The following is a 288,358-nucleotide window of genomic DNA, read 5'->3' on the forward strand; positions in this document are numbered from 1 at the left end:
TAAGAGTTTTTGGCTTGAGCGTAGGTACCTCTAGGTGGCTCTGTACCAGCATATCCCTCAGTGATCTAGCCTTGCTAAAGGTCACTAGCTGGTATGGTGGCAAGTCTTCTCCTATTACAGCATGTCAGCAGGATGTGCCAATTCTTGCGCATCATTGCCTTCAGATTGCTGGCTCCGAGGGAGTATGGTGTTATCATTCTAAATTTGCCCTTCTCTGCAGTGTTGGTAATGACAGGCTTCTTTTTAAGTAGGTCCACCCTTGGGATCCTCTTAACTCTCCTCAAAGTATTCTGCAGTAGTGGTTCCTCATAGCCTCTGAGGCGGAAACAATCCAGGCATTCTAAGGCAGCCGCCTCGAATTCCCGGTCCTGTGTACTGTTTCTTTTGATCCTCAAGAGTTCCCCATAGGGGATACTCTTGATAAGCTTTGGTGGATGGCCGCTTTTCGCGAAGAGGACGGAGTTGCCCGCTGTCTCCTTCCTATACAGCGAAGTTTGTACTTGTCCATTTTCAATGTACATCCGTAGGTCCAAGTAGTTGGCTGCCACCCCACTAATTGTCCCTGATAGGTGCACATTGAAGTGGTTGTCATTAAGGCATTCAATATACTTGTCCGCCGTGTTCCTCGTGCCCTGCCACACGATGAATAAATCATCAATGTAACGGTACCAGTGTACCACCCTCCCATTTTCAAGGTCAATCTTACAGCTCCTGGGCACCTGCTCCTCCCACCAGCCAACGAACAAGTTCGCATAGCTGGGGGCAAATCAGGTGCCCATCACCGTGCCAGAGGTCTGCCTGTAGAGTTTATCCTCAAAGAGGAATATGATATGAGTTAGACAGAATTGTATAAACTCAAGGACCATCACATTGTGTTGTGCAAAACGGATCTGACGGTTGTCCAAGTAGTGTTTAACGGCAGCTAAACCGTGTTTATGGTCTATGATGGTATATAGGCTGGTGATGTCCATCACCAAGAATAGATAATCCGACTTCCAGTTCATTTTATTTTTATTTATTTATTTATTTTGAAAGTTTTATATAGCGCGAACAAGATCTTTGCAGATAACAGAGCGCTTTACATAGGCAAGGGAGGGTGGGTACACGAGGGAGCATAAAATACAGATAGGAGGGAGTAAGAACAATCGGGTAAGGTCGGTAATACAGGTAAAAACAACTGTGCAAATGGATCAAGCACGAGTACAGATCGACGCAGAGTCTTAAAAGATCAAGAGTGGCAGTTCAGGTGTATTTAGCCATGATGATAGCTTTAACTTCTTTCTTAAAAAGAAAAGTGGAGGGGATGAGCCTGGTTTCAGGAGGGAGTGAGTTCCAGATCCTAGGCGCCATTCCTGAGAAGGAGCGTTTGTAAGTTCTTTCCTTCCGGAATCTTCGAGGTTTCAGCAGAAGATTCTTTGTGCTTCTGGTGGATCTCGAGCCGCCTGAAATTGTCAGTTTCTGAGTGAGGTAGCCAGGTGAGTTCAGTTGGATAGCCCTGTGTGTCAAGCAGGCAATTTTCAGATGTATTCTGGCTTCAAAAGGCAGCCAGTTCAGGGATTTGAAGTCAGGGGAGATATGTGAATGTTTTTTTGATCCAGTGATGAGTCTCGCTGCCGCGTTTAGTGAGGCTCTCAGGGGTGCAGTTGTAGTTAGGGGGAGGCCGCAGAGGGCGATGCTGCCGTAGTCTATGCGAGGGATGATTAGCGCTTGTACTGCAGTTTGGAAGTCTTTGGCTGGGAGGAAGGGTTTAAGTTTCCTCAAGGTATTTATTTGGTAGTTCGCTCCCTTAGTTGCCTGGCTGATATGCTGTTGCATGTTGAGATTGGCGTCAAGTGTTATGCCTAGAGATTTTGCTGAGTCCACGATGGTCGGTTGGACATTGAGTGCAGTTAGGTGTTTAAGCCAAGTTTGAGTGGTAGAGATTTTCGCGGGAGGTGAGAAAAGAAGGAACTCAGTTTTCATAGCATTGAGTTTGAGGTGGTTATCGGCCAGCCATGATTGGGTGCTTCTGATCGTTGAGTTCAGACGCATGATGTCTTTGGGGGATTGTAGTTTGAGATACAGTTGAGTGTCATCGGCGTACATGTGGAAGTGTACATTGGATGCTTGTAGCAAGGTGGTGAGAGGTTCCATAACTAAGTTGAACAAAGTAGGGGATAGGCAGGATCCTTGAGGGACACCTAACGATACAGGTACTGGGGAGGACATCAAGTTGTTGCTCTTGAATTTCTGAGACCTGTTGTGAAGAAATGAGGTGAACCACTGAAGAACAGTCCCGGAGAGACCCATTCTTGTCTTTAAGAGTTCGAGTAAGTTCTCATGTTTCACAGTGTCCAATGCTGAAGAGAGATCAAGAAGGATAAGGAGGCAGGAATCATTGTGATCTAAAATTTGGAGGGCATCGTCAATTATGTGAGTCATAGCCGTTTCGGCACTATGCCCTGCTCTGAAGCCTGATTGATGAGGGTTGAGGAGATCAAACTGTTCTATGTGCTTTGTCAATTGTAGTTGAACGCATTTTTCCAACAGTTTGGCGAGAGTGGGAATGTTGGTGATAGGATGGTAGTTGTTTAGATCAGTGGGGTCTGCTGTTGGTTTCTTTAGTAAAGGTGTAACTTGTCCAACTTTGCGGGAGTCAGGTATGATTCCTTGCTGAAGTGAGCTATTGATAATTTTAGTCCAGAGTGGGAGGATCAACGGGGTGAAGTTTTTTACAGCGTTAGCGGGAAGAGGGTCACTGGGGTGATTGGATGGTTTCAGGGTGCTGAGTAGATTGTCAATTTCTTCTTCAGAGTACGTGTCAAAGGATGACCATGTCACATTGTTTTTTGGTTCATTGGGTGTTATGCAGTGGTGTTTGGAGTAGAGGTTTGCGTCAATGAGGAGATCGCTCCTTATGTTGTCAGTTTTTTGTTTAAAGAAAGCAGAGAAATCTTCACAGGAAGGTGCATTGCCCAGAGTGTCGACTGCTTGGGGTTGTTCCTTGGATTGGGATCGAATTAGCTCGAACAATTTTCTTGGACGTTTTTTTGCTTGGTCGAGCTGGAGTCTGAAGAAATCTGACTTTGAGCGTTTAATTTTCCTGAAGTATGCGTTTCTCTTTTTCTTCAGAATTTTTAGGTGCTGTGCCGAGGGAACAGATCTCCAGGTGCGCTCTGCCATTCGCATGGCCCGTCTGTCTTCATTGAGACTCCCGTCGTACCAAGGGTTAGAGATCTTGGTGGTGTCTCTTTTCAGTTGCATCGGTGCAGCCTCATTGATTATTGAGGTCATAGCGTTAAGATAGTGGTCAGTTAGGCACTGAACGTCAGTAACGTCGGAAGGGGGAAGTAGGAGATTGCAGCTGTTAGGGTGTACAGAGTTTGGCTTGAGTTTCTTCAGGTCTCTTTTCCAAACTTTGGGCTTGGAGGATTGGACCGGGATACGTTTTACTTTTTCATTGATGTAGAAGGTGACAGTATGGTGATCTGACCAGTCACAGGGTTGGATTGAATCAAGTTGAATAGTGCCTTCTTTGGAGATGATGAGGTTGAGGATAGAGCCTTTGTCATGGGTCGGGCTGTTGCAAATTTGGGTGAGGTCAGAGGCGCTAAGGTAGTTTTTGAGGCTATTGACCACTACGTCACTACCATCATTCCAGTGAAGATTGTAGTCTCCAAGGTAAATTTGTGTGTTTTGCCGTCCTGAGTTGATTGAGATTGTGTCCATGAGTTGTTGGGAGAAGGTGAGGTTGTCCCCAGGTGGGTGGTAGATGATGTGTAGTGAACAAACAGGTTTGTTTTCACTGATGACATCAAGGCAGATGTATTCACAGGAGGTAAGAGAGGGGGCGCAGACTTTATTAATTGAAAGGTTGCTCTTGTAAATGCATGCAATTCCACCGCCTGTCTTCCTGGGTCTGTCAAGTCTAATGATGCAGTAGTTGGGGGGGACTAGGATATCCATGATAGGAGTAGAGGATTCAGTTAACCATGTTTCAGTTAGGATGGCTAGGTCAAGGTTCAGAGAGATGATGAGATCAGCGACCTCCGAGGAGTGTCTTTGGGCCGATCTACAGTTGAGAAGTGTGCATTTGAGTCTGGGGGTGCAGAGGGTGGGTGGGTGATCTTGAGTGAGGGGGACTTTTGTGAGGTTGTTGGGGACGGAGCCTCTGTTGTTATGCGTGGGGTGCCTGAGAGGGTTAGAGAATCGTAGGAATGGCCAGGTGTGTGGTGGCTATGGGGTTTTAGCGAGCTGAGACATATGTGCGGAGTAGGGTGAGTATGTCGAGGTCCGACAGAGACCTGATGGTGCGTCGAGGGCGGTTGGAGGTATTGCGAGAGGGGATAGTGGTCCACTGTGGGGGGTGCGTAGGGTGTGAGGGGGCTAGGTTGTTAGGTCGGGAGCGGTGAGAGGGGGCTAAGTTGTTAGGTCGAGAACGGTGTGAGGGGGCTAAATTGTTAGGTCGAGAAGTGGAGGTGGGAAGGGGGTGTCTGGGGCGTGTGAAGAGAAACTCTTTGAGGGTGTGGAGTTCTTCTCTCAATTGGAGGAGGGTAGACATGATAGTGTCCAGCGTGGGGTTGGGTAAGGGGTTGGGGGTGGGGATTGATGGAGAGCGAGTGTCTGTGTCACTGGAGACGGGGGGAGAGGGGAAGGGGTGTTAGTGAGGTGGATGGAGTTGGAGTTGGGAGTGTTAGTGAGTGTGTTGCTGTTCGGGTAAGTGGGGAGGTTGGGGGGGTGAGTGAGGGGGTGAGTGAGAGAGGATTAGTGGTGGTGTTAGTGTTATTGGACAGGGAATCGATGATAGGGGGAGTGAGGCAATAGCGGGACGTTTGGAGGCTGGTCGTTGCGGGGGTGACAGTGTGGTAGAAGCGAGTGAGAGTGGGGAGGAGAGGTTGAGGGAGGAGAGAGGGCTAGGAGTGGTGGGAGTACAAAGAGTGGGGGGGAGAGGTTGAGGGAAGAGTGAGGGCTAGGAGTGGCGGGAGTGAAAAGAGTGAGGGGGTGATGGGTTGGGAGAGAGTCATGTTGTGTTGGGTGCTGTCAGGTGAGGTTGGTTGTTCTGAGAAGCTAGTCGGAACAATGGGGTGCTGGTTCGGTGGGAGAGGGGTAGAGGGGGTGGGGGTGTTGGTGGCGGAGGGGAGAACCGCAACTGGGATAGAGGACTGTGATGTGTCAGTAGCCGGGAGGTGATAGAGTAGAGTACTGGAGGAAGGAAGGAGGTGCGTGTTAGTGGTAGGAGGTGCTGGGAGGTCGGGGTGTTGGAATTGGGGGCCAGGTGGTGTGGGATCTGAGCGTTGGAGATGTATTCTCTGAAAGTGGGGAACAGGTTGTCAAATAGGTCGAGGTTTCTGTCTGTGGATTGAATTAAGATAGTACCGTTATTGTAGATAGTGATGGATGCTTTAGCTGGGTAGAGTTGGGATCGTGTGGTGGAGAGTGTTATGCCATGAGCCGTTTTCCTGGTGGTCGATATGGTGAGTAGGGTGAGGAAAGTTTTTCTCCATTGTGCTCTGCGTGAAGTGTAGAGAATGATATCGGTGCTCTTGGCTCCATTGATGAGGGAGTAGTAGGTGTCTAGGAAGGGGGTTTCAGGGTGGGACTTTAAGAAGTTTTGCTTAAAATGTTTTGCGTTTTTTTTGGAGAGCTTTGGGGGGTAGTTAATTTTATATGTGTGTTTGCCCGTGAGTTCCATGTTGGACAAAGGGGGAAGAGGCATGCGAGGGGGGATGTGAGGGTGGGCGTAAGCAATAGCTATGGTGTGCGCGGGGGAGGAGTGGGAGAGGGAGTTAAGAAGTGTGTATGGGGGTAGAGGGTTTGACTACCCTAAGATGGCCGCTTCGTTAGGCATGGTTAAGATGGCTGCCAGGATAGAGAGGTAGCACAAAATAAAGTAGTCCTATGTTTGTTCTTATGTCCTGAAATCAGGGATGCAGACAAGTTTCGGGGAAGTCCTTTTTCTATCTTACTAGGAGGGTAGGGAGAGGCGAGTCCTATGTCTATTTTGGAGGGCCAGGGGAAGGCAGTGCTATTAGATTAGCTTTGTGAGGGTCTGGCAATTTGTTGTTGCAGGTTTATGACCCCAGCCATTTTGGGTGAAAAGATCTGTTTTCTGAGGAAGACAGGGAAATGGAGAGTAAATACTGCAGTTTTATGGCCCCAGCCATTTTGGGCAGAGAATCACCAAAGTTTAGTCACGTAAAACCGGCTTCAAAACGGTGCAAAAATGACAATTAAAAAAAAATGCACGATACCTTGCCATAGTCCTGGGGTCGTTTTTGTACCAGATTGTTAATCTACTGGCTTCAGAACGCCCTTTTTCCACGTTGTCGCTGTGTAGAATCCTCTTTTCCAGTTGTAGGTTCCAGAAGAAGTAAAGCTTCGTTAATGAGTGCTCGTCGATTGTATTGCTATCCGCGTTGTTTTGATTTATTTTGGTGCCCTTCTTGGGGGCGGGGCTACGCGGCGACTTCTCTCCGGGTTTGAACGCAGCACGGTCCTCCTGGGGGCTGCCGAAGCCGCGATGCAGCTGATCCGCCGCCCCCCTCTTCCAGGACGCACTGCAGCTCCACCGCCACTGCTCAGTCGCTCCGCTGCTGTCCACCGATAAAGATCCCGGTGCAGGCCGCGCGACCACCTGTGACCACCAGCCACGGCAGGCAGGCAGCCAGGTCAGGCTCGCACTCCCCGTTAGCCGCTGAAGCCGCGATGCAGCTGACCCACCGCCCAGTTCTTCCAGGACGCACTGCAGCCCCACTGCTACTGTTCAGGGGCTCCGTCCACTGGCATAGATCCCGGTGCAGGCTGAGCGACCACTTGTAACCAACAGCCACGGCAAGCAGGCAGTCAGGGCAGGCTTGCACTCGTCAGGGCAGGCTCGCACTCCCCGTCCGGGGCCACGAAGAGGAACGGTCCACAGGTGCCGGTGATCACAGCAGCCGCGGCAGGGAAACACGGCGGGCTCCAACCCGCCGCCGAAGATCCGCTACTGACCGCGACCACCCTCCTCGGCGACCGCAGCAGCCACAGCAGGCTCTCACCCAGCGTCCAGGGCTCCGCCGATGATGATGATCCGGTGAACGCCAGTGCTTCAGGTACGTGTGTTACACCAATCACGTTAATACCGTCACTTTCAGGTTCAATCCAGTTACTCTCAATCCAGTTACTTGGGTTTCTCGTTAGCGATGGATGCTAGCAGGGATAATTCCACAAAGGGGATCCCCAGCACTAGGAGCTCCGGACTATCAGGACTAGCTCAGGAAATCTTTGGTGTCTTGAATATAAGATTCCAAGTTCATAACCAAGGGAAAAATGATATTGTCAATGAATCTGGACATGTTCTCAGTTAGTCCATCAATCGAGGCAACGATGGGACGGCCTGGCGGAGAAATACTGTTCTTATGCAGCTTGGGCAAATGGTAGAACGTTGGCGTGATTGGATTGCTGCTGCGTAGAAAGAGATGTTCATCATTACCCAGCATACTAAGATTATACCATTTCCGAATCAGGTCATCGTATTCCCTGATGCTGGATTCATAAGCTTCCCTTGTAGTGATGGTATAGTATTTATTGTCTGAGAGTTGCCTGATGGCCTCTTGTTGGTAGTATGCTCTAGACAGCAGGAAGACATTACCCTCCTTGTCCGAGGGTTTTATTATGATTTCCTTATCGGTCATCAAATCTTGCAGGGCCTTATTCTGTGCTTTCGTGATGTTATGGGTGCTTGGGCTGGTTGCCTTCCTATGCTTAACCAAATCCATAGTCATAGCTTCGGTGAAAGCATCGATTGCGTCCCAAGGTGATTGTGGGATGAATGTTGAGGGGGGTTTAAATTGGCTTTCTTCCCTCTCCTGTTCGATCTTCTGTTTTGCAGCTCTCTGCACCATATCCATATCTGTTGCCTGCACAGATTCCGTCTCGGTTCTCAGAGATTCCATAGCCTCAATGCATGACATGTCTTTGCCACTGAAGGCATCAGTAGCCGTCAGTCTAGTTCCTTGTTTCGTTGACACCTCGGTGTGTGATCTTAACTTGAAATGTTTGTGCAGTCTTAATTTCCTGGTAGAACGGAAAAGATCGATTTTGGTTTGTGTGTACTCCAAATTGGCATTTGGGCAGAAAGTGAGTCCCAGGCTCAGGAGTTCTCGTTCTTCATTAGTAAGGGCTTTGTTCGTAAGGTTGACCACAGTCAAATTGGTCACTCCTACACTCGCATTGGACCTTATTTCTTTTTGCTGCGGCCGGTCCAGTTCTGGGCCTTTGCTCTGCCCCGTCCTCTTCCTTTTGCCGCCGCCCCCTGATCTCCTGGTTCTCCTTTACCTGGCTCTGGGGGCTTGTTCTCCCCCCCTCAGCCAATTCTGCCTTATCAGTTGGAACTCCACGTGAAAAGGGACAGCCACTCTTCTACGTTCGTTGATGGTATCACGCTGCTCATCACTCGATTCACCAGCCGTTACCTCAGACTCTGAGGTCGCCGCACTTGTGCTTGGTGAAGATTGTGTAGATTGTGCACTTTGGGTACCTTGGTACATCGCTTTCCTAGGGGCATCATACTTCTTGGCGAAGGTTAGTTCACGTCCCTGGCGGTAATCGTTCTCATTGCGCTCAAACTTCTCCTGCTTGCGCGTCATGATCTTCTGATCATACCTCACCAGGCGTGTTTTCATTGCCTCCTTGAGGTCTTGTACCCTAGTTGCATCCTCCTCCTTGTCGATCTCCGCCTCAAGAGTTTTAATTTCTGCTAGAGCCTTTTCTCTGTCGCTCCAAGCGTACTTCACCAAGATCTTGAGTGTGCCCTCGCAATATGATGCCGTGTGTTCATGCCAGTCGGTGAGCAGTTGGGGGTCTGGATGCTCGTATGAGGGGACCGTATATACCCTCAGCCCTCGTGGTACCCGTTTTTCTTCAATGTAGCTTCTTAAGCTGGTGACCTTCCACCACTTACGAATTTCTCGTTCGTGTAATTTCTCCAATTTCTGCATGCTGTCATTCAGTTTACTACTCCGAGGGCAAAGCTGTCAGAGTTCGCGGTTTGTCACGCTTTTTAAACATATCCTGTGCCAGAGCCCGACTCTCCGTTTCACCAAGCATGTTCATGTTGGTCTTTTAGTTGGTAGTCAGTTGACTCTATGTTATGCTCAGATCCCAGTCGATCGAGCCTCCGCTCTAACTGCTGTCCTCCTAGACGCTCTGTCGCATATCAGCTGTAAATCGCATCCGTTAAATACAGGAAAGAAATGGGCTCACTGGTACGACGCGTATGGATGGCCCCCGTCGGTGAGTACAGAGAGATTGCACCGTGTTGTTCCTCTCGGTCTTCTCTTATCCCCAGACACAGCTGCGACGGTGCTCGAGATGTTAAGTCCAACGCTCGTTTTCCACAAATGACTCGAGCACCGTGGACGCCCGCAACATATGACGCTCAAAATCCTCTCCGTCGAAAAAGGAACACAGCACTCCGGAGGTAGCAGTTAAAGTGTTTTAATTACTAATAAACAAGACGCGTTTCGGCGTTAGCCTTCGTCAGTGTTACTGACCACATAAACACAGAGCTCCTAATAAAGTTATGTTGCGATGGTAGACATGAACAAGGGACCAGCCCAACCATAGCTAATAATGCCGCCATTTTAGAGCGGGTTCCCAGGATGAGAGCCCTATCAAAATAGTATCGTAGATCGATAAATGGCGAGAATAAATTGGGCATTCCTAAATAAAATGTACAATTTCATAGCATATATATATATATTTATGAATATATTTATGAATGGTCTGTTCCTACCTGCAGCATTAACAAGCTGCTCCTTAGGCCATACTTGCACACACCAATCTTTGCACAAAATCTCTCCAAACCGAAAAATTACAGCTGCATCAGTGAACAGACCAATTTAAATGGTGAAAGCCGTTAGCATAGGCGAAGTGACAACAATACTGAAAACACCCAGACGTTCACTCAGATGTGCATATGTTCCTCAACTTCAGCCAACAAGTAAGTCCTATAGATCTAAGCAGTGGTGTAATGAAACTCGAGGAGGGCCCCCTGCAAAGTAAATGGAGGGGCCCTCTTCGGACTCACTTTGGAGCTCTCAGGCCAGCATACTGTGCTGAGGAAGCCCCCTGGAGCTCGGGGGCCACCCCACAGTGCGAGGCCCTTTGTTACGCCACTGGATCCAAGCTCTCAAGTACGATGTCATTAAACAAGGTAAAAGTTACCAATTGTACATAACTCTCAATAAAATAGTGAACTATTCAACCAAAACCTGATTTCATGCATGATGCTTTTATTAGCGGCGAGATATCTGCAGATAGAATTTTAAGAACCCACCAACTTGTCTTCAGGCAGCCAGCAGGGGCAAGACAAATGAGGCAGAAAATCATTCTGGTTTTGGGACAATTAGTTATTAATTCTGCCAAAGAGAGACTCATATCTTTCCTAATCTTAAAAAAGGAGGTCAGCAAATTTTCAAACTCTTGTTGCATCCAGAAAAAAAAATCCAGATAATGACTATCCTTAGAGGAGCCTAATAAGCCCCTTAATAATCATCCAACAATATGCAATAACACCCAATAAAAACGACTAAGGCCCAATCCATTAAATGAAATTATTGCCCTCAGGCTACAGGAGGTCCTATTATGCTCCCAACATTTCTCTTTCCTTTCATTATAGCTTGAAAGGTTTGACAGAAATTAGTTGACCAAGATACCCAGGGGTTATATACTCCAACAATTATTAAGCAATGTGAGACCGACCAACTTGTTAACATTATTAGCATTGGCCTATGAAATTCCTTGCAATAAATGAGCTTAGTATCCTCATCCGAATCTCCATGATTCTTAAAGATCCCAGCAATATAATTAGGGTTCTATTTTCAACTAAAACCAATTACAGCCAATAAAACTCTAGTAAAACGAATACTTGTTTTTTGGGGCAAACCTGAAAACACTGAGGCCCATATGTAATGATTAGCAACATCTCTGCGCTGTCACCCAAAGGTAAGCAAAGTGGCAGAAAGCAACACATTTCACCATATCCGAATCATTTCTCACCTTTTCTGTCATGAGGGTTTTTTCCGGAATGTCTAGAGAACCGTCATGCCAAGTAAGGAAACCCACTCTGACTTGGCAGCTTAATGTAGTGATTTCAAAGATGATAGGACCCAATTTTGACCAAATGCATATGACAGACTAGCGGGGACCCTGGAAAGTTGCTTTCTACTGATGATTATATCTGCTAGGATGGCCAATAATTTTGCACAATACTATGGTCTCTCTTAAGCCTCACTCCTCTTCTTTACACAATCTGGCCTGGTATTGCCGAGTCCCCTCCCCTGAAATGAACAGTTGACCCCAACCCACAAACCCTCTCTCCCCTGAGGCATTGATAGGAAAACATCCCAACACAACTCTTTGGATTAGGGGTCGTATACGCCCGGCCGTATTTTATTGCAAATTAATCAAACATAATTAAAATTCATAACTACACTTTTTTTACATATATACTCAGAAAAAATGTTGCTTCAACCTGCTCACATGTGAGTGGCCTATGATCCAGACTTCTCTGTGGCCCGGCCCCAGGCGGGTACCTGGAGTGGGCGAGGCGCAGTTGACCGGTGGGTGACAAGTTCCCCTCCTGCGGGACAGGTGGTAGAAACTGCAGAGAAATGAAACAAGGCCAAATGTTACAATGACACCTAAAGTAAAAGCAACCGCAGATAGCGCTTGTAGCAATCAGAGGACCAACGCCCTATCCTTTGAACCTACTGCCCACTCAGGCCAGAGCCGTGGCTTCAGTGGCTGTCCTGATCCTGAAAGAATGGGAACCAAATTTGGATGCATCCAGGCCTGCTGCCCCAGGGCTGATGCCAAAACCCTCCTAAACTGAAACCTCATGAGGGGGGTCCTGTCCTGGCGAATCAATAAAGGACCCTCGCGGCCAGATCGCCATATAGGTCTCCAGGTTTCCCACCAGACAGTATGAGCTCCCTAGCGCTCTTTGCAAGATAAAAGGTTCCCCCCTCCTGTTCTGATCCATCTTTGATCTGGGGATTGATAAGGATACTGAACAGGCCTGTAACTGAACATGTGCAACTTGCATCCCACCCTGCCAATCCTGTCTGTTACAGGCCACCAATTCTCCCACCCTGAAGGCGCCATAGAAGGCGAAGGAAAAAGCATACCTGAATAGTTGGACCTCACTGGTGGAACTACATATTTTTTCCAATGCCACCATGATGGCTGATAGCCCCCTCAATGCTAATCGGGTGTCTAATGTCCGGATAGGCACCTTGCAAGTGCTGCCACCCCTTCAGGGCCCTTTGAAGCAAGAACTTGCCTGTGGTATCCCTACGCCCCCTCATATTTGCAAAAAAAGGCTATTGCAGTCATGTGGCATTTTGTGCATGCCACAGAACGCCCTCTATCCCTCAATTCCTTTATAAATGAAATGACGGACGCTGGCTCATGCCATGCCCCTTCTCAGCCGTCCCCTAGAGACGTGCAGTATGCAGTAAATGCCCCCTGATAGGCCCGCCTAGTCCTGAGTGCTAGGCTAGCTGCCACGAGGTCTGGTAGGTAGGGCACCAAGCTGCCACAGATGCTCTGAAAAAGGTGTTGGACAGTCCGCAGCTTCCAGATAATGGGACCTGAACACCTGCATCTTGAAACAAGACAATGCTTCACCCACGAGATTGAGTATTCCTAGGACATGCCTAGCTCTAAACAACACATTTAATTTCATACATTGTAGCACAATTTCTTTAAGCAAGCGCAGCATCATCTTACATTTGACAGACTGCTGGTTGATGCAGTCCATCACCGCCATATTGTCTGACCCGAAAACCACAGACTGATTGTGAAACTGGTGTGGCCAGATGGTCACAGCCACCAAAATGGGGAGTAGTTCCCAATATTAGATGTTACTTGTTACACCAGTGTCAATCCACCAAGCGGGCCAATGTTGTGGCACCCATTGAGAACCTAGGATGACCCCAAAGCCCTCGCTTCCTGCAGCATCCATCACAAGGCCAAGTTCAGGACTGGACCTAGCTGGGCTGGGCCACACTACCGCGCCATTGAAGTCAAGCAGGAATGCCATCCAAATCCGTCTGTCCTGCTTAACCTCACTGGACAACCTAATGTGTTGATGACTTTCCTTGAGCACTGCAAAAACAACAGTTGATGGACAGAATGCAAAACAATGTCATACATTTACCCAGTACAGAGATCTGGGCATAAATCCATCGTTCTTTTGCTCACCATGCCATTCCAGTTTGAACCCAGCCATATGCAAATCAGTCTTGACCCTGTGCTCCATGGGAACAGTCCAGCCCGAAGTGTCAAGCCAGGTCCTCCCTGGACTGGAAACAAGCATCCAAGGACCGCTTTCGGGCTTTCAGCCCTCATCAGCCTGGATAGCTTGTTATCGCTTATTTCCTTGAGCACTAACATTGCCTGTGCAATGGAACGTGAGAAGGGGCGGGCCATAGGAAATGATTCCTATGGCAAAATTCAGCATACCCACTGCCGTTTGTAATTGATGCATGGTGACTTTTTCTTTGTGCAAACAGTCTGCTAATGCCATTGTGAAACCCTTCACCTTGCTCAATGGCAAGCGTGACACACCCTCAATGGAATCCAATTCAATGCCCAGGAACTCAATTTGTGTGGCTGGCCCGACTGTCTTACCCTGTGCCAGGGGGGGCCCATGGTCACTCATGAGTGCACAGAATGCTTCCAGGGCCTTGCCACACGCCTGTGACTGTGGTGCACCTAACAACAAGAAGTCATCTAAGTAGTGCAATGCCCAGAGGTGTCCGGTGACCTGCCTGAAAACCCACTCCAAAAAGGAGCTGAATTTCTCAAAATATGAGCAAGAGACCGAGCACCCCATTGGCATGCACTTGTCCATGTAGAACTTCCCCTCTAGCTGGAACCCCAAAAGGTGGAAATCCTATGGATGTACTGGCAGAAATCGGAAAGCAGATTCTATGTCGGATTATGCTAGTAAAGTGCCAGGGCCCAGCGACTGCAGCAAAGCAATTTCCTGATCCAATGATGCGTACTTCACGGAGCACAGAGCTCCATCAATGGCATCATTCAGAGTTCAGTGACTGACCCCTGAGAGCAGATAGGACATGGATCAAGCGGAACTCCCCTGGGCCCTTTTTCGGTACCACCCCCAGTGGTGTGCATACAAATTCCTCCCCCGGTACTGCATCAAAGGGACTGGCCAGTCTCCCCATACGCAGTTCCTTCAGCACTTTGTCTCTTGCCACAGATATGTTATCCTTCACTGACTGCTGATTGCTGCAGTATGAAACCCCAGAATACCCGGGGCAGAAATCCTGAACCCATCCCTGAAACCTTCTAACAAAATTTGGGCCTTGTTTGGGCAGCAGTATTTATTCAACCAGGGTATCAGAGCCATTATGTTGATGGGTGAGTGAGCTTTACCAAGTAAGGAAACCTTAATCTTGTTTCTTACCTGTCCCTTGCTTTTTAAATACATTTAGATTCTGGATGGGAAGATAAGCCACATAAAGAGCAGGCCTGTCTAAATTTACATGATCCGTAGGGCCTAGTGGACGTCTTTTTGTTGAAATCCCAAAACGCTCCCTTCTTGCTGCTGCTACCCGCTCCCCTGCTTTGGAGTGCCCCTAACAGAAAGGACTGCCCTTTTGTTGCTTCCTTGCTTTGGTAGTTCATGTGTCTTAACCACAACATCATATCCACCTTGTCCCATGTGAGTGCTGGGTCAGAGGCCTTCACCCTTCTAAACACCTTGTCATATTCCTACCAACACATTCCCCCATATTCATCATGTGCGCATGTGATCCTATTCTGGTAGCACAACAACTCTGTGCCCAGCCTTGGGAATCTCTCTACCATAACCTCATGGAAGTTTGAAAATGCATTAATGCAGTTAATTAACGTCTCCTCAACCTTTTATCTAGTAGGCCAATTGGCCCAGTCGTATGGGTGGGCCCATTGCCTTAGCTTCATGGCCTCTTCCCTCTCATCCTTGTCTACCAACAAAGAAAAAATGTTCATGTATTCCCCTTTCCAAATATGTTCTATTACGTCCTATGTTATGTACCTTGCAAGACGCTCTCTGTTTGAGCACACCTCCTCCAACCCTAAACTTGGCAACAATTGTAATGTACAAAACACAAGAAAGGAGACCAGGTCAAGTGGTGGTATGTTGTCCTGAATGGAGAGGAGGAGTCACGAGGACACCCATGTGGATATGTGTATAGGGTCACACTGGGCTGGAAAAAATCCCATCAGACCACCCTCTTGGTGGCATATCATCATGTGGGGAACGGCAGCCATTCCATACACCGCCTATGCCACAGTGCGGAAAATGGAATATCCGTCTATTATGCCACAGTTGTGCCCAAAATAATGTGTAAGACAAGTGCAGTGCTATGACATAAAGTGATATTAAAAATGACTACCTAGACTAAGTGGATAGCTTATCGAAATGAGTGTAGGAGTCAAGATTAAAAACACGCCTAGTAGTAAATAAGTGGGACTACATTATGGCGCTATGTGGAGTGGTCAACTAGTTTCAGCTAGGTGGAGCATTGCTCCAGCTTTCATCAGGACCGAGAAAAAATAAGCTACTGCAACACAATATGCTATACAAGGTGTATAGATATGGGAGAGCAAAATTTGTATCGAAATATTTTAAGAAGAAGAAGTGTCACCCATTTGGAGCCTCAATGTCCTCTGAAGACAGCAAAAGAGTCTCCTGCCTGTCAGGGAAACAAAAAGATACCATATATACATTTCACACAGAAATCAACGTAACCCCACTTGCACCTTCAAGAGCAACCACCTGTGCGTGAACATTTTGCGTTCCGCATCATATATAAGCTTATTAGCTTTATCACGAAGAGGCATTTCCTCATAGTGATACTCACCCAGCTTTGTGTGGGTGAAGACCTCACCTCGCCCGGCAACCGCTCGGGAAATTGAGGCCCCGCTCTAATGTGTAAAAGAAAGGACACAATTAATACACAATTTAAGGGTGTCCAGCCGAATCGCTATACACAATAACCCAAAATACGTGTGATAGACTCCTGACAGCCCAAAAACATTACCTCACCCTGCCACTGAGCCAACAGCTATTGTCTATGTTAAGTAAATAACCCAGGAACTAAGGTGATGGTAATACTGGTGGTATCCATATATCATCCCTTAGCTGACGCTATAAAAAGCACTGAAAGGTAGCAGTCAAAAAAATACTGCCAACTCGAAAAAATACCCAAAACTACAGGAGAAGTTCTAAATGCCTCTGCTGGTGCTAAGGTAACTGACTGGGAAAACCTAGTCGTAAACATTTACATGTAGACCACGGGCATTGCTTAAGAAGATGGTAAAAACTATTCACTCCCAGCACTATCTGCGCCCATACTGAAAGCTAAGACCCTGTGAGGGCCACCTATGTGAACTAGACTGTTCGTCCAATCTTCGCCGAACTCACCTGTCCGTCGGTGCCCGCGCTCATAGTCGAGCGGAAGGGGAGGCACCGGCGGAACCGCCCGTCCGGTTTTAAATATCGGGGCTTACCATGTATTCAACCAATTGCGGCCACTGATGAAATGCGAGCTCATAGAGTGAAGCCCAAAGCAGAGAGACGCGCTCACTCGCGTTAGCAGGAAACGAATCAGGGGACAGTCTTGCGAAGCCGGCACTAATCTCTGCGCGCATGCGCAAAAGATGCTCAACTAAAATGTAGAGTGCAAATTATTATAGCGCATGCGCGAAGCTGTTATAAAATTAGACTACACCTGTACTAGGATGTAGGGGTTAAATGAACCCCTTGTCATTGGACAGACAATCGTCAAAGTTGACGCAAGTGTATTGAGAGAGAAAAACTAAAGCCCAAATATGCTGTGTCTATTTGAAACTCTACCAACCAAGTATGTGGTGAGGCAAACAACTAGGAATCACACAGATCATTAGATGCTTTCTGTGGTATAGGACAAAACAAAAAAAGGGGGGGTTCTCTAATTTGTCTGAGAGCGTGTTCTAGCTGTGGAGGTAGTTAAGGTATAATAACCTGGCAAGGTGAAGAGTCACTATTCTGAAAGAAATTGTAAATGCCTGGCCAGAAGAGTTAAACAAAACAACGGTCAAACTTAAGGCAAGGGTAAAGGCATCTAGGTCTGATGGGATTTTTTCCAGCCCAGTGTGACCCTATACACATATCCACATGGGTGTCCTCGTGACTCCTCCTCTCCATTCAGGACAACATACCACCACTTGACCTGGTCTCCTTTCTTGTGTTTTGTATCTATAGTATAGGGGCATAAGTTGACAGGTCGTTTAAATATCTCCCCTTTGACCCTCCGCATATTTGTTATTTATGAGTTAGAGCAACTTTTGGTTGCGGGTCTTCTCCAGATGCATACCTATCTGTTGGTTGCATCATTAAAGCTCACCTAATTTAATTGTGTGTGACTCCTTCTGCCTAGATGCCTTTACCCTTGCCTTAAGTTTGACCGTTGTTTTGTTTAACTCTTCTGGCCAGGCATTTACAATTTCTTTCAGAATAGTGACTCTTCACCTTGCCAGGTTATTATACCTTAACTACCTCCACAGCTAGAACACGCTCTCAGACAAATTAGAGAACCCCCCCTTTTTTTGTTTTGTCCTATACCACAGAAAGCATCTAATGATCTGTGTGATTCCTAGTTGTTTGCCTCACCACATACTTGGTTGGTAGAGTTTCAAATAGACACAGCATATTTGGGCTTTAGATTTTCTCTCTCAATACACTTGCGTCAACTTTGACGATTGTCTGTCCAATGACAAGGGGTTCATTTAACCCCTACATCCTAGTACAGGTGTAGTCTAATTTTATGACAGCTTCGCGCATGCGCTATAATAATTTGCACTCTACATTTTAGTTGAGCATCTTTTGCGCATGCGCGCAGAGATTAGTGCCGGCTTCGCAAGACTGTCCCCTGATTCGTTTCCTGCTAACGCGAGTGAGCGCGTCTCTCTGCTTTGGGCTTCACTCTATGAGCTCGCATTTCATCAGTGGCCGCAATTGGTTGAATAAATGGTAAGCCCCGATATTTAAAACCGGACGGGCGGTTCCGCCGGTGCCTCCCCTTCCGCTCGACTATGAGCGCGGGCACCGACAGACAGGTCAGTTCGGCGAAGATTGGACGAACAGTCTAGTTCACATAGGTGGCCCTCACAGGGTCTTAGCTTTCAGTATGGGCGCAGATAGTGCTGGGAGTGAATAGTTTTTACCATCTTCTTAAGCAATGCCCGTGGTCTACATGTAAATGTTTACGACTAGGTTTTCCCAGTCAGTTACCTTAGCACCAGCAGAGGCATTTAGAACTTCTCCTGTAGTTTTGGGTATTTTTTCGAGTTGGCAGTATTTTTTTGACTGCTACCTTTCAGTGCTTTTTATAGCGTCAGCTAAGGGATGATATATGGATACCACCAGTATTACCATCACCTTAGTTCCTGGGTTATTTACTTAACATAGACAATAGCTGTTGGCTCAGTGGCAGGGTGAGGTAATGTTTTTGGGCTGTCAGGAGTCTATCACACGTATTTTGGGTTATTGTGTATAGCGATTCGGCTGGACACCCTTAAATTGTGTATTAAATGTGTCCTTTCTTTTACACATTAGAGCGGGGCCTCAATTTCCCGAGCGGTTGCCGGGCGAGGTGAGGTCTTCACCCACACAAAGCTGGGTGAGTATCACTATGAGGAAATGCCTCTTCGTGATAAAGCTAATAAGCTTATATATGATGCGGAACGCAAAATGTTCACGCACAGGTGGTTGCTCTTGAAGGTGCAAGTGGGGTTACGTTGATTTCTGTGTGAAATGTATATATGGTATCTTTTTGTTTCCCTGACAGGCAGGAGACTCTTTTGCTGTCTTCAGAGGACATTGAGGCTCCAAATGGGTGACACTTCTTCTTCTTAAAATATTTCGATACAAATTTTGCTCTCCCATATCTATACACCTTGTATAGCATATTGTGTTGCAGTAGCTTATTTTTTCTCGGTCCTGATGAAAGCTGGAGCAATGCTCCACCTAGCTGAAACTAGTTGACCACTCCACATAGCGCCATAATGTAGTCCCACTTATTTACTACTAGGCGTGTTTTTAATCTTGACACCTACACTCATTTCGATAAGCTATCCGCTTAGTCTAGGTAGTCTTTTTTAATATCACTTTTTGTCATAGCACTGCACTTGTCTTACACATTATTTTGGGCACAACTGTGGCATAATAGACGGATATTCCATTTTCCGCACTGTGGCATAGGCGGTGTATGGAATGGCTGCCGTTCCCCACATGATGATATGCCACCAAGAGGGTGGTCTGATGGGATTTTTTCCAGCCCAGTGTGACCCTATACACATATCCACATGGGTGTCCTCGTGACTCCTCCTCTCCATTCAGGACAACATACCACCACTTGACCTGGTCTCCTTTCTTGTGTTTTGTATCTATAGTATAGGGGCATAAGTTGACAGGTCGTTTAAATATCTCCCCTTTGACCCTCCGCATATTTGTTATTTAACAATTGTAATGTACCTGCTGATGTGCCTACTCACATCTTTTCTTCTTCAGGTCCTGCACCTGTGGCCTGTTTTGGGGGTTCTGAGCCACCCGCGTTGTTCCCCGTGTCTTTTTGGCCCTCAACTGGTGGTGGTACCACCTATTTTGCTTTCTCCACTTGCGCTACTAAGCTCCTGGCTCTCTCTACTGCATCCCCCTCAGCTAACAGGACCCCACTGCCCGGAGATGTAACCACTGCCCCCTCCTTAGCTAGCCATGGAAGCACTGCTGCCAAACTTGCCACCAAATCAGGTTGGCCTGTGGCCAAATTAGGGATACTGCCGGGGGTGTACTACTGGCTGAGCCGTGGCCTCATCTAACATAGGACCCCCTGGCACGGTAGGTTGTCCTAGGCCTCTCATGCCCACTGGTGGAATCACTCCCCCTGGTGTCATCCCCCACTGTGACCACAGGTACTGGAACAACAGGCACCGGGAGGGCTGGGACTGATGGTCCGGGGAGGGCTGAAACTACAGGCTCTGAATGTCCTGGAAGGGGTGGGACAACAGGCCCTGGGAATACCAGTACCGCGGGGACTGGAAAGGCTGGGGTTGGTAACCCACAGCACAAAATAGGGTGGTCCCAGTAGACAAAATTTTAACAACAAACACAGTAAACATACATTATCAAAAAGTAAAATAAAAAAGGACCACATAGAGTGAATGATGGAACAGTGTTCTTTAATCACACCGTCACAATATAATACATATGTAATATCTTAAAATTTGTACAAAAGTGCCCGGAAGATGGGAAAGAGAAGGGGTTGTAGGAAGAGTTAAGTGATTTACGTGAGGATGAAGTGGTACGGAAGGGTACGATTATTGTGCAAAAAACGTATTCATAATTGACAACAAGAAATGGCTTGTTATTTCACCAGAAATTCACACATTTCTGCATAAATTATGATAGCCATGCTGAACGGGAAAAACACAGTAGAGCAATCTCTGTTGCTTTTACACTGGCTCAAAGAGAAGTGTTGACTTTTCGACCCGAACAAATGTAGGTTCATTAACACCTTACGCAGGGGTCTTCTTCAGGACTGTGATATGGGGGTGGGCACCGGGGGGTAAGTGGAGAGATTAGCATTATCCTAGGGGGAAGGGGACAATATAAACACAGTAAATTAACCATATGCAGCCCTACAAAGAGAACCGATATTGCGACAGCTTGGGCGCGTAGGCTCCAGTAGAACGAGAGCAGGATAACTGCACCTGCAAGAGTAAGGTGTAGTTTAACAAGGGCACCCCACCAACTCATGGGCCAGGGGCTGGGGAGTTTAGGAAAATCCATAAATCCAGGGACAACAGTGAAAGGTGACACTTACGCTGATCGGATGATATCCGACATGTCCCATGCACATTAGTAAGATGGTCCAGCCCGTATTAATCGGCTAGGACCCCACAGTTAAAAATCTGTATCAAGAAGGGAAAACAAAACCTTAACTATCAAGGACCTCAGAAAGTTTATATTTAAATCTCACCACCACCTATCATGTGAACTAAAATGAAGTTACCTGCTCATTCCTTCAAAATTCGTTGCAATAAAGGGCATAGAATCTGGAGAAAAGAAGGAGCAAGGGACAATTGATTAATGCCCTTACAGCATTAACAGGAGCTAAAAAAAATCCCGTCATGTAAAAAACTCACCGCTCCTCTGTGGTTGAGAGATGTCTCAGAAGGAAAGCTCGAACCCAGCGGTGCAGAGTCTAGGGTCATAAAGAGACAGTCTGTTTTCTGTATATGAAATGTATATTGTTTTTAAATTGTGGAGGATAATCCCTCCCTTTTTTAGCAAAATAACAATTTATGTTTTTAAAGAATTTTGGGTTCTTTGTTGAATTGTTTAAACTCTAATTTGTGCTCTACTGAGGTACTTAGATCTATGTAACTGTTTAGAGCATTATTATGTTTTAGGCATCACCCATATAAGTGTGGGTAATAACATTGCGTGTTTGTAAGGGGACTGTTAAAGCTTTGTAATATTTGACCCTGTCCCAATTGGATTTTAGGGTATCTCCCTTTGTTTGTGTGACATAAAGAGACAGGACCATACATTTAGGTGTCTGCAAAAGGAAAAAAAAGTTAGAGCGCATAGCTAGATAAATCCCTGTAGGGGTATAATGAGCTTCAGTAGAGGCAGCTTACCGCCAAACACCGGGTGATGTCCGAATCAGGATGGAGGGAACTGAGGCAGGATTCTGGCACTCTTTAAATAGAGACGCTCGTTCTCTAAAGCACGAGCGTGACGTAACGGCCGCAGACGCTAGATGCTAATCGTACCGCATCATTGCATTCCAGTTGTTACAATGGAAAGGGACAATAGACTCAACAGAGTTCAAAGGGAACCGCTACCCAGAACCGTAGTAGAATTGGAAAGGCTAATGCACCAAATGTATTACGAAAAACACGGATGGTTTGGTGTAAGGCAGGGGTCTCCAACCTTTTCTGTAGTGAGAGCTACTTCTGCTCAAGAAAGTCTTCCTGAGCTACTAGCAAACTTTATAACTGTAAAATAGTGACTACGGCTACGCTATGACCACCCTAAGCAGGATTATCAGTAGTTACCACCCAAGTATTCCTGGTGCGGTTACCATCAGAAATGCCAGGAAAACATTCATCAATATAAAATGCCTCCACCTGACTTATGAAGTAACATTCAAATCTAGACATGCCCTATGGCGCAAGGTATATAAATACAGCAGTAGGTCTCCCCAGTTCAGCTTGAATTATTATTCATCAGTTTCTGAAAGTGCACTTCTTTCTATCAAATACCACTTTCCACTGTGGGCAAACAAACTCAATTTAACAGAAGAAAATCAATTTTTGAAAACACAAACTGCCTTTAAAATATCAATTTTCAGATTTTAGGAAGTGCACGGTCCCAAAACATCAACTTTTCATTTTCATCAAGTACTCCCATGTACAAATGCCTCATATGGACAGCCTACTTTGAATACCCAGGTATTACAGTCTTGTGCCACAGATGCTCACACAAACAAATGATGGACAGAATGCTGAATGATTCATACATCCACCCCCAGTCAAGAGATCTGGGTTAAATCCATTGTTCTTCTGCTCACCATCCCAGCCTAGTTTAGACCCTGCCATAGGCAAATTAGTCTTGACCCTGTCCCTCAGGGGAACAGTCTAGACCAAACTGCCAAGCCAGGTCTTCCCTGGACCAGAAACAAGCATCCTGGGACCTGTTTCAGAGTATGTCACCCTTCATCAGCCAGGCTAGCTTGAATCCAATGGCACAGTAAGCAAGGGACCCACGTCTGGGCATGCCCGTCCCACTTAGGGTAAAAAGTTCTACGCAAACAAATGATGAACGGAATGCTGAATGAATCATACATTCACCCCCAGTCAAGAGATCTGGGTTAAATCCATTGTTGTTTTGCTCACCATGCCACCCCAGTTTAGACCCAGCCATATGCAAATCAGTCTTGTCCCTGTGCCTCATGGGAACAGTCCAGACCGAACTGCCAAGCCAGGTCCTCCCTGGACTAGAAACACGGATGTCTGTATTATGCCAATAACGCCCACCATTATACTAGGGCCACAGTTGGTCCAAGGCTTGAAACTATAAGGGTCAAGGCAGAGACCATATATCAGTCATGACCATTATTGCGCTAGGAATGCGTAAATGTAGGCCAGTCATTCTCCCAGTATGTAAATGATAGCTGCCAGTATGCCACAACTAGACCAAAAATACCCCAAATAGTCAAGGATGACCATTATTATGCCATTGGCACTATTATGCCAGGAATGGGCACAATTATGTCAGAGCTAACACCCTTGTGATGGGGGCTAGCATAAACATTTGGTGGTCATTGACACCAGGAGTAGCTTTCAAGAAGCAATAGTGTTTATTCGGGTCGCACATAAATGCTGATGAGTCTCTTCATTTTCTCTGGTCTGATTCATGCCCTGTTCTCCTCAGTTCGTGAGCTGGTAATACACCCAACTGACACATTTTCACTCTGACTCCACTTTGGTGGGTCAGCACTCATTACTGCTCAGGGTACTACTGTCCTACTTCTTTTATGGTCCACAGGTCACACACATGTTGTGACTGATAAAGCAGGGATACAAGATGGTCCACAGGTCACACACATGTTGTGACTGATAAAGCAGGGATACAAGATGGTCAATCTCCTTGTGGCTTAGTTATATTGAGATTAGATACAGACTGTCAAATGGCAGGCCCTATAGGCCGATACTTTTGTGAGTTTGAGTGTTTAGTATAAGTTACTGCCATAGGTTTGGCTGGCTATCACTCTTAGGATCTTGATACTGGGCTTAGCTTCACCTCTGAGAGCTACTTTGAAGGTACTGGCGAGCTACCAGTAGCTCCCGAGCTACTCGTTTGAGACCCCTGGTGTAAGGTAACATCAATGAATCTGTACACAATTATAATTACAGCACCTAGAGCCACTCGCACAGGAGGGTCACTTATGGGTGCACGATCAATGGCTGGTTAAATCTTAAAATATGCATACATAAAGGTGACGAATTATGATATTGCGATTGATTATCACTGTCTTAAAAAGGAAAACACCAATTGAGCCAGGCTTGGTAACCCTGAAAGCGGCCGGCCCCCTCCCCGTTTGTTTCTTGATCTACAGGGTACCCGAGGGAACGCTGCCCTGGGTGCCATCCCTGAACGCATGGGCCTATCAATATCCTGCCCATCTACTCTTCTGCGCAGCTCTGCCCCAAGTCACTCATGGTATACTTCATTGAAGCCATCCATTCCTCCATCCTAGTTGGGAGCTGTCCCCTCTTCACCTTGGGTACCATCTCTGTAACCTTAGTTATTAAACCAAAATTGGCCCCTCAATCTTAAGACTCTGCTGGCTTCCCCGCTGGCCTGAATTACTACCTTAAATGCCCACTAATACGACAGAGCAAACCTGCCCAAAATATTCAGGGTACCCTTTAAACTAGCACAACACTTTGCAAACCAGCCCAAAATATTCAGGGTACCCTTTAAGCTAGAACAACACTGTGCGGCCTGGTCTGGGCCAATGGCCAAACCCTTACTTTTTAAGCAATCCCCCAGTCGACCACAAGCACCCCCCCAGCCAGAGTCACTCCCTCAGGCTAATCCTGTGGGTCGGGCGAGTAATGCTCAAACCCGAGTAGCTCCAGGCTGCGGTAAAAGTGCCGGTTTACATGGGGTGCAAGGAGCTTGAACGCTCCAAAAAGAAAAGGCCCCCAGTCGCTCCTGCTGATGAAAAATGCCCGATCTCTGCCCCTGGTGTTGCCGCCGAAAACTGCCCGAGCTCTGCTCTCCGCGGGGATCCTGCAGTGAGTAATACAACAAACGGAGGGAGAATAAACACTGGAGGCTTCCAGACGTCCTCCCCGGCCCAAAGCTGTTCCCGCAAAAATCACTGCCCGATCTCCGCAGCCCCCAACAGTCTGTGCAATCCCCGCTAAGGAAGCCTGTAGTGGAAAGAAAAAGAAGAGAAAACTGAGGATTCCTTCAGTCCTCCACATGATGGCTGGCGAGGTGGTGCTGCTGTGGGAGCAGAGCCGCAAAGAAGATATTGACCGGCTGCTCTGCTGCTCTTTTAAAGAGAGTCTTGTTCCCAAACAGGAAGAAACAGGTCCCGGCTAGATCAGGGAAACGTTTTCCCTGCGTTGTCCCAGAAGCATTTGGATGGCTTCCGGGGCATAATTGAATTGAAAAATGGGCTAGTGCGGGAGGGCGGGTGCCACGCGCATCATCAGCGCTGGCCTCGCCCCCTCCCACACCGTAGAAGAGTCCTGGGGACCGGCACGACCGCCATATTGGCGGCATGCCCCGAGTTTCCGGGGGTGCCTTCGTAGATGTGATTTTGTTTTTTGGGTGGAATCAGACCTGTTCCCTACCTTCCAGCTTCTCCACTGCAGCAGAGATGATTATCCTCCCCTCGGATGTAAAGAGGGTTTGAATGGAATTTGGAAAGTCCCAAAAACTCTTTATTTCCTCTGACTAAGTACTCCTTAGAATGATGAATAGTAACTTGTAAGTGTACCATCTATCAAACTTCAAACAATCAACTTGAAAACTTTAGGCTCATTGTACCAGGTTTAAGGGGTATTTCTGCTCTTCTTAATAATGTCTACCTTAGAGAGATTTGTAAAGTGAAAAGATTTAAACCTGTCCACACTTTAGCCAGAAAAAGTTATACTCATTCTAGTGTAGATGCTAAATTGGGTCTATGCAGTAATGAATGTGTGATTCTAGGTTTTGCTTTCAATGTTTAGTTTTGTATTAATGAAGATACAATTATTGAGAGGAAAATTACTTACAGTTAATAACATTTCATCAACAGTGGCTAACACAAACCACTTACCAGAGGAAATAATTCAAAATCCTTCCGCAGACTTGCTGTAAAATGAACTGTAGGACCAAAGTGGTTTTGGCAGGCATAATGTTCTCCATGGTCAAAGTAGTTGCAAGAGCAAGACTGTTTTTTAGATATTCATTTAGGAAACAAATTCAATCAAACAAAAATCATTTTGTTGGTAGTATTTTAAGGTGTAGTCACTATCCGTGAGAGTGAGTGCGAAACACCCAACATGTGTTTCACCCCTTTACATGGCCATCCGGCCTGGGGCTTCCTCAGGGCTGTACATACATTTGTGGTGAGCATGAGAAAAAAGGAAAGGAAAGAAGGAAACAAAGAAGGCGAAAGACGGAAAAATACGGCATTGGGAGTGAAAGATAGGGAAGTGAGTTAAGTAGACAAAAGAGGGGAAGGAGGACAGGAACACAACAGACATCATGTAGACATGTTAGCATCGTAATTAATTATAATAACATAAAGATTAGAGTACAAAGACCATGGTGAGAGAGAGAGAAGACGGTGGAAAAAGGGCACACAAAAGGATGAGAGAAAAGACACAGATATGGGAGAGGGGGGCATAATGTGAGGCACAAACACAAGATAAAACGTATGGGTATGAATCAAAACATTTCAGGGTTTGAGGGTGGGTGAGGCAACCGAATGAGTCAATAGATGAAGTACAGCGGCGTAAGGTTTTCATTGTAAACAAACATTACAGTAATTTAGGTGACAAAAGCCAAGTGTGAAGAGAAGGTTTAGATCCGATTAAAAACAGTGAAAAACGCATTTCAAGTGACATTTGTTTACATGTGAGAGCGAAATATTATTGCGTTGAGAAAAATGATTACAAGGGAGGGACAGGTTATTCAACCGGGCGGATAAGACACAAACGCCCACATGCATCAAGCAGTTTTGCATTCGCAAACGGTGCAAAATTCGGCCGTTTGCGAATGCAAAAACCTTTTTTGGATGCATCATTTTTCGCAATTTCAGAAATCGCAATTTTTTGCGATTTCTTAAATTGCTATCGCCCATGTGCATCAATCTGTTTTGCATTTGCAAACGCTGCGAATCGCAAAATTCGGCCGTTTGCGAATGCAAAAACCTTTTTTGGGATGCATCATTTTTTTCCATTTTTCGCAATTTCAGAAATCGCAATTTTTGCAATTTCTTAAATGCTATGCATGATTTTTTTAGGGGAAAATTACCATGAAATAAACCTTCATGTTAATTTGCGAAAAGTTTTAAAAATGCACAAAAGTTCATTTTTGAAACTTATATTTTACACACACACATGCCCTTGGGACATGTGTGTGAGTAAAATGTACTTACGTTACATTTCAGGGGTGCAGGGGGGGTCCTGGACCCCCCCTGCACCCTTGAAATTGCATTCTTATTTTGCGATTCCTTAATTGCGAATTTGCAAAATGAGAATGCCTTCCCATTGATTCCTATGGGCCTCTAGGCCCATAGGAATCAATGTAATGCGATTCCTTAATTGCGATTCGCAATTCAGGAATCGCAAATAAAGAAAATTAAGGAATCGCAAAAACTTTTGCGATTTCTTGATGCATAGGATTTTGCAATTCCTAAATTGCGATTCCTTAATTTTCGCAATTTAGGAATCGCAAATTCCTACAATGATGCAAGTGGGTGTAAACCCAGAGGAAAATGGTAGACAGCAATATGAGTGGCATTCATCATTTGCAGTGTTTTAAAAAAAAAAATTGCATGGAAGGCGAAAAACAAAGGGGACAGGTTATTGATGGACAAAGAGAGCAAACTGTTGAGCTGAGCATGTGGGACAGAGAGGAGACAATGGAATAAGGAGAGGTATATTTACATATTGGGGGACGCAGTCGCGTTGTATCATCCGGCCAGGTCCAAGGGTGTATTGATGTAAGAAAAATAAATAGTGCCATATTGTCAGTCTGGAGAAGGCTCAAAGCATGAATGCAATTCTGCATCGCGAGACTCTGATTTTATCGCCATGGAAGATTTTAAAACAAAAAAAAACAACATGAGTATAAGGAGCATTATTTTCTAGACTGGAGGAAAGGGTTCCCCGGTGAACTAGACAGTAGCTGATGGTGATTGCTCGTCTAGTATGCAACGGTATTAGACTGGAGGAAGCGTTCCCCGGTGAGTTTATAGCTAAGCAGCAAAGCGTACCATGCATAGACGTGGTAATGAAATAGTTCTTTGGAACATCATGTGGGAACTGGATTTTGTATTGGTGTGCATTGACATTGTCAGTTTCTACACTTCTATCGAACACCATGATGGCATTACAGCAACATAACGATCACTTTGGACACAATCAGCTAACCTTTTGAAAACCAATAAAATGATCCTAGAGATGTTGAGTTTCTGCCTGGAGATTAACATATTTAGCTTTAATGGCAAAATATACAGGCAGAAACGTGGAACTGCCATGGGGGCCAAATTTGCCCCGCCGTACCCATGCATTTTCATGAGCCATGTGGAAAAATTCTGGCTGTGGGATCAAGACTTTGCAGAATTCACCTCCCATATTGTGGTGTAGCGACAATATATTGACAATATTCTGTGTATTTGGGAAGGCGACATGACATTACTCCAAAGCTTCTTGGAAAGCTTTCGACCGAAGGCTTATTCCACATATTCACAGACGGAGATCAACTTTTTTGATGTCACACTATATGTGAAGGACAATAACCTACATAGCAAACTCTACAGGAAAGAAACAGCAGCAAGTTCCATACTGACAGCAGACAGTTGTCATCCTCGCCATAACATAAAGAACATACCAAAGGGGGAATGATTGAGAACACGCTGCAACTGTAGCGAAGACCAAGTCTTCAATGAAAAAGGAAAATAAATAGTTTCAAGACTAAGTCATTGAGGATATGATCACAACTCACTCACCAATACCCTGACTTCAGTGGCCCAAAGGGAGCACAAAAAAATGTTCCAACCAAAAAAAACAACGCAAGCAACACCATGATCGATTCATCACCGATGACCATAATGCTCACCATCAAATCAGACAAATATTGAAACGTCACTGGCACCTTCTACAACAAACACCCAGTCTAACTGAACATTTGAAAAACTTTCCGGAAATGACCTTCAGACGAGCACCCAACTTAAAGAGTCTACTATGTAAATTCGAATCTGAGGACAAAAGAAAAACCATTACTACATTCTTGGCTAGACCAGCAGGGTTACTTACCTGCAAAAACTGCAGTATTTGTAAACTGAGTAGAAGGAAAACAACACAAGTACCATTAACGCAAGGAAAGGAATTTACAATCAAAGAATGTATTGATTGCAATAGTAAATTCATGATCAATGTAATCATCTGCCCCTGCAATCTTCCGTACATAGGGAGCACGATACGACCACTACGCACCTGGATTCAAGAACACTATCGTAACATACACAATCACAATACCGGTCATACCCTTACAGAACATTTCCACTGTATGCCCCCACACAAGAAAGACTTTACCTTCTTTGGTCTGAAAATTGTTCATCCAGCAAGAAGAGGGGGAGATTGAGAACTAAAACGAAGGAGAAGAGCAAGCAAACTAATCCTGAAGTTTAAAACAGTGACATTGGAACTAAATAAGAACGCAGAAATGCATGTGTGGCTGGGAGATGAATAACAACTAGAACCTAGGCCCTGCTACATAGAAGGAACAACCACAACTGCTGATCCTTTTTGGGGGGGACTGTTTTATATGTATTGTCCTGAGAGTTTTCTTTTCCACATGTACCAACCTCAGATGTGGGGCATCCCTCCCAATATGCCTTTCACTGACGTCCCGATAGAAGTCCCACAACTGCACTCCTATTTCTTCACCGCATTTCAAGACCTTTCCTTCTCTCCCTTTACCAACACTGCACCAGGCTCATATAAATTCCATATAACGGGCCCCATTTTCACGTTATAGCGTTTTTCCATACCACATCCTAATACTACCTGGGTATTTTAAGACTCACCCAATATCCTTCGATTACCCGCTATCAATTCCCATTTGGTGCATAGCATCACAGGTTGTCAAAATATTTCTTTGACCTAATACCACTATGTTCTCCGCTAAAATATGGCCACCATATTATACACTGATCTGTTGATTATGGCGCCATACTGCACCAGGCTCATACACACCTTATATATACAGGCCCCCAGCTTCTTAGTGTTTTTCCATACCACATCCAACTACTAACTGGGAATTTCAGGTTACACCCAATACCATCTGTTGACCCACCATCAGTCCTCTGCTTGGCACACAGCAACTCAGGTGGCCAAATCTTTATGTTGACTTAATATCACGATGTCCTCCGCTCCAATATGGCCGCCACATAAAACACTGACTCGCCTAATATAGCGCAGTATTTACTCAGGAGCACTTGTATAACCTGGAAGGACTTTGTCACGCCATCGTAAAATGGCCGCCAAACAACACACGCCGATACCACACATCCAGAAAGAATTGTATGGATAGGCATTATGCCTGTGACTTTGATAAGGTAAGCCTCGGATTCCCCTGCAGCCCAACTGCTCATTACCTTTCCTACTCCTGATTGCCGCAGTTAGGTTCCTTTACCAGCCACTTCCCCTTTCTTCACAGATAATACAGGACCTTTTATTACAGACGATTTACCAAACTATATATCAAGGTAAGACTAAAAACCTGTGCCGCCTTAAACAAACAAGTGCCACCATCTATCGTCTTAGTGCACCTCGTTTGCGCCGCATGGACTATTTCATTACCACGTCTATCCATGGTACGCTTTGCTGCTTAGCTATAAACTCACCGTGGAACCCTTCCTCCAGTCTAATGCCGTTGCGCTACAGGGATTTCCTCTTTACCACGTCTATGCGTAATACACTTTGTTGCTTAGCTATAAGTTCACAGGGGAACCCTTTCCTCCAGTCTAGAAAATAATGCTCCTTATACTCATGTTGTTTTCAAATGTTTTGTGGTGACAGAATCAGAGGTTCGTGATGTAGAATTGCATACATGCTTTGAGCCATCTCCAGACTGACGATACGGCACTATTTATTTTTCTTACATCACTACACCCTTGGACCCGGCCAGATGATACAACGGGACCGCTTCCCTCAATATGTAAATATACTCCTTATTACATTGTCTCCTCTATGTCCCACACGCTCGGCTCAACACTTTGCTCCCTTTGTCCATCAATAACCTGTCCCCTTTGCTTTTTGCCTTCCACACAATTTTTTTTTTAAAACACTACAAATGATGAATGTCACTCATATTGCTGTCTACCATTTCCCTCTGGATTTTGTGTTTTATCCACTCGGTCGAATAACCTGTCCCTCTCCTGTAATCATTTTTTTCAATGCAATAATATATCTCTCTCCCATGTAAACAAATGTCACTTGAAATGCTTTTTTTCACTGTATTTTATTCGGATCTAAACCTGCTTTTCACGCTTGGCTTTTGTCACCTAAATTACTGTAATGTTTGCTTACAATGTAAACCTTACTCCGCTGTACTTCATCTATTGACTCATTCAGTTGCCTCATCCACCCTCAACCCCTGGAATGTTTTGATTGATGCCCATACATTTTATCACGTGTTTGTGATTTTTCACTCGCTAACTCACAATCAATCTCTGAACCACCTGTTCTTATTGGCTTTTGTCTTTTGGTTTTTGCTTTTGTGATATAATTCCATATGATGATACTATGTCATTATGCTCCATATGTTTCTTGTCTTACGACGTCAATATGCAATTATGCTCCATATATCTCTTGCCTCACATTATGCCCCCTTCTCCCATATCTGTGTCTTTTCTCTCTTCCTTTTGTGTGCCCTTCTTCCCACCTTCTTCTCTCTCTCTCTCACCATGGCCTTTGTACTCCAATCTTTGCTATTATAATTAATTACGATGCTAACATGTCTACATGATGTCTGTTGTGTTCCCGTCCTCTTTCCCCCCTTTTGTCTACTTAACTCACTTCCCTATCTTTCACTCCCAATGCCGTATTATTCCGTCTTTCCCCTTCTTTATCAGCTTCTTTCCTTTCCTTATTTCTCATGCTCACCATGAATGTATGTACAGCCCTGAGGAAGCCCCTTGCCAGATGGCCATGTAAAGAGGTGAAACATGTGTTGGCTGTTTCGCACTCACTCTCACGGATAGAGTGACTACACCTTAAAATACTACCAACAAAATGATTTTGTTTGATTGAAATTATTTCCTAAATGACTATCTTGCAACCACTTTGAACGTTGTCTATATATTAGGGGGTTAGTTTTTTTTCCCCTGTCAAGAGCAAGCACAGCCACGAAATCTTTGCTCAAATCTACGGTCAGTAAGGGATCGGGACCTTTTTACCCCTTATCTCATAGATCATTTTCTCCATGACCTCCTCATTCCAGTCCTAATGATTGAGGTTCAGCCCTCCTCGTGGAGCCTGTCTTACCACCGATGCAAGGAGTTCCGGCCCAGTAGCCACAGAGTCTTGTGCGTTTTGCTTGGGGGCCGTGGAGCTGATCGAAAGACTTAATGATGCTCTAGCGGGCCTGGTCACACAAGAGAGTGACAGCCATATTGGGTGCAGCAGGCGATTTCAGCTGCGTATGGCAGGAGAGCAGCTTGGCATTCTTGTGTCCTGGCCCCATGCGTATGCCCACTTACCTTTTTCCAGTTGTTTGAACTGGCCTATTTTTCAGGGTTATCCCCAAAATGTTGCCTTCCTCCACCTATTTTTCTGTACTTCTTTTTGTTGGAGTTTGGACTCTGGACACTTTTCCACTGCTAATCAGTGCTAAAGTGCATGTGCTCCCTCCTGTAAACAAGGTAGACTTGGTTTACACCTGTTTAGTGTATTTGATTTACTTGTAAGTCCCTTGAAAACTGGTATCCCATATACCCAGGGTCTGTAAATTAAACGCTACTAGTAGGCCTTCAGCACGGCTGGTGCCACCCACAGACATAGCCTTTCAAAGCCGTATCAGATCTGCCACTGCAGGGCCTGCATGTGCAGTTTCCTGCCACTTTGACTTGGCATTTGAAACTATTTGCCAAGCCTTAAACTCCCTTTTATTACAAATAGGTCACCACTAAGGTAGGTCCTAGGTATCGCAATGGGCAGGGTGCTATGTAAGTAAAAGGTAGGACATGTACCTTTATGGGTGGTATGTCCTGGTAGTGACGCCTATTTTGTTTCTCAATGCTGTGAGGCCTACTTCTGTCATAGACTAGCTTTGGGAATTCCATTATATACTTTTGAGTGGTAATTTTTCATCAGAAATGAGTGGTGTTGCCTTGTTTGGTATGTTTGGAATGGCGGTGATAAATCCTGCTCACTGATGTAGTTGGATTTTACATTACTATTTTAGAAATACCACTTTAAGAAAGTAGCCATTTCTCTGTGCTGATAACTCTTTGTGCTTTGCAGCCTGACTCCTATCCATGTCTGAGCTTGGGTGACAGCTACACGTGGTGCATACTTTCGCAACAGCCACAACACTGGAAGGGCTGGGTGTGACAGGGATAAATCTGCATTCATCTTCATACTGATGGTCTTCCTGGGCTCGGAGAAGGCGCTCAGACTCTACATTTGTGTAGGTTGTGCCCTACCCTCACACAAAGGGCTGGTTTACCCCCCCCTACTGAAGTCTGGAGCAAGGGCTGGGTAGAAAGGGATTATTGTGCACTTGAAAGGGTTCGTGTGATGTCATCCCCTACATCAAAGACATTTATGAGTATAAGTACAGGGGCTCTTACCCCATGTTGGTGGAAGCACTTTTGGATCTGGAACTGAACTTTTGTCTGAAAGGACTTCTGTGCAGCTTAAAAGACTCATCTGGACTGCTTTTCTGCTTGTTGCCCTGCTGCCTGCTCCTCCTTGACTCTAGTCTAACAAGCCACTATGTGGGAGTTGTAACCAGATACTGGTGGCTCAACAAACTTGCACATTGCCAGAGAAATGCTGGGCTGAAAGGAGAAACCGCCATTCTGCTATCTGCCTGATGTGCTGGCCTGCTGCCTGATACCTTCATTTATGCCCCGAATCATGTGCTCTCCAAGGGCTTGTTAGCGTGCCTCTGTTCTTTTGCAGTCTCAAGGATATCAAAGACCGCCTTGCCTGTTGCATACGACACTCCTGCAGAGCCCTGTTCCAAAGAACCAGCACTCTGCTCTGTGGGAGCTGGGGACTTCAGGACCACACTGCCTGATTGTCTACTGGTTTTGACACTCTCTGCTCGTAAGGGGTAGCGCTGCCCAAGGGCCAGCTGGGTTTGAACCTACCATGGGCATCTCACTGAGGGGCCCGTGTTTCACCGTCCCCAATCTATGGTGGAGAGCGGTGCCCCAGGTGATGGTGCGCCCAGAAACTGCACTCTAACCTTGAATGGCAGCAGAGTGATGAGAAAGGCATCAGGGTCTACGCCAAAGCTGAGTTTTGCCCGAGTCCAGCACGGTGTCTTTGAGGGCCACAGCCCTCCCTATCCGAAGCTGTGGTAACGAGGACGCCAAGACCAGTGATGACCTCAGCGCCACCGGAGATGTACCCCAGGCTCGAGGCATCATGCCAAAATACCCTTTATCTTTGATAATACAAACTCGGGTGTACCCTGCTAGCCAGCGGCTAGCCCCAGTTCGGAGGCCTCACGTGACAGTGATCTTACTAGCTAGCAGACCAGAGAGGTCCTTGTTAGCCATGCTACGTTCCCTACAGCTGTAGTCTCAAAGCGGTTACACTCGCCAGACTGCCGGATCCGATCTAAGCTAGCGCGACTTTGGACATACCTGTCGGAGGGCTCCTGACTCTGTAGGTTTAGAGTGCCTCCTTTGTTCTGTGTCACAAGCAGAAGGATACAACAGGGAATGTGTATGCCCCATACGGAGGAAGTTTGTTATCGAGGGCAATTCTTGAAAATTACAGTATATGGTACATCAGAGAAGCAATGCCATTTGGTAGTTCCGTAAAGCCCTGAGTCGTTACGCAGGGATTTTTGGTCTGCAACTGCTTGAGGGCTGGGGAAAGTAACGTGTTCACTCGAAAGCTTCTCAACTGCCTACTTGGAAATCACGAAGTTCCTTCCCTGTTCTTTGCGCATAGCGTATAGTAGGCACACAGGTGTTCCTGTGCCCTACGTTTTGTTTTGAAATGTCATATTGTTCACAGGGATTACCGGAATTTACCATATAAAGCATAACAGGAGTGCAGGTACACTGCCCCCTATGTGCCTATCCGTTTATCTTGTGATCCATTCATTTATGATGATGTGCTGATTCATGTGTGTTTTCATAATCAGATGTGCATTACATGCCCTAGGTATTCACTAATATATGTTGTTTTGCCTTGCATTGTTCAGGATAACGAGCACTATATGTTACTGCATAGTAAGCACAGTATTCCTGATTAGTGTAGTTTTGGTCAATGTTATGTACAATATACTAAATTTTTATATAATCTTGTGTGTATTCTCTTTTTGTGGTGTATTCATTGTGTTTTTGTGTGAGTGTGTTGTGCAAACGCTTTACACATTGCCTCTGATGATAAGCCTGCCTGCTCTGCACCAAGCTACCAGAGGGTGAGCACAGGTTGTCTTCAGTCTGTAACTTATTTGCTCTGACTAGAATGGTGGGTTTTGCCTGGCTTAGGTGTAAACCCTAGCCAACCAGAACCCCATTTCTAACATTGGTGACAGCGCTGGGATAGAACTTGCATTTGTGCGATACCACAGTATCCCATTGTTGCACTACAACTCTGCACTTAAACCAGTACATATTTTTCTCCTGTTCTCTAACTTTGGTCATTTTAATTGTTTACTCCTGCTTCATCTCTTACGCCTGAGAATCTTGTTTGTACTATTACCTTAGCAGAATGGGGTTAATCCTTGATCTCAAACTTCTGGCATATTACACTAGGAGTGAGCTGGAATTGTTCTGCAAGCAGGGGAGGCTGACTGTATCTAGGAGATCCACGAGGCAGGATCTTAAGGAAGCCCTGTATGCTTTTGAGGAGGCGATCTGGGGAAAGGCTTTAACAGAGGACCAGGAGGGTGGTAATTCGGGGGAGGATCTGAGGAGGAGGAGGACCCCTTTGGTATTCTTAAGAATGCTAAGCTGTGTGAACCTCCTGGAAAGTTCAGAAACAGAACCCCTTGTGGGCAGTGGCCCGGAAGAGTTTGAGAAGGAGGGAGAAAATGACTTGGTAGGGACACCAGTAGAGAGAGGACCCCATAGATAGGGAGTTCCCCACTGGCTCCAGTGTCAGGACCATTGCCACCTCCAACACCCTGTCTCTAACACCAGTTTTCGGTGTCCTCGGGCAATGTGGTCCCAGTTCTTGTTGGCTGCATTCTTTGGTTCCTGACGTCCCTGGCCTGCATTCGGATTTCCTGGATGGCGGCTCTTCGGCTTGGTGAGCGGTTGGTTTCTCAGTGACCTGCAGAGAATCAAAGAGGGAACTTCAGTGCATATAAGGTGGTACCAGCGCATGCCTGGTGTTTGGCAAGGCATACCTCAGAACTCTGGCATCATTTGCGCCTCAACACAGGTAAAGATTGCAAATAAAACAAACAAGTGATGGAGTATTACTTTGGGACTTTATTTTATTGATCAGTTGTGACTGTAATGCATTTTTCTTATGTCAAATATTATTTATAACCTAAAAAGAGTTGGGTTACTTATATTCTTTTTTCTGAGTGAGTGCCATTAACTCATATAAGTAAGTGTTCATGATAAGCTAATTTTGGTGTATACCTTTAGAACTGCTCCGAGACTTTATCTATGAACATCATTCCTTAATTTGGTAACATTTTGTAAATAACTTGGTCTACTGATTCTGAAAAACTACACAAAAGCCTTATGGTACGTATTTCGTTGTGTACACCAATATATAAATCTACTTGAATATATGACTACGTTTATTTACGTGAATCTTGTCAACTCTAAGTTTGCCCATTTCAGAAGTTCTCTTTGATAAATATTCTCAAAAAATCTCCATATTGGCAGGGAAGAGGGAATCAGCAGGTAGCTATCTCTACCAGTGGGATAACTAGAGGGAATTCCTTACGTCACTTAGGGCTAACTCTAATCTCTCATCTTCTTTGCAGGAGGGTAGATCTTAACATAGGCTATTAAGAAGTTCTGAACCAGAGCAGATCTTTTCTTTCATCCATTCCCTTTTCCCCCACAGGGCAGAGGTTGTCATTTGCGCCTCAACACAGGTAAAGACTGCAAATAAAACAAACAAGTGATGGAGTATTACTTTGGGACTTTATTTTATTGATCAGTTGTGACTGTAATGCATTTTTCTTCTGTCAAATATTATTTATGACCTGAAAAGAGTTGGGTTACTTATATTCTTTTTCTCAGTGAGTGCCATTAACTCATATAAGTGTTCATGATAAACTAATTTTGGTGTATACCTTTAGAACTGCTCCGAGACTTTATGTATGAACATTATTCCTTAATTTGGTAAAGTTTTGTAAATAAGTTGGTCTACTGATTCTGAAAAACTTCACAAAAGCCTTATGGTACGTATTTAGTTGTGTACACCAATATATAAATCTACTTGAATATATGACTACGTTTATTTACGTTGAATCTTGTCAACTCTAAGTTTCCCCATTTCAGAAGTTATCTTTGATAAATATTCTCAAAAAATCTCCATATAGGCAGGGAAGAGGGAATCAGCACGTAGCTATCTCTACCAGTGGGATAACTAGAGGGAATTCCTTACGTCACTTAGGGCTAACTCTAATATCTCATCTTCTTTGCAGGAGGGTAGACCTTAACATAGGCTATTAAGAAGTTCCGAACCAGAGCAGATCTTTTCTTTCATCCATTCCCTTTTCCCCCACAAGGCAGAGGTTGTCTAGACATAAGATAGTCTGACAGCTAGTGCCTAGATTGGGAGGTGGTACCTAGCCATGCACACTTCAGTTCCCTCCTGTGGGAACCCCAAGTGAGGGCTTGACCCTCCATGCCAGAGCCCTCACATGTCCAGAAACACATACAATAGTTCTTCTTTCTCTTTCTGACTACCCGGGGCACATTGTGCCTTAACACGCCAGTTTATTCAATGCCATGTCAAGGGGGAGAGTTGAGAACTGGACCGTGATGAAGAGCTCCTGATTCACAATGATGAAGATTACCAATAAGTAATAGGTTAATTTCTGCCACTAGATGCTGGAATTTCCGTACACTCACATTTCAAAACGTAAGCTAGGTTATTCGTCTCCAGGAAACTCCTCAAGGCTTGGCAATTCAACCTAAAACACACCATTCTTTGACGGGTCTGATTGTGCAGTATGTTACTAGCCTGTTTAACCTACTGGATGGGGCACTGGGGCTAGGGGTGTAGGGGATGCTGCAGCACCCCCAGAACCTTGCAGGACTTCAAAAGTAGAATGATCAACAAAGAGGCTGTTTCCTTTCTTTTAATCTTATAGCATGTAGATGTTGCTGTGCATTCGAACACAGAGATCAAATGTCAGGCCATGTCTTCTGGCAAACTGCTCTTTATTATTCATTTACCAATGAGAAGGGTCTTTACTTTTCTCTTACTGCAAAGTGAGTGCATTTTGCAAATAACTGTCAATCCTCCTTGGGTACAGAAGGCGTCAAAGGAGAAGACAGCAGTATGTCAAATGTTTTCTAACACACAACAAAATAGGAATAATTGTAAATGAACTTTACAAATATTTGAAGATACATCAGCAGCAAGTAAAGGATAAATGACTACTACAGATACATCAAGTCAAATATTCGAAAAACATACAGGTGCAAGTGGGAGGGATTTCTTTATATTTCTAAAGTGTGACAGAAACAAATATTGTAATAAAATCAAAACAAACCAAGACGCTCTACTTCTGTGATAAATATGTACATAAACACATTTCTATGTCTTGTTTGAGCACCACTTAGGTTGAACAGTAAAACTGCATGGCTGATGCAAATTTTATTTAATGGCCATTTCATTAGGACATTTCAATGGAAAATGTGCCCTCTGGACATGGCAGTACCCCCTACCCCTTCATGCTTTACTCCTATATTTGGAATAATGTGCTGCATATTTCACCACTAAGTGCATACTGCAAATCTAGCCTTCTCCAACTGATTGGTTGTGGCTCATTTACTACGTCATATAGAGCTTGCTTTTATTTTTCATAAGCTCTGTGACTTTAGTCATGCAACACAGATGGCGGCACCCCCACTCTGAACATTGTTCCAGCACCACTGCCTAATGGTGTGCTGTTTTTGATAACTTTGCGAACCTGCTGTACGCAAACTATTTACACATAAATGAACATTCAGTGGGAGTGTCATTTTTACCTAGCGTGTCAGCTATCAGTCATTTATTTCCTGATTTTCCTCTAAAAGAGGGTTCGTTTAAGATAGGTGTGCTTAAAAGTTTTTTTTTCAATTGACTATTTGAAAAAAATATGAATCCCCATAAGAGGTGTTAATTTCTAATCAAATAGAGTTTTCTCCATTAGTATGCTTAAAATTCAAATAACACATAATTTGTTATTTTATTCATTATTAGGGTGAAAGGGTGTAGGCGAAGTGTTTGCTTCCCCAACCGTCGAGCTTCAAGCCTTAAAGCACACACGTAATCTTCCTCATGCACTCAGATATATACAGACACGTTGAATTCTACATATAGCTTCTTTTTTGATACCTTCTCAGGCTGTTGGCTGCGCCCTTTTCTACGCACCTCCTGCCTGTTCGCTCCAGTAACCGAAAGAGAAGAAGCCGTTATGAATCAGGCCTTGCTCCAGCAATCCTTCATTGCAGTGCAAACACTAGGAGTGCCTTGGCGTGCTTAAGTGCGCACTTCGGCTGTTACCAACACAATTCGAAAGGGTGAGTCCGGCAAAGGGAGCGTGTGTGCAGAGCAACTGCACAGACTGGCCTGCCAACCTCTCCACGCCCGTGACGTCAACGCCTCGATCCTGTGCCCGGATCCCGGAGCCCACACTGCTGACGGATAAACCTCGCTGCTGCGTGCTTCTCAGGTGACTTTTCTTGGACCGACCCAGGCATTAAACAGGCGGATGTACCCGGCATGTGAGGCGTCATCGTTATAGGGAGGTAGTTTGTGCAGTTGAAATAAGAAACAAGAACTATTCGGACCGGCTAGAGGTGGGCCAGCCAAAAAACCAACACGGAGAGCCCAGACAAGGACCGGACTTGGCTCTAAGAGCACGTGCGCACGTGAGCCCTGAGAATAGTTGGCGCCTAAATCATCCGGTAAGGTGGCAGGAGGGGAAGCCAAGCATACGCATCTAGGGCCCGATTCACAAAGGCGAACTGAGACGAAAGTCTAACTTTACGACTTTGGGTATTCACAAAGGGCATTTTATAAGTAGTAAAGTTAGACTTTTGTCTCAGTTTAACTTAAATTTTGGTCTCAGTTAAACTTAAGATCAAAATTTAAATTAACTGAGACAAAAGTCCAACTTTACTACACATAAATGCCCTTTGTGAATACCGAAAGTCGTAAAGTTAGACTTTCGTCTCAGTTTACCTTTGTGAATCGGGCCCCTATTGTCAGAACTGAACACTGTGAAGGCAGAAACCTAGGCAATTGTGTTATTTCACTTTCCCTCCTTTTTTTCTCCATTGTCACAAGGACCTCGAAGCCCATGACTTCAGGACGTGTGCTGTACCAAATCCTTATACTGTGTTTGATTTAATAAATTATATTGTAGTTCATGTATAATAGAAACACAACCCACTCAAAAAGTGCACATAACTTCTGATGTGCCTCTTAGTTTACTATTGGCATGCAGTCAGGTTGGGGTGAAAAATGAATGTTTATAAATTGATGTTTAACTATCACCTTTAAAAATTATACTTCTCCATGCACTGATATAATCTGATGTACTAAGATGAAACCGTTCTGCATGTTAATGAAATGCAATTGTGAATTGAGAACAGACTTTATCATACGTTTACACTTTTGCTGCAAGATGTCTAAAAATGAAGGTATTTCTAAAGTGAAGTAGCACAGGACACCCTAGTTACTTCTTTTCTTTAACATAAATTAACCTTCAAATAACTGTGTACCTGGGTATTTTTAATATCTTTTTTATTATTAATGCTGAGTTGAGTAATCTGCAGCTCAGTGCTGCTGTTGACCTGCGGGCCGCATGCAAAGGTCAGGAGTGCCGCACAAGGCCCCTGGGCCCTACTTTGAGTATCACTGATATAGGGGAACGAGACCGAAGGTTATGGAACTCTGAGGTGACTTTCGATATCCTTATATTGTACTTCAATTGGTATTTTATTTCTTAGAATGTATGGTCACATCATAACCCTCTCACCAGGACCCCCATACACACAGCGACTCGGACGAGCACTGTGCCGAGCTGGCCGCGGGGTACTCTATGGCTGTAGAGAGGTAGAATGCATCTCCTCCATCAGATGGAGACTGTGTATTAATCACCCATCATTGTCGTGACTTCAGACTATCACGACCAGTATAGCCGTCTGATCAATTTGTTTAATTTTATCACTGCATGCAGAGTGATTTGTATTGTTTACTGGTCCAGAAGAATGCCCAAGAACTCAGGTTGGAGTCTACTAGAGGCAGAAACATATTGACTACTTCGGAGGTATATTTGCTCCGAACCCTCTGCAGTCTTAACTTTTAATCCTATCCACGGGTACAAGTGAATAAAGATATTGAGTCCCGCAAGATAGTTTTAAATTTTCACTTATTTCGATTTTGCACTCTGCCCCTCACTCACTCACACTACTTAAAGGCGTCCCCCATCTAAAACACCTCAGCTCCTCTCCACCCACTGCCTTTGGTGGAGAGTTGTAGCTCACATCCAGGACCTTACGACCCTGATGTGAGGAGGGAGCCCCATGATGAAGCATGTCACCCTCGGGTGAGTGAGGGTTCTCGTCCTTATAAAGGAATACTTTCCTTAAGAAACAAAAAAAAACCCTGGTTCAAGTATAACGTATCTTTTGTGAGTTTCCAGATATTGAGAGGGAGTGATACGTTCTCATTTGGGATTGTCTCCCTTGGATCCTTAGTGTGATTTTAGGTTCACGTCATAACCCTTGCCACAGCCCACTTATATTTCTGGTGTGATGCTCTTTTTGTATGAAAGAGATAGGATGTTTGTAAACATGGAAAATAAACTTTGAACTTTGGAATGTTGGGAGCTCCATTGAAAACAAGGGAGTGCTTCAGGCTTCTAATGGCCGTTAGAAGCCCGGAGGTCCAACATTCAAATGTTTGTTCACAGCTGTTACTGTGGACAAAAGGCCTCATGGAGCCCAAGGACATTTCAATCCCCTCGGGCTCTGTGAGTCCTCTATTTTACAAATTAGAACATTCTGCCCTCTAGGGGCAGAATGTTCTAATAGCTTTAGAGCCCTCCGTAGTGGGCTGTACCGGCCATTAAAGGCCCGCTCCCTTGTTAAAGGCCTTCTACTTCAGTCAGGCCTTTAGCGCTGGAGCGTGCCTTTAATGGCTGGTAGAGCCCAATACAGCAAGCTTTAAGACTATATTAGAATCTCTGTTGCGAAATTAAACATCTCTACACAACAAGGAGCTTTAGAGGGGAAAAAAAACGCCAGGCTGCCCTCCACTCATTAATCACAAATAAAACAAAGGACCTGGCTTTTAAGAGGGTAGACAGATTTTTTAGAGGAAAGGCTTATGACGCGATGATGTCTACCTCCAACCAGTCTTTGGCAATATGTCCAGTGTAGGCCAATCCTAGAGCCCCCAACCATTTAAGTTCCCTAAAAAGAACTGCATTCAGTCAATCCGCCAACCCATACCCTTAACCGCAGCGTGTGAGCAGGGAACACCTATGAAAATAAGTGACAGAGTGAGTAGGCACCTCACGTACGCAACACCAGGGAGGCTACCGGCAGGTTCTCCCCAGCATGCCCACGTTTATCATCATTGGTTGCCAACTCACTGAAAAAACAGAATTGTGACCTGTAAGAAGACAGAAAGAGTAGAAAATGAAATGTAACTCCAAAACAGAAAACCCTGTGATTTGTAAAGGACAATGTGCTCCTTCAATTAAAATTGAGGTAAGACTCACAGTTAGATTGTCCCTTACTCAAATTAAAAGCACTGCAAATTGCAAACCTTGTCAAAGTAGGCCAACATGTTTCATTGCCATTGCTTTGTCATGGCAATTTCATCAGGGTGCGAGGTTTGTTAGTCGCCTCACTGGACAGTGGAGTTTGTGATGCGGATTGGCATGTGGGAGCTACGGGTATTTGTACAAGCTGCCACCATACCACACTGGGTTGTATTTATCACAGTTACCCTTATTTTAAAGCACTTCTGTTGCTTTTTGTTGTGCCACATCTATATGCTTGGGGAGCGTTGTCTCATACTAGCAATGTCCACTGTCCAGTGAGGCGACTAACAAACCTCGCACCCTGACGAAATTGCCACGACATAGCAATGGCAATGAAACATGTTGGCCTACTTTGACCAGGTTTGCAACATGCAGTGCTTTTAATTTGAGTAAGCTCACAATTGTGAATAAAAAGGGCAAATCTAACTGTGAGTCTTACCTCAATTTTAATTGAAGGAGCACATTGTCCTTACAAATCATGGGGTTTTCTGTTTTGGAGTTCGTTAAATTTCCTTTTCTACTCTTTGCGTCTTCTTACTGGACACAATTCTGTTTTGCTGGCATGCTGGTGAGAACCTGCTGGTAGCCTCTCTGGTGTTTCGTACGTGAGATGCCTACTCACTCTTTCACTTATTTTCATAGGTGTTCCCTACTCACAAGCTACGGTTAAGGGTATGGGTTGGCGGATTGAGTAAATGCATTTCTTCTTAGGAAACTTAAATGGTTGGGGGCTCTAGGACTGGCCTACATTGGACTTTTGCCAGAGACTGGTTGGAGGTAGATATTTTCACGTCATAAGCATTTCCTCTGAAAAAATCTGTTTACCCTCTTAAAAGCTAGGTCTTTGTTGTATTTGCAAAATTAAACATACCAAAAAGAAGTTAGATATTTGTTGCAAAAGTATATTACAATCAGCTTAGCACAATTCAGATTTAAAACAAGTATGTTGTAGCTGAGAATGCTAGCAACAGGCTGGGAGATTCTTTCTTACCTACAATTACCTAAAGCATGGAAAAAATATCTGTTGCCATAAATATATCCTTTCTATTTTTCATTATTCATTTAGAAAAACAGAGCAGAAGAAGGGAAAGCCATATTTCATTTTGTTTTTTAAGTGCAGGTTTCACTCTGCTCTGTGACCTGTCCTGGGCTGCTGGCTCTAGCAGCAGCCATTGTGACATCAAAATTCAACTGTACTAAGGTATTACAGTTGAGCGGTTGCTTAATTTCTTTATTGATGGTGCCTGAGTGCATCAAAAGATGCTGTAATAAGGACATTTGAGAGTGGCTTCTATACAGGAATTACAGGCTCCCGTGTATTATGGTCTAATAAATCAAACAGAAGAAGTTTTTGTACCGCACACATGCTAATCTTGAAGAACAAACATTTGCAATGCAATAGGTCTCACATTCACGAGAGTTTGAGTTATTGGCATTGTAAATGACAATGCCTTTTATTTATGTGTTGCTCCTAAAACACATAAATAAAAGGCATTGTCATTTATAATGCCAATAGCTTAAACTCTTGCAAATGTGAGACCCTATTGCATTGTAAATGTGTTTGACGCCCGTGCTATAATTTTTGTTTAAAAGCGTTAGGGGAGAGCGGGTCGCCAAAGCTATTTGAGAAAATAGTGCTCGGAAGCTGTAATTAAAGCCTACCAAGTAACAACACACGTAACGGGTTGTTGCCACGGGAGGTTACAAAATAAGACAAGGCGATACTAAGGAGGGACTGCTAATCCTATTGACCAATGAACAGCCTCAGTTTACAGTGGACAATTACACAAGCCAATGAAAAATATGGGTGGAGAGTGGTCAGAACTTCAAGGCCATACCTGAATGGATTAGCGAAAGCTAGACCCCTGGGCCTGATGTCGGAGTCGCTACGATAAGTGTACTTGGCTAGTACAAATATTGACAAGTGCAGCCCAGAGACAGTCTTATCAAAACTAGTCCTCTGAACTGAAAGAAAAGAAGAAAACAAAACGATTACGATGGTGGATGCGTGTCCTTACGCAGTTCTATCCTTTTCCTCCAGAACGCACCATTAACAGTAGAGGCCCACATCTGGGCATGTACATGTAAAATCTAGCAAATTAAATAGATATGTTGTAGAAAGAATGTTGTCGAGGTCTCATTCGTCGCCGAGGTATTTAGAACACAATGGAAAATCACAGAGCTCGAATTCTCAACAAACACAATCTCTTCTTGGCGCTTCAATAATATTTGTTATTATCGACCAAACTTAGTGGTGCTCATTTTATCAACCACAGAATGAATGATGATTGTCTGAGTCAGGCCCTACCACGAACTGGACTTCTAACTTGAAGCTTGCACCTATATGTATCTCATTTACTTCACTCATGAAGCTCCTTTAAAATCTGTGCCCAAGTGACACCTTATACAGTACATGACTCTTGGAAGCGACATAGTAGATTGGGCGAGAGAGATGAGAGGGCAGAGAAAGCGAATAAGAGAGATCGGGTGAGGCCGAATCAGGGATGGAGATTGTGGGGCTAGTAAAGAGAAAATGCCAGGAAATAGAGGTAAAGAAAAAAAAAGAGAACATGTGTTTAAGAGAGGAAACAGAAGTAAATATGTGCAGGTGTGAGCAAAAGGCAAAAATACGTCAATATTAGACCATAAGCAGCGTTAGATGTCGCACATTGTGGAATTTTTTTTGGTGGGGGGGCTCAACTTATGCTTCAGCTCTTAGAGCCAAGCCAGACACCCGGTTCGGCTCTCCCCACAAACTTTCTGGCTCGTCCAGCTCTACCAACAACCTTGACTCTGGAGAAGGGGCTTTCGGTACAAACCATCGCTGCCCCAGCGCCAGCAGGGAAGGAGCGTACGTCAGCAGCGTGGGTCTGTGGAGCCTGCGCGTGCCGGCCTCGTTCCAGCGGAAGCACAGCTGGATGTGCACAGCCTGCCCGCGGGGACGGATCTGCGCATGGCTCCGATCACGCGCTGCTCAGACTCCGCTCCGGGTGCTTGAATTGGGTCAAAAATAGACGAGGGTCGGGGGCAGGGTCGGATTGGGATCACAATTTGGCCCGGGCACTGAAGAGAAAAGTGGCCCACATTTGCGGGGCATGGCCAACATTCGCGGGGCGTGGCCCACATTCGCGGGTGTGGCCCACATTTGCGGGCATGCCCTTTCATGAAACACGCAAGGAATGTAAGTGGGAGGATATTGTTCTTGGGAAGGACACAGGCCCAAGGTGACAATGTCCTACAAGCTGAGCACCTGAAAAACAGCCAGGCCCCTTCCTATTACCAAATTATTCCCAGCCCTCGAGCGCAGGGGCATCTGAAAACAGCGAGGCCCCTTTCTCTTAAAAAAATATTCCCCAGTCCTCCAGTGCAGGAGCATCTGAAAACAAGGAGGCCCCTTTCTATTACACATTTATTCCTTAGCCCTCCAGCGCAGGAGCACCTGAAAAACAGCAAGGCCCATTTCTCGTAAAAAAATATTCCCCAGCCCTCCAGCTCAGGAGCACCTGAAAACTTTGAGGCCCCTTTCTATTAAAAAATTATTCCCCAGCCCTCCAGCGCAGGAGCACCTGAAAACAGCGAGGCCCCTTTCTCTTAAAAAGTTATTCCCCAGCCCTCCAGCGCAGGAGCACCTGAAAACAGCGAGGCCCCTTTCTATTAAGAGGTTATTCCCCAGCTTTCCAGCGCAGGAGCACCTGAAAACAGTGAGGCCCCTTCCTATTAAAAAATTATTCCCAGCCCTCCAGCGCAGGAGCGTTTGAAAACAGCGAGCCCCCTTTCTCTTAAAAAATTATTCCCCAGCCCTCCAGCGCAGGAACATCTGAAAACAGCGAGGCCCCTTTCTATTGTGGAGTAGTGTGGCTCACTGGTTAGAGGCGGCAGGCCTGAGAGCAGAAGTCAGCCTGGGACCAGGGTTCAATTCCCGACGCGGCAGGGTCGTGGACCTTGGTCAGCGGACTCGATAATTCTCGCTTCGGTGCTTACTCTAATCAGGGGTTCCACTCGGCAACTCTGGGCATTAGCTTGCCTAATCTCCACAACGGCCCCACCAATTCCGGGGATGCCTGGCTCCACCTTGGGGACTCCCAGCAAGGGACCATCCCACAGGGAAAGCCAGGACGGGTTCCCCAGAGTTATACAGCGCCGGGACGCCCCGTTGCTGGGGCAGCTGTGCGCTTTACAAGTATACTACATTTACATTTACATATTACAAAATTATTCCCGAGCCCTCCAGCGCAGGAGCAACTGAAAAACAGCAAGGCCCTAGCTATTTGTAAATTACTCAGCCCTCCCCAGCCCTTCACTGCCTCAGGGCAATGGCGTGGCAGGAGAGGGGCTAAAGCAAAAACACAGCTTCTGGGCCATCCATGGGGGCTGGGCTAAGGTGAAGATGGTGCGAGTTCCCCACATCACCTGGCCCCCATAGTGAGACCCATTCTTACTCGCCCACTATGCCCTGAATGAGAAGGGCTGTGGGCGAGGACTAATGCAAGCCCTGTTTCTGGGCTATGTGGGGCCCAGAGGGGCCGAGGTGAAAATGGCTCATAGGCCTGAGCAACACCTAGCCCCATGGGAGGCTGAATCTGGCACACAATAACCCCTACCCAACCCACCATCAGCATGATTGCTTGGCAGGGCAGGGGGTCAAGGAGAGCCACAGCTGATCATCGCTGAACCGCCAGCTGTACAGCGAAGCTGCTTTCCTCTCCCTGTCAGTGCTCTCTGTGGACTAGTAAAGGGGGAAAAAACCGGCCCACAGAGTGCACTGAGACACCGGCCCTTCGGCCCATGCCCGTGTGCCCGCAGTGCCAATCCGCCCCTGGCCGGGGGGTTAATCTGATGCAGAGAACATTCCCATCACAGCCTGTTAAACTAAGGACATCCAGTCAAATGAGAGCTTGTCTTGTTACATGCGCCAGCTCTCTCCCACAGCCGGCAATTAGTGTCCGTTCTGGCAAAGAGTTATTCCTTTTAAAATATATCAGCATGTTCTTTTTTTTTAATGCATTAACTCAGCAGAAGTCCTGCACAAAAGACTGCAGGGTGTGCATGACAGTCACACACGCACGCACAAGCCGAGCCAAAAGCTTTAAGTGATACACACATTCTGAGCACAAATTATTTGCAGTTTAAAAGTAAGAAAAACAGGTTGGCATGCAGGTACTCGCACAGGAAGAAGCCACACCACACGACACAGATGAGGCCAGGTGCTGGTCTGAAGCATAGTAACAAACCTATTTTTTGTAAACTGCCAGGATTGAGCTACGAGCGTTTTCTGTTTGAAAACATTAAGAGAAAACAGACTGCGACAAACGCCCCAGGAACCCAGACTACCCCAAGGACGAGCATCCATCTTGGGTCAAGTATGAATTGGGAACATTTTAAAATCTGCAGTGCTGCTCCGTTATACACATTAACACATACTCTAGGTTAAAAGGACTCAAACGAGAAATAGGTATTTTAAAAAAAACAATAAATTGTTTTTTGTAGTTCAAAAGCTTTTGTAGGCTGAACATGAAAATGTGTTTTATCTTTATGAAAATTTGTGGAGAGGTAGAGTGAGGGTGGCTGTGGAAAGGTGGAGTGCAGGTTGGTGTTCTGAGGTACAGCGAGGGGTGGCTGTGGACAGGTAGATTGCAGGTTGGTGTTGAGAGATAGAGTGCAGGTTGGTCTGAGGTGCTGTGCTGGGTTTCGCAGTGCTTGAAGGTGTAAGGCAGCGCAATGTAGGGCAATGATAGTGCAGTGCTGAATGGTATCGGTGTGATGCTAGCAGTGCCGGAAGTGGTCGTGTGGCATTCCAGGGTGGCAGTGGTGGTGCTATGTTGTGATGCATGGTTTTAATCCAGTCAGTGTCTACCATTTCCAAAGGCATATGGGCATTGTTCAGATGACAGTAACCTAGTGATGGGTTGGACTCCAAGTAGGCTACATTCCAAGGGAATGCAGGGGGGGGGGGATGACCATCAGCCTCCATAATCCGTGTCTTCATGGTTCTTTCCCGAACCAGAGTTGCCCAGAATGAAGGAGTCTCTGCTGCTTTCGTTTCAGTTAGGTTGCTGTTCAGCGACACAGAACGGACATGAATACACACAACCGTCAAAAGCCACTGAGTTTTATGGGCAGACTCCATTCAGACATCTGGGACGAGTCACAGTCATCCGAGCCAAGATCCGACAGAGCAGTGCTACCGTCAGTGCTTAATTTGTAATAAAAAACAAGAAGCGCGAGCAAAAAGAAGACGGAGAAGGCAGAGCGAGTGAGTGGCCGGGACGTGTGGGCGAGGAGAGAGGTGCGCGCGCGTTTGGGAGAGCAGTCTGCTAATTTTCAAGCACTGCACTTGTGCTTGTGGCGCGCCCCTACTCGCTCCAGCAAGATGGATGCAGCCACAAGCACGAGTGTGTGCTTGAAAATGAGCAGAGCGACGGCTAAAGACCCTCCTATGCAGCGCATGTGCGCTGCGTAGGCGAGACGTAAAAGGGGGCTCAGTGGAATTTTTTTTTTACCCAGGATCACACAATTTGGTCAAACAGGGAAGCCAGGGTTGATCCTGCAGTTTCTGGTTTGACATTATGCTATTCATCCACTAGATGGCTATAACTTTTTTCCTTCTTAACATCAAAGGTTAATGCTTTGTCTTTAATTTTTTATGTCTGGGGGTGAAGTTTGGGTGACAGACAGAATCCACATGACAGCTCAACTTGTTTGGGGCTTAAGGGTCCAAGTCGAACTCAGGCTGAGACAGAGCCAGAGCTTTGGCTCGAGCCTGACCCAAACCCCTTTGGATTGCGCCTGACTCGAATCTTAGTGCCTCATCCATCTTTATGTCTGGTATTGTGAGGAGTCGCCTCTGCTTGAGATGGGTTTTGGATTCAATTATGAACTTTGTGAGGATGTGGGAAAGCAAGTGACACCTGAAATCACTCTGAATGTGAAGAGAAAGTGACTGGTATGCTTGAAGATTTCATGGGTTACTGCAAGGAAAGCCCCTCGCTGAGGGTAAGAGACCTCCTTGTCTTCGCAGGAATGTTTGGGGAAGACCATGATGAAGGGAGGCTACATAATTATTCCTGCTGCATCAAAGGGAGAGGATGTGGCCTTGCCGCTAGAGCTGGGGAACCGATGCTCAACATCCTGTGATTCTGGGCAAGTCACTTAATTTTCCTGTGCCCAACAAAAAACTGATGCTCATGTAAAGTGCGCTGATCCTTTTGATCAAGTTTAAGATATATAAAGCCCCACCCCCCAACAGAAAAAAAGTGAGCCTACCTTGGGGCAGTCTGTGGGGGTCTTTTCTTGGGAGCAGGCAGGTTTGGATGAGATCTGGATTTTTGACGGACATTGAGAATGCAGTCACTGAAAGCAGGCGTAAAGAGAAGCTCAGGATAAAATAGGGGAGACATGCAAGCATAAAGAAGAAACTGGAGAAACACAGAATTGGAAAGGCATGATGGGAGATGTAGAAGGAGCCATTGAGGGCCTACTGCTGCTAAAGGCAGCAACAAATTACACGTCATAGAAGTTATTAAAGACATTTGCTAAGGTTTGATGTTAAGGGGGTAAGGAAACACAGAGCTACTAGGGGTAGGTAATGTTAAGGGTTGGGGAATGCGATTAGTTATTAATGTTAGAGACCTTTATCGGCTAATTAGAGTTTGACGCTTAAGCCGAACGTTATAAGGAGCGGGAGCTCTGCCGTCTGCTTCGAAGAAAGCCGCCTTTTACATAGAACTTGTCATCATTGGTACCTCTCCCAAAGCAGCGTAGGTGCCCCAACGCATGACTGGGAAAGGTCCACTGTCCGATGGTGAGAAGTTCTTCTGTCTTAGTCCTGAGCCTTCAACAACTGAGTGACCTGAGGAATAGGACTGATATCTGAAATGTGAGCCTGCAATATGTGGGTGATCAGGAAGCCAGCACCACTCTCTGAGCTTGCAAGATCTGAGAAACCTGAAGGATATAGCTGCTGTCTGAGCTGTGAGACTGCAATGTAAGGGTGATTCAGAGCTAGCGCTGATGTCTGAGTCCTGAGTCTACAAGATCTGAGTGACCTTAGGGATACCTCTGCTGTCATAGCCCAGAGCTTTCAATACATGGTTATGTCAGAACAAGTGCTGATGAGCCTGCAAGAACTGAGTGATATGAGGGATAGCTCTGCTGTTTGAGAAAATAAACTGTATCATATGGGTGTCAGAGAGCTAGTGTTAATATATGTGTCCTGAATTTAGAAGATCTGGGTAACGTGGACAATAGCTCTGCTGTTTGAGCCTAAAGTCTATAATATGTGGGGTGATCTGAGAGCTTGCAATGCTGTCTGAATCTCAGCTTGCAAGATCTGAGTGACCTGAGAGATAGGTCAGCTGTCTGAACTGTTAGCCTGCAATATATGGGTTGATCTGAGAACTAGCACTGGTGTCCAAGGCTTGAGGCTTAAAAGTCTGAATGTTCAAAGGACAGTGCTGCGGGATGAACTGAGACCATCTAGTTTATGGGTGATCTGAGAACAAGCATTGCTGTCCGAGCCTTCAAGATCTGAGTGATCTGAGGGATAGTTCAGAGGTCTGCGCTGTGAGCCGGCAAAGCATTGGCGATCATAGAGCTAGCACTGTGTGAGATGGGAGCCTGCAAGATCAGAGCGACATGAGGGATTGAGCTGCTGGCTAAGACCAGGGCCTGGAATGTATAAGAGATATGAGAGCTGGTGCTGATACCTAAGGCTTGAGTTTAGATCTGGTGGACCTGAGACTTGGCTCTGCTGTCTTAACGTGTATCAGTAATATGTGTAACTCGCTTGATAACACTGACGTCTGCATCCAGAATATTTAAATTTATGTGTAACTTGACAGGTAGCTCTGGTGTCTCACTCCTGGTATTCTGGAACTGAATTCAATCTGTGATTTATTAAATCACATTAAAGTGCTTACCCTATAGCTGAACCTACCTCATTGGCCTTGACATCTCAAAAGCCTCACATTGACTGTGCAATGGGGTGACAGATGATACAAAGGTTGTTTACTCAGAGCACTTGAAGCTCGGGATCAGGGAAGGGAAGGAAAAGGGACTTTTGGGGCAGAGCACAGGCAAAGTAGGGCTGAGCTACCTAAATCAAAAAGAGAGCTGGAACCTGGGCTACCAATAATTAAAGTTAAAGGGCCCCTGGTGCAGAAGTAAAGAGCTCTCAATACTGTGGTGGACAGCCAAGGGCTTGAGAGCTATGAGTAACTATAAGGCAGAGGTCTTCCTTCTGTTGGGCGCGACCTCCAGGGTAGCCGTGGAGTCCTGGGAAGGGGGTCGCACATTCACTAGCCTCACTTGTCCCTGAATTCCGAAGCATTTGTTTTTGGTTTGGAAAACGACATCCGTCCTGGGACAGCTAATTTTGCGTGCTAAAATGCTTCAGGCGAGTCTCATGTGCTGTGAAAAGCACAGGGTGCCTGGTGACCTGAAAGAAATGCAAATGTGACCAGCCAGGTCACAAATGTGACCAGCCAGCTAAAGGTGACCTCTCAGGGTGCCTGGTCACCTGACAGAAATGCAAATATGACCAGCCAGGTTACAAATATGACCAGCCAGCTATAGGTGACCAGTCAGGGTGCCTAGTCACCTGAATGCAATGTAAATGTGCCCTATTAGTTAATCTGCAAGTGCAAAGGGAGCTTGGGACCCCATGAATCACTCCAGCCTTTTGTGATGACAAACATTTGGTTTTTTTTGTGGTAGTGAAAAGAGTTAACAAGTGGGCTGTGAAGTGCTTGCCTTTAATCCTAACTACATTTACACAGCCCCTAGGACCCTTTATAGACAGTTATGTAAAAGAAAAATAGCATTACATAGGCCCTGCTATTACTAAAGTCTATTTTTGGGAAGCACCATTTCATTGTAAAGCTAGTTAAACAATTTGTATCAGTCTATCTTATACTGTGTGGAATGCAATGCAAATATAAACTAAGGATTTAGATATTCACAGTGCTTTCTGTCACAGGCTGTGATCTCATAGCACTAAAAATACACAAGTCACTATTCTCCACTGCACCAACCGAGATTTAATTTTGTGGCTCTCTAGTTACATGCAGACCTTTGCAGTGCATTAACTAATAGAGGATTCATAATGTACTACAGTGCATATCCCACTGAGTAACAACTTCTTAAAATGTATTTTTCATTTACCCTGCCTATTATTTTATATGTAGGTACTGGATGGTGAAAGGTCCCAACCATACCTAGGAGGCGGCGCAAAGTCACCCTGCATGGCTTTGCATGGCCTCATAGATATGGAGTAAGACAGAGCAGCGCAAGTCACTGCGTTGCCTTACTCTGTATCAACGAGATGTACCATAGGTGTGCGTGGGCATTCCAAGGCAACACCCTTGGATTTTGATGCTGCCCCATATTTACAAAATCACGTACACCTGGTGTAGCGCCAAAAACAAATGCCTCTCCAGCTGAGGCATAACACGGAGACATGTTTTCATTTCTCCTTGTTCTTTTCTCTTTCCATGTGTGCTGCATTCTGCAGCTCACATAGAAAGAGGAAAATGCCTCTGGGATTAATTTTGTGAAGCTAGGTGCCCCTTCCTGCACAAGAATAATCCTGCTTATGTTGGTGCTAGGCAGCAATTAATGCACCACCGCAAGGGGAAAGGACAGGAATGCACCTTATGTCATAAATATGGTGCATTCCTGCCCTTTCACATTGGTGTAGGGCAGCTCAGCAAGAAGACTTGCAGCGCTGCCCTACACCAATTCCTCATTAATGAGGCCCTTTGTTTTTAGCTACACCTCTGACCACACCCCACGCTCACTGACCTTTGGTTGGCTAAACACTGTCTAATATTATTTTCCCACTGTAAAAATGATTTGCTGTGGGAATTGAGGGCTTTTGTGGTTGTCGATGATGAGGAGTACCAGGTTCTAGACATTTTTGTTAGGAGGGGTCCTTACGCCTAAAAAAATTTGACAAGGTAGTCTCGGCATCAAAAAGGTTGAAGACCTCTGCTATAAGTGATTCTAGTCTGCCTCTTTTACTTAGAGAGAAGTGGAGAAAATGATGCTGTCTGCAGTTAGGCTGACAGCCAGGACCTCTTATGCTTTTGTGGGGCCCATGCACAATTGCGCCTATATTTACAATTCTTTGATGCAATGCAACACTACACCAAAGTTGCTGCACTCCCTTGCATCAAAGGGAGAGAAAAAACACCAATAAACGAAGATATGGAGATTTTTTTTCTCCCCCACTTCTGGTGCACTTTTGGCAGCCTTGTCCCAACGAACACAACTTTGAACCCTAGTGCAAAGGAGGGTGTGTTCTTTTAAGCATAGAAGTGGAAGGGTTTGTATGTGTGCTGTACAGTGCATCAGACATGCAAAGTTGGAAAAATAAGTAGATATTAAAACATTTCTCCTCCTGGGTACGCCTGCCTCTGGGAGCTCTAAGCCTGTGGAGAAAAGTCCTGTCTAAGAGAGTTTGTAGATAAGGATTTTCTTCAAACCCCATGGGTGGTTGCATTTGAACGCCCATGCACCACCCATGAAATGCCCCATTGATGCAAAGCAGTATAGCACTACTTTGAGATACTTTGGGATACGATCCCAACACTTTGCGCCAGGCTTGCTGCATGAATGGCAGCAGTGGCATAGCATAAAATGATGAGGCCCCCTGCATAATGTGAAGAGAGGCCCCTGAGTCTCCCATATCTGACAGACAGTCATTGCCTTGGGTGGAATGGGGCACCTCTGAAGGGTTTAGGGCCCCCTGAAAAGTTGGATCCCGCCACACCCCAGGGGGTGCAGGGTTCTCTGTGCTACGACCCTGAATGGCAGCATTGGTCAAGTTTTACATGTAAAAATTATTTTACGCGGAAAAGTTGATGTGAGTGCATCACCAAATGGAGTTGCATCTCATTCTTCAAGCTCCCTTTAAGGAAATAAAAGGTGGTTCAAGGGGGTGGAAGTAGTGCAAACACCTCAAAGATTTCACGCAAAGCCAAATCTACTTTGTGGCCTTTCCATTATATCTTAGTGTAAATGAAATCAGATGCAAACATTCAGGTTACATTCACAAGTGTAGCAATCCTAATTTCCACAAAATGGCACATTTGACACAGATTATACTTGGGTCATTGTCATCATGTAGAAATTTGCACAGGTGGACATACATCAAGTACAGATGTAACAAACGACCCTTTTGACTCACCATTGCACCGTGGTGTAATGCTTGGCACTATACCTGCAGTTTCCCCAGTAACCCTCGAGAGCAGGGGAAAAAATTAAGAATATGAGAATGTTACTCACAAAGGGGTAGATTTAAATATCTTCTGAGATATAGGTAAGGAGTACATTAGTCATTGATACCATAATTTCATATAGAAATCTCTTATATAAGCTAATTGCATTTATTGTGTATAAACAAACACTATTGTTTCTTTCGGTGTTATGTTTTGCTTATTTTTACTATTCACAAATCAATCAATTCTTCTAGTAAAACGTTGTGATTTTACATGTTAAGACACATATTTACATATTTTTATAATGAACAATTTGCTTAGCACTACGCTAAAATGTAGTTTGTTGGACGAGCATGTCTAATGACATCCTTGATGGGTAACTCTTTGCAACTATAAAGCAATAGTTCACTTTTAGCCCAACGCAGCACGCCAGATTTCCAGAATGCACAGCCTAGCTTTTAGGCAATCTGGGCCTTTGAATTGCGCTAGGGTTTGAGGGACCCAGTGAACTCCCCCTTTCTTAGCCTTATCCGGTCCTGTTCGCCCCATTCCTTGCGTGCTATAATAACTCATCGTCATCAGGATATTTTTAATGTTAGCATGCAACAATTGGCAAAAATCAGGTATTAAACCAAATACCCTAATTTACAGCTTGGACCCTCGAAATCCTGATGGCGCTAGACAGGTCGGATGGACCTTTGCCACCGTGTTGCGAATGAAGCACAGATAAAAAACACAGGTCATAAATATCTTCAACGGTCAGGTTCTATTATTTCAGTCAATGATGAGAAGTTGAAGAAGTTTCTAAAACCTTTAATTTATCATTTAAGGAATTAGTGTGGTTTTTCCATCTTTAATCCAGTAAGTCAAATTACAGAAATACCATGAAAAAGGTTGATTAGTGACAGCATAATTCAAAAAGAGTGTTCCATGAAGGAATTTTGTCACCAAAATAACTCAAGGAGGCTAACTTACTCAAATAGAAAACCCACGAAGAGTTCCTTCTGGAAAAGAGCAAGATTTTTGGAGCATAGAGTGAAGTCTGGAACTTCCCATAGAGAGTTGTTCTGGAACCTCAGCCGAGTTCCCCACAGCTGCAGTAGCAATCATAATCAGAGAAAGAGGAATAATTGTTGCAGTAGCATTGCTCAAGAAAAGTTAGGATAAAGGAGGGTAAAGTTACCTTCAGCAGTAGCTTTCAGCAACAAGGAGCAAGGAATAGGAATTAGGATGGTAAAAGAATGGAAACTCTCGAAATAGAGTCAAAAGGGGTCTCGCTAAAAAGAAGTATTCTCTCTCTAATTAGGAGGACTCAATTAGGGCATAAAATACACAATTATGTAACAAAAATTAGTAGGTGTATGATCCTTTCAGCCAATGGAAATGGCTCATTCGATGGTGTCATCAAGATCCGCTGCTTCTTCTCCTAATTCCCACGGGAAACATTCACACTGGTACATAGTAAATTCAATGTTACAAATTTGGAAACATGGAGGAAAGTTATCATGAGAACCTTCTTAACTAAGCTATTAGCTGCTTTCAGTGTTCCATTGTGAATACAAGGACTAAACAAATGCAATGAAACAAATCTATCGACATTGTCCTGGTTAAGTATACATAAAATATATCTAAATTATTCTTCATTCTAACAGACTATTCATTATGAATCCATAGCAAAGTTCTTTGTTAAAGCAGGACGATCTATTATGGTATGATGAAGCAAAAGAACATAGGGGCTGATTACGATTGCGCTTGGCGAGTGTCCGATAGCCATAGTTGCCGGAACTGGACCTGGCGACAGGAAGTCGGAGGTCCCATCTGCCAAATTACGATTTGACCGCCGTGTATGTGGTCGGAAATATGCCTTTTGCAGAAGAGTCTTGTGCTGCAGCCCGGAATAGCAAACACAAGGAGATAATGGGCGAAGCACTGAAGCTTTACGGACACACATCCCAGTCACAGATCTGGGTTGAATCCATCATCTTTCTTTAGCTCACTTCGCCACCCCAGTTCAGACCCAGCCATATGCAAATCAGTCTTGGCCCTGTGCCACATGGGAACAGTCCAGCCCGAACTTCCAAGCCAGGTCTTCCCTAGACTGGAGACAAGCATCCTGGGGCAGGTTGCGGGGTAAAACCCTTCATCAGCCAAGCTAGCTTGAATCCAGTGGCAAAGTGAGGAGGGACCCACATCTGAGCATACCCTTAGGACAAACAAAGCAAACACAAGGAGATTATAGACGGAGCACTGAACCTTTTCAGACACTCACCCCCAGTCACAGACCTTGGTTGAATCCACCACTGGAAAAACGGCCACAGCACAATCCCCAATGGCAATAGGCATGTTTACAAACATCCCTGCATGGTGCCTGGCACAGGGGGCATGGAAGTTTGGGAATGCACGACAGATGCCCCTCTGGGCCTCATAGCGGAGGCCCAGAGGAGACAGGGGCCCTGCTATGCGCCCCCAAAGTCCCTTTCCAACAGCCTTCCTATGGCAGTAGGACTGGCATGGAAAGGCTGTCGTAAAGGGACATCGAAATCCCTACAGCGGTGCCTTAGCAGGCATTGCCCCTGTTGTAGGGACTACGATCCATCCGACTTTCCTACACGCTCTTTGAGCCCGTCGACAGCGTCGGTTGGTCCCTCCAACTGGTGTGGTCCGACCGACTGCATCATAATGCAACGGTAGGACCGCCCAGCTGGATATCAGTGAGACCGTCACCGGTGGCCTGCCGACTCTGGTCCCACCTACATCCTATCAGTTCCAAAATCTTGTCCATAGAATAAACCTAACTCCTTATTCTATTATATAAAATAGTGTCCTAAGAAGGTTAGTATCTTGTTGCTAACTGGATGCATGTGTTCATGTTTTTCACTCACGAGCACGTTTTCACTTTTCTGTGAGCACTAGATCATAATATTTGTACAAAAATATATATAAAGAATAAGATAATACTCTGCAATTAATAAATTAATTGCATCACAATACGTAAAATTATCCTGCTTTATACTTGACTTGCCTTTGATATATTGTGAACAATTGGGTCCCACAGTAAAAAATATATTACCCTTCTTAAAAACATTCCTGAGACCAATTTGGCCTCAGTGAACCGCTGTTTTTTGCAACAAAATCTTGAAGTCAACACTTTCTTTAGTAGGATGCTGATGCTCGGCACAATATTCTAAGTAAATGTCTATTGAGCTGTGTACAAGAGTTTAAAGAAAAAAATGGTTTTGGCCTAGTTACAGAAGCACATTAGGAATTATAGCCTACTACATTTTTTTTCCTTCACGTTATTTTTCCTACACGTTTAAATCAAGCACATGTGATTTACCTATGAATTCTTTTAGCAGAGTTTAAATGCATTCTAAAGTGATTCTAACACGTTTATAGCAGGCATATTTTCCTACGTGTTATTTTTTCTATGCGAAATTATTTCTGCTAAGGTTTAAATGCATTCTAAGGTGAAATTCTAATATGGTGTGAAAGTCAAAATTTGATTTTTAAAACTTATTTCTCACAGTACCCCACCTGCTCAACATAGTGGCTAATAAAACTTGAAAAAAATAGGGATGAAGAATATAAGACTCTCACTCCAAAAAGGAAGAATGAAGGCAACTTCTTTGAACGTAGATGTTAATTTTATTTCATTACTGTCAAAAATTGACAACATCCAGCTAACGAGCTTCATCAGTGCAAAACTGGTTTTTGATTGTTGACCATGTGTGAGAGAAGGCCATCTTTGGCGTGGAAAGTCGTGTTTTATACAACCCTGTCTTTAAAGTGTGACATTATTCTGAGCTTCTCTTTGGAGTCATTGCGTCTAAAAGTACAGCAAGTTAATCACTAAAACCTGGACGGTCATTCAGGGGGGAACTTCCCATAAACAGGGCTGCTGGGGCTCTGAGCCAGTGGTGGAAAAAAGGCTCTTTCTTAGCACCGCATTCCTAAACTGAAACACTAATATGTGACCTACAGCACCTCCTGATGTTCAAATAAAGAGATTTCACATACATCATTTAGGGTGCACCTCTTGTTTTACCTGCAACACCGTATTATACAGCACTTTGTCCTCATATACAACTTAGAGGTAGGTGAGCCACTGAAAGCTCAAGCTAGACTCAAGCCTGAACCCTGGGCTCTAGCTCAGCTCGAGGTCTTGTTGGAACCTCGAGCCCATAACGAGCTGAGCATTCATATGGATTCTGCCTGCCTCCCTTCTCGGATCCTGGATGTGGCATTATGGTCAGAGCTGTCGACATTGGGCCAGCAGAAACGGTTCGAGTCTCAGCATCGGCAAACAATGTGGGGCATATTTGCAAGCCCCTAGCACCACCTGAGTGTTTTTACACTCCAGTGGTACTGGGTGTGGCCCATTTTTATAAGGCCATACAAAGCCACTTTGCGTGGCTTTACACAGCCTTGTAAATATTCTATCACACAATATTCTTCGTTAAAGGGGCGTGTCATGGGTGTTGCTGTTGGTGTTCCCAAGCAACACCCACAACTTTTTTACACGGCACCAAATTTAAAAGGGTTGTTTAATTGAAGGCAGTGCCAAAAACGAACGTCTTTCAAGGGGAGGCGTTAAAGTGGCGCAACAAGGAGAAATACTTTAATTTCTCCTCGTTTTTTTGCTGTTTCTATGTGTGCTGTATTCTGCAGCACACATAGAAGGAGCAAAACACCATTATTATTGTTTTAGTGCAGGAAGGTATCCCTTCCTGCACAAACACAATCATCCCTGCAACGCAGACACCGTTGCTATAGTGCAAGGGTGTCTGTGTTGGTGCACGACTGCTGTTTTAGCGCCAGCACAGAGGGAGAGCACAGATGTGCCCTATTCCTGTAAATGCGGCGCTTCCATGCGCTTTTTAAATGACAACGCAAAATTGCTTGTGGCGTCGCGCTGCAACATTTCATTCAAAATCTCCCCCCACTCTCTGTTTTAAGGCAAATCACTTCATTTCCCCATCCTTATAAACAATTAATGTAACCTTGTGTGATGTAACAGGTACTTATGTAAAGCGCTCCAGTACTTCCTGGGTGAGCTTGCGCTAAATATAAATTACAGATAGGTGAACAAAGCCTTAATATGAGGAGCGTTATTGTAATATTAATCTGGGCTAGTACAGGATTTATAAGGCAGTTATCTTGCCTCTTAGTTCACTAAAGGTTCATGTTTAAAAAATATCACTTTTAATAAAGTACTTCGCAGTGCAATGCTATAATGTGAGGTGTTAATTTCAAAGCTTCCACAGGCTAAAGATGAATCCTTCTTTGAATTTTGAAGAGGCTTTATTATATCTGGAGAGCTGTTTGTTTGGTCCATGGTTTGCACAACAAACGTTTTCAGGGCTCGGCTCGTGCACGGGCTCTAAGATCCAACCCTTGACTCGGCTCTGGCTCGGCTCGCCCAGTTTATTTGTTGGCTCGCCCACCTCTAATTCAACTACACATGCTAGTGTAGCTCCTTATCCACCTGTGTCCCTTCTGTTCCAGTGTTCCAATACCCGGGCCCAAATACAGCTCTACCAATGTTTCTCTCCTCAGGCGTTCAGTCCCCCTTACTATTTCTGTACAGCTCTGTCAGTGCACCTCAGTCCAGCACTCACGACTAGTCCTGTACTGGGTCCTGCAAACGGGCCTTCTGTTACACCAAAGACGCGATAGACGGATACACACCTCTTTCAAACTAACAGCACTGGAGTGGGAACTGGGCTGCTCCGCCGGCGCACCTCTACCATGCCCCTGCAGTGAGTGCAGATATGATTGGGTGTCAAGGAAACCACATTGCAGTCCTGGGCCTACAATTAACAGCCCTATGCGTTCTGGGAGTTGTAGTCCACCAGCCCCTTTATTTGACTAAAGTTCGAGATTCCACATTCCAGTGCTTTCCAGAAGAAAACGCGGCATCGATAGTGGCGTTCAAACAAGGGGGTTTCCCTAAAGACATTAACTGGCTCTGCCAATGTACATCAGTCGTGCAGCACCCTGTGCTTCCACGCGAAGGTGGTGTTTACATAGCTCCGCTGGTTGACCTCATTCTTGACTTGCAAGCTGCCATCTCTTCCAGAATTTCCCAGATTTTCTGGCGCCCGCTATCAATCTTGGTCACAGGGTTTTCGTTAGAATGCTGAATTCTCTGAAAGAGCATCCCTTGTCCCTGCCTTCCACATACCAAACCCGGTGTTGTTTACTCAAGAGGGCTCCCAGAAGCTGCTACCCCTTAAATCTCACGCATTCCCCTCCTCTTACAGTGCCGTCGCAGACAATAGCGCTATTGTGACAGGGTGTTTGCCGTGCAGCAGAATACAAACGCCATTACTGTGAGACAGCCCCTCGCACCACCTGAGATATGAGATTGGGGCGAAGCTGGCCTGGGACACAGTTCGCTGACATCAGCGCCTCTTCCGCGCGCTTTACTGTTAATGCTCGGACTCCTTTAACCTTCCCAGGCCAAGGCGTCAACCCTGTGATGTCATCGAAGTCAAAGGCTGTAGGGATAGCTGACGTTTGGTTAGTCGATGTCCTTGGTCATAAACACAATCTTTTGCCCTGAGTTGTGAGCCTTCTGAGGTCTGCCCATGGGGAATTTTCCTCCCACTTCATCCAGAAGTACTCAAAGTCACCTCATATACTTTTGAGTGTGTCAATCAAGTTTTTGGTGTCTTATTGGCATTTGCATACCTCTCAACATGTTTAGCCTCCTATAGGATAATGAGTTTAACAGTTTTTTTAGGGAAGTCCCATTGAAATCAGTGGAGTAGGTGAGAACGATTTTTAATGTGATTAATCCCAGTGAAGTCAATGGGAGGCATTTTATTTCTTTGGAGGGTGAAAATGAGCCCAAGGAGGGTGACAAATTTCAAAGGGGGTTAAATTAAGAACTATGCACCTCTTTGCTATGGAAAGAACTATTGTGGCTAGGTGAAAGGCTTCTGGAAGCTAGTGGCCAATTGGTTTATAGACAACTAATCAACAACATTTTCACTGCCTACTGATAGCGTTGAGACATGCCATGTGGGGAAGAATTATGCACGCCATAGTAGGGGGCACTAGTCTGCGGGTCAAGCAGGTTGAGCACAAGGCATACAAAGGGTTATTTACTTCTACCCAAATTGAGATTGTTATTAAACAGCTTTGTTCTCACTGGGTGGAAGGGCCAGATGAAATTCAGACCACAGTAGACAAAATAGATTTCCCCAGCCCGTAATTCAATTACATAACCACATCAAGAGCTGTGCCCTCAAGTTGCACTGGTTCTTTAATATCATCTATTGTTTTCATTTTGAATATTTTCTTGTATTTTACAGCGTGATACATATTAAGTTGCATATATAGACAGTTATACGAACAGGGATCCCATAAGGGCCATGTGGATAATATGCTCGTAATACCAGAGTAAAGGGTAGCAAACTGGATTGTCCTAAAACAGTCACGAAAATAGATATATCAAACCAGGATCCATAAACAAATCTTGCCATAATGTGAGTTGCATTAAACAAGCATCGGCAAAGCCAACTGGTCTGGTGTTAGCAATCGACTTTTTGGCTTTATCAATCTTTTTTTTGTCATGGTTTTTACACAAATTTATGGTTGTGGAAACTGCGAGATCGCTTATCAATCTAAAAAAAAAAATGCTAGAAGCAAAATTATTTAATACGTCTCAAACAGAACACAATTCCATAGTAGTCCCTGGCACTAAAGGGAACTACTTTGTTTGTGGAGGTGCACCCTGTGAAATAGAAGAATGCTGTCACTTACAGTGAAGTTAGCAAATGGCTGAAGTGGGCTGACCCACTGCCCCCTGCGATATGCTGTGGTTTGCGAAAGAAAGAGGTGAATGACACAATAACAGACCAACGGATGATGAGGGATGGCTGAAATCCCTATATAACTAAGTATGTTACAGAAATAATGCTAATCAAAGCAAAAGGTGTTGATTAACATTGTTGAACAACCCCGCTTCATTTTTTTATAAACCTAGTAAGTTCGGTCACCGGAAAATATTTCCTGAAGCCTGCCTGAAATGGAGAATTAGTGCCCAGAATCCAATGTTTGATCTTGGTCAGGAGATCACTGTAAAATGAAGATATCAACCAATCGAAAATAGTAGTCTATTCATGGTGCACTAAGATTACCCATCGACACAGCCACAGCTGTTAGATCGAGGTCAATACATAGTGGGCTGTGGAACTGAGCACTAATCTCCAGCTCTACCAATTACCTGGCACTCCGTCCCCAAATCGCCCCTGCCAACAAGTTTGGTAAATATTTTCCCACTCCATGGCTCGGTTGCTGAAGTCCCTCATGGAGTCCATACTTTAGAGAAAAGCTTACTTCCTGTCTTTTGAAGAACACCTTTAAAACACATCTGAATATGAACTCTCCAGTTCAATTCGAATGCCTCTCCTACCAGTATTACTATCCTATGTTAACTCATGAATAAATGTAATTTAGTTTTTTTGCCTCATTTTGCCCGTCTTGTGTATTCTTCCACTATGTTGTAAACCGCTCTGTCACTTTGTGTCTAGGATCTTTAGCACACTGTTTTCAAACAATGTTGCAAATATCACCAACCCTTTTCAATGCCGCCCTTTTTGTATAAACTCATGTCTTCAATTCCGTAAGTTTTATTCCAGGTTGAAATCATTTTAAACAGGTCTCCAAGCTTGAAGTGCTATTTCGAGAGCCATAGGGGTCCATTAGGATGACGGGCGGATTGCCCCCGCCAGGCTGGCAGTAGCCACCGCCAGCCTGTAGGGGGCAATCCGCCCGTCATCCTTCCCTGTATTCCCCCCCGCCATATTAGAATGGCGGGGGGACCACGGTGGAGCAAAACACCGCCCGCCACTTTTCCGCCCCGGTCGCATTGCGGCCAGGGCAGAAAATGATTAATATGGTGGCGGTGTCAAGCAGACACCGCCAGCCATATTATGATAGGCATTTCAGCAAGCCTTTCCGTGGCGGCAATGCCGCCACGGAAAGGCAGGCGGTGTGTGCTGCGGGGGCCCCCTGCGGGCTCCCCTGATGTAGGCAGAGGTGGGGGAGGACAGGGGGGTACCTATGGTACCCCCCCACATTTGCATATGCAAAGCGGCAGGCACCGCACGGTGCCTGCCGCTTTGCATATGCAAATGCGAAAAAGCATTTTTAGCATTGTGGCGGGCGGTGCACTCTGCACCGCCCGCCACAATGCTAAAACTACAGGATGTGCCCACCACTGTGGCGGGCACATCCTAATTCCCCCCACGGGACCCCCGCCCTTCAGGCGGGCGGTCCCGTTCTACGATAGGGTGGCGGGCGGACAATGTCCGCCTGCCATCCTAATGGACCCCATAGTGTCTGCCTAACAACTAGGCCCTTAAACTCTACCTGATATCTCTAAAATGCCCAGAGACACTCAGTTTCGTACTGTGCTATTTCGATATCTCAAATCTTCAGCCGTAAAGTATCATCTTGGGTCCGATTTTCTCATATGCTTGATATTCCACAGCGTAGGAGCCACTATAGTATCCTAGAGAGAGGAGTTAAGACAGATAATATGTTCACACCATGCCACAGGAGAACTAACTGAGATCATATCACTCCTCAGCACCTCTTGCCAAGCGCGAGTCTAAAGGAGCGCGCACTTAGGACCTGGCCCCCCGGGCCCGCCTCCCAGTCACGAAGGCAGGGGACGGTCGGCTCGCCCAATGGGCGCCCGGCCGTCAAGTGCTTCCGGGTCAGGGGGAGTGCAGCAGGGGGCGGAGACCTTTGGCCTATTTAGGGTCAAGTGCCCGTGGCCTCGACCTCCTTTCCCTCTGCTGCACCGGGACCGGCTGACCTCGCCTTATATGCTCCCCCCCCCCCGTTGTCTACCCTTAGTTCTTTGTTAACTTTCCCAGCTGTGGGTTTTTTCTGGAGCGGAGGCCGGAGGATTTGGGAGCGGCGGCGAGACAACACGGCTGAGCCCGGTGGAGAGGCGACGAGGAGGAGCGCGTGGGACTCGGAGACCGTCCATCTCGCCAGGTAGGGAGCCGGGTGCTCGAGGGCCTGCTGGCGGCCGCCGATGACGGGAGGAGGTCGGTGGTGTAAATTAGGTGCGGCTGCCGGTGGGGCTCCGGGGTGCGGGCTCCTTCGGGGGCGACATGGGCGGTCTTCAAAAGGGTTGGGGTAGCTAGGCATCCAGGGTCTCGAGCAGCCTGAAACCGGGAGGGGAGCAGCGGCACATAGGCGCGAGGCAGAGACGGGCTTGAAACCGCGTGGTCTGGGGCCATTAGAATCAACCAGTAGACAGCAATAATCGCAAGCGTACCTCGTGGCTGGACATGGGCTATGGGTAAGCCGACTACATTGCTAGTTGTGGGGGTTAATGCCCATTTGTGGAGTGAGTGCTAGTATTTGGACCCCAAAGGTTTTAGTGGCGGCACTATGGCATGTTAAAGTCTTTAGCGCTGCTCGCTCGCTAGGGAGGATCGCAGCGGGGGGGTCTGCCCAGGGCAAGCTGTGGTTGCCATGCGCGTGGTGTGGTGCTCAGGGGCCGACCGGATTAGCTGCGAGGGTGCTGCCAGGGAAGGCAGGGAGCTTGGGGCCCGGCGGGGGCAGTGCTAGAGGTCGGGTAACGGCTTGTGTGATTTGGCAGCAGGGCGTCAAGGGCTCGGCGCGGGCAATGTTGCCACAGTGTGTGTTTAGCAGTGAAGGAATGGTGTATTTACTTTTTCCTCCCATGGGAATCAAACAAGTGGATATCCTTGTACTGGACACACATTGGAGTTTTATCGTAGGATCACAGCCCATCATAAGGCAGGAATCAATTGCAGATGGTTGGTGGTATATGTGACCCTCAGATGAAAGGAGGTAAAGCTGGTGTTGTCGTAATAGGCGGAGTCCAAGGAATGTTTGTGTAGTTGAGCAGGTGGGGATGGTGAGTGTGCTGTGTTACCAAGTCCTGCTCAAGCTGGGATACCCTTGGCTTCCATTATGTTGTCTCTGTGATGGCTAAGTGAGCTGATGCCGAGATTCAGCTCTTGGCTGATGACTGCCCCTGTGACTGGCGGTAGTGGTCAAAAAGTAGAAGATCTTAAATGGTAAAGTGCATGTCTTCATGGCTAGCAACCCGGAATATCAGACTCTTGTAACAGTATGCCAAGCGCGAGTCTAAAGGAGCGCGCACTTCGGACCCAGGGCCAGAAATATTAGCTTTATCGTTCGCTCCAGAAGTATTAGCAGTGTTGTTCGGTAGAACAGGCTGCATTAGTAGCGTGGTACTGCTCAGAGCTAGAGGTATCAGTGTGACCAGGGTTCAGGGGTATTTTAGAAGGTTTTGTTAGAAGCGACTTGCACTTTCCGCAGTCAGTCAAGATGGTTGCTTTATATCGTTGATGTCTGTAACCCGAACTTACGCTTACAATCACCACGGGTTACATCTGGGTCTGGGGGGAGCGGCACAGTGCGTCTGTTTCTGTCCCTCTGAAAGTGCAAAGGTATAGCTGTTAAGGCGCGTGGCAACAGGCTGCGATCATCTAGGGGTTTTTGTTACTCGGTCTGTGGCACTTCAGAATAGTTATGTCATCATCGCCTCCCTGGGGTTTTGATTACGCTCGAGAATAAGGGTCACTCATAGTTCGTGCGTTTTCACTATTTACACTGGATGGTGGAGCGGTCACACGCAGTAATCTATACTTTGGCAGCTTTGTCCTCGGCCCTCCTTAGTCGAACCGGATCCTCTATGGTACGTTGAAACACGTCGGTTACTTCATGCAGCATGTCTGTTGATTAGTGTCTCAGCCGCGGGCAGGCGCAGTTCGTGTTCTGGCCAGTCGCAGTGCTGAATGTTTTACGTCATAATTGCCTGTGTAGGTTTAGCCGATGCGGTCATTGCATAGCGCATAGTCTTCGCCCGCCCGCCCCCCCCTAGACACGGTTAAGAGCCATGACCAAAATCAGCGTTCTTCTTATTTAATGTAGATTGCTTCATTGGGTACAGTCGCTTTACGTGTCGCTGCCTTTCGGATATATGTAATAACGCACATATGGTATGTACACTAGGCAATGTGTAGTCGACAGGCGGCATATTATTTGGGTTTCAAGGAAGGGTATTGTTTGATGTTCCCTTCTCCAGAGGGCTCCACTCCGTACAAATACCTTACTCCAAAGATACGGGGTGCAATATTTCAGATTTCAACATGTCCGACTTCCACGGTTGGCAGAGAGTGATAGAGTCTTGCTGCTTGTTGGCTCAGTGAGTTAATGCATCCGCGGTAGGGGTCTATGTTTGATGGAGCAGAACCCCTAACAATTTTGCCGTGGGTGCCCGGACAAAAGTGGGTAGTGTAGTATCACACTTAGGAGAGACTTATAAAGTCGGTGGAACCTTACCCGAAGGTGCCAGAGCGCTTTCACAATAGGAACAGTAATGATGCCTGAGGATGGGGAAGGAATTCAAGGGCACACCAATGATGAAAGCAATCGTTAATTTACATGAGGTAAATGTGACACTTGTGAGCAACCGAAAGACAAGATGTAACAAATGGTACATTACAAAGGGAAAAAGTGATATGTGTGCAGGTTACAAAAGCGTGCAAAGCACAAGTAGAGGTATAATGCTGGCTAGTACACGCGATCCCGGCCTGGGGACCTGGGTTCGAGTCTTGGGCATGAAGCGAAACATGTGTGCTTCTGGGCTAATCACTTCAACTTCCCCTGGTTTCATGGAACATAGCGGGTGCTACAACAAATGTATGAGAGACCTCTTCGAAGATTATTCAGTTGACAGGACAGCCTGTTTTTTGCCATACTTACATCTGCCCTAATACTAAGCCAGGACTGGAAACACGTTCACTTGGCCCTCCCCGGCCTGGGTGCGAAATGTGCATTGGAACAGGGCGAGTCCCTCAGGGATGAAGTTTGTGGGTGCTCGTCATTATCTTGGCAGGCGGGGGTACTTGCTGCTTCCTTCCAGGACAGTCTGCGGGGCCAGATTTTGTGTACCTTCAAAGACGCTGTTTGGTCTCCCTTGGGATAGAGGGGAGACAGAGCGATAAGATAATGCAGTTTATCTACAAACTCTCTGCCAGTTTAAGCCACGTGGTCTCACCAAGGGCTGGCATCCCACAGTTAAAAAGCAACCATGGGTGACCCTCTAGTGAAGGTCATAGCTAGAGTGCGGGCCAACGCCTCAGGCATATGTGTCCTGGATCTGTGAACTTGCTTAGCAGGGGGTCCCCATTCAGGAAACAATTAGCCACCGTCAAACTACAACGGCACGTAATCTGTGGCAGAGGGTATGTCAAGGGCGGAGCGCAATTTATTATCCAACATGACTGACAATTACACACAGCCACACTATTACAGGGTGGCTATAAACTGTTTAATCAGTGCCTGTGACGGGAACCCCCCATACTAAAGGGAGATGGAGCTCCCAGGATGCGTAAGACACACAGTTCAGATCTGACACGTCAGGGCACCTAGTCACGTGCTTCGTTTGAGAGCCCTTGACCGTTTACTAGTTAAGTAAATCCTGCCTTCCTGACACCAGGCCGAACTAACCCAAAGCTAGCCTACCGCTAGCCCAGCAATCAGAATTTTTTAGGTAATAATGGGGGTCCTGCAGCCCAACTAATCTCTAGCTAGTGGTCACTATTAGGGGAGAGGTGTGGCGTCGCGGCCAGGGCGACTGACGCTGGAATCTGGGGATCAGGGTTCGGTCCCCGGCTCCGGCGGCAGGTTAGCCCAGCACCATGTGACTCTGGGCAGTAGCTTGCTTAATCTTCCCGACGGCCCCCAGCGCCTAGAGACCCTTACGGGTGATTGTGCGCTTTACAAATGTGGATTATTATTATTATTATTACTATTCGGACTACTCGGAGAACTGGATCACCTACCATTACTACAGCTACCCGCTCTCTAGTCTGACATACATACAGGGTAGCTAGTGATTAGGAAAGGACAGATCAGTTACATATCAGTTAGGTAGAATACAGCTAGTTGTATAGTATTACGGATAGCTCGCTGATCTGTAGACTAACTGATTCCTAGCTAACAGATCACTCGTCTAATCAACCCATTAGTTAGTGGATCCTCTTGTTTGATTAACTAGGTAGAGCTTTTCTCCAGTTTTACTAGTCTGTGTCTCTCACTACGCCAGTCACAGATATGGCGAGTAAATTGAAGGAACTGACTCATAACCGGTAGATAATCATGATAGGTGATGTATAAGTCTTAAATCAGCAGATGGCTTGTACTAAGGAACCGACGGCCTCAGTTGAGTTGTCTAGAATTGGGGCAGGAGCCTTACCAGCAAGGGCAGGCTCACCATATAACACTGTGAAGAAAATAGGATACTGGTGGTCGGCGAGTTTCGCCGTCCTATCAAGCCTGGGTGGCTGTGGAATGATGTTTGCAACTTGGTCATGACTGTGCCTGACTTTTCCATTTCTCTCCTGTTCAGTAGGGTGCCCTGCCACGGTGGTACAGCACTGGGGCACTCTTCCCCGACGGTCTGAGAGGTCGGCCAAGAGCCTGGAATATCTCGGTGAGGCGGCTCAAAGAGGAATGGGCTGGGTTGTGCTCAGTGAAGGGCCGCTCACGTCACATTCCACACTGACTGGTTATCGGTAAGGTGAGGTATCACAATGATCGCAGTTGCCGACAGAATTTGCGTGGTTAGGAGAATTCACATTGGCCAGAATCGCCTGGTCTGCCAGGATATCACGCAGAACGTTGGGCCCCGGAGTGCGGGGGAGATCCTTGAACCTGGCAGTGAGGCGGCTTAATGGGGAGTCGGCAAGGTTGCGCTCAGCGAAGGGCCGCTTATGTCACATCCCACACAGAATGATCTCTGGGGACGCAATGTATCATCACGATGGAGTGCAGTGCCCTGACTTGGGCATGGATACATAGATCAAGGGACCTTGGTCTTTTTTAATGCAGAAAGCAGGTGGGGAGGGTGGCAGACCCGAAGGCCTTGGCCACCCTTGTTGCGATAAAAAGACCATGCGAACAGTGACATTGACTTACAGAATGGAGGGGAGTCCGCCTTGCGGACTACCGAGGCCTGCACTGAGGGGAGAGACGGTAAGCTCGCCCGAGGAAAAGTGACCACCGGCTGGGGAGGCTAGAGCGACAGATTACGAGCCTTCTGGGTCCCTGGGCAGCCTGGTGGTCGGAGGGTGGGCCCCGGTAATGTCGGAAAAGGATCAGAGGTGGGGGCCCACCGCCCAAGGGCGCAGGCGCGCTGCGCCTACGTGGAAAACTCAGTTTTGAGTGGTGCGAGCCAGGAGGCCCCTTGGTGCTGGGGGGATAATAATCTTGCAAATCATGAAAGTCAACATTAAAAGTGTATTGTAATTTTGAAGTATGAAGTTGATTTGCCTTGTCATGTTTATGAAATGTTGATATTAAACATGGCCATTTTTAAACCCACACAAATCTCTTTGGTTGATTTAACTGTGGGGTACTTTATGCTTGAAGAGGGAGGTGGGGCAATGCTGGGGGATCCGGGTCCTATGACAAGCGCTAGTCTAAAGGAGCGCGCACTTAGGACCCGGCCCCGCCTCCCAGTCACGAAGATAGGGGACGGTTGGCTCGCCCAATGGGCGCCCGGCCGCCAAGTGCTTCCGGGTCAGGGGGAGTGACGCACATCCGGTGCAGCAGGGGGCGGAGACCTTTGGCCTATTTAGGGTCAAGTGCCCGTGGCCTCGACCTCTTTTCCCACTGCTGCACCGGGACTGGCTGACCTTGCCTTATATGCTCCCCCCCCCGTTGTCTACCCTTAGTTCCTTGTTAACTCCCACCCACCCGTCCCATAGTTCAGGGTTTTGAGGGGGCGTGTTGCGGTAAAAAGACCTGCGAACAGTGACGTTGACTTACAGAATGGAGTGGAGTCCGCCTAGCGGACTCCCGAGGCCAGCACTGAGGGGAGAGACGGTAAGCTCGCCCGAGGAAAAGTGACCACCGGCTGGGGAGGCTAGGGCGACAGATTACGAGCCTCCTGGGTCCCTGGGCAGCCTGGTGGTCGGGGGTGGGCCCCGGTAATGGCGGACAAGGATCAGAGGTGGGGGCCCACCGCCCAAGGGCGCAGGCGCGCTGCGCCTGCGTGGAAAACCCAGTTTTGAGTGGTGCGAGCCAGGAGGCCCCTTGGTGCTGGGGGGATAATAATCTTGCAAATCATGAAAGTCAATATTAAAAGTGTATTGTAATTTTGAAGTATGAAGTTGATTTGCCTTGTCATGTTTATGAAATGTTGATATTAAACATGGCCGTTTTTAAACCCACACAAATCTCTTTGGTTGATTTAACTGTGGGGTACTTTATGCTTGAAGAGGGAGGTGGGGCAATGCTGGGGGATCCGGGTCCTATAGGACTTGTTACTGTAGGAGGGGACCTGTAGACAGAATCGGTGTCTGTGCCCCCAAAATCTTGTACTGGCGCACGTTTCACCCTACTCCTAAGTTCCGTTATGTCCATATTTTTGTTGTTGTTGTTTTTTTTAATTAAACATTCTTATTGGTGTTTTTACATTTACAACAAATGACTTGAAACATGAAATCATCTTTGCGTTCTCCATCTGGGGTTGACAGCCCTTGTGGCTTAGCTGGTGGTGGTACAGTTTAAACGTGTGGTCCATCAGTTTGCCCGTCCCTGAGTAAGTTCCAACCCACATATAACATATATACCTTGTTTCTTTAAATACCACGATTGTCCTCTTCGATTCTAGCTCTTGGAAAGTGTGCCATTTGTCCCTCTAACGTTCATACAGTTTTGTTTATTAACAATAATGGGGTAATGTGCCCCCACCTCTCCTTCTAGTGACATCATCTGTGATGGTTCCAGAATCTTTATCAGCCTGTGTTTGTATTGGAATGTATACTTTCAAACGGTCCCAGAGGTTGACTCTCTTGGGTGGCTGGGCTGTTCTTCCTGGCTTTATTACTGAAGATTGTACATTTTAACAAATATTCTGGAATTATATAACGTGCAGGCCATCAGCATGCGGAGTACTGACTGAGACATGCAGGACAATAGGGTTGCTTGGTAGGTGGACTCCACTCTACAGTCATGCTTGATAGAATGAGTGATGTTGGTAATGCCAACTCCTGGAATGAAAGCGCCAAGAGATGATTCTGCTTTTTATTTGCGCACTGTAAATGTTAAGAATGATCACATTTATAATGTGTGTTTCACAGAGTTCCTAACTCTCAATATTGAAAAGTTTGGAGACCCCTGCTCCCCGTGGTCATGGAACTCCTTGGGGACTTTCAATACTCTTTTAATGTACAGCAGGGGGTACTTTATCCCTTATATCTTTACCTTGTAAAAATATTTCTCTTATTACTTCAATAACTGCAACATCCAATGTATGCCCTGCGATTGGGCCTTTTTCTTTGTTTAGTTCTGCTGCAGGGGTCTGTGGTTATCCAGTGGTAATCCAGTGCACAGCTTCTGGACCAGGTCAACGGACTGGGTAACAATAATTTGATAAGGTACCAGAACACAACACAATAAATTAGCACAGCACAACACAACTTAACACAATATAGTATGACATTATGTAACAAAACATAACTTAGAAGACTTCCGTACACCAGCAAATAAGTTCTCAATCAAAGGTTCCCAAGATTCTTTTGTTTACCTCCACTTTAACAGTAAGACAGGTGGGGGAAGCACCTAACCCCGTAATGAGGTAGGCCCAAAAAGAGGCGGTCATATAATAAAGCATAAGCTTGCTCAAAAAGACATGAGACCATTTGGATGGTTGTGTTAGAGAATAAACAATCCTCTGGCCCTATTTATTACATATTCCAACAAAAAATCAATTAATTCAATATATATTCTTTTTGACTATAGTTAACATGACATATTGTGTGACTGACAGAAACTAGACACTGGCGCTCCTAACTGACATTGATCCAGCGGCCTATAGGAAATATGTCATAAGTTACGCTACCTAACTCCACAATATTCACCATTAATCATAAATCAATTACAAGGCCCATAATCTAACATGACAAATTTTGACCAACTGAATCATGTGACCTAATTAACCTATTCACAAATTATATACATTTTATATACAACCGCGGTAAATGAATTCATTATTTTTACAAATCCCTATGAAATAATTAAGCCACTGTGTCGATAAGATCTTGCTAATGGTAACCTAAACTCATGAAATAACAAGACCAGCTTGTTTTCCAAAGTAAAGATTTATTTATTATTTGTTTAGAAAATGCATTTGTAATCTTTATTAGAACATTTTTATTAGAATATTTGTAAAAGTAACGTTGGTTTAAGTAAAATTCAGTAGCATGGATTTATTAGCAAATAATGACATTTGGTATCATCATAATTCTAAGTCCCTAACTAAGTTTTCTATATCAAAGAATAAAGAATAAAAGTCTTTTTGGGTTTCTTACGTGCTCCAAGAGTAATCCGTCCGCACGATACGCCCATCTAAAGGTCAGCAAGAAGCAACACTCTCTTCCACGGGGAAGAGTTTTTATACCTTTCTACACTAAACTAATCTAAGTAAAAGTATATTTTCTGCAAAAAAGTCGGAGTCCCATTGGCTGTCAAGTGACAGACCATCGTGTCACCACAATTTTTTAAATATCCGTTCCGTCACTTTCTTAGAGTCCATTGTCTCTAGTATTCGAACAACGAGGCTTCCTCCAGTTTGCAACATTAACCGAAAGAACATCATTGCTTCCTCGGATATGAAATTGTCGCACACTCCTCTGCCAGTTCCTGGCCTTGGCCTTGCTTGACTGAGGAACAGTTAGCTCATCACAACAATTGTTTCAGGCAGCAGGAATTTTTCCATCATGGACTCTCTCTTGCTCCGAGCAGAATTTTGCAAACGCGAATGCACTAGGCCCAAAATCATTTTCCAAAAACTATTATATAAACAAACATAAGAAAATAATTAATGCGAGAAATACAGTTTGTTCTGTTGCCACCCACCATAGCTAATGTTTAACCCATTAGTCTAAATTACCTAGCCGAAGCACATAAAAGCAGCATTTATATCTACCATTCTTCTTTTAATCCAACAGGATTCTTTATGCACCTGTAAAGAATAAAGTGACACCACATAGACAAGAAAGCAAAATAAGCACATGCCATTCTTTAAAACAGTCGCTATTAGTCATGACACAACAATAGACAAGATTAATTTATTATTTTCCACATATATGAAAATGCAACATAATGCACGTTTATGAGCACACATGTTAATAACCCTCGTGTCTTTTGTGTATGCAACTTTTAAAACTAGGTTGAATTAATATACATATACAGCACAAATTGTTAACAAAATTAATTAAATTATGGAAGTGTGACTTCACGAGCTGAAATGAAAACATTTCTGAATCTCGCTCCATCAACTCCCTCATCTGGTGATTCCCAAATCACCACACCACACCCAAAATTTGGCAAATTTATCTAAAATGAATTTGGTTCGATTTCACTGTGTTAGTACTTCTAAAGATTTGTTTCGGCAAAATCTTTGCAACTCTCATATTGAGCTCTGTGTAACTCCTCTAGCTCTATCTCCCTTTCCTGTTCCTTTCTGATTCTGTAAATTCTTTTCTTCTCCTTCATGTCCTTCTTTCTCTTGTGTAACATGCAACTGATTTTTGTCAAAACTATCACAAAAATTATAACAAACAAAGGTGTTAAAATCTTGCCAAAAACTGAACTACCAATTTCTTGAAACCAGGTTTTAATAGCTTGAAATCTTTTTGAAAGACGTTCTGTAAAGTCATCCTCTTCTAAGGGAACTATTTCTGAATGCATCTCTGTAATGTTTTTAATGTACATTTCAATATTCTTGTTCTCGTCAGGGATATATGTACAGCAATGCTGAACATGTAAAATGCCACAGACTCCTCCCTCTTTTGCTAGGAGTATATCTAAGGCGAGGCGATTTTGCATCACCATCAACCTAACCGCAATGACCTCGGTATCCACTAATTGGAAACCACCTGCTGTATCAGTGGACAATCTGTCAACAATTGTGGACAATTTTCTGATTCTTCCTGCATTCAGGGTTATACCTACTAAAGGTATCACTGCCTCAAAAATGTCTCCCAAAATTTCTGAGAAACTTTCTCTTTTGAACCTATTTACATGATTACTAATTTCAAACGAACCTTCTGCATTTCTATCAACATGAAATATTTTTGGAAAAACAAGACCAACATAACACGTCCCGTACCAATGGTCCGGGAGATTATAATAAGCTTTGTCTCCACAAATAAAATAGATCCCAGGAAAAATTGGATCTCTTCCACCTTTGAATCCCCAACCTCCCATGATTTGGTAAGTATCTTCACAATTGCTAGCACCTACAAAGTAATTATCAAAAAGAGTATTATCTCTCCTAATGCAAAGCTTGCCACTAATTGGTTTATCTATATGAATTGAAACATTGTCAAAAGATTTACCATTAAGCTTCTCATCCTCTTTCTGCCAAAATTTGGATTTGGTCTGTTTGACCTTTTCATTCCTTTTATAAATTGCCCTTCTCTCTTCAACTAAGTTCAGGAAAGACTTTTCCTCTGTTCTCAATTTGCAAGTTAGATTATTTCTGTAAGCATACTCATAGGTGAGTTCATTAGTAACTAAAAAGAAATCCCTCATCTGTTTAGCTTGCTTGTGTTTATTTAAAGCATTCTCAATTTTCAGTTTAGCAAAAATCTCATCATAATTTGAATAATAATACTCTAAGCGACCAGTTTGGTAAAATAAACTATCTAACACAGTGAAGGTTATGCCATAAGTAAGAGGAAGTATATTGTATGTCACTCCCTCAGAAACAGAAGCAGGTAGCTTTACACAGATATAACAATCTTTGACACTCATAACCTTAACATATTCTCCTAAAAGCCTCGAAAATGTATTGCTAGAAAAATCACTAACAGACCTATCTTGATGAGCTTCTGGTCTGTGATCAATAACTTTATTAGCTTTGTTTGTTGCACTATGTTTGTCTTGACTAACTGAAGCTTTGCTTGTCATATTGACTTTGTACATCTCCTTATCAATCCCGAAAGGAAAAATGACAGCTAATACTAACCAGAGCAGAATTAATATGAGCATACATATCAGAGTCATCTTACAGCAATTTTTAAGAATGGAACATTTTGAGGTACTACGCTTCAAAACAACAGACATTTTAGCTAGTCTCAACTTTAGAAAAGAAAACAAAAATTTAAAAATATGTCTAATGAAAACCTGAATTTTTAAAACACCCCTCTTTTCAATTTTTTTTTTTATCCTCTAACAACTTTTCTTCGACCTTGCGTCACAAGTTATTTTCCAACTAAACACAATTTCTTCGACCTTGTGTCACCTAACACAATTTCTTCAGCCTTATGCCAAAAACAGAAACCTACATTTTAAAATATTAGTACTTCAATCGTTGTCACTATTCTCTTCAACTTCTTCCTGACTACTGCTATTTATCTCAATTACAGGTGGAATTATAATATAAGCCCACTCAGGAGACTTATACTTCTGATTTGGTTTCAAAACTCTCTTCGTTTTTCTAGAGATAACTTCAATTTTCCTTCCTTTCTCTGCTTTCTTTTCAGGATCTTCTTGACTAGTTATCTCATTTACCTGCTCCTTTGATCTTTTTATTAACCTGACTCTCAACCCTCCGTTTTCACTTGGCCAGGTTTCACCTTTCCGTAGAATTTTCCTTTTTGGTTCAGTCACGTTAGATTCTGTTTTCCAAGATCTTTTTCTTACACTTTTTTTTTGACAATCTTCATCACTTTCTCCAGAATCACTGTCATAAATTTCAATTCTTGACTCAGGATCTTTTCTAATCGGCAGCTTCACTCCGTTAGGAACTGTACTTTTAATTCCATCACTGGTACTTGGCAATTCGTCTTCTTCCACTTCATCAATAACCTTCAACTTCCCAGTTCCGAATTTCTTGTTCCTGCATTCAGAGCTTATTCTCTGCTTTTCGATACTCTCCTGGTCTTGCTTTCGAACTTGGTCTGATTTTTCTGTCTTTTCAACTTCCTTTTTTTTATTTTGATCACATTCCTTTGCCTCTTCTACTTCTTTATCAGATTCTTCTGCTGATTCTTTCTCTAACAGATCTTCATCATTCTCAGAATCTATTTCAATAATTTTCAAATCTTTTTCAATCAGTTTTCCATTCACTGAAGGTTTCTCCAGATGTCGACGTCTCTGTCGATCTTCAGAATCTGGATTTTCTTCAGCTTCTTCTTCAGAATCTGAATCAGCTGTTGTATCACTTTCTTCATCAGAGTTTTCAGGTGTAGGTATCGGAATAGTATGACTTGGATGAATCCATTTTTTTATTCCCCTACACTTTACTGCATTTGTTGTCACAAGTATCACCTGCCTTGGTTTCTGCCACCTCGGGACTAGACAGTTTCTTCTTCGGTGAACTTTTGTCCTGACCCAGTGTCCAGGTCTTAGATCATGTGTTTGCACTTTATCTTTTGACTGTACTTCAGTTCCCACCTGATTAGACACAGAAGTCACGACATCAGACAGCTTTTTACAATATTCCAAAATTGCACTGTCATTAATGCTCAACAGTTTTCCTACTGGTATAAATGCTTGTCTCATGACTCTACCCATGAGAACATCATGAGGACTTAAACCTGTCTTTTTATCTGGTGTACTTCTCAGAGTCATCAAAACAAGTGGAAGAGCATCTGTCCACTTTATGCCTGTATCTAGACAAATTTTTCCAATTCTATTTTTAATTGTTCCATTAATTTGCTCTACAACTCCAGATGCCTCTGGTCTGTATGCACAGTGCAACTTCTGCTCAATGTGTAAGGCTTCACAGATCAATTTCAACAGTCTGTTATCAAAATGTCCTCCTCTATCACTCTCTATGGTCACAGGGAATCCGTACCTTGGAATAATCTCACGTAGAAGCAACTTTGCTACAGTAATTGAATCACTGTGTCATGTGGGGAATGCTTCTACCCATCTTGAAAACAGACAAACAATTACTAAAACATATTGCAACCGGTTGTGTTTGGGCATTTCAATAAAATCCATCTGTAACCTGGTGAAAGGACCTCCCTCTCGACCTATTATTCCTGTTCCCACAACTGATTTCCTGTTTGGGTTCATTTGTTGACAGATCAAACCCCTTTGACAGAGAGACTCAGCAATTGTTCTAAACTTGATATTAAACCAAGTTTCCTTAAAAAGTCTAATCATTGAATCTCTTCCAATATGACCAGGGCCATGATACATTCTGGCCATGTCAGCAATCATGCAATTTGGTAAAACTATTCTGCCATCTTTGTAAGTCCAAACTCCATCCTCATCTCGCTGTCTACATTCTGCCTTCAACCATGTGTTTTTCTCATCATCATCAGCTTCATTTTGTATATCTCTTATTTCCTGCCATGTCTCAACAATTGATGTTAGCATCAGTGAACTCGAAACAAATTCTTTGTTTTTCTCCCGATTAAGTGCATAATTGTTTCTTGCACAGTACTTTGCTATTTCATCTGCGTAAGCATTTCCTTTGGTGATAAAATCCTCACCTTTTCTATGAGCTGCACACTTTACCACAGCTATTTCTTTTGGCAACTGTATGCCATCAATTAATCTTTTGATAAACTCTGCATTTTTAATTGGTGAACCTGCTGACGTCATATAGCCTCTCTGAGACCAGAGCTGTCCATAATCATGCACAACTCCGTACCCATACTGACTATCAGTAATTATAGTGACTCTCAGATCTTTTGCCAATTCACAAGCACGAATTAAAGCAATTAATTCAGCCACCTGTGCTGAACGAATTCCTTCGAGACATGATGCTTCTTCAACATCTGCCACTGTGCAAACTGAATATGCTGCTTTCAATATACCTCCCTCTGATCTTAGACAGGAGCCATCTACAAAGTAGACATAATCTGATTCAGGCAACGGTACATCTTTAATGTCCTGTCTTGGCTTGGTACAGTATTCCATAACATCTAAGCATTCATGTTCCACATTATTTTCATCACTAATTTCAGTATCAGGTAATAGTGTGGAAGGATTTAATTTCACACACCTTGCAATTGACACATTGTCTGATCCCAAAATTATCTTTTCATATTTTGTTAATCTATTGCTTGTCAGGTGTTGCGTTTTATTTCTCGTAAGGAGAATTTCAACTGAATGGGGAACATAGACTTTTACAGGAAATCCCATTATGATTCCTTCACTTTGTTCAAGGCTAACACTAGTTGCTGCAACTGCTTTTAAGCAACCTGGTAATGCTTTTGCAACTGGGTCAAGAACTGCTGAGAAATAAGCAATAGGCTTTCTCATGTTTCCATGCCTCTGTATTAACACAGACAAAGCACACCCTTCCCTTTCACTGCAGTATAACTCGAAATCTTTCTCATAATCTGGCATGCCTAGAGCTGGAGCTTCACATAGACTTCTCTTTAACTTTTCAAAAGCTTCCAACTCAATTTCATTAAGAACAATTGGATCTTTTATGTCTGATTTAGTTAGTCTCTGTAGTGGTTTCGCAATTACTGAAAATCCACTAATCCATTGACGACAATAACCAACCATTCCCAGAAACATTCTGACCTGTTTTTGTGTTTTTGGAGGTTGCATTCCCTGAATCATTTTTAGTCTCTCAATCGTCACTTGTCTCATTCCCTTTGCAATTCTATGACCAAGGTATTTTACTTCTTGTTTACAAAACTGCAATTTTGCAGGGGACACTTTATGTCCTTCATCTGCCAGATGATTTAAGAGAATAATCGTATCTGTTACACAGTTCTCTCTAGTTTTTGCTGCTATCAACAGATCGTCAATATATTGCACTAATGTTGATCTGCCAGGTAGATTTAAATCTTCTAAAGATTTCTTCAACAATTCATTAAAAATAGAAGGACTCTCTGTATACCCTTGAGGAATTCTACACCATGCGAGGGTCCTATTCTGGAATCTGAAAGCAAAGATTTCTTGACTCTCTGGATGCAATGGAACAGTAAAGAATGCATTGCAAAGGTCAATGACAGTATACCATTCTGCATCATGCGGAATCTGGTAAAGAATAACTGCTGGATTTGGAACAACTGGACAACAAGGAACAACAATTTGGTTAATTTTTCTCAAATCCTGAACTATTCTGTACGTTCCATTTGACTTTTTGATCCCCATAATCGGTGAGTTACCAGGACTGCTCTCAATTTCTTTTAAAACACCTTGTTTAATGAATTTTTCAATCACAGGAATGACACCTTCAATTGTTTCTGCTTTCATTTTATACTGGGGAATATTTGGAAATTCTATTCCCTGCTTTACTATAATTTTGACTGGATCGACATGTTTCATTAGACCCATTTCATTTCCAGTCAAATCCCAAATTTCAGTTTTGACAGTCTCTTTTAATTCTTCTGGTAAATTTTCTTTTTCAAATGCAGGAAATAATTTTGTTTCACTTGCTTCAACTAATAACATTGTCAATCGGTATAACCCATCTTCTTCCATGGTTTGTAATTCAATTCCATCAGGTGAACAATATATTTTGCAATTCATTTTGCACAATATATCTCATCCCAATAAGTTTACTGGACTTCTGTTGCAAACTACAAATCTGTGTTCATCTTTAAAATTGCCAATTTCAACTTTGACAGGATCAGTTAGATCAGTTTTAATCTGTTGATTACTTACTCCGACTACTTGGATGGTATCCCCAGAGAGAGGCAGGTTTTCAATTTCCACTGATCTTACAGTAGAATGGGTAGCACCAGTGTCCACAAGAAAAGTGATTTCAACATCATTCATCTTTCCATTTACAAATGGACCAAACTGGTCAACCTCAAGAGTGGCTCCAATTACGCACTCTTCCCCCTTTCTCGGGCACCGTCAGAAACAATCATCAGAATCACTTCTTTGATTTTCTGTCAACAAGAATTGTCCTGTAGCATTTTGCACATTTGATCTTTGAGTTCTTATTACCTGATCACCTCCTCCGAATCCCACACCTGGATTATAATTTTGACCTCCCCCACAATTAGGAAATGGAGGCTGTGGAATCTGATTCTGTTGCTGCGCTAACTGATGCTGTAGCTGTCGCTGAAGACTCTGGTCATTCAACTGTCGCTGTAGCTGTAGCTGTTGCTGCAAATCAACATCGTTCTGCATCTGTGGGTTTAACGATGTATTTTTAAAATTTCTGGGTGGGTTTTTACACTCACTTTTCCAATGCCCGATTTCGCCGCAATTAAAACAAGGCAATTTCTGTTTTAATTCCTCAATTTTAGCATTATACTTTGACTTGTTAAAATTAATTTAAAATTTGCCTTGACCTTGATTTTGATTCTGACTTTGAGCAAAATTTACATTTTTATTCTCAAGGCTTGCAATTTGTTGTTCGGCCACTTTCACTTGTGCCCACATTGCTTTTTCTTTTAACCTTTTCTGTTTCACTTCTAACTCATCACTGCAGTATTTTGCTTTTCTCAAAATATCGTCAACTGAATTTGATTGCCATCCGACAATATTATTCCTAATCATTTCTCCAATTTCTGGTCTAAGACCATAAGCAAATCTGTAGATAAAATGACTCATATCCTTTTCATCTAATTTTTCATAACCACTATACTGTTTGAAAACTAGTAATAATCTTTCATAATTTGTCCTGTCTATTTTAACCCAATCAACTTCCTTTGGGGCAATTTTATTTTTCAACCAGTAAATCACTTTTTCATATAAATCCATTGCCACTGGGGCTGGAGCACCTGTTTCTTTAATTCGCTCCGGTTCCTCTTTTGGCCAACTCACAGCAATCTTACATTCTGTCCAAAGATCTGATGGGACAACAATGTCAAAAAATCCATCCAGATCAATCCACAGAACTTTTGAAACTTTGATGAACCTGTCCACCTGTCGGTACCATTCCACAGGTTTTTCTCTCAACCGAGGAAAGTCATTTGTGAAAAGCAAAATATCTTGTCTTGACCATGGGACATGAACATATCCTCCACCTGCAATTTCTCTCATAGGAAATTGTTTAGACATTTTATCAAATGTATCCAATCTTTCATCTTCCTTCTTTTTAGTCCACTTCACTCTCCATTTACTCAAGTCACCCAACTTTTTGATGTAAACAATTAATTCTTTTATATGCGTTATTCTTCCCATTGTGTTAAAATTCCCAATGTCCCTTTCTGTAAAATCTAATCTGTAGTGTTTTCCCAAACTTTTTTGTTTGCTCATATCAATTTCTAGTTCAGTTGCCAGTTCCTCTAACGGATCATATTTATTCTTTGTTTTCCATTGAATACTCTTACAGATGAACAGGAGTTCATCATCCCGATAATATTTCAAACTGTCAGGACCAATTGTGCCAATTATTAATTCTTCCAAATCTGCTTTCAATTTCGCAACATCAAATTTTGAACTTGAATCTCTTTTCTCAAAAGTCTCAGCATCAGATTCTGCACCCATTGGTGACTTGTTAAAAAAATCTTCATTAAAAGTTAAATCAGGCATTTTTGTTTTTTCACAATTAATTTCAGATAAATCTGAATAAAATTTCTCAGCTACCTTTTGAATTTCTGCATTTAATGGAATTGTCAAACTTGGCTGATTAATTTCTTTTTTATTAAAAACAGGCTGAACAGGACCAATCGTTACTGGAACTGTTACTGCTTCCATGCCTTTAGTTATTTGCTGAATTAATTTCTCTTTTGATCGTAAATATTCTGAAATATTTACAACTTCCTCATCTCTGGCCTCTCTTGTTAAATTTCTAGGGGCTTCTCTTTCTATTGGTGTTTCTGAAAAATTCCTGCTTTCATTATAAACACTAAAATTGGTTCTGGTTTCTAATCTTTCTGGAGTTTCAAAAGATTCAGAATTATTAGGGTACAATTTGGGTGATTCATTTAATGGAGGTGCACTTGGTGTGGTTCCTGTAGAAACCATCGGAGTAGACCATGAACAAGGTTGTCTAAGTGGAGTTGTCTTTTTATTCGTGGTGTAAATTTCTTCTAAAACTGCATCTTCAGATTCACTTTCTACATTAACATTATTTTTCTTTTCAGTTCTCTTTTCACCTGGAGACGCTAAAACCATTTCTCTAATTAAATAGAGACCATCGCACATATCTCCCTGTCTCCACATACGCATTCTATCTTCATGCGTTTCTCTTCTGTAACTCGGTGTTTTTAGTGGTCTTTTTATTCCACTTGCTTCTTTCTGAAGTTGAAACATTTCATCTTCCCATTCAACTAAAGCTTCAAATTGTGTTGGTCTAGGCTTAGGTACAAGAGCTGACATCTTTTCTCTTAAATTTCTTAAAATGTTCATGTTAAATGAACCATCGTCCGGCCAAACCAATACGCCGTCATCCTTTGTGTAATGCTTCCATACATCAAACCACAGAACAGTATGATAACCATATTCACCTTCCATATACGCTGCAGGTGTCTTGTATTTATGGAGTAATTTACCACCTCGCGTTTCAATTTTCTTGTCAGGTGAAATAAAAAATTTCAATTTCTGAAGTATTGTAAGCTTTTTCTCCACATGTTTGTAATAATAACTCATTTTAAAGTCAAATCCACTTAATTGGAAATGATCGTAAAAGTTTCCTGGCTGTTCCGTAACACTAACCAATCCGTGCGCGAAACACACCAACAAGCCAATCAGGTTCGAGCTACGTCACTACTTTGCTCGACCAACAAGAACGGAGATTCTCTTAAAAGCCAATCAGTTTCTAGTTCCACTAAATCACGTGAGCCAATCAGAGTACAGCCTGTGACGTATGATATCCAATCACTGCGCGGACTGTGTGACGTACACAGCTGCTGCGGTTTTTCGCGTCTCACTCTCAGCGCTCACCCCTCCTTTACAAAAACTTTTCACAGCGCCATTTTAAGAACTTCTTTCAATGAAATTCAATTAACAAGGACAAAAGGACGACTCATTTGTCTGTTTCTCTAAATAAAGTGACAGATTTTACAGACTTACAAGAATTCTTTTACGTGGAATAGACGACGCTATTCTCGTAGAATATACATTCGCTGATAAAGTAAACCTTCACTTTACCCTTCAAACAAGTAAATAACGAACGCGTTTCCCTCTGAATGCACTAAAAGTTGCAATTCAAAGTTTGACTCGAACGAAAATTACAGAATCAATTATGCACTTTCAAACCGAAAGTATCCCTAACTATACACACAGGAAATCTTGGTAGGACTCTAACCAACCATAGATAACATGAATCGTTAGTAAAATAAACGACGTTATTTTACCCTTCACTCAAGCTTGAATAAATTCTATTACTTTCTTGCAGTGAGTTTTAGAACTGGCTCATTGTCCCTATACTCAAAGCTTCAATTTCATAGACAATCCTCACTGTACATACACTCTATCTAACAGACCTATATCCCTAACATGTGTTGTACGACCACAACACTTGTGATATACGTCGATACCACAATACTGAAACAGATCAAATGTACTGTGTGACTACACTCTCGTCACACTACTCTGTACCGGTACAACTAGGATTTTTCACACTGCAGGAAAAAACCTTTCAACTACATATAACGAGAGAACGAACTCAACATATGTTAAACCTCGATCCTATGTAACTACCATATAGCATGTTGGTTACCATAGCAACCATCAAGTCTGCTACCAGGAAATTGATCAAGCGGCCTATAGGAAATATGTCATAAGTTACGCTACCTAACTCCACAATATTCACCATTAATCATAAATCAATTACAAGGCCCATAATCCAACATGACATATTTTGACCAACTGAATCATGTGACCTAATTAACCTATTCACAAATTATATACATTTTATATACAACCGCGGTAAATGAATTCATTATTTTTACAAATCCCTATGAAATAATTAAGCCACTGTGTCGATAAGATCTTGCTAATGGTAACCTAAACTCATGAAATAACAAGACCAGCTTGTTTTCCAAAGTAAAGATTTATTTATTATTTGTTTAGAAAATGCATTTGTAATCTTTATTAGAACATTTTTATTAGAATATTTGTAAAAGTAACGTTGGTTTAAGTAAAATTCAGTAGCATGGATTTATTAGCAAATAATGACATTTGGTATCATCATAATTCTAAGTCCCTAACTAAGTTTTCTATATCAAAGAATAAAGAAAAAAACGTATTTTTGGGTTTCTTACGTGCTCCAAGAGTAATCCGTCCGCACGATACGCCCATCTAAAGGTCAGCAAGAAGCAACACTCTCTTCCACGGGGAAGAGTTTTTATACCTTTCTACACTAAACTAATCTAAGTAAAAGTATATTTTGTGCAAAAAAGTCGGAGTCCCATTGGCTGTCAAGTGACAGGCCATCGTGTCACCACAATTAATTTTAATATCAGTTCGGTCACTTTCTTAGAGTCCATTGTCTCTCGTATTCGAACAACAAGGCTTCCTCCAGTTTGCAACATTAACCGAAAGAACATCATTGCTTCCTCGGATATGAAATTGTCGCACACTCCTCTGCCGGTTCCTGGCCTTGGCCTTGCTTGACTGAGGAACAGTTAGCTCATCACAACAATTGTTTCAGGCAGCAGGAATTTTTCCATCATGGACTCTCTCTTGCTCCGAGCAGAATTTTGCAAACGCGAATGCACTAGGCCCAAAATCATTTTCCAAAAACTATTATATAAACAAACATAAGAAAATAATTAATGCGAGAACTACAGTTTGTTCTGTTGCCACCCACCATAGCTAATGTTTAACCCATTAGTCTAAATTACCTAGCCGAAGCACATAAAAGCAGCATTTATATCTACCATTCTTCTTTTAATCCAACAGGATTCTTTATGCACCTGTAAAGAATAAAGTGACACCACATAGACAAGAAAGCAAAATAAGCACATGCCATTCTTTAAAACAGCCGCTATTAGTCATGACACAACAATAGACAAGATTAATTTATTATTTTCCACATATATGAAAATGCAACATAATGCACGTTTATGAGCACACATGTTAATAACCCTCGTGTCTTTTGTGTATGCAACTTTTAAAACTAGGTTGAATTAATATACCTATACAGCACAAATTGTTAACAAAATTAATTAAATTATGGAAGTGTGACTTCACGAGCTGAAATGAAAACATTTCTGAATCTCGCTCCATCAACATCTCTATGGAGTCATGGTTGACCACCCCTTTGGTCCATTTAGCGCTGATTAATTGATGTAATCCCAATCAAACCTCTCGGACCCTCCAGATGTAACTTTCACATGATGAACTTAAAGCTCAGCCCATAACCAACCATGCCAGAGCCAACCCAAAAGAGGTATCCCCCTGGCACCCTTTGGCAGTCGAGCTTGGGCAGCTAGGGCATACCATGGTCTTCTGGCACAAACACCAACTCCTAACATCCCCAAGGAAGGTCAATAGAGTACCCCGGAGGCCTAAGGATAAAGCTTTAGCACATGTCCCCGGCCCTACCCTACACACACGGGCATATCTTCTGGGTGTGGGGGTGGGGGGGTTGAGGTGTTACTCCCCCCTAAAAAATGTATTATGTTGTTAATAGTTGGCTACAAGTGCCTTCAGTCGGGTATTGTGAGGTGAAAGTCAGATTTCACCTGGAATTTTTATATACACGTAAGCAAACACACACACACACACCACACACACACACGCACTCCCTCGTCCCTTTTGATGGTCTTATACAATGTTGGTTAGTTTGAAAAATATTGTGTCTAACAATATGCATTGCCCCTTAAGCCCCCTCATGCTCTGCTTGATTTTTGGGAAATCTGAAGTTCACCCCCAAGTCTCACTAACCATGGTATCCCCCTGCCTACACACCGCATTGCCACTGCCCCGACTTGAAGTAAGATTTAAACCCAAGTGAATCCAGAAGGGAGTGGATTTACGTTCTTGAAGCCTTGGTGTCTACCTGCTTTGTGGCCAAACATGATTCCCCTGCAAAATACAAAAATAAACATAAAATGAACATGAAATACAGAAAGAAAAAGATGATGACATAAGGTTATTTAGCAGTAACAGGAAGATCCTCTCATTTCTGGCTATAAGCTTAGGGACAGGAGGGGGAGGAACAGGAACTTGGGACCAGAAATAGCAGCGGTAGCGTCAGGGGCAAACCAGGAAACAACAAGGGACCATACTGGCTCCTTTGGCATAGATGACAATTTCGCTGCCAAGCCACCCATTTACAGGCAACCCCACCAGCTCCCAGAAGCCAATGGGCAATGTCCACGCTTTCATGGGCATCTGGGATAAGCACATCAAATTTAAAATCCCAACGGCGGTGGTCATTCAGCATCCTTACCACTGAACCGGGTAAATCCCCACCTGTATGCCAGGGACTGCCTCTTGTTCACATGTCGGAGATCACACCTAAGCACAGGGTAAGGAAGTTCCAAAAAGGTGCAATCTATAGTAATATAATAAAGAGAGAACCCAAACCTTTGAGGCGGGTAATCTCAGGAACCACAGCACCAATCCCAACACCCAATACAGCGTTGGAAAGGGCAGTTGCAGCAGAAGGACATAGGCTATGCAGACGCCCACCATATACATTTAAAAGGTAAAAGAACCGTGCCAGCAAAGTAGTCCCTTGTGGGCGTGTCTGCGTTGTGCTGGGGGCGTGATAAACGCTGGGGGCGTGTGGTACGTTCCGCCCTTCATGCCATGTCTCATATCGTGTGCTGTGGGCGTGTGCTGGGGGCGTGGGCGTGTGCGGGGTGCGGGATTACGGAAAAAAAAGCGAGCGTTGTGCCCAATATTTCATAGTTTTTTCTTCCCAGGTTCTGTACATTCCAGCTCTGGGTGTCCACCATGCTCCCTTTAAATACCCCTGCACCCGATAATCATAACCCACCCTTACTCCTTAAAATTCCCCAACATCCTTAAACACTAACCCATCTTAACCCTATAAATATACCCTGCACCCCAAAACCCAAACCTATACTTAAACCCTAAAAATACCCCTGTACCCCAAAACCCAAACCTAGCCCTGAACCCTATAAATACCCCTGTACCTCAAACCCAAACCTACCCCATAACCCTAAAAATACCCCTGTACCCCAAAACCCAAACCCACCTCTGAACCCTAAAAATACCCCTATACCCCAAAACCCAAACCTAGCCCTGAACCCTAAAAATACCCCTGTACCCAAAACCCATACCTATCCCTAAACCCTAAAACTACCTCTGTACCCCATAACCCAAAACTATATCTGAACCCTTAAAATACCCAAACACCCCAAAACATATACCTCAGTACCCCAAAACATATACCCCTATACCCATACCTTATCCAAACATTTTTAAAACAACATGCTTTTACCATTCATGCATTTACAACGAATTTCGTTGTAAATGTATGCATGGTAAAAGCATATAAAATGTAATGCCATGCGGAGTCATGGTACTTTCGTAATGAAAGTGTGCGGAGTGATGGTATGCGGAAAGAAAGTTGCGGAATAATGGGTGTTTACCCTCCCCCGGTAAGTACATTGGTGGCACGGCGGCCCACATCTCCAGCAACATACTCATATTTTTTCACCACCGATTTGAAAAATGCACAGGTCTCTCTCATTGATGGCCAGCACCGACATACACTTTTAGACACACCTCCCGCCACAAGTTCTAGAATTGCGAACTTTAGAGCTGGGGAGCCACTTTCGAATCTCGGCATCAGCTCAACATCCTGTGATTCCAGGAAAATCGCGTTTTCTCCCGGTGCCTACCACAAATGAATGTGTTCTTCTGTAATGTAAATTGTGCTCATGCCATGTTGTCGAGTTTGCGCTATATAATATTGCAAGGAAAAATAAAGTAGGGAAACTCGAGTTCACACACTATTGAACGCGCACTCTTAAGTGCATCAGCAGTGCACTGTGAATCGGAGCGTTTCACAGGCCTGTCACAGATAAGAAATGCTATCAAAACGAAATCCTACAAAACAATATACTACTGGCCGGCAGCAATTCATACTCGGGACGGGCTGCTAGTCATATAATAAAGAGGAAGCAGGAACAAAAGGGCCTGAGACCATTAGGGAGGTTGTGTTAGACAATTAACAATTTTCTGGAAGTATTTATTTCATTTTCCATCAACATGAATCAACAAATTAATCACATCTTCTATTTACAGTATGTAAATAACGTTCATAACAGCTAATATGACATATTGTGCATTAAAACCCTAGTTTTGGTCTATGAAGGCTTGTTTGTGGCAGAGTGGGTATTCTATTTTGTGATCATCCCCTGGTGATGCTGGAATAGTCTCCAAATTTGAGTTAAAAAGTGCTTATTGGCAATATACTGGCAACCAAGCCTTATGTTCTGTAAGGGAGGCTGGCTCACGGATTCGTTTTAGGCATCTAAATTGATTACTCTATGGAAACATATTTGGATGAGATTGAACCTTCTCTTGCAAAAACCCTGTATGTTAAATTTCGCTTAGGGGCTCTTCTGCTAGTTGTCTTCATAGCCAAATAGAAGCACTTTTTAAGTGAGGGTGGAAGTTCTTGTCCATTTTGCACTCAGGTTGAGGAGTTGACCAAGCATGTCATATTTTTCTGCTCAGGTTATCAAGTAATCAGAAACAAGTGGATTTTACTGGTGTGTCATAACCTGGGGACAAGGAATTACAGGATTGACCGCCTGGACCCTCCTTCAGTCCGGTTGCTCCCCCACGCTCCTGCTGACCTGCACTCTGGTATCGTTTATCTCCTGCTTTCAGTTCCTGAACCCAGCATTACTGCAGCTCTCCGCTCGCTTAGCGCTGCACTGACGCATTAATTTAATTAATAGCGCTGCACTGTCGCATTTATTTATTTAATAGCGCTGCACTGTCGAAATTATTTGTTTAAATAGTAGCGCGACCTCGCTGAGGCAGTAACTTTAATTTTCGCTACACTAAGGCTGGTTTGTACGTTTAAGGCTCTTTTTCCTGAACACTCCGTGCATTTGCTGCCCCTGTCTGTGCTCGCCTTTGACCCTCCATTTTGTGTTGTTTTCCCCTGGTCCGCCCCTCCTCCCGCCACCGCCTCCCAGCTGCTGCCCCTCCCACCCACGATTTGTAACCTTCCTCGCTCCCAAGCTCTCTGTGACCGCCTGGACCCTCCTTCAGTCCGGTTGCTCCCCCACGCTCCTGCTGACCTGCACGCTGGTATCGTTTATCTCCTGCTTTCAGTTCCTGAACCCAGCATCACGGCAGCTCTCCGCTCGCTTAGCGCTGCATTAATTTAATTAATAGCGCTGCACTGTCGCATTTATTTATTTAATAGCGCTGCACTGTCGAAATTATTTGTTTAAATAGTAGCGCGACCTCGCTGAGGCAGTAACTTTAATTTTCGCTACACTAAGGCTGGTTTGTACGTTTAAGGCTCTTTTTCCTGAACACTCCGTGCATTTGCTGCCCCTGTCTGTGCTCGCCTTTGACCCTCCATTTTGTGTTGTTTTCCCCTGGTCCGCCCCTCCTCCCGCCACCGCCTCCCAGCTGCTGCCCCTCCCACGCTCCGCCCCCTCCACCATCCATTTATGACCAATGACCTAACGCGCAGCGTCCACGCGCAGCGTCCACGCGCAGCGTCCGCGCCCCAGTCGCGCCGAAGGTGCGCCAAAGGTAAGCCCGTCTGCACCCGTCCGCGCCTGGACCGCGCCCAGCGCCAGACCCCCTGGTTCCCGCAACGCCCAGCCAACTCGCATCTCTTACGATGCCACCACCCTCCTAGCCCTCAACCCCGGCCGTTCCCCCACCTGCGCCCAGGCCGCTCCTGGACACACCCATGGACCCTTCTCATGCAACTCCTGCAAGTTCGACGGCACCAAATCCAACTCCTCATCCACCAACACCAATCAGAGACCTGACACCAACCACCTAAAATGCATCCTACTCAACACCCGCTCGGTCCACAGACACGCCATCGACCTCTGGAATCTACTAGACACCATCTCGCCGGACGTCGCCTTCCTAACAGAAACATGGATGAATGCCTCTTCAGCCCCAGACATCACCATTGCCATCCCGGAAGGATACAAGATCATCCGTAAGGACCGCATCAAGCAAACAGGAGGAGGCATCGCTATCGTCCATAAGAACTCCATTCGCATCTCAACCAGCTCAGACGTCGACCTTGCCAACGCCGAACACCTCCACTTCCAGATCCACACCGACCCCAAGACCACACTCAGAGGCACCCTCCTCTACCGGCCCCCAGGCCCCGTGCACAATTCAGTGAAGACATCACTGACTTTATCACCCCACACGCCCTCCCCTCCGAGGACTACATCCTTTTGGGAGACCTCAATTTTCACCTGGAAAAGAACAACGACAGCAGCGCTGCCACCCTTCTGGACAATCTTGCCAACCTCGGACTCAAACAAATTGTCACCACCCCCACCCACATTGCAGGTCACACACTCGACCCCATCTTCACCTCCAGCAAACATGTCTCATTCAGTCACACCACAGCTCTTCATTGGACGGACCACAGCTGCGTTCACTTTACCCACAAGAAGACCACACTCCACAACCATCCTCAACCCACCCTGCGAAGAAACTGGAACAAAATCACCATCGACCAGATCTCCTCATCGCTTCTTCTAAACCCCCCCGCCCACTCCACTGACCCCGACCAAGCAGCCATCAACTTCACCCAATGGCTATCCAACAGCGTTGACATCCTAGCACCGTTGAAAAAACGTCAAAGCAAACTAAGCAACAAAAACGCCTCCTGGTTCAATGATGATCTTAAGAAATCCAAGAAACTCTGTCGCTCCCTCGAGAAGACCTGGAAAAAAGACCCAAACACCAACACCAGGGACGCCTTCAAAAACGCCACCCGCTTACACCACCAACTAATCCGGTCAGCCAAGAAAGCCGCTTTCAAAGACCGACTAGATAACAACGCCCACAACAGCAAAGAATTATTCAACATCGTCAAAGAGTTTACCAACCCATCTGCCAACTCCAACGACATCACCCCCTCCCAGGCCCTCTGCGACTCCCTAGCTTCCTTCTTCCACAACAAAATCGCAGACATCCACAACAGCTTCGACATCCGACCCGGAAACCAACCCACCCAACCTTCAGCAGGACCTTCACCCCCCTCAAACACCCTTAACGACTGGAACCCGATTTCCACTGAGGACACCATCCGCCTGATGAACTCCATCCACTCAGGATCCCCAACTGACCCATGCCCTCACCACATCTTCAACAAAGCAGACTCCATCATAGCACCACACCTCCGAGATGTCATCAACTGCTCCCTCAACTCCGCCACCTTCCCGGAAAGCTGGAAACACGCAGAACTCAGCGCCCTTCTGAAAAAACCCACAGCTGACCCCACCGAACTCAAAAACTACCGCCCCATCTCGCTTCTTCCATTCCCGGCCAAAGTCATCGAGAAAGCTATCAACAACCAGCTCGCCGCCTTCCTAGAAACCAACAAATCCCTCGACCCCTCACAATCCGGCTTCCGAGCCAAACACAGCACTGAGACCGCACTTATCGCAGCAACAGACGACATTCGAACTCTACTGGACAATGGAGACACAGTCGCCCTCATCCTCCTCGACCTCTCCGCTGCCTTCGACACAGTCTGTCATAGCACCCTTCTACAGCGCCTCAGAAACGTCGGAATCCAAGGAAAAGCACTGGAATGGATCACTTCGTTCCTCACCGGAAGAACCCAGAGAGTCCGCCTCCCCCCATTCAAATCAGAGGCCTCTGAAGTCATCTGCGGCGTGCCACAAGGATCGTCACTCAGCCCCACCCTCTTCAACGTATACATGAGCCCCCTTGCGGCCATCGCTCGCCAACACAATCTCAACATCATCTCCTACGCTGACGACACTCAACTGATCCTCTCACTCACCAAAGACCCGAACACCGCCAAAACCAACTTACACGAAGGAATGAAAGAAGTAGCCGAGTGGATGAAGCACAGCCGTCTGAAGCTGAACTCAGACAAAACAGAAGTCCTTATCCTAGGCACCTCCCCATCCGCCTGGGATAACTCTTGGTGGTCAGAAGCCCTTGGAAAAGCACCCATCCCGACGGACCACGCACGGAACCTGGGCGTCATCCTAGACTCCTCACTCTCGATGACCAGACAAGTCAACGCCGTTTCATCATCTTGCTTCAACATTCTTCGCATCCTCAAAAAAACATTTTGCTGGATCCCCAACGAAACTAGAAAAACGGTCACCCACGCACTGGTCACGAGCCGCCTGGACTACGGAAACACCCTATACGCAGGTACCACCGCAAAACTCCAGAAAAAACTCTAACGCATCCAGAATGCTTCAGCCAGGCTCATACTAGACATCCCGCGTAAAGAACACATCTCTGGTCACCTGAAAAACCTCCACTGGCTCCCCGTAAATAGGAGGATTACTTTCCGCCTCCTAACCCACGCACACAGAGCACTTTACGAACTTGGACCCGAATGCCTCAACACACGACTGTCCTTCTACACCCCCTCCCGTCAGCTACGATCCTCCAACCAAGCCCTTGCCACTGTACCTCGCATCAACAAAACCACCATGGGAGGTAGATCCTTCTCCTACCTCGCAGCTAAAACCTGGAACTCACTTCCCACTCACCTTCGCCTTACTCAGAACCACCTAGCATTCAGAAAGCAACTTAAAACTTGGATATTCGACAAATAATTCCCCGCCCTTCCTCAAGCGCCTTGAGACCCTATGGGTATGTAGCGCGCTATACAAATTTCTTGACTTGACTTGATTGCATATAGGATTTTAAAAAGTAAAACCAGTCAATGCATTGTGTTTCTTGCCTCCCAATTTTTGATGTATATGTGGAGGTACAGGCATAAACGTTTGTCCAGCTAGTAGGTTTCTTTGCTTTTAGCTTCAATGAGTCTGATGTTCTTACGGGTTTTTAGATTGTACTGGTTTAATCTGTATTTTATACCTTATGCATATTCGATTGTGGAAGTACAGTGCTTTGGTTAAAATTGGTTGGACGAACACATGACCTTGTATGTTGTGCAAATTGTTTTGTTTTTTAATTATTGTACTGTATTATGCTTTTATCTATTCTTTTATGGCTATGTGCCGAAATTAAGAGTTTGCTGCTACTGCTGCATTTATCAACCAACTAGTCATTCGCTCTCCTAACCAATATTTCAATGACATCATGATTGACCACACCACTGCCACCGTTTAATTTGACTTGGGGAACCCCATGGGTCTTCCATATGGGCCTGGACAACTGGGTCATATGCTGGTCCCCTTGCCTAAGCACCAACTCCCTCATGAAGAGCACCGATTCTTTGCCACCAATGTGAAGTATGATGAGTGCAGGTAGCTGCAGCCCACTGTCTTTAATTTCCTCATTGAGTCAGTGCAAGCCATCAAAACAAAGACCACCTCTCTTGACCCAATGAATCTGCAAGCCTGGCTCATCTGTTTGCCTGTAGAACTGGTCTTGAATACTTGCTGTGCTTGCTCTTCGCTCATAGGAGTGACTGGGAATCAAACACTGGTTTGAGCCATATGTCCTAGTGCAAACAGTCAAAAAAGGAGGTAAAAGACACCATTAATAAATCAGTGCACACGTCAGCCCTAAATCATGCTAAGGTGGAAATTGCACTTGTATAAAATGAATATACGCCCCTCTCTTCTCTTAACCGGCTCTGCACTAAGTCCTGCACCTGCTTCTTATTTTGCAGCACCTACCCTGAAAGAATGGAAACAGTAATCAAAGCTGTCTGTGCCTGCCACCTTGAGGGCCTTGCACATGACATGTTAAACTGGTGCTTTGTGAGTGGGATACCTGTGTTGGGATCCAACAGGAAAGTGGAAGCAGCGAGGAGACTTGACACCCTGGGACTCCACCCGACTGCCTCAAGATCACTTGTTCCACTTTTTCTGGCTGATCTGTCTTCATGCGGTGTAACCTGAACCCAAAGTCTCCCTCCAGCCATATGTGACATAGTAACAACCCCCCATGAATATCTTTCCTGGATCCTGCCTCTAGCTTGGTGACCCTAAATGCACCTAAGCAAGTTAGGGACAAGGCTGCTGAAAAAAACACCAATTAGTAACTGATACTGCATGCAGAACCCCAAAATCCCTCCTAATTTGCCAATATCTATTGGACAGCTCTGGTCTGGAGTTGCGCCTAGCTAAGAGAAAAAGGCTAACACTGAGGGGTGACACCTTGTGAATGCCGCTGACCTCCATTCAACCCACATGTATTTGAGGAAACCTAGTCAGCTATCCAAGGACAAATGTCATGCTTGTGTGTGGTATGCATTGTATGTAAAATAAGAATTAAAAGCATCTCCTAAACATTTTTGGCTTTCGGTTCAAGCCTAGCCACAATTAGGTTTGATATGGATTGGCATTATTCAAAATATCAGGTAGTCCTTGGCCTTATGTAAACCAACAAAAGGACACTGTTCCTATGACCAGGTGCAGAATGTCACCCGTGCCCATTAAAAAAAGGAGAAAGAAGAGTGTAAAGAGTCCTAGGTATGGGACCCACTTCAGGGGTGGAAGACCACTCTTTGTCCTCTGATGCCCTCACACACCCTGAAGGATGTCATGCTTCATCATATGGCGGTTGCTCCTCGTAGGGCCGGCAGTGCAATTCCCTACGGGCCCCCCGTAGGGTCACTTTATCGGAGATCTTTTGAGGACTGCCGGATAATGCATGCGGGTGTGTGGAGAGTGGGTCCTCTGTGGAGGGTGAAAAAAGGGTGCATGCAGTGTTGATAAAATCTAATTAATGGTCATCATGCAGCAGATGTAAACAGATGTACCCTTAGCAGTTTGTACTGCTGGATAAAAAATGTTTTCCTGTAGGCACACTATGACCAGGTGTTGTAGGTCATAGGTCGACATGTTTCGCGCCTCTATCGCCATCAAGGTCATTGGCGCTTCTTCAGGACCAAAATAATAATGTGGTGCACGTGAAATGAGGGGAAATAAAATCAGATACCCTCTATATCAATCAGGGCAGCGATCTGTACTCCCTCAGTGAGGCTACAGCTCAATAGTGAAAGCCGCTCCTGATCAGAACCTAGGGGAGAAAAACAGGAAAGACAATAGGCTTGTGCATCAGTAAAACTTGATGCATCATTGGTGTGCCACAGCTGTGTGCACACAACAACAACATGAAAAAGAGCGGGTGCACGATTAATATAGACAAATTGGTGGTGCTCAGTGGATCCATAACCCTGAGCAATATCCAATAAACTTTCCTACACAACGGCTGTGAGTCATGTATCTAGCTAGACAAAATTGCCCTGAAACACATACCACAAAGAAATCGTGGACCCCGATGTCTCAAAAGCAGGGTTCTCACAAACGGGTAATAAATGTTCAGGATTTCTTACCTAGTCTTCAGTAGGCGGTCGCTCCATTGACTAGAAGCATGGGATGCCCGCATATTACCCGGCTGAAAAAACAATTGTAGCAATATAGTTGGTAAAAGCACACAGCAGCCTTAATTTACTGCGGTTTCTGCTCAGTATCCAAACACCTTAACTAACAGTCTACTTACAGTTCTGCCCGGGTGGTAGCTCCTATGCACCTAACCCTGCCCATGCAGCTGCCAGTACTAAACTACTAATGGCAGTGCACGGAGCTAAAATAATTGCGGGGGCAGGTATCTGGGCGGTTGCTATATCCATATGGATATATACACATGATGCCGAGTTTCAGGCAGAGGAGATTAGTTTTCTTCTCAGACGCATGCGCACTATTGACTATCTTTTGGGCATGCGCACAATGTTTTGTTTCCAGCTGACATCCCGTAAAGAGCAACCGCCCAGATACCTGCCCCGCAATTATTTTAGCTCTGTGCACTGCCATTATTCTTCAAAGAAACCAAAATAAGTTATTTTGGCCAAAGTACAGTAACCTTTTACATTTCGTTTGATTGAAGTTAATGGATTTGACTACTGGCATGCTATCTGACCAAAAGGTCACTGATAGATTGAGGAACTGATCATTCCAGATATATAAGGCAACTTCAATGGGAAACACTTTCAAGAAAGTAACATTCTTTATCCAACTGGACCCCAACCAATGCTGTGGCAAAGACTGAACAAACCACTTGTAGTCCAATACAGCGCAAAACCAATGCTGCCTGCCGCATGGGTGAAAATACCAAATGATGGCAAGACCCTAAGGGCAGGCCACACAATAGGCCCATTGAAATTTGCATGAATAATAATCAGTACCTCATGTCAGATCCCAAAACTGCAGGTAGGTATGTTCTCCTGTGTTTTTTTGCTTGAGCTTTGACCTGAATTGCACAATGGATCGTGAGAAGGGGCTACCCATGAGGATGATCCACAAGGTGAGAATGAGTTGGCTCCCTAGTTTTTGTAGCTGTTGCAATGTGACTTTTCATGTCATAAGGCAGAATTCCAATGAAGGCCTGAACGCACTCCCACTCTCAATTCTCAGCCTGCATTCCCCTTTTATGGAATCAGTCTTGATACCAATTAAGATCAGAGTTACGGCCTGCGTGGCAGTTTTCTAATGTGCCAGTGGTACCCCAAATTCACCCATAATGTTTGTGAAGGCTGGCAATTAATTCGCAACAACTTTCCGAGTCCTTGGGTCTCAAGCATGAGGAATCATTCAAGTAGTGAGTTACTGAAATAGTTGAGGATACCTGGGTGATAACCCACTTGAAGAAGGTGCTAAACCATTTAACATTAGCACAGGAGACAGAACACCCCATCAGCATACATTTGTCATGGAAGAAATGAATTTAAAGCCCAGCAGGTGGAAGTCGTCCAGGTAGACAGGGAACAGCAGAAAGCTGACTCAATGACTACCGTAGCCATTTGGGCCCCATGACCCAACTCACTTAACTTTAACAGTGCCTTACCCAAGGAAGCATACCTTACTGAGCAAAGTTATGGGTCAATTGCATTGTTGACAGACACCCTCTTCGTGACATAGGATTAGTGAATGACTCTACAGTCTCCTGGATCTTTTTCAGTGAATAAAAAAAGCTGGTTGCTACCCTCCCCAATTTCAGTTATTTTTCATTCTTCTTCCTCACAATATGTTTTCTCAGACCCAATGACTGTTGATTTCTGGAAAAACCCGGTCCCTGTACCCCGAGGCCATTATTCTGAAACCATAGTGGAAGCCACTGTATAGCTGACAAGCCATGTCATGGAGCAGGTAAGAGTTAAGTAATGGAGTCCTCAGAGGAGGCACGCTTTATGATGCATTTGTCGACCTTAAGTCGGCATTCGACCTAGTGTCGCGTACCAAGATGTGGAGCGTTTTTGCCAAACAGAGTATGCCACTCGACGTACTGGCTTTTCTAATCAAACTCCATGATGCAAATTTTGCCCAAGTCCGGTGGGAACAGCAAGGGAAAGTAACGGATAGGTTTCCCATCGCTAGAGGGGTTCGACAGGGGTGTGTACTAGCACCAACACTCTTCTCCTTGTACATCAATAGGGTGATTCAGTATTTTAAGAACCATCCTACTATTGCCCCTAAACTTGATGGTAGGAGTATCCCTCTGCTAATGTTTGCAGACAACACCTTGTTAATTTCTAAAACGCAGCAAGGTCTCCAGAAGGCAATTGTGCGTTTTGAGATGTTCTGCAAGGACCATGGTCTTATTATCAATGTAAATAAGACGAAGTTCATGGTGCTACACAAGCACAAGTTTGTAAAAGGGAGGGTGGTTATGAATGGTGTTACGCTAGAGCAGACCCAGGTTTTCTCCTACCTTGGTATAGCCCTGGGTTCTAAATTAGATTGGAAGCCTCATACCAACCAGCTGGCTATTAAACATGCACAACTAGCTGGTGCCCTAACAAAGGAACTCCGTCTTTCAGCTACAAAACCGATTGCCCCAACGCTCAAAATTTACAATACTAAAATCAGCGCATCAGTCCTCTATGAGGCTGAACTCTGGGGGTTCAGTAATTTAGCAGCATTAACAAACTCCCAAAACAAGTTTGTGAGGGGTATAACTGGCCTTCCTCCATCTACTCCACTACTGCCCCTCTTTTACGATCTGGGATGCCAACGTATAGAGGATGTAGCACGATTTAAACCTGTCGCCTACTGGAGGAGACTGTGGGTTACCCCTCAGCTCTCCCAGTATGCTCAGGCTTTTCTTGAAGTTAGAGATGCTGACAGCGCTTGTAGAATTCCATGGATCAAAGAGGCCAAGGCAATTTATACAGCAATGGGCTTAAAATCTCTGTGGGAGAATCCTGCAGCTAATTGTTTCCCGCCCAGAAAGACCTTTAAGGAGCTTTACTGGAACATGGTCTCTATGAAACGTTTTAGGATCTGTGTCAGTCCATCACTTACAAGAGAGTTCCTGGAACTAAAACATGATATTGCCTATGAAGGGTACTGGGACTTTATCACACTTTCTTGTGATAGAAAACGGTACCACCAATTTAGGGTGGGAATGGTTCGAGTCAACTCATTTACCGGCAAATGGCATGCTAAAAACAGCACAAGTTGTCCATTTTGTCCATCTCAGCCGGAAACTATAGCACACATTCTGTTTATCTGTCCAGTGTACAAATATCCCAGGCACACTTGGTTGAAGCCTATTTGCCTGCTGAAGGGCATTACCACTGGTACAGAGGCGCTAAGGATACTTAAAACAGATTGTTCTGAACCTACTGTCATTGCTGTTGCTAAATTTCTACATTGGATGTGGGCAATTTGTGCGTGTAGGTTAAGCCGGAACTAGCAGTGTTTATTATATACTCACATTTATATAGTCATCTGTGATGCTTATTGTACTTTGGGCCGGGATTTTCTAAATTTTTATAGTTCCCTTATCCTGTTTTTAGATAAATTATTGTGTAATTGGATGGATTAACTTGATGATGTACTCTTCTGCTGTGTGGTCCTGCTACTCTTACGAGAATGGAATGTTCAATTTTCTTAGACCTTTTTATACTCTACTTTATTGTCTTTTATGATATGTGCAACGAAATAAAGACTATTTGAAAGTGAAAGTAATGGAGTCAAAGCCAGTAAAGAAATCTTGGATGGGGCTTTACCAAGTGGAAGTGCTCAGGGTCATTTCTGACTACCTTTTTCTTTAGACTTCTTAAAACAGTTAGTTAGACAGTAAGGTAGCACCTTCTGCTGTCTTAGGCCAAGGCTGTGGGATACACTTCCAGTAAGTTTTCGAAGCAATGCTAATTAAATCAATTTCAGGGATCAGCTTAAGACTGTCCCTTTTAGAACTTGGAGGCTTTGTAGTCTCCTTCTTGCCATCTTTGTGAAGCGCTGAGAAGCTCTTTGCTAGGGCAGCCATGCAGGTTATAAATTCTTGTAACATAACATTTAATCTCTGGTGAGCTGCTGTCCCACAGAATTAACTGTTATGCATTAACTTAAAAATCTCTTGGTCTTGAACATGCATGTTGAAGCCCCATCATGCTTCTTTTCTTTCCCCCATTCCCCAACTCAAGACTGATAGCACAGCGGCCCAGCACTTTCCATTTTCTTCCGAATCATGCTACACAACCATGCATTAATGTTTGCCTGGTCCAAAAGCCTCTTCTGATTGGTTTCTTTCTTTAGTCCAAAGGCTTTGTCATAATACTTCCTATAGGTTCCCTGAAACTCTTTATTTGCCCCCACTGTTTTGTTCTGATAAAGGGTCATCTGGGAACCCAATTCTGGTGTTTTCTCAAGCCAATACAGAATGGTAAATGGTAAACTCCTAGGTCCAATTGATCAACTTATGCCCCATTCTTGGCCTTCATTTCTTCGAACAAAGCCAATCCTAGCTGGTCCCGTGGGGTCAGCACCAGGTTTTGTTAATTAATAAGGGGGGCATTTTATCACCATACCATATTATCCAGAACACTCCTTCTTTAGTGCAATTAGAACGCAGCTTATCAGATTGGCATGAGGAGGACAGCAACCTCATATAAGCTGGCAGAGCTTGACGCTTCCTTTTTTGCGGGGTGGGTTTGAAGTACCAGATATCGAGTTATATGTTCTCTGCTCCCAAGCACGCCATGCAATATACTGGCTCTATCCACCACCATTCATGCCTCATCTAGCCTTCGAACAAGGTTACAAGGCGCCACTGCCATCAGAAGCCTTTTTAGGTACAGACCTCCCGGTGGGAGGCACCACTTACACAAATGTAGCATGCACGAACCTCGCATGGGGAGGACTGATCAGGAAAGTGGGGTGCACCTTTCCATACTCCCCCCTGATCCCTGTACCGTACCTACGCTGGGCTCCGGTCACTCATGAAACTGCCTGCAGAAATATGCTTAAAATGAGGCATCTACATACAATGGGGGATCTATATCAGGAGGGTATATTCAAGGACAGGCAAACGCTATTAGATGAGGGAGACACAACTCCACTGGAAGTCTTTCTATACATCAGACTTCGCCTCGAGATAAAAGCAAACACTCCCGCGTTCCCGCAGGACCCAACGAGCTGCGATACCCTGCACACACTTTACCAGATGAAAGATGCGACACATGTGGTGCTCAGATTGTATTGCGCATCTTCTTCAGAGCGTCCACATTCTCGACAAGAGGCAAGAAGAGGATGGGAGTCAGAACTAAATACCATACTCACAGATAAACAATGGGAGTACTGCTGCAAACAAACGGGGGCTATCGCGGAAAGCAGTCACCTGCGGATCATACACTTCAAATTCATACATCGTGCCTCCTATACCCCAGCGCACCTACACAGCTTTAAACTAAGGGAGGATAGCCTTTGTGAGAGGTGCTGGTGCAAAGGCACTGAATTTCTACACTTAGTGATTCAAAAGTATTGGAGTGAGGTAGTGGAAGCAATATCTGAAATGGTAGGCACTCGAGTCCCAGTGTCGCCCATAATCACGTTACTGGGATACACACAATAAATACACCCTCTGCACAGAAGATTTACAGTGTTAAGTATGCTACTGGCAAAAAGGTGGGTGGCTTGCAGATGGGGATGGGGACGTGCCCCCAAATTTAAGGAATGGCTCAATGACCCGATATTCTGTAAGGAGCAACTTACTATGTATGCTGAGCTGTTGTCACCCTTGTCCCGGCCTAGGGATATATGGGACCCATTGCTAGACTACCTGCGCGCACGCGCAGACTGAGAAATGTATGAGTTGCTTGTTTCCCCATGTTCTCTGCCCCCCAAACCTCTCCTTTTATTGTGAAACTGATTTCTGATTATATGAGTAGGGAACAGAATGGCATGGCCTATGCAATTAGCAAACAACCAGATGTAGCTGAGAGGAGACACAGGAACACTGAGGTTGTTCACACATGAACATGATGTATTCTACTCTGTTATACCATGATTGGTGCATGGATAATTGAGATAATGGTGTATGCAGAGGATTACTGCTGAATTGAGGTCAATGACAGGCAAACCTATAATCTATAAATGTCATATGCTGTATGGAATCCCTCTTCAGTGTACATATAAGCTGTAACAATGTAATGAACAGCTGTGTACTGTTAAGACAACTCAATAAATAAAGGGAAAAAAAATTACTGAGGGGGACTGCTTCATCACCTTTGCTTTCTTTATTCGTTGGGGCTTCCATGGGCACCGGGTCGCTTGTGGGTGCGCCCACAGCTGTAGTATTATGGGCTTTTAATGAGAGTAATACCTGGGTCTAGGGTAGGCTGTATTCTGCCCTAGCGTTGCTGAAAACAGCCTCTGGCTCTTTTTGGGGCGCTGTTCCTATTAGATTCCTTGCTGCTGTTAAGTTATCACCCCACACTTTCCTGGGACACAGCTCGAACAACCTCTATTCTAGAGAAACATTGCAAAACGTGGGCCAAGCTAGTCACAAGGCATCCCCAAGATCCTTACCACACCCCTCTTCTGTACAGATCATTCACCCCCCTGTATGGTGTTCACCTCAGACTAGCCTAAGGAGGCTAGCTGACCCCTCTCTGGCCATTGCCTTCATCCCCCTCCCCTGGGTGTTACTTTCTTTGCCCGCTAAGGGAGCAGAAGAAATACTGTTTCAGGGCCCCCAGTGTCAGAGGGTACAGGTTCTGGACTAGTTACTAGCTGTAGAATCATGGCATCACATCATCACGCCATGTCTGAATCCCATGCCCCTCTCTTTCTTATTATTTGTATTGGAGGCATTTTGCTTGCAAATAACAATCCTCCTTCAAGTGTGGTCCAAGGGCAAACATGCAATACAGATTGTCCCTTCCTTTCAGACAATACCTGCGATAAATTACTCCCCGGTACCACTATTGGGCAACGCTTTCTTTAAGCTACATTTGCGCCTTGGTTAGTGAATGAGTAAAATAATGCCACTGCGCAAATCTGCCGCACAATTAAATGAACCACGTTAAAACATTGCAGTCCATTCATGAAAGAATGCTCAAGCCTGCTCTGCCGTGTTATTGTACCAAATAAAAATACATTTAGGGGCAGATTTGCAAGCCCCTTGCGCTGTCAATGTGTCTCTTTTTTTGACGCAATGAAGTCACAAGCAATGCGGACAATTTACAATGTGACGCATCCAGGGGGATGTGTCACGTTGTAAAGCCCTGCATCACATTATACCTGCGTCAGGTATAATGTATGCAGGGTGGGCGTTCCAACGCAAAAAAAACTTGTAGAACTGACACAGTGAAATTTACATTTCACTGCATCACTTTATGCCTTCACTGCATCAAAATCCCTACGCCTGCTCAGACCAGGCGTGAGGAATGATGCAAGGCTTTTTTGTATGGGACGCACCTATCTGTTGTGGCACATTGCAGGAGTTGTGTCACTTTCATGAGCAACTCCAACAATGCATCACTTTTGTATTAATAGATGCGTCCGTATTTCGGACGCATCTGTTAATCCTTGCACCATGGAGCACTGTATTGTAAATACAATGCATCCATGGTGGCGCAAGGACATTTTGCACTGACGCAAGGAAACTGACACATCTGTGCAGATGCGTCAGTTCCTTGTAAATCTGCCCCTTAGTGTGGCAAAGCCTGCCCCACAGAACTAGCAAATATACACTTTGTAAAGCAAGAAGCAAGAGTATGGGTCCTCCTTTGGTGCCCCTGTGGAATCAAGCCCCTCAGTTCAACCCAAGCAAAGCCCCCTCCCACCAGTCGCCACCCGGGCCCTGAGGGATTGCCCTGCCTTACCCCTCCATTCAAAGCTGGCAAATGAAATTGTTTGCAAATGGCACAGGAGGGCCCTCATGGCAAAGTAATCTTTCTTGTTGGTGCCAAATCCACCACAGCCCTGCCAAGTGCCGTGTGTGAAGGCCTGATACCAAGGTACTTATTCCAACTCAAGCAATATGCAGGGCAGCTAAACACCTAAGACACACACACAAGATAGCTGGTGGTGAACAGTCATAATATAGAAAAAAAAATATTGAATTGACAGAATATCGAGTTTTTTATATAGAATGGATAGAATACCAAATTGCCAAAATATAGTGGTACAGAATATCAAAATTCAGGTAAGAAATATCGATTTCCATAATATCGAAGTTAGTAATATTAACAGTCATAATATAGTTGTTAAAAATATCGATTTTTTTTGTAGTAGTTTAAGTTTTAGAATATGTGTTAAAAGTATGTATTATTTTTGTATTGTATGCTTGAATTTTTTTAAAGTAATGAATTTTATGTTATTTAATTTTTGCGTAATTTAATTCCGTTGCAGGTTGTGGGTTTATAGGGGAATAGGGTGGGAAGAAATTTAATTATAGTAAATTAAATATTTATTTTTAGGAATTATTCATTATTTTTAATTTAATTTTGCGTTTTAGTTCCTTAGCGGGTTGTGGGTTTATAGGGGATTAGGGTGGGAAGTAATTTAATTGTTATTAAGTAATTATTTTATTATATTTATTGGTATTGATAATTAATTTATTGTTAATTAATTATTAATTGGTAATTATTTTTTATTAATTGGTAATTATTTTTTATTAATTGTATTAGTTTATTATTCGTAGCGGGTTGTGGGTTTATAGGGAATAGGGTGTGAAGTATTTTAATTGTAATTAATTCATTATTGAAATTATTTTTGTGCATTGATAATTAATGTACTGGTGCCTCAGGTCCAGCTGTATCATGGATGGGTTCTTGGCGGTTCTCTTGTTCCTGTTCCACTGACTAGGTCTTCTTGAACCAGGAAATGTTTCTGGACACAGTGCATGTTTCTCTTTGAACAGTGATCATAGTGCCTTGGACCCTTGTGAGCTCCCACACTTCCAGTTTGAACGGGGTGCGAAGCTTCCATCCCAGGTGGCATTCTTTCATGATCACCATGTCCCCAGCAGTGGGGTCCAACATCACTGCTATGCGGTCTCAGATGTGCGGCTTGCTTATCGATGACTGCAGTCTTCCAGCTAGGCCACAGCCAGAATGATGTCTTGATTGCATCTCCTCAGTCAACAGGTCACTTGGGGCGCACCCTGTGGTGCTGGGTGCCATCAGAGGCCCTCAGAAACTGGTGCAGGCAACAGTATGCATATTCTCCACTCCGCTCCAATTCAGAGTGTGCATGAGGCGCTCGACCTCACTGTTGGCCTGAGGCCACTGCAGTGTCACTTTGAGATACTTTGTATTGAGGCTTTTGAAATACGATTGGAACTCCTGCCCCTGGAATGTGGTCCCGTGGTCACGCTTGATTTCGTCCCGAATCCCCAGCATTGTAAAGATCTTCTCTAGAGTGGGTTTGACATATCCAAATACAGTGAACCTCACTAGCTTCACAACGGAATTCTTGATGTGGCTGTCCATGATTACTGCTGTGAGTCTCCTATTGGGGAAACTGGAGAAATCCATGTTGACACATGACCATGGAGTGATGGTTGCGTCTTCTTGATTATTGGTGCGGCCAGTGGGTGTGATGGCACAGGAGTGGCAGTCTCTGACTTTTTCGTCCACCCATTTGTCCATCCCCGGGAACTACACATTGTCACGGATACGGGCTTTAGTCTCTGCGATACCATGATGACCTTCATGGGCCGATTCAATATCCTTGTCCACAGACTCCTTGCCACCACAATCTGCTGTACTTTCAACAGCTGACCCCCTCACTTGTACTGAGCTCATCTAGAACTCACTAGATCTAACTAATTTCTTCTTGCTCTTCCGCAGTGAGTGTTCTTGCACCATCCACCAAGTTACAGAATTGCAGACTCTAGAGTGCCTCTTTAGCCTTGGATATGCACTTGTCACCTTTTGTGGCTTCCCAGCCCCCCGTCTGAGACAGAGCCCTTTGGCAGGCATCATGGATGGTCACTCTTACAAACTCCTCTCCACTTTCATCTTCTTCTAGGTTGGGGACCCCCACAACCTCAAAGCTGTACTTTTTGAAGTTGGACAGCCCCTCACTCGATCCTTGGTATTGCGTTTCTGGTGGTGCTGGAAATCCAGGGGACTAACAGCTTGTGGGCAGTCACTACTTGGAACTTCTGCCGGCAGAGGTATAGGTGAAAGTGTCGTCATGCCAACTCGATGGCTAGTGCTTATCAATTTAGGCATATCAGGTTTTGGTGTCGGTGAAGGCCCTGCAGGCATAGGTGATGGGAACCCACAACCATTTCTGTTTTTCCTGGAGTAGGACAGCACCAACACTTACCGGGGCTAGTATCCTTGACCAGCTCAGTTCTGCGCCTAAGGCTTGCTATAGTATGCCATTGTGGCATCATCAAGGAGTGCCCCTTGACCATTCTGAACATCTGTTAGGCTCCGCTGCCCAATTCCCATGGCCAGTCACATTTGGTAAGGGCCCAAAGGGACTCTGACAGTGTGGCCAGGCTGGGGATGGACCGCTCACAGTAATTGTCCTTCCCCAGGAAGATTCTTACATCAGATGCATTTAGTAGAACAGCCGCTGACCATATGGCCTCCACCTTCTTTAGACCAACGTGCAGGCCGTCACTCAAGAAATGGTACCCAAAGAACTCAACAGTGTTTGTGTAGAATGAACACTTTTGTCGGTGAAGGGTCAGTTTGCAGCACACTAGGCATTTTAATTTGGCTCTTAGCCTCAAGTAGTGGTTCTCCAAAGTATCCAAGAATATCAAGATGTCATCGCTCACATTTAGCATGCCGCCGACTAGTCCAGACAGAGTCTCTCAAATGACATCTTTAAGTACTTTGGCTGCTGAAGAAATCCAAAAATTGAGGTGACGGTATCTGTGAAGACACACGTGGGTGGAGAAGGTAGTGATATATCTGCTCGCCTCGTCAGGCACAAACTGGTGGTATCCAGCGTTCAGATCCAATTTGTAAAACCAGCGAGCCCAATTGAGACCAGCTACTATGTCGTTGACTGTGGGGGTGATGTTCCATTCCCAGTGTATCGTCTTGTTCAGGAGCCGCATGTCATTGCAGATTCTTATGGCTCCTGGTAATTTGGGCTTGGGTGCTATGACAAGGGGTGACACCCAGAGAGTTGGCCCCTGTCACTTTCACAATCACCCCAGATGGTCTAGTTGTTCCAACTCTTTTTCAGTCAACAGGCATAGGTGGAATGGCACTCTTCTGTGTCACAGGGCTACCGGTCTTGTGGTCTCATCAATGTGGTCCTTTCTGCAAATCAAGCAATACACGCAGGGTAGCTAAACACCCAAAACACACACACTGGATAGCTGATAACACCGAATGATCAAGATCGATCACCCAGCCTCCATTTATGCCCTCGGGCCATGCCCGGCCCTCCGGCTGCATGGATGTTACAAATTATTGGATAGGCAGGGTGGCACTCTACACCACGCATTGCAGGTAATGCTAATGCATTTTAATGTTTATTCCTGAATCACCGTACTGGTGTCAAATGTTATGCATTAGTTATATCCTTAATTGCTCAAAATTCTGCAATTCGTGTGTCCTTGCAGCGTTGGAGCACAACTCATTAGCTCTGGTGAGTGTGTCACAGGCAGCCAGAGCATGAGCCAGGCCCAGTGCTGAAGAGAGGACTGTGGTTGTCATATATACCCAATAAATTCAACCTAGACCCAGCGCCTTGAGACCCTAAAGGGTGTTAAGCCACGCTGTATAGGAACCCTGACTAATTGACTGCCTGCTTGTTTACCTTGTCTGGCTCACGGCTTGCCCGGCAGATGACCCTCTTTGCTTTAGTTAGACTTTACAGTGCTGTGTTTTTAATGCCTCTACGATGTTCTTGCTGTGGTGCCTAGAAAAAGAGGTAAGACTGATTCCAGGACAGGCACCTGAATGCATAACTCGACTGCCAGCCACACGGACCAGCATTGAAATGACAGCTCTGCCTGGTCTAATGAGATCTGTATAAGCCCAAAGGAAAATCCCTGGAAGCGGACCTTATAGATTCTCACACTCTTCTCTCGTTCTTTCGTACCACACTCTTTTTGAACCAGTTTTTTTCAATGTATTTTCAGACTAGAATATAGCACTCACAGTGTTTTTATTAGTATAAAAAATATCATTGACATTTAAAATTTCAGAAACATTTCCCAAAAAAATACATAAAATCCAATTTGATTATAAAAAAGCTAAAAACAAGTGCAATTTAAACATTTCATTCCATATCATCAAAAACAATTACTGCATATACATTTCACAAAAAAGAAACATTATCACATGAGGTCACAGACCACTTTAATTACCCTTCTTCTCTAGCGGATCTAATGTTCTTATTTAATTTCAGTTAGATCAAAAAAAGCCTTATATGATATACATGGGACACTCAGTACAGGAATTTCCTTATATCTGTAGGTACCCCAACTTAATTTGGATTCTTAATTTAACATAGGCATCTACGCGTTTCGGTGGTTTGTACCATTAGATGTAGTACCACCACCTTCTTCAGGACTTTTTCTTATGGGGTTTACTTCTTTATATTGGCATGGGTGATTCTTTTTCAGATCTATAGATGTCTGTATGGGATATAATTTCCACGTGATTCTTGTGGTATGGATGATATTCCCTGAGTAAAAGTCTTCTTATAAAACGCAGTGATGCGGGTTGGAATTCTTCTTTTAATCAAAGGTGACTGTTTCTTATCTTCATGGAACTAGTTTTGTCTCACCCCCTATATCTATCTCATGTTATTGAGCTTATATTCTCGGGCAAAATCTTGTCGAGCGAAGGATCAAATTGATATTTTTCTATGCTTTATTTATTCTCGCTCCAGTAATACTGGCCTTTGCACGATATCTTTAGGACTGCGACCGTCTCACTGCACTCCTTTCTCGATCTTTACTAATGAGATCTGTTACTTGTACAGGTGGGCGAGCCGCTGTCAAATAAACATGTAATGTAGTCTGTATTAGTTATGAATAAGGCTCCCGGTTTTCCGTTTTTACAGAGGGAAAACAATGTGTTTCCTGTCTGTATTTATGTTTGAAAGTGGAAAAAAAATGAAAATTGTGTTTCTTGTGAATTACTTGCCATGCTTTGTTTTGTGAATTCCTGGCCAACAGCTGAGCAGATAGACAGCATGGGGAGTTAAAAAACAGATTGAGAGTTCCTTGAATACAGGCATATGTTAATGTATGCATGAAGTATAATGTTAATATTTATATCTGGGTGTAAAGTTTCGTTGTATTTGACTGTTTATTACATTACAACAGGCATCAAAGTATGAGTGCATGTTCATCAGTTAAATAAATGTGGAAATGTACCATTTTACGACTATATTTATACTCAAAACACAGAATAAATATGAATAAACACCAATAAGATGGCTAAAAAAAATATATGGATAAATACTGATCGAAATGTTAAAAAGTAAATACCATAAAACTGGGAGCCCTAGTTATGAAGAGCTCTTTTTCAGGCAAGGTTTCGCTATTTAAACTGCAGAAAAGTAAACGTGTAACGGAGACTGTGGAAGCTATGAAGCGCCAGTTTTACCTTAGACAATTTTCATGCTATAAAACTTCCAAACATTGTGATTTCTCCCTTTCACTTATACACTCATTTCAAACACCAATGAGATTAAACTTAAAGCTTTCAACTTTGATGTGAAAAAATGACAGTTTTGCCCAGTGCAAAACAATAAACCAAGGATTATTCCTGTCGCTCCTGGTTGACCAAATTGTTTTATTTAACTGAGCCCCCTTTTTGTTGTTCATCATCACATATGAGGGCACCTTCAAATATGTTATTTCAGATGTGCATTGCACAAAATCCTGTCTTGTATTTCATTTGAATAGGACACTTTACTCCGCACGCATTTACGACACGTGCCATTACCCTGCATTTTCTACTCCCAAAAACTTTTACAATGCAGGGCTTTACAAAGCAATCCATTACAACGCATTGTCCATTACAACGCAATTTACTATTCTAACTCTACCGGGGGGGTTGTAATGGGGAATGCGTTGTAATGGTTTGCGGTGTAAAGCCTGGCGTTGTAAACGTTTTTGCAGAGTTAAAAATGCAGGGTAATGACATGCGTTTTATTGTACCTTGATTTCCTTTCCCTGCTGCTCAGCCAGTATGAATGTGATGTGGATGTGGAATGTTAGAATGTTGATGAGTGAGCAGAATGTTGGACCGCCTGGTTGTGTGAGAGAGAGACAGTTGGAGACTGTGGGCTGAGCAGCTAGAATGCTGCTCCTGGTGGGGCCTTGAATTATCTTAACTACCATCTTGCATCTAAGCTTAACTAAACCTCTACTTGAATTATACCTCATAGCTATGTCTGGAGTTCCTACAATTCATCCTTGTAACACGTTGTAATGCATGCGTTGTAAAGAATGTTTCCCATTTCATTTCATAGCCTACAATTTTGCTGCATATATATAAGATTTAGGCCACATGTAGGTGCGAATGACATCTGACTGTGTACTATGGTGAAATGTTTCAGCATGTCTCTCCAAGAAGTACACTTCCTAGAATTTTGAAGACACTTGTTTAAATGTTTACATGATTTTTGTAGGTTGACCTACGTACCAAATATTTTCAAGGTTCAGCTCGTACACAGCCACTTGGTGCCAGAGCGGAGTCTTGGCTCCTGCAGCTCTGGCTCGGCTGTCACTCCTAATTTATTGACTCACCCACTTCTGCTGACTTGAGAGCACACCACCATCGATTGTAGGAACAGTCCATTCCCACATACACCTGCCTGAGGTATATCCGGCAATCTACGTTGACTATCTGCCATCTTTCTTAGAGAAACTTAATAGCCATTTGTTACTCTTATGAGATTATAGTTCAAGGAGTAAGAAATATTGAATTCTGATAGTTTATCCCATTATTTTACTTGTAATGTCCTGAGAATACCAGTCAGGTGGCAACCTTAGTGACTGGCAGCTATATATGTCACTTCCACTCTTTCTGTGTACCTACCGGTAAGTTTCTCTAGCACACTGTAGTAAATGCATAACAAACATTCTACCAGAAAGGATTAGGTTGTATTCATGGCAGTTATCACACAGAGTTCATTCTCTTCCATTTCAGGCATTCTGCAGTTTCAAGAACTTTTTAGAATCTGTACTTGCTGAAAAAAGTGTAATTATGTATCTCTTTTTATGCACACCTTTGCATAGATTTACTCTTGGGAAAGTGTCTCCCTAGGTGTCACACATTTGGTCATTGAATGTCACTCATAAGTACACTGAAACCATGGAAATGTCACACATAAGCATTCTTAGGTAGTTATGCCCCCACTGAGATCCAGGTGAAATAATGGGCTGCGGGAGGCAGGCTGGCACCAATGAAAAAACTGGGTGACTTATGGGCAGAGCAAGCAGGAAACTCCAGTGAAGGAAGAAAGCTGTAACTTGGAGCCAGAAATAACAGCAGTCATGTTGACACGGGCGAGCCAGGAAACAATGATGAATAGGTAAAAGCTCCTCCTGTTTAAATGTCTTTTCCACTGACCCTGGCTCTGCCAAGCTCCAACCAGCCTAAAGCAGAGAATGGGCACCATCCACGTTTTCCTGGGAATTGAGACTAAGTACACAAATTTAAATAATAACAGCAGTGGCCATTCAGCGCACGTCCTCCCACGCCAGGTCAGGCCTCACCTGTATGCCCTGGTCTACCAAAACAGCAAACCTGTCCTGTGCAAACTAGAAACCAGACAAACAAACAGCAAATGGTGCATCCTTACAGGCCTGTGTGAGAAATTGGGTTCTTAGTTGATGCATTTGTGAGCCCTTCTCTAGCAACAGCCACAATCCTTGTCAGGGTGCACCACATAAAGTCACTATAAAAACCTGTGCTTAACCTTCTAGTAACATAGCAGTAAAGCAGTCAGGCTTAACTTACAGGCAACGTATAAAGTATTTATGCAGCACTTAAACAGCAATAAAGTGAAAGCACAACACAAGAAAAATTCCACACTCATTTAAATATAGTACATTTAATAAATTATCTGATACCAAAAGAACAAAAATCCAATCAGTAGAGCCAGAGTTATGATTTTTTAAAGTCTGAAGTGAAAAATAGCGCCTAAAATATCAAAGCGCCAACCGCGGCCATCTAGTTACACAGGACTGGGGCAAAGTCGAAAATGGTTGCCAACTGTGATGCAGCGCATTTTGGATACATGAAGTGGATTGGGCCCAGTCTCCACTAACCTTTGAACTTAGAAGACATTTCATTAAAAAAATTCTGAGAAGGTAAAGGGCAGAAGGGCAAGGCAGCCAGTGGTGTCTGAGGAGGCATTGTTGTCATTGGGAGTCGCTGAACGAATTGTGGAGAAGATTTCTACATTCGGACTTAGTCTCTTTTATGGAACTTGAAAATCTCCACCGGGATGAATATGCAGGCTACAGCCGACAAAGGCTTCACAAGGCTGGATACCCCTTCTGCATGTAGCTGTTGAACACGATTTGCTGCTGCAGTGAAGAATGGAGAGTGAGCTACCGCAAAGCCAGACAGACTGGTGATGCACCATGGGTGGATTAGCGAGTAGTCTCATCTCGGTTCTCAAGGCACTTTGTGGTTGAAAATGTTCTTAGTCCCAAGTTTTGGATATGGGCTATCTGGGCACCTTTAACACCACACCCAAGGGTCCAGGACTAGAGGGGCACCACTTGAAGGTTCATGTCTCACCCAGACTCGTTCCAGATGTGGGGTCAAGATGGTTGGAGCCTTTTCTGTCCCTGAGGCTCTGATCAGGGAGTGGGCCCTTGGAGTCACTTTAGAAGTACTGGGTTCAACCGGAAAAACAGGTCTAAAGCAGCAAGGCAGTCCTCTGAGGGCACAGGGTAGAGTTCAGGTAGCAGGGGAGTCCTCTGAATTAAACAGCAGGCTATAGGCAGCAAGGCAGCCCTCTGAAAGTCCTCTACAGGTTCAGAAGTGAACTGAAGAGTGGTCTGAGGGTCCTAGTGTTGTACCTTGTGCCAGCTTTGGAGTGGAAGAAACTTCTAGATGGTGTGGCCGGCTCGGAGGAATACACAAAGGCCAAGTACCAACTATACCTAATCATGTGACCCAAGAACAAATTACAGACACCAAATGGTTGGGACAAGAAAATGCCTACTCTCTAAAAGTGCCATTTTTAGAATGGTGACTTAAAATCCAACTTTACTTTTACAGAGGATTTTAAAGTACAATTCCTTAGACAATAAACATGGGATTTCTACCTGCTCCCAAACAAAATGTATAACTTATTAAATGTAATAAGGAAACCTAATGTTATCCTATAGTAGAGGCAGGCTTCACGGTAGTTAAAAACAGATTTGTGCGTTTTTCACAACCAGAACATGTAAAACTTAAAAGTACATTTCACACATTTTAAATACACTTCACCCTGCACTATGTGCTATTTAGGGCCTACTTTAGGGGTGACTTAGATGTATTAAAAGGGAGTTTGTAGGCCTGACAAAGGGTTTCTTTTGATCGGTCAAATTGGCAGTTTAAAACTGCACAAAGACTGCAATGGTAGGCCTGAGATATGTTTAAAGGGGCTGCTCAAGTGGATGACAATGTGACTGAAGTCCCCGGATTGCAGCGAGAATACTCTTTCTGGTATACTTGACATGCCTTTCATCTAAATGCATTTTTTGGCAAGCAAGTAGAGAAACCCTTTTAAGGACTGAAAACCAAGACAGATCAATTTGTGGTTCTAGTCAGTCAAGCGAGAAGTCAAGTCAATCTTTGGAAAGAGGCAGAAGGAGAAGTCAGACAATTGGTACTGCATACACCAACCAAGTTTGACTCAAAATGCTCTATTAATTCCTTCAGTTCCTCAAGAATTGTAAGAACGTAGCTACAGACACATGGGTGTTGCCTTTCTACTACTGGGGAAGTGACCTGAGCAGGGAGGAGTTTACTGTGTGTCTGGTGATGCAGCTGATGAGGGTGATAGAAGAATGTTCTTAAATATGCCAGGCAGGTAGTGGTTAGGGGGGAATCCTGATCCGGCTGCACACATTTGCAAAGTCCAAGAAGTCTTTATCTGTGAGCGAGGGAAGGTGCAGCAGAGAGCTTCCTGGTAGATTACCAGCCATTACAACGTGGCCGTTACCACACAACACATTTACAATGCGGCACTTACAAAGCGACTACCATTACCACTCATAGCCTTTACCACGCATGATTTTAAAATAAGTATGCCCTACCATGCATGCCTTTACAATGGTTTTCATTGTAACGGTATGAACAGTAAATGCATATGAGTTATAAAGGTAATAAGAGCTGTGATTCAGCGCCTGCAAGTCAGCTCTCTAGACCCGGCACATAACTGTCTTCGGAACAAATGGGCGGGGGTGGGAGGTGTCTGAGAGATAGGGTTTGTGATATGCCAGGAAGTGTGGCGCCTTTCTATGTTTGCTTAGTGTATGTTCAATAAATATGTAACACGGTGTAGCCAGGATAGGGGAAGTACCCTATAACCCCTATGTGTGTGTGGGAGAAAAGCCCGCACTTTTAGAGAAAACCAGAACCCCGGGGACACGTTATTGGGTAGATAAGCTTAATAGCAAAGTCACTGATATCACAAATATTTTCATAAAAAGGCCATTCAAGGTTAGTGGAAAGTCTTCAATTAGTTTTACTCATTATCATTGACAAGCACAACCAGCCAACACGTGTTTCGTCACAACGGGAAGTAACCCGTGACTTCTTCAGGGCTGTAACGCAACACATAAAACTTTCTATGCAACCGCCTCACCAGTGATAATTCCAATCCGGCTGGTCTATGTACGGTAATGGAAAATCCAATAAATCAAGGGTTAAAAAGGCAGATAAGCCTGCAAAGGAAGGTGCAGTGTGTTAAAACACGCATTAAAACCGACTGTATTTGGGCCAAGGAGTAACAAAATGCAGACCTTACTGGTGTAATGGAGATCATGTGAGGAAAATTAACTGTGTAATGGGTTGCGCGGCTCTGCGGCTATGTCTCAAAAGCAACACTTAGAGCTATAGGAAGCAACCACCTTGCCGGTGAAAAGTTCCAACCGGCTAGTCTGGGTTCGGTGATGGAAAGTGAAGTCAATCAAGGTAATAAAAGGCAGTAAAACCGAGATAACGGAGATCCTGTGAGAAAAGTGCCGATGTAGTAGAAGCGCCGCAGTAATGCCGTCTAGTTGGAGCACCGGAGATCCTAGAATTGCAGCGTTTCATAGGTGGTTGACAGGCCGGTGCACCGTCGACCGTGACCTTCAGCGTGTATGCTGATAATGCGAGACACAGGCACTGGTTCACCTCTGTTCCGGAAGTGGACAGTGGGAGGTGTTTGAGGTAAAAGTCATTCCAGTGATGGGATCGGGACGTGGCTTGGTGAAGTAGTGCCTGTTTTCAATATTATCCAATGCTTTTTAGGGCTCAGGGCCAGGATTGGGATAGTCAGTATATTTGTGGAGACTGGCTAGGTGCAGGATTGGATTTGGGGAGCTGAAGGTGAGAGTTTTCTGGCTCAGGGCTGGGGTTGGATAGTTTTCAGAGCTGTGGGCCGTGTTTTAAGGCTCAGGGCAGGTGCGCGGTTTCTGGCTAATGGCTCGGTTGGGGTAGTTTTCAGGGCTGGGGACGGCTTTTAGGGCTTAGGCCTGGAGGCGGATTGGTTTTCAGGGCTGGGGGAGAGGGTGGAGGAAAAGGTGCAATTTGGCCATTGTTCTCATGACACACTTTTCCTGCCATAGGCTAACATGGGTTCAAATGCGGTGATGGCAGATGAGCGCCACACAAAGGCACTTTAGAGCTCAGGGAGCGAGATTGGGATTGGCAGTGGTTTTGTGGCGTCCCACTAAGGGTGGGATTGGGTTGGTTTCGGAAGGTACAAGTATTCTGGCTCAGGTCTGGGGTTGGGGTCGTTCTCAAGGCCGGGGTCGGGTTTTAGTGCTCAGGGCAAATGTGAGTTCTCTGGCTCAGGGCTGGGGTCATTTTCAGGGCTAGGGCTTGGGTTTTAGGGCTCAGCGCTTCCGGTGGGATGGTTTTCAGGGCTGAGGACAGGGAATGTGTGGTGTATATAGATTAGGTTTAGGGAAGAGGCTGCCAGTCTTAGGGTTCAGGGCTGGGTTTGGGGCGTTTTTAGGGTTCAGGGTCATGGCGGATGCCGGCGTTACAGTGCGGGTGCCATTACTTCATGTAATGTTTACCAAGCATATGCCTTTTCCATTCATGCCTTTACAATGAAATTCATTGTAAAGGCATGCATGATAAAGGCAATGCGTAGTAGCAGTACCTGCATTGTAACTGCCGCGTTGTACAGTTATGCGTGGTAATTGCATGTGTGATTCCATCATACAACCTCCTGGTAAGCAGAGCAGAGTACTTCTTTAGCTCCAAGTTTATGTTCAGCTGGGTGCCCTTGCTTAGTAGTAATATAAAAGAGGAAAGGGTATACCAATCTAACCCAACATAACCTGGCCAACAAATACTCAATACAAAGGAGTGGTAAACTGTAGGGATAAATTAATTGGAAAGTTCTCATGCCGCAATGAAATAATGAATATCCATATAGTCCTTTATCGGTTAACTATATAAACCATCTAGATCATCACTGGTATAGAATTTTCTTATTGCTAGGAGAGCTATTCTTCTAGATATCATCCTTATGCTAGAGATATGTATTTTCAATGTTATAATTTTTAATGTGCCTGACAACTTTTGTGGATTTTTAATTGACAGTAAAGAGTTTAAATTCTACAACAGCCTTTTCTATTTGAGTCTTTTTTTTTTTTTTTTTTTTTAAAGACTGTAGCTTTATAAATTATAAAGCGTCCACAGCAAAGTACACAGTGAAACATGCATTAATATGAACTGCAGAGTCATTACTGCCCCAGCCATTTCTCGATTGGTAACCACATTTTGCCCCCAAACATTTTCCTTCTAATACCCTTTAGGTTATACAAAGAGGATTCCAGATAATATATAGATACCAGTTTAGCTTGCCATTTTACCAAGTTTGGTGGTTCCGGGTCTATCCATTGTGAAGTAATACAAAATCTATATACAGACATGGTTACAAAAACAAAGGCTTCTTCTGCTACCAACCTTTTATAGGCTGAGCTCTCTTCTACACCGAATATGACCAATTGTGCAGTTAGTTTTACCCCAATGCCCAAACTGTCCATGAAAAATCTCTCAATTTCTGAAATAAATTTAGAACGTTTTGGACAAAGAAAAAAAACATGAATCGTATCTGCAGCAGCTAAGTTGCAACAGCTACATTTGGTCCCCCGTCCAGACTTCCATTTTATTAATTTGGCTGGCGTATAATACAAATCGAACACCGACATATAATGTTGGGATTCCAAACTTCTTTCTAACATAGTTCTCTCTACACCCAAATTAACTTGCCATTTCTTCTCTATAGCCAAAAGATCATCTTCCTCCGTTGCCGAAAGAAGTTGATACAGAGGACCCATTTTTAGCCTTCTTTTGATTGCTTCAATAATCACTATTTTATCTAAGAAAAGCATAATATTTGACAACTTCTCTTCGCAAAAACTTCGGAGCTGAAGATATTTAAAAAAGTCTGCACGTTGTAATTTGAACTTATCCGATAAAAATTCAAAGGAAACACAAAGGAAACAAAGCTATTCCCCTGAAACAGATCACCCAAGACCCGAACACCCTGCATTTCCCATCTTGCCATCACCCGGTCTTTAAAGATTTCAGGGAGAATAGGGCAGTTGTAGAATGGTGTATGCGATGTTAACTTAGTTAGAATTCCAAATTTCTTCTTCATTGCCCTCCAGACAAAGCAAGCCGTATAAAATATTTTAAATTTGGTCTTTTTGTAATAACTTGGTTCCACAATTCTATTCAAACATTGTTTAGCCTGCTGACCCAAGAGCATTTCGTAAATGGAAGGGGCTGAGAATTCTTCAGTAGGATCCTTTGGTAAAAGCAATATCCCCATATGTTGACATAATGCTATCCAGTGATAAAATTGGAAATTGGGAATACCCCAGCCTCCTCTCTCCCTTGGTAGTGTGCATTTTTTGAAAGATCGTCTTGCTCTGTGGTATCCCCATAAAAATCTTGAGCACATTCTATGTATTCGAGCAAAATAAGGAGAGGGTATTAAGAAAGGAATAGCACGAAAAATGTATAAGAATTTTGGAAATATTAGCATTTTCAGTGTATTAGAGCGTCCGGCCAACGAGAATTTTAAATTATCTAATCTTTCTAATGTTTTATTTGAAGCATCAATTATTGGATCAAGATTGGCTGCAATGATATTGCCTACGTTAGCCATGAGTTTTACACCAAGGTATGTGGCCTCTTGATCACAATTGATATTTTCTGGTCGGCCTGCTACAGAGTGTATAATTTGGGTCTTGGCAACATTTAGTTTATACCCAGAAATCCGGCCAAACATTGCTGCAGCTTCTATAATAATTGGAAGGGAACTTGCAATATCGTTAGACACAACTGCTATATCATCTGCGTAAGCGCAGATTTTGATTTCATAATTTTGAATTTGGACAGGTTTAATTGCAAAGTTTTTCTCTAATGTCAAAATAAAAGGATATATATATAAAGCAAAAAGGAGGGGAGAGCAGGGACAGCCCTGTCTCATCCCTCTTTCTATCAATACCTTCCCTGATAGTTTCCCAGCTATCCTGATAAAAGCCGCTGGATCTTTGTATAATGCCTTTATTGCTTTAATTAGAGCATCTGGAAACCCTTTCTTCACCAAAACCTGCCACACAAAATTCCAGGAGACCCTGTCGAATGCTTTTTCAGCGTCCAACAGGGCCACTCCCACAGGAGTCTTTTCTCCCTGCGCCCAGTCCAACAAAGAGACAATTCTTCTAATATGATCCGTGGTTTCCCTTTTTTGTATAAAACCATGTTGTCTCAGAGACACCAAGCCCGGGATCATAGCATTCAGCCTGTTAGCAATCACTTTGGAGTAGATTTTATTATCCGAATTCAAAAGAGATATTGGTCTATAAGACCCCATCTCTGTATCTTTTTTGCCTTTCTTTTTAAATATTACTATAATAGCATTAGATCAGGTTCTATTTGAGTCTTCTGAAGTGTCTTTTTTTAAGGTTTCAGTTTCTTTTAAGTTCATGCTCACTTATGCGAAGCGCTGTCTCATTTGATAGGGCTAGCCAATCTGTAAAACATTTTGTGCCTACCACTAAATTGTAATAGGTAGTGTTTATCATTCAAATGCTCTAAAAGAACATGAGCATGTAATTGGGTCCTAATATGTTTCTTTTTCAGTTGTTTCAATGTTTCTATTTTGTCTAGATTAGAATTGAAAGATGCGTATTTGTTGCCACTCAACAAAGAAGTATTTTCTAAAAGCTTTTAATCTGTTACTCGGTGTAACTCATCCTGTGTGGCACAGACATAATTATAGCAAAATGACAGAAAATATGCAGATACTACAAATCAAATGTAATATTTTTTTGATCAGCAAATGATATTACATGTCATTCATCGGATCCATGCACCTCACCTGGTGCTATAAACCAATATCGAAGAAGAAAGGGTAAGCACATCTAACCCCATGGAACCTGGGCAACAAATACTCAGTACAAAGGAGTGGTATACTGTAGGTATCAATTCAGAAATTCATCAGAAAGTTCTCATGCCTCAATGAAATAATACATTTCCACCAGGAATTGTACTGCATCAATCATAGATTCCTTTATCAGATAATTACATAGGCCTGTCTTTACATCCGTCTGCATTCCATAATGTTTAAATGTTTTATAGATCTCTGGGAAGAAAGTTTGACAATAAAAAAATACAGCATACAAATACAAGACACAAACATTCCATATATTAAAAGTGCCCACATAAAATGGTAAAGCTAATTTTCCATCTGTTCATCTTTGCTTCCTAATTATTAAAGACAAAAGGTGGTTGCATAATAATCCAATTTTCAATCCACCAGGAGGTAGTATTTAAGTCTATGGAGTCTTGAGGCAACTGCCCCTTACAACTGCACTGGTCACAACACAATGAATCTTGTTGGGCTCCTCCGAATATAAGATTGAAAAAAACAAAAGGTTACAGTGACGTTATAGTTAGGCTCTGATTTCACTTGTACAAACCCATTGAAATTCAGCACTTATAGTTATCTGAGCTAACTATAAATTACCCCCCCCCCCGCCCGCAAAGCACTGCTTATGACCTCACAAATTACATCACTCATGACATGGTCAGTGACGTCACTGATAACATCTGAAATGACATCACTGGTGACATCTTCCAGTGAGTGTAAGTGTTTCGTAAACGTTTCTGAGACTTAAAGATTATATTCTAAGCTATTGCATAAGTTAAATTACAGTTCTTCTGTACTACTAATGAGTAATACTGTCTCAAACATATGTCATTTGAGTAGTACTGTGACTGTCTTTGTCAGTGTGGGTGTCTGAGTGGCTGTATGGGTGTGTGAGTGGGTATGTGAATGGCTGTATGGATGAATACATGGGTGTGTGAGTAGCTGTATGGGTGAGAGAGTGACTGTGTGAGTGGCTGTATTGGCCAGTGAGTGGGTGTGTCAGCGGCTGCATGGGTGGGAGAATGGCTGTGTGAGAGGCAGTATGGGCGGGTGAGTGGCTGTTTTGATGACTGTCTTGCTGTGTGACTGGTTCTAAGGTTTGGTGAGTGTGTGTGAGGGGCTGTATGTGGGACTGGGTAGCTGTGAGAATTGCTCTATGGGGGACTGACTGGGTGTGTAAGTGGATGTATGGGTAAGTGAGTCACAGTTTGGAGTGGGTATATGGGTAAGTTAGTGGGTGTGTGAGTAGATGTTTTACACAGTAAGTATCTGAATGAATGGCTGTATAGGTGAGTGAGTGGGCGCATGAGTGCTTGTATTGATGTGTGAGTGAGTATGTAAGTGGTTTTGTGGATGAGTGAATGGATGTGTGAGTGGCTGTACGGATGACTGAGTGTGTGTGTAGGTGTATGAGAGGGTATGTAAAGGGTTGTATGTGTATGTGAGTGGCTGGATGGGTCTGTGAGTGGGTGTGCGAGTGGTTGTGTGAGTGTGTGAGTGGCTGTATGGGTGAGTGAATGGGTGTGTGTGTCAGTAGTTGTGTGGTTCTGTGATGGGTATGTGAGAGATTGTGTGGGTGTGTGAGAGGTATGGCGATGTGAGTGGTTCTGTGGATGATATCATCAGTGATGTCATTACAGATGTCATCTGTGATATTGTCAGTGATGTCACCGATCATGTCATGAGTGACATAATATGTGAGGTCCTAAGCAGTGCATTGTGGGCGTAAGTTATTGTTAGCTTGTACAACTATCAATGCTGAATTTCAATGTTTTTCTACGAGTGAAATCTGAGCCTTACTGTACCGAACCTGTAACCTTTGCTTTTTTCAGTGAATTTCGAAGGATTTTTTAATTCCATTTCCTAACTCTAACATCCTAGTAACCTTTGTTTATTTCAGTGAATTTTTAAGGTTTTTAATGTTAATTCCTAACTATAATGTTCCAGTAACCTTTGTTTTTTTGTGAATTTCGCAAGTTTCTAAAAATTGTATTTCCTAACTGTATAACCCCTAACCTTTGTGAGTAGGTGTGTGAGTAACTGTATAGATCTGTAAGTGAGTGTGTTAGTGGCTATATGTGTGTGTGTGTGTGTGAGAGTGGTTTTGTGGGTGTGTGGGTTGCTGTGTGAGTGGCTGTATGGGTCTATGGGTGGCATACTAATACTAACAAGGTGGACCGAGTGGGGCCAAATGGGTGATGCATCCAAGTGAATTTGCACTTGTGCATACTCATAGTCATTTGAAGGGAGAACCATGGACTCTACTCTCACCAGGAAAGGCCAATAAATAACCCACTTGTGACAGTCGCCACAGATTGCCCTCCAATAGATCAACTGTGAATTCACCTTCCCCAAAGATTTCAGAAAGTTTTTCAGTATGAAATTGTCATGAAAACATACTTGCTTTGCCTTTGCCAAGCCTAGGATGCTAGGATCATTTGTCTCTTGCAGAAGTGGAGCTTACACTGGAGCACCTGCTATGTTCATATTTGTAAGTGCTTCCTGTTGAGGTTTAATTACTCTGAAATTAGCTTCAGGGCCAGGAGGATCTTCACCTGCCAGTTTATCCAACAAGAGTCCACAATTGTGCGCAAAATGTCTACCTACCTGCAGTACTTTCTGCTGGTTAGTTAGTAAGTGCTACCTTGTTAGGTAAATGTCTAGTTTGTATTCTACACTACAGCTGCATAATGGACCATGAGGAAATGTCTCCAGTGACCTTGTATGCGTTTCAGCAATGTGATTGTTCCTTTTGCGTCTCTATTCAGAACTCTGTGATAACATCAATCTTCCTATAGAGAAGACAACAAGAGTACAAAGAGGTAAATCTCCACCAAACAAGGGTCGTTCCTCTTAGCTATATGAAGTAAGTGCTTATTTGTTTGGTGGAGAGGTCCTCATATTCCTTGTCATTAAGAACTTGTCACCAAAATTGGTAGGAAATGCGCTGGGAGGGCATCTTGTTAAGTTGTAAATCCTCCTGGCACAATGCAGGAATACCTTTGCATAATACTAAGGGGGATGGGCCGGACCAAACAGGCAGAGCTTTCAAGTGATTTCCAGATTTTCATACTAAAGAGAGAACCATGGACTCTTCTATCAACAGGAGAGGCCAAGAAAGAACCCACCCGTCACAGTCACTACATATTGCCTCCAATAGATCAACAATGCATTCATCTCCACGAATGATTTCAGATCATTTTTTAATGTGGAATTGCAGAGAAAACATACTTGCTTTGCCTTTGTCAAGCCCAGGAAGTTATGATCATTTGTCCTTTACAGAAGTGGCGCTTCAATTGGGGCACCTAAAATGTTTATATTTGTAAGTGCTTCTTGTTGAGATTTAATTTCTGTGAAATGAGCATCAGGACCAGAACAGAACCTCATCTGCCCCTTAGTCCAATAAGAGAGCACGGTTTTGTACAGATTTAAAGTAGGGGGGCATGTGGCCCTCCTCCCTGAGGGGATTTCAGCCCTGGGAACCCCATCTCCCACGGCCCGGCTAAATCTTAATGGGGGGTCGATTTTGACCGCAGGGACCCCATCCCCTGGGGACCGCCCAATTACTGGAAGGGGAGGGGGCTGATTTTGGCCCCGGATGCCCCATTCTCCGGGGCCAGGAGAACTAAGGCTGGGTGCCCTGGTGCCCACCAAGGGTACCTAGTGAGCACTGTTGGGGACCACGGGGGAGCCCCATTGGCCCAGGGCCCCTGCCGGACTCCGGCTCCAGCAGGAGCCAGCATTGCTCCTGCGTGTAGGGAGCAGTGAAAAATGTGGTTCCCTGAGTGTAGGAGGAATCCTTTCATCTGTTTTCCTGCCCCCTTGACAGTGGGCAAAAAACAGATGAAATGACCGCTCCCAGTGGGCAGGAGCAGTTTTTCCTGCACCTACCCTCTGGGAGCACACTTACTGTTTGCACTCACTTTCCTGGAGCTGTCAAAGATCCCCCCAAGCAAGAGAGAACAGCTATGTCCCCAGGATGGGCACCCTGGGACATAGGGAGCCGGCACTGGGGGAGAGTGGTCCTCATGCCAATTAACTATTAAATCACTGGGGAGGTGGTGGACCCCGGGGCTCTAAATGAGCCTTAGGAGGGGGATCCATGAAACCCCCCTCCAATAAACAAATTCAGACCCTCTGGTTTTTGCTGCACATTTATTTATATATTTAAATGCTGTTTGGCCCTGTGGGGTCCCTGGGGGACCCCAGAAACCTGGTTGGCGGCACAGGGAATTCCCACCCATCCCCCTTTTCTTTACTTTTACTTTTTTTGTGACTCAGGTGAGGCTGAGTCCAAAAATGACTGCCAACACTTCCTGGTTGAAGTGGTGGCAGCCAATCAGATCTCCACGCGAGATCGTCAATATTTGTGGAGTATTCGCGCATCTAGAAATACACATTTGTTTTTATTTTTAAATATCTCAAAAACTACTGAACGGATTTACACCAAATAACAAAAAGGGCTCTTTCTGGACCAAGACCTACCTTTCAGCCACATTTGGTGTAATTCCATCCAGCAGTTCAGGCTGTAGTTGTGCCTAAATTCTCTGATAATTAACATGGTGAAAAAGCGTTTTTGGACTCCCCTTTTTCTTGCCCCCCGCTCGACACATCACACTGAAACTTTCAACACAGCAGCTGAACTGTGCGTCATACAAGTTTTGAAAATTTCGTGCAGATTCTTCAAATGGTGCCAAAGATATTGGTTAGAAAAAAACACTCTGAAACTAGGTCCTAACTATAACTACTTACTGGCGACCACCAGTAGTTAATATATGTGTGTGTGTGTGTGTTTGTATCCCAGAAACCAAACGTGCCCTAAGGATAATATAACTGGAACTCAATATACTGTTTGCTACCGAGAAAAATCTATGTGCTGTGGCACATGTGACAAGAAATAACTTGCCATGCCAGTGTATCATGCTAGTTCATAATATTATGCACAAAGTAATTTCAAGAAACAAGGCTGAATTTTGCATCGCCCTAATGGACAGCTTCTAATAATGTGAAGACCATTCATAAAGTGATCTACAGGTATCCATATAGGTGATTGGACCCCAATGGCAAAATACAATCAGTGCTCAACGTGATTAAAATTGTACATGGGCATTCATGCGAACAATACGCACAAGTGAAGGGCTATAATGGCCTCATGCTTTTGCCACCCTGTCCATCTATGTAACTGGAGCCAGCACCACTTTCCATGTCTCCACCTGTATTAAGCAGTAATGCTCAGGAGAGATAAGTGAATTGCAAATGAATACTTCAAGACTGAGAGCACGCCGAATAGAAGGAATGATATACCGATATGTGGATCGAATCCCAGTTGCGTTGAGCGGATGTTCCTAAAACAGGACCAAAAACACTCAAGGATACAGTAACAATAAATGCACCCGAGTGAAAGTGCATGAAAGGCTCCCATTACCTACTGCGAGAACCACAAGTACCAAGTCAAACAATGGATCCGTCCAGTGTTCCATGGTGGGTGCCTGTGCCTTGAATAACAAGCTGCATGCAAACCAATGCCTGCTTCCTAAGGACGTGGCAGCATACGATGCTGGAAAGTAGATACATTGCAGATTAACCATCAGTAAACACAACCATAAAAAAATGAAACAAATCGTGGTTTAATCAGGGACCTCATTTCATCTAAATTAGTCAAGCCTCTGGCTGGTGTGCAAAATTTCCCAATCGTTTTTGCCTCAGTTTTAGCCAACTCTGATGAAATGGAACAGCTTCTAAAGTCACGTTTTGCATGACTGACCAGCTCAACTGATTTCAGAGTGATTCTTGCTGTTATAATGTTCAACAATTTGTGCACCTTGCATGTGGAGTCTTATACGAGGTCTGTGTTGGAGAATTTGTGTCTTGACAGGCTGTGTTGATTGGTCAATATACACTTTATCATGGGAGCATTTCACAAAGTAGACAGCATTTTTAGTGTTGCAGTTGGACAATTTGGTCTGCTTGTGCACAATACTTTTCAGAGTTACATTCTTAGTATCACTAGTAAATTTACAGTGTAAACAGGTCTGACACCTGAAATGACCCACTGTTGCCTGGAACCCTGACATTTCAGAAAGGTCTTCTGTTCTTTCTGTAGCACTAGAACCTCTCACTAGTTTTTGTCACTGTTTTTTCCTCTTGTAATAGAAAACAAATGTTTTGATATCAAAATCTGATAGAATTTCCCACTTTTTTAAATAATACACTTCACTTTATTTGCTTTGGGGTTGTAAATCAATACGCGTGTGAGCAGGTTAATATTGGTTTTATTTTTGGGCACAAGGAGTGTTTCCTGTATACCAGGCTCTTTTCATGGTGCCTTTGACAAGTTTTTAGGTCTCGCCTATTAGATCCCGCAGGGATTAATAGGAGAGTATATAGTAGGCGAAACAAACTCTTGACCAAGTGCGGATTACGAGCAATTCATGTGATGCACTCGTGTGAGACGCGCGTGCACGTCAAACCCATCAGCCTCGCACCCATTTGCTCCCCGAGCCAGGCATCAGAAGCATCAGACTTCAAAGCAATCCCTTCCGCTCCCCTGCCACACCAGCCACGTCACACCACCATTTATCTGTGCCTCATCGGACTTCAAAGCTGCCGCTCTCCCGCCCGCCGCAGCAGTCTTCAGAGGAATGCTCCCCCCACCACAGCAATGCCGAGAGCTTGTTTTCTAAAGCCTCCCTGTTCAGCTTTCGTCTCTCTTTCTCCCCTTCCCTCCTTCCTCTGCGCAGCCTCCCTTCGCCCCCGTCCTTTTCACCCACTTTTTTTCGCCTCTTTGACTTAATCCGATGCAAATAGCAGCGCCGCTGACGAGCTTTATTTTCATGTTACATGTTGCATCTAACTTTCAACACAGTCCGCTTACTCCCCTCCCGCGGTTTGCTCATGGATTATTTTGTGTTGAAGTGCTTTCAGCGTCGGATCTTCGCAACTTGCAACATGTCAGAAAAGAAAATTGTATGCAGAATCCTGTATCCCAAAAAAGTGGGCGTATTGGTTTGTTTTTAAAGCTACTCATCCCCGATGGACTCGCTTTAAGCACAGCAGCAGCTGTCTCTCACAGGATTCCACAAGCATGGCATTAGCCTTTGATGTAATTCGGGAGAAAGAAGAGACACCCGTCTTACCGCTGAGCTGCACAAGATGAAACCAGCAAACCCGGGATAAATACTGGCTTCCCCCACTTAAACAATATGGTGTGATCCTACGCAGTTACTTATTCTCCACTGTGCCTCCTTTTATCATCACCTTTAAACTCCCCTTTTCAGGGTGCGAGCTGTTGAAAACATGCTGTTGGCTAGATTTGAATGTTGTTCCATCTGTAGTGACAATCTAAGCCACAGACAGGATATGCACGACAACTGACTTGCATTTTGGGTCAGTAATGGCATCGTCGTCATGGCGGTGGAGAATGGCCACACATGTTTCTAAGCTCATGTTTAGAAACCATCATTTCTAATAAATGCCACTCAAACCGGTGATATAAATCCGGGAAGTGAAATGTTTTGCATGTTAAATAAAAATATTTTGTGTATTTTAAAGTCTTCACCAAATTTTACATGTTGTTTGTTGCACAATGCACCTGCTGCGTACATTACGGCTCGGCTCAAGCTCGAGCTTTGGCTACCACCCACTCTGGGCCCAGACTCGACCTCCCAGTTAATTTGCTGGTTTGCCCAGCTCTGCTAACAGTGACCCTCCCGGTGACTTGCATCCATCCTGCCCTTCTGGAACTAGGATGCAGACATGTGACTGCCAGAACCGCAGCACCACCTGCTCTACCATACAGTGTACACGCACACTGCTCTGCGTGCTGTTCAGTAGCACTCTGTACCTCTGCTCTCACAGTAAAGGTCATGCACACACAGCTCTGCCAGTGCACCTCCGTGTTGCCCAGAGCACTCAGTAACTTGGGCACCAGGGCACACAAACACTGCTCTGCCAAAGTATCTCAATGACACTCAGCAAACATGACCTTCCAGGACTAGGAGACACTGCTCTGCCAGGTCACCGAGCTTCCGCTCTACTGAGACAGACAGACACACACACAGACACACACACACAGCTCTGACAACACACACTCACTCTCGCACACGCAGACACACACACAGCTCTGACAACGCACACTCACTCTTGCACACGCAGATACACACAAAGCTCTGACAACGTGCACGCACTCTCCCACACAAACACACACACACAGCTCTGACAACGCACACTCACTCTCGCACACGCAGACACGCAGTCTCTCACCCTCACCCTCACACCCTCACCCTCACACACACCCCTCACACACCCGCTCACCCTCACCCCCCGTCACCCTCACACGCCCTCACCCTCAAATACCCTCACCACTGTCAATCTCACCCCGTCACCCTCACCCTCCCTCACACCCTCTCACCCTCCCTCACACCCTCTCACCCCCACCCTCAAGCCCTCACACCCCGTCACAACCACACACCCTAACCCTCACAACCCCATACCCTCACCCTCACCCCCATACCCTCACCCTCACACACCCTCACCCTCACACACCCTCACCCTCACACACCCTCACACACCCTTACCCTCTCACCTTCACACACCCTCAAACCCCCTCACCCTCAAACCCCCTCACCCTCACATACCCTCACCCCCTCTCACCCTCACACACCCTCACCCTCACACACCCACACACCCTGACCCTCACACACCCTCACACCTCTTCACGCCCTCTCACCCTCACCCTCACACACCCTCACCCTCACACACACTCACTCACACACCCTCACCCTCACACACCCTCACACCCTCGCATAGGATAGCAAAACAAAACATAGCATAACAAAACAAAACATAGCAAAACACAACAACGCATAGCATAGCATAACAAAACACAACAAAACATAGCATAGTATAACAAAACATAGCATAACAAACCAAAGCATAGCATAACATAACAAAGCATAGCAAAACAAAACATAGCATAGTAGAACAAAACATAGCATAACATAAAACAAAGCATAGCATAACAAAACATAGCATAACAAAACATAGCAAAACACAACAAAACATAGCATGGCATAACAAAACACAACATAGCATAGCATAACAAAACAAAGCTTAGCATGGCATAACAAAAAATAGCATAACAAAGCATAGTATAGCATTAACCTAGTATAGCAAAACATACCATAGCAAAACAAATCATAGCATAATAAAACATAACAAAACATAGCATAGCATAACAAAACATAGCATAGCATAACAAAGCATAGCATAGCAAAACACAACAAAACATAGCATAGCATAACAAAACACAACAAAGCATAGCATAGCATAACAAAACAAAGCATAGGATAGCAAAACTAAACATAGCATAGCATAACAAAACAAAGCATAGGATAGCAAAACAAAACATAGCATAGCATAACAAAACATAGTATAGCATAACAAAGCATAGCATAGCAAAACACAAGAAAACATAGCATAGCATAACAAAACACAACAAAGCGTAGCATAGCATAACAAAACAAAGCATAGGATAGCAAAACTAAACATACCATAGCATAACAAAACAAAGCATAGGATAGCAAAACAAAACATAGCATAGCATGACAAAACAGCAAAACACAACAAAACATAGCATGGTTTAACAAAACACAACAAAACATAATAGCATAGCAAAACATAGCATGCCAAACACGACAAAACATAGCATAGCATAACAAAACATAGCATAGCAAAACAAAGCATAGCATAATAAAACACAACAAAACATAGCATAGCATAACAAAACATAGCATAGCAAAACAAAGCATAGCGTAATAAAACACAACAAAACATAGCATAGCATAACAAGGCATAGCATAGCAAAACAGAGCATAGCATAACAAAACATAGCATAGCATAACAAAACACAGCATATCATAGCATAACAAATCAAAGCATAGGATAGCAAAACATAGCATAGCATAACAAAACAAAACATAGGATAGCAAAACAAAACATAGCATAGCATACAGCATCTCTCCGCACCACCACAGCATCACTCAGGGGCACCACAACATCACTTTGCGCTACCACAGCATCACTGACAGACACAGCATCACTCGTTGACCATCACATCACTCAGCCCCGCCACAGCATCAATCTGTGCAACCATTCAATAACACCTGGTTCAAATATGTTCTCTCAATGTTTCAAGCTTTATTACAAATGTAACAAAAAAATGTTAATATTTCACTTCTGTTCTTGGATTTTCGTCACAATAAAATACAGTGAACATAATCTTCACAAAAGTTATTTACAAAACTTTAAGCTATTGCCATTATAAATTACTATAACATTTATTTAAGTATTAATTATTGGGAAAAATGGAAAGTCGTTGTTATTTGTAATATCAATACATGTAAGTCATGTAAATACAACACATATTGCATTACAAATGCTATAGGAGTCACATTTGCGAAAGTTATAACTATCGGCATTGTAAATGACAAAGCTATTAATTTCGCTATTTTCAAAAACAAAAAATAAATAAAAAATGTGTCATTTACAATACCAATAGCTCAAACTTTCCTAATGTGAGACCTATTGCATTGCAAATGCTTGTTTGGGGTAGCCTCTGTCAGTTAGTTTGTCAACTAAGATGTTTGCGTTTTTTAACTAAAACTCTTTACTGGTACAGTTTCAACTGATACTGAGGAATTGCCAGTACTAAAGGTTTTCTTTAAGTGTTCTTGGTTGCCCACTCCAGAAATGTCATAGTGTGTTTAGATCTGTTGGTTTGGTGTACAAGGTGACAGATAATCGGTCTTCTCTTGCTTCATTCCAGAGGTCGAGCAAATCCACTTTATTTGAATCAAACGTGATTGCAAATCTCAAATAATGGGTTATCTTGTTCAACCATTCGTAGAACCTCATCATGCTTGACTGATCATAAGGACATCGTCAATATAACAATCTCATATTTTGATAAAAGGTTTGAAAGGGCTGTCAATGCCGTAAATCCACTTCTCTTCAAAGAATGACTTGAAAAACTTGGATATCTCTGGTGCAAACCTACAGTCCATCACTACAACTTTTATTTGTAAAAAATAAATCATTTTTAAAGAAGAAAAATTGTTTTTTACACATATAGAGGCTAATTCAGACAAATGTTCTGTGGGCACCTTATGGGCTGGTGTTTGAGAATTCATGTCCTCTGTTATTCCTGCAATGGTGGCTAAATCCCGGGGAATATTGGTATACAATGCTGCTATATCAAATGTTACAAGGAAATCTTTAGTACTGTGGAAAGGGGACCCCACTATTTTGTTTTAAAAGTGTCTATATATTGTGCTAAATGCTCAAGGAGGGAACCACAAGCTTAAATGATTAGTATCCCTGTAAGGATATTGGGATCCTTGCGGACTTTAGTTGAAATATAAATGACTGGTGTTGGGCGCCCTTTTTTTCAAAAATTCATACTCTTTCTGACAGAGCCATCCTTCCTCCAGTGCATGTTGTATTAATTCTTTAATCTTACCAACTAATTCTGTGGTGAGGGTCATCTCTCGTCAGTTGTTAATGTACTGTTTTGTTTGACTGGTGCTTATGGTCGTACTTATCACTGTCAAGCATGATTATGCCCCCAAATTTGTCAGTTGGTTTGATTATGGTGTAGTTATGAATAGCAAGTTGATTAACTGCTTGGACCTCTGACTTCTTACAGTTATGATTAAAATGTTTTTTCTCAGTGTTTAAGTCGTCATGTTCATTCAACACTGTTTTTAGTTCAAGCCTAGCACAGCATGAAAGCACTGCTATAGGAGATGACCTTTTGGAATCGGTCTGCACTTTTCAAGTACTCGTGCTTGTGGCGGCATCCAACTTGCGGGAGCGTACAGCGGCGCGCAGGGGCCATTTGTTTTCAATTAACGTGGTTGTGCGCTCTTGTTTAGATTTGCCTGCTCGCTGTCACTTTCACTTTGGCAGACATGCGATCAAAGTTCATGTCAGAGGTGAGCACTGGAAGCCTTCATTCCACGCAGGTCTGGGCTTTGAGGGAGAATTATGGCACGTTCTCGCCTCTTAAAAAACATAGAATCCAATCTCCTCGCGACGCCTTCCTATTACAGGTTGTCCGTGTCTGCGTAATTGTCTTGCTGGCTCGTACGCGCTTTTCAGCGGAGCGATGAACAGGTACCCTCTGTCACTGGAGACACGCGCCATAAAACAGCCTCTCCGCAGCTTAATATTTTATCGGCTGATGAACAATGGGCTGAATTGCTGCAAAGAAAACTGCATTACAAAGGAGGATGTAAAGTGAAGTCTCCTGCTGACATGCCTCTCGCGGTCTTGAAAAGGGCTCAAACAATATTACGCATATTACAAGTAACCAATAGAATCCAAATTTCGATGCCCTTTAAAGTAGGTGCTTCCTTTCTGGTTAATCAATTCCAGCTGGAAATCTGCATTATATGAAATGGGGCGAGGGGGTCTGACTCATCTCCCAATCGGCAGCTGGTGCAGTGGCACCAGAGCCAGTGCCATTAGGGGCATAATTTACCCAAATGATGGCTGTATTTTACTGTTCAGCCAGTTGCTGTGGGCCCATTTTCTTGCTTGCACCACAGCCCATGCAATATGTGCACAGCCACTGCATAATGCCATTACATAGGCTTTATCTGTCTGGCCCAGCGGTCTAAGTGCATTAAAAACAAGCATTGGCATAGCCAATATGTCTCTCCTTTGGGACCTTATAAGTGTTTAGCCATGCAACAGTTGATGTTGTTGCACCAAGGATATTGTGCTGGATAACTAAACACGTATAAGGTCCCAAAGGCGAGACCTATTGGCTATGCCAATGCTTGTTTCAAACACCATTAGTTGTGGGGGTATACCTGTTGTGGCTGGTCACAATTTGGATTTATTTTTAAGGCCTCTGAAATTCTTGTCAATAGAAGCCTTGCTGTCAGAAGAAAGAAATGTTAACCATTTTATTTTTAAGAGCTTTAGTCTGCAGACCCCAAGGCTCATAAATAACTCTGTCAACACCACCCCCGCTTAAGCAGTGAACAAGGAGGGTTCACGACGCATCTGCCTGAGATCCTTGAAGTCAAACAGGTGATTATTTGCGTAGAAATAACCCACATATGCTAGATTTTCCATTGTTGAGGCTGTTTTATTAACATATCAGTACTCTAGCTCTGCAAAGAATGTGAGAAGCCATAATTTATTTTCAGGTGCCTACACCAATATTGGTATTTTTTTTCTACTGAGACATATATCCCAGTAGTATCTGTCCACCCACTGTAATGTAGGGAGCATTGCCTGAAACCTATGGTCTCCTACTTAGACCTTCGGTATGAATACCCTGTCTAGGCTCTCAAGAATATTGAGCCCCATGAGCTGCCCACCGTACATGGTGCTTGTATCAACAATAGTATGCCACTTCACCCGCTCAATCTATGTGTGAGATGTGAGAGCCTTTCCTCCCTGGACAGTAAACCTCCATTATCTGCATGCTTTAAGCCCAGTTTCAGTGCATGGAGGGGTGCATCTAGTGCATCTCTATCTGATCCTTCTGGGTTGGGGCTGAAAATCTACATCAATGTTCTCTCCATTTGTATCTGCCAACGCAATTATCTATTCCCTCACTTCCCTGGAATCCATGAGGAAACTAGTCTTCTCACCAGCGAGAATTTTTTATTTTTCTGGGAACAGCAGCATAGCTACACTATAGTGAGGATATAAAAACACCCTACTTTTTTCCACCTTAGTATAGCTCATTGAAGCAACAAGTCTCAATCTGTAATTGAGTAATCATGCTACTACTGTTGAAGTAACAAGTCTTGATCTCAGTAATTAAGCAATCATGCCACCACCAGCCGATATGGTGCTAAGGATGTTGAAGGGGTGGCAGGCACCCTATATGCACATTCTACCACGAAGAAGGCGGAAAAGTCCCTCTGTGCCACCAATTTGATGAATCATTTATCCAAAAACAATTCAATGTGCTGTCCCTCTGCTTTCTCAAGCAGGCTAATCAGACACACATTCTTCGCCCCCCCCCCCCCTCCAAAGGAGCGGCCCTCTAGTTCTTCAACTCAGCATTTCAAAAAAACAAATCCTTTCCTTCAGCTCCGCCATGTGCATTTCCAGTCTCGGAATTTTGGCCAAATTGTTGTCAATTTACTTTCCTTCTCAGGAATCCTTGTAGATAATGTATTCTGATCCATCCTTAAAAGTCCTAATTCCAGGGCCAATGTGTCAATTTTTATTTCTAGTGCCTCGCTTCAGTCTTTAATGATACTCAATATTACCCAACTTGTAAGCTGGGGTGTGTGTGTAATAATTATTCCCAAGGGTGATGTCTTCAATGGCGAGACCTGAGGCTTTGTGGTAATTGTCTATGTTGGGAGTGCCAAAGTTACAGCGGTGTTCTTTTTCTGCATGATATTGCCCATTTTGTTACTGTATAGGTTGAGGGTGTTGAGTTGGACTAGTATGCACTCAGAACAAGCATTTGCAATGCAATTGGTCTCGCATTTATGCGAGTTTGAGCTATTGGCATTGTAAATGAAAATGCTTTCTATTCATGTTTTGGTTTTTAAAACATAAATAAAACACATTGTCATTTACAATGCCAATAGCTTAAACTTGGACAAATGCGAGACCTATTGCATTGCAAATGCTTGTTTACCCCGGCTATGCAGTTAGTAAAATGCAGTTGCCTTCAAACTGGAAGAGAGCTCAGGCCTTTCCCTCGACCTTGCTGTGGCGCAGGGCGTAAACACATGGACACAGGATGGGTTTGTGTCTGGGACAGACAAGGCAAACTCCTAGAAAACAGTTGCTTGAATTTAGCAACCACTCAGATAATACTCCCTCTTTTAGTGCTAGTTAGGTACGACATGCACGATGCACTACGGTCATGTCAGTGGTAAGCAAAAGCGAGCGGGAATCCATTTTAACGGAGAGCTTGTGTCGCCTCAGTAAGGAGGCGGACAGCAATGAATAGGAATGCAGGAAATTAGACAGCGCAGGAAGTCGGGGTGGGGCAGGGCAGTGTGGAAATCACTATGACACCAGCCGCCATGGAAGAGTTCACCTACGGAAAAGTGCAACGGGAAAGTCAGCAATAAAGTGGGAGCGTATGATGCACCGATGGCACACCGAGTCTTAGTACAGTGCAAATGGGTGAGAGTAAAAAATGTGTCTTATTAGTCTCAACGATCCTACTAATAGTGATATACTGTAAGTCTGTTGTGTCTAGGTTGAGACCCATTGGAAGTGCCCGACAGCAGACCCGTAATTTACTGCATTGGGCCATATTGGACTATGTCACCTCAACTCAATGACAAGGTGTACAGTTTAAATTTGTTTATGAAATGGAATACTCCGTTTGTTTAAAATATTTAAAATAATTTAGCTTGCACTTATTGTGGACATTTCCACATAGGGTTTCCCTATTTGCTGAGGTGAAACTTCAGACACAGAAACAAGCATCAATAGCTGCAGCCCCACACAGCACTCGCGTGGTTGGCCAGCAGCTATTGTTAAAGTGAAAGCGCGTTGCAAAAATAAACAAGCTATCGCCATTGCACAAAGGCAGCCACTTGTTTATATTTGCATTGAGCTTCGCGGCCGCCTTTGCCAAAGCTGAATGAACAAAAAAGAGTGCTTTCCGAGTAATGAACGAGACAGCGTAACACCCCAAGTAAAAGATCTATTCCTGATGGGTGGTCACAAAAGGAGACAGGGCGGTAACCAGGAGGGACTAAGAAGCCTCATTATCAACCGGAAGCCAGCATTTACCAAGGACAATGACACTAGCCAAGGAAAAGTATGGGCGGGGCTTCCACTCCACTTCTAAAACAAACCCTACTACAGCATGCCTTGCAGAGCATGTGCTGCAACGCTAGGCTCGACCTAAAAAGGGGCAAGGTGCAACTAACCCTCTGGCTCGAAAGCCCACACAGTTTGTCTCTGGGTTAGTTCACCACTGTTCAGGGAAGAGTAGGATACTATTCCAACATGAGAATTCATCAGTATTTGTTGAGTGGGCAATAATATAAAGATGCCCCTTTAAGTATTTATTATGGGGGCTGTGTTCCCCTCTCTCAGCTGCCCTCTGTCCCACTTCAAACATTACTAGTCATTCTTCCCATTATACCAATGTGGGTGAACAGTGTGTGCGGGATGGAAAGAGCGATATACCTAGTTTCCTCCACCTATAGGAGCACCCCCAGGCCTGTGGTGTATTGCCACCACTGTTCCCTGGTGCCAACGACAGGCTCTAACCAACACCTTGGTAGAATCCCCAGCTGACAGTCCACACACGTCAATCAGTGCCTTTGCCAGAGCAAATGTCTCACCTCTTTATGGCCCTCACACTGACAGGGCTACTGCCTAAATCCTGGAATGATCTGCCTGCTGTGCAGTCTTCAGACCGTCAGCCTCAACCCCTCTGGACACTCACACTTTCCTTATCACACACTCCTGCACTGATTTTCCGAGGCTGGGCACCAGTTTAGGATTCGTGCGTAGGTCCAAGCATTGCGGGTTACTTAACTTCACTGGCTCTCATGCGACATGGTGTTTCTCGTCACTAGTTATCCAACATTGTAAGGCTCATGTGTGGAGCCAGGGTCGGATGTAAATGTGGGCTTTTATTTAATATGATTTGACAGGCTGTAGACCTGAACCAAAGCATGTCTCCAGCCATTAAGTGTTGGCCACGTCTCTTAGTAGTGTTAACTTTATTGATGTCATGTCATCTTAAAATGAATTAAATCACATATGTAAGGATTTGGACTCTGTAAAAAGTGGGGACAAGCTGCTGAGCTGAGTATTATGGCCATGGAGTCACTGATATCCCATGGGTACCTACCACTCCACACCAAAACATCCATGTCAGTGACAATGCCTGAGACCAGCTCTTTGAGTTAGGGGCTATAAGACCCCCGGACATATTTATTTTTCACACACCCAAAAAGCATTTTCAGCAATCTAAATTTGCACAGTAATCACATGATTTACATCTTGTTTACAAGTGAGACCTAGCCTTAACAAAGACTCTAATACATGGGAATCTCCTAACCATAACTAGACTGTTCCTGTGCATCCAACAAAACATAACCTCTCCAAGTGAGATCATGACTGGCTCTGTGACCCTTCTTCTTACACTCCCCAGAAGCACAGAGACCTGCTTGCCGCCACACAGTTCCTTATGGAGGGGTGGGATTGACCTGCGAGACCCTGGAAGCACTTTACTGCTTCCGGGGCAGTGCCCGCTCCTGCACAAAGTAGGTTCATTTGGTCAGAGAAAAACCCCACCATGTCCACGCTAGACACAGCTGGACCAACTGTAAAACACAATGACATCAATATGGAATACAGAGTACATCATGAATGTTAGACATTCTAATGTAACTTAAAGGAGCTAAGTAGAATATAACACCCCGGCTCAACCCGAGGCTCAGGGCCACACACCACTATTTCCAGGATGGCACGTGGCTCCCACGCCATATTGTCGGCTCTCCTGAGTGGGAGAACCTCTGGAAGTCTCAAGGTATTCACTCTAAAGAGATATTACAAGATTAGGGATTGAGCAAGAGTACGGCTCTGCTTGAAACGTGAGAGGAAGTCAAGAACTAACATTATTCTGAAACTATAAAGGATTTTTTTTTCCTCTAGAGTGTCATGGAGTTGTTTTATTTATTTATTTTTAAATCCTCTCACTGTAAACTGCAAGAAGTTTGCAAACCTGAAACAAAAATGAAGTGGGAGTAAACTTCTGCTAAAAGAATGTTAGTGGTGGAAAAATGCCACTATAAAATATTTATAGGGGAAAAATTATTTCACAGAAACTTTTTGGGCATGCAAATACCCTTGCAAAAACATGTTTTATTGTAAGCTCCTCCCACAAGTGAAGGAAAGCAAATTAAACAATTTGGCAAACGTTGTCAACTTGATGGGTTGAGGTCTGAAACTTCTACTACTGCAAATTTTCTTTGTAAGCAATAACCTGGGCATTTACAGATGGTGAAAGCTGGCTAGAATATATTAGTAAACAGGTGAAAAGCATCATCCCGAGCTCCCTCCCTTTTTCAGCTGTCTTTTGCCAGAATAATCCACCATGACCCACTTGTTCTGATTTGATTTGATTTGTGGGTTTGTATAGCGCTTGAATCACCCCCATAGGGGAATCTCAGCGCTCGCAGACTCACAAAAGGAAGCTGTCACATAGAGGCAAATCTAGAATAGGGCAGTTTTCAGAGCCTTCCTAAACTTAAAAAGATGGTCTGGGCACTGCCTTAAAGCTATTGGAAGTTGGTTCCAGAAAGAGGGTGCCAGGTATGAGAAAGCTTTTCCTCAGTCCTTGCTTTCTCGACCATGGGAATCTTAAGAAGAGATTTTGAGCCAGAATGGAGGTCCCTGTGGGGAGTATATTGATGAAGCCTCTCCTCCAAATAGGTTGACCCATTTCCCCATATTGCCTTGTATGTCAAACAGCAGATCTTAAATTTCACTTGTTTGCACACAGGTAGCCAGTGGAGCTGTTGGAGAAGGGGGAGTGAGGCTGTTCTGTATGGGGCATTCAGGATTAAACGAGCTGCTGTGTTCTGTACTACCTGAAGGCGGTTCAGAGAAGACTTGTTAGCCGCAATCAATAGGGCATTACAGTAGTCTAATTTGCTCAACACTAGGGTTTGAATGAGTCTTTCATAAGGAATTGGGAAGATAGGGTAAAACTCTTCTCAGTAGGCCAAGCACCTGGAAGCATGAGCCAATGGTGTGTGTCACATACTCTTTCATAGTTAAGGTCTGCTGGATCACTGAAATAATATCGACTACCAAAATATCGACTACCCAAAATATCGACGAGAAAATATCTACAACCAAAATATCGAGTTTGTATGTACAAACAGGTAAGTACAAAAATATCGAGTACAAAATATCGTTAACAAAAATATAGTTGTAAAAAATATCGACTTTAATAAAAACAATGTTTAATTACATTAATATAAAAAATTAATTACTAAAATATAATTAACAATACTTAAAATAACTTTTAATAATTAAATAGTTAATGAAAGTAAAAAAATAATATTTTTTTAATCATATTTCTTAAAACATATATATATATATAGTAACAAAATTTAATTAAATAATAGCCAATATTATTAACGTACAAATACAAAAGAGTAAAAATTACTATTCCCACTGCAAAGAATGCAACAGTGGATATATGACGTTATAACGCAACTTTTACAATGCACTACCATTACAACGTAAGTATTGGTAAGTATATAATATTTTTTTTAATTTAAATTATTTAAAATTATTTAAATATAATTTAATTTAATTTAATTTCATTAAATTAAATTAATGTAAATTTAATTTTACTTTATTTTTACACTGTACCCCTGTACCCCTGTACCCCAAAACTGACCCTGAACCCTAAAAAAACCCTTTACCCAAAAACCCAAAACTGACCCTGAACCCTAAAAATACCCCTTTACCCAAAAACTAAAAACTGACCCTGAACCCTAAAAATACCCCTTTACCCAAAAACTAAAAACTGAACCTGAACCCTAAAAATACCCCTTTACCCAAAAACTAAAAACTGACCCTGAACCCTTAAAATACCCCTTTACCCAAAAACTAAAAACTGACCCTGAACCCTTAAAATACCCCTTTACCCAAAAACTAAAAACTGACCCTGAACCCTAAAAATACCCCTTTACCCAAAAACTAAAAACTGACCCTGAACCCTAAAAATACCCCTTTAACCAAAAACTGACCCTGAACCCTAAAAATACCCCTTTACCCAAAAACTAAAAACTGACCCTGAACCCTAAAAATACCCCTTTACCCAAAAACTAAAAACTGACCCTGAACCCTAAAAATACCCCTTTACCCAAAAACTAAAAACTGACCCTGAACCCTAAAAATACCCCTTGAATTTAACATAATTAGCAATTAATCAATTAAATTAAATTAATTACCAATTACATTTTAATTAATTAACAAATATTATTTAATTACCAATTAATTAAATATTACTACCAATTAATACATTTACATATTTAATAAATAATAATTAAATTACTTCCCACCCTATTCCCCTATAAACCCACAACCCGCTACAGGAAATACATTATTTTAATTTACATAATTAGCAATTAATAAATTTAATTAAATTAATTACCAATTAAATTTTAAATAATTAACATATAATATTTAATTACCAATTAATTAATTATTACTACCAATTAATAAATTTACATATTTAATTAATTATAATTAAATTACTTCCCACCCTATTCCCCTATAAACCCACAACCCGCTACAGAATAAAATTACACAATAATTTTTAAAAAATCATTAATTAAAAATAATTATAACATAAAATGACACTTTTCACACATATTATAACATAAAAACACTATAAATAATTACATATTATATAAAAAACGATATTTTTACTTTCGATATTATTTACAGTCGATATTACTTCACTTACCTTAAAAACGATATTTTTGCTGTCGATATTCTGTCCTGTCGATATTTTCTCCAAACGATATTTAAAACTCGATATTCTGTCCAAACGATATTTTGGAGTCGATATTATGTCTGTGCACCAGGTCTGCTCTAGACGCACCCCTAAGTGTTTTGCCCTTGTTTTAGGTGCTGGAGCCGTTCCCAGCTCTTTAGGCCACCATTCTGGTGTTCACAATAGTGGGGCCGCTCCGAAAGGCATGATTTCAGTCTTACCAGCATTCAGCTGTAAAAATGTGTTTCTCATCCACTGTGAGATAGCCAGCATGCCGGAAGAGAAAGACGCTTGGGCTGTCTGAGAGGTCTTATTGAATGAAAAGTTGAGTTGGGTGTCATCTGCATAGATATCGGGATGAACCCTTAGTTGCTCAGTAGTATGGCCAAGTGGGCAATGTAGATGTTAAACATGGTTGGACTTAAACAGGAGCCTTGAGGCACTCCCTTGGTCAGTTCTTTTGTGTTGGAATGGTATGCAGCCGCAGCCCGTGGAGGGAGTTCGGTGGGGCAGGGAGGCGGTGCGGGGGAGGGGCAGGGTGGAGGGTGGTAAACAACAATATGGATAATTGCAGGTAAGTAAACAATTTAATAAATAAAACGAATTTCGTAGCGCACCCTGCATCGCAAAATGCAATGCAGAGGCGCTACGAAATTCTTTTATTTATTGAATTGTTTACTTACCTGCAATTATCCATATTCCATTGTTTACCACCCTCCACCCTGCCCCTCCCCCGCACCGCCTCCCTGCCCCACCGAACTCCCTCCACGGGCCGCGGCTGATGGTATGGCCCCAGATTAATGGTCTGGGTGTGGTTAGTGAGCAAACTAGTTATCCACTGCAGTGCCACTCCACCAATCCCGGCTTCCTTCAATCTCATAAGCAAAATCTGGTGGTCGACCGTATTGAATGCGGCGGAGAGATCTAATAACACCAGGAGAGTAGATTGACCATTGTCTAGTGCTAGCCTGATGTTATCAGTGACGGCCACCAGGGCTATTTCCGTGCTATATTTTGGCGGGAAGCCCGATTTGGATGTATCAAGGTATGCCGATTCGATATGGTCCAATAGATGTTTATTAACGTATTTTTCCAGTACTTTGTCAGGAAAGGCAGGAGGGAGATGGGGCGCAGATTTGAGAGATCTTCAATGGAAGCTTTGGTGTTTTTTCGGATTGGATTGATCTGCGCCGCCTTCCATGTCAATGGTAGGTGGCATTCTTTCAGTGTTAAATTCTGTAGCTGAACATCTTTAAAAAGTCTCCATGCTTGCTAGGACATCTTTAAAAAGTCTCGCTGCTTGCTATAAAATAATAATACAAAAAACCACAACATAATTGTGAACAGAACTGAAAGATTTTGCTATTGGGATTTAGGTGCAAGGAAGGAGGAGTCAATGAGGTTGTTAGGTGACATAGGCCATCGAGTCATAAAAGGTCTATCATTTTATGTATTCTGTGCGTCTTCGCTCCGAGAATGCAGGGTAGCTGAAGCTAAAGAGTATGAGACTCGGTTGAACAAATTTAGTAGTACCAGAGATATAGCTATCGTCTGATATCTTTCCTACTAATAAAAATATGTAACGGTTACATAACATTGCAAGAGTACTTGTATCTCAATTATGATCTTAGTACTATTATAAGTAACACTGCTACTGGAGCATGAACACAATACCCTGTCTACTGGATACTCTACTCAACGTAATGCAGGTTTTTAAAGGTTATACTGGGTTTGTTCCATATTTAAAGAAAGATGTAGTCGAGAGTATCACCCCAGAGTCTATATGTAAAAAAAAACTAAGAAATAAGGAAAATTTGAAATGCTTATAGGTAAAAGCATCTTCTCGTTACACCGCCGGTAGCAGAAAATATTGGTTAAAGAGTTATGGTGAGAAGGTCATATCAGAGAATGTTCCGATATCATGTTAGTTACTTCTACATGAAGGGACAGGCTGGGGTGAGGAGAGATAGTCAAATCCAAGCATGTTCTAATAACATGTTAATTGCGCCTACGGGGAAGGGCAAGTTGGGTTATGCAGAGATGGGTCAGATCATCATCACAGAATGTTCTGATAATATGTTACTAAATTCTACAGGGAGGGACAGGCTGGTCTGTGGAGAGATGATCATATCAAAGAATGTACTAATAACATAAGAAGGAAAAGCTGGGCTGTGAAAAGGTAGTAATATCACAGAAAGTTCCGAAAAGGTGAGTTGTTCTACAGAGCCGGGCAGGCGCTACTGTGGAGAGATGGTCTTGTTGCTTGGGGAATGGCCTTATAATAAGAACCACAATATGTGTAAGATAAAAAAATAAAAATAAAATAAAAAGACAGTTTGGCTGTGCAGCGATGTCTCCATCAAGGGGACGTGCTTGCAGCAAGGGAAGCTTCCTTGCGCGGGCAGTACAGGGGTGTTCTTACGCCGTGGGTGCTTTTACACAGTAGTTTCAGCCTGACCGGACAAGCTGTAATTGTTCAGGAAAGTGGCTTCTGGGTACAGTGCGAGTGGACGCCGGGGCTTGTGAGAGATCGGCACGTCAGAGGGAGTGGAGTGCCTTACAAAAGTTGCTGCAGCTTCTGCGTGTGGTACAAATACACACCGGGCTGCGGGGGGGGGGGGGGGGAGGTAGACCCATTAATGGCACGTTCTCATTACAGGATATTTTGTACACATATAAAATCTTGGCTCTGAGGAGGGACAGAACTATGCGCGTGCCAAATGGTGCTGACCTTAAAATGAATTAGTTCCATAGATAGGGACTCTCGGACTGGGCGGATGTTATCAGTGAAATCCGACGAGCAATTATCTGAAAATTGTGTTATTTCACCCATATCAAGTCAAACATTTTTGCAAAGTGGGCCCAGCTCCCTGAGCCAGCTGTGGGCATTAGCATTTTCATTAGACAGGGCCTGGGAAGGGGGGTGGGGGGGCTAACGAATTCATCTTCTCTTTTTTAAAGTGATTTGGCTCCGCAGGTGGACAATAGGAAGAGCCGAGGGTGGGGGTGAGGAGAGGGGGTGTCGAAGGAGGATGGACGTGTCACAGGGGAGGAGGAGAGCGATTGTGGAAAAAAAACGTGTGAGCCCAGAGGTGGAGGGGGCGGGGGGTCTGAAAGGGCCACTGAGGTGATAAAAAGCTGGGGACGGGGAGTCGAGCTCAGAAGAGACCTGGGTGTCTGTGGGAATTCGTCGTACGTCTCCTTGGGATCAGGACAGTGCTCTAGGGGAACACAGCACCACAGTCCACCTCAGAGGAGCCGCTTCCCGCACTGTTTTTTTGGGAGGCCTCTCCACCCCACCTTGTTACCAAGCCCTCGGACCTATCCATTCTGCTTCTTGGGAACGCCACAGGCACGAGACGAGGGAAAGGGCCGACTCCGGGCCATGTTGAGTGGAGTTAAACTGGAAAATCAAGCAGCCATGGATTGGACACACTTTTACCAGGACAGCGAGGTAGGATTCCTGCCCACTTGATGTTTACGCTGCTTCCAGGTTCCTCTTGTGCCGTCGTGAGGGTGGGGGCGGAAAATCATGCAAAGGCACAGAGGATAACAGACTTCTCTCGCCACTTTTTAATAACAAAACAATATTTACACGTTTGTTGATGTGCTCCAATGAATTGTCATGTAGTTAGCAGTATTTGGTAAGACAATGGGCCTTGTCTAGCTTTTCACTATACTAAGAGGCCTATTTACAAGCCCCTTGCGCCACTTTTGCGTCACTTTTAACATGTGAAAAGTGACTCAAAAGTGGCGCAATGGGCTTGTAAATCTGCCCCTCAGTGTGCAACTGTATAAAATGTAACCAACTCTGCATTTGGATTGATTCAGTCTGTTGAGCTGCCTTTTTTCTGTCAGTGGTTTATTTTGCTTTGTTATCATGGTTTTCTGATCCCAAAAGTGACTTTTCGCATCCCTTTTTTTTGTTTAACTCACTTTACAAGCTGCACAAATTGGTTGACCAAGATTGTTTTAAAATTTTAAGAGTATGCAAATTCCACCTCAAAAGTAATACATCATCCTTGTATGTCATAATAATTTAGCACAACCTCAGAGTACCCTCTGCACTTTTGATAATAACAGTAATCAGAATAAAATACACGAATGAAGTTACATAGCATGACAGCAAGTGAGAATCAAATTAGAGCTTTGAACTGAAATTCGTGTATTTTATGCCATGTTAATTGGATATTAAAGCACAGAGATGGTTACCTGGCAGGATGTTGATGCAAACTGAACTCTGTGGAATGCAAGACAGCTTATAGAGAGAAGGTGCATAGCTATGTTCATTCTAAAGGAAGCTGTATTTAGGACCATTGCTTGTTTCCCGAACATGTGGCTAACTGTTCCTAATGGCGCAATAATTGGCTCAAACAAGCGCGCATTTTAGCCATCCAGTGCCTCGAGATGTGGGAAGTCATTGTTAATGCCTCAGTTTTCCCTATTCAGGTTCTATTCTCTGTCACATCTCTCTCGTCTTCCAATGTCGGATGACAAGCACTCATTTTCTCTTTTATTTTCTTTGCTATCTGGAGCTCCCAGTTCTTTTAGTTGTATTTATAATTTTTTTGCCGAAAGATCCGGTTACAGCTGAAAGTAAGCTGAAAGGGGGAGAGTCCTGCCGGTTTTCAGTCTATGAAAAGGCCCATGTGGTGCAGTGATCCAAAAAGAGTAATGAAGTGCCACAAAAGGGTGACGGGGCACAGTACAAGGTTGCGGCAGGTGCCTTTCAGTGCCAGAGAGCATTTGAATCACAGCTGTAAGACTGGCACAAGTTTAGGCCTAAACCGGAAGCGAGACATAAGCCTGCTCCGTGGGGTGCACTTGATTCCCAGGAGGCGACACAGCGCTGTCTGGTTGCCCTTTCTTATGCAAGGAAATGGCCGCTTCCTGTGGTAGCGCCTTAGCATAGGGTTTTCAGGGAGAGCCACAAAAAGAGGGGAAACCCGAGCAAATCTGATGCTAATGCGCACGTTTGGGAACTACTAAACGTGAGGCCTACAGGCTACGCCCGCAGCCCCAAGGTGAGATGACAGACGTGGCCCTGAGGCCCGAGACTGAGGCGGGAAAAGTCTGACGTCAGCCGGGAGTTAAGATTGGTGCAGCAGGTGCAGTGAGGCCTGCGCCTAGCAGCACGGTGGACTGTTTCCCCAATGTACGGAAACTATTTCGCTACCTTAGGAAGGGACCTGTCATTGCATGGATTGAGACCTATGGCTTCCTCCCGAGGTGTGTGGTGTGTCGCAGCAGGGACATGGAGGTAGGGGTCGATTTTGCGGCCTTTTGGCGGCGAACTTTTAGAAAAAAGCCAACATTGCTGCAGCCAGAGGGCCAGCAGGAATGTTTCGCGAAATAACGGTTCCAGCCCTTGGAAATTGACCAGAGAGAGAGACCAGGTGACGGCAGGATTCCAACGTCCCTCTGGAGGCGTTAATTCAAATACATTTTTCGGGAATCGAGGATCCATATGTAACAAAATGGCAATTGAACCACTTGACTTGGGCGAGAAGGGCATGCAGTACCTCGGGAAGGCCTTTCAAAAGTAGGACTGAAACTACATTGCCTGCAATACAGCCTGTGTGAATTGGGAAGTCCATTTGGTCAGATTTCCTGAGTTTATAACCCAGAAAAACCGAGGTTCTAATCCCGGCGTCGGCAATGCATAAAGACAATATCGCGTGATTCTGTTCCTGAAAAATAAGTGTGTGCAAAGTAAACATCCAAGTGTAATATTTAGTACTGGCAGAAGTACAGAATCTCACCTTTCGACCACATCCTGGTTTTTGATTGCAGATCTCAAACACACCACGCACAACACACTCTTATTATAGCGCTTGCATTTAAGATGCTCCCGCGGCAGCACAAATAACACTTTATTGTGAAATTCCTTATACGAGTTATAACTAAACCTTACCCCCACGGCTGCTTTCCAGGCTCCCAAAGCATGATGGGGCTCTGTATAGAAATACTTTATCTGCAAACAACACGAAAAAATACAATCAGCCCAGATGTTCTGGATTACACTGTAAAAGACAAGTGTATTACTTTTGTTTTCGGAGATTTAAAGCTGCGAAGAAAGGTGGCTTGAGAGAAAATCCCAGTCGGGCCTTCACTTTGAAGCTTTTCAGACTAGTAAATTGAAGACTTTTCTTACCGCTATATCATTCATATATGTAGACATTGAGTACTGGAATCCCTCCTCCCTCAAGAAATAGATAATGTGTGTTTATATATATTATTTTTTTTTTCAAAGTTTGTTAACTTCTAAAACTTTAGCCCGGTGGTGGGGGCTGTTACTATGACTCCTAGGGCCATATGTATCAACATTCCCTTTTGCGATTTCTAAATAGCGATTTTTAAGGAATCGCTATTTAGAAATCGAAAATGGTATGTATGTAGAAATTCGCTTTTTTTTTGCGATTTCTTAAAATTCCTTAATTGCGATTAGCAAATTGCTAATCGCAATTAAGGAATAATTTCCCATTCATTTCTATGGGCCAGGAGGCCCATAGGAATGAATGCGAAAATATTTTCATTTTGCGATTCGCAATTTGCTAATCGCAATTTGAGAATAATTTCAAGGGTGCAGGGGTGTCTCAAGAACACCCTGCTGCACCCCTGAAAATGACATGTGTGCACATATGGCGCACATACATGCCCTAAGGGCATGTATGAGCGTCACATGGCACCTTTACAAATTGCATAAAGTGCATTTATAAAAGAAATCGCAAAATAACACCATCTACAAGTTGGTGGTAATTTGCGATTCCTTAAGGGCATTTTTTTTTTTTTTTTTTTTTTTGCTTAATACATTGCATTTAAGGAATCGCAAAATTTGCGATTCCTTAAATGCAATCGCAAAATAAGGAGTGGCAAATTTTGCAATTCCTTATTTTGCTCCCAAATTCTTTCATACATACCATTTTTGCGAAAATGGGTTCGCAAATGCCGAAATTCTGCCAATTTCGGCGTTTGCGAACCCATTTGGCCTTGATACATATGGCCCTTAGTCATGAGTACTCATTTTATAAATCACGTAATGAGGCATATATAGCCAATCAGACAAGCAGGACTTGAAAGCTGCACGGTAGACCCAGACCTTCGTAACGGGTCATTAACCCACCGAGCTACTTTAGCTGCCAGCTTGCATATTACCGGTATTGCCAAAGGTCCACATGTTCTCATACATAAGATTTTTTATTGAGCAGGAACCCCGAACCGAAATTCAATGTTTACTACTTTCTGTTTTTTTATATTGTGAAGAATAAATTTATCTGCTCCAACCCTACATTTGAGTGCATAAAACCCATCGTAAACATTATTAATTTAAAATAGCTGCAGATTAATGCTCGTCTTTTGATGTTTTTGAGGTTTTCTCACTAGTGCTGGCTGAATTTATGTTGTCAATACCGAATAAAATTAATATGTGGCCGCTCAGGTACATTCCACCATGTTTGTGCTTTTTCAGAGCAGAGGGCTAAAGAGGATGGGCGCACCTGCTCAGACAGCTTAGTTGGTTAGTGCGCATAGTGAGGTGATCTTATTCAGTACTAACAAATGGCTTTGCATGATGTATACTTTGCAGAAGACAGTACGTTTTCTTTCTCTTGGGAGATGCCATTGAACACAGAAAATTGTCTATCAAAAGTAGAACTTCATAAAAAAATGTCTGCACATATTGTCCAGCTTAGATTGGCTCAAATATGTGAAAAGTTATGTCCTGAAGGGGAGAACAACTTTCGACAGCTGTATGCAAATATAAACCGAGAAACTTTGAAGCCTTCACAGAGGGTGAAAGTTGGAAACTGCAAAACTTTGCTGGGAACACCACCTTCCACTACTAGTCACCATACAGTCTGAGGCCTAGCGTGAAACATATCTTAATACAACAGATACATTTTTTGCTGGAATAAGACTCTGTCTACCCTTTGGCTACACCTGCTTGGTTCCATAGGACCCCGTGCACATGTAAAGGTGTGAACAAGGGTTGGCTGTGGAAATAATATTACAGGTGTGTAAGAAAGCGGTGATTAAGAGTACCGCAGTGCAAGGGCACTGGGCCATACCACTCATCTCTAGGATAGCTTCTTCTGTTCTATGGTGTCTCTTTATTACATGCATTTGCGCCGGAGTAACTTTGCTCGCACTCTGTTCCTGTGCTCCTGGGTAGGCATTTTTCCCCCAGTTACTCCAAATTACACAAAGGGTGTAATCTAATAATTTAAAAATGAATGAAAATTACACGATTACACGGTGCGGGTAATTTAGAGAAAAAATGACAACCCAGGAGCAGAGGAACAGAGAGGGTGCATTCTCCATTTCTGTAATTTCACATAGTTACACTGCAACAAATGACACCCGCCCCTAATTCTAACTAAAGGCCCACCCCTTATTCTACCTCAAGGTGTTCAACCAGGTTTATTTTATTCATAAATACCTGTTTAACATCCTAGTTGCGCTGAACGCCATAAAACATTACGATACATTCAAGTAATTTAATATCAGATGTTGAAAGCTCACCTTTTTGTTTTGCCTTTCTGCCCAATCCAGTCTCAATTGACTGAAAAGTCCATGCAACGGCAGGATCGCCTGAGAGAAAAATGTTGTGCCGTACCCTTAACCCTAAAAAAATATAATGATGCTGGTGGTGCGACTACACTGGGCCCACATTTCAATAGTTTTTTGCATGAGAAAAATATCACTCCTAAATCACAGAATCTAGAAGGTGGAATGTTATCATTTCAAATGGGATTCGTTCGTTCACACAGGAATTCCACTACTGTTTGGAATTTCCCTGTAAGTCAATCTCTTACTAGGGGAGGGTTTGTGAAAATTCCTAGGTGGTCCTACCAGCAAAAGTTGGTGAACAACCTCAGATTCATGGGTATTTGCTAACAGTCTGCAGGCCGTATGTCCCACTACTCGACCCTCACCTCCTTTACATGTACTCCAATTTAAGTATACAGTAATTGAACTCTCAGAGTGGCAATTAGAAGGTAATGATGGTGGTGCAGGTAGGTGGCTTCTACACTGGCAAAAAATGCTCTGAGTGAATTGTACACAAGCATTTTCAGGAGTGATAGCAATTTTGTGTCACATTTCTGTAAGTCTATATTTCCATCTGTTACATTTCCCTATAGAGAAATAGCTATGCTTGTGACACCTCATGTGAATCTGCAGCAGACATACATTCACAGGGGTTCTCCAGGAATCAAATCCCAAATTACATTTGTGCAAAGTGGGGTGCATATTGTGCTATTGCTGGAAGATAATTCCTTGTCCGGATCTCACACCTGTGCTTATCCCCATAAGGCCCCGCCTATTCCAATACCGACAAGACGCAAGCACTCCAGTTGCATTTAGAAGTGAGGAAGGGGTATCTAAACAAGAAGGCTACAGCAGCCGACCAAGTACAGCGCAGTTACTCAGTTTCATTTTAAAACTAAGTACAGCGCAGTCATTCAGTTTGTTTATAACTAAGTACAGCGCAGTCAGTTTCACTTTAAAAATATTAATATCTTCATTGTAAGTGATTTAAATCCCATCAAAAGTAGATTAAAAAAGTTGCGAAAATTGAAAATCTAATTATCTTCTAACACCTGCTGAAAAAAGGCACTCACGTTTTCTTCAAAACTTGAGCAAGAAACAAAATATTTCATGAGTTGTTATTACGTAAAAAAATTGAACAAACAATTTTCCAGCAGATTTCTCTTTTTTTGCATAACACACTTCCTCCAACGCTTTTTTGAGCGAATGACTATGCATGCACCACTGGTAAAGTGTTACCAAGTTTAAAAAAACTTAAAACATCATGCAAATATTTTATAAAATGTATCTTATTCGCCACACTTATCAAAATAATCGAAAGAGCATTTAAGTATGTATAAAATGTACAACACACCTCTGGGGATTCCGCCCTACCAAAAGTCACTTTTGGCCTTCCTCTAGACATTAATGCCATATTAAAGGTAGGTCTAAAGGTGCAGTTGAGATTGCTCCAAAAGTGAGTGATGTTATATCATGGCAGGATGAGTTGATGCCAGTTAAATGGAATATCAGGGCTCGGGATAGAATGCCCCAGAACTGATGACTTAAGACATAAAAAGCTGGATTCTTGTCATCTGCCAAGCCCCCCTAATGAGCTAAGGAGACAGTATATATATATATATATACATACATATATAGATATAGTAGATATATATGTCTATATATATACATATGTACACACATATATAGATATAGTAGATATATATATATATATATATACATACATATATATATATATATATATATATATATATATATATATATATATATATACACACACACACACACACACACACATCGCCCATGAATTTAATCCTGAGGGAAGCCTTTCATTGTTCAGAGCTGAGTGGGCTTGCTGAAAAACAACACAATAGCGCCTTCCATGTTCATCATTGAAGCACTGTGACCACTTAACATGGCAACAGGAATACTGGCCCAAGCCTAAATCTACCAGAAAAACATAGTTACTATCATCATTTTCATTGTTTTTTTTGTTGAGCAACATGTTTAGCATGAATCCCATCCTGAGAATGATGACGAATACATCAGTTAGGTACGACAGGATTGGTCAGCTCAATGATAAACAGGTAGTTATCTGCAGTTATCAGTTGAAATCCTGACAGTGCTCGTTCAGCCCGTCATCCTTCCGAAGTCGGTAACTTGGGCCCCGCTAACAGGATTAAAACCTGTCATATCAACGACATTCTTCAGTTGTTTTGTCGTAAAGCCTGCTGGATTCTAAACTCATCTTTTCTTTGAAGTGCTAACGGGTCTTGAAGTTTCTCACTTCAAAAAACGTCTTCACCCTTTTTATTAGATCGCTTTAGAAAGAGGCTTTGAAAAGTGCAGTGGATCGCCAAACTGGCACTTTATTTTACTTCATTCTCTGCATAAGCCAATTTTAAAATATATACACATCTTAAAAGAGATAGTACAGATATCTACTTTTGTGAGAACAATCTTTTACACATAATAAATAATTGCATCTTTAAACAGCTTAAAACATATGTAGATACATAGATTTTCAGTCTATGTAGCTGCAGTCTGAACACATCCTTGCTGGCTGTGACAATGTATATTCCACTGTCTCTAGCTCTGTTTTGGGGTTGGCCCTGCGTTTCGTTTTTCTGTTTCTGCCTTAGGCTTTTTGCAATCTGGGATGGGGTCACCAGAAATGAGGAAATCATTACTGGCTAGGCATAATCCACCAACCAGATTAGAATTCCATATTTTAAAAAAATTTAAGAGGTGGCGAGTGTAGATCACAGTGATCTATGACTTGTCGACAGTTCATGACCCTTTTCGAACCCAACATTCTGGCAATGCATCGCTCACAGTGCGGACAATCCCCAAGTGTAGGTTTATGCAAAATGTGCCTTTTTTCTTCCTTTGGAAATAATTTTATATGGGAGTGTTAGGGTAAATGCTTACACTGCGTGCACCGATTATACCTGTTTTTAGGTCTGATGCTAGTCAATACCTTTTGATCATTCTAAAATTATATTTATGATATGCTTGTAGGAGTATTCAGTCAGCTGTCTTCACCTGTTGGTCTGGTATTGTGTCATTCACATTTTTCTTGTGACCACTACAGCATACAGGCTAGAACAGTGCATCAGCCCTCTTCCGCCACTAGCTAATGTCTCTGCAAGCAACGGCATGCTGCCTTTTCTCAAGGCACAACTTTACAAAAAAAAGTAGCTCTTTTCAATGCCAGGGACTACTTCTATGGTTGTTTGTGCTTATTTGAGGCCCAAAAATATTGTTGTTTTTAGCCAGTGTTGTGTTTTTTTTTTAGATTGAGGAAGGCCTGGTAATTTACCCTAAAAATTAGGCTCTGCATAAAACAGAGGACAAAACAAGAATTGACACAGCTGAAAGGCTGGTAGTCAGTGCTAGCTCTATCAGTTTTGCCAATGTTTGTTTCAGTTTGCAAGTCCAGAAGGGAAGTGTGAAGTTAGTGGAAGAAAGTTAGTACAAATGTGTGGCACTATTCACAAAGCTATGCCTCTGTCGGTCCTGATCACAATGGCATTAACGAATGTATTGACATCCAATTGTAGGATCCTCCTATGACAAAGCTGCAGAGACAAATAAATCCATCTAGCAGATTTTTTTGCTGGCAAAAGTGCCATATCCATGCAGATAATACATCAGTACTGATTTCGTAGCTCAAGGTCTGGTAATTCTAGGGGCAGTTTCACATTTGCTACCCTTAGGTGACACACACAGGTGGAAACTTTTTCTTGACTCAAACCCTCTGTTAATTATTTGATCCCCGCATGTGCCACCAGCAGAACCAACCAGTGGGATAGACCATCCGAAAAGGGCTTTCAGAAATTGCAAAACTTTTTAACAACCATGAAGATCACCCTTGCCTTACTCAATGATGCACAGATGAGTGAGTTTCTAAAGGGAAATACATTAACAGTATTTCAACTTCATTCTCCGGTACCTGTATCGCTAGGCGTCCCTCAAGGATCCTCTCTCTCCCCAACACTGTTCAACCTAGTTATGGAACCTCTCACTACGTTGTTACAGGCATCTAATGTGCACTTTCACATGTATGCCGACGACACCCAACTTTATCTCAAAATACAATCTCCCAAGGACATCATGCTTCTGAACACCACGATCAGAAACACCCAATCCTGGCTTGCTGAGAATCACCTCAAACTCAATGCTCTGAAGACCGAGTTCCTCCTGATCTCACCTCCCGCTAAAATATCCACGGCTCAAACATGGCTTAAGCACTTAACGGCTCTAAATGTACAGCCCATCGTAGTAGACTCAGCAAAATCTTTAGGCATAACACTTGACACCAATCTCAACATGCAGCAGCACATCAGCAAGGCAACCAAAGGAGCGAACTTCCAAATCAATACCCTGAGAAAACTTAAACCTTTCCTTCCTGCCAAAGACTTCCAAACTGCAGTACAATCTATAGTCATCCCGCACATAGAATACGGTAGCACCGCCCTCTGCGGGCTCCCCCTAACTACAACGGCACCCCTAAGAGCGTCCCTTAACGCCGCAGCGAGACTCGTCACAGGCTCAAAAAAACACTCGCATATCTCCCCGGACTTTAAATCACTGAACTGGCTACCTTTTGAAGCCAGAATACAACTGAAAATCGCATGCATGACACACAAGGCTGTGCACCTGAATTCACCCGCCTACCTCACTCAAAAGCTGACAATTTCGGGTGGCTCCCGAACTACTAGAAGCACAAACAATCTTTTGCTGAAACCTCGAAGATTTCGGAAGGAAAAAACTTATATACGCTCCTTTTCAGGAATGGCACCCAGGATCTGGAACTCACTCCCTCCGGAAACAAGGCTCATTTCCTCCAACACAATCTTTAAGAAGGAAGTTAAAGCGATCCTCATGGCAAAATACACATGATCTATTATTCCGTATCACTCATGAATCTGCTCTGTAAGTCCTGCCCGACCCTGGTCTATTGTACCACCCGTATTATCGAATTACTTAACTGTATACGCTCACTCTTTGTATTTTGTTATAATGTTTGATGCACCTGGTTGATTATGTATATTGTTATATTGTTGGCGCACCTGGTTGACCTTGCACACTTTACCCTTTCCACCTCAACGTTCCTTACTTCCCTACTACTGTCGCACCGGGGGGACTATACACCCGGCTCACTCCCACCTCAACTGTGCCCACCTTTAAACTCTAAATATTCTAAACACGCTTAAGCAAGTATATGCTCCTTATTATTGCACTTTATACTATTGACGCAATTGTTTGTCAATACACTGTGTACCGACACTACCTCACCTGTGACCTACCTCATGTCCTTTGACCCACCTATGTAACTAGCACCTTGTACCTAACTACCTCATATATTACTTTGTATATACGCTTTATTACTTTGTATTTTGTATCCCCATGCCCTTGTAAAGCGCTCTGATATCTGCAAAGATCTTGTTCGCGCTATATAAAACTTTCAAAATAAATAAATAAAATTTGCAATCACGGGTTTGACTCTAATTGAGCTCCAACCATGTTTTTCACCAGCAGACATTTCCAGGCAACACCTGGAGGAATTGGTATGACCAAAAATGTGCAGTACAGGGAACACGATGACGTAAAACCAACCATGGTGTTTCGCTGGTACTCGTGTGTCACGAAGTGGCACAAAGCATGGGAGAAGTGGCCTGGTGGCTAGAGCTGCCACTTTTGTAACCTGGAATCTTGGTTCGAATCCGATCTTTGGTGCTTGGCTTAACATTTTGCGATTCTTGGAAAATAATTGAATCTCTCTGTGCCACCCAAAATGTAATGTGTGTGGACGTTTTTGTGCAGTTCCCTAAATTGATGTACACAATCTTGTAGATCGTCTGCCAGACTTCCATCCTAACCTACAGCACTCCCTGCGTCATAGCTACGTTCAAACTACATAAATGCTAATACATAGAAAGCATCGCAGAGTGCAACAAAAAATCAACTATCACTCAAAAAAGCTATTTTACAATGAAACTTGACCTTTGTGCTGCGCCCAGACCCTTTGCACCACAAGCCTGCTAATGTATCTAAGTGGGTGGGGAGTATCTGTGGCCGGCCAGCACAAAAGCTTTGGGCTTTGGTGCAAAGCCATATATACTGAAAGAGAGTAATCTAGCTTTTCTCCAAATCCTTATGCCAAGAAAAAGCAGTTTCAAGCCAGAGGTCAAGTGGTATATCTCTTGATATGCTTACATTAGAAGCCTTACACCAGTGTTGGAGTCAAAACACAGTAATTTGTACTGGATGGATGGTGCACCTCCAGGGCACATCCTACATTACACAGTGCAGAGTCCACTTTGCACCACACCATGAGGCTCAACCAGACTAATGGGCCAATTCCGATGTCGGACGGACATGAGTCCGTCTGACATCGGCCAGGAGCTGTAACCGACCAACCTCCTTTCGTCGGTTACAGCCCTGCTAGTACGATGCCACCGAACAGGGTTTGGTCGCATTCGTTATACTTTACAATACAAGCGAGCAGAATGCATGCCTGCATTGTTGAAAGCAGGGGTGCAGTTCATCCCTGCACCCTGTGGCCGGCACGCCAAGGTGCCTGCCACCGGGTGCAGGGATCAATAGAGGGGCACCGTAGGTGCCACCAGGCCACCATCCAGCAGCTTCACACCCATGGGGGCCCTGCTGGGGGCCCCCAGAGACAGCTTCCGACTGCCTTTTCGTGCCAGCCCCCCCGGCACGAAAAGGCAGTGAAAAGTTGCCATCGTAAACCCTCAGTTGCAAAGAGGCGGCCGGGGGAGTGCTGGAGGATTTCCGGACAGCGGACGGGCTCTCCGAGCCTGTCGTCCGCAATTCAGAGATCCGAGTCGGATTCCTTTCCAACCGAGCCCATCAGAATAGCTCAGTCGGAAAGGAATCCGGGCCACACATTCCGGTTCGGTCGGCAGGGCCCTTCCGACCGAAATCGGAATCGGCCCCTTAGTGTGAGCACCACCACCAACATCTTCAGCAAGTGGCTATTACTAAATCTCGTGCTGCGTCATTTTGCATGTAAGAGACTAAATCTGGGCGAAAGTATGTTACTGCATATTATTACCTGTTGGCAAGCTCGGATTTACGTGTAAAAAACATCCAATCACAGCATGCTAGCAGAATTCCCCCGTAAAAATGTAACCTCCTCATCTTTAACGAGTGCTCAACAGGTTGGCAACATGGTCAAGAAAGCAAAAAAGTGGAATTCATTTAGCCACCCAAACAGTGTCCGATTAAGAACTGTAAAAATTTCGCACTTGCTTCCAACTTGCACATGGTGCTTCCACCAGATTTTTGCTGGCGGTAAATGCGCATGCACATAAAAAAAGTGTTTAAAAACCACTCAGCAAGAATGCATGTTACAGGAGCAGAAAATCAATTTGCTAATATTTCTTGCCAATTTTTTGTATACCGAGGTCTGAATAAGGAAAACCCCACCTGCTTGTTGATGCAAATATTATTTCTGGAGTGTTTTTGTGCCATCAATTTGCACCAGCGTCTCTAAATGAACCCATCAATCTCTCCTTTTAGGCCTATTTCTTTGTTTACTTCTTTGCATATTTCAACCTCCTTTCCTTTCCAGCATTTTCCCATCCCTGGTCATTTCTGTCTTTCCCTCCCATTTTCGCCCACTTTCACTCACTTTCCCTCAATATCTGCCTTCTTCCATCAGAATCCACATTCGATTATTTTCTATGTTTGTCACATTTCTGTTTGTGTTATGCTCTCTCTGACTCCACGCCCTTCTGCTTGCATCCTTTATCTGTTCCCTTACTACTCACTTTCTGTTCATTTTATTCATCCATTTCTCCTTCTGTCCCCACCCATTCGGCAAGGTGTCCTTCGGCAAGGTTGTTCCCGCCCTCACCCACCTCCTTTTCACCCTCCAATCCCGGCCCATCCCTTCTTTGGCATCTCCCTACCATCCCTCCTTTCTTTGCCTCTTTTTCCCCACGGTCCCCTCATTCCTTTCCCCGTGTCTCCCCTCCCTCCCTGGGCTCCTGGACCTGGTGCCCTCAGTCTTCCCGCCTGGGGGGGCTCCTGCCACCCCCTGCACATTCCTGGGACGGGGCATTGATCTGAGCCGGGTGCTGTAAGCCGGACTCCTGCAGGGTGGGTGGCCCAGGGGGAGGCGGTCCCCTCACAATGGAGAACACCAGGCCCCTGACCCCATCAATGGCTTTACGCCCCTCCAGAACACACAAGCGGCGGGAGCCCTCAAAGGCGGCCAGGCCCAGATTTACCCGCATTTGATTGATTTTGGATCCGTTTTTTGGCTGTCTGAAAGGGCCCGCGAGATTGCTTTCCAAGGTAGCCGCCGCCGCCGCCTGTCTTGTCAGCAGTTCAGCTCCGGGGCCTGAGAGCCTCTGTGTGAGGAGCGGAAATTCGTCCGCTCTACATGTCTTCACTATAGAGACGACCAGAGAGTTGGAGTCAGGGAGACAGAGCAGCCACAGGGCCGAAACAGGAAGACTTTTCGAAAATGTCAGTCAGCCTTGGGCAGTTCAATTCAATACAACTTGATTGTGTATATTGGCTCAACAGAGTATTACTTTGAGGATAATAATTTCATACTTATTTTTAACTACGCCTTTCTGTTCGTCCTTACTCCGTTTTCATTTTTTGTACAAAGGTTTTGATAAGCTATTAACTTCAATGAGGTTAAATTGAATTATGGGAGGTATCCGCGTGTTGCTGAGCACCTCTGGGGACCAGGGCAGTGAATGTGCATAGGGCTATCTCAAAACGTTTGTTCAAGCAAGCATAGTATTCTATTTTAAAAGTGAAAGGCCATATCGAGGTCGACTTTATCTGACAAACTTTTGTTCAGCTACATAAACATTAGGACACTGCATAAAGCTTAAGTTGACCTAAGTACTTGTTTTATAACCAATGTGGTGGCTTCCTCTTCCTAACTCTGGTTTTGTTTTGTCTTGTAGGCCTACTCCGGGATGCACGGTATGTCATCATCCCTCCCCAGCAGCTCATACATGTCCGGTGACATACATGCAGCCTCAGCCGGCATGAACTACATGAACCCAGGGCTTGCCAGCTCTATGCCGGGCATGCCGGGTGGGGGCAGCCCTGTGAACTCCATGGCAGCCAGCTCCTTGAACATCTCCCCGCTCAGCCAGCCCATGAATGTGGCTCCTCAGGGTTCCTCCTCCTTGGCACCGTACTCGCCCATGAACTCACTGGCGTACGGACAGGGCGGGCTGGATTATCAGCGTGATCCAAGGGCATACAGGCGCAACTACTCCCACGCCAAGCCTCCGTATTCCTATATCTCTCTGATAACCATGGCCGTGCAGCAGTCCCCCAACAAGATGATGACCCTCAATGAGATTTACCAGTGGATCACTGATCTCTTTCCTTACTACCGGCAGAACCAGCAGCGCTGGCAGAACTCCATCCGCCACTCCCTGTCCTTCAATGACTGCTTTGTGAAGGTGCCACGGTCCCCCGAAAAGCCTGGCAAGGGGTCCTACTGGACTCTCCACCCAGATTCGGGCAACATGTTTGAGAATGGATGCTACCTGCGGCGGCAGAAGCGCTTCAAGTGTGAACGGAAAACTGGTCCCAAGCGGGTGCAGGATGAGACTAGTTCCCAGCAGTCGAGTGAGGCAACAGTGAAAACATCAGCTTCCCCGGCTCCTAGCAGTGGTGCCAGCTCTCCAATGCAATCACCTGGGTTGCCTTCCGGCCTGGAACACAGTCAGGTGATGATGCACCAGCAGCATCCTAGCATGGCATCCTCCTCACCAAGCCTAAGCCCGGTTTCGGATCAGCGGCAATCCCCAGACCAGCAAATGTTCCACAACTTGGGGCCAGCCAATGATGACTTCCTGTCGCACCTAGGTGCTGAAGGCCACATCAAGCCAGAGACCCTTTCGCTCAGCCATCCGTTCTCCATCACCAATCTTATGTCCTCCGAGCAGCAGTACCATAAGATGGACGTAAGACAGGCCCATGAGCATATGATGAACTACTCCAGCTATGGCTCTGTTGGTACGGTCGACTATCACCCCATGACTGTCAAGCAAGGGCTGGAGATGCCCCCCATCTCCTCTGACTCTGGCTCTTATTACACAAACATGTACTCCAGACCCCTGCTGAGCTCCTTATAATAAGCCGCTCCACCCTACTGTACATACTTCATTTTGCAATATTTAAATTTGTACTATTTTAAAAGCTCTAATTTTATATGGGGAAAGATGCAGGACTGTACATTTTTTTTTTGAAAGGTTCTTTTTAAAGACATTTTGGGATTTTATAGTGTTGTTATTATCAAGTGCATATTTATATTGACATGTTTGTGTGCATGTAATAATCGCACAGGAACAAAAATGCACACACACAATCTCTTCCACCCACCTTCCGGTTGTCTTCCATAACACCCTGTGCTCTCTAAAATATCCCAGCATATTCCACTGTTTCACATGTCTGGGTCAATTTAGGATAGGCTGGCATGACGATATATAGTATATGTGAGGAAGGATCTTGAGAGATAAACCTTGAGAAACCTCAGATGTACAGAGAGCGAAGCAAGTACCCAGGACACAAGGTCAGTCAAAGCATCCCCTTGTGTCAGGAAGGTTCATTACATACTGGGACACCATGAGTTTACAAGAAGGGAGAAAGGAAAATAAAACATGAGCCAGGCTATAAGAGACTTAATACACTGAAGGAGCTGTCACGAGACATGCTGCACCCTTAATAAAGGGAAATACACTTCTGAAAAGTCTTAGTACACCTGTGCCTAGATATTCAAATGATAACCCAATTTCATATTTATTGGTGCTCCAGCCCGCCCTAGCAGCAGAGTTTATAAATCTTTTGGAAGACATTTTTTTATTTACTGTCATAATCACCAATTTGTTTATTTCTCCTTTAGGATAGTAACGCTTTTTTGGCTTCACAAAATCATCAGAAAGCCAATTTCGAAGGGGATGGGAGTTGTCTATAGTGCTTTTTTTTATAAAAGAAAATAAAATAAAACTTTAACAAATTAATTAATATTTATTAAGGCCTAAAAAGGCTCTGTTTATGTATAGCTCTGTGTTTCCTTCGTTGATCTAAAACCCTCTTTCTGAAATTAGGGTTTGTTGCTTGCAATCAAGGAAAAAAAATTGTATTTGATTCTCTTAAATAAATGCATTTTGTAATTTCTCAGATATGTTTCAGCAATTTTTTCCAGCTACAACGTTACTTGTTGTTAGCTCAGTATTTTAGTGGCATGTTGAACTTGTCGCTAACACTTCCTAAACGTGGCCAATTGTAGTTTTACCTTTAAACATTTGGGGCCTTATTTATGAAGGCCTTGCGCCGCCGGTGCGCCACTTTTAAAATGGGAAAAAGTGACGCACCGGTGGCGCAAGGCCTTCATAAATAAGGCCACTGGTGCTCTGGGGCTTCATCCCAGGAGCGAAGTGAAGGTAACCCAACCAGAAAGAAGAGTTACAATAGGAGTACATTTGTGGTGGATGTGGTGTTGTTGCAGTCTCTTCATATCCCATGCCCTCTTCACTTCTAACCAGTGTTTGATTTGTAAAAAAATAAGTGAAAGGACCCATGTCAGGATTTCACCACCCATTTCCCCAGCCGACTCTGGCACTAACAACTACTAACCATGACACTTCTACAAGGGAGACAGTTTGGACTATTCCAGGCCGTCCAAAGCGATAGGAATGACTTGGATGGCTGGTTTTACAAATTTGTAATGTACAAATAATTCTTAAACAACTGTTGTTGCGTTAATTTCAAAATTATACAGACAGTGCCTCCATGTGGTTAACTAACATAAGTATCAGTGCTGACAATTAAGTGTCGGTGCCGAGCACCGGAATCCACCAGCTCATTTTAAGCACTGTTTTCATCTATCCCTCAGACACTGATTCATCTTGATTCATACTTTGAAATACTCCTGCGTGCCTTTCTGTTGACTGTAATACTCTGAATTCAGAGCCTGGATTCGTAAGGGCTCTCAGGGCCTGTACAGTTTCTTTTGAATGTTGTAATGTGATTGGAAATTATGGACCGATATAAGAGTTTCGATGAGCAGGTATGCATTCAGTTATGTCTCCTTCTCTCCTTCTGATGTTCCACTCGTATGCGTGACTCTGAAATAACCTTGGCAGTACAAATATTGTGTAAACCATTTGCATGTCAGTTGTCACTGTATGAAGGAAATTCACTTTTTGATACATGTCATAGAAACGAAGGCTGACATGATTGTCAATGTGACACTGAATTCTGATTGCTAATTACAGCAAAGAAATATAGAAAGGCATACTTTTTAGGGCATTTTTGTAAGCCAATATAAAAATGAAAAACATGCATTTAGGTTCTGTGAAGCACAGTGTAAAGTTCAGAAAACACCACTGCCTGGCAAACCACAGCAGAAAGGTGTTCGCAGTCATCAAGGGGCAAACATCAGTCTATTGCCAATAAGTCATTGGTAGAAAGAACTTTCTCCTCTAGGATTTAAAATGCACCTGAGTTGGTGCACCATCACCTGTTGCCAAGACCTCTTGCTTATTACGTGCCACTATGGCATATTTACAAGACCTATGGCCACAGTAATTTCACTTTTTTTTACGTTCCTTTGATGATACGGGCTTCGCCTTATTTACAAGGCAGCGCTAAGCCACATTAAGTGGCCTTTTATATAAGGTATCCTTACATGCTATACTTAAGGGGTGGGCATTAGGTGAAGGAAGTGACCCGAATCGGGTCACCCGGGTCACTCGTGACCACCTCTCTGCCTTCCAAGAAATGAAGAGTCAGGTACACAGTAGAGGGTGCACAGACATAATATCGACTCCAAAATATCGTTTGGACAGAATATCGAGTTTTAAATATCGTTTGGAGAAAATATCGACAGGACAGAATATCGACAGCCAAAATATCGTTTTTAAGGTAAGTGAAGTAATATCGACTGTAAATAATATCGAAAGTAAAAAATATCGTTTTTTATATAATATGTAATTATTTATAGTGTTTTTATGTTATAATATGTGTGAAAAGTGTCATTTTATGTTATAATTATTTTTAATTAATGATTTTTTAAAAATTATTGTGTAATTTTATTCTGTAGCGGGTTGTGGGTTTATAGGGGAATAGGGTGGGAAGTAATTTAATTATAATTAATTAAATATGTAAATTTATTAATTGGTAGTAATAATGAATTAATTGGTAATTAAATATTATATTTGAATTTGAATTTATTTGAATTTAAAAAGCTTGTATAGCGCAACATACACCGTAACGGTTTCTTGGCGCTTTTGGAGGCATGATGAGCAAAAGAAAAAGGAAAAGGAGCCGTTAATGTGGGAAGGCCTGAGCAAACAAGAGAGTTTTCAGGCCCTTACGAAAGAGGGAGTAATGTTTTATCGCTCGTAGATGGTCAGGAAGGGAGTTCCAAAATACGGGGGCCAAGACTGAGAAATTGGAACCTCCCCATTTTTTCCTGGTATAACGAGGGACCTGTAAAAGGGACTGAGAGGATGATCGAAGCTGTCTAGTGGGGACATAATCTGTTAAAAGGGAAGAAATAAAGGCCGGGGCCGTTCCCTGCCGTGCCTGGAAAACCATGCACCCAGTCTTGAAAAGAGACCGTTGCCGAACAGGCAACCAGTGCAGCGCCTTCAGCAGTGTTGTAGAGTGGTGGAAACGGGGGAGGCCATACACCAGCCGGGCTGCCTGGTTCTGCACGAGCTGGAGTTTCCGTAGGCTGTATGCCGGGATGCCGTTGTACAGGGCATTGGCATAGTCTAGCCGGGAGATCACCAAGGCAGACATGATAAGTTTAAGTGCAAGTGGGGAGAAAAACCGGGAGACAGAGCGAATAGTGCGGAGAATCAGAAAGCAAGAAGAGACGACAGAACTGATTTGTGAGTGGAGGGTAAGCAGGTTGTTGATTTTTATGCCAAGAGTCTTGACCGTGAAAGAGGGAACAGGAGGGGAACCAAGAGTGGAGGGCCAGAAAGAAGAGTTCCAGGGACTGGGGGAGCCACCAGTGAGCACCAACTCGGTTTTATCTGGGTTCAGCTTCAGTTAATTATTTAAAATTTAATTGGTAATTAATTTAATTTAATTTATTAATTGCTAATTATGTAAATTAAAATAATGTATTTCCTGTAGCGGGTTGTGGGTTTATAGGGGAATAGGGTGGGAAGTAATTTAATTATTATTTATTAAATATGTAAATGTATTAATTGGTAGTAATATTTAATTAATTGGTAATTAAATAATATTTGTTAATTAATTAAAATGTAATTGGTAATTAATTTAATTTAATTGATTAATTGCTAATTATGTTAAATTAAAGGGGTATTTTTAGGGTTCAGGGTCAGTTTTTAGTTTTTGGGTAAAGGGGTATTTTTAGGGTTCAGGGTCAGTTTTTAGTTTTTGGGTAAAGGGGTATTTTTAGGGTTCAGGGTCAGTTTTTAGTTTTTGAGTAAAGGGGTATTTTTAGGGTTCAGGGTCAGTTTTTAGTTTTTGGGTAAAGGGGTATTTTTAGGGTTCAGGGTCAGTTTTTAGTTTTTGGGTAAAGGGGTATTTTAAGGGTTCAGGGTCAGTTTTTAGTTTTTGGGTAAAGGGGTATTTTTAGGGTTCAGGGTCAGTTTTTAGTTTTTGGGTAAAGGGGTATTTTTAGGGTACAGGTTCAGTTTTTAGTTTTTGGGTAAAGGGGTATTTTTAGGGTTCAGGGTCAGTTTTTAGTTTTTGGGTAAAGGGGTATTTTTAGGGTTCAGGGTCAGTTTTTAGTTTTTGGGTAAAGGGGTATTTTTAGGGTTCAGGGTCAGTTTGGGGTTTTTGGGTAAAGGTTTTTTTAGGGTTCAGGGTCAGTTTTGGGGTACAGGGGTACAGTGTAAAAATAAAATTAAATTAAATTTACATTAATTTAATTTAATGAAATTAAATTAAATTAAATTAAATTATATTTAAATAATTTTAAATAATTTAAATTAAAAAAAATTATTATATACTTACCAATACTTACGTTGTAATGGTAGTGCGTTGTAAAAGTTGCGTTATAACGTCATATATCCACTGTTGCACTCTTTGCAGTGGGAATAGTAATTTTTACTCTTTTGTATTTGTACGTTAATAATATTGGCTATTATTTAATTAAATTTTGTTACTATATATATATATGTTTTAAGAAATATGATTAAAAAATATTATTTTTTTACTTTCATTAAATATTTAATTATTAAAAGTTATTTTAAGTATTGTTAATTATATTTTAGTAATTAATTTTTTATATTAATGTAATTAAACATTGTTTTTATTAAAGTCGATATTTTTTACAACTATATTTTTGTTAACGATATTTTGTACTCGATATTTTTGTACTTACCTGTTTGTACATACAAACTCGATATTTTGGTTGTAGATATTTTCTCGTCGATATTTTGGGTAGTCGATATTTTGGTAGTCGATATTATTTCAGTGATCCACAGTAGAGAATTCAAACCAAGTTATTTATTAGTAAATGCGCTGCAGCGGAGTCAGGTCTGACCAGCCTCATGGGATGCTGCTGAGGGCCTGACTTCAGAACACTTGGTAAAACATAATATGCATTTTCAACACCCACAAGACAAGCCCAGGCTGGAAATTTCCAGCTGGGACCAGTAACACATGCAGAAAGACAGAAGGATACGTTTCAATTCTAAGTCTGAGCACACACTATCTGTGCACCAAGGTCACTCTGCCTGCCTTTGCAGCTAAATCAGTGGGAGCAGGCTTCCATCTCATGGGAAAGGTATACAGAAGTACAAAACAATCTATTCATTAGCACAGCGAGGCCCAACCTTGAGAGACACAAATGCGTCACAGCAGTTTTCTAGCTGAGAGAGCAGAAATGAGCTTCGATTAGTAAGACAAAATAGCGGCCACAAAGAAAATGGCGCTGCAAATGCTAACTTAACATAGGGCAATACAATGCAAATAACATTTAATTCCAACAGACCCCCCCCTTTTAGCCTTTGTTAAGCCTTTTTCTCATACTATCCATATTCGAATACCATATTGCAAGCGAAAGAAACATTACTATAGGCTAGAGCGTACATAGTCAGTATGCAAATACACCTGCACCAAACTACATCATTTTAGCAATCCTGCTAGGGCTTAATCACAGCATGTGTATTATAGACTGGGACTGACTTATCAGGGATGAGAACCTTAATGCAACGTGCACAACAAGCTAGGAGATAGTGCATACAGGGGCATATTGTTTGTGTCGGCCACCCTTTTTGGCTCAGAGCAGAAACATACTTTTAAATTGTTGCTGATGAAATGTATGATACGTAGATGGGACAATAAATACAGTCATAAGAAGGAGAAAAGAGAGGCAACATTTGCAAACCATGCCCTCGGAGGTCAAGTATGAACTTGTGATCTACAGGCGAAGTGAACATTATTATGGAGGATCTAAGACAGGCTTGTTGTCATGTTCAGTCTGTAAGTGAAGTCACATGTGCCCTCACCCACCTTAATCTCCCCGTCCCCTGGATACAAAACTAACTGTCATATCAACCACCGTCACAGACATCTTCTTCAATCAATCAACCAATCAATCAATCATTTGTAAAGCGCACTACTCACCCCGAGTGTCTCAAGGTGCTGAGAGGGGGGGGGCAGCTAGCTAGGTCTTGAGGAGTCTCCTGAAGGTCCGCAGGTACTGGGTCTGTCATAGGTGGATGGGGTGGGTCTTCCATGCCTTGGCGGCGAGATGGGAGAAGGATCTGCTGCCGGTGGTTGTTCGGTGGATGTGTGGAACAGTGGCAAGGGCGAGGTCAGCGGAGCTGAGCTGGCGGTTGGGGGTGTAGAAGGTGAGTCGCTTGTTGAGGGATGCTGGTCTGGTGTAGTGGAGTGCTTTGTGAGCATGGGCGAGGAGCTTGAAGGTTATCCTCTTGTTGATGGGGAGCCACTGCAGGTCCCTTACGTGGGCGGTGATGTGGCTGTGGCAAGGGATGTAGTGAATGAGGTGTTCGGAGGCGTCCTGTATGTGTTGGAGTCTCTTCTGGAGTTTGGCCTGGGTTCCTGTGTAGAGGGCGTTGCTGCAGTTCAGCCTGTTGGTGACGAGGGCCTGGGTGACCATTCTTCTCGTTCCGGTGGGATCCATCTGTAGATCTTGCGAAGCATGCAGAGGGTGTTGAAGCAGGAGGAAAAGACGGCGTTGACTTGTTGGGTCATTGACAGGGAAGAGTCCAGGATAAACCCCAGGTTGCGTGCGTGGTCAGTGGGTGTTGGTGCAGTTCTCAGCGAGGCCGGCCACCAGTAGTCATCCCAGGCGGAGGGGGTGGAGCCGAGGATGAGGACCTCCGTCTTGTCCGAGTTCACTTTCAGGCAACTGCATTTCATCTATTTGGTGACAGCCTTCATCCCTTCGTGGAAGTTGGTTTAGGCTGGACGGGGTCTTTGGTGAGGGAGAGGATCAGCTGGGTGTCATCGGCATATGAGCCTATGTTGAGGTTGTGCGATCGGATGTTGTTGGCGAGCGGTGTCATGTAGTTGTTGTAGAGGGTCTGGCTGAGGGATGATCCTTGGGGTACGCCACATGTGATCTTGGTGGCTTCGGATCGAAATGGAGGGAGGCGGACTCTCTGGGTTCTGTTGGTGAGGAAGGAGGTGATCCAGTCCAGGGCTTTGTCGCCGATCCCTGATTTGTAGAGGCGTGTGCGAATGGTGTGGTGACAGACGGTGTCGAAGGTGGCTGAGAGGTCCAGGAGGATGAGGACCGTGGTTTTGCCGTTGTCCAGCAGGGCCCTGATGTCGTCGGTGGCGGCGATGAGAGCAGTTTTGTGCTGTGGTTGCTGCGGAATCCGGATTGGGACGAGTCCAAGGTGTTGTTCTCTTTGAGGAATTGGGTCAGTTGTCTGTTGACGATCTTCTCGATGACTTTCGCCGGGAACGGGAGCAGGGAGATGGGCCGGAAATTTTTGAGGTCCTTTGGGTCTGCCTTTGGTTTCTTGAGTAGGGCGTTGATCTCTGCGTGTTTCCAGCTTTCTGGGAAGGTGATGGTCTCGAATTAACTGTTGAAGATCTTTCGGAGTTGGGGTTCTTAATGTACATATTAATTTGCAGTGCAATAATCAATAAATGTCATATCTGGAACAGAAAAAGAAAAGAAAAGAAAAGAATTGAAGGGGCACCAATCGAAACAATTGAATTATCAGTGTTTGTCTTCATGTGCTCCCCTTTGTGAGGAGCCAAAAGTAACAAATATGTATTCAGAGGGAACAGGCATTGTACCAATCAAAGAATGCACATGATATCTTAACAGACCACCCTGACCAAACAGGCCCATTTTGCCCGGAATGCAGGCTTGCAAAGAGCTGTTCTTCCTCTCTAATGGGGCGACCAAATGGGTACATGGTTATTGGGGGAAAATTGCAATACAATGGAGTTGGTGACCAGGGAACAAGAGGAGGGGCTCGCCGGGAGACTCCTAATGTTTATCTAAGGTGGTGCTACTGAGCACAGCGGTGGAACTGCTCGTCTAGCTCGGATCCAAATCCCACATTGCAGGGCAATGTACTTTCTTCCTCTAAAATCGTTGTCCCCTTGCCCTGTTCACTCACTCTCCCAACAATGCACCAATCTCTCTTTCCCTAAACTTATTGTTGGTACCACGGGATGGGTACTTCTGCCCTATTCTTCATCCATGCAGACCATCCCTACTAACCTGACTTTCCCTTTGGTACACTGTTCCTCCATTGGGGACGTAAATTGTACTTTGTCACTCCAGGCACAGAGTGATTGATGAGCTGTTACTACTGGATAGCTCCTCTCTCTTTTGCTTTTCGGTGGTGCGGCCTCGTCCCGCACATCCTTGATTTTCAAATCTACCATTTAGTCTCATTTACTTCGAATTTCCCATAAGAAGCAGCCAGGCTGGGCACCACGTCCGGGCCCCTCTGATGTGACTGCGGGGTATCCCTGGCCTATGAGTGAATAGAGTACAATCTTTCAGTTAACTGGCAAAGATAAAACTTTTGTTTACCGACAACCAATAGTGGTGTAAGCCTCGATCCATTTACTAAGCTCTTAAAGGACCATCAGGACATATTTTGAATCATTGCATCTGTCTATACCTATATTATTCATGTGAAGAACCTCAAAAAGGAAAAGTGTGTCGTGCGAAATTATCGGGGGGCATACAGGTATCCTTTCCAGGATTGTGCATCATGCGCACCATACAGTGCACGGCTGGGCAATGGGTCATCATAACTACTGGAAATACATATGCATCTGGAAACATTCTTTTCTCTTCTCTGGCCTATCAATTCACCATCCCTCGTCCTTTCAATTGTGCCCTACATTCAACTTAAACATCATGACTTCCAGTACCCACTCAGCAGGGCCTGAACAAACATTTTTTTCATTTCAGTTTGATCATTTTCATTAGCTGTCTGATCTGCAAACACACAACAACAATAATTTTTTGGGGTCAAAGGGGATTTTAAAGACCAAACTCTGATATGCCCCATACCTATACTGAACGACCAAAAATATCAGAGGGTCTAAAACATCAAAGAAGTGAACGCCTGATATGAACCAACAGAGGACTATAACACCATGTCACGTGTATAATCTAAATAAGGTCAACCATACAACACACCCACATAGTGGTCAGGTAAGGATGCCCATCAGTCACCACACGGAACCGCCCTTCATCATTAGGGTTTCCTTTTAAGACCACCATTAAGGGTGCCACTTGTCTTTCACAGGGAAGGCCCAGATTGTAAGAAAGCCCTCCCCTGATCAGACAGATCTTCCGTGGTCTTACTTCTCAATTAAGAGGCTGTTAGAATACCAAGAGGGGGACTGATGTCGCAGTGCAAGATATAAAGTGTAAAGAATAAGAAAAAGTGTATATTAAAATTGGATGAGGGGGTACTGAAAGTAATTTTTATTCTGGTGCTACCCACTCTACCAATGTTTAAAAAGTAGTCAGTGACAATCACAATATTCTTGGATTGTCTAGATGTACTGTGAGGTCACAGTATTTTGAAGAAGTAAGACCACGGAAGATCTGTCTGATCAGGGGAGGGTTTTCTTACAATCTGGGCCTTCCCTGTGAAAGACAAGTGGCACCCTTAATGGTGGTCTTAAAAGGAAACCCAAATGATGAAGGGCGGTTCCGTGTGGTGACTGATGGGCATCCTTACCTGACCACTATGTGGGTTGGTTGTAGGGTTGACCTTATTTAGATTATACACGTGACATGGTGTTATGATCTGCAAACACACATAGCTGCCAAGGTTTCAGATTGCCATGTGTGACATTTTTAAAATGTTAGTGAAATTATGAGTGACATTCCAACGACTATGAGTGACACTTTTCTGCGAGCAAAAATCATGCAATGAAGACTAGGGAGACTTCTAAATATCAGAAATTACAGCCATTTGAGCAACAAGAAACTCCAAGAACAACTTGAAACTGCTCCAGAGCACCAGAAATGGAAGGACACTAACCCCAGTTGTAACCGACCACTCCCTCCTCTCACCCCCCCCCCCCCAGTGCCGAGAGAGCGAAGATAAAAGTTAATCAGGGGCGCCCATGATAAGGATGAGGAGACAGAGCAGCCCTGCGGCCGGGCCTACAGATTTACTGTGATTAACTCAGATCTGCACTTGCAGATAAACCAGGCTAACTCAGAAGGATGAATAAGACAGAGCTGCCCTGCCTGAATATTTTAAACTATATTGATTGTATGTGACCAAAATATTTTATTCAGAGATGATCAGACTGTGCGTGCCGCCGCGGCGCTGACACAAGCACTAATGAGTTGTGTGAAGTAAATTCCGGACAGGGTGCCTCTGAGGAATGAAGCTACCTAGCCCCCCCCCAACCCCCCCCCCCCTGCCGGGCCCCAGTGCAGACAGCAGAGAGAACCCTGCCCTGCCTGGTAAAACTGTCAAGTACTACTACTGAGTCAGGAAGGATGACAGAGCGAGCAGCCCTGCTTGGAGATGCTAACTCTGAACATGAGAAGGGACAGGGAGGGGATCCTCCAGGTGTCCACGTGGTTCCTCTGATGAGCTCCATTTCCATCACCAGATCTTTTATTTAATTTCAGTTCCACAGATGAGAACCACAGGAGGTGCCGGATGGTCATAGTCGCCCCGGTGGCAACCTGGAGGAACGCATGTAAATCCGGGCAGAAATTAATGTTCATTAAGGGCACCTACACCCACACATACTCACGCCCACACACACTTTACACCCAGTGCCCAGAGCAGAGAGCCCTGCCTGGTAAAACTGTCACGCACTGACCCGGCCGTTAATATGATACCTTACTACTGCCCTAAAATCAATGATGAGAGTCAGACAGAGCAACCCTGCGGCCCACCTGCATTTACTGTGATAAATCAGTGATCAGACTGCAGATAAACCAGGAGGCTCGCTGACTCAGGAAGGATGATGAGACAGAGCAGCCCTGCATGCTATTGTGTGTTTAATCCTTTTTTCCAGATGACTCATCGTGTAGTATAAAACACTTTCTAGACCAGTTCAGAGACTCGGAGACCGGCGGCACAGCGCTGCAGCACTGTGACTGCACTGCTGTATGATGCACTCTGCAGCCGCACTAGCAGTCTTCAACTTCTTCTCCCCCCAGACACTGCAGGCTGCTGACTCACTCGTCACCCGCTTGGCCACAATAATCTGCGCCGCCCGTGATCACCGATGATGGCTCTTGCACAGCGGGCGGCCATGATGAGAGTCACTCACTGTTCTGTGTCGCTGGTGAGTGAAATTAATTCACTTTTTCACTGTGTGTCACTCAGTCACTCACCGAGTTGTGTGTTTAATTAAAGTGCGGCGCTGTGCACCGCAGAAAGAAGAGTCAGCACTGTGCTCCCGGCGAGGAGGATTCGACTGACTCCGATTGAATCCCCCGCCGTTCTGCCTCACTTCCTCTTCCTCAGACGTGAGGGCTGGGCACTGGGGGTCACATCCGGATTTAATAAACCCGGGCGCCCTGGTAGGCCACAGTGACTGACAGCCAGTAGCATCGTGGACAGAGAGGGCAGGACCCGCGCCCCCTCCCACCTCCCCGCCCCCTCGTCGGTAATTAGCAGCAGTGTGTGAAAGGAAAGCCGTGCGGCACCAGCCAGGCGCACGCACATGTTGGGTAGATTTGTTACTTTGTAGCGCTCTCAGCCACTCCAGAGCTGAGCGCAGAAGAATCTTTAACTATTTATTGAACTCATCCCAGCAAGCAGCTCCTGGGAGCACGTCTCTCTGAGCACTAGAGCCGGTGCACAGGTGCCGCTGGTGGCGCGGGCTGGCCAGTGGCAAAATGCATGACAATGCATTTCAGTGCGGTGACGCGGAACACCGCACTGAAATGGGTGAGTGTCACACCTGTTGCGTGACGCTTGGCAGGACTGAACACATTATCCCATCCCACATCATCAATTACTTTCTGGTGGGCACTACACTTACAATTCATAAGCTCTAATAAAAGCTACCTATTCAGCTACTCGAGCTAACTGATAAGGGACTTGTGATGTCTCTGCGACTATATGTAGTGTTGCTGTAACATAAGCAATAGTGGTGGTGCCACCTGGGAATTTAAACAAGAGCCATTGACATATAGTTCCCTGTTGAGGGTCAGATAAGGGAACATAAGTCTAGTCTGCCCGTCTTTTCATCTCCGTTTCCTTTTCTATTCCATCATTTGGCAGAAGGGAGGGGCAGTAACATGGCTGAGTTCGAAATCACGATATTTTCATTTTTTTCCGATCAATGCTGATTTTGTAGCCAGTTAGACGTGCACTGGTAATGTGCGGTGTCTCTTTTTATTCAAGGGCCAATCGATTGTCTTATGCAGACGGCCACCGTTATGACCACACCTAGACAGCTCTGGAGGACTCTTGCATTAGCGTCAAAGACAGAAAGCGCCCAACTAGCCGTCTCGTGTACTTACACCACAAAAAGCACGCAACAATTTGTGTACCAAGCACAGGAGCCCAAGAAAGCCCAGTTTGTTAGTTGCCCAAGTGTTAGTTGCCCAAAAGACTGCTTCAGGCATTCAGGATAAAGGTTCATGCACCTCATGCACTTCTTTAATGTGTTAGTTCGCCAAGGAGAAAATCTCGGAACCCCCTTCAACAGTAGGTGACCTAAGTAAGTGACCTCCTATCAACAATACTTACCTCTTGAAAATAATTCTTCATGGCCATCTGAAGCTAAATGCAATAACTATGTAGCTGTCCTGTCACTACAGCTTAGCCCTGTGTCTGAAACGTAGATGTTTTGTCTTTCTGCATAGTCCTAAGAAGTGCAGCAGAGCATGTGACTCCTACCAGTCAATATGAATCCGGACAAATACCTATTATTGAAATAAATAATACCGCCAAAGAATGTATTTTAGATCTGTGATAGAAAAATATTGAGCATCAGGAGGAACCATTAGCAAAAGCATAGCAATGGCTAGACCAGCAAGAAGTTGGAGAACCACATCTTCGTTAACTTCACACCAATCAGTCACAAAATTGTAAACACAATCAAAATAATGGGGCTATTACTATTTAACAGCCGTCTCCTCAACTGTGCCTTTCTCAACCAAATCCTGCATTATGCACAGCAAGGCTCGCTGCCCCGCTCATTGTATCCGACAGTAAGGGATATGAGGCAAGATAGCATTGTCTATAGCTTAGATCGAAACTGACGATATCTGTATCAATCCTACCTGTGCACTGCCTGTTGCCCATAAAGTAAATGGTACATCTGCAAAACTCAGGGGGGGCAAACACTATTCACTACTTCCATTAAGACACACATCATACATTCACCTGCTGGAGAGCAATAATAGTAGGATGCCTAACCCATCATGTTCTCAACACAACACATTAACACAAACTGAGAAGTCACGGTAAAAGGACCAATAATCAAAACAAGAGGGCTCAAAATGTGTGTTACAGCTAATGCATCCGACAAACCCACCGAAACAGTCATAATATTGTGCTATGTTAAATATGTAACAGAAAGAGGCAATGTAGATGAAATACTCTCGAATGTCTACAACCACATTAGGAACGAATCTTTGAAAAAACAATCAAATCCCCTTTCAGGAGGCAACTTCTGCCACTGTAATCTAAGAACACCTTCAATTCAAGAAAAAAAAACCACATCAGACACACTCTCATCTGTCTTCCGGCAACAAGCCGTTAACTTATCTTTCCCCCCTTCCTTTTTCTCGGCAGAATAAGAGGACCCAAAGGCATGACAATGCTGCCCAGCAAAATAAGTATCCCTGTTAATATCACACATAATCTGCGGTGCAGCATCTTTGAAAACACTGCTCCTAGAAACCAAGCAATATAGCCGTCATATTCCTAAAGACAAGCTGTTGCTCAAAAGGCTCATATTTTTTTCACATTCCACACACCTACCACACAAACCCACTGAGCACCTTTATTAGCTATTACCCTCTTTCTTTCATTTCCCACTTCAGATCACACGTACGGACCCACACGTTCCTCCAATTTCGTCCAGTCACTATCCTTAAATCCAAATACCTGTGTCCCAGTACTCACTAATATTGGGGATGGAAAACCACAGTGGGAGTTGCAACAGAAATAACAGACATTATCATCACTGCTGGCTGTGTCGCAAGTATAAGCGTTAGCGAAAAGGATGCTGAGACAATAGGTGTGTCAGGGGTTCTATCAGTCATAATGGCCACTGGTGGCGGAGACAAAGAAAAGCCAGATTTGCCATAGCCAACACAGCCTGAGTGACATGGCAGGAGCAGAAGCAGCAGAAATAGAAAGAACAGCTGTATAGATCCTCAACTATTCTCTCACAAAGCATATTGCACACAAAGTACCCCATAAAGGAAGAATACCCTATTTCTATGGAAGGTGAGGCATAAAAGTCAGTCAGGGCTCTTAAAGTGTTCAAGAAATATAATGCAAGGGTGTGTTCAATATATAGATAGATCAATAATTAATATTTGCAAAAATCTCCCATAAAGAGAAAGAAATGCATAAAACAAATTAAAACTATACAAAGCCTCTCAGTCAAAACTAACCCTGGGCGTAGTTCGCGAAGTAGCGCTACGCGTAGCTATGCGAAGTGCACTTCGCACTACGCGAGCTACGCATAGCACTACGCGAACTGACTAGTACACTGTTCGCGATGATTGCACAGTGACGGATGCTTGTCCGCACTGTGCAATCATTGAAAACGGCATCTTGCACAGTGCGAGCTGTCTTTTACTGCCGCTCGAGTAGATCTTTACTCGAGCGGCAGCTTTCTCAACGCGGACTGGTAGATTTTCATCGCGAGCGGTCGGGAGCATCCGTGACCACTCGCAATGAGAAATCTGACCTCCCCGCGTTGAGAATCTCGCCGGGAGGTTTATTTTCCACGCTCACGATCGGCAACTTGATGTTGCTGATCGTGAACGAGGAAAAAGTCTCACCGGGATGTCATTTTGCTTGCTCGCGGTCGCCAACTTGATGTTGAGGACCGCGAGCAGCAAAAATTACCGCTACGCTACGCGTGCTTGCACTGTGCTACGTGCAGTTCACATAGTGCAAAGTAGCGCAAACTACACAAGCGTGGCGTAGTGCTTTTCCCAGGGTTAATCAAAACATAAAACTTAGGGCTAGATGAAGGTAAATCTATTTTACCACTTCTTAAATACCGAATTTTACCGATTCGGTATTTAAGAAGTGGTAAAATAGAGGGGGGGAGATGTAGGTAATTCCAGATGTGGAATTACCGAATCGGTAATATTCGGTATTTACCGATTCGGTAAATACCGAATCGGTATTTCCTATTGATTCCTATGGGCTGTGAAGCCCATAGGAATCAATGGGAAATACCGATTTGGTAATTACCGAATCGGTAAATACCGAATTCTGCAAGGGTGCAGGGGGTGTCACTTTGACACCCTCTGGCACCCCAAAAATTGACATGTGCGCCATGTGGCACACAGACATGCCCTAAGGGCATGTCTGTCTGTCACATGGCATAGGTGTGCATGCACACATGTGCATGCACACCTGAATTCGGTATTTTAACACCCAATTGGATTGGGTGGTAAAATACCGAATTTGTAGGGCCTTTGGGACTCAGAAGAGTCCCACCTACATCTCAGATTTACCGAATCGGTAAAAATACCGATTCGGTATTTTACAGAATCGGTAAATTTACCGATTCTGTAAAAATGTGCCCCTACATCCCAAAAACCCATTTACCGGTCGGTAACGGCCGAAATCGGCCGTTACCGGTCGGTAAATGGCTCCTACATCTGACCCTTAGACTTTTAGCATCTCAATCTGCCCTCATTCGCACTTTTTATTTCGGTCAGCCTCTCTGTGCCTTCTCACAGAAGCTGCCCAATCCCCCCTCCTTTTCCTTCTGCTGAACTCAAGGAAAAAGGCTGTGTATTTCTGCATGCGTCCTATCCATGAAGAGACAGAGCAGAGACGGCGAAAGAAATTCCATTCTTATCTCAAGGCTGAACAGTGAGCCTTCCAAACTAAATCACGAGCTGTGTATTTCATCTTCCTTGCTACGTTTTATTCAGCACAAATACACACTGCCTTGAATGTTCAAGACACATTTTCCAAATTAAATGCACATTCTATAGTGAGGTCAAATTTAAATTAAACACACTCAAATCAATCATGAATTAATTAACTGAGCATTCCTTACACTACTCATCAGAATGAAAGCATCAGCAACTGAGCAGGCCTCATTCATCATTTTTTTGTACTTTTCATGCACCGAATTTCTGCATGCCACTTTTAAAATGCAGTTTATGTCTGCAGCTCAAAGCAGCTTTTGTCATTTAGCAATGCCTAAAGCTGGAGGGAAATCTGGCACCATCAACAACCCCCCCTTTTTTTTTTTTACATCATGCACTATAACTTTCCTATTTTACATTCTTACCCTTGTTTCACATTCCTTTCCATCCTTTATGCAAGGGTGCCTGTCTTGGCGCTAGGCAGCTGTAATTAGAGCCAGGCAGGGGGAAATGCAGGGCTGAACCGTATTGTTGTAAATACGGTGCAGCCAAACGTTTCAAAAGTGGCGGAGCAGGCCGTTGAGCCAAGAAGGCTTTTCTTGTTAATATGCTCCAATGTCTGCTTCCTGCTTCTTAATGTTATGTTATGTTATGTTAAAATGTCTTACAATTGCGGACTCCAACGGATTATCCCAGCGCGGTTTGACGAACACAATGGCGTAGCCTAGCGTTTAGCTCATGAAAAGGCAACTAAAACAACTAAGTTTAAAAAAAATGTAAAGTCTCCATTTTGTGTCAAGAACGGATTTGAATAGGACGTTTATTCCTTTACTTATCAAATGTGTAAAGGAGCAGCCAGCCACCAGTTTTAGCACAAGGAATACGGTGCAGTTTAGCAAAAGCAAGAGAGGAAACCCTTAGAGACCTCGTCGGATGATAAAAGCTTACTCGGCTACGTAGGTAGCAGTGGCCACCGATATATTGTGCTTGATTGATAGCCTGAAAATCATCTGCTTACATATAGGCAACCAATGAAGTTCATTCAGAATAGGCATTGATGCCGTCTGGGTGGAAGATGACAGACCAGTTAGGCGGCCGTGTTTTGGATAGTTTTGAGACGCAATAGAGAAAATCATTAACTGTTATTATGATTACCAACACCATAAGCCTGTGCCTCAAGTTCAGGGTCTGAAAATGTATATTTGGCATGCCTGCTTGGGTGCATGGTGGTTTTATGTATCAGGTATATGGCAGCAGGAGATAGATGTTGTTGGAGATACCAATGGACTCTGTGAGCACAGTGTAGTGGTAGATCCAGCAGATAAAATGACTGCCCTTTTTGCTTCAGTGGGTGTCAAATGTTGCTTCGCCTGCTGTTTGCTTCTACTGATGATCAAGAACAACTAGTAGAGGGTCTTTTAAAAATTTTAAATTTATTGCAACAGCTGCTATAGTCCGTGGCACTGGCAACAACAATTTCTGGATGGACTGGGCATGCATATTGTACGTTGCATTCAATATTTGACAAATGTGGTAAATATTGTGCATGATAAAAACTGCAAAATATGATTTTTACCAGGTCTAATATTTATCAGATTAAAATGATTTCCTCATTTGTTAAACACCGATCGCACAAGGTGCTGAAACAAATCATAATTGTGAAAATTTACAATCAAGCAATCACAAGTTTGTTAAGCGCAGTACTCACCTGAAGGAGTCTCAAGGCGCTGAGCGGGGGCCGGCTCCTAGATGTTATTGGAGATTCTTCGAAGAGAAAGGTCTTGAGGTTCTTCAAGTACCTGGGGAGTGCTGTTGACTGTCCTGGGTGGAGAGGGAGGGTGTTCCAAGCCTTAGCCGCGAGGAAGTAGGAGGAACGCCCCCCTGTTCTGTTCGTCTTGATGCGTGGTATCGTAGCAAGGGAGAGCTTGGCTGAGCGAAGAGATATTTGGGGTGCGTGGAATGAGAGGATGTGGTTAATGTAGGCAGGTCCGCTGTTGTGGAGGGCCTTGTGGGCGTGGGTGAGAAGTTTGAAGGTGATTCTCTTCTCAAAGGGGAACCAGTGTAGTGTCCGCAGGTGTTGGGTGATGTGGCAGTGGCGCGGTAGGTTGAGGACCAGTCTGGCAGAGACGTTCTGGAGTTTGCGTGTGAGGTTCTTGTTGATCCTGACATATAGTGTGTTGCCGCAGTCCAGTCTGCTGCTGATGAGGGCGTGGGTGATGGTTTTCCTGTATTCGAGGGGGGGATCCAATTGAATGTCTTTTGTAGGAGGTGGAAGTGTGGAAACAGGAGGAAGTAGCGGCATTGATTTGGTGGTCAATTTTGAGTTTGGAGTCGGTGGGGGTGGGTGGGTTCCCGAGGGCGGGGGCCACAAGGTGTCATTCCAAGCATTCGGATGCGGGCCCATGATAATGTACTTCGGTCTTGTCTGTGTTTAGTTGTAGGCAGCTGTTCTTCATCCACCTGGTAACTGCTTCCATTCCTTCCTGTAAGTTGTGTCTGGTGATGTTGGGTCCTTTGGTTGGGGAGAGGATGAGTTGGGTGTCATTGGGTTCGTTGGATAGGGAGAGGATGATTTGAGTGTCGTCTGCATACAAAACGATGTTGAGTCCGTGAGATCTGACGACGGGTGCGCGCGGTGCCATGTAGACGTTGAGCAGAGTGGGGCAGCTGGACAGCTGGGAGCGGCAACACGCAGGAGGGGTTGGGCAGAGGGGGCAGCAGCAGTGGTAAATACAGTGCAAAAAATGAACGGAGGTAGAAATGGGAAAAAGGAACAAGGCTAAAAATGAAGGCAGGAAAAAATAAAGGCAATCGGGCTAAAAACAAGGCAAAAAATAAAGGTGAAAAGGGATAATAAAGGCAAAAAGGCAGGAAAAGGTAGAGCAGAAGAGAAGCAGGCTAACGAGGAGACATGATTGGAGTGAGGCACAGGGTCTCGAACTGCGGTGGGCGCTGGGGACCGAGGCACTCACAGTGGAGCTGCGCGCCAGTATAGCAATGTCCTGACAAGAAGGTCAGGGCCTTTCACAGTGGTAGCCCTGATAACGAGTGCCACTGTTGAAAGGTTCAAGCTATCACACAATATAAAAAATTACTCACAGGGTTTGGAATTTATTGGATGCAATATATTGCAACTGTCGCGAGGTTTTGGAAAATAGTATGCATATTTTGGTGCCTACCGCACAAAATCCCCATTGATCACAGAAAATACCACCCTTTTCCCCCCCTTTTAAATTCCAATCTGCTGAAATTCAGCAAAAGGTTGGGAGGCAATCACTGGGTAAGATGAACTCTACACAACTTGGCATTTCCAACCCTGCACAAAAATTGGTTAAAACATTGAAAAAGCAAAGCCAGTTCATATTACTGAAGGTGCAATGCAGTTTTCCCTGTCTACTGAGGTGCCAGCCATTATAAAAATATTATTTACCTTGGTATCCAGGTGTTCTTTGTTTCTTCAATAATATTTCTTAAATAAATCCATCTTCACAATCATCATTGTTGACGCAACAGCGAAAAAAACCTTTTCTGCGAATTATCTCTTTTCCACTTTAAAATCTGTACATTTCCTGTGAATTGCATTCCCCTTGTCAGCATCTCCACTCTCTAGCTGGTCTGCAGGCATGGGCGGATCCTCCATTACGGTGGAGGAGCGTCACCCCACTGCTTTCTCGCAGTGCAAAAAGCAGAAATATAAAATGGTATTTTAAATACCATTTTATGTTTCTGCTTCCTGCGCTGCGAGAAAGCAGAATTGTATGCCTAGTTGGGGCGGGTGGGTCGTGGAGGAGTGGCTTTCCCAATGTTGTAGGCCCTAACTGTTTGGTCGGCCCTCTGGGGCTGACCAAACCAGTCATGAGTACTCTGCATTTTCTCGATGTAGGCTGCATGCAGCCTACATCGAGAACAAGGCCTCCCTACAGGCGCCCGGCTGGGCGTTGTCCGCACCAATCACTACGCTGCCATTGCAGCGTTGTGATTGGATTAGGAGTGGTGTGGGAGGATGCCTGCTTTCTGTTCAAGGAAAGCAGCAGGAAAACGCGGGACCCGGCCAGGAGCGGAGGCGGCGCGGGACCCGGTAATGTACGTTTTATTTTTTTAATTTTGCCCCCGTGCGAACACCTGCGCGTCCCAACCCGTCAGTCATGCGACCCGCGACTGCCTGCAGGTGAGGAATGTGAATGAAAGTGGATGGGAGGCGAGACCGAGGAGACACATTGACAGAAAGAGACTGTTAGAGAAAGAGAGAGGATGAAGAAGTTGAGTGTTGCGTGAGTAAGAGAGATGGGTGTCGCAAGGGTTAAATCATGGAGAGTGTAGCAGAATTAGAAGGAGGAGGAGCTAGCTATAGAAAGAGGAGGAGGTAGCTATAGAAAGAGGTAGCTAAAGAGAGCGAGAGAGATGGCAGGAGAAAAAAGTGAACTGCATGAAAGACAGAAGTACAGTGAGAGACAGAGAAAAGAGTAGTGTCAGGTAAAAGAGAGCTAGACAGAGGTGGAGTAGAGACAGAGAGGTGAGTTATATAGAGAAAGTGAAGTAGAGAGGATGAGGTAGTGTTAGAGAAGGGGTAGAGATGTAGAGCAAGAGCTAGAGAGAGTGAGCAATGTTGGGCAGAGATACAGAAGAGGTAGAAAGTGATTCAGTGATGTGAATTAGAAAGAGAGAGGTGATGAGGTTAAAGGATAAATAGGTCCTTCTTTACTATCAGCTACTGGAAGATAGGACTGAAATTGTTAATCTTTAGTGACCAAAAGGCTTTACTGGTCAGATCGAAAACTAAGACTTCATTATTCTCTACAGTACCTGTACTAACATGATAAGCACCAAAAACCTAGAAATTAAAGCTCCTCTCCTGAAAAACCACAAACAAAAACAAAAAGCAAGATAAATATTTGATTAAAAAAAAGGTAACAAGATGAAGACGCAACACCATAAAAATCAAAGAAATAATCTGTAATTACCCCAAACAAACAACTGTATGAAATAACAAGTGCATTCATGCAAATTAGTGGGACTCTTGACTCTTGATTGTAGAACCAATGGAGATTCCCAAGGGCAATTTACATATTCGTCCCAATTAGGCAGGCGCTTGACATACCTACAAATCTAATCAAGATAACCACCGTTAAACCACCACCGCACCAAACCTATGGATCCTCTCCATGGCATACTGCCTTCTTCTCACAGGATAGCTCAGCACCTAAATGAACACATTCAATAGAACAACGCATGTAAATTGAAATCAGCAAAGATATGCTTTTAAGTAGGCCTGGGCAGAGTTCGCGGATAACTCAGCTTGGAGAGTGGAGTGAACAAAACTCAGCGAACTCTGCCGGCACAGCGGAACTCTTCACCCACCCCTACTTTTCAGATGTTTTTTTCAGTCCTCCAATCATCTCCCAGCACTCAATATGTATCAGAAAAGCATCCAATAGAATAAATCAGACAGTACACTTTTCATTTATTCAACACATCTCAAGTAACTCTTATAGGTCGAAGAGAATCCTAACTGCAATTGCCAATTCCCATCAAACACGTTTCTGGTCCCCTCAGTGTATATTTATAATACACTAAACCCGCGAAAATGCCATAGACATATCTTCTAGCATTCTCATATGCACAATAGACACCAAAGCCATATGGTTAGCAAAGTTTCTCCTACTTAACAGCAGGTCACCCTCACCACTCTAACTGGCACCTCAGGACTGCATGGAAAACATTAGACTAACCATATCTCATGCACAACGTCACATCTGCACACCAGGGACCTCTAAGCGGGTGAGGGGGTCCTCCACTGAGTAGGCGGAGTCAGGACTTCTGCTCACCAGGAGGACCTGTCGAGCCCATCATCACAATTTTTAGCCCCTTTGTTTGCCTTTCCTTATAAAGCCCGCAGAACTGAACTAAAAGAATTGCCCCTTAAAAATAAATAAGTACCGAGACCCATTGGCTAAAAGTCAATGTAAATTAAAAAGATTCTAAACACTGATGAGAAAGAAACATGGACTCCAGGTTGAAATAAAACTAACTGGATTCAGGGACGCTGTAGCTTCATCTGCCTTCTGTAGTAAAGGGAAATACATGCACATCAAAGAATGGGCCAATACCATCCATCACAGATGTCTCAAACATCTGCAAAGTGAAAAAAAGGCTGATACTCATACAAGAACAGATGAAAACAGGTAACAGCGTGCTCAATTCAATTCAAAAACTTTATTCGGAAACATGTAAATCATGTCCATAAAAGTACATACATACAATACATGTTAAAAGAAAATACACTTTGACAATCGCAATCAGCTACAAATACAGTGAGATACATATAACAATCAAATAACACACTTAAAAATTTTCCAATAAATAAGATGGAATAAGAAATTTGATAAATATTTTTAAAAAATCATGCTTTTCCTATAGCTGATGGCCCTAAGTAAAAAACTAGCCGTGTAAAAACAGATGTCAGGGTGATGCAAGTTAAAAAGTAATTTCATTGCCGCTTTAACAGTTCTTGCTCCAAATTTAATAAATAAAGGTTTTAAAAAGAATTTACGACATTCGCTATACAGGTTACATATAAGTAGAAAGTGCTCTGTGCTTTGTTCCGAAATATTGTCGCACCGACATGGACCAGTAGGGCGCTTCTTAATCTCAGGGAATGCAACCAGTAGGTGGACCGTACCCATCCTCATCCTGGTGAGAACAAACCGGTGTTGCCCTTTAGTCACCTGGATGAGGTAAGGGTGTAGGCCCACAAATTCATTCAAATGGTTATAACGTATACAAGTGGAAAGTTTAAGATCATCCGTAGCTCGTCTTTCTGCACAATGATTTAAGAAAATTGATTTCAGACTCTCCTTAGAGAGATCCGAGGCAGAACAGTGATCTAGTGTAACGTTAAGCCCAAATACACTAGAGAAAGAATCAATTGTGTATTTAATCCATGGGATTTTAAGAAAATAGTCTAGGCGTAAACAATCCTCGATGATGGCCCTATTAAATGAGGTTTCGTCTTTCATCCAGACTGAACGCCACAACATCAAAGGTCTCAACAATAATAGATCGTTTATATGGTGTAGTCCTAGTTCTTTATGGACCAAACTATTAGCAGTAGAGGTCGGGAGACACAGCAATTTTTTCAGAAACATATTCTCTTCTACCTGTAGGGATTCTACCCTAGATACCCCCCATACCCCTGCTCCGTAGAGGGCAGCCGAGAGACACCTAGCTTCAAAAATCTTAAGCATTTCTTTAGGCCTTCTACTACCTAATTTACTTGCAAATGCAAATATTCCATTGGCACTCCTGATCATTTTGTCGCGCACCACCTTGTGCTCGACATCCCAGTGGCCATTTTTGGAAAAGTTAACTCCCAGGTAGCAGAAGTTTTCCACAGACTGCACCACTTGGCCGTCAATGAGATACCTATAGGGCTTTTTAATTTTTACCCTACTAGCTCCGCACTCCATCACAAATGTCTTGCTTTTATTAATGACCAACTTTCTTTTCTCAATAAAGGCCACAAATTTATCTATCAAAAGCTGTAGACCCCGGGGAGTCCTAGAGAGCAACACAGCGTCGTCCGCATAGAGTAACACGGGGATGGTACTTGTGTTTACTCTAGGTGCGTCAGCTGGTGCCCTCTGTAAGATCGAGTCTATTTCATTAATAAACAGAGTGAAGAGCAAGGGTGCCAATACACACCCTTGTCTGATACCTCTCCTGACCTTGAATTTATCTGTGCATTCGCCCGAAGGCCCGTACCGGACACTCGAGCTAAGCCTCTCGTATAAACGGGCCAGAAAATATATAATTTCCCTGGGTGCTCCCATTTCTAGCAAGGTAGTCCATAGTATGGCGTGATCCACCAGGTCAAAAGCGCTGCTAAGATCAGCGAAACAGAGGTAAAGTGAACCATTTTTTGCACGGGTGTATTTCCCAATCAGTAGCTCCAGATTTAAGCATTGTTCAATGCAACCTCTCCCTTTCCTGAACCCATATTGGCAGTCTGTCATTATTTTATTAGACTCTGCCCATTCTTCCAATCGGACGAGGAGTACACGGCTCATGATCTTGACCGACGAATCCAACAACGAGATTGGCCGGTAGTTTTTGGCGTTTCCTCGGTCCCCTTTTTTATGAATTGGAACTATTATAGATTCGGACCAGGTACACGGAATAGTATAGCGAACAGCAGCATTAAAAACTTTGGCTAGTACTGGCCCCCAAGTCTCGGGCGCAAATTTGTATACATCAACTGGGACACCATCGGGTCCCTGGGCCTTACCGCCCTTACTAGCCCTGATACTGCTTAGGACCTCCTGTAAGGCTCACAGGGCGCTACCGCGTCACACAGACGCGCCGCCGCGTTGCCTGCCGGGACCTGGAGTCTCCCGGAGCGGCGGCGCGGAGTCCGGTGTCCCCTGACTCTGGGCGGTGGCGGCGTTGCAGGCGAAGGCTTCCGCGTCCTATGCGGCCGTCAGAGAGGTGAGTGTGACTCTCGGCGGTGTCGGCTGATTTTTGCTTTGTTTGTTTTGCGTGCTCATACTCGTAAGCAGAATAAATGATATTAAAACCTCTGAGACACCAAAGATTTCCCATGTTTTTTTGTTGGAGTTCATAACTCCCACATACAAGGGTATAACCTCCCTCGCATTACCATCTACAGAGGTGTCACTGCAAGTAGCAAAATGGAGCTTATTGTTCTCTGCCAAGTTAAACTGAAGATCTCAAAATAGGTTTCCACGTCGGTCTCAGGAGGACAACATGCTACATAAACAAATAAGCAAAACACACATGATGATGGACGGAATGTTGCACATTGGCAAAACATTCACCCCAGTCACAGATCTGGGTTTAATCCATTGTTATTTTGCTCACCATGCCACCCCAGTTCAGACAATGCCATAGGCAAATCAGTCTTGACCCTGTGCCTCATGGGAACAGTCCAGCCCGAACTGCCAAGCCATGTCTTCCCTGGACCGGAATCAAGCATCCTAGGACGTGTTTCAGGCTATCAGCCATCATCAGCCAGGATAGCTTGACTCCAGTGGTGTAGTGAGCACGGGACCCACGTCTGGGCATACCCTTCCCACATAGGGCGAACAGCAAAACACACAAGATGATGGACGGAATGTTGTACATTGGCAAAACATTCACCCCTGTCACAGATCTGGGTTTAATCCATCGTTATTTTGCTCATCAAACCACGCCAGTTCAGATATGGCCATATGCAAATCAGTCTTGACCCTGTGCCTCATGGGAACAGTCCAGCCCGAACTGCCAAGCCATGTCTTCCCTGGACCGGAATCAAGCATCCCAGGACTGGTTTCTGGCTATCAGCCTCATCAGCCACGATAGCTTGACTCCAGTGGTGAATGAACACGGGACCCACGTCTGGGCATACCCTTCCCACATAGGGCGAACAGCAAAACACACAAGATGATGGACGGAATGTTGCACATTGGCAAAACATTCTCCCCAGTCACAGATCTGGGTTTTGCATTTTACATAAACAAATAAAGCATCACAATTAAACAAATGAGCTCACAAAGCATTGAGACGAAACCTATTGCAAGCTTTGTGGATTTTCAAAAGATATTTGGTCTATTATAGCACACAAGACTGTTTCAAAATAGCACTAAATCAATAATTGGGAGAAGGAATATGATGTAATAAAAAACAAAATGGTCTGTGAAAATAAACCAGTCGTGCAGCCCTGGCTAAGAAAAGAACAAGAGGCGAGACTGTAATTCTGACCTACCCAACTCTTTGTAACATGCTTATAAACAATGTGAGGATCTGGATTTATTATATGATATGGCTGTACGGCCTTACCATGGAACATACTCACAAAATAACTGTGTTGGGTCCAGTCAGCTTTGGCTCCGAGCAGCAAGGCTTGAACAAAGGAACTACTGTAAAGTATTTAACAGTACCAAACAACAAAATAAAAAAGTCACACAACGCAAAACAAATACATCAATTTATAAAAATAGATCATGTTTAAAAATAAAATTGGAGTCCAAGATTAGCAATTTCCACCAAAAGGTTCCGGAGATGCAGATATTGAAAGAAATCTTAATTTTTGATCGCAAACAAGCACTGGCAAATGTAATGTTTGAAAAGTTTGTAAAAGTTAGTTCAGCTACTCTGGCCCAGCTTGGGCAACCACATCCAACAGGGAGAAGGTCTGGTGGGCCAAAGGGGTAGATTTGGACAGTTACCTAGCCACCAGAACGTTTCTCAGTCTACTTACAAACTACAGCACAACCACCATAGACTTCAATGGAGTGGTCCTGATGCTGCAAATGTGGGAGATGAAAATGCTCAAGGATGCTCCGGATGCTGTGTAGTTGACGGGGGGCCTGTTTGATCATTACTCGGCCCACAGGTCAAGAGGGGCAACTTTGACCACAGTGGCCGGGGTACCGCAAAGTCTTCTTTGAGACAGCAGAAGGCCAGCAGCGGCTGGCCTACCAGTCTCCTTGTACACCGGTCCCAGTGATATCCTTTGGTGGGGGCTAGTGTCCCTCTCGGGTGAGCAATCTGGACTCAAATGGAACTACTGGGTCCAGCTGACTCAAGTGCATCTTTTGGCCGTTGAGGATCGGTCTCTCTGGGTGCCCAGCGGCAGCTAGTAGCAAATCTTCTGCGGTGGTTACCAACTTGCCAATGTGACCAGGTGCTCCATGGGACTCTGGACGCGCTGCACCTATGGCGGTGCGATGGTCCCCACCGGAAGGGGCGGGGCTGGTGATGGCTGGGGGTGACGTGGCTGGAACCAGCTCCTAAGTATGATTGGGCACTGGTCAGCCCGGCGTGGGGACCCCAGACGTACATCAGGCACAGTTTGTGCTGGACCCTGTCTCTTTAAAAGGGGCAGTGGGGCGGTGAGTGGGTCTTTCTTCACCACTCGCCGCTCCCTCCAGATCAACGCGCTAAACTGCACCATTGGGGCGCAGATCTTTGTTAATCACTCTTTTTTGTTTGCAGTGTTACAGCGGCGTCAGTGATGGCGGCTGTTTTCCTTGGAGTGCGGTGCAGGAGAAGTCCTTCAGACCCAGCTGGGAGCCGCACAGGCTTGAGTGTATCACTCGCCTGTCCCGCATTTGTAGCAATTGCGTTGACAGCTCTAGCAAGGATCTATTGTGCCCTCATCGCTTGCTTTGTTTGGACTTTGCGATGCCAATACCTTCCTTATGCTGGGAAGGTAATTTGTGGTGATCTAGTGTGCCCTCATTGCGGGAAACAGCCATCACATTGCATGCGTTACAACACAGTTATAACGACTGCGTTGTTACATCGCAGTACCATTACAACGTAAGTTGTTACAACGACTTGATGTAGGGGGGCGCTCTAAACTAAGGAATAGTATAATTTACTATTCCAACACCTTCCCTACTGTTGCACACACTGGAGTTGGAATAGTAAATGATACTATTCCTAAGTCCAGCGCGCCCCCTACAGAAAGTCATTGTAACGACTTGCGTTGTAATGGCACTGCGATGTAACAACACAGTCGTTGGCAGAGTTGAGGAAACGCCCTCGGTGGATGAGCAGGCAAGGTGGAAGAGCGACCTAGGCGGGTAGGAGTAGCTCCAATGGCAGCATTTCCACCAGTGGCCAAGAAGGTAAGGGCCAGGCAGGCAGGGGCAATAGCCATGAGCCTCCTCAGTTACCCGTGGATGAGACCCCGGGGCCCTCAAGGCCGAGTGGAATGGAATCAGTTGGGGAGTCAAGGGCACAGGTGTCTCTGGGCCTGGGGGCACCAAGTGGGGTGCCAGCTAGGGAAGTGAGTGCAGGGGGAGTCCCTAGTCAGCCTGATTTAGTGGCTTATTTGGCTGCTGTGTAGCCGTGGTTATCCAAGTTTGGTATGTTAACTCCTTCGGCCGGTAGCAGGGCCATTCTATCTGAAAGTAAAGATATATGGAGAGGGCCAGGAAGCTGGTAGCACAGGTATAAGTGTCTGGTCAGAGAGGGGCCCAGCCTGGGGCTAGGCGAGCAGCAGAATGTAGTGGTGCAGTCCTTAACACGGCTGAGCAGGGCAACGCGGAAAAAGTAAAGAATGCTCCTGATCCAGTACAGCAGCGGAGGAAGCTCCCACCAAGACACAGCAATATCAGGTATAGCTGCCGAGTCTAGTTTCAGGGGAGATACGGTCGCCACGGGAGCGTCTGGGCAGGTCCATTTTGCAGGAGGTGAAGGAAATGATCTGGAAAGGGGAATATGCAGATGTTTGATTTGCTACTCAATAAGCCTGAGAGAGGGGAGGTTAAAAGGTACAAGGAGTGTGTGCACTCCAGGAAATGTGGCCACTGGCCTTACAAGAAGAAGACAGAGGAGACTTTGGTCAATTGGATCAAAGGTTTCTCCAACTATCAGGCAAATATGGCAGAACACTTTACTGTTTAGGCACCCAGATGGCCTGTTATCAGAATAGGATTGCTTGTGCGCACGATGGGTAAAGGGGTGTGGGATGGAAGGAATATGACAAGGAGTTTAGGAGGGCAAAGGCAACTGACAATGATTTAACGTGGGACTAGATTGATTTGATTATGTGGTTATGCCACATGAAGCAGGTGTGCCAGGAAACCACCCCCGGACAGTCCTTTCATGCAGGCCCCTCAGGCAATGCGGGGGGGGAGGTGGAAAAAAGGGACAGGTTGGGACTATAATAGGTGAACCTGCACCAGGTTGCCCGGGGCGTGTAAGTTCAAGTACTCTTGGTCCTTTTACGGCCTTCCCTCTCACCCAGAGTCAAAATGTTTCAAGAAATCAAAAGATAGAGAGGGGAGAATTAAGAATGATGTCTTACTCCTCTGTAAGGCTCCCTCCCCTGTGAATTTACCAGCAATGATCCCATGGCTTAATAGATATGTTAGTCCAGCAGCAGCCTAACTTCTTTTTGAGGGTTTTAAGGAGGATTTTCAGATACCGGCACAAGGCTTCCTGCATGTTTCGTACTCTAGGAATCAGCCGTCTTTAAGATAAAACAAGGTGCTGGCGGCAGCAAAGATTGAGAAGGAAGTGAGATTAGGGAGGGTGGCTGGCCAATTTAAATCAGTACCAACAAAGGATTTTATTGGCTCACCACTTGGGGTGGTGCCCAAGAAGGACCTGGGTGAATTTGGCGGATACATAACTTGTCCGCTCCCAAGGGTCAGCCTCTGAATGATGCAATAGACATCAATTTATGCTCGGTTAAGCATGCCTCACATGACCAGGTGATTCAAATGCTCCAGGAGTTGGGGCCTGACACCCTCTTAGCAAAGTCAGACATGGAGTCAGCATTCCGCCTACTCCCGGTGTGCCCTCAAGATTTCCATCTGCTGGGTTTTTTTTGTTTGAAGGGAATTACTATGTGGACAAGTGCATGGCCATGGCCATGGGTTGCTCAGTTTCCTGCTAATAATTTGAGACGTTCTGTTCTTTTCTCAAATTGGTCCTCAGGCAGGATACGGGCCATCAGAGGGTGCTGCACTACTTAAATGATTTCCTCTTACTTGGCTCACCTGGCTTCCCAGAGTGTGGCAAGGCATTAAAGTATTTCTGCACACTACTGAGTGTATTTGGGGTCCAGCTAGCTCCAGGCAAAAAGGTAGGGCCAGCTACTGTCATCGAATTCTTAGGTATTGAGCTGGATTCTGAACTTGGGGTGTCCTGCCTTCTTCCTGGCTCTCCAGGAGTGCTTGAGTAGGAATACGGTCACCTTGCATCAGCTTCAGAAGACTGTAGGACAGCTCAATTTTACCTTGAGAGTCATACCCATAGCCCGCACATTGGGGCCGATTAGGATTGCAGACGGAAAGCGTCCTGACCGCCAGTCCCGCTGCAATTGACCATCCGACCGCACCGTGTTAAACCGGCAGTGCAATTATGATTCCCCTCCAGCAAAACCCGACCGCGGGGGACGGATGCAGAGGAATGACAACAAAGACCGCCGACTGCGGACGGAACGATTGAAAAAAACGACCGCCGCGGACGGAGTGCCCGCGGTAACAGGCCCAACCACCGACAGTGCAGCGGAGTGACCGGCCGCACGATTAGGATAACACCGCCAGGACAACATAAAGAATCTCCCTCCACGACCGTGGCCGAAAATAACATCGACAAATGTAAGTAACAGCGAAAGGGCCAAAGCTAATCCCCCGCGGCGGTCTGACTGCAAAAAAAATGGCGGCAGCAAGGCACTATGCAATCCATCAAATCAGGATACAAACCTACCATGAACACACCCCTCCCCCAATAGCCCACATCAAAAACACACCCCCATGGTGGAACACCTGACAGGCAAGGGTCCACACCCACAACATACCTGTCTGCAAGATCCCATTGGGACACAGCCACAAAGACGAAAATAAAAGGAGCCCCTCCCATCCCCACAATCCTTTGCATCACAGCAGAATCGAGAGAAAGAGGCTCACAGCAGAACTGAGAGGAAGAGGCACACAGCAGAGCACAGCACCACATACAAAGCAGAGCACAGCACCACATACACCAATAGCCACACAACAACCTGCACATCAACACACACACCTCACCATCCCCCCAACACCATCACAACAAACCACACACCTGCACCCCAACACCCTGCACAGCACACACCATGGCCCACAAGAAACAGCCCAAATTCACAGAGAGTGAGCTGAAAGTCATGGTGGATGAGATAATACGCGTAGAACCCAACCTGTGTGGAAACCTTGTACAACAGACCACACTGGCCAACAAAACCAGAATGTGGGAAAGGATAGTCACCAGAGTGAACGCATCAGGGACCGCACCACGCAACAAAAGAGACATCCAGAGGCAGTGGCACGACCTCAAGGCAAAGGTGAAGTCTATGAGATCCAAGAACCGCAAGCGGGCCGAGCATACTAGCGCCGGCAGTCCCATCCAGCCAATACCATACACTGAAAGGGAGGAGAAGGTGCTTGGAATACTGCACCCGGAGAGCCTGGAAGGAATAGCTGAGGGAATGGAGGCTAGTAAGTACCACCTAATGACCACAATCACAATGTCAAGTACTGCCGTGAACAACTGCTAAGATACTCCGCCTAGGCCCCACACCATGCATGTTGAGCACACATACATCCAAATGTGTGAATGTCAGGGGCAAAATGCATCCACCATGACCACCCACACACGGAACAACCACCATTTCCTGGGTCACATGTGGCTAAGCAGCCAGTACTACAACTCCCAACAGGACCCCTTCACCCACAGCCCAGCAAGATGGAGTCCCCCACCATGTGCTAGCAATGCAACCCCTCTCACCAAAGTAACAGGTAGGTAGCCTTCTTCACAGGGAGGGGTGTACCTGGTTGAGGGGCCAGCACTACAACTCCCAACAGGCCCCCTTCACCCACAGCCCAGCAAGATGGAGTCCCTCCATCATGTGCTAGCCTCACCAAAGTAACAGGTAAGTAGCCATCTTCACAGGGAGGGGTGTACCTGGTTGAGGGGCCAGCACTACAACTCCCAACAGCCCCCTTCACCCACAGCCCAGCAAGATGGAGTCCCCCACCATGTGCTATCAAAGCAACCCCTCTCACCAAAGTAACAGGTAGGTAGCCATCTTCACAGGGAGGGGTATACCTGGTTGAGGGGCCAGCACTACAACTCCCAACAGGCCCCTTCACCCACAGCCCAGCAAGATGGAGTCCCCCACCATGTGCTAGCAATGCAACCCCTCTCACCAAAGTAACAGGTAGGTAGCCTTCTTCACAGGGAGGGGTGTACCTGGTTGAGGGGCCAGCACTACAACTCCAAACAGGCCCCCTTCACCCACAGCCCAGCAAGATGGAGTCCCCTACTATGTGCTAGCAATGCAACCCCTCTCACCAAAGTAACAGGTAGGTAGCCTTCTTCACAGGGAGGGGTGTACCTGGATGAGGGGGCAGCACTACAACTCCCAACAGGCCCCCTTCACCCACAGCCCAGCAAGATGGAGTCCCTCCACTATGTGCTAGCCTCACCAAAGTAACAGGTAAGTAGTCATCTTCACAGGGAGGGGTGTACCTGGTTGAGGGGCCAGCACTACAACTCCCAACAGGCCCCCTTCACCCACAGCCCAGCAGGATCGAGTCCCCCACCATGTGCTAGCAATGCAACCCCTCTCACCAAAGTAACAGGTAGGCAGCCTTCTTCACAGGGAGGGGTGTACCTGGTTGAGGGGCCAGCACTACAACTCCCAACAGGCCCCCTTCACCCACATCCCAGCAAGATGGAGTCCCCCACCATGTGCTAGCTTCACCAAAGTAACAGGTAAGTAGCCATCTTCACAGGGAGGGGTGCACCTGGTTGAGGGGCTAGCGCTACAACTCCCAACAGGCCCCTTTCACCCACAACCCAGCAAGATGGAGTCCCCCACCATGTGCTAGCCTCACCAAAGTAACAGGTAGGTAGCCTTCTTCACAGGGAGGGGTGTACCTGGGTGAGGGGCCAGCACAGTATGACATCTAGCCAAGTGGCGTATGCCACCCGAACCCGTCATGATGCCCAGTACTGCGTACCACAACAATTTGATGATTTTGTCAATCTTGTGCTGCATGACATGACATCCCAATTGTCACAACAATCAACCTGTGCAGTACACATCAATGACTCTCTATCCTTTGAACAACAGGTGATCGTGAACTGGCAGGAAATGTCAGCAACCGGCAACACCAGGCACCCCCCTCAGACCATGGACTCTCTGGAGCTGATGACCTCGACGCCTCAGATGCTGTGGAAGTGGCCAGTACACCAGTGTCGCCAGTGCCTTCACGGTCCCAGGACATTGCTGTCACCACCACCTTGACCACAACACCAACAGTGGCCCCTGCCGTCGGGACCTGTACTGCCACTACCACCACCACCACCACTGCAACAAGTCTACCCTGTCCCACCATCCCAGACCCATTGGACAACGAAACACCCACCACATCCCAGGAGAGCAGGGAGAGTCTCCGGTCTAGGACCCAGGTGAGGCTACAGGTTCGGGACAGGAGGGCAGGTGGAAGGGCAGGTGGCCAGCAACACCCACCCAATTGTGGTGCCGAGGCCCTGGATGCCATCACCAGGGTTGTGGATGTTTATGAGCGTGCACAGGCACAGGCACGCGAAGACACACTGGAGCACCGGCAGCTGTTGAGGTCCATCAACAACAGGGTGGGACAACTGGTGGACATCATGGGGCAGCAAGCAGCGTCTCAGAGGGAGCAGCCTGCAGCCAATATACCACCTCGCCCTACCTCCAGTGGTCTGCAGGATGTCATCACACAAACATCCCCTGAGGCTACAGAGAGGGATATGAACCCCGAGCAATCTGCCCCCACAGCAGTCCCTCCTCCGTCCAAAATACAGAGGGGACGTCCGAGGAAACAGCCAGCTTAAACCAGTGGCAAAGCACCAGCCAGCTACCAGATGAGGAGCCAGCGCTGACTTCACCATGCCCTGAGCCTGCGATTCACTCTGCTGACTATCCTCCCCCACACCGCCAGGCCATCGCTTTTATGTGTTGTACTGGGTTTCCGCGACAATGTGGGTTCGACACGAGGTTCTCATCCCCCATGACTTTCAACTTGATGATCCCCACCCCCCATCTTGTAAATATGCACTCCACCAACACTGCCACCATTGTAAATAAACACCCTTGAAACACTCATGTCTGTGTGTACTCCATGTTTAAATCACAGGGTGTACAATGATGTAAACTTTACCATGTCCAAGGAGCAATGCTTGTCTGTACTCATGTTGAAAATGAAGCAACCTAGGGAGAACAAGAGCGCAACATACACATGTCAGGAAACTGCATCACAGCCTTCACACCACACCGCATTTCACGGCTGTGCTATCTATCCACTCCACAATTTTAACCAGTCACAACATACCCATTCGTGAGCCGTGCATGACTACCATGTCTCACACACATTTGCAAGCAGCACAGAGCCAACCACAGGCAGCAGTCACAACACACATCCAGACATCACCACCAACCACCCCTCACGCATACCATGTCAACACCGTACGTTGACACCCACCTTCAGGGGAAGTAGCGCTCAATGAGCTGACGTCTCTGGTCCACACCTTCCTCCTCTCCACTATCATCATCACTGGACACGGGCGGGATAGCATGCGGAGCCACTTGTTGGTCTGCAGGGTCCAGGATCAGGGGGATCCCCTTGCTCAGGGCCAGGTTGTGGAGCATGCAGCAGGCAACCACGATTTTGCAGACCTTTGCAGGTGAGTAAGGCAGGGCCCCTCCGGTCTTGTCCAGGCGGCGGAACCTTGACTTCAGCAGCCCGAATGTGCGCTCCACCACCCGACGTGTCTTGCCATGTGCCACATTCTATCGCTGGTCGCCTGGGGTAGTGGGATTCCGTACTGGGCTCAACAACCATGGTCGGTTCTGATACGCAGAGTCACCTATGCGAGAGGTGGACAGCCACATCCAACATTACCACTGTGGTGTGGGTCAGCAGGGCACACATACAACACAGTGTTTGACACTTTCAACTCACCAACAAGCCAGCCACGTTCCGGATGCATATTCGCCATCAGTCGGGGCACAATGCTCCTCCGCAGGACGTGGGAGTCATGTGCAGAGCCTGGAAATCTGGCACACACATGCGAGATGATCTGATTGGCCTGGTACACCACTTGGACGTTGATGGAGTGGTAATGCTTCCTATTACGATAAATGTATTCATGTGCCTGAGGTGGAACCAGACCAATATGTGTGCCATCAATGGCACCCAACACATGTGGAATCCGACCCAGAGTGTAGAAATCAGCCTTCACAGCTGGCAATTCCGCTGCCCCAGGAAAATGGATATATTCATCCTTAAACAGCATCATGGCTGCCAGGACATCACGCAGTACCACACTAAACATGGGTTGGGACATCCCCCTGCTGTACCAATTGTGTGCTGCAAAGTGCCAGTAGCGAAGAAGTGAAGTGCCGCCATGACCTTGGCCGTTGGTGTGATTGCTCTGGGATATTCCCTGCGTGGCTGCAGGTGGAGCTCCAGTTGGGCAACCAGGATCTGCAATGTGGGACGGTCCAAGCGGAATCTGTGTATCACCTCGTCGTCCACAATGTCCTCCAGCACAGTGTACGGACGGTGCACATTCGGAGCCCTCCTAAGATGGGAGCACATGTCAATTGTAAACACAACACTGCTGTACCACATTTGTGATCATGACAGACACAGCAATAACAATGACTGACATCACCAGTGATGGTACCACAGACTACATGTGGGTTGGTCCTGGCACACAACAATGGCACACCTGTAGACTTGCCATACATTGACATCCCCACAATGACGTCACAGACAGGTGTATGCACAAAGGCACGTTCCCACATGTAGCACAGACAGCCTTGATTGTGCAACATACACCTCATGTGTGGATCTGCACCCACACAGGCCCCAATCTTTGTGCTGTACCATGCCAATACATAAATACACAGTCCATGAGGTCATGCACCTCTGACTAGACTTGCACAGGCTGGACAAGGACACATGAGAGGACAATCCATCAGGCATACATCACACAGCAACAAATTCATAGTACATCCATCACATCATCACATGTCGTTGCACATACCATGCAAAGACAGACATGTAACACAATCTCCAGGTCCATGGTAACAATGAACTGTGTCAATGTAAACCAACAACCAATGTCACATGTGAGCCACCACATCACTACATTGTCACAGATGTGCACTGGTCTGGCATGTGCACTCAGCACTGGTCTGGGTGTGTAACTTGCAATGTTAGCACTGCCCTGTTGCATGATCATGGTGGCCAATGGACACCCTTGGACAGCGCCCGTGCCACAGCATGATGTGTTGGAAGGTACCATGTACCAGCTCAGCCACCCATGTCCCCTTGCCAACACGGAATGTGTGCCTGACCATGCAGTAATTGGCCTCGCGCTGCCGCAATTTCAAAACTTGCATTCAGCCTCCACAAATGCGTTTCCCATTGGCTGTTGAATAGGGTGCCATGGCAGGGACACACCGGCGCCGTCATGCGTGCGTTGCCGCTAGGGTGCATCTTTCAAATGCATCCAGTTTCCGGCACCGCGATGGAGGTTCACACATGCCGCGTGGGTGGGGCAGGCTTTCCACAACATTTAAATCTACATTGTGAAATGGCAGTTGGTATGTCCCTACATGCAGCTAGCGGTACCCACCGCCGATCCCCGGCAGTGAGTCACCGCCCATGCCCATGCCCATTCAGTCCAGGGGCCCGCCATGCAGCTAGCGGGTGAGTCACCGCCGGGTACCGCTATCTGCATGGCGGGCCCCTGGACTGAATGGGCATGGGCGGTTATCCACCGCATGGGCGGTGAGTCACCGCTGGGGAACGGTGGTGGGTACCGCTATCTGCATGGTGGGCCCCTGGACTGAATGGGCATGGGCATGGGCGCCGTAGAATGGCGGTGGGTACCGCTATCTGTATGGTGGGCCCCTGGACTGAATGGGCATGGGCGGTTATCCACCGCATGGGCGGTGAGTCACCGCCGGGAATGGCGGTGGGCACCGCTAGCTTCATGGCGGGCCCCTGGACTGAATGGGCATGGGCGGTTATCCACCGCATGGGCGGTGATACACCGCGGGGAACGGCGGTGGGTACCGCTATCTGCTTGGCGGGCGCCTGGACTGAATGGGCATGGGCGGTTATCCACCGCATGGGCGGTGAGTCACTGACGGGGAACGGCGGTGGGTACCGCTATCTGCAAGGTGGGCCCCTGGACTGAATGAGCATGGGTGGTTACCCACCGCCGGGTCTGGGCGGTGAGTGCCGCTATGTGACTGAATGGGGGGATAACAACTGGCATTGCCACTTGCACATTCATATGTATCTGTTAGCCTACCCACCCCCGCGGAATGCGTGCTCCGCCATTGCGATGCCAGCAAGTGATGTATTTCAAATGATGCACCATCGTGGTAGCGCGCACATGCGGTTGGCAGTGTGTGACCGTGATGGTCCTTGCACATGCAGCCAATGGAAACAGGTACCACGGGACGCGTAAGCGATTTTCAAAAATGCGGAAGCCGTGCACTGCCACAGCGGGGCCAGTCATTGGCTAATTTTGAATGAGGCAGCCCAGGAACACCAATTGCTGCTGACATGTGCCACTGATATCAGCTCAGGGCCCTATAAATGTGTGAGTCTGAGCACTACACATCCACTGCTTCCAGCGACTTCTGTCTGCACCCATCACCTCTAGCTGCTGCTGCTGCCCACTCCACCAACTGCTGCCTGCATCCATCACCTCTAGCTGCTGCCCACTCCACCAACTGCTGCCTGCATCCATCACCTCTACCTGCTGCTGCTGCCCACTACACCAACCGCTGCTGTTGTGCCAGTGTCCTGGACCTTGCCATGCCCGGAGTTGGACAGATCCGGTCCCGTCCCTTCAGTGCAGAGGAGCTGGAGGTCCTTGTGGACGGTGTGCTCAGCCACTATGAAGGGCTCTACGGTACCCCAGGACAGGTGGTAAGTGCAGTGGGGGACATGTTGGTATGCATGAGGTGGTCCCTGACTCCTGGTGTCTGCAATCTGCGCGGTGTTCTGTGGGAGGCAGTGTGGGTATGCCCCAGCAGGCCAGGAACGCTGTGATGTGTTCCTGGTTCTGTCACTGACTGTTTGGCCTCTATGCTGCGCAGTGTTATCTTTGAGGGGTAACAAACATGAGATGTGTAGTCTTGTGGCTGTGCTGGGTCACGACCGATCACAGCTATCTTGTGTGTGTGTGCCTCACCTGCTATCCATGATGGACTAATGCCATATTGTCCTGTCAGTCACATATGTTGTACTGTGCATGGCTGCTGACAGATACCTGTACCTTCTATCTGTGTGAACGGCCAACTGTTCACTGACTTGCCCCCTCTTGTCTCCCATTATGGTAGGTCAAGCTGCACCATCGCAAGGCCGTGTGGAGGGCCATTGCACGTGATGTACGGGCAGTGGGCGTGTGCAACAGGCGACACAATCACTGCCACAAGCGGTGGGACAACATCTCCAGGCTCAGCAAGACTGTGGCGGAGATGACACTGGGGCTGATTCCAAGATCAGGCCGGCTTGCACGATGTACCATGACCCCTCTAATGCTACGTATCATAGCTGTGACACATCCTGACCTGGCCGCACGGCTGAGAGGGGAGCAGCAGCAAACTAGCGGTGAGCACACAGACATGGGTTTGTGACTTGGGAGTGCATGCATGTATTGCTGGTCAGACACAGTACTGACATCCATGGTGTATATGGTGTGCTGCTATTGCATGTTGGTGGATTAGCGGAGTGAGAGTCAGCATCCATGTCAGCCAGCTGGACATACCAGTTGCAATGTAGTGCAGGGGCCCAGGACATGTCATTCATGCCTGTGGTCCCATGGCATCACATGTGTAGTGGCCTGCATGCACTTGCCCTGTTTGTTTCATGCACATGTGTCACAGGGCCCACTAATTCTTTGACATGAGTATGTCTGGGAGGGGTGGTTCATGTGCAGGATGGGTTTGACATGTTGTCCAGCAGTCAAGGAAGTTTGGATTTTGTAATTTGCAGTTAGTGAGTGTGGCACTTAGGTATACCTCTGATCTCTCTCTTTCAGCTTTGGACGAAGGCACTGACAGACAAACAATGGAGGGAAGGGGTGGCAATGCATCCGGATCAGAGACCACACAAACACAGACTGAGATGGAACAGAGCAGCCCCGGAGAGGGGGACAGAACTATCCCTGAGGACTTACATGTGGGACACCATCGTCATCATCTTCAGACAGCGGTGGTTAGTCAGCACTGTTGGTAGACACAGGGAGTGGACAATCTACACCTTCAGTCGGTACACAGCACACTGGGCCCACACTACCACCAACCTCAAAAAGTACTGCTCGTGCTCGCAAGAGTAGGGGGAGCAGAGTGGCCTTTGGTACAGGCACCGCTGCCCCTGTGACACAAACTGCCCTTAGTGCTGAGGCGGTTGATCTGCTGCGACAGCTGTGTGTAGGGCTAACAAACATGATAAATGCATTCCTGGACCATGATAGGAAGTTGGGGCAGGTGGTAGCATTCATGGAGGGGATGCATGGTGATGTGGCTGGTCTACACAGGACAGTACAGTCCTTATCCAACACAGTGTCTGCAGCAATTCAGGCAACGGAGGCCACAGACACCATCCCCTGGGAAAGGGAAATCTTTCACAGAACACGACATCAGCTACCCTGGAGATGACACACAGGACCCTCAAGGGGTGATGGGGGGCACAGATTCACGGGACACACAGGCATCCCCCTCAAAAGGTACTCACAAGGGCAAGGCACATCTCATGGACAAGGCGCAGACCAAGGACAGGGCATCCGCAAAGGACAGGACACCACACACGGACACGGCTCCTCCCAAGGAGCAGGCACCTCCCAAGGACCAGGCCCCTACAAAGGACAGGGCACCTCCCACGGGTAGGGCACCTCCCAAGGACAGGGCATCTCCCAAGGACAGGGCACCTCCCAAGGACAGGGCACCTCCCAAGGACCAGGCCCCTACAAAGGACAGGGCACCTCCCAAGGACAGGGCACCTGCCAAGGACAGGGCACCTCCCAAGTACCAGGCCCCTACAAAGGACAGGGCACCTCCCAAGGACAGGGCACCTCCCAAGGACCAGGCCCCTACAAAGGACAGGGCACCTCCCAAGGACAGGGCACCTCCCAAGGACAGGGCAACTCCCAAGGACAGGGCACCTTCAATGGACAGGGCACCTTCAATGGACAGGGCACCTCCCAAGGACTGGGCACCTTCAATGGACAGGGCACCTTCAATGGACAGGGCACCTCCTAGGGACAGAGCACCGCCCACGGATAAGGCACATTCCAAAGACAGGACACCTCCTAAGGCCAAGGCATCTCCCACGGCCAAGGCTACTCCCAGGGAGCAGGCACCTCCCAGGGCCAAGGCGTCTCCCATGGACAGCACATCCACCAAGGACAAACATCCATCACCCATGCGTCCCCTGAAGCTGGTGCTGGTGAAGGAACGTAAACCACATGTGTCAGAGGTGGAGGCCCCCCATACCTCCACTCCCATTCACACCCCAGTGAGGCAGAGGAAGGAGTATACTGTTGTTGCATCCCCCAATACACATGATGCAGAGGGCAGAAGGCAGAGCCAGAGCAAGCGTCAAGCAGGTTCCAGCACTTCCCCAGAGAGCAGACCCACACATGCACATGATCCAACCTTGATGGGTGATGTTTCAGATGAGGCAGCACCACTTACCAGTCCAGTCATGTCCAGGGTGCCCTTCCAAATCCCCAAGAAAAGGAAACATACACCGGTAACACCTGACCACCCCAATGTTGCACAACTACAGCTGTCCCCAGCTCCCAGTGCCACCCTGCCTCCTGGCCCATACAGCCCTGTAGCTCATCATTTCAGTGGTCCTAGTGGGTCAGCTGCAGATCACTCTCATGTGTCAGATAGTGGCACTGTGTCTGTTGTTCGGTGTCATGCCTCATGTAGTAGCACTGTGTCAGTTGTGCCCTCTCCTGTTTCAGGTACTGCCACTGTGGGTGTCCGCCAATCTCATGTCTCAGATGCTGGTATGGTATTTGTTGGTCAGTATCCAGGGACAGGTCCTGGCAGTGTGTCAGGGTCTATCGCTCATGTGTCAGTCACTAGAGCTGTGGCTGTTTCTCACACTCCTGTATCAGGTCCTGGCAGTGTGTCAGGGTCTATCGCTCATGTGTCAGTCACTAGAGCTGTGGCTCACACTCCTGTATCAGGTCCTGGCAGTGTGTCAGGGTCTATCGCTCATGTGTCAGTCACTAAAGCTGCGGCTGTTTCTCACACTCCTGTATCAGGTCCTGGCAGTGTGTCAGGGTCTGTCGCTCATGTGTCAGCCAATAGAGCTATGGCTGTTTCTCACACTCCTGTATCAGGTCTTGCCACTGTGTCCGAAGCTACGAGGTCCCACAGTCCACCTGATTCTGTGCTGTGAGGTGCAGTTCCCATCACTCAAATCTCATTGTACTTGATGTCTGGACTGTTCATTGTAACCAACCTTGCATTATTCTTGTCCATGGGACTGTCCGTATGACACACGTCCTTGTGCTGCCTCAGATGTACCTGCTCTGTTCTGGCCACTGGCCCTGTTAGCAATGTGATGCTATGTGCCCCTCACTTGTGCTGCCTCAGATGTACCTGCTCTGTTCTGGCCACTGGCCCTGTTAGCAATGTGATGTTATGTGCCCCTCAAGTGTGCTGCCTCAGATGTACCTGCTCTGTTCTGGCCACTGGCCCTGTTAGCAATGTGATGCTATGTGCCCCTCCCATGTGCTGCCTCAGATGTACCTGCTCTGTTCTGGCCACTGGCCCTGTTAGTAATGTGATGCACTGTGCCCCTCGCTTGTGCTGCCTCAGATGTACCTGCTCTGTTCTGGCCACTGGCCCTGTTAGCAATGTGATGCTATGTGCCCCTCCCATGTGCTGCCTCAGATGTACCTGCTCTGTTCTGAACACTGGCCCTGTTAGTAATGTGATGCTATGTGCCCCTCATTTGTGCTGCCTCAGATGTACCTGCTCTGTTCTGGCCACTGGCCCTGTTAGCAATGTGATGCTATGTGCCCCTCACTTGTGCTGCCTCAGCTGTACCTGCTCTGTTGTGAACACTGCCCTGTTGCTGTTCTGCTGCTGCATTGTGCCCTCCCATGTGCTGCCTCAGATGGACCTGCTCTGTTCTGTACCATGGACCGTTGATGCACTTTGCCCCTCACTTGTGCTGCTTCGGATGTACCTGCTCTGTTCTGTACCATGGACTGTTGATGCACTTTGCCCCTCACTTGTGCTGCCTCGGATGGACCTGCTCTGTTGTGAACACTGCCCTGTTGCTGTTCTGCTGCTGCATTGTGCCCTCCCATGTGCTGCCTCAGATGTACCTGCTCTGTTCTGGCCACTGGCCCTGTTAGTAATGTGATGCACTGTGCCCTTCACTTGTGCTGCCTCAGATGTACCTGCTCTGTTCTGTACCATGGACTGTTGATGCACTTTGCCCCTCACTTGTGCTGCCTCAGATGTACCTGCTCTGTTCTGTACCATTTATTTATTTTTTATTTATTTTGAGAGTTTTATAAAGCGCAAACAAGATCCTAGCGGATATCAGAGCGCTATACAAACAATAAATGTTACTTATACATCAAAAGCGCAGATCAACACAAGTGAATAAAACATGTAGTCATTGCAACATAGCTAGATTTAACATCAAGAGTTGTCTTGTGGATGGGAGCACGAGTGCGTCTTGTATCAGGGTTTCAGCAAGTCCTACTCAAGTGTATTTGGCCATGAGGATGGCTTTAACTTCCTTTTTAAAAGAGGTACTGGATGGGTTAAGTCTGGTTTCTGGTGGTAAGGCGTTCCAAATTCTGGGTGCCATCCCAGAGAAGGATCTGTTACAAGTTTTTTTCTTATGGAATTTTTGTGGTTTCAGTAGTAGTTTTTCCGCATTTCTAGAGGTTCTGGAACCACCTGAGATCGTCAATTTCTGTGCCAGGTAACTGGGAGTCTTAGGATGCATGGCTCTGAGCGTCATGCACGCAATTTTCAGCTGGATTCTCGCCTCTAGGGGTAGCCAGTTCAGGGTTTGAAGGTCCGGAGAGATGTGGGAGCTACGTTTAGATCCAGTTATGAGTCTTGCTGCGGCGTTGATTGAGGCTCTCAGAGGTGCAGTAGTTGCCTTGGGTAAGCCACAGAGAGAGACACATCCGTATTCCACTCTGGGTATAACCAGAGCTTGTACTGCCTGCTTGAAGTCATTCTGTGGTAGGAAGGGTTTCAGTTTCCTCAGTGTGTTTATCTGGAAGTTGGCTCCCTTTGTAGCAGTACTGATATGTTTTTGCATGTTGAGATTACTGTCTAACGTTATTCCTAGTGACTTTGCTGAGTCCACAATGATAGGTTGAACGTTGAACGCCGTAATATGTTTGATCCAATCTTGCATTTTCGGGATTTGAGCCGGTGGAGCAATTAGTAGAAATTCAGTCTTTAGGGCATTCAGTTTCAGATGATTTTCTGCCAGCCAAGTTTGGGTATTCCTAAGAGCTGTATTTAGTAATTTGATGTCCTCTAGGGAATGTATCTTGAGGTATAGTTGTGTGTCATCTGCGTACATGTGATATTGCACATTAGATGTTTGTAAAATTTCGGTCAGGGGTTCCAGGAAGAGATTACACAGTGTTGGGGATAGTGCGGATCCTTGCGGTACACCCAGGGAAACTGGAACGGGCTTGGAGAGGGTGTTATTGACTTTGAATTGTTGTGTCCGATTTTGGAGAAATGAAGTGAACCAGCTTAGCAGTGCCCCAGATAGGCCCATTCTGTGTTTCAGGAGGTCTAGCAGGTTCTCATGTTTGACCGTATCAAAGGCAGAGGAGAGGTCAAGTAGGATGAGTAGGCAGGATCTGTTTTGGTTAAGTATTTGCAGGGCATCGTCAATAATGTGTGTCATGGCTGATTCTGTGCTATGGCCAGCACGGAAACCTGATTGGTATTTGTTGAGAAGGTCAAACTGATCAATATGTTTCGTTAGCTGTAGATGCACACATTTTTCCAACAACTTGGCTAAGGTAGGGATATTAGAGATAGGGCGATAATTGTTAAGGTCCTTGGGGTATGCTGTGGGCTTCGTTAGAATGGTTGCAACCTGGCCTACTTTGAGGGAGTCTGGGATGCATCCTTGTTGAAGTGAGCTGTTTATGATCTTGGACCAGAGAGGAAGAAGCAGTGGGGTAAGGTCTTTGACTGCGTTTGCCGGAAGTGGGTCAGAGAAGTGGTTGGCTGGGTTCAATGCGCTGAGGATTTTGCCTAAGGCGTCTTCGGAGTAGGAGGTAAATGATGACCAATCCGCATTATTTTTAGGTTTGGACTCTGAGGAGATGTTGTCCAGGCGTTGTTCTGGGAGCAGGCAAGGTTAGTGTCTTCGGTCTAGCGTATAGGGTTAGATCCTTTAGGAGGTCGTTCTTGATGGTGTCGGTCTTCAAGGTGAAGTAGGTGGAGAATTCTTCACAGTTTGGTTGCGAGCCTTCTCTATCTTGAAGGTGAGGAGGTGCCGCCTTAGATTGGGTTTTAATCAGATCAAAGAGTTTTTTGGGCTGATTTTTTGCCTGGTCAAGTTGAAGGCTGAAAAAGTCAGCTTTGGCGTGCTTGATCTTCCGGAAATATGCGTTTCTCTTTGTCCTGAGGGTCTTGAGGTGGCTGGCGGAAGGTATTGATCTCCAGGTCCGTTCTGAGGTTCTGAGTGAGTGCCTATCCTGGTTGAGTATACCATTGTACCATGGTTTAGAATCTTTCAAATAAACTCTTTTGAGTTGCAGAGGTGCAACCTCGTCTATTATTGCTGTCATAGTCGAGAGGTAGTGGTCGGTGAGCTCGTGAACTGTGGAGGATCCTGCGGGAGGTAACAGAAGGTTAGAACAGGAAGGAGGCAAGGTGGTTGGATTGAGTTTTTTCAAGTCTCTTTTCCACACTTTGGGTCTTGTGGATTGAGCTGAGTTCAATTTCACCTTTTCCTTAATGATGAAGGTGATGATGTGATGGTCTGACCAATCGCAGGGTAGGATCGACTCTAGCTGAATGGAGCCAGGTTTAGAGATTAATAAGTCCAGGATCGATCCTTTGTCGTGTGTTGGGGTGTCTTAGAATTGCATTAGGTCTAGGTCAGCAAGGAAATTCTTAAGACTGTTCACTGCTGTGTCTTTAGGATCAGCCCAATGGAGATTGAAGTCTCCGAGGAAAATGTGGGTATTTTGTTGCCCCACGTATGATGATACTAAGTCCATGAAGTGTTCGGTGAAGGCGAGGTTCTCCCCTGGTGGGTGATAGATGATGTGCAGAGAGCAGACAGGTTTGCCCTTGCTAGTGATGTTAAGGCACATGTATTCGCATGACTGAAATACTGGGGAGATGGCTCTGTTTACAGAGATGTTAATACGATGTATGCATGCTATGACTCCCCCCGACTTATCATCTTGAGCTCTGTCTAGCCTGATGATGTTGTAATTAGATGGAACTAAAATATCAATGATTGAAGTGGAGGATTCCTTTAGCCAGGTTTCCGTTAGCATTATCAGGTCTGGCTCATGTGCGAGGATGATGTCAGCTATGTCAGCGGCATGTCTAGCGGCCGATCTGCAGTTTAGGAGCATACATTTGAGTTTGGGCGTGCTGATGGTTGGGGAGGGTTACTGAGTGATAGTGATTCTTCTAAGGTTGTTGTTTGTGACGCCTCTAGTGTTTGGTTTAGTGGTCCTATGGGGGTTGGGGGGGGTGGTAGGTTTCCCCGATAATGCGGGAGTAGTAAGCTTCGAGGGGGTGGGGTCGTATGAGCTCACCAGGGAGCGTAAGTCGCTCTATGAGAGGAGATTGGTGTTTCTAATTGGTCGAGAAGAATTGTTGTAGGAGGGGACTGAGGCCCATGGACTGTTGATGCACTTTGCCCCTCACTTGTGCTGCCTCAGATTTAACTGCTCTGTTCTGGCCACAGGCTCTATGGTAACTGTGCTGCTTGTTGCCCCTTGGTTGTGCAGCTTCTCATGGACATGCTCTGCACTGTCTCATTGGCCTGCCTGGAACTGTGCTGCTTGTTGCCCCTTGGTTGTGCAACTTCTCATGGACATGCTCTGCACTCTTTCATTGGCCTGCCTGGAACTGTGCTGCTTGTTGCCCCTTGGTTGTGCAGCTTCTCATGGACATGCTCTGCACTCTCTCATTGGCCTGCCTGGAACTGTGATGCTTGTTGCCCCTTGGTTATGCAGCTTCTCATGGACATGATGTGAACTCTCTCCTTGCCCTGCCTGGAACTGTGCTGCTTCTTGCCCCTTGGTTATGCAGCTTCTCATGGACATGCTCTGCAATGTGTACTGGCCACTGGGCTGGCTCCTGGGTACATCAGACTGTTATCTTTGTGATCTTTAATAAAGGCAGTTACTCGTGTTGTGTACTTTGTCAGTGTCCGTGCTTGTTGTGTACTTTCATTGTGGATTTCTTGTGTTTACAACATGCCCTGTCTACCACGGATTAGTTCACAATGGTGACACACCTGACAACTAGTGAGGCGAGTTTTGATCATGCCCCCTGCACAACTCAATATTCATATATTACTGGTCCGGCCCAGCGAGAGTAAGGGAGTGGCACCTCTGCCATTGATGGGAGGGTGGCAATGAATGCACATTTACTTACAGGAAGGCCTCTCAGGCACCCACTGGGCTGCTGGCGGTCATTTACAAATGCAGGGACCGCCCAGATCGGTCCACCACGGCTGCCCAGAACAGCAGCCCTCAGCTGGGACTAGACACCGGCCCCTTGGGCAGTGCCCTAGTGCCCTCGTTGCTAATCCTCCGCTGCTGGTGTGAACAGGTAACAGTGTTCATGTATGCTGTGGCATGGTATGTGTGCATTGCATACTTGCGTACCTGTGGCGGCGTCCATGAAGGTGCATGACTTACTGGAAGTGAAGTACGAACAGGGCCGGGAGGGCGTGTAGGGCTGGATCCATGGCGGTCGGGTCCGTGCGGTGGGTCTCGAGGCACGGCTTTCCCTCTGCGTTGTGGTGCTTCCGCCGTCTATGAGATGGTGGTTTTTCCGCTGCGGTGTTCTGGTTTGTTTGCGACTACGTAATATTGCGGACGGTCGGGACGTCATTCCGCACAGCGGTGAGGCTGGATTGGCTCAGTCCGCCGTGGTGTCTGGTGTGTTCCAGCGGCGGTTCACGTTTTTCCACGGCGGACGGTAAATGTGCCCAGTTCGCCTTCCTAATATGGCGGACGGAAGGCCCGCTGCTGGCGGACGGTGAGGTGCATTTTCCGCCGTCTCCAGCACTGCGGTCATGCATCCGTCCGCCATCCTAATGGACCTCCTTGTCGGGTTTATGGGAGAAACACCACCACACCCGGTTGTCCAGCGAAGTTCATCAGAACAAGCTTATTTGATTGGTATTCCTGCGGGATTTCAATGGCACCGAGGTATGGTCCAGTCCCCCAGGTCCAGTGTTGGGCTTGCGGACTGATGCGTTAGATAGCAAAGGTTTTGGTGCCATCTTTGGTCCACCGAAGTGTGTGTAGCATTGGCCCCATCCTGGGTGGAGTCAGGTGTGATAAACAACATAGGTTTCTTGGAGCTTTTCCCCGTCTTGGTGGCATTTACCATTTGGCCAGAGCAGCTTCGCAACCAATCAGTCATATTTTGGTCCGACAAAAGGACAGTAGTTGAGTGCATTAACCAGCAGTCAGCTAAATGTGAGATGATTCTGCTGCTGTTAAAAGAGATTGTGCTGCAATGCATGAAACTGAATGTGTTATTTAGGACCAGAAATGTCCCAGGAGTACAGATAAACACAGCTGATGTGCTGTCTCATTTCAAGATGCAGGTTTTCAGGTCACACCACCCAGAAGCAGCGGAATTCCTAACACCCTTTCCAGACCGTCTGTGCCAGCTTGGTGCCCAAAACTACAGGACCTCGTGGCAGTCAGTCAAGCACCCAGGACGAGGTGGGTTTATGAGTGGGCTTTTAGCACCTATTGCTCATTCCTGGGGGAAGGTTTGGAGGCGGTGTGGCATAATCCTCCTCTATCCTATCATTCTTGGGGACATTGAGAAATGAGGGGCACTCTACAGCATAAGCACAATGCCATATAGCGACTATTTCCTTTTTTGCAAAAATACAGGGCCACCAGGATCCAACCAACACCTTTATAATACAGAGGGCTCTGAAGGGATGGCAACGCTTGCAGGTGTCCCAAGCCCATGCTCGGCACACTATTGGCATGGCTACACTTTCAGCAATATTGGGGTTGCTATAGAGCATTTGTAGGTCCACTGAGGAGGTTCATCTTTTCTGGGCAGCTTTTGTACTAGCCTTCAATGGTGCTTTTAGGGTGGGGGAACTAGTCACAAGCAGGAAGAGGAATTGACAAGGAGGTCTACAGCTGGCACATGTGCAGTTTCAGGAGAGTTCGGTGTCCCTATCAATTCCACAGTCAAAAAAGGACCAAGCTGGCAGGGAGGATCATGTCTTATTGCACAGGGCACAAGGGAATGCGTGCTGTCCCGTGAGCAACCTGGAGACTTTCATGGCTCCTAGATCTCGTGGAGGCCGGGGTCATCTCTTGATCCACAGGGATGGCACTCCTTTAACCAAGTACCAATTCATCAGGGTGCTTAAGTTGGCCCTCAGAGTGGCGGGAAGGGACCCCACGAATGCGGTTCCCACTCTTTCAGAAATGGGGTGGCCACAGAGGCCACAGTAATGGGTCTTTCGGGGAAGGAGGTACTGAGAATTGGCACCACACTTGTACCTCCACCGCAGATATGGCAGTGCAGGGGACTGCAAAATTCGTAATAAGTCCTAAGAATTTTCTCTTTGAATAGATTAGGCTCCAAGCGGGAAGGCGGGGGAGAGTGAAAAATCAATTTGAGGAAAAAGGACCTCTTCTGATTTCCTCCAGTTTATAGTTGGTGAATGAACTGTAGGCCCCAAAAGGACTATATCTCTTTCATACAACCACCTGCCTTCCCCTAGTAACTGTATGTCATATTCAGGGAAGCCTATTGTAGGTATGTATGATGGAACAGTTCATGCTATTACCACACATTACTTTACAATGCAGTCTTTACAACGCTTCTACCATGCACATCTTTAAAACGTCATTACCATGCACATACTTAGAAATACATTATAAGTACCATTACCACATATATCATTACCACGCATACCATTAGCACACATACCTTTAGGAGGCAATTTATTAATACATAAATAAAAACTCATTTTTGTAGTAAAAGTGTGTTTAAAACTTATTAATAACTAATGCAACACTACGCAAAACATGGCAGCACAGTAACATTTTGGTACACAATTTCGACATGAAATAAATAAAAAATACATACCCACATGAAGCAAACATCTTTATAAATGTATTTACATTTTTGACTTGTACACAATAGTCCTTCCTTCATTTCAAACATTTGTAAGTAGCTTGTCCCCAACAAAGATGGCTGCTGTGAAATGCGCCAAAGGTCAAAAAAGCATTTTTCCACCAAATAAATTATATATACATTCAGTCAGATTATGAAACACACTAAAAAAAATCCCAAAACATATTTTATTGTATAATCCCCAAAGAGTGACACCACCAACCTACTCTGAAATTTACATCCGCCCAGAACTATCAGTTTCTTTTACTAATTAATCTTTCCTCCTGTATAACAACGAAAACACTCTCAAAAGAATAGTAATATTTAGCACAACCCATAACTTGGTAACCCTTGAGAATAGTGAAATTTGGATGATAGATGGGACTTTTAAATCAACACCCTATCCATTCACCCAAATTTACACTATTCATACTAACATTAACCACACAAATCTCCCATTAGTGTACAGCTTACTCCCTGACAAGCTATGCCCAACTTACTCTGAATTTTATCAGTAATAAAAACCAAAACTGTGAATAAAAGTCCTAGGAACATTATAATTGACTTTGAGATACAAATGATTAATACTGTTACTAAAATTTACCTTGAAACCCAAAATCAAGGATTTGTTTTCACTTTTCTTATGCATAGTGGTGTAAAATTAAAAAAACATCCTTAGTTGAGAATTACATGTCAAGCAGTAAACTACAGTGTGAGTTTTTTACTTTCTGAGTGTGTGGATGAGTTCTACACATCAATTACAGAATCTGAATATTTTACACAAAACGAGAAAAAGTTGTCCCCATTCCTAAATTACTTCAAGGACACTAGGATTGGCCATCTTAGCAGGTTGGGTCACAGGAAAAAGCCAAGGTTTCGCATTGACTGGTGAAACTGTTACTTGAGCTGCTTAGTGGGAGGTGCAAAAACAAAAAATGCCATATAGGAATGGTACAATACATTTAACAAATCAACTGGAAGATCTTACCATAACCTTTATCATTTCTTGGACATGAGGAAGGAACAAAGAGACATATTTACACTGCTCATGGGGCATTTTTATGCCGCTGGAGCATCTCTTTTGTGATGTTCTGGAGGCGCAATGTGCCGGCCTACATTTACACGGCCATGCAAAGCCACCCTGCTTGGCTTTTCATGACTTTGTAAATATGGAGTAAAACTGTGCCTTACTCTGCATGGCAGGGGCGTTCCACGGGCGTTGCTGTGGGTGTTTCCATGTCACACATATTGTTTTTGACACTGCCCCAGATATACAACATAGCGTAAATCTGGGGCAGCGCCAAAACAAATGCTTTCCCAAAGCAGCCATAAAGAGAAATGTTTACATTTCACCTTGTTCTTTCCTCATGTGTGCATTGTGCAGCAAAAATAGAACGAGGAAAACACATTCTTTGATTGTTTTTGTGGAGGAAAGTGTTCCTTCTTGCACAAAAACAATCATGCCAACAACACAGACACCCTTGCACTATGGTGCAAGGGTGCCTGTGTTGGTGCTTGGCTGCAGTTTGTGCACCAGTAGACAGGATAGGAATGCGCCATGTCTTGTTATTATGGCACACTCCTGCCCTTTTCCTTTGATGTAGGGCAGCACAGCTAGAAGACTTGCGACACTGCCCTACACAAAATATTACAAATATGCCCCAAAGTTTTCAAGAAATGAGAATGGCGAAATCATTGTCATGTAGATTGAACCCTTGTGTTTAGAAAAAATAGTAAAGAAATGTCTGAGAGACTATTGGCTAGATCAATTAAATGTATTTGATGGGAGCTTCTGACTACCAGGACAATATTTAATATATCTTACACTTCTAACATATACTAACAACTAGTAGAATTACTTACCTGTTTTGAAAACACTTTCTAATTGAATTGGCATTGAAAAAAATATATAAACAAATTTAAATAATATTTTGAGTTCCTATCTGTAGTTGTCTTCTTTCGTCAACTCTCGGTGATATTTCCTACCACCTGTCACCAAGAGTCTTTAGTAGTCCAATAATGCAGAGTGAGAAACCAACATCCAACTAAAAGTCCAACTCCTTACAAAAGGGTTTCTTTAAAACCATCTCCTAATCTCTAATAATTGGAAATCCACAAAACATGAAAAAATAATAGCAATTCCAAAAATAAATTCCCTAACAAAAATGTGATTTATAAAAAACAGCTAAGAAAAAATATGCATACTCCAAAATGAAATTGCCAGAAAACATCCAATAGCAATCCACCCACAAATGGCATTGTTCTCCAGCAACTGCATGCATTCTGGCTTAACAAAATATGAAAAGGTTAAAAAAAAGTGACGTCAAAAATGTTAAATATTGCTGTTATTTCAAATAGGTTAAAAAAGTAATAACCACATTTTTTAAACAACTTTTTAAATCTACTTTAAAAAAAAACAATTGTCACGAAGTGGGCATATGAACACTACCTGCAAGGGGATGAAAAATTGGTTAAGGCAGCAATAAACAACATTTCTATCCTCTATACCACGTACCTTCCTCTCCTTTCTCTCCTTACAATAAACGTAGCCACCAGTATGTCTACAAATGTAAAGTAACTTGTTCTTTCCTGACCACACTTGTTCCTTTTATCGGATCTTGACCGCAACACTCTACCGACGGGATAAACCATGCTACGTAAGAATAGCCTGAAAGTAAAAAGAAACCAATGGCAATTTTCCCCATTGAAGTCAAGGGAAAGGAATGGGAAAATACATTAAAAAAAGTATATATGTCATTCATTGTTGAAAAAAAATATAATATTTTTGTAAAATAAGTTATGATTTAAAAAAAATTGCAAATTAAAAACAGATACTAATAAATATTTTAATGAAGTAAAATGTGATTATTTATCTATTACAATAAAACTGATAAAAGTTTTTAGAAGCTTGAAAATTATATTTTTAACATTGTTTTTCAATAAAAAAAAATTTTTACAAATTAATGTTACTCATTTCATAATTACCTATCACACTAAATAAATATATAATGAATGGTTAAAGATTCATACTAAGAAATAAAATGAGTACCTGAGTATTAATGCACTTCCCCACCCAATTGCCCTATATCCCTTGCATACTACCCATTAAGGTCGGTTGTACAGTCTTATAAATATTTAAAATATATCTTATTATGATTAAATAACATAAATCCTATTATTAAAATCAATACCCGAGTATTAAAACACTTTCCCACCCTATACCCCATTATCCTTTGCATCTCCTCCCTAAAAGTTTGTGTTACAGTCTTACAATTATTTGAAATACATTATATTATGATTAAATAACATAAATTATATTGTTTAAAAATTAATATCAAGATATTGATATCTGGGTGTTAATACACTTCCCCAAACAATACCCCTATATCCCTTGCATCCTGCGTCAAAAAGTCTATTATAGTTTAAAAAACAATTTCAATAAAAAAATGTATGATTAGGGGCCATATGTATTGTAGGAGAGTAGGGTCTGCTATCCTATGGTCACCCCAAATTTTTGCTTTTTGCTCCACTGGTTTATGACTTAATGTGGCTGTGGGCCTGCTAATCAGACCCACAGCCTGCTGTTCTCTCTCTAAATTATTGCCAATGTACTTTAGGTGCATTACGAAATTGGAACTGCTTCACCTTATTGGCCCCTGTAACAGTGTACCCAGGTACCCAGGGCATAGGTGCTTCCAAGGCCTACCAGGGGCTGCAGCACGTATTGTGCCACCCCTGGCCTGGCCTCCATATTTGACAAAACTGGCTGATCACTCAGCTGGGGTAAGTCGGTGTAACCACCCCTTACTTAGGTGTAGTATGCCTATACCTAACCCAAAATTGACACATATGTTCCTATCAGCCACTCCTATGGAAGGCCTCATCAATCCTGGAGGCAGAGTGCTTGGAAATATGTGAGATGGTGCTCTGGCATGAGCTGAGCCTGTCTGCAGCTTTCGGAACCATGTCCTTTAGCTGTTTCATGATACTGCCATACCATATACTCTTAAGTGCATTATGAACCTCGTGGTTAAATGCTATCTTTGGTTTGGCTTTATCAAAACATGTCGAGTAAGGTGTCATACGAATTGGAATACTACCCCCTCGCCAGTTCTGGCGATGGGGGTAGCATTCCACCCTTCTAGAGGGATACAACATGTACCTAACCTGAACCCCGGTTAAAGTTAAAGAGAGCCTCAGCATCACAAAATGGATGCTGCCACCACAGACACAAGTCTGACCTCCTGCTGCTGGGAGTCCTTCCAGCGAGGGCGACTTGGACAAAGGGTTTCCTGCCTTGGGAGGTGCTAGCACCACCCCAGACAGGATTTTGTGTATTGGGTAGGACAGGGCTGAATAGAATCAGACATGCCTGGGGCACACAAGGTGTCCCTGTGCATATGCCAGTTCAAACCGGTGCTGGGGCTCTCCAGCCCCAGTCTTGGCGCGAAGCTGGACAAAGGAAAGGGGGTGTAACCACCCCCCTTCCTGGTCCCTCCCAGAGGAGGGACCTAGCAGGTAATCCGGCCCCTAGAATTCGAATAAGAGTAGGAGCTGTGTCCCAAGACTTCAGATCATCCTGAACTCGACTTGAAACTAAGAAGAAAACTGGACTTCGACATTCTGCTGCACAGAAGACTGAAGAGAATCTCCCTTGTGGCCAAGGAGTGACCACCCTGTGAACACAGGCACCAACCAGCAACTCGACATCTGCTTTGCCGCCGCCTCCCGCCGGAGCCCGAGCCCAGAGCCTGACAAGACCTGGATTCCCAGACATCTCACAGCCCGATCCACAGTCCCTGAAAAGAAGAGACCCGTGGAGGCACCGAGAGACGTGGGACTGGACATCTTGGAAGACCCCCGAGAAGCTGACTGCGCAGCACCCGAGGTACCCTCGACGCTGTGCTTTGGGGTTTGAGAAGCCCCGACACCGGGCAGCATTTGCACCGAAGATCAGCCCCCCAGCATCTCCACGATCTGCGTGGGGCCCTTTTGCACTTTGCCACTTGACGCGCCATCCGGGTCACTTGCCACGTGGCTAGTGGCCATCTTGGCGACGAAAACTATGATTTGCAATGCTGGTCTGGTTGCTCCAGACTGGCCCTTGCTCCCCTGAAAAGGAGCACCCGCTCTGACCTTGCTGGTCCGAGTTAAGCTTTTTCCACTTCCTGCGTGGCTTGCATTAGCCACGGCCTGTTTGCTCCAATCAAGTTGCCGACACCGCCATCAGCTAGAGCCTTTGTGGGACAGCTCGTGATCGACTCCTGGACGTCCTTGACCTCTTCGTGTCCACGTGGCTGCGGAGACAAGCTGCACCTCTTCACCTGTTTGCACCCGACATTGCCTGGTTCCATCCTGGTTCCACGGTAGTCACTGGCTAGTGACTTTGAACATTGTCCCCTCTGCTTTCAGGTCTTCACCTCTTCAGATCCACCCTTGGATCCACCGGAACTCTTCTCGATGACCCGCCTGCAGCATCTTCAGCTCCAAGCACCATCGACCTGAGTGACGAAACCAGACACTACTTCGCACCTGTGCACCCGCTTCCTGTGGGTGAGGTAACTCAGCAACGCCGGTGTTCCCACACTGGTATACACCTCTAGTGCCTGTGTCTAAAGTTTTATCCTTGTAGGTCCATCAGAAGGTTCCTTAAACACTAACTTTGTAACTTTTACGCACCATTGACTTAACATTGGTGCATGAGTGCACTTTGAGCACTGCACCCGAGTCCCGCGGGCCTTTCCCGACTTCATCACTGGTAGTCTCGAATAGCTCCAGCGATTCCCCAGGCCCTAGGCCTCTTTCCTTTCCCCATAGTGGTTCTTATACCACTATTTTAGTATATGGTTTAGGTGGCCCCTAGGGCTCATCCATATTGTGCAACTTTTGTATATTTAAACTGTGTTTTGTTTTAACGCATTTGCTTCTGTGCTCATAAAGAGTATAGGGGATATTTGTAGAAATAAATCTATATATATTTTCAATATATATCTGTGTGGTGGCCTTTCATTTGGTATTCAAGGGGATTGTGTATGGTAAAACAGCTTGCTTCACATGCCTTTACAGAGTTTAGCCTAAGACTGCTTAGTCCATGCTACCCCTAGGATAGCTTGTCTATAAGGTTGACTTACAACCATCATCATAAGGGTTGCTTGGCATGATACAAGGTGGTCACTAGAACTAGTGAACATCATATATCAGGCCAACTTCTCACATTGGTGAGCAGCGGATTGGGATTTGAGCTTGCTGTTGTTTTACCATTACAATCTTTGAGAGTATCATTTGAAAGATCATACAGGTACCTGATAGGTACACTAAAACAAGACTAATATACTTAAGTTCTACTGAACTTAGTTGTTGTAGAGGATAGGGAGTAGCACACCCTGACTACAACTACTAGATAGGTTTGGCAGGCAAACACCAGTGTAGGTAGATTGCAACATATCCACCCACGCTAGAGCAATGTCTGGAGCAGAGGGATCCACCGGACCTATCTCTGTTGAGAGTGACCCTCCAAGGGCACCATTCAAATTTGCTATCTTTACTTTTAAAGAACTGAGGCAGCTGTGTTCCTTAAGAGGAATCAAAACAGGTCCTACCCCTACAGCAGGTCACCTCAGAGAGCTTTTAGACCAGTCTGAAGCTCTAAAGACCTCCAAACCAGGCCCATCAGGGAATGGAGATGGAGGCTCTCCCACTGAAGATGACAACACTGACACCCCTGCCCCTGTCATCCAGATAGATGAGGAAGACCAGGACACTGGAGATACTCAGCCAGAGGATGAGGAAGAAGAGGAGGAGGAGGAGGAAAGTGGGTCTGATGATGAGAGAAATAGCCAGGTGTTAGTCAGCAGGCTTAACCAGGCTAACGTAAGCTTATTTGGGACTGAAAGTGGGTCCAACCCATTCAGACCCCCAAATGGACTTAACCAGGAGCCCAGGAGGAGGAGGAATCACTCAGGTGAATCCAATACCTCCCATGCTTCTAGAGGTTCTCATGGACACTCCAGAAGGGAACTGTCTAGCCCTCAGAGAAGGGAACATGAGGCCAAAATGAGAGAGGCTGAACTTAGGATCCAGAAGCAAGAATTAGAAGTTGCCCTGGCCAAAGAGAAACTTGCTAGAGCAAGGCAGCCTAGAGAGAGTGGATTAGGATCCACTGGTGGCAGCAATATCCAAAAGGATAAAGACAGGTCCGATGATAATAGAAACCTGAGTAAGATTGTGCCCCCTTACAAGAGTGGGGATGACATCCACAAATGGATGACTGCACTCGAGAGAGCCTGCAGAGTACAGCAGATCCCTCAGGAGCAGTGGGCAGCAATCTTGTGGCTCTCCTTTGAAGGTAGAGGCCGAGACAGACTCCTCACAGTTAGTGATGGGGAGTCTAGAAACTACCTGGTCCTGAAGAGTGCTCTGATTGATGGTTAGGCTTAACCACTGAACAGTACAGGTTAATGTTCAGAGACACCCAGACGACACAGACTCAGGACTGGTCTGAATTTGTTGAATGTGCCACTAAGGCTCTGGAGGGCTGGTTGCTGGGAAGTAAGGTTACAGACTATAAAGGATTGTACAATTTACTGATGAGAGAACAGATTTTAAATAACTGTCCAGCAGTTGCATCAACATTTGGTTGACTCAGATCTAACCTCTCCCCAAGAATTGGGAAAGAGGGCAGACAAATGGGTTAGAACCAGAGTTAAGCAAAAGAACCAGAACCAGAACCAGGGTGGTGACCAAAAGAGAACAGACCAGAAGGGTGGGGAGCAGAAAGCTAAAGACCAGAAGTCTTCAACAGGGCCCCAAACTAATACTGAGGGTGGGTCCCAAACTTCCAAGAAGAAGAAGAAAGAAGGTCAAAGAAAACCCTGGTGTAGTACATGTAAAAACACCTCTCACTGGACAAGTGAGTGTAAAAAGGGTGGAGCCCCCAACACTGCAGCCCCTTAGGCACCTGCACCCAATAGTACAGTTAGCAGTGTTGGTCCACAAACTAAGGGGGTAGTTGGTATCACCTTGGGAACTGAGGGAGATTCTGGCCTAGTCAGAACCCCTACACAGGCTGTCTTGATCTGTGATGTGGACATAGATTTGTCCACTACTGTCAGCCCCAGTAATCTGGGCAAGTACAGGCAGACGCCTTTGATTAATGAAAAAGTGGCTCAAGCATACAGGGACACATGTGCCAGTGTCACCATGGTGACACCTAGCTTTGTGGACCCTGGACAATACCTACCAGGTGATAATTACCTGGTGACCAATGCCAGCAATGTCACTACTACACATAGTGTGGCACTAGTTAACTTTTCCTGGGGAGGGGTAACTGGCCTAAAAAGAGTTGTGGTTAGTGCTGATCTCCCAGTAGAATGTTTGTTGGGCAATGACCTGGAGAACTCTCTATGGTCAGAAGTTGAGTACAGGACTCATGCAGAGATGTTAGGGATATCATCACATGTCCTTGCTGTGACCAGGTCACAGGCCAAAAAGTGCCTCTCTGAACCTCAGGTCTTGGATCCTGGAACAATGGACCAAGTACCTTCCAAGAAGAAGAACAGGAGGGTAAAGGCTGTGCCTTCCCAACTGCCTACAAGTGAGGATCAGCCTTCACAGGAAGTTGATCTTGAGACCCCTGAAGGAACTGTCCCTGAAGAGCTTGAACCTGATCAGGTTGAGTTTCTGGGGACAGGGGGACCTTCTAAGGCAGACCTGGGGCAGGCTCAGTTAACCTGTCCTTCCCTTGAACCCCTCAGACAGCAGGCTGCTGCTGAGGCTGCTGGGAATGCTCAAGGTACCCATAAAGTATATTGGGATGATGGGCTCCTTTATTCAGAGGGTAGAGACCCAAAGCCTGGTACAACCAGGAGGTTGGTCATACCTCTGCAATTTAGGGGCTTCCTTCTTACCTTGGCCCATGATATTTCCTTAGCAGGACACCTAGGCCAGAATAAAACTTGGGACAGACTTGTCTGTCATTTTCACTGGCCTCACATGTCAGAAGATACCAAGGAGTTTTGTCGCTCCTGTGTAACCTGCCAAGCCAGTGGCAAAGCAGGTGGTACCACAAAGGCCCCCCTGATACCACTACCTGTGGTGGGGGTGCCCTTTGAAAGAGTGGGGATTGACATTGTAGGACCAATGGATCCCCCTACAGCATCTGGGCACAGATTCATACTGGTGGTGGTGGACCATGCCACCAGGTACCCAGAGACAATTCCACTTAGGACCACAACAGCTCCTGTTGTGGCCAGGGCCTTACTTGGAGTTTTCTCCAGAGTGGGGTTTCCTAAGGAGGTAGTATCTGATAGAGGTGCCAACTTCATGTCAGGATACTTAACAGCTATGTGGAAGGAATGTGGTGTCAACTACAAGTTCACCACTCCCTATCATCCACAATGCAATGGGCTTGTTGAAAGGTTCAACAAGACCCTAAAGGGCATGATCAAAGGATTACCTGAAAAGCTCATGCGAAGATGGGATATCCTTCTGCCCTGCCTTCTGTTTGCTTACAGAGAGGTCCCACAAAAGGGGGTTGGCTTCAGCCCCTTTGAATTGTTGTTTGGGCACCCTGTAAGAGGACCCCTGTGTTTGGTGAGGGAAGGATGGGAGTTACCTCTCAAAAAGCCCAAGCAAGACATAGTGGACTATGTACTTGGTTTCCGCTCCAGGTTGGCTGAGTATATGGAGAAGGCATCCAAAAACCTTGAGGCTAGCCAAGAATTACAAAAAGCTTGGCATGACCAAAAGGCTGTCCTGACTGAGTACCAGCCTGGACAGAAGGTATGGGTGTTGGAGCCAGTGGCCCCAGCAGCACTCCAAGACAAATGGTCTGGACCCCATACAATCATTGAGAAAAAGGGAGAGGTTACCTACTTGGTGGACCTTGGAACTCCCAGGAGCCCCCACAGGGAGCTCCATGTTAACAGGCTGAAAGCATATGTTGACAGGGCAGACATGGGCTTGCTCATGGCTACAGATGAGGGGCAGGAGGAAGAGAGTGACCCTCTCCCAGACCTGCTAACTCAGAACCCTGAGGATGGTTCAGTTGATGGTGTGGCCTTAGATGGCAGCCTCACTGAACATCAGCAAAATGACTGTAAACAAGTTTTGCAGGCATATCGACATATGATCTCCCTGACACCCAGTCAGACTAACTGGTGTACCCATGTGGTGGACACTGGTGATAGTCTCCCTGTAAAGAACAAAATTTACAGGCAACCCGACCATGTCAGAGATTGTATCAAGACTGAGGTGCAAAAGATGCTGGAATTAGGTGTCATTGAGCCTTCAGAGAGCCCCTGGGCTAGCCCAGTGGTTCTGGTCCCCAAACCTCACACCAAAGATGGGAAGAGAGAGATGAGGTTCTGTGTGGATTACAGAGGACTCAATGCTGTCACCAGGACAGATGCACACCCTATTCCAAGGGCAGATGAGCTTATAGACAAATTGGCTTCTGCCAAGTATTTGAGCACATTTGACTTGACAGCTGGCTACTGGCAAATCAAGTTAGCTGAGGAGTCTAAAGCCAAGACAGCATTTTCTACCCCAGGTGGGCATTATCAATTTGTGGTAATGCCCTTTGGTTTGAAAAATGCACCTGCCACCTTCCAAAGGTTGGTGAATCAAGTCCTTACTGGGTTGGATGACTTTTGCGCAGCATATCTGGATGATATTGCTGACTTCAGCTCCACCTGGGAGGATCACCTGGTCCACCTGAAGGAAGTGCTAGAGGCTCTGCAAAAGGCAGGCCTTACTATCAAGGCAACCAAGTGCCAGATAGGGCAGAGTAAAGTTGTATACTTGGGCCACCTTGTAGGTGGAGGCCAAGTTCAACCACTGGAGAGTAAGATCCAGACCATAAAGGACTGGTCCCCTCCAACTACCCAGACTCAGGTCAGAGCTTTCTTGGGCCTGACTGGGTAATACAGGAAGTTTGTTAAGAACTATGGGTCCATTGTGACTCCTCTTAATGATCTGACATCCAAGAAGATGCCCAAAAAGGTTCAGTGGACAGAATACTGTCAAAAGGCATTTGATGACCTGAAGAAGGCCATGTGCTCTGCACCTATCCTGAAGAGTCCTGACTACTCAAGTGAGTTCATTGTCCAAACAGATGCTTCTGAGATGGGAGTGGGAGCTGTGCTTTCACAACTTAATGTAGATGTCAAGACCAGCCCATTGCTTTTATTGGCAGAAGGCTGACCCCCAGAGAGAAACGTTGGTCAGCCATTGAGAGGGAGGCCTTTGCTGTGGTGTGGGCCCTGAAGAAGTTGAGACCATACTTGTTTGGCACTCACTTCAAGATTCAGACCGACCATAAGCCCCTCTTATGGCTTAATCAGATGAAGGGTGAAAACCCCAAACTGCTCAGGTGGTTCATTTCCCTACAGGGGATGGACTTTACAGTGGAGCACCGCCCAGGGACTGACCATGGTAATGCAGATGGTCTCTCCAGGTACTTCCACTTAGAACATTAAGGCACAACTGGTCAAGGTTAGTCTAATGTCCCTGCGTTTGGGGGGGGGGTGTAGGAGAGTAGGGTCTGCTATCCTATGGTCACCCCAAATTTTTGCTTTTTGCTTCACTGGTTTATGACTTAATGTGGCTGTGGGCCTGCTAATCAGACCCACAGCCTGCTGTTCTCTCTCTAAATTATTGCCAATGTACTTTAGGTGCATTACGAAATTGGAACTTGTTCACCTTATTGGCCCCTGTAACAGTGTACCCAGGTACCCAGGGCATAGGTGCTTCCAAGGCCTACCAGGGGCTGCAGCACATATTGTGCCACCCCTGGCCTGGCCTCCATATTTGACACAACTGGCTGATCACTCAGCTGGGGTAAGTCGGTGTAACCACCCCTTACTTAGGTGTAGTATGCCTATACCTAACCCAAAATGGACACATATGTTCCTATCAGCCACTCCTATGGAAGGCCTCATCAATCCTGGAGGCAGAGTGCTTGGAAATATGTGAGATGGTGCTCTGGCATGAGCTGAGCCTGTCTGCAGCTTTCGGAACCATGTCCTTTAGCTGTTTCATGATACTGCCATACCATATACTCTTAAGTGCATTATGAACCTCGCGGTTAAATGCTATCTTTGGTTTGGCTTTATCAAAACATGTCGAGTAAGGTGTCATACGAATTGGAATACTACCCCCTCGCCAGTTCTGGCGATGGGGGTAGCATTCCACCCTTCTAGAGGGATACAACATGTACCTAACCTGAACCCCGGTTAAAGTTAAACAGAGCCTCAGCATCACAAAATGGATGCTGCCACCACAGACACAAGTCTGACCTCCTGCTGCTGGGAGTCCTTCCAGCGAGGGCGACTTGGACAAAGGGTTTCCTGCCTTGGGAGGTGCTAGCACCACCCCAGACAGGATTTTGTGCATTGGGTAGGACAGGGCTGAATAGAATCAGACATGCCTGGGGCACACAAGGTGTCCCTGTGCATATGCCAGTTCAAACCGGTGCTGGGGCTCTCCAGCCCCAGTCTTGGCGCGAAGCTGGACAAAGGAAAGGGGGTGTAACCACCCCCCTTCCTGGTCCCACCCAGAGGAGGGACCTAGCAGGTAATCCGGCCCCTAGAATTCGAATAAGAGTAGGAGCTGTGTCCCAAGACTTCAGATCATCCTGAACTCGACTTGAAACTAAGAAGAAAACTGGACTTCAACATTCTGCTGCACAGAAGACTGAAGAGAATCTCCCTTGTGGCCAAGGAGTGACCACCCTGTGAACACAGGCACCAACCAGCAACTCGACATCTGCTTTGCTGCCGCCTCCCGCCGGAGCCCGAGCCCAGAGCCTGACAAGACCTGGATTCCCAGACATCTCACAGCCCGATCCACAGTCCCTGAAAAGAAGAGACCCGTGGAGGCACCGAGAGACGTGGGACTGGACATCTTGGAAGACCCCCGAGAAGCTGACTGCGCAGCACCCGAGGTACCCTCGACGCTGTGCTTTGGGGTTTGAGAAGCCCCGACACCGGGCAGCATTTGCACCGAAGATCAGCCCCCCAGCATCTCCACGATCTGCGTGGGGCCCTTTTGCACTTTGCCACTTGACGCGCCATCCGGGTCACTTGCCACGTGGCTAGTGGCCATCTTGGCGACGAAAACTATGATTTGCAATGCTGGTCTGGTTGCTCCAGACTGGCCCTTGCTCCCCTGAAAAGGAGCACCCGCTCTGACCTTGCTGGTCCGAGTTAAGCTTTTTCCACTTCCTGCGTGGCTTGCATTAGCCATGGCCTGTTTGCTCCAATCAAGTTGCCGACACCGCCATCAGCTAGAGCCTTTGTGGGACAGCTCGTGATCGACTCCTGGACGTCCTTGACCTCTTCGTGTCCACGTGGCTGCGGAGACAAGCTGCACCTCTTCACCTGTTTGCACCCGACATTGCCTGGTTCCATCCTGGTTCCACGGTAGTCACTGGCTAGTGACTTTGAACATTGTCCCCTCTGCTTTCAGGTCTTCACCTCTTCAGATCCACCCTTGGATCCACCGGAACTCTTCTCGATGACCCGCCTGCAGCATCTTCAGCTCCAAGCACCATCGACCTGCGTGACGAAACCCGACACTACTTCGCACCTGTGCACCCGCTTCCTGTGGGTGAGGTAACTCAGCAACGCCGGTGTTCCCACACTGGTATACACCTCTAGTGCCTGTGTCTAAAGTTTTATCCTTGTAGGTCCATCGGAAGGTTCCTTAAACACTAACTTTGTAACTTTTACGCACCATTGACTTAACATTGGTACATGTGTGCACTTTGAGCACTGCACCCGAGTCCCGCGGGCCTTTCCCGACTTCATCACTGCTAGTCTCGAACAGCTCCAGCGATTCCCCAAGCCCTAGGCCTCTTTGCGTTCCCCATAGTGGTTCTTATACCACTATTTTAGTATATGGTTTAGGTGGCCCCTAGGGCTCATCCATATTGTGCAACTTTTGTATATTTAAACTGTGTTTTGTTTTAATGCATTTGCTTCTGTGCTCATAAAGAGTATAGGGGATATTTTTAGAAATAAATCTATATACATTTTCAATATATATCTGTGTGGTGGCCTTTCATTTGGTATTCAAGGGGATTGTGTATGGTAAAACAGCTTGCTTCACATGCCTTTACAGAGTTTAGCCTAAGACTGCTTAGTCCATGCTACCCCTAGGATAGCTTGTCTATAAGGTTGACTTACAACCATCATCATAAGGGTTGCTTGGCATGATACAAGGTGGTCACTAGAACTAGTGAACATCATATATCAGGCCAACTTCTCACATGTATCAAGGCCAAATGGGTTCGCAAACGCCAAAATTCGCAGAATTCCGGCGTTTGCAAACCCATTTTCGCTAAATGGTATGTATGAAACAATTTGGGTGCAAAATAAGGAATCGCAAAATTTGCCATTCCTTATTTTGCAATTGCATTTAAGGAATTGCAAATTTTGCGATTCCTTAAATGCAATGTATCAAGGAATTTTTTTTAAAAAAATGCCCTTAAGGAATCGCAAATTACCACCAACTTCTAGTTGGTGGTAATTGAGTTGAGTTGAGAATTAAAAAAAAATACATTTTTTCAAAAATCAAAAGGTGCCATGTGACGCTCATACATGCCCTTAGGGCATGTATGTGCGCCATATGCGCACACATGTCATTTTCCGGGGTGCAGCATGGTGTCCTTTGGACACCCCTGCACCCTTGAAAATATTCTCAATTTGCGATTAGCAAATTGCTAATCGCACATTTCCCCTTCATTCCTATGGGCCTCCTGGCCCATAGAAATGAATGGGAAATTATTCCTTAATTGCGACTAGCAATTTGCTAATCGCAATTAAGGAATTTTAAGGAATCGATAAAAAGAAGCAATTTTCTACATACATACCATTTTTCGATTTCTAAATAGCGATTCCTTAAAAATCGCTATTTAGGAATTGCAAAACGGAATGTTGATACATATGGCCCTAAATCTCATAAATGATATTGTTTAGAAAATAATATTCAGGTATTATTCCATAAATAAATATACCATATACTTACCTATATACTTACACTATAATGCATGGTTAGTGTATATACTAAAGCATGGTAAAGGCATCCATGGTAATGACATGCGTGGTAAATGTATAAGCGTGGTAGAGGTATGCATGGTAAAGACTTATGCATGGAAAGACTTTGTGGTGAATCTATTGCATATTAAAGACTCCGGGCCTCATTTATGAGTTTTTGCCATAGGCCTTCCTGCTACGCTGCCCTGCAGCACACATTGAAAAAGGAAAACCTTTGAGAAATAAAGATAATTCTCCTCCTTCTGCCTCCCTTACGCCTCCCCTGGGGATGCATATGTTTTTGGCACTGCCTCAGAGTTTCGATTTCTCATAAATCTGGCGCATTGTCAAAGAGCCATGGATGTTGCTGGGAAAGCCCTCAGCAATACCCATTGGACGTCCCTTGAACGCAGGAAACTGCATTGAAGGGAACAATATTTACAAGGTAGCATTAAGCCAAAAAAAGTGGCTTAGTGCTGCCTGGTAAATATGGAGCAGGCTCCTGCACCACCGAAGTGTCATAAAAAGTGATGCACCGGAGGCGCTAGGGACTTATAAATAAGCACCTGCATTTTAATGGTTGTTTCCCCTATTTTAGTGAACTTCTGGCATAAAGTTTTGCCTCTTTGGCATCCACTTCTTGTGGGGCAGAGAACACTACCTGAGTGACTGATGGTTTGCAACACAGGATGAAAATATCCTGATTTAGTTTCCCAACTGGCAACAGCAGACTTCCATTGAAGACATTCAGCAACCCTTTATCCAAAACAGTGATATTCAAAGTACAGCCTGGGAGCCCGCCTGACCTTTACATGCAGCCCCCTGGTGACAGCAGCACTAGGTTTCTGTGTAATCTACTGAGCACTTACATTAAAAAAATGCTAAATAAACAGGCTATAATTTATTTAACGGTCATTTGAAGTTAAAGTAAGGAAGTAACTAGGATGTACTGCACTGCTTAACTTTAGCAACACCTTAATTTTTAATGACCTCTTGCTGCAAATGTGAAAAAATATGTTTGTCTCTTCAAAGTTCAAAAAGTGTATTTCTTTAATAGGCAGAAGTGTTGAACCTTAGTACATCAGACTATATCAGTGCATTGAGAAGTATTTTTAAAGTGTTTTTTAAAGTCGTTGTTTGTAAATATGAATGTAGAAACATTCATGCTGCCACCCACCCTGACAACAATGCCAATAGTAAGCTAAGAGGCAAGTCACTTACTATTTGCACCCTTTGGGTGGCCTGGGTTGCTATTATACATGAACAACATCATAGTTCATTAAATCAAACACAGGAGAAGGTTTTGTACAGCGCACATCCTGAAGTCATGTAGTTTGAGGTCCTCTTATATGTTGATAATGAAGAAAAAGGAAGAGAAAGTGAAATAAAACAATTGCCTAGGATTATACCATTTGGTTAGGTGATTGATGCCAGGTTCTATGGTTTCACATTGTGCAATTCAGCCATTAGATATACATGCTTTGTTCCCCCTACACCCTGCTTAGCCAACTCCCCCCACCAACCGCCACCCTGCTGGCATCAGTGCAGCCCTTATTCACTAAACAAAACCTTTTGTCCCTGGAAAATATTTGCAGGTACCCATGCTGTAAAAGGTTGAATTGCAAACTGGAAAGTGAAGAGAAAGCAGAGAGGGTGGTCAAGACATAAGCCATTGAGTATGCATAGATGGTGGTACATCTTATCCAAAAACTGTTGTATTACCACAAGCAACATCATTGACTAAAGCCAACCTACAATGGTGCCAGCATTATTTAAAATGATGTATGTACGTGATACAGCTTGGGTAACTATGCATCCTTGAAACTAAAATTGTCATCCTGCTTGACACTCTCTCCCAACACCCCAACAGCACTAGTTCCTTTTATAGGGTGTTCATCACAAAATTGATAGTCTCAGCCACTGATTACATTGCACTAGAATAACTACTAACATATTTTCATGGCGTTTCATACTACAAGTATACCTATTGTAAAATATACAATAGCTTTTACTATAAACTAACTGAAATGGCAGAGTCAGACTTGCTGGGAATGGAGCACATGACTTTTGTGATATGATTGTTTTTCTGTGGTGTTTTAATGTGCATTCAATTTTGTTTATTTTGGGTCTTAATATTTTGAATATCCCTTTTTCTGGAAGATGTCAACTTGACAAGACGATGCCCATATTTAGTAGTTTATTTAAGGGCATGTCTGATCTGATCTACTCATGAACGTATGTTACAAGGCATAAGAATCACTGGTACTTTGCACCTCAGGTGCTGTCTTCACTATAATTTTTTATTAACTTGACTTTGGATGCAGTGTGATACTGTGCATTGCCTAATAAGATGTTGTAGGAGAGTAGAAAATTATTTGGCATGGCTTGTAGCCTTACCACGTAATATTATTACAATATACCAAAGATGGTCCTTGCATTCACACTCATAAACCTTTAGCTCAGTCCTGGTAGAGTGGCAAAAAGCAGTCAGGCTTTAGTAGAGGAATGTGTGGTAAGCATTTCAGAGTACCAACATGGAGGATAAGTAATTGACATGACTCAAGAGAAATCAAACATCAATTCATAAACATAGTGTGTGTTTTTATCTTAATTTTGAACCAAAAATATATGGAATAGCATACAAATAACCAAAGTTATAGATTTTTAAGGCAATATTAAATCAGTGCCGTAGAATACATGAAGAAGACAACATTGCAGTCGGTAGCAAAAACCACTAGTGACAATCGGTTGCTGGAACTCTAACAGGGTTAAGGTCATGTGGGCATCAGGACCAGGCCACGACAGTCAGATCAACTTTACATTGCCCTTGAAGTCTGGGTGCATAGTTATCCTGGCTGTCCTTAGTGCTGAAAGGTAGTCATGCTGGTGCTGCTGTTATTGCTTACACGATGCTCCAAGAAACAGAATGCAAAAACACTACAGATACACAGCTGCTGACGTCGGATGATGTTTGCACAGTGTTCCCTGTAGATCCAGCGTAAAGCGTGGAGATCAGTTCCCGGATTGGCGACCAACAAGCCCTGGGAGCGGTAAGCACAGCAAAACTGTACTAAACTTCACTGGGTCCGGGATAGTGGCGTAGCAGCCTGAAACTCCTGGGCAGGCAAGACAACAACTCCCACAATGCACTGAACCACCTGGATTTGGGTGATCCCATGGCAGGCCCGATGACCAGCAATCCTTTGGGTTCTGTAAGTGTTTTAACCTGCAGTTTGCAGGGGACTAGTGCCACTAGTCCAGGGAAGTATGAGGGTGCTTCTGGCTTCTAGAGGGGTCCCTATCTTCAAGAGTGCTGAGTTTTAGCCAAATATGAAGTTCATTCACTCAGTTGCAAGTCTGTTGCCACAGGGACAACGTATCCCTCTTTGCTTTGGTGCTGTGGGCAAAGTCCTGTTGTCTGTGACACAGGTTTTCTGTTGGTCCTTCCTTGATGCAAGTTGTTCAGATCTGAGGTTCTTAAACTCAAGTTTAACAGAAGTTAGGTTTTGGGGGGGTAGTAGCCAATGAGTAGCTAGTCCCTGCAGCTAGTGAGCCCCTGAGGTGCCCACATCTGGGCTGTAGGTCACCTTTTCCATCCAGAACCCTCTATTCTGACACTTGTAAAATGGCATAAATCAAATTGTGGTGTACAGATCAGGCTGCTCACCCTGGAGGTGTGACCAGCATTCTGGTGCTGTACACCTCCCTGCAGAGCTAACGTCCTGCCTGCCTGGGTGCAATTGTGTCTGGGGCAGGGGGAGGCTGTTTCCTCCACTGGGAGTCAGCCCTGATGCACATCAGAGGCATTGCAGCCTTTGAAGCCCCCTGCCTCAGTGTGCCCCTTCACTAGCCTGCTTGGGAGGAGGAAGGTGTGACTTAATTGGTGCCCAAGTCTTTGTTCCTGACTCCTGGGAGTGATCACACTGCCTGGCAGGAGGTCAGAATTTGGTCTTGGCAGCAGCAGGAAAGTGCAGGCTGGTCAGCCAGAACACAATGATGGAGGAGCTACCAGGTGGGCGACCTCTAAGGTCGCCACCTGGGTGCATGCCACCTCACCCAGGGCACAAAATTTGTGTCAGGGGTGAGAAAGCACATTGTTTGATACTAAACATGACATATTTTAGGGGTACTATAAGAGAGCTGCCAGTCTTAAGGGTGCTCGTTTGGCAGCCTATGTTATCCCATGGACCACTAACTCTTAGTTTCCAATGGTGAACACCACTATAAGGACATATAGGCTTGCACTTATATGTCCTCACCTTTAACATACTGTACCCTGCCTCTTGGGCTGAGGAGACCCACCTTAGGGGTGTCTGACATTTAGTAAAAGTAGTGCATTTGACTGTGCCACACATGGTGAGCGAACGGTTGAGTTTGGCAGTTTGCACTGCTCCATCAGTCTGCAATGGTAGGCCTACTGTAAGTTGTTTGCTTGGTTCACTTAGGGTGGCACACAACTGTCCTGCAGCCCTGGGGACCCCTTTGCCACCTATGCCATAGGTACCCCTGGTGCCATATACTAGGGACCTATAAAGTCTTTGCCAAATTGGGATTAACAAGTCGTACTTAACAGTTTTAATAAAGAGCACAGGCACTGCGGTCTGGGCAGCAGACTCCTGTGTGCTATCAGAGTCATAACCATCAGCATTTGGAGCAAAACCAGGGGGTTACCATACAAATAGGGGCACTTTCATACAGATGTTTAGTTCCTTTTATCAAATTCCCCAATACTATGTATTTTGAGTAGAAACTCAGAAAGGGATTAATCTTTGGATACTAGAACATAGGTTGCTTTAAAAAGAGGCCAGCTGGGTTTGAGTCAATTGCTTTCATATTTTGCTCAATTGAATCATACCAAAGTACCAAGGAGGAGTGTTCAGTAACCAAAGGAATTCTTTAGAACCATGAAAGCCTTGGCTTTTTACAAAATTTACCAAGTATGGAACTTATTTAGAGTTTCTTGCAAGAATGGAAAATACCTTTTTTGACTTTAGCTGGTGTTAGAGTTTCAGCAATGGGAATGGCCCTTCCGTTCATTCAGTGGCTGCAACAAAGGATTATTAAATATCTAGTCTCGAAAGGGGGTGCCATTATGCCACTAAAGGTTGTTCCCAGTACTCAAGATCTAAATTATCAACCCCTGTTGAGGGCACCTTGAAGAAATACAAAAAAATTGGTAGCTTACATGGCTGAAAGTTTTACTTTTATTATGCCTTTATTTAAACCGCAGTTCACTAACAAAGAAAACAAACTACATCATCTATCAGTCCATTGACATCAATGAAAGTCTAATTTACTGCCAGAGCCTTCTCAATTGTTCCCAGAAAAAAACATGTGTTTCATGTAGTGTCCCAAAAAGCAAATAAATATTGTAATCTGTCATCTAAAACTTATTTCGCATACTGAAAATGAGAACTTGTGGGGTATGTCTTCAATGAAAACGTAATTAATTAACTACCTCCATCAAAATAATCAAACTCAGAATAAGTACATTGTAATTATGCAAAAAAGCAGTAACCTGTTGATGTATAAAAATGGGTGGGAATAATCCTTGCCTCAATGTCCTTAATAAAATAAAAATGTTCATGAAAACTAGGAAATATTGTATTTTTTGACATAACTGGAGGTGAGGATTAGGCTGATTCAAAAGTAGAGGCCACGTGAAATGCCTGAAAACAGGTCTTAAAAGGTGATTCCTTTGACCAATCAGCGGTCTTCATCATTTCTTTGAGAGGCTCACCTGCTAGAGCTTTCTTGGTCGCAACAGCTCCTCTGACACCGTGTGAAAAACATATCCACATCAACACAGGCATTTGACATTACCCATTTCATCCTGCATGCCAAGTGCTTAACAAGTGAGATCAGAAGTTTTTTCGCTCCCTTAGGCCTCAATACCCACACACTGTCTTGGTATTCTTTTAAACATTAGACAATCCATAATCTAGGATTTTCTGAAAAAACAGGAAATATGTGAAACATCATTTAGTACGAAGCCGGAATCATGCTGTGCCTTTACAGCACCGACAATAGAATAAACGCGTTTTTACAATGTATTCGTTTAGCACAGAACTCTTTACAACAACTTGCATTAGGGAGGCGTATTGGTGGAGTGGTGTTGGATTTAACCGCATGCGCGCAGCGGCTTTTCCCGCTGTACGCGGCGTTTTTTAAAAACGCGCGTTACATGACGAGCTCAGCTCGTCATCAGCGTGCGAGCGGCGCAACTGATGACGAGCTGAGCTCGTCATCAGCGCAGAAGTGGTTAAAGTCCAGCTCCTATCCTCTACTATTGTGCAGACTGGAGTTGGAATAGTGAATGATACTAATCCAAAGTCCAGCGCCCCCCTAAGTAAAGTCGTTGTAATGATTTTCACGCCAAAGAAACGTGTTGTAATGTGGCGCTTGTTCTAATGCCGGCATTGAAAAGGCAAGCGTGCAAAACGAATGCATGATTCTGTCATACAATCAGAAAATACATCTCTTAGCTGATTTGACCCTTTTTGCTATAATGACAGTTACCCACTCTGGAGTGAAAAGCCTCCCTTTAAAATTGGGGGCTTTCATCTCTGACACTGTGCTACAGGACAAAAATCAAAGTAGCATATTTAGTTGGTTTTTTTATTTTTTATTTTTATTAAAGATTTTTTTGTCAGCACACAGAATACATTGTACATCCATCATCCAAGATAAAATAAAAAATACAGAAACAACAATAAAAGTAACAAAGGCCGAGCATCCAATGCGCATACACATACTACATTATGAATTATACACAGCAAAGAGGTCCAGAAGCTCCAACAATAATACATATTCACATATACTTATGTTTATGTTAAGAGCCTAACCAATTGATAATTGGCTGCCATAACTGGCTCCCTTGCTTTTTCTTTCTAATACCCTTTAAAGCGCCATCTCCAGGCGATAGGTTGCTAGCAGCCTAGTTTGCCAGTTGACAAAGGTTGGAGGATCACTATCTAGCCATTGCGATGTAATATATAAACGGTACATGGCCATACAAATAAATACAAAACCCTCCTCAGCCACCGTCAGCGTACTACCTTGCCATCCAAAAATCGCCAATATTGCTGTAAGCTGCAGGGGAATGCCCAGGCTTCCCGTAATGAAGGTCTGAATTTTTTTTATAAGATTGTAGAGTTTGGGGCAATTAAAGCACATGTGGGATGCGTCAGCTGCGTACTGGCCGCAGCGATTACAGTTAGTACCTCTACCAGTGTTCCACTTTGCCAATTTCCCCGGGGTGTAATAAAGCCCAGAGATTGACATATAGTGCTGACTCTTTAAAGGGCCATTAAATAATACATTGATCGCGATCTCAATACTTCTACTCATGTTGACCCCTTCAGTACTTAATTTACTAGCCCACTTTACCTCATAAGACTCTAAATCATCCTTCACATTATCCAAAAATAAATAGTAGAGGGGGCGCTTTTTACTTCTAACCATAAGTGCCTCCGTAATCTCAATTTTCCGTAATATAATCGTGTTTTGACTTTTTTTCCGTTCACAATAACTACGCAGCTGTAGATATTTAAAAAAATCCCCTCGGGGTAAATTATATTTCCTTTGTAAAAATTCAAAAGAAACAAATTGTGTCCCCTGAAATAAATCCCCTAAAAAGCAGATTCCCAAATTGTGCCATCTTCCCATGACAGAATCGCCAAAAATCTCGGGTAGTAAAGGGCAGTTCTGCAGCGGAGTGTAGACATTCAAATCCGGGCCGATACCCAACTTCTTCTTAATTTTCCTCCATATTACATATGCAGCTAAAACCGCCTTAAATTTGTTTTTTTTGTAATAGCTAGGCTCGATGATACGATTTAAACATTGCTTAGCTTCTTGTCCCAAAAGCATCTCATATATTGAGGGAGCCGCAAAATCAAGGGTTGGATCTATCGGTAACAATAACACTCCCATATGCTGCAATATAGCGATCCAATGGTATAGTTGAAAATCTGGGATCCCCCAACCCCCTCTCTCTCTAGGCAGGATACATTTGTTCATGGCGCGCCTGGCTCGGTGGTAACTCCAGAGGAACCTTGAACACATTTTCTCAATACGAGAAAAAAAGACCGCAGGTATTAAAAAAGGAATGGCACGAAAAACATACAAAAACTTGGGAAAGATAAGCATTTTGATGACATTGCTATGGCCAAAAAGAGAAAGATGTAAATCATTAATTCTTTCCAACGTTTTATTAGATGAGGCGATAATCGGGTCGAGGTTTGTAGCTGCAATGTCCGCCACATTTGGTGAAATCTTGATACCCAGATATGTTACCTCCGAATCAAGTGTAATGTTCGTTGGACGACCAGCTTCGGAGTGGATCACCTGGGTTTTCGTAACGTTTAATTTGTACCCAGAAAATCTCCCGAAAACATCTGCCTCCTCTATAATTCGGGGTAACGCCTCTGCGATGTTTGATGTGACCACGGCAATATCATCCGTGTAGGCATATACTTTATGACATTGCGTACTGATCTGAACCGGAATAATAATACTATCAGCCTCCATTGTAGCAATAAAAGGGTCGATATATAACGCAAACAGCAGAGGGGAACAGGGACACCCTTGTCTTGTTCCCCTTGCTATCGCAACCTCCCTAGAAACATCACCACCTACCCGGATTACCGCTGTTGGATGGATATGAAGCGTTTGAATAGCTTTTATGAACTCGGGAGGGAATCCCTTCCAGACCAAAACTGCCCACAGAAACCGCCACGTGACCCTGTCGAATGCTTTTTCAGCATCCAACAGGGCCACGCCGACGGGTGAATTACTACTCTGCGCCCAATCCAATATAGATATAATTCTTCTAATGTGGTCCGTGGTATCTCTACGTTGGATGAACCCATGTTGTTGAAGTGAAACTAGTCCTGGAATCAAATCATTAAGCCTATTAGCGAGGATTTTTGAGAAGATCTCGCTGTCTGCATAGAAAATGAAATAGGCCGATATGAGCCCATTTCCATTTCATCTTTCCCTTTCTTTTTAAAAATTACTATCAGGGCTTGAGACCATGAATCAGGTGCCCTACCCAGAAAGGCCTGTTGGCATACTTCCAACAATTCCTTCTGTATTAGATTCCGAAATATACGATAAAATTCTAGCGGAATATTGTCTGGACCCATTGCTTTCCCCTGTGCTAAACCAAAAAGTGCTGTCTCTACTTCAGACCAATCTGGCGGTATAGATAGAATTGCCCTATGATGTTCTGCCAATGTGTCAGACACTAACGACCGAAAATATTCCTGGTAATCATCCCCCCTCCTTCCCAGGACCGGGTTACTATATAGTGCTTGATAGAATTCTTGAAATGCTTGAAGCACCCCTGGCTTAGACTCTTGCAACCTCCCGTTCATATCTATGATTTTAACAATATCATTATAAACGGCCCTCTCCCTAAGCCTTTTTGCCAGCAGTCTCCCTGTATTTTCACTGTATTCGTATGCTTCTTCTTTATGCTGTGTATATTTCTCCGCAATCTGATCTGCGATGTTAGCGTAAGTCGATGCTCTAGCAATTGTAAGATCTTGTTGAGCCTTTTGGATTAATTCATTCTCTGAACCCCGAAATATTATATCAGCTAGATTGTGCTCCTTTGTGATAACCTGTGCAAAATCTTGTTGGCATTTAGACATCGCTTTCTTATATTTAAATTTGGAAAAGCTGAGAGTTTCCCCTCGAACAACTGATTTAAGTGTGTCCCATACTATCTCTTGAGAGGCCGTACCATTATTTATATAAAAAAATTCCTGTATGTGTTTAGACATGACTTGGTAATACTCCTCATCGGCCAAAAGTTTCCTATCAAAAGACCAAGTTCGTGGGGCTACCCGCTGACCACACTCCATAGTTATTTCTAAAATCACCGGATTATGATCAGAGACTACTTTCGGATGTATCACAATATTAACTTTAGTTAATAACACTGCAGAAATAAGAAAGTAATCTAAACGTACAAACTTAGAGTGTGGGGCGGAAAAGAAAGTATAACCAAATTTATCGGGGTATAGTGTGTTCCAAACATCATGGAGGCCTTGTTCTAGCATTAATCCACGTAGGCCACTATATGTTAATGTCTTTCTACCTATGTACCTGTGATTTGATCTGACATTCAAATCTGCAGCAATATTTATATTCAAGTCCCCACACAACACCACAGGTTGTGGCCATTGCGCTAATTCCACATTAATAAAACTCAATAATTCCGCATCATCCAGATTGGACCCATAAATATTGCACAGAGTAAACGTACTTTGTCCAATCTTGACCTTGCCTATTGCCCAACGACCCCATTTATCTGCAACGGAAATATTACATGTGCCAACTCCACTTTTCATCAATATGGCGACCCCTCTTTTCACCCCAGTTTGTCTGGAACAGACTACCAGTTTCATACCCAAATTCCTCAGCATACCCCTTTTTGCCCAAGATACGTGGGTCTCTTGCAGGCATAATATGTCAATTTGCAATATTTGTACAATTTTTGCCAATACTTGTTGTTTTTTTTACATTATTAAGGCCACATATGTTCAATGAACATATTTTAATTTTCCTATCCATTATAAACATTTCCACCAAGCTTCCCCACCTTAGATAGTGCTACCTCCGCCTTCCAAACAAAAAGACACTCAAAATGAACATTACTCTTTTTTGCCTCAATCTTAACAGAATGTTTGTATTCTGATGCTGACTTTTCACCCACCCACCACCACCCCCCAACCTCCCAAACCACCCTGCCTACTCCCACCCAAGAACCCCCACACCCCCACCCTTGAACCTCTTCCAACACATAAGGTCCAGGGACCCTCAGTCCCTGCAGAATATGGGGTACTCCGCCCCCCTCCAACCGGGTCCATCCGAAAAGAACTAAAACCAAATCCAATAGTCACTCTACTGAGAAAGCCTAGACATTAGGAAAGTAGAAAAACAGAAGGTTGAACCCCCTCGACCTCAGAAATCAACTCATTTTAAATTACACTCTTTTCCTACTACTGCATAGTTTCCAGGTACTCTTTAGCCTTGATTTCTGATACAAAAAATGGTGTTTGCCACTTAAACAGCACCTTAAGCTTAGCCGGGTTCTGCAAGTATAACACAGCCCCTTTAGTCTGAAATTCAAAGATCAGTTGCCAGAGTTGCCAGCGCTTAGACACAGTGGCTGCACAAAAATCTGGTCTAACAAAAAAGCTACAACCTTTGGCCTTGGCTTTATTTTCTGGGCGAGCTCGAACAAAAATGTCTTCCCGGGCTAGAAAATTATTAAAACAAACTAGAATTGCACGTGGAAGAACTTCTTCTGCTTGTCGTGACTGTTTCTTTGTAAACGGGAAGCGATGCGCCCTTTGAATTTCCTTTGTCCAATCCCATTTTGTTAATTCAGGAAAAGCCTCTTGTAATAGTTCAGCCATGAATTTCCGTGTGTCAGAGCCCTCCTTATCCTCCGGAACCCCTAAAAAACGTAAATTATTCCTTCTGCTATGGTTTTCCAACTGCGCAAGTTTATGGTTAAGATGATCCTGGTGCGCCTTAACAAGGTCCAACTCCAATTTCTGGGCACCCACTTCGTCTTCCAGAACGGAAATTCTGGCCTCCCTTTCCGTGACCCTGTCAGCTGTCTCAGCACAATTCTTAATGACCCTTCTAACGGCAGTCTTTACTTTACAGCACCTAGCCTGTGTTCTTAAGTTCTCTGCTTTACTCTCTTCTCTATGTTTCATCATAGTTTCAGATATTGTTGCAAGTGTTATCTCCTGTGGGGCATTACTATCCGTTTCATTCTCGCTTTTATCCAAAATTTCCATTGCCCTTTCATTATTTTTATCCTTATCCTTGTCAACAAGCCAATATCCTTTGTTCCCCTGTGGTAGCAATGCTCTCTTTTTATGCTTCTTAACTGTTGCGATACTGAGGTTCGGCGACATTAAACTTGTCCTTAAGTCCTCCGGTGAGGAGCTACCCTCACTGAAGTCCGCCCAATCTCGACTAACATTTGTGCACTCGTCCGAAGAAGGGTCCGACATAGAATAGAACTTTTCGCCCACCTCATTAGGAATGCTCGCCGCTTGATCAGCTTCACTAAACATCCCATCGCATACCTCATTCTCTACAAGACTTTTGTCTTTACCGCCCATCTGCCTTTGATTAGCTACAAAACTTGAGCCTATTTCAGCCAGAACTACATCCCCCATAATATCGCTCTCATCCATCCTTGAATTTGCGGTAAAGGCAGCATTCACTTCAATTTCAATCCTCTGAGAGTTTACCGTAATGTCCGTACCATTGGAATCAGAAGGCACGGTTATAGCAGATACAGACGTTTCCACATTAGCATCAACCAGTGTATTATCCACGACTAAGGTACTTGTGGAACCAGTATCCTCCACAGCCACTTGCAGCCCCAGATTTCTCACATTCTGTCGTTCGAACATTGTCACTAAGTTATGTGAAGAAACACATGGCAAAGCGGCGCTTTTAAATACAGCAATATTTTTCTGCCTAGATTTAGGGGAACGTAGCTGTAAGTTCTCACCTCCAATTGGTTCTGTTGCTGTGGGCTCTGCGATCTTAACTGATTCCAATACACCCCCCGCAGTAGGCTGAGTCCCGTTTTTTGTACTGCGGGTAACAACCTTAGCTTGCGGTTTCAGCAGCTGCGTCTGCGTCTTGGGCGGCATTTTCTTCCGGGATACGGTGCCTCCACTGCCTCGCACTACACGGTATTGAATTCCCCACAGTATTGCGGGGAGCCGCCAAAGAAATGTCTGTTGGCGGGAAAAGGGGCAGCCGACCTGCATCAGTAACTCACACCCAGAAAATTAACCAACAAGCTCTGCTCCGCTACAGCGATTCCTGCAGTTCCCCGCAGCCGGCAACGCCGTAGCTCTGAATGAAAATCCTCCACAGGTGTGTCCTCGCGTTCCCAGCCTTCAGGTGCTGCACCACCGTAATCCGATGCTCCAAGCGTTTCCTCCTTGTCATAGAAAGCACCCCTCCACAACTATAGAATACATTTCATCCGCAGCCACAAGCAGAGAAACTCTTTCTTTCTTCCCGGCCCCTCAGAAATCAAGTAAAGCCATCATTGCTGACCATCTTTTCGGACTTTTCCGGAGAGGGAGGTAGGAGCTGCCTACATAGCCCACGCCATGGCCGCCATCTTGCCCCCCTAGCATATTTAGTTTTGATGACAATTGTTTGGGGACAGGTCTGTTTTTCCAGGCCAACTTTTGAAAAAGTTTTAACCTTTGGGGATGATTATTATGGCAGATGGATTTAGTCCGTCCGCCATCGTCCCAGGGATTGGGACTACCAGCCTATATGGCGGCGGTCCCGCACATCACATTATAATGCAACCGCCACCTAGGCAACCGCAAAAGGCAGTTTTAATGTTGAGACGGGTGCTACTGGCTGCAGCACCCACTGCAATGTAAAAAATGGAGGATTTGCTTTTCCCTGCACTACATGGCAGGCACCACCTGGTACCTGCCACCTGGTGCAGTGAAAGTGCTCCCCCCCCCAGTACAAAAACAATCAACCCCGGCACAAGGGGAGCCCGCAACGAGCCCACAAAGGACATCCCCGCCAGCCTTTCCATGGGAGTTGAACCGCCATGGACAGGCTGGCGGGGATGCAGCATCCTAATGTGGCGGACGGTGCCTGCTATGCACTGCCACCATTCTGAGGATGCGGTGCGGGTCCGACAGGTAATCGTAATGATGGCCTCTGTCGGACCCGAGGCAGGCGGGCTATCCTACCGGCAGCACACCACTCGCCATCCTGATCTGGCAGGCGGTAATTGGCCGCACGATGGCGGTGAACCCGCCACCAGCATAATTGTATGCAGGAGAGTAGGGTCTGCTTTTCTATGGTCACCCCACTTTTTGCTTTTTGCTTCACTGGTTTTCGACTTAATGTGGCTTTTGGCCTGCTAATCAGACCCACAGCCCTTCTGTTCTCTCTCTAAATTTCACACCATGTACTTTAGGTACATCACCAATTGGGAATTGGGTCACTCTTGTGAGTCCCTGTACAGTGTGCCATAGGTACCCAGGGCATAGGTGCACCCAAGGCCTACCAGGGGCTGCAGCATATCTTTTGCCACCACTGGCTGGCCATCCAAACTGACACAACTGGCTGATCACTCAGCTGGGGCAAGGTCGTGTAATCACCCCTTGCTTAGGTATAGTATTCCTATACCTACCATTATATATAGACACATGTTATGTTATGTTATGGAATCTTGTATAGCGCATGGCTACCCCAGCAACGGGGCGTCCCAGCGCTTGCGGACATGCCTGAAGCTAGTACGACAGAGGATGTGCTAGATGGACGCAAACAGCCAAGTTTTTATAAGTTTTCGGAATTGCAGGTGATTTGAAGTGGCCTGAGCTTTTGGGGGGATAGAATTCCAAAGCTTAGGGGCCAGATACCTGAAGGAGCGGCCACCGGCTCTACTCCTCCCAATCCTGACAGTACGAGCTAAAAAAAGGTCCGCTGAGCGGAGTGCGCGCGTGGGCATATAAAAGGAACAAAGTCCCTGTAGAGTTTGGGGGCCAGCGCTATACAAGATTTTGTGGGTGAGGCAGAGGGTTTTGAATTGAATGCGTTGCTGTATCGGCAACCAATGTGATCGTCTGAGAAAGGGGCACGTGTGACAAGTTTTGGGTAGGGCAAACAGAACACGAGCAGCATCGTTCTGTGCTCTTTGCATCCTATTTATTGCAGTCATGTTGGCGCCTAACATGAGGGCATTACAATAATCCAGGTGAGATAAGACTAATGCCTGGACTATAATCTGACGGGTAGGGGGCTTGAAGAAACCCAAGATGGGTTTAAGAGAGCGAAGACGCCCGTAGCAAGTGCCTGACACTTTTTTGGCATGGGACTCCAGGTTGAGTGAGTTGTCAAGCATCACCCCCAGATTTTTTATGACTCCTTGGGTATGGGAGCTTGTCCCAGCGCAAGAGGCCACCAGTGCTTGTCCCATGTCTGCGTGCCATTGCCGATCAGAAGTACCTCTGTTTTAGAGGAGTTTCACTGAAGACAATTATTAGATAGCCACCTTGATAGAGCCAGGATGTCTTCTTGGAATCTAATTTGGTCCACCACATTGTTGTTTGAAAAGTTGAAAATGAGTTGCGTGTCGTCCGCATATGATATTAGCTTGATCTTATGTTACCGGGCCATCAAGGCCAGGGGGCGGACGTACACATTAAACAATGTGGGGCTGAGCGCAGACCCCTGAGGCACCCCGCATTCAAGAGGGAGCCTGCTGGATGAGTACGGCGGGGCATGCACCTGAAAGGAACGATCAGATAGAAATGATGCGAACCAGTCCAGGGCCGTTTCCCTGACTCCGATCTCCCACAGTCTCTCGAGTAGTATCTTGTGGAAGACCGTGTCAAAAGCAGCACTCAAATCCAGCAGAATCAAAATAGAGGTTGCGACCATGTCCAAAGAGGCCCTTAGATGTTCTGTGACTGTTAGCAGGGCAGACTCCGTACTTTGGTTAGCACGGAAGCCATTCTGGGACTCATCTAGAATCCCATTGGACTCCAAGTAGGCAGTCAGAGTGGAATTGACATGTGCTTCCACCACTTTCGCGAGATAAGGAAGCAGCGAAATAGGTCGGAAACTATCTGGCCTAGATGGATCCAGTGATGGTTTCTTCAGGAGGGGCACTACTTTGGCATGTTTCCAAGATTTAGGAATGGAGGCTTGCTGTAAAGATCGATTAATCAGCTCTCGGCCTTCCTGCAGGACTGAGTCGCGAAAAGATCTGAACAGTTCCGGTTTGATGGGATCATCCGGGGATCCTGACTTTACTTTTAGAGCCAGGTGTTCCGTCCCTGTCTGCTCTATAGGTGGAAGAGTTGAGAGGGAGTACGGAGGATCAGATTTGTCTCTAGCAGGATTGGGGAACCCCAAGGGGCCATCCGGTTGTAATAGGTCATATATCCCTTTGACTTTATTAATAAAGAAACAGGATAGTTCTTCACACTGTGCATCTGACACTATCAGGTTGCCTGTGCCTTCCGGAGCCTTGATCATATCTTTCACCAGGGAGAAGATCGTTTTGGAACGGTTGGTGCTTGAGATAATCAGGTCTGTGCAGTAGGTGGCTTTAGTTTTTTTTATATGTTTGTGGTACGCTTTAGTGGCCAGGGGGTCATAAGATCGTCTCCAGATCCGCTCTAACAGCTTGCATTGTTTTTTAGTGTCAGCGAGAGTCTCCGAGTACCAGGGGTGGGACTGATCTCGCTTAGGCCTCGAACGTTTCATGGGGATAAAGTGATCCAATGAGTTATTTATCCACTCCCTATAGGCAGAATCCGCCTCCTCCATGTTGTTCGACCAGACAGGGCGGGAGTGGTTAAGCCTGGCTTCAAACAGGGCATTGTCTAAACTATTCCAGGGGCGCCTCCATAGAAAGGGGGGGAGATTCTCCCTGCCACTAGTTGGAATCTTGACTGAAACAGAGACCAGGAAGTGATCAGTCCAGCTGAGAGGACTAGGGAGTTCAGCTGTGACTTCTTCTATATTTGTGAAGACCGGGTCCAGGAGGTGGCCAGCCTGATGAGAGGGCCCCACGATCAGCTGATGAAGCTGGCACGCCTCCAAGTCGCCAAGAAACTTCGATATAGTGGGAGATTCTTGACGCTCAAGGTGGAGGTTGAGGTCACCGAGAACACTGAAATTAGCTGATTGAAGCGCTAATGACGAAATAGTTGATACCAGCGACTCTTGGAATGCACTCGCTGGCCCTGGGGGATGGTATACAAGAAGCCCTGTGAGAGTGAAGGTGTCAGAAACCCTTATCTTGAATAGTGTGCATTCGCTGCTAACTATGCTTGTGGCCTTGAGAGTGCAGGTGTATTTGGACTTATAGATCACCGCTATTCCGCCTCCCCTACCAATGGGTTTATTCTGAACACATGTAAGGTAGCCTGGGGGAAGAGCCAGGGCTAGAGTGGCCGAGGAATCCTCGGTTAACCATGTCTCTGTCAAAATCAGAACGTCAGGACTCTCGTCTGAGAGGAGCTCATGGACATCCTTGTGATGCTTCACAAGGGACCTACAGTTCAGGCTCAATATGTGTAGCTTAGAGAAGCTAGTAGCCGCTGAGGCTGAGAAAGATGGCGATGGGCAAGCCTCAGAGGCCTTAAAGCCACACTGGTTGCCGTGTATAGTAGGGGAACCAGGGTGCCATGCGTGAGCCATGCAGTCAGCCTGATATCTAAGAGCAACCAGCTCATCCCGGGCGTAGGGCGCCATCGCTAATAAAGCGACTAGGGATCTAGGCAACAGGCGACGGACCAGCATGGGCGGGCGCAGACGGGCTCGCCTTTGCCGACCCGCCGCTCGCTTCCGCTGCGCGGGAGAAAGTGAGTCAGGCTATGTAGGCGCCGTCCCCGCCTCTGGTGCAGAGTGACACCCTCAGGGGGCGGGCCCGCGGTCGGAAACGCCCTCCACACAAACGGCACTTGCCGCGGTGGAACGGGGCGACGACCGGAAAGCAGGTAAGAGCAAGAAGTAAATACAAGCAGCACAGGTCACAAATGCTTTTTTTTAAATGCTTCCACACGAGTTGCTATCAGTTTAAAAATGCTTCAGCACAGGTCACAGATGCTTTTACAAAATATAAATTCTATCAGAGAGCCCTTCCCCAACAGCACCGTAGCGCCAATTGAATCAGGCGCGTCCTATGCACCTATAAGTCACTCCTATTGCAGGCCTTAACAATCCTGAAGGCAGAGTGCTTGGTTTTATGTGAGATGGTGCTCTAGCATGAGCTGAGCCTGTCTGCAGCTATAGGAACCATGTCCTTATAGCTGTTCTATGATATTGCCATACCATATACTCTTAAGTGCATTATAATCCTCGCGGTTGAATGCTAACTTTGGTTTGGCTTTATCAAAACATGTCGTGTAAGGTGTCATACGCTTTGGAATACTACCCCCTCACGAGTTCTGGCGACGGGGGTAGCATTCCATCCTTCTAGAGGGAGAAGATATGTTGTTCCTACTAATCCCGGTTAGGAAGGCTTGGACAATAGGTTTCCTGTCTTGGGAGGTGCTAGTACCACCCCAGACAGGCCATAGTGTATTGGGGCAGGGAGGGCTGAATGAAATGAGGCACTGCCTGGGGCACACAAGGTGTCCCATGCATAGTCCGGTTCAAACTGGTGCTGGGGCACTCCAGCCCCAGCTCTGGCGCGAAACTGGACAAAGAGTAACCACCCCCTTCCCTGGTCCCACCTATAGGAGGGACCTAGCAGGTAATCCAGCCCCTAAATTTGGTATATAGGTAGGAGTTGAGTCCCAAGACTTTAGATTTGTCCTGACTGAAACTTGAAACGAAACTCTGGACCTTCGCCGTTCTACTTGAAGATAGAAGACTGAAGAATCTCCCTTGCGGTCAAGGAGTGACCACCCTGTACAAGCAGGCACCATCAAGCGATCAACGGTTTGCTTTGTCGACGCTCCCACCAGAGCCCGAGCACAGAGCCTGACAAGACCCAGACTTCCAGACTTCCAACAGCCCGATCCACAGTCACAGCAGAGCTGAGACCCGTGGAGGCGACGAGAGACGTGGGACCGGCCATCTTGGAAAGCCAGTAAATTGCTTTCCGTGCAACTTCTGAGGCATCCTCGAAGTTGTGCATTGGGGATTGAGAAGCCCCAGCCCCGAGCATCAACTGCACCGAAGATCAGCCCTCCACACTCCACGAGTTCTGCGTGGGGCCCTTCTGCATTTTCCTGCTTGATGCGTCTGTCCGGTCACTTGCCCGTTGGCTAGTGGCCTCTGTGACGATGAACCTTTGAATTTACAATGCTGGTCTGGTTGCTCCAGAAGGGCCCCTGCTTCCATGAAAAGGAGAAGCCCATTAGACCTTGCTGGTCTGATCCAGAAGCCATCTTTGATTCCTGCGTGGGTTGCCTTTGCCAAGGCTTGTTGACTCCAATCCGGAAGCCAACACAGCCGACAGCTAGAGCCCCTGTGGGACAGTCCGTATCCAGCTCCTGGTTGTCGTCGACACCTCCTGGTCCACATGGCTGCAGAGTCAAGCTTCACGACATCACCTGATCGCATCCCAAATTCGCCTGGTTCCTTCCTGGTTCCTTCCTGGTCACTGACTAGTGACCCAGACTCTGTCCCTTCTGCTTTCAGGTACTCTTCATCCTTGATCCACCCTTGGATCCACCCGGACACTTCTCTCCTGGTTTCCTGCAGCATCTTCCTCCAAGGCTCCATAGGAATCAGCGACGAAACCCGACACACCTTGACATCTATGCACCTGCTTCCTGTGGGTGAGGTAACGCGAGTACTCTGGTGCTCCTGTGGGTATTAACTATCCTAGTGTCTAAGTTTTAAGTAGCTTTCTCCTAGTCCAATCCGGAAGTATCCTAAAAGAACTAGTTTCCAATTCTTTCGTTCCCATTCTAACTCCATGGTAACTCGCGTGTGTGTAAAGACACTGCACGCGCATCCCGTGGGCCTCCTGCTCCCTATCCTTTGGTAGTGCAGCGTAGCCCCAACGATTCCCTAGGCCCTAGGCCTATCCTTTGTTCGTGATGTGGTTCTTATACCACTATTTTAGTATATGGTTTGAAGTGCCCCTAGGGCATTACTGTATTTTGTGCAACTTCTTGTATGATAATTAAGTATCTTGTTATGTGCTGGTGCCTCTGGCCTCATAAAGAGTTCAGAGGATTAATTTAGTAATAAATACATATATATTTTATACATATAACCTGTGTGGTGTCCTTTCATTTGGTATTAAAGGCGTTACATATGGTAAAACAGCTGGCTTCACATGCCCTCTTGAGTTTAGCCTAAGACTGCTTTGTCCATGCTACCACTAGGATAGCTGGTCTATAAGGTTGACTTTATAACCATCACCATAAGGGTTGTTTGGACTGATACAGGGTGCCCACTAGAATAGTGGACATCACATATCAGGCCAAATTCTCACAATAATCACCCCCTTTGTTACAATCTAATAAGGAGGAGAATCTTAATTCCAGAAGGGAATCCATACAAACACCTTTTAAAAGTTTTCTAATTAAAGGGTGGATACCCACCAGACGATTTATGATGGTAGCATGATCCACTGCTGCCGCTAAACAATATGAGTTAACCATCCTCTAAGCCAACCCAGAACTTGCCAAGTCTGCAGAAATAGAGCAATTTTAACGACATTCATCCCCACAAGATCAATACTCTTCCCAACACCACCTGATGGCCCAGGGCTACATGATAAATTTGGAAGACTCTCCAAAAGGGTAAGTGACTTTCCATCATTTCCTGAAAGATTCCAAGCCATCAAATGCAGTTGACCTCAAGTCATAAGTCTATTATTTAGCCCATGTGGATTAATCAGAAGAAGAGGCATGTAGGGCAACAGAACTAGAGTTAAATTGACTTCAAAATTAAAGTCACTTAAAGCCAACTAATAGATAGAAAAATTATCCAGGTGATTAAAACTTTCTCCTTCCGGAATTGCTTCTGGTAAATCCAGATTAGACATATAGGGCCCCATTACGGGGGGAAGGCCATCCTGCAGCTCGTCAGTGGCATTCCGCTCGACATTAGAGGAATCAGTCTGACTGCTATATTAGGATACTGGAAGTCTAACCGATGCCTTTGGGGAATCCAATCCACCTCTGACAGGCTTGAGGAGCCCGTCGGGCGGAGGGCGGATCGTAATTTCCGAAATGGAGGCGGTGCCTGTTTAGGCACCACCATGGGATTATGATGCACGTTTCCTACATCCTTTCTATGGTGGTCCAACCGATGCGGAATTCGTCTGGGCTACTGAATCGCTGGTCACAATTCACAATGTCGAAGAATAACAGAATTGATTTTGTTCTTCTGCACGGCACCTCATTACAATAACACATCGGAGGGTCACCACTAATTGCTTTACTTTCGATATAGACCATCTGCCTTAATCGAGAGTATTAAAACAACTTGAATCATCACGATCTTCAAGCATGAGATCCTCTCCCAGACTGACACTGTGCTATATCGATACGTCACAAAGCTCGAACATGTTCATTTTGGCGTTTCTAAGATCGGTTGATTTCCGGCTCCACTACTTTGAAGAGATAAAACTAAGCTGTCTCGACTGATTTTAGGGATCTACAACCTTAATACTATACAGTCCTGAAGATGGTCTCATCAATGTATAACTAGAGACCGAAACGTCGACCTACGCACTTTTCTCCTTGAAATGTATTTTGTGGTTTATTTTGAGAAAAAGTGTTAAGCAACTGTCACAGTGAAGGTCCACAAGTGTTGAACAAATAACCTTCTTGTTGAATTGCATGTATTGTATATAAGTACCCTTTTCAAACTCTAAATATAAAAATCGAATATTTTCAAATATACACCCGCTTCTGTTTGTTCTGTACACCTTTTTATATATACTTCATATGATTGTTCTGTCGTAGACGGTGTTTTTACCCGTTCTAAAAAATTGTGTCAAGAATTAAGTTGTACGAAAGAAATCAACGAGCAAGTATATAGTTAACCTTATTACAAATAATTACCATTAAATAATCCAACTATCGAACTAAATAAATCCCTTGAAGGCACATTTACCCATTTTCCTATTGCGGCTTGTGCTGCGGCCTGCAGCACAAGCCAAAATAGGAAATATGCACTTTTTGACCATCCTGAATGTGGTTGCAGCCTAATTAGGGAAGCGGGACAGCCGACTGTGTCGGAAGGTCCGGTTCCCAACATGATGTCGGCCAGACGCTCGTTTGACCGGCATCGTACTGAGGCCCATTGATAACTATGTTTTGGTTACAAATAAAAAAACTATTTTATAATATATAATAAGCTAATTTGTCTCAAATTTGTGCCTTGGAAGCTATCTTGCATTGATTAACCTAACTGATAGTTGAGGTCTACTGTGGCTTAGTGCTCCACCTCTTGTGAGGAGTTACCTAATATCCTGGGGGAAACTAATGAAGTAATTTGCAGTGGCGGCTCCCTCGAAATGGGGGTATGGGGCAGTGGGGAGATTAAACAAAAATAAAAAATAAAGAACGTACCTTCTCCGCTGCGTGCCTCTCCTGCCGCCGCACACCTCTCCTCCCGGGCTGGAAGCACCAGAAGCACTCAGGCTTCCGGGCTCTCCCAGCTTGGACACTCAGGCAGTTGTAATATAGTTGACAGTCTAGTAGCTGGGATGGGAGGAGCTAGATGGGCTGAGGGGAAGAGGAGGAGTCAGAACAGGATGAGGGCAGTTAGAGTAGGGACAGGGTAGAGACAAGTAGCTGTTAATAAAGCTCCATTAATTAAGAACCTGTGTCTGTGGTTCTTTGTAGCTGGATGCTACAACTGGCGACGAGGGTGGGATAGAGCAAGCCCCACTGTGTGCAGAGTCTCACAAGGACACCCTGTCTCGAGCAGCTTCAAAAACGCAAAAACGCTGCTGAATGGAGCCACGCTGCCGCCTGAAGGATGAGGCCAGCAGCTGTCAAGATTGCCCTTCAAAATCTGTGAGGGAGCAGAGGGGCCGAAGAAACGAGCGCTGAACCGCTCGAGAGCCAAGCAGTCGATCGCGTTGAAACACGTCGCACGCTGGAAGCGTGTGCCCTGGGTGAGTGGCCCGTGTGCAGAGATCGGGAGCCCACTCCGACCCTGTACTGTGCCCAGGAAGGAAGAAGAAGTGCCCCAGAGCCGTGGACGGCGTCCACGACGTGCCGCCAGCAAGCGCTGCTAAGAGCACTGCAATTTGAGCCCGGGCGCTGTCGGAGATCGGGAAAACCTCACGCCTAACGTGTGAGGTTTGGCAGGTCGTCGGCGCGAGAGAGCGGGAACTCCGAAAGTGAGTTGGGAGCCTACCCCAACCTCACCTGATGACTGCTATGGCCAAACAAGTGTGAATCCAGGTGGGGACTGCCCCACGAAGGTCTGTTGCCAAGCGCTGCTGAGCGCGGCAAAATTGGAGCCGAGTGAATCCCGACGTCGGAAAACCTCACTCCGGATGCGTGGGTTTTGGCATGCCCCGCCGAAGGACCCTGCAAAGTAAGGCGGGAGCCCACCCCATCCTCACCTGACTGTGGCCTTGACCAGAGGGAGCCAAATCCGGAGTGTGCTGACCCTGAAAACGACTGCCGGTGAGTCCTGTGTGAAGAAAGGGGGTCGAATGAAGAGAGAGAAAGTAGTGCCTGCAGATAACCACGGCGGCCATCTTTGAGTCAGGCAACTTTTGGGACATCCTCCCTGTGCAAATTGTAGGAGGCCATTTTGAGGTCAGGCGAGCTGAGTTTCACAACAAGCATTGACGAACATAACAAACAAGCATTGGCGAAGACCAAACAAGCACTGGCGAAGACCAAACAAGCATTGGCGAAGACCAAACAAGCATTGGCGAAGACCAAACAAGCATCGGCGAAGACCAAACAAGCAGTGGCGAAGGCCAAACAAGCAGTGGCGAAGGCCAAACAAGCATTGGCGAAGGCCAAACAAGCACTGGCGAAGACCAAACAAGCATTGGCGAAGAACAAACAAGTACTGTCAAGAGCCAACAGACAAGCCGTGGCGAGTAGAAACCAACAAGCAGTGGCGAAAGGAAACAAACAAGTATTGGTGCATGCAAATAAACAAGCATTGGTACATGCAAGTCAACAAGCCTTGGATTGTGCAAATAAACATGCACTGGTAAATGCCAAGAAATAGGCATTGGTAAGGCAAATAAATAAGCGTGGATAACGGCGCGTGAACAACAATGAACAAGTCTTAGCAACCAAGACAGAAGAAGCACATGCAAACACGAGAGTGAATCAACTAACAAGCACGAGCAACCACAAGAGTGACTTACCAAACATGCATTGACAAAACAAATGTCAGCACGGGTGGAAACGCGAACATTGAGAAACGCAAGCGAATGCGCAGTGTCGAATGTAATGAAGTAACACGTGTCCATAAAATAAAAGAGGCACAAGCGAACACAAGGACCAAGCAAAGACAACAGCACAATGGAACAAGCATAAGCAAATGCAAGAGACAGATAAAGACGACACTGAGCACAAACCAAAGAGCGCCGAAGAGAGAAGAGCTGCTGGGCAGAACTGCAGAAGACCCAGAGGAGGGCAGTCCTACAGAGGACCCCTGAGAGAGTAGAACCACCCAAGTTCATTCACCGGCGCATACTGGGATGGTTACAAAGACTATCAATTTCTAAGCAAACGACCAGACCAAAGACCTTGACCAGATTCTCCCTCTCTCATGGCGGGAAGAGACGTAGCACAGCGGGTCACTCCAGACATTGAAGTACCGCCCCCAGCGGTGCGGACTGATGAGTGGATCTCGGATCTCAAACGACACTGGTGGCTCGAAGCTTTGGAAGATTTCTTAAAAGCCAATGGTGAGCAAAGAGAGAGAAAATGTCTGATACTACTCCTCCATCTGGTGGGTCCTGAGGGCCGCTGCCCAATCAGGACATTTTCCAAAGAGGATACAGAGATCTACAAAAGACTCCAAAGGGAGCTCTGTGCCCATCTCAACGCACAGACAGATGTGGATCAGAATCGCATAGTTTTCAATACAGCACGGCAGGAACCAGGCGAACCGTTGCCAAACGTCATCACTCGGTTACAAAGTCTGGTACAAGGCTGCCACTTCAACACTTTTACAAATGAGGATGCGGTTCGACTTCGGATTGTTGAAGGTTGCATAAACCCTGACACCAAGCGCAAGATCCTGCAAGGGCATTGGTCGTTAAAGGAAATTATCAAGAAGGCCGAAATTGGAATGCAGATAAAAGCAAGAGACAGATTCAAGGACGTGCACCTGAGAGCAAACCATCAAGATACCTGGGAAGATAGAACTCAGAAAACAAACAAAACTGAAAGGAGAGAGAGGGAAGGCAGACCAGCAAAAAGACAACGGGAAAGATACAGCGACAAAGAAAGTGACAAGGATTACTCAGAGTCAGATGACTCAGAGTCAACCATCCAAAAGACAATTCCAAAGAATTATTCACCCCTCAAGAGTTCCTCAAGGAGTCATTCAAAGTATGACACAAAGTACTCTGACGAGGAAAGAGCGTCAAGTGGGACAGATCGCACTCCTGGACAAGAGGGCATCTTGCACAACAAGTGGGAGAGAAAGACAAACCCTAGAAGAAGGGGTCGCACTGGTCACCACCTGAAGTCGGCGCAGGAACATCAGTCGTCAAGCAGTGAAGACGAGTCCAAGGAAACATCTGGCAGGAGACCACATCACCCCCAGATCAGAGGTGTTAGAGCATCAAACAAGCGTGAAGGAGAAACAGGTCGCACAAGACGGACTGATCCTCCACAGCAACGAACCAGAAAAGATCCATGCATCTTTGGCTCCCGCGACAACGAAGAAACGGAGAGGCAAAAGCTTGGGATCAAGCACAAGGAACAAGCACAGGGTCATCAAACAAACCCCCAAATGAGACAGCATTGAAGATGCTCCAACAAAGGCACACGGAGAAGCATCTCAAAGACAATTCAAAGGGAAAGAGCAATTTGTCACGGACTACGGAATTCAAAAATCCATTACACAAGACAGTTTCAAAGAAATGTTTGAGAAGGAATGGGAAGAAGGATCTCTCTGATGCGGAGCGCACATCCATCCAATCCTGGAAGTTGACAAAAGACTTCTCTGACCCAGAAAGCACGTCTATGGCCAGGGACTCCTCTGGTTCAGAGAGCGCGTCTGTCCGATCCTTTAAAAGGGGTATGGCCCGGACCTCCTCTGATTCAGAGAGCGCATCTGCCTGATCCTGGAAGTCGACAAAAGACTTCTCTGACCCAGAGAACATGTCTGTCCAATCCCGTGAGTCGACCAAGTCATGGTCCCGACAACAGACGTGGCGTCAACCACCCGAACGCACCATGGAACCAAAGGACATCCTTCCCGTCAAGAGCAACATGTCACACACTAAGGTCTCTGAATACTCAGTCACTCCACCGGACAACCTGTCATGTCAGTCACAAGTATATCCAGACACAGATCAGACACAGTCACCCCTGAAGGGGTCCGCAAGGCTGACTCACAGAACCTATAAAAGGAAAACAGAGACAGTGGACCTTAGTAACCGGATGGGAAAGGACCAGCCAGTCACTCCGCAAGGAAAGCCGGACGTGTCAGGAGAGAGGGAGCATCAGATGAGAGAGAAACATGCTTATGCACCGATAGCTCACGAGCTCGCCAGACAACCCGAGGCCGTGAATGAGTTATCGAACCAAACCAAGACCGTCTCATCAGATAGCGCCGTACTGTCTGGCATACATGACCCTGAATTGGAGGGCAGTGTTGCTCTCGACCGGACTAGCCGAAAGGAAGTAAGGGTAGATGCGTCGAATGAGTTACTGAACCAAACCAAGACAGTCTCATCAGGTAACACCGTACTGTCTGGTATACATGACTCTGAATTTGAGGGCAGTGTTGCCCTCGGCCGGACAAGACAAAAGGAAGCAAAAGTAGATGCGGGTGCTCGGAAGAGGACCGGAACATTATCCACTCGTGAAAGAGATCGAGCATCTGAACCAACCGTAGTTACACCACCGGAAGGAAACATGAGGACTGCGGACCGTGAGAGTAAACAGTTTACACGCAACGTGGTCAAGAATGCCTTGATCAAGACAACAGAAAGATTGACCAAAGCCAAGCCCACCACTGATTCGACACTACTGAAGCTTGAAAAACAGGCCGTCCGCCGACCCGTGTGGTGGATTGAAGAATTGCGAACATTGAAGACATCAAGTTCATTTTGTTAAGAAAGGGGGAGATGTAATATAGTTGACAGTCTAGTAGCTGGGATGGGAGGAGCTAGATGGGCTGAGGGGAAGAGGAGGAGTCAGAACAGGATGAGGGCAGTTAGAGTAGGGACAGGGTAGAGACAAGTAGCTGTTAATAAAGCTCCATTAATTAAGAACCTGTGTCTGTGGTTCTTTGTAGCTGGATGCTACAGCAGTTTCTGGGGAGGCTAGGCATGTTTTCCAAGGGGCTGTGCAACACAGCCCAATGGAGAACATGCCAAGTGCACATGATGGTTTGGCCGGCCCTAGAGGCCCAGCCAAATTGTCTTGTACATTTAGAGGAGTGTAAACCTCTCCTCCCCTGCTTTGGTGTCAGGGAGCCAGTCCCGCCCCGGCTCCCGAAAGAAAAGTAAAATAAGATCTTGTTATTATCATTTTCTTTTTTCACTGCTTCAATAGCAGTGGGGTGACGCTCCTCTGCCTCACTGAAGTAGCCGCCACAGGTAATTTGGTGATTTGAATATACCTTTACCAATCGCAAAAAGTACTCCTTTTTTACCTGTTCTTTTCCCCAATTCTAATGACATTTCATTTTCCCCGGGGTTCTGGCTACTGCTGCATTAAAGTCACGGCCAGGCCTGCCTATGGCATGCCATTAGCACACCTGCTCCAAACACCCTCGGCACAGACGAGTGTATTACTTCAAGTAGCGCTCTCCTACTCTGCACATGCTCAATGTGCTGGAAAAAAACTAGAGCGCTAACATCTAGTTCCCAAAATGGTGCCCAAAAAAGTGTTTTATTAGTTGCCCTCTTTGGTGGAGAGAAACTGATAAGTGAAACGAGCTGTTTTTTACACCCATTGATGTCGGCGCTACAGCCCCCTAGAGCTGGTAAAATCCACAACCTCTCTACTGATACCCTCTAAAGTGCCACTGTGATTGAAAGTGCAATAAAATAAGATATCATGTGCCAGTTAATCTATGTTAATCAGGAAATAATATCAAGGTAAAAGCAGGTGAGCAGCAATTAAAAGTAGCAGATCCGTAAGTAGCAGTCTTCTTGCTGATAAACTCTTTTGGCTTGGGGAAACTTGTGGTAGTTGCCCCTTTTTGGTGGTAAGGCCTGAATCCCATCCTCCAAATGAGAAAATGTGAAGCCAGAAAAGATTATGTAGCTTGGAATGTGAATAGCACAGGAGTTTGGTAAAACTCCAAATAAAACATGTGGGATGTCTGCAATACGCACACATCCGGCATCAGTTGGGACCAATTTGAAAATAAAACCAGTGTTAAGTCTCACAGACATCGTGGGAATAAAGCTCACCTAGAGCTCCCGGATGGTTGTTGAAATGTCCTCTGCCATCCCTTCAAAAGTGGCTAATGCCTCTGCAGGGCATGATCGGAAAGGTGGTTTCTAAATTGGTCGTGTAGCTCTAGGGCTCGGCCAGTTGAGCACCCTCTTCCACGACCAGACTGCCTTGTCTAAGGCTAAGAAGGTAGCTACAAACATGGTCAACTCCTCGCCAAAAGGGTTACTGAGAGGAAACCCTTAGCCACAGGTCCGCTTTGGATTTCTCTGTAAATGCTTGAGGCCGATAAATAAGTGCCAGTTCCCAAAAAGGAGTGTGGTGGCCCCCACCGGCTCAAGTTAAGCTCTAGACACCCCTTCTTAATTGCAATGTTGCATTGATTTCTAAACAGATTTCGCAATTCGATAAGCCTTCACCGAATCTCAAAATGAGTTAACACCGATTGCCTGTTTCTTACACACAGCATGTGACTCTCTCCAGCTTCCTGGTGTAAGGAGCGGGTGTCGCAGGCAGCCTTATTAATGTAGCCAGCAGCACAAGTTCATGCAGACCTCCCAAGTCTGCATGAGCCCGCAGGTGTCTTCCAGGACTACCCCCTAGGCTGAGGAGAGATGGCATACTGTCACTCAGACCAGGGAATCCTCGGCTCGTTTGAGAGAATGGAACATTCCCGAACGCCAATTTATCGTAGCTTTATGGGCCCTCTTCAGTCCTTCCTCTCTCCTTGAACTCTTTTACGGATTGTTTACCCTGTTGATTGGTGGCCCACGCCCCCCTCCAGCCAGTCTCATTTGCACACCATCTCGAAGTCAGCATGGTCTAACTAGGCTTCCATCACAAATGCATGCCCTCCCTGCTCGCTCATCCCAAACTACCAGTGTCAACATGCGGGAGGGGCTAGGGAGCAATGGGTGGACAGGCAGGAGCCGATAAAATTAAATAGGTTCACAAGTCCTTGGCCCTGTTCCACAGTCTACACTGGGCTCGGCAGAGGCATTTATTTACAGGTGTCCGAACCCGGCAGCGCAAACAGCTGGCTGGGCTGAGCATCCTCTCGGCCTAGTACTAGAAGCATCGAGAGAGTATGCGGCGGGGATGTAATAAGGCAATGTCCGCACAGAGGCTGCTTGAATGTACGGAAACCGAGGAGGTCATATCTACAGTACTATTTGTTATTATAAAAAATAGTATTTTGGTTAGTTTTACAATCAAAATCATTTACCTTATAGCGCTTTGCGTGGGAACATCCCTAATGGCGTGGAAGAGAACTTTATTTTTAAATGAAATTGTGTTTCGTTTTCATAAAAACCTATTAACAGCGCCATATTTAACAGCTAAAATAATAAATTAACAATCATCAACAGGTTTTAGATCAAAGGGCAAATTCACATGGGGAAAAGGAGAAGGGCATAATAGAAAAGTCTATTTTGCAAGTAAATACAAATGTCTGATAAAAACAAATTAATCATGCCTATCACTGAAGGCTTTTCCTATTTGTCATTTCTTAATGTGAACTTTAAATACATTGTTTAATAATTAAGGGATCATGTCATCCACATTAGAGTATTCCACAATTCGAGAATTGATCATAGGGCCATCAAGCGGGATGACCATAACCGTTGACACTTGTGTGACTGGGAAGACCCAAGGAAACATTATTCAAGGTTTCCTGGGAGGATCACTAATCTGTTTCAGTGTCATTTTAAGGATTTTGGGAGCCGAGCAAAACATATTTTAGGAGTCCCTGAACTGAAGAAATCTGAACTTTATTACCCATTTAAAGTTAACAGGATGCCAAACAATACCACATTATGTTACATTTTAACAAAGTCATACAAAAATAGTTGAAATATGTTTTGCCCCAGACGCCTGAAAATCTTAAGATGACACTGGCATTAACAGAGATAGAGGTAATGGTAGGCACAACAGGAGAGAGATTTAGATAGAGAAATAGAATAGACAGAGGTCAAATGGAGAAAAAGTTCAGTTTCCCAGGGTGCCCTTTGGAAGGTGGGGGCCAAGGGCAATTGCTCACTTTGCTTATGATTTAACGCGTCTTTGATTTCTCTCACTATCCTCATGCACTTAAGGGAGACACCCATTTTCCCATTGCTGGCCTTTTGCACTTTCACAGAGTCACACTCAGTCCATCACTGTCCGCCTACACTTCAGTGAAGGCTTGCTCATACACAAATTGTTGTACAGCCCACTTCATTATCTCTTCCCTCATATCCGCCACTGGCATAGTCACTGTCTCCATTCATCTCAATCAACTCTCATTGACACCCACAGTGCTCTATAACACATTTCAATTGAGTCTTGTTGCACTATCACCTACTGATACACTTTGCTGGATTTTCACTAATTTACACTTTGCCCGCCTCATACACTTCAATGGTATCACTCATATATTTTCTTAACTTTAAACAGTTTAGTAGAGTCTCACTCGTTCCTAACAGTGGCAAACAAAACTTGAGGGGACCCCCCTGCAAACATGTGCACAGTGGCCCCAGTGAACAAATAACCACAAAACAAATTAAAGAAAATACATGTGTGTTTCTTTGAACAAACAACAGTGAATCATTAAAGATAGTCTATTCACCCTTTCAGGGCTGTACGTTGTTTATGTTTGTTTGTTATGTGCGTCTACGGTGCTTTTTTTAATTTCAAAGTATTTTATTATTTTTTTATAAACAGATACATTAGCATTTCTGTTACATGGAGTGTTACAAGGAGTGTTAAGGAAGGCCATAGTGCATATAAAAAGTAATATCAGACCGCTGTTTTTTTATATAGAATATTCCCGTGGGATAGTAGATTGATTACTCAGGGGCATGGGGTAAATCTGTAAAATATGTTGTACAAATAGAAGTCATATGAATATCAAAATGTAACCAAATTACAAAGGTGACGGTATAGGACTCTACTTATCCCTTGACAAACCATGTTAGAAATATACATGCTCTGATGTGAACCACATATGGTGGTTCCACTCCAGAAAGATGTTCTGGCAGAACTGGTAACAGAGAAGCGCGGCACAGACACCATCACTGTCTAAACGTGCGCGTGTGCGAGCGCTGATACCAGGAGAAAGCGAGGCTTGGTGTGAGGCAAGCGTTCCAGCCATAGCAGAAGGCCCATGTTAGGAGGGAGCTTCCAGGATAAGAAGAAGGCATGAAGGCCTAAAAGTAGAAATGGAGGATGCCCAAAAACAGATCTGCACAATAATGATACACCACAAAGGGAATTGCTGTATAGTCTGATCTATATAGATTAGCTAGCATGGACACCATATCCAATACACAACATTAACCCACCCCCAGGGTGTGTGATATGGCAATTTACTAACAATACAAAGACCTTTGTGCATGACAATATCAATGTGGAGCTTAGACATTTCTCGAACTGTAACACATCTAATGTTCTGTATTGTATATGGTGTCCATGCCCACTAATCTATATAGAGCAGACTACACAGCAAATTAAGGTATGCATTAGCCAGCACAGAAGCAGAATTCAATGCAGTGTAACCTCTGCACCTTTGGTACCCCTTTTCTAATTGAGGCTGGCCACTCATCCAATGACATAAGATGGTAGGTACTTGAGGCGGACTGAAGAAAAAGCCTGGGCAAGCCACTAGTACTATAGGTGCAGGCAGAAAGATCTAGAACATGAATCATACAGTGACTTGTATATAGAAAAACAAGCAAAATTACATGCACTGATGTTATCTAATTTTCGTCATTGTTTTTACATATAAAATACAAAATATGAAAGATTTTTTTCTTTAGGATAAATATACAGATATATTTTTCTGATATTTTTGTTTAAATATGGTAAAAAAACTTTTTGTTGTCAAAATTCAAAGTGAATACATGAAAAATTGCATAGGTGATACATTCCAGGAAAAAGAAAGAAGAGATAACGTTTTTTTCTCTTTTATGACGTCTAAATCACATCAATTAGTAAAACATATATGCATGATGTACGAAATTGATGTGATTTAGACGTCTAAAAAGAGTTAAAAACGATATCTCATCTTTCTTTTTACATGAATGTTTCACCTATGCAATTTTCTATGTATTCACTGTGAATTCGGACAACAAAAAGCTTTTTTACCATATTTAAACAAAATATATATGTATATTTATCCTAAACGAAAAATATATTTCATATTTTATATTTTATATTTAAAAACAATGACGAATAAGTAATAAGATAACATCGTTGCATGTCATTTTGCTTGCTTTTCTATATACAAGTCACTGTATGATTCATGTTCTAGATCTTTCTGCCTGCACCTATAGTACTAGTGTCTTGCCCAGGCTTTTTCTTCAGTTCACATTTTCCCTGTTATGGGCAAGTTTATCTTGTAAACAGGGGCCCGTTATTTCCATGTTACCCTCATTCTACAAGAACTAGAATGCAGATGGATAATGTGTTGTGACTCTATTGACAATGGTTTGAACATTAATGAAGAATGGCGCTGACTTGTCTCCGTACTCCAGGGTTGAACATAGGCGCCTCTGTCTATTCTTCACAATACTGTATGAAGATTCTATGGACTTAATTTCATTTATTTAATTTAATATTAAATGCGTCTGAATTGTTATTGTTTTCCTTACGGTACTTTGAGATTCCTTTCTTAATCAGTTTCCTTTAGATGATGTATTTATTTTTAACTCCCTTTGTGGTGCATTAAGGTGCATATCTGTTTTTGGCCTTCTACAATTTCTACTTTTAGGCCATGGTGTCTTCTGCTTGTCCTGGAACCTCCCTCCTATCATGTGCCTTCCACAATTTCTAGAACTCTTGCCGTACCCCAACCCTCGCTTATATCCAGTTTCAGCATGCACTTGTGTATGTTTTAGACAGTGAAGGTCTCTGTGTTGCACTGCTTTGTTAGCAGTTCTGGTTCCTGCTGGCCGCATATTTCTGGAGTGGAACCAGCTATGTGCTGTCCTCATCAGGTGTGATATCTTTCTGACATGGTTTTTCAAGGGATTAGTGCAGTCCTATATGCTCACCGTAGGAGTTTGGTTACATTTTGATACACTTATGACTTCTATTTGTACAACATATTTCACAGGTTTACCACATGCCCAATCTATTATCCCACAGGTATATTCTATATAAAAAAGGTTGTCTGGTATCTCACAGGGATATTTAACTTTTTATACAAACTACTGCGGACCTTAAAACTCTGGGTGCAAGGTAGCATTGATTACTCCTTCACAATATTAGCGTCTTAGACCACTCCGTATACTTGCTAAAATTTTTATAGCCTTTAATTTCTAGATGTTTTCCCCATCCTTTTTATCCTGGTGAGAACTTGGTATTCCTTCCAGGTCAAAACGTTGTTGGCGCACATAATTAACAAACATAAATAACGTACAGTGTTGATAGGGCGAATGGAGTAACTTTAAGAATTAAATGCTGTTTGTTATAAAATAAACACACCTGCATTTTCTTTATACCTTTTTTGTGGTTCTTTGCTCACTGGGTCACTGTGCACATGTTATTATTGAGAATGATAATGTAAAAATGTTCTGTATAATTATTATTATGATGAACATGATAAAGGACTGCTAAAATCACTATGGTGGTCTGAAATATGAGTTTATGTTGATAGCATTAGATGCAGCTGATTATTTAACCACTTATATCATGTATTGATGGTTTGAATGATACCTCCGAGTGCCATAGCCAATGAAGATCTTGTTATCAACTGTGTCAACGTCTGGGGACAAGTCTAACAGCACTGGGCAGCATTGTCTCTTGGTCCTTCTCCCTTCTTAATTTGTTTAATTTTGGTAGTCGCACCTTCCAGGCGTCCAGTCTTTAACCCCTTCCAAGCTCATGACGAGCTCAGCTCGTCATGCAGTACACTGCTTGTGTGCTCATGACGAGCTGAGCTCGTCATGAACAATGGGAATCTTGGATCTGCAGCACAGAGGATGAATTGCTGTAGCATTCATGTGGTTAATGCACCTGCGCTTCTGTTTCTGGAACATGGGTGCTGCATCCCAGGTTAGAAGTATGTCAGCTATGTGTGTTGCATGGTGGTGTGGGGGCGGAGTGTAGTCTGTAAGACACTTTGCATGGCAAAGCAACTCCCTCTTTGCCCTTTGTCCTGCACAGGTAAGTCTCACTGGCCTGTTGCTAGGATGCAGCAGAAGCACTCATTTTTGCCCCAACCTCTATTTTTGTTGCAGCCAGAGTCAAAGGGGGGCATTTGACTTATGAATTCTTGGTATGTTTTTTGAATTAAAGTCAGTAGCGCAATATCTATTGAATGAGTGAGCGTCTTTGGTCTAAGGGTGTGGGTGCAGTGTTAGCATTACTCAACGGAAAAAGCGGTTTGAGAACTGTATATCTCATTATTTGTAACCGTGATGAACTTAGAAGATAATTGTTTGGCCCCTGACATGGGCTAGAGGTGGGCCTGGTAATGTGTGTGAGGAAAAGTGTTCTTCTTGTCGGCATTATTTTTGCATTGCCATTTTGTGTCAAACACCTCTGCACGACCCACCTGGTCGTTTCTGCTGAAGTCTGATGAAACTCTAACTGTCACGACCACCCTGCCCTTCCTGCTCCTTGTGGTTGAGCCAATTTCGAAAAAGGGAACAAAAAATCGTCCTCACCACCCTCGGACTGAACTCCTGCACACGCCTACCCTGTTTCGCAAGACTTGGTCACACCACCGTCCCAGAACTTATTTCTTTCACATATCCTGCTGTTCAAGATCTGTCTGTTCTCTCACGTACATATCCTGTTTTGCAAGACCTGTCCGTAATCTTTTGTACCATCTGTTGCAGCACCGTCCTGCCTGAACAAAGAATGGTGTAACTGCATTCTGACTCGGGGGCACCAGGCCACCATCCGAACTGGTTTCTTCAGGTGGGAAATGTGTATATAAGGCCTGTAAGCTGCGGAGTGAAGCAGCAGCCTCCTCTGTCTTGTCTCCAACGAGCCTGGGACTCTGTTCCACAGCCCGAGCTATTAGAATAAAACTTGGTTCCTCCTGCAGATGAAGGCTCCTGTGTCTCCTTTTTCTATATAAGGAGGGTATGGAAGACTTGGGCGGTTCCCCCACCACCGAGACCCAGTAAGTGGGGATAAACGGTTCTTCATGTGGGAAGAGGTCAAGGAACACAACCTTCTGTCTTCTTTGTCACCAACACAGGAGGTCCAGGGAGTAAATAGTCCAAGGCATCTAGGTACAGTTGCATGGACAGTCCAATCTGGAATAACAAGTGCTTGAAGATGGTATGGGTACATTACAACAAAAATCTTGAGTTTTCTTTGCATGCACGTGGAATGGTATACCACGTCACATTCTCAGCATTTTTATAGGACCTTGTACCCTTAGTATCAACATGCCAAACCATGATTTCTTCAGGCAGAAATGAAAAAAGCTGAGGAGAGAGGAACATTAAACTCCCCCTCCTCCCAAAAGAGCAGTTCTTTCTGTGACCAATGTCAAGATCTAAAATTGTCATGCATCGTGTGTGATTAGTATCCTGCCTTGTGCCTGAGACCTTTTTCTTGACAATACCTATGTACAGTCAGAGATTTCTTGATGCTGCTATGGAGTAATCGCCATCGTCCCAGAGGCCACATCCTCCAGAGGATCTCCCATTCGGGAGAGCCGATAATATGGTGGAGAGCAGGGGGCCATAACCTGGGGAAGGGGGTTATGCCCCGGGCCTGGGATCAGGGGCAAGGATTGGTTATGCGCTTCTGGGTTCATGTGGAGATCAACCCCGTCCATATACACGCCACAGCTGATTTATGCTTCATCATTTCTGATGCCATCCCGCCAGACCTGCTGCCAAACAACGACCACAGCAATGAAGCAGCCCCTTCCCCCCTCTGCACTCTGGGAGCCGCACGGGCTGAGCTCCGTTACCCATCTACCGTTGATTGGGAGGGAACTAAATCATAAACTAGATGCTGTGTGTAAAAGGCCGCTTTATTCAAACAGGTGCGCATCGCATAAGAAATTCCTTGGCAAACGCCTTACAAAACTAGTCCTCATTAAATAACCTTATATTGACCTTTAACCTTGTCTGGCCTTAAATTGACCCTGAACCCGCCCCCACCCATACATTACAAAATTACACCATATACATCAATGCCTCAAAAAATAAACACTTTAAATTCAACCCATCCGTACAACCACTTCGTTTGCCTCCTCTTTACCCCCGTCAAACCCTGAACATGCGTGATCGAACTATCACATAATTTGCCTACCCTTTCTATGACGATAACCTATATCCAAACAATAACCTAACAAACTCTCAACTTTGACCAAAACTTCCAATAATCCCTGCCACCAAGAAATCCGGGGGGGACTACCCCCCTTTCTGTCCCCCAACTAGGCCCCCACTGGTTGCCCTCTAATCAGAATGCTCTTGAACCGTCAGACATCTCGCCAGCACTTCCCTAATCTCCAACAAGTAGAGATCCATGCCCATCCTCGATAAATGCACCCCGTCTCCCCTGAAAAACTCCACATATGGGTAACTCCTCCAAAGCCAAGGTGACGACAAAACCTAGAAATTTCCAAATTCACTTTCCTTTGGGCCCTGTCAATGGCCCTTGGATTCACAGCACCCCTCTACACTCTGTGCAGGACCAACTCCGTCCACAACACGTGGCACCTGGCCCACTACTCCTTTGACCTCGACAAATCTTTCTTCATCAACACCACCCATTTCCCTTCGCACAAATCGTTCTCCCCCAGATGAATCAACAAAATGTCTGGGCACCGCCCCTGCACCATCCATTTATTAAGGCACGGCAACAATTACTCCCACTGCATCCCCCTTTTACCTTTCCAAAGGATGTTAAACAAACGGTCATTAAACCCCAACATTGCCCCAAAAAAACACTGACATGCCTGGACATGTGCCCATTTAATAAAAGAATGTCCCACATCCAAATGTTTAGTTCCTTCACCTGGGGTCCAGCCACCGAACCTGTAACAAGAAAAAATGAATGAGACTCACACAAAAGAGGATGATGCATGCACCTCCTCCACGTTCTGCCACACGTATCGAGTGTAACAGTCCAAAGACCAGCGCCCCAGCCTCATTATATACCCTCGCGACCAGCCCCTGTTATGCGCCTCCATTGCTGCCCCAATCCTGAATGAATGGGTCCGATACTCCATCCCATCCACCTCGATACTGAAAAAGCTTTTCGCAGCACCATGTGCAACTGGTAATCTGACACCCTTTTTCCATTAGCATGTGCAAAAACCGCCTCTGACCTCAGGCATCTTGACATACCCTGCAATCGCTGTGCCCACCGCAGAGGGCACGTTGCGGCAGGCACCGATGCTTCCAACCTGAGCTCTTTTCCTACACCCGCAGGTCCGTTTATGAACTTGCCAACCCGATATGTATGCCATCCTCCCCAATGTATACATCTTCTCAAGGCACTCCATTCTTGATCTTGCTGCCCAGTAGTTCAGACACCCTGAAAGCCCCAAAAAACATCCAAACCATAAGGGTGGAGAATAAACACGCTTCAAACTCCTCCCCACAGACTACTGGTAGCTCTTCCAATATCTGTGTTTCTGCCAAGAGAGAGGGCGCTGCTTCCCCTCCCCCCTTTTCCTGAGCCCAACCATCCAACATCCTCCTACCCACTTCTCCCACCGACGGAGTGTATACCCACAGAAGCTTCCCCATGAACGCAATGCCCGCCAACTTGCCAGCAATGGTAACTTTTGTAAGACCTTTGTCAATGAGTGTCAGAATAAACTGTATTACATCTTCAGACCGGCGCCAGACTTCTGCTCTTTACATGCCCCAGATGCCAAAAAGTCCCTCGAGGCTAGTTGATATGCCGCCCATGTCAACACAGACAGCGAACCTACCACCAGTTGTAGCACCCTACGTTGCCTACATACCAAAGGTGTTCCGGCATCGGAGTAGCTGTCCTGTCCGCCTCCTTGGCCAGCCCACGGAATCTCACCCACTGCGAACGAGACAAAGCATCCGCTATGTCATTGTCCACACCTGGAATATGCAATGCCCTGAATGTCGTGTCTGAGACATCCAAGCACAAAAACCGCAACAACTTCAGAACCAGCTCATCTCTGGCGGACTGTCTGTTAATGACCTCCACTACCGCCATGTTGTCAACCTGAAACAGCACTTTTTTCTGTGCCAGCTGCTCGTCCCACAGTGTCAAAGCTACCAACAACGGGAAAAGCTCAAGGAATGCTATGCTCCTCCCACCATCCTTCCACTGCCACTGTTCCGCACACCACCTGCCCTGCCAATACACACCAAACCCTTCGTCGCCTGCCGCATCTGAAAAGATTTGCACATCCTACTGGACGTCCTCCTCCCTCACCAAAGGCACTCCATTGAAAGACGGCAGAAAAACCGCCCACATGCGCAAATCCTCCGTTACTCCTGCTGATAAGCGAACATGGTGGTTTGGTAGCTGCCTTCTTGCCAACGTCCGCCCCAACCGCCTGAAAAACAACCTCCCTGCTCTGACCACCCTGCATGCAAAGTTAAGATGACCCAACAGCACCTGAATGTCCTTCACTGTCACTTTCTGTTAAGCCAACATCCTGTCTAACAACTGCATCATTTTAGCTTCCTTGTCCTCCGGCAAGCAGGTCTGCATTGCCACGGAGTCAATCTCAATCCCTAGGAAGGCCATAGCCGTGCATGGACCCATTGTCGTCTCGGGAGCCAGCGGCACTCCCATTTCACTCATGAGCTCATGGAAGTTGTCCAGGGCTGCTCGGCACTCTGTAGAGCCTGGTGAACCAACAAAGAAGTCATCATCCAGGTAATGCGTCACCAATGTGTGACCTGTGCGCTTCGTGAAGTGCCACTGCAAAAATGTGCTAAAGCTTTCAAATAAAGCACATGACATAGAACAACCCATCGGTAAAGCCTTATCCACGTACCATTTACCCTCAAAATGGATACTCAGAAGCTCCCAATCATCTGGATAAACAGGCAGCAACCGACAAGCCGATTTTACATCACACTTTGCCATCTCTACAGTCGCTCCCGCGGTCACCACCAGTGACATGGCCACGCCGACTGAGGAATATGAGACAGAGGCTGCCTCCTCGTCTATGAAATCGTTAACTGATGACCCTTCAGGCCATGAAAGGTGCTGTATCAGCCTGTATTGTCCCTCCTCTTTTTTGGGCACAACCCTGATTCGTGATATGATCAGATTCTCTGTTGGCCAATCAGCAAACGGGCCTGCCATCCTCCCTTCCCGCAACTCCTTGTCCAGCTTTTCTTACACCACCACCTTGTGTTCTGCTGCTGATTTCAAATTATCTGCCCATCTCCTTTGTCTCGGCCCCCAGTACTCCAGATGAAACCCCCACTGAAACCCTTCAATCACTACCTGCTTCGCCCCCAAGTCCCCGTACCCCTGCAAACCTTCCACTAACTTCGACAGTCTAACCGGGTAGGAGCCCTTGGGCCCTGCCCCCTGCGGCCCCTTGCCTCCCCATTATTCTGGAATTGCTGAGCTGTACCAGGGGTATGGCTGCATCCCTGATGCCATTGCTGATTACCCTGGGGCTTGATGCCCCAACAATTAACAAGGGGGTGGCGCTTTCCACATTTAGAACACTCATAGCGGAACTTGCAGTATTCCCTTGTGCACAGGCCTTTGTTAAAGTCCCAGCACGCTCTCGTCCCTGTCTGTGTTGTCGCAGTGCTTCCCACCCCACCCCACCCCGGGTGGGCTTCCCCTGAAAGGGCCGATATACCAACGGTAAGCCGCTAGCTGTGAACACCGTCTTACCGCCTGTGGCAGATCCCATTGTGTGTTGCCACAAATCTGTTTCCAGTTCCCCCACTTCGCCTCTGGGTCCCATGCCATACGGGCCCAAAACTCCTCATCATATTGAGACCAAGCATATCCTCCCCCTGTGATCTGGACCTTCCTAATGACGTTCATGTATTTAAACAATGCCACACAGCGCTCGGAGAACTTTTCGCAGTAAACACTAGCGTAAATTAATAATGCAGCCGTCCAATTCTCTATAGTCACCTGCACCTTAGGCCTCTTGGCCAGCTCATACTCCTCCTTAGAGCCCACTTTGGACCTCACCTCCCTATGCAGCAGCTTCGGTAGCTCCATGTATTCTCCCTTCCATATATGTTCTTTGGTGGCCAGCATTAAGTGTGCCCCCATTGGTTTTGTCACTCCCATATACAGCAGTTTTTAAATCTTTAGCTCCTTACTTGGCAACAGCTCCTTGCCCCCCCAGTAGTCCCTGTTTAGGACAGCAGCTCCTTACTCCCCCCGCAGCCTCTGTATGGGCCCCGGCCTCCACCTTCACGTTCTGCCCTGCCCCTCCGTCTACCGTCCCTACTCCAGTATCCCTGACATATTTCCCTTTAAGTAATCTCCCCTCAGTTCCCCCCCGCTCCCTTCACTTCCTGCCCCGACAGACACCATGTTTGGTTAGGCCTGTGGTCTAAGCCTCTCACCTAGCTCTAAGGAGGGTGCCCGGACGGGTGCCGGCTGCCATGCCACCTGCTCTGCGCGATACACCATTTGAGGAGCCCTCACCAAAGGGCCGTGCTCTCTCCTGGCTCCTGCCGCCGTCACTCCTCTCCCTGACACATTCGTAGGTGCCTGTAAAAGACTATGAAGAACATGGGAGGACCCCCCCTCTCTGAATCCCTCACTTTCCTTTCCTTGGGGCGTCCAAATCGTAGTCCAGAACAATAGGCCCCTCTGTCTGAAACACCACAGTAGAAACATTCACACCGTGGGCCTTACCGAGCCCAACCTGCGCTATGTCGGCCTCAACGGGCCCATCAGGTCCAGGGTGTGGTGACCGCGCTGACGTGGAAGGACCCGCCCCCCCTGCCTCCCTGCTGCCGGCGTCTGCTAATGGAGCGTAAAAATATGCCCCGAGGCCCCCTGCCCGCCCAACCTCACTAGCCGCCTGCCCCTCAGATACAAACGATAACGAAGGAAAGCACTGTTTCCCCACTCGGCCGCCCCTCCGCTTTCCTAACACAGCAGGGACGGACACAGACAAATCCCCTGGCTCAAGGACCCTGTGTGGCTCAGCGGCCCCCACCCCGCCACCCTCCCGCCCCCCGCGGCTCCATCCCCAAACCCCACCGCTCCCACAGGCCCACCTCCCATTCCCGCCTGCTGCACAGCAACCGGGGCCACCTTTTTGGAGTGAGGGCGGCCCATTCACTTACCGTTGACAGCCGGGATTGTTTAGGGGATGTGCAGGCGGCCACCCCCATCGCCATCCCCGCAGAAGCACGTCGCGGTGGGCGTGCCGGCCCGGCCACTCCGCCCACTACTAGGTCCATCCGGCCCGCCTCACTTAGGAGCCGGAGAGCCTCTAAAACACGATAATCTTCTTGCGCCATGACAACACTACAGCCTGCGCCAGAAACGCCAACAAACAAACTAGACACAATCCCTAAAGAAAAAACAATTATCACCTAAGCTCCCCAGCCACCAGGTCACCAGAACTTAAAATGGTGGCTGGGAGCAGGAGCACAACCTATTTATGGTTGGGCTCCACTCGGGCTATATTTGGGCTGCTAAAATTTGCAGCCCACACTCGAAATGGCGACCCGTGAAGTGATCCCCCCACCTCCCCACCCCTCCCAAACTGCACGGGGGGAGACCTCCCTTCGGTCGGCCACTCCCCCAAGCCCCCCTTGGCCCGGAGGCTGAACCTGCTCTCCAAGCGCCTCTTTTACACCTAGCACAGGGAGCTCACTTCTGCAGAAGACGAGCGCCGCTGTGTGACCTTTCTCACCCAGCCAGAAGTTCCAAGTGAGGTCACAGTCACAGCTCTCACAGTCGAAGAACCACTGTCGCAGGAGCGGGACTGCGGCACATGCCTGTCTTACACTGCCTATACTGAGTTTACAGAACACAGGTAATCATGGGATCTAAATTGTAAGTGGATTGAGAGGCTGAGTAAGCAGAAAGAATTCTGCCATCTACGTTTAAGACTTGTCACTTTTAACTGGTGAACTTGAGTTGGTGAAAGCAATATCCATGCTTTGGGGTATATTGCGTGTACTGCACCTGTACCCATCAATGCCTTATCCCGTGTAGTGGCTGTAATCACTACTTATTTATTTATTTTATTTTTATTTAGAAAGTTTGATATAGCGTGAACATAACCCTTGTGGGTATTAGAGCGCTTTACAATTGAACAGAGGGCAGAAACAAAGTAAAACGGGTATTGTGTCCAGATACGAATGGATACAAAAGTACATGCATAAAAACAGAAAATACAACAAACATCAACAACAAAGACAGCCAGCAGCCGTCATGCGAGTAACAGACGCAATTAGATGCGATTGCTCATGAGTAAAGACTTCACTTATTTTGTAAAGGAAGCAGTTGAGGGGTTCAGTCTGGTTTCTGGGGGCAGTGAGTTCCAGATCCTCAGGGCGATTCCAGAGAATGCTCGGTTGCATGTTTTCTTTTTGGAAAGTCTTTGCGGTTTTAGCAGTAGAGTGCTGGAGCACCTGGAGTATCATTCACTGCCAGAGAGCAGCAACTTCTGAGCCAGATACATCAGGGTATTGTTGTGAAGGGCTTTGTAAGTCATGCAAGTAATTTTCAATTGAATTCTGACTTTATAGGGGAGCCAATTGAGAGTTTTAAGGTCGGGGAGATGTGGCAGTTTCTTTTATATCCTGTGATGAGCCTAGCAGCTAAATTAAGGGAGGCGCCTTTTAGAGGCTCCTCTTAGAGGAGCCTTTGTAGAGATCACCATGGATCCAAATGCCCAACCACTGAGGAGAAACATGTGCATGGTGAAGTGGCTTTATCATCAGTGTGGATGGGGCCCACAGGGCGATATTGAAGGATCCAGTGCGTGAAGCGGCACTAGAGTATGGATAGAGAAGGCATACTATGGCTTCCTCTGCAAAGACCAAACAGCTATTCTGCCAGTAACTATTAGGCTGTGCACTGCATTAACGGTTGGTGATGCTGCTAAGAATATGGGGCTGCTGGCAATACAGAGACGGTTCCAGTGTTGGAGGTGACCTGTGAAAATGGTAAATGTGCAAACTGGCCACCGCTGCAATGCACAGGCACCTGGCCAGCTTGCAGATGTCCTACGCTCCGTGCCGTGAAGCAAGTTTCAGGTTACTACCTGAGGTATGGGGCCTGACTATGGGTAGGTCGCGAGGTAGTTGATAAGTTTACTGCCTGAGCAGGGCTTGGGGGTGCACTTACCCCAGTTCTACTTCCTCGCTATTAGATGCTCCATACCGTGAAGCAGCAGTGTTGTCAGGACTAGGGAGGCTTGCGGTCTAGGGCCCGCCCCATTCAGGTGTCCCAAGCCCTTCTTGTGTGGTAAAGTGCACTATTCTCCTTTGGGGGGTCGTTGGTGGCACAAGTGTTTAAACCTATAATGCTATGCACACTTTGTATGGAAGTTTAATGTACCTCTGTCCGCCTAATGCGTGAGGTTCGGCAACCTGAACGCGTCCGCGAGATGCGTGAGGTTTGGCAACCTGAACGCGTCCGCGAGATGCGTGAGATTTGGCAAGATGTCGCATCGCTTACAGGAAAACACGGAACGTGGTCACGTTGATGTACGCGACCACACCCAATCCCCTTTGCTCACTATTCTGAGGATCTTGGTGGTGTTGCAGCTGTTCCCAGGTGCTCCAATCTGGGGAATTTTCTAGAAGGAGTTTTTGGCAGTCTTTTCCAGGTCTATTGTATCTTTGGCAGCAGGTAACCAGTTTGGAGAGGCGTTTTCCTTTCAAGAGCTGCAGTAAGAGGAAGACTGTTTCGGTAATCCAGAGAGGCTGACACACCCTTTCCAGTTAGTAGAGTAGGTCGTACTCTACAGGTAGGAGAAAGTGAAAACTTTCAATTTTAAGGTTAACATAAATCGTCAAAGTGAAATAAACAGTATATTTATTCTGATTTTTGGAAATTCTTTGCGTAAAGGTTCTTTGAGATATTTTATGGTAAAATATAAGAGAGCAAATGTTCATCTTAGTTAAAATTTAAAAGATGTTTAGATTTTTCTAATTCATGGTTCTATGGATAAATCGAGACGCTTGTTAATTTGCTTGGTCGCAATTCAGAATTGAATGGTCGCGCATGCTGAACAGTAGTCGCAATTTATGTTGAGATTGACTCTTTTGAGAAAATAAGAGATTTAATGAAAGTGATTATTTGCTGTTGTGTTTAAGTTAAAACTGAAAGAGATTGCGCAGATTGTAAAGAGCCTATTTACAAGATAGATCAATCGCAAGTTTCTTTGGTGTAATTTCTTTTGGGAACAAGTTGGTAGTTAGAGTGCTAAGGTGATAACAATCTTTTTTCATTGACAACTGAAATAATATTGTTCCCAAGGTATTTTTATTATTATTTATAATTGTCTAAGAGTCGAGTGAAGCATTAAGAAAACTCGCAACAATAACTTTTCCTTTTCAGATCTCCCTCCCCGCAGTTCCCTTCCTAATTCCCTAATTCCCCCCGCTTGATCACTTCAATATTCTGTGTAATTATTACAATCAGAAGTGGAGGTATCGAGAGGTGGGCCCTTATATCTTCACATCAGATCCCGAGGAAGACTTCGTCTGACAGAATAGTGAGCCCACGAATCATTTTCCTCCTGATCTGATTGTGTTGCCATAATGGCCACCATCGATGACTTAATGGCTGTAATTATTAAAATGCAGGCTGATTTAAAAAATACTATGAATGCAACCGCGTTATTAGCAAACAAGGTAGATAATATACAACTTCAGAACACTCCCCTTCCAGAGGATGTTCAAGACTTAGGAGCAAGGGCTTCCACAAACATATCAGTAACTGTTCCACCACAGATTCCTTTGGCTAATCCAGAACGTTTCTCTGGGGACCCTTCTAAGGTACAAACCTTTCTAACACAAATTGAGTTACACATTTCTTGTAGGCCTTCTGCGTTTCCAACCCCACAATCTAGAATAGCGTTTCTAATCTCTTATTTGTCCGGAGATGCAGCTAATTGGGCTGTTCCATTTGTTAGACAAGACAGCACATTATTGTATAATTGGAAGCGCTTTATAGAAGAATTCGAGAAGGTGTTTGATAGACGAACAGTAACATTATCCGCAGATCGAGAACTACTTCAGTTAAAACAAGGAAACAGAGAGCTCATCACTTATCTATCACACTTTAATAGACTTGTAGCAGAAACTTCTTGGCCGGAGGAAAAGAGCGCAGCTCTTTTCTATCAGGGATTGAAAGACGAATTAAAGGATGTTCTGGCCCAAATTGACCCACAACCTACAGCTTGTTCAGATTTGATAAATTTAACTTTACGTATAGATCATCGACTTTCTGAAAGAAGAACTGATAAGAAAAAAGGTGACAAACCTATTTGGAAAGCTGACAGTAGATCTAGAACACAGTTTGTACAGTCCAAATCAAGTCCTGAGCCTATGGAGATAGGAACCCTTCGACAACCACTGTCAAAAGAGGAAAAGGACAACAGACGTAAAAATGGTCAATGTCTCTACTGTGGTCGAAAAGGACACTTTGTGAAAGACTGTATGGTGAAGCCTAAGAACAAGTTTTCAAATGTCAACAAGGTGGCAGCTATTGAAAAAACAAATCAACAGTCGGAAAACTAGCATGCCCAAGATGTTTAGAGGGGGATCTCTTGGGAACCATTGCTTACCCTTCTATAAACTCTTGTGTGACCAACTATAAAGCTCACTTTCGTTTAGCAGTCCAAATACAGGTAACTCAAAAGATCTGGCAAATGGAAGTATTAATAGATTCAGGAGCCACAGGAAACTTTGTAGATTTGGAAACTGCGCTACGATTAAGCATAATCTTTGAGGAAAAAGAAACACCAGAAATCGTTCAGGCAGTAGATGGAAAAATCTTGTCCGGAGGGCCAATAACTATGCAGACGTCAAAAGTGACTATGATTTGTGAAGATTCAAAAAGACAAAGACATATGGAGGAGGTTCAATTTGACGTCATCCAAGCTCCCCAGTATGGATTCATTCTAGGAATGCCTTGGCTTTGTCTACATAATCCTTTGATTGATTGGCAAAAAAGAGAACTTGTGTTTCACTCTGAATTTTGTCATTCTACCTGTTTAAATTCCTTCAAAGCAATAGTTAGTCAAATCGCGACGGCTGAAGAAAAAGAAACAATTTTACCCACAGTATATAAAAAATATCAAGATGTTTTTAGTCAAGAAAAGGCAGCAATTCTTCCTCAAATTATGTGATAGGGGCTGGGCACACCTTATTTTCAAAATAATTACACTATGTTGCTCTAATTTTAGTTATGCGTGCTGCGTAGGTAGGCACGATGTCCCTCTCGTGCTTAAACTATAAACACAACAATTCAAGCGTAGACCGCTTGACCTAGCGCGCACTGTTGCACTTCCAGCTGGAGTACACTTTTGTGTTATACTTAAAGTACAGTTTCATTAAACGATATTAAATTTTGACAATCAACAAACCATCATTTTGTGCTGACTTTCATGATTATTTACTGTACATACTTAGAAAATAAACAATACGAAAACAATTTTCAGTTTCATTGAATAACATCATTAACTTTTCTCATTTCATGATTATGACATTCATATCAGAATCAATTTGCAATGCCCGCCCTATGCATTTCGGGCCTCCTGGCCCTTCTTCAGGGGCTGTATCTAGAAAATAAGAATAAATGTTGTTGTGGTTTACGGTCCTTCATGCATGCAGAGTAAGCAGTCTAACTTAAATTTCCACTCACTGTCAGTGCGTAATTTCTTTTAGAACGAATGGTGCAGAAAACATTAACATTGTTATGAAAACGTTCTTTTTAATCTAATGAACATTCTGTTGGATGAATATAAAAGTGAATAAATATAAGAGTGGGAGTGAAGAGTGAAGGATAACAGAGTGAAAGAAGATAAGAAAAGTATGGGGAGTATAGAGATAAACCTTCAGTGCTCTGCTTAGTCGTTAGGATGCCTTAATGCCAGTTGTAATTATAAATGCACCCGTGTGTAACACTCGTGATGAGGTGAAAAACGGTTTCCTTCTGTACTGACCTTGCAGTCAGTTTATAACAAATCGCGCCAGTTCGGAATGAAATTATGGATTACTCCTATAAAGTGAAGTAAACACCGGTACATCATGAGTACTTCAGGGATTCACCGGACTGATAAAATTGAAAACCGATAAATCTAGACAGGTCGTACCTTTGTGTTCACTGAGTGTAAGTAAACTTGTTAAGCGCGTAAACCGCTGTCTCGAAGGAAACTGCGGCATGTGGTGTTCCTCATGCTGTAAAGAATGGAGGACTACGGTTAGCATTCTGTGTGGGAAGTAAAAACGGAATAAGACCGTTACGTCGTAGGAGTTCCACTTACCGAGGGTCCTAGTGTATGGTATCGTAGGTGGTCAAACGTCTCGATTCTGATCGACTTCCGTGTGCGGAGTCGCGCATGCGCTTGCTATGAGTGTGGGGTTGGTACTGAAAACGGACTAAGGGATTGTGTGGTATTGGTAAAATGTTTGCCATCTTAGACTGGCTAACGGTGCGCTGCAGGGATAGAGAGGATGATAATAGATAATGGGGATAATGGTAGAAAGCAAGAAAGGAAGACAGCAAAAAGTACGCTAAAATAAATCAATGAAGAGGGGGTGTTGAAAACATATAAAAATAAATATAAAAATATATAAAAATTATGTGATAACGTAATCAAGGTACAAGTTTCATATTTGTTTTCTGCTATGTAAGTATACATTGAAACAACAGTCGCACGCAGGCGACTCCTGAGCAATAATCATAGATAACATCCTAGATCCACTCTGTCATTGATCCCTTTCGGATCCTGAGAATCTAGTTTCCTTATCCAGAAGATTTCTCTTTGTAATAATGTTTTAGTCAGGTCCTTTCCTGGAGTGGGCTTGACTACCTCGAGTACCTGGAATTTTAACTGTGCTATGGTGTGTCTATGATTGGCCCAATGTACAGCGAGGCTGCTGTTAGGATTATTGTTACGTATAGTGCTTTTATGTTCGGATATACGTGTTTTAATTTTTCGCTCAGTCTTTCCTACGTACATGAGTCCGCAGGGACATTTTATCGCGTATATCAAATTCATAGTATTACAGTCTGCGTTGTGTCTGGTTTTAATGGTTTCGCCTGTGTAGGGATGCTTAACGTTGTCACTCACTATAACATTGTTGCACTGTACGCAGTTTTGGCATTTCTTTGTTCCTCTGAAATTTTCCTCTGAACTCTTTAGTGCTGACTTCAACATTTCTTTGATATTCCTAGATCTTTTATATGCAAAGATCGGTTTTTCTTTGAATTCTCCTTGGAAATCATTTTCGTTGCTTAATAAGTCCCAGTGTTGATTTATGCTCTTCTTGATCTCTCTTGAACTGGTGGAATATTTAGATACGAAGACTTGGCGTTTTGTTTGTGGCTTATCTGTGGAAGACAGTAGTGATTCTCTGGTTTTGTTTGCTACTTTGAGTTTAGTGTCCTCCAAAAGTGTTTCAGGGTATTTTTTATCCAAATATTTCTATGTGATGATTTCTATGTTGTTCTTGAGTGATTGGGTGTCTGTGCATATCCTTTTTGCTCTCAACATCTGTGAATATGGTAAATTTTCAATTAGGTTTCTAGGATGAAAACTTTTGTACATCAGTGCTGTATTTTTGTCGGTAGATTTGTGATATACCTCTGTGTGAATTTCAGTTCCGTCGATTTTTACTAACACGTCCAAGAAAGGAATCGTCTTGCTTTCTATAGTTTGAGTGAACTGCAAATTCTCGTCCTGTCTGTTAAGTTGTGTGATCTTCTGTTCAAGGAATTCTTTGCTGTTGTGCCATATCAAGAAGATGTCGTCTATATATCGACAGTATAGAGTTAGATTGTCCATCCATTCATCATCTGCTAATAAGAAAGTTTCTATGTAAGTATTAGTGTATGCAGGCGCTCCAGAAAATCCCATGGATGTACCTTTATTCTGTAAAAAGAATTCATTTTCGTGCTTAAAATATCCATGATGGAGACAAAAATGGAGTAGTTCCAGTAAGAAAACTTTATCAGCTCTGAGTTTGTCTTGTTTTAGTAGTGCCCATTCTACCGCTTCGATGCCTCCTGTGTGTGGAATGGAGGTATACAATGCTTTCACGTCCAGTGTACACAATATCATGCTTTCATTCATTTGAATTGCAGCGAGTTTTTGTAGGAAGTGGGTAGTGTCCTTGGTGTATGAGTACCATGATTGTACGAATGGTTGCAAAAAATGATCCAAATATCTTCCCAGGGGTTCGAAGATAGTGCCACACCCGGCCACTATAGGACGAAATGGTGGTTTATGGAGGTCTTTATGGATTTTAGGCAGCATGTACATGCTTGGTTGTTTCGGGTGCTGCACTGTTAGAAATTGTCTAGTCTTAGTTGTAATCCATTTCATGTTCTCTGCTTGGTCCAAAATTAGATTTAAGGTATTTTTTAAATCATCGATGGGGTCTTTGTCCAATTTAAGATATATCTCAGTGTCGTGAATATGCTCTTTCAAGCTATCGTCATAAAATTTCTGGTCCATGATTACAATGGCTCCTCCTTTATCAGCTCTTTCAATCCGTATATTTGAATTCTCAGCTAATGCTTTCAAGGCTTGTCTCTCTTGTTTTGAGAAATTCATGCGTTTCTGTTTGTGTGTGTTGATATTCTTTAGGTCATTCAATACTAGCCTTTCAAATGCATCTAATATTTTGTGCGATGTCGGAGCTATGAAGGTAGATTTGGGTTTAAATTCTTCATATTCAGATTCTTCCCGTGTGGTTCCGAAATCCGGTATGTTCATGAAGAAGTATCTTAAACGAAGTACTCGCATAAATTTAAAGAAATCAATTTCAGTCTCAAGTTGGTTGGTGTGATATGTTGGTACATAGTTAAAGCCTTTATTCAACGTTTGAATCTGTTGGTTACTGATAACATGGGAAGAAATGTTGACCACTATGTTTGTTTCGTGCTTCTTAGGTTTGGTTTTGTTGTTTCTTTTACCTCGCCTTGTTTTCCTTTTGGTTTCCCTGGTGGTTGACTTGAATCCCCGTCCTGTGGAGAAAAAGACGTTTTGCTGCTAGATGCTCCTTCGGTGTTGCGATCTGCTATGGTATCTGTTGTTTTCTCTATGGTCTCTGTTGTTGGAGGTGCTCTTGTGGTACGAGTCTCACTTTCTGAGGTCACACTTTCTTGAGATGAAGTGTTGGTAGTTTTTTTAAAAGAGGTTCTCCTTTGTGCATAAACTTCAGCCCATGTGTACACCTCGTTCAGTTTGTAATCTAAGGTGTCTCGTTTATACTTCCTTAGTTTGCCTTCTTGAATGTCTTTGGTGTATACATCCAGTCTTGTATTCATCTCTTCCAAAAATTTTTACCAGTCTGTAGAATCCATTCGATTTTCCAAATCATTTTCTATCAAGGCGATCTCTTCACTTATTTCCTAGATGACAACTGCCAATTCCTCGATCAATAAAAGTAATAAGTCTAAAGAACATTTGTTGAGTACAGCGTACCATTTGTCCATAAAGTCATTTTTGGTATGGAACCTGAATAGCATGGGTTTGATGGGCATTCTTAATCCTCTGGGTATCCTTTTGGCTCTGTGATATTGCACTAGAGTTGACGTGTGCAGTCGTTGGTTCAATCGTCGTTTTGTGAGGAATTCTAATTGTTTCAGTTGGTGAGGAAGATTGCTTCCCTGTACGTTGAAGGAACGTATATCTTCTATTAATGAATATATTTCTTTAGCCTGATCGTTAGTATATGCCAGAGTCGTTGCTCTATTGTCTGTGAGACCGGTAATGGCGTCAAAAGACATTTTTTCTGTGGGTGCTCCTGCCTTGTGGACTCTAATACAAATTATGTGATAGGGGCTGGGCACACCTTATTTTCTAAATAATTACACTATGTTGCTCTAATTTTAGTTATGCGTGCTGCGTAGGTAGGCACGATGTCCCTCTCGTGCTTAAACTATAAACACAATAATTCAAGCGTAGACCGCTTGACCTAGCGCGCACTGTTGCACTTCCAGCTGGAGTACACTTTTGTGTTATACTTACAGTACAGTTTCATTAAACGATATTAAATTTTGACAATCAACAAACCATCATTTTGTGCTGACTTTCATGATTATTTACTGTACATACTTAGAAAATAAACAATACGAAAACAATTTTCAGTTTCATTGAATAACATCATTAACTTTTCTCATTTCATGATTATGACATTCATATCAGAATCAATTTGCAATGCCCGCCTATGCATTTCGGGCCTCCTGGCCCTTCTTCAGGGGCTGTATCTAGAAAATAAGAATACATTTTGTTGTGGTTTACGGTCCTTCATGCATGCAGAGTAAGCAGTCTAACTTAAATGGCGAGATTTGAAGAAACTTTCTTATTAGCAGATGATGAATGGATGGACAATCTAACTCTATACTGTCAATATATAGACGACATCTTCTTGATATGGCACAACAGCAAAGAATTCCTTGAACAGAAGATCACACAACTTAACAGACAGGACGAGAATTTGCAGTTCACTCAAACTATAGAAAGCAAGACGATTCCTTTCTTGGACGTGTTAGTAAAAATCGACGGAACTGAAATTCACACAGAGGTATATCACAAATCTACCGACAAAAATACAGCACTGATGTACAAAAGTTTTCATCCTAGAAACCTAATTGAAAATTTACCATATTCACAGATGTTGAGGGCAAAAAGGATATGCACAGACACCCAATCACTCAAGAACAACATAGAAATCATCACAGAGAAATATTTGGATAAAAAATACCCTGAAACACTTTTGGAGGACACTAAACTCAAAGTAGCAAACAAAACCAGAGAATCACTACTGTCTTCCACAGATAAGCCACAAACAAAACGCCAAGTCTTCGTATCTAAATATTCCACCAGTTCAAGAGAGATCAAGAAGAGCATAAATCAACACTGGGACTTATTAAGCAACGAAAATGATTTCCAAGGAGAATTCAAAGAAAAAACGATCTTTGCATATAAAAGATCTAGGAATATCAAAGAAATGTTGAAGTCAGCACTAAAGAGTTCAGAGAAAAATTTCAGAGGAAAAAAGAAATGCCAAAACTGCGTACAGTGCAACAATGTTATAGTGAGTGACAACGTTAAGCATCCCTACACAGGCGAAACCATTAAAACCAGACACAATGCAGACTGTAATACTATGAATTTGATATACGCGATAAAATGTCCCTGCGGACTCATGTACGTAGGAAAGACTGAGCGAAAAATTAAAACACGTATATCCGAACATAAAAGCACTATACGTAACAATAATCCTAACAGCAGCCTCGCTGTACATTGGGCCAATCATAGACACACCATAGCACAGTTAAAATTCCAGGTACTCGAGGTAGTCAAGCCCACTCCAGGAAAGGACCTGACTAAAACATTATTACAAAGAGAAATCTTCTGGATAAGGAAACTAGATTCTCAGGATCCGAAAGGGATCAATGACAGAGTGGATCTAGGATGTTATCTATGATTATTGCTCAGGAGTCGCCTGCGTGCGACTGTTGTTTCAATGTATACTTACATAGCAGAAAACAAATATGAAACTTGTACCTTGATTACGTTATCACATAATTTTTATATATTTTTATATTTATTTTTATATGTTTTCAACACCCCCTCTTCATTGATTTATTTTAGCGTACTTTTTGCTGTCTTCCTTTCTTGCTTTCTACCATTATCCCCATTATCTATTATCATCCTCTCTATCCCTGCAGCGCACCGTTAGCCAGTCTAAGATGGCGAACATTTTACCAATACCACACAATCCCTTAGTCCGTTTTCAGTACGAACCCCACACTCATAGCAAGCGCATGCGCGACTCCGCACACGGAAGTCGATCAGAATTGAGACGTTTGACCACCTACGATACCATACACTAGGACCCTCGGTAAGTGGAACTCCTACGACGTAACGGTCTTATTCCGTTTTTACTTCCCACACAGAATGCTAACCGTAGTCCTCCATTCTTTACAGCATGAGGAACACCACATGCCGCAGTTTCCTTCGAGACAGCGGTTTACGCGCTTAACAAGTTTACTTACACTCAGTGAACACAAAGGTACGACCTGTCTAGATTTATCGGTTTTCAATTTTATCAGTCCGGTGAATCCCTGAAGTACTCATGATGTACCGGTGTTTACTTCACTTTATAGGAGTAATCCATAATTTCATTCCGAACTGGCGCGATTTGTTATAACCTGACTGCAAGGTCAGTACAGAAGGAAACCGTTTTTCACCTCATCACGAGTGTTACACACGGGTGCATTTATAATTACAACTGGCATTAAGGCATCCTAACGACTAAGCAGAGCACTGAAGGTTTATCTCTATACTCCCCATACTTTTCTTATCTTCTTTCACTCTGTTATCCTTCACTCTTCACTCCCACTCTTATATTTATTCACTTTTATATTCATCCAACAGAATGTTCATTAGATTAAAAAGAACGTTTTCATAACAATGTTAATGTTTTCTGCACCATTCGTTCTAAAAGAAATTTCGCACTGACAGTGAGTGGAAATTTAAGTTAGACTGCTTACTCTGCATGCATGAAGGACCGTAAACCACAACAAAATGTATTCTTATTTTCTAGATACAGCCCCTGAAGAAGGGCCAGGAGGCCCGAAATGCATAGGGCGGGCATTGCAAATTGATTCTGATATGAATGTCATAATCATGAAATGAGAAAAGTTAATGATGTTATTCAATGAAACTGAAAATTGTTTTCGTATTGTTTATTTTCTAAGTATGTACAGTAAATAATCATAAAAGTCAGCACAAAATGATGGTTTGTTGATTGTCAAAATTTAATATCGTTTAATGAAACTGTACTTTAAGTATAACACAAAAGTGTACTCCAGCTGGAAGTGCAACAGTGCGCGCTAGGTCAAGCGGTCTACGCTTGAATTGTTGTAGCAATTCTTCCTCCTCATCGCAGTTACGATTGTCAAATTGATCTTATACCAGGGTCTTGTGTACCAAATTGTAGAATATATGCTCTGTCTGAAAACGAAAATCAACATTTAAGACAATATCTGGATCAGTATTTAGAGAATGGTTTTATCCGCCCTTCTAAGTCACCAGCAGCCTCCCCTTTGTTTTTTATCCCAAAAGCAAATGGGGAATTGAGAACTTGTATCGATTATAGGGCGTTGAATAAAATAACGATCAAAAATAAATACCCTTTGTCACTCATTCCTGTCCTCTTGGATCAAGTTAAGACCGCAGTAATCTATACAAAGCTCGATCTGAGAGGAGCTTACCATTTGGTGCGAATCAGACAAGGCGACGAGTGGAAAACTGCATTTAAAACTCGATATGGATTATTTGAATATTTGGTAATGCCGTTTGGCCTATGTAACGCACCAGCGGCCTTTCAATTTTTCTTAAACAATGTCTTGAGAGAATTTTTGGATCTGTTCGTTATCGTCTACATAGATGATATTTTAATCTATTCAGATTCAGTGGAAAAACATGAAGGACATGTCAAAAAGGTTTTCAGCACTTTGCAATCACATAATCTATATTGCAAATTATCTAAATGCGACTTTCATGTTTTTGAAATGGAATTCTTGGGAGTGTTACTCACACCAACAGGCATGAAAATGACAGACAGAAAAATCCAGGCAGTTGCAGAATGGCCCATCCCAACTTCAGTTCGGGATGTACAATGTTTTTTAGGCTTTGCAAATTTTTATCGCCGTTTTATTGATCATTTCTCTGCAGTGGTCGCTCCCATCACTCGATTACTAAGGAAAAAGGTGACATTTGAATGGACTTCCGAAGCCAACAATGCATTTCAGAATCTGAAAAAGGCTTTTACTGCTGCGCCAATCCTACAGCATCCAGATGTAAATGAACCCTTCATAATTGAAGCAGATGCTTCAGATGTAGCAATAGCAGCCATTTTGTCTCAGAGACATCATAAAACGGGTCAGATGCATCCAGTCGCATATATGTCTCGAAAACTGAACTCAGCAGAACAAAACTACATCATTGCAGAGAAAGAATTGCTTGCCATACTAGAAGCTTTCAAAGAGTGGAGACATTATATAATGGGAGCAAAGTTCACAGTAACAGTATATACGGACCATCGAAATTTGCAATTTATGAGTTCTGCGAGAATGTTGACACCTCGACAGTTAAGATGGATGATGTTCTTTGCAGAGTATGATTTCATAGTAACTTATCGTCCAGGACAAGACAATAAAAAAGCTGATGCTCTTTCCAGAAAGGATTCTTCTTTGCACAGAGTTGAAGGTGCACCACAAGCTATAATAGATCCAGACAAAGTAATCTGTTTATTGTCTGCAGACCAATTTCTAGAAAATATTCATGAAAATTTTCCTCCGTCTCAATGGAAGAAATGGGAAAATAAAGAAGAAAATCAGACAATCAAAGAAGGCATACCTTTCCACGGAAAGCAGGTTTACCTTCCTACCAAGGAATTGCAAGAAACAGTGTTCAATTGGTTACACTCCCATCCTATGGCTGGACATCCTGGTCCCAAAAAGACTGTAGAAAAAATACAAAGGTTGTTCTGGTGGCCAAATTTACAAAAAGATGTTACAAAAAGGACTCAAAATTGTGAAATTTGTGCAAGATTTAAGACAGATCATAGTAAACCAAAGGGTTTGTTACAGGTTTTACCAACACCAACCAAACCATGGGAATATATTTCGTTGGATTTTATTACAAATCTTCCACAGATCAATCAACATTCAATCATTCTGGTTGTAGTGGATAGTCTAACTAAGTACGCACACTTTATAGCTTGTAAAAGATTGCCCACAGCAGGACAATTAGCACAGATTTTCCTTAAAGAAGTAGTGCGATTACATGGTTTGCCTTCAGTGTTGTTATCTGACCGAGGATCTCAGTTTTCATCTAAGTTTTGGCAACAATGGTGTCAAAGTTTACAAATCACATCAAACATGTCTACCAGTTATCATCCGCAAACTGACGGCCAAACAGAACGATTAAATCAAACACTAAAACAATACTTAAGATGTTATGTTGAAGATTCCAAAAGGTCCTGGTTGGATTTGCTGTGGATTGCTGAAGTAGCCTATAATTCTTCACCTCATTCTTCTACTGGATCTTCTCCTTTTGAAGCTCTTTATGGATACCTACCAAAGACTATTCCTTTAACCCTGCCCAAAGATGAGACTAGTGCACCTGCGGTACAAGATACAGTACAATTTATGCAGACTGTTCACCAGAAGATTCACAAACGGTTATTACAAAGTAAAGATAAATACAAAACACAATATGATAAACATCATCGTTCAGGACCAGTGTATACTTCTGGAGATAAAGTATGGCTGTCTACAAAGAATTTGCATTTTAAACACAAAAACATGTTTCATCCCAAATTTATCGGCCCATATCCAGTACTTCGTCAAGTTAATCCAGTGACATATAAATTAAAACTACCCACAAACTTGCGAATTCATCCTGTGTTTCACACGTCCTTGTTAAAACCAGCTAGACAGGATATAAAACTCAGACCGGCTCCGATTTTGGTTCATGGCAATTGGGAGTACGAAGTGCAGGCTATACTGGACTCTAAGCGCAGGGGTGAAAAGCTGTGGTATCTTGTGTCCTGGAAAGGGTATGGATCCGAGAATGACTCTTGGGAACCAGCTGAGAACATTCATGCGCCTCGCATTGTGCGACGATTCCACCTCCTTCATCCTTCAAAGCCGGGCCCTAGACCGCTCTTGGGAGGGGGGAATACTGTCAGGACTAGGGAGGCTTGCGGTCTAGAGCCCGCCCCATTCAGGTGTCCCAAGCCCTTCTTGTGTGGTATCCCGCCCCATTCAGGGGTCCCAAGCCCTTCTTGTGTGGTAAAGTGCACTATTCTCCTTTGGGGGGGTCGTTGGTGGCACAAGTGTTTAAACCTATAATGCTATGCAAACTTTGTATGGAAGTTTAATGTACCTCTGTCCGCCTAATGCATGAGGTTCGGCAACCTGAACGCGTCCGCGAGATGCGTGAGGTTTGGCAACCTGAACGCGTCCGCGAGATGCGTGAGATTTGGCAAGATGTCGCATCGCTTACGGGAAAACACGGAACGTGGTCACGTTGATGTACGCGACCACACCCAATCCCCTTTGCTCACTATTCTGAGGATCTTGGTGGTGTTGCAGCTGTTCCCAGGTGCTCCAATCTGGGGAATTTTCTAGAAGGAGCTTTTGGCAGTCTTTTCCAGGTCTATTGTATCTTTGGCAGCAGGTAACCAGTTTGGAGAGGCGTTTTCCTTTCAAGAGCTGCAGTAAGAGGAAGACTGATTTCGGTAATCCAGAGAGGCTGACACACCCTTTCCAGTTAGTAGAGTAGGTTGTACTCTACAGGTAGGAGAAAGTGAAAACTTTCAATTTTAAGGTTAACATAAATCGTCAAAGTGAAATAAAGAGTATATTTATTCTGATTTTTGGAAATTCTTTGCGTAAAGGTTCTTTGAGATATTTCATGGTAAAATATAAGAGAGCAAATATTCCTCTTAGTTAAAATTTAAAAGATGTTTAGATTTTTCTAATTTATGGTTCTATGGATAAATCGAGACGCTTGTTAATTTGCTTGGTCGCAATTCAGAATTGAATGGTCGCGCATGCTGAACAGTAGTCGCAATTTATGTTGAGATTGACTCTTTTGAGAAAATAAGAGATTTAATGAAAGTGATTATTTGCTGTTGTGTTTAAGTTAAAACTGAAAGAGATTGCGCAGATTGTAAAGAGCCTATTTACAAGATAGATCAATCGCAAGTTTCTTTGGTGTAATTTCTTTTGGGAACAAGTTGTTAGTTAGAGTGCTAAGGTGATAACAATCTTTTTTCATTGACAACTGAAATAATATTGTTCCCAAGGTATTTTTATTATTATTTATAATTGTCTAAGAGTCGAGTGAAGCATTAAGAAAACTCGCAACAATAACTTTTCCTTTTCAGATCTCCCTCCCCGCAGTTCCCTTCCTAATTCCCTAATTCCCCTCGCTTGATCACTTCAATATTCTGTGTAATTATTACAATCAGAATTGGAGGTATCGAGAGGTGGGCCCTTATATCTTCACATCAGATCCCGAGGAAGTCTTCGTCTGACAAGTGTGTAGATTGATTCCCCCTTGGGACCAGAGTCAGACTGTGGGCATGTCAAGAAACAGAGGATAAGCTACTGCCAAAGAGGAACTTGGAGGGCGCACTCACCTCGATTCTCTGGCCTGGCTATGAGATGCTGGTCAATGTAATAGTCAGTCCTCTGACTGGCAGTAGGTGAGGGCGGCAGGCGAATCAATTGATGTATTAGGTTAAATCATTGCGGTCGGGTAACAGACGGAGCGGAGGTCTAGTGTGCCCTCACCCTGCATTCTTGACCTCGTTGCGGCATGGTAGTCACAACCATAGGCAGACCTCAAGCCATCAGAAAGTGAGGTCAGCAGGGGGGTTGGCGGTTGCGTTTAGCAGTAGCGTATTTACTACAGATGTCCTCAAGTCCTCTATGGTCTCAGGCCTCTAACCTGGGTATCTGCAGGCCACTCATAGCACATTCAAATACTTACGATGAGGACAGATAGCAGATAACATCTGCTGGGCATAATTCGTCTTTGTGATGTACAGAACGCTTGGGTGTAGTACGAGCCATCAGATTTAAGCATTAAATGTATCCATGAAACAAACCAGTTTGATCCTATGAGAGCCAGTGTGGTCCTTGTTGCAAATGTAGTTTGTGGTGGGGTGGATGACGAGGTACAAGCAGGGATATACAGCAAAAGTTGTTTTCCAAACCGGGAGCTTCACACCTCGATCTCCAGCTTGGTGGACATCTTCTTTTGGCAGGGACTGGGTATCAAAAGTGTGTAGCACATCACCGAAGACTGCAAACAAGATTACAAATCTCAGTCTGAGACCTGCAATTGCTGTATGTAATATTACCTTATGCTGAGTGATTAAAGTACTATCAATGCATTTGTGTGTCTGTTGGTTGACTGATGAGTCCTGAGTTCTTTCCCCCAACCCCCACACTACCTCACTAAGCGGCTTTGACTACTTGCCTTCACTACTCTGAGAAACAAGTGCAGAAAAGATATTCTTGGCCCAGTTTGAAGAGGAATAGTAGGATGGACCCGAAGAAAACCACAGCACACAGCACCAATCATCATGGCTGGGGCCCAGTAGCCCCATACTCAGAGCACAAGTCCTCAAAAAAGAATTTGGGGACTAAGTTAGAAGGTATACAAGTGACATCACAGGATATGGCATCTGTAAACAAATTAAATAACAATATAGAGTATTTAAATGGCTATTCATTTAAATACTTACACAGTTAGATACAGCTGGCATTCTTACAGTGCATGCTCTTTTATGTAGGATGCTGAACAAAGTCAAAGGCTTCCTTCCAAGTCATAGTTTCTCTTACATGCTTGTAAAGTGATAACAAGCTGTGTGCCTGTTTCCCCTCCTATGCGCTTTAAATGGAAATTTAGAAGTAAGGGTAATCACTATTTAGCGTGCCTGTTTCGTCCTGAGAAGTGTCCGTACCCTCTAATGAAATGTATTGCAGCAGTACTGAGAAGTTGGGGGAGGGGTGTGGCTTAATGGCTAGGGCAGCTAACTTTGAAGCTGGGGAGTCAGTTTCGAGTCTGCAGGAGGCTTAAACATCCTGTGATTCTGGGCAAATTACTTAATCTCCCTGTGCTTAAAAATGAATATGGTGATACCAAAGGGGATGATGGACGGAGCGTTTGAGCAAATCAAACACTCACCCCCAGTCAACTGATCTGGGTTTAATCCATCATCATTCTTTAGCTCACTCCACCACCCCAGTTCAGACATGGCCATATGCAAATCAGTCTGACCCTGTGCCTCATGGGAACAGTCCAGCCCGAACTGCCAAGCCATATCTTCAATGGACCGCAAACAAGCATCCTGGAACCGGTTTTGGGTTCATTACCCTCATCAGCCAGCCTATCTTGAATCAGTGGCAAAGTGAGCAAGGGACCCACACAGTGGCAACGTGAGCAAGGGACCAACTCCAGTGGCAAAGTGAGCAAAGGACCCACATTCCAGTGGCAAAGTGAGCAAGGGACCCACTTCCAGTGGCAAAGTGAGCAAGGGACCCAAACTGGAATGGCACGGTGAGCAAAAATACGATGGATTTAGGCCCAGATCTCTGTACTGGGGTGAATGTATGAAATTGTTCTGCATTCTGTCCATCAATTGTTCTTTTTGAATTTGTCACCCCGAGTGGGACGGGTATGCTCAGATGTGAGTCCCATGCTCTCCATGCCACTGGAGTCAAGCTATCCTGCCTGATGAGGGCTGAAAGCCCAAAACCGGTCCTAGGATGCTTGTTTCCAGTCCAGGGAGAACCTGGCCTGTCAGCTCGGGCTGGACTGTTCCCATTGGGCGCAGGGTCAAGACTGAATTGCATATGGCTGGGTCCAAACTAGAACGGCACGGTGAGCAAAAAAACGATGGATTTAGGCCCAGATCTGTGTACTGGGGTGAATGTATGACATTGTTCTGCATTCTGTCCATTAATTGTTCTTTTTGAATTTGTCACCCGAGTGGGACGGGTATGCTCAGAGGTGAGTCCCGTGCTCTCCATGCCACTGGAGTCAATCTATCCTGGCTGATGAGGGCTGAAAGCCCGAAACCAGTCCTAGGATGCTTGTTTCCAGTCCAGGGTGGACCTGGCCTGGCAGTTCGGCTGGACTGTTCCCATTGGGCGCAGGGTTAAGACTGATTTGCATATGGCTGGTTCCAAACTGGAATGGCATGGTGAGCAAAAAATCGATTTATTTAGGCCCAGATCTCTGTACTGGGGTGAATGTATGACATTGTTCTGCATTCTGTCCATCAATTGTTTTTTTTGCATTTGTCACCCAGAGTGGGACGGGTATACTCAGACGTGAGTCCTGTGCTCTCCATGCCACTGGAGTCAAGCTATCGTGGCTCATGAGGGCTGAAAGCCCAAAACCGGTCCTAGGATGCTTATTTCCAGTCCAGGGAGGACCTGGCCTGGCAGTTCGGGCTGGACTGTTCCCATTGGGCGCAGGGTCAAGACTGATTTGCATATGGCTGGGTCCAATCTGGAATGGCATGGTGAGCAAAAAAACGATTTATTTAGGCCCAGATCTCTGTACTCGGGTGAATGTATGACATTGTTCTGCATTCTGTCCATCAATTGTTCTTTTTGCATTTGTCACCCCTAGTGGGACGGGTATGCTCAGACATGAGTCCTGTGCTCTCTATGCCACTGGAGTCAAGCTATCCTGGCTGATGAGGGTTGAAAGCCCGAAACCGGACCTAGGATGCTTGTTTCCAGTCTGGGGAGGACCTGGCCTGGCAGTTCGGGCTGGTCTGTTCCCACTGGGTGCAGGGTCAAGACTGATTTGCATATGGCTGGGTCCAAACTGGAATGTCATGATGAGCAAAAAAACGATGGATTTAGAGTAGGCCCAGATCTTTGTACTCAGGTGAATGTATGATATTGTTCTGCATTCTGTTCATCAATTGTTCTTTTTGCAAAAATGAATATGACCATCTGTAATGCAACTGGTGGACGAGGAAGGGATAATAAATGGTATAAGGAGTACCAGGGTTGAGAGAGCAATGGGTTAAGATAAAGTAAGGCATGAACGTGGGAGTAGGGGAGAAGGAGCAGGATTATGAAGATGGCAACGATTGTGTGATGGTGTATTGCAAGACAGGGAAATGTGAGTGGATAGTATAAGGGAATATGTGCAGGAGAGGAAGGGGGTTTGTAAAGGACAAGGTGGGCATAGAACGGAATGGTAGGAGGAGGGTGAGGCTTGGGGCAAGATGATTAGCGGATGCAAAACCTCCTCTGAATAAGAATAAAAACATATTGAATTGATTAGCAGATGCACATTTCAGCAAAGTGTTTAAGGTTGCCAGAGTTTTTTAGATATTTGAGATGGGTTTTTCCATGAATGCAACATGTCCACTATGGTGTATAACATAGTTGAGATAGGGCTCCCGGCAGTGGTCGTAGCTGATCCACTACCAACTCTTAAAAAAAGTTCTTAAACTTTTCATATTTCCTTTTAAAATGTATCCCATTTTCCTTTAAAGAAAACAGATTGCATATAAAAAACAAGTTGGTCTGCTGACCTGAGGAGCTCACTATCCCTGTGATGGCTGTGATTCATAGTTAGTCATGATTTGTGGCCTACCTCATTAATATTCATATGGTAGATCGATCTGTGACCCACTACGAACCAGGCTTTTGGAAAACAACCTATTATTAGTAAATATATCGGTTCACAAAACAGAATGAATTTGGCATAAGTCGATCCGCAATTTAGGAACACTTTTACTGAATCCATTCTTAGTACATCTGGCTCAAAATACTTGATTTTTTTCTGGTTCTTCAATGGGGGCCTTGGGCATTTAAGCTGGCGACAAGTGCTGAACGGAGGCAACCCATACAAACTATATTTGCACGAAATTATTCTCTGACTAATAGGTGTCTCAGTGTACAGGTTGGAAAAGGGAGGTTAGATATTACTGTACTGTTAGCAGGGATTGAGACCGAAGAATCTGTGGCTGAATAACAAGGGCTTTTTGTTAGAAAAAACTCCAAAATTCCTCGAAGGCGTAAAAAGACCAGAAGAGATGCAGGTGGAGCTGACGATATCCTGCGAAAAGTCTCACTAAGGCACTACATCTGATTAAAATTGGAAAGCGGAAAGAGCTGTACATTTCATGGGATCCTTTGGAAGCTATTTTTAGGAGTAAAACTGAGAAGGGTGAGAAAAGGAAGAACAAACTAGGAAGTGCGTTCCTGGAAGGACACTTTGAAAAAAAACTGATGCCCTGGCCTATTCTTTCTGATGAAACTAGTCCTGCTTATGGTAGGACCACTTAGCAGAAGCACACCAGCATACTCAGTATTTATTTATTCATTCATTTATTCATTCATCCATTCTTTATTTTTTATTTATTGGCTAAAAACACAATATATATCAGTAATTAATTTGCCAACCTCCTTGTCACTCAAACTATGGCAGAGATGAGTATGGTGAAAAGAGTTTCTGCTAGGAACCAAACTTAATTGCTGTCTAGTGGTCCCTCTAGAGGAAACAGCCTCTGCGAAAAAAAAGACTCTGGGGCATATTACCAACAAGTAGCGATATTTATCGCTAAATAGGCTTAGCGACGATTTTTTTATCGCTGAGCATCGCCGGAATTTATCGCTGAGATAACGTGCTATTAGCAACGTTTATCTCCAAAGCGATACATTTTCCGGCGATAGCGGCGAAATGCGTGAATATCGCTGAGAATACAGCGATATTCACGCATTAGCGACGAAATGCTCTTAGCCATGTTATCCACCTCCAATTGGATTACATGGCTAAGAACTGGTCTGGGCAGGTGTTAGTATTTGGAGATATTAGCGCTTAGCGCGAATATTTCCATCACTACGCCTGCCTTGCTAATAGGCGATAGCGATGTTAGCGACTGTTTTCAGTCGCTAACAGTTTGGGTACGCCTACTTTGCATGTCATTAGCGATAAATATCGCTAACAGGCAAAGCGGGCCCCAGACCGCTCGCTATCACCTAAAAGCTGTCGCTAACTGCTGTTAGCGACAGCTTGCTAATAGGGCGATAGAATTATCGCAGCTTAGCGGCCGAAAACGGCCGCTAAAGCGGCGAAAATTCCCTATCGCCACCCTTGATAATATGTCCCTCTGTTCCCAGAACGAAGGACAAAAATGTTCTTCTTGTCTAAATATCCCACCTCACTGGCCTGTGGTCGCTCTTAAGTTGATCAGACCCAGACTGAGTGGCATAGATTCACATACCTGATGCTGGCAATCAAATGTATATGGTGTAGCAGACAGCGTGATCTATCATGGAGTACTTTGCCTCCCAAAGTTGTGGTTCCAACCTCATTTTAGTGTAGGGGGAACTGATAAGTTTCTGACTGCGAGGCTTATTCTGTCTCCACTTGCAGAAAACTTTTAGCCCAGCTGACATTGGGCGGATGACCACTGTACGTCAGACCGCCTGCCCTATTGATGGTGGATACTCCAACATCATTTTTTTTCTTCCTGTTTGAGATAGCCAGGGAAAGCCTTCTCGACAACCCCAAAATTCTGTCTCAGTCTATAAGAGCCTTCTAGTACTCCTTACCTCCAGGCATATATCCTTGCTGGCCACTATTAAAGTATATACAGGGCTTCGTATACCCCATGCTTAACCGCCATTGAGTCTCCGTGGCAACCGAGGAAATCAAAATAACACAGCTGCATTTTTTACACAGTCTGAGATCTGATTCGTTCAAACTCTGCACATCAGATATTACCAGCAAAGCCAAGGTACCCTAAGCGCCTCTCCCTTGCAGATCAGGGCGAAGCGCCTGCCTGCAAGTACCGACTGAGAGCTCCCAAACATCCAATAAAGGACTCGATGTTTGCAATGGGATTGCAATTTTTGGAGGATG

General features: G+C 44.8%; 1 protein-coding gene across 1 annotated transcript; it reads left to right on the plus strand.

The window, feature by feature from the left end:
- The first annotated feature begins 39,912 nt into the window (after positions 1-39,912).
- On the plus strand, positions 39,913-160,296 carry LOC144782939 (forkhead box protein A4-like). Its single transcript, XM_078662169.1, has 2 exons — positions 39,913-40,154; positions 158,160-160,296. The coding sequence occupies exon 2, from the start codon at positions 158,172-158,174 to the stop codon at positions 159,345-159,347; it is 1,176 nt and encodes a 391-aa protein (XP_078518295.1). The 5' UTR covers positions 39,913-40,154; positions 158,160-158,171; the 3' UTR covers positions 159,348-160,296.
- Positions 160,297-288,358: the final 128,062 nt, after the last annotated feature.

The sequence above is a fragment of the Lissotriton helveticus genome, chromosome 9 (genome assembly GCF_964261635.1).
Source record: "Lissotriton helveticus chromosome 9, aLisHel1.1, whole genome shotgun sequence".
NCBI classification, from domain to species: domain Eukaryota; kingdom Metazoa; phylum Chordata; class Amphibia; order Caudata; family Salamandridae; genus Lissotriton; species Lissotriton helveticus.

What these genes read in the sequence shown, in the direction of transcription:
- LOC144782939 (XM_078662169.1), top strand. Translation starts at nt 158,172, where the DNA reads ATGCACGGTATGTCATCATCCCTCCCCAGCAGCTCATACATGTCCGGT.